The sequence below is a fragment of the Ammospiza nelsoni genome, chromosome 5 (assembly GCF_027579445.1).
Source record: "Ammospiza nelsoni isolate bAmmNel1 chromosome 5, bAmmNel1.pri, whole genome shotgun sequence".
Classification (NCBI taxonomy): Eukaryota; Metazoa; Chordata; class Aves; order Passeriformes; family Passerellidae; genus Ammospiza; species Ammospiza nelsoni.
In genome coordinates, this window is record NC_080637.1 from 22,863,439 (window position 1) to 23,107,231 (window position 243,793).

The following is a 243,793-nucleotide window of genomic DNA, read 5'->3' on the forward strand; positions in this document are numbered from 1 at the left end:
CAGCTCAACAAGAGTAACTCTGAGTATTCCCTGGGGAGAAGGGGCCTTGTGTCCCCCTTGCAGTGTGTCGGTGTGAAAGGCAGGAGAGGGGAATTCCTGCCCCAGGCTTGTGGGATCTGGTGCTGCATGGGCACCCTGCATGGGTGATGTGGGTAACACTGGGCAGAATCAGCTCTGAGGGCAACTCAATGTGAGCAGAACAACCAGGACTTCAGGTGCAGGTGGGGGATACACGTGAGAGGCCATAACTAACCATTCTACCAAGGTAAGAGGATGAATGAGCCCTGAATAGATGAGGATTACAGAAGGATGGAGACACCTGAAGATAATGAAACTACTAAAGATACCTGTGCCAGCTTGTAGGGGTTAGTAGGAGGACAGTAAGGAAACCAGTACATAGGAGAGAGGAGACCCTAGGAGGAAAGCTTTGACTTCCTTTGTTTTATGAGTACCACCAGGAAATAATGTAATATTCCCTTCTTTTCTCTGTGGTCATGAATGGAAGAGAAAATGAGAAGTTTTTTGTAATCATCTAGCCAATTCTTATTTAAAAAATAATATATGCAAGTGTATTAATGCAATGTAATAATAAACCTGCCTGTAGTAACTGCATACCATGCTGGAAAGTACTAGACCAAAATCTCACTCTGAATTCTTTATCTAACTCAACTCTCTTATGATGTGGCTCAAAAGGGAATTAGGTTTAGCCTGCTCAGCAACAAAATGAGAAATAAAGAAAGCAACTCTAGTTTTGTTCTTTATAATTTCTGGGGGGTGAAGGGAGCTAGTGAGGAAGCAGAGCAGATTTGATTTGCATATCTGCTGAAAGAGTGGTGGGCAGAGTGGGAGGACAGTGAAACCTTTTGTATCTTCCTGAGATGAAGAGAGCTGTGAAAACTTGAGACCTAGTTTCAGGTCATTTGGTCATTATTGTGTGGGGAACAGAATAAATCGAAAATGTTCTATTTTATTGGACAATGGACTTGAAGAGACCAATGCAGTACTTAATTAATGCTGTTATGTTCTTGTGTTTATTTGCAATTGCTGTTTTTTGTCTTAGTATTCAATATGAGTGTATTGCACAACTTGCATTGTGGTTAATGCTTAAAAAAATCTAAGGAAAGGACCATAAGTGGGATATTTTTATGAGAGGAGCATGAAATTAGTGACAGAAAATTCCTCTCTAATTCCTTTTTCTTTGTCCATTTCTTTTTACTTTTTTTTTTTTTTTAAGGGGTTTGAAGACATTAAAGCAGTGGCTTTTGCATGTGTTTTCTGTGACAAGTTTCTCCTTATGCCTCATTTAGCCCAGCCCATTTAGACTGGGAGTAATAATATATGAAACATTCCACTTCAGGCTCAGTGAGACAAACCATCAGTGTCCATACTGTCTCTTACAGTGGCTGTAGAAAATGCCAATGGGAGAAAGCAGAAGAGGCCAGTTCCCTACTGTCCACAAGACTTGGTTAAAAGATGTCAGAAGGTAACATACATCACTGCCTGTTCCTTTTAAGCATTTTATCTTCTCCTTTTTAAGGCTGTGGTAGTACCTCCCTTTTGCCTATTTTAAATTAGTTCTACTAAATGCTCTCTAGTCCTAGCATTGCAAGATGTAGTAAATTTGCATTGAATTTCCACTACCCTCATAATTTTGTAAATTTTAGTCCTTTTTCCTTTCAGACTTCTCATTTCCCTTTTAAATATCTTAAATATTTTGAATCTTTCCTTATAAGACTGCTATGACATCCCCTCAATCATTTAAATTACCTTGTCTAGCTCCACTACATTTTTCTTGAGGACCCAGAAATTTTAATTTCACAAGATGAGGTGTTTACATAATGGTGGAATTATGCTCCTTGTGTTATTTTCAGCACTTTTCTTGTAAGTTATCTGCATTTTGCTGGCTTCATTATGGGGGTTTATATTGAACACTATGACAATGATTTTTGTAAACTGACTGCAATGTTTCCAAGAATATGTTCCTGAGCTGGAATCCTGAGAATCCGGAATACTGTAGGTGCACTTTAAATTCTTTTTCTCTAGATGAACTGCTTTTCTTTTAATGAATTAGATATCTTTCTTTTCCATTCAGTTTTGTGAACTTCTTCTGGAGTTCGTCACTGCCTTTTGTAAGAGCTTGGCATCATTTTCATATGTGAGGAGTTTTTCCCTTACCAGATCACTGGTGAAGAACGGTCCTCATACTAGTCCCTGCTGAAATCCACTGCCAATATTTTTCCACTCTGTAGAGGGCTAGCCTTTATTTTCCAGCCTTTATCCTTCCAGTAGATAAAAGGTCATTTTCTGTAATCCTATGACTATGCAAGGTTGGGGTTTTTCCATACCTTTGGCATGTAATCTAGTCAAAGACCTTTTGGAAATTCAAGTGTGCTATTCCCTTTGCCCATGTTATAATTCCAGCAGGCCAGGGATGATAAGACACCCTTTCACTCCATTGATAAAGCGCCATTCTGACACTTTATCAATGTATTCAGCAATCCCTTTCTTTTCTACAGACCTGTCCGACCATTTTCTCATGAGTCAGACCACTGCTAAGCAGCTCCCAGGTTCCCCCTCCAGCACATGCTGTACTTCAGTTACTACTGCAGAACCACAGCCAACAGTTCTGCAGGATTATGTCTCATTTCCTCCTGAATGTCATCTGGTCCTGGTGACTTATTAACATTTAATTCTTCTGATTAGTGTAAATACTTTGGGTATGCCTGCTCCAAATCAAACTATCTCACCTGAGCTCTCTGTTATAAAAGTTATAGATTTTGGGAACCTTACCAAGACTGAAGTGAAGAATCTACTGAGTTTCTTTGCTGTGGCTCTTTTGCTCCCAGTTGCTCCTTATTCCCAGTCCTCAGACAGTCCCACCATTTTCCACCCAGGCTTCCTGCTTGTCTGATAGGGATGTTTGACATCCAGCACCTTCTGGGATAATCTCTTCTCCCCTGTAAATGTTTGGGTTTTTGAAAACATTGGCTTTATCACCTTGGCTGGGGTCCAAGATAATATTGATTTAATCCTCTACTTATGTTCCCTGTGGCGCTCATGATTTTATTGGCGCCTCTCATATTGTATCTCAGGGGAACTCCTGGCTCAATAGCCTTGCCTAGAAAGCAAATAATTCCCTTTCATAAACTTGAGCACTCTTATTTTTCTCTGGGCCTTCAATTGGACATCTTGTTCTCCTTACTTATTCTCCTTTGCCTCATTTGAATTCTTTTGTGCAGTTTGGGATAATTTTTGTCTGGAATGTAATGTGCAAAGCTGAACATCCTGCAACCTTGTTTGTTTTCCTGCAAATAAATGCTGAAAACTTGTTTCTTTCCCAGAGCTCTAAGTTTGTTACAGTCTCTGGCATGGGCATTTGAAACTCTTTTAAATCTTATATAGTTGTCCTCACTGCACATTCAAAAAGCATCCCATATTTTCATTTGGGTTTTCTGGCAATAAAAACATGCGTGCACACAAGGAACAGTGCCCATCATGGTTATTCATACACAGTTAAACTTACAGCTGAACTAGATGTTCACTATCTGTCAGGAGACAAACTTGTCAGAAAGCTAACTCTGCAAATGAAAAGGGTGCAATTTTTCACTGGATTAAGAAATTTAATCATAATCCAAGCCCATCGTGCTGTGAGGCATGCTAGAGCAAGAGAGTCATGCAGCTGCAAGCCTGGGAAGCAAGGGCATGAGCAGCTCTGGGAGGCAATGAGCCGTGGCCAGACCACACCTGGCCTGCACCCTGACTCACCAAAGGTGGTTCACAGGCAGTCACAGACGGATTGCAGGCTTGAGCTGGATGAATGCTGCAGCCTGGTGCATTTTGGACAAGCTGGGTTTACTGCACACTTGCACAACAGCTGTATTGAGTTTTTGTGCCCTGGTGCTGGCCCTGGGGGCTGTAAGGGTGGCCTTTATGAGAAGAAACAGGACCTGTCCCTGCATTGGGCAGAGACGGTTCCAAATTTCTCCAAAACTGAGGCACCACATGACAGACAGCTGAGCCTGTTCACCATGCTGGTGGCACACCTACGAAAACATATTTAAAAGGGAGTTAGAAACCTGCAGAGCAGCAGAAAGAGAGAGGATTGAGAAAATGTGATTGAAACAGCCCTGGAGACACCTGGCTCAGAAAAGGAGAGGAAGGAGGTGCAGAGACTCCCCTTCAGCCCATAGCACACAGTGGAACAGATATTCACTGTGCAGCCTATGGAGTTCCCTGTGCCACCGCTCGTGGATGCACCCTTGGAGAAACCTGCAGCTCTTGGAGAGCCCACATGGGAGCAGATTTCCAGGAAGGAGCTGCAGCACCCACGATGGAGCAGTCTGTTTGTGAAGGCCTATACCCTAGTGGAAGGACTCTTGCTGGAGCAGCAGGAAAGTGTGAGCAGGAAGCAACAGAGAGAGAAGCAGTCCTGCACAGACTGCAAACCCCCTGTTCTCCATCTTCTTCATCCACCTGTCTCACTTGGGTAGGAGGAAGCAGAAGAGTTAGAAGATTGGGAAAAAAGGATTGAAGTTGAAGCTGGGAAGAAGGTCTGGAGTGGAGGGGAAGGTGCTTTGGTTTTGTCTTTCTTTCTCATTACTTTACTTTTCTTTTTTTTAATAGGCAATATATGAAATCAATCATCTCTAAATCAAGACTGTTTTGCCTGTGACAGTAACTGCAAAGGATCTCCCTGTCTTTATCCATGAGCTTTCTTACATTTTCTCCTTCTGTCGTGTTGAGAAGAGAAAGAGAGCACCTGGGCAGGTGTCTGGCAGCCAGCCGAGGTAAATTATTCAGTTGCAGTTATGATATTCCATTAATTTAGTCGATAAAAAGTTCACAATGAGCTGGCAGTGCATGCTTGCAGCCCAGAAGGGCTCTGGTACTCTGGGGTGCATCAAAGGAAGTGTGGCCAGCAGGTCAGGAAAGGTGATTCTCCCACTCCAGCAACCTGGTCTAGGAGAAGGTGGGCCTTCTTAATGCAGAGAGGTTGAAACTAGATCTTTAATGATCACTTCCAACCCAAACCATTCTATGATTCTGTGACTTCTCACTGCTTCCCAGTGTCTGGGAAACAAGCAGGGCAGTAGGATTGAGTCACATTTTTAGAAATCTGACAATCATCAAAAATATGGTGTAAAAAGCACAGAAAAATGCAGCAAGAAATTATAAGAAATGTAGAGTTGGTCAGTCTGTACCAGATAATAAACAAGACACAAGATTTCATTTAGGAAAGAAGGTAATGTAAAGTATCATGGACATGGGAACTGCCAGCAGCAGCACTGTGCACTGCCTCTCTTCCACTCCTAACATTCACAGCAGCAGTCAGAGTCATCTGCTGGGGCACCCACCCTGCAGCAGGGATGGACAGGTTCCCCTGGGGAGAACCAGGAATGGGCTGGAGAGTTCCTAGGGGTCTGCATCTAGGGATGGGAGCGCTGGGATGCAGTATATCCTTGTTCCTGCACATTGATTGAACACCTCTGCGGGTGTTCAGAGCAGAGTGTATCACAAAGAGTCCACAGGACCCTGATAACACGGAGTAGGAATGTTTGAGAAAGAGGTGGGTGTTTCTTGACCTTACAGAGTTCTTTATACAAGCAATAACTTTATTATTGCATAGCTTGCAGAAACTTTGGGCTCAGTCCAAGCATTTGGCATTTTTCCAGCAGGAGGGTTTGTTGTAGTTGCACTTTCCTTGCAACTGAGGGTATGGTAGGGGCGTGTTAGTTATAAGTCTGTGCTGTTTCCCTCTCTTTCTAATTTTCTGTGTGCAGCTGTAGTAAGAACAATAACAAGCTCCTTGAAAAGTTGCAGTTAGGTAGGGACATTCTTTTCACATTTCTGCAGAGCCTGTTCTTTGGTTCAGCAACTACAGGACATAGGCTTAAAAAAGCATGACAATGCAACAACTGCAAAGCATCACTTCAAACAAACAAATGAAAGAATTATTTAGCTCTGTGAAACTACTGTGTTTAGGACAAAAGAGCTAACAACAATAATATGAAACTGCAGGTGCTGAATCTGTATTGTTCAGGTGAAATGCCAAAAAACCTTACAGCCATCTAGAGATACTGTTGCACTCACTGAAGTTGGTAAAAAATTTCCATGCAGTTCAGTATGAAGAAGGTTAGACTTGGCCATGTCAAATATGACAGGTAATTATCAGAACATGTGAAAAAATGAATTTGCAGCCTACTATCCTGTAGCATTAAAAAGATGCACTGTGCTTTGAAAATTTTAATTACTTCTTTCCTTTTTACTCATTTGAACAGCTGAGTATGCAGCAGTTACTGCAAGATTATTTTAATTGATAATTCCTTTTATATTAACACTGAAGATCAGTGCAACTCCAGTATTCTGCTGAACATGGTCTCTCTGGAAACCTGTTTCAAATTAGCTTCCTTCTCTCTTACACAACCATTAAAAAAAATGAGATAGTAAATCCCAGCATTCATATGCCTGTAATATGTCCCAGTGAGGGCTCCCCATTCAATCTCAGATTGTTCTTCCTTGTGTGTGTTATGATATCATGTTTCATTTTAAGTAAATGGCAAAATATTCCAGATTCACAAAGGGAATGGATGATACTCTGGGAAAAATCTGGAGCCCCTAAGAGTAGAGACTATAGTCTGCTTCCTTCAGACATGGATAGACATGCATTGGGTAAGCCAGGGAAAAGCAGGATGGCAAGTGATGGCCTTAAGACTGTATGGTTGGGTGCTTTTCTGGGGAACTGAACCTTCCTCAGCTGCAGACTGCTTTTATGAGTCTAGACTTTTTTACATTTAGCCTGCTGTCTTGGCCAATAAGTGATCTTCATGCTTTGAAAATTTAGGGCCCTGATGTAATTATTTTGAATAGAAATTGGAATATATTGTGTGTTGATAATTTTTGGTTTTCATTTCTCTGCCTCTGCTTATAGAATGAGAATAATGATACCACATAATGAAATAGTCAGAGTAATTAATGGAGGTAACTATGATAATGCTTTTGAATTACTTAGCTCCTTCTGTTAAGAGCAATCATGAAAACTCTGTAAAGAAAATGCAATTTCTTTTTAATCCAAACCATGGTCTGAGGTGGGGAAACACCAAAAAATGTAGGTAGAGTTTCATATTATTAAAGGCAATCACAATGTCTGTACATTGAAAGAGCAAATTAAAATTGCACAGAGATCCTCAATTCTATCATCCTATAGGTTCCAAATGTGAATTTTTTTTTTCTTTTTTTAAATTCTCCTATTCTAGACCTGATATTTAACTTTCATTCCTAGTGCTCATTCAATCATGTGAATGTCTGGAAAAGCAGATGGTAATAATAAGAGGCTATGCTAGAAAGAAACACAAATTTGGAAGTTTTTTTCTGATACCAAGATATGTATGTTAGTTATTACAGTGTTTTTCCTTCTAATTTTTTCCATCCTCCCAATGCTTTTCTGCCTTTCAGATTACTAATCTGCTACTTCCTAATTCCTTTCTAGCTTCCAAAGACTCTCAATGAATTTACACAGCAGTATTTTGCTTTGCTGCACTGCAGAAAATAGGGTGCTTTGCTTGCAGAGCTAAGAACATTCTTCTCTTAAAGAGACTTAAAATGCAGTCAATCTTTGTCAAGCATAGCAAATGGTGCTTTCCCAACTCTAATTGACTTCTGTATCAGATTCTTCCCTCATCTAGCCATGTTTCTCAACAAATTCAACCATTATAGGCCCTGAGCATATAAAATTTAAGAAATAAAATACTGAAAAAACCAGTAAAAACTCTGTATAATCTACCTAGATAATACTAGCAGCCATGCCTGAGGTCATGTGGGATGGCACAAACTGCAGAGGATGCAGCGTCCTGCCAAGTTTCTGTCCCCACCACAGAAGGGAGGATCCCTCCCTGCACCTGCACAATCCCTGATCTGCTGATGTGCCTGCACCTTTGTTCACCCTGTCACGCTGCACTAAAGGCACCTGAAAGGTTTCGGTCTGAAAGAGGCAAGTAGTGAAATTTTACATGAAAAACCTTTGCTTTGGACTTCCTTTGGGAGTGGTAACTCATGAAACCATAATGTTATTCTAGATAATCAGGCTCAAAATATTCTTGAAGAAGTAGCATTTTTATGTAATACTGCTAATCCACTCATCCTGAGCAGCTAGCCAAAATTGGTGGAGTTACAAGTTACTCTTTGTAGAAGCAAAAGTGGTTGGCAATGGGTTTCTTTTTTATTGTTCTCATTATTTCCAAACAGGCATCAAGCCCATATCTTTGCATTGAGGAAAAGGAAAGAAATAAAAATGGGTTATTCATTAATTTTGAGTTTTCTTTTGGTCTATACATCCCCCTAAACCCCATTCATTTACTGCTAGCTGAAGTCATGCCCTAGAGCTGAAATCAACCTTTGGCCTCTGTCAACTTCACTGTTCCAGTATGTTCCTCCTCCTTTTGAAAACTCACAGCTCTACCAATGGCAGCACTCACATGAAGTCCTTCTGCTTTCTGCAGTCAGATTTTTGCATTCCAATAAATAAAAGTGATGCCAGAAAACCTGGTTTTGACTGAGAGTTGACAGAGATAAATCCCCACATCACATAAATTAGCATAAGCTATCTAAAAAGTTTCAAAATATGATATGACAAGCTTGCATTTATCTTACAGTACATGTAGAAATCATAGCACCAAGAATAAACTTCACCAGCATGGAGGTTTCACTTTTATCATAGTCATTAGATCATAAAGACACCTCAGTTCCCAAATAACATTACTTTTAAGTTGCAGTATCACAGAAGTAACCATTTTTTAAAAGACAGTCAAGTAAAAAAAAAAAAAAAAAAAAAAGTTCAGAGTAATTAGCCAAGTAGCTGTGTCTGAGCTGAGAGATTCAATTAGAAATTTAATTATGCAGAGCTTGTTTATACTGATATGAAAAAATTCAGTCCAACCTTAGAAGCCTGTGGCTTTTGTTAACATTCCTATCAAGACAACTTCGAGAATAAAGGCTTTCTCTCAGCAGACAAAATCTTTTTCTGAGTAATTATTATCACACTTCACTTGTAAGCCATGATTCTGCACACCAAGTGACTGATAGAGATATAGAAGTAGCCTTCAGAAATGCTCTGCTGGGAGTGCTGCTTGATTTTGAAATCAATTAAGGAGCAGTAATTAAGAGCAAGATCAGGAATCTTTTTTAGCTATCTGAGGAGGTGAAATGGTATCAGAAGACATCCCTTTTTAATCTGCCTGTGAAATGATTACAGTCCCAATATTTGTTATCTCTTGAGAAAGTGATCAGGTCTGTTCCAGCAAGGCAGAACTGGGCACCCCTGCTAGTACACTTTCTGCAGCCACAGAAGGATACAGAACAAAAAGAATAAAATGCCCTTTTCAAGTGTAACAGTGCAAATATTTTCATGGATGTTACAAAATTTGGAAGGCCACTTGCACATTTCATCTCAGCCATTTTAGTCTCCTCACTGAAGTGCCTGTTTCTTAGGGTCTTATTTTACAGCAAGATGGAGAAATGTGTTTAAAGAGTGATTCAGGCAAACCAACAGCAAGCCCATATCTATTTATTGATTCGAGAATGTTTGTTGGACAATTCATTTAAGGGTCCAAAGCTTTTTTTGAACACATTTATTATTTCCAGAACTGTCACAGGGCTGATGGAACTTCATCAGCCATATGGAACTTCTTCATTCATATTATTCACACAGATAGAGGAGTGCTTTGTAAGTACATTGAGCCCTCAAATAATCAGTTCACACCTCTTCTTGTTATTTTGCATAGTAGCACTTTTCCAGGGATATAGGACAGTCAATTCTCGGTCCTGAAGCAATATTACAAACAAAAAATTTTACATTATATTATGTTAATATTATGTAAGACAGATTGACTGTAGATTTGCTATTCTATGCTGTTTCATCCAGTCCCATAATATTAAGCATTACTCTTTAGATGATGCAAGTCTGTGTTAGCCATTTTGCCTAGCAAGTCATATACCCAGAAATTTCAGATGCATGTAAATACTGACATTTTACTTTAAACTAAAGACAGAAACTGCTGTGTAAGTTTAGTTATCTAAAATTTACTCCAGTGTCATGCACTGTACTGAACATTTAGAAAGTGGCTTGATATTTTCTGGCCATCTGTACAGGACTAAATGCACCACTGGTACAGAAGGTCCAGCTCTGATTGTTTCATAAGCATTCCATTCATTTGGTTGAAGAATCATAAATGTAGTCAAGGAATTTCAAAGGGCTAAGAGACCATCAGCAAAGTGGGACATGAACACATATTTTCTCATAACTCTATTATGTATGAAAAATTGACTGTTTTCCATAATATAGTTATGACACTATAGTGTGCCATAGTATGTTTATAACTGTCATAGTATGTTTATAACTTCCTGTGCATAAAAATTGCCACTAAAAAGTCTTTCTTCATTTGTAGTTGCTGTTCAATATAATCTCAGATACCATAATATCTCCCTCTATTTCAAGGGACAAATTCAATGCAGAGGTACTTACTGTGGAAATGAGGTCTTTATTCTGAACATTTTGCCAATTTCCTCCTATGGACTGTGCAGCACAGAAACATTTTGCACACCTGGAGATTTGCTTGTTGCTCACCACGGCTCTCTTGGCAGGCTAACAGCCTTAACCACTCTAGCTACTAAGATAATAAGATGAATTAGGAGACAACACTGTAATTACAGTAAATAAGTGCATCAACACAGAAGTTCACATCAACTTTGGTGCGAAACAAGAAGGGCAGACCACAAGTTAAACTTTCTGTGGTGTCTGTATATGGAGGAACACAAAGAGAACACACTCACCCAAAATCAATCCAAACTCATCCAAAGAGCAATGGAGAGATGGGCAAATTAACTATTGACTCACACAGGCTGCTTTGTGACTGTGGCCATTATCAGTGACATGCTGGACAGTCAAGGGCAAGGCAGAATTGATTGCTTGGTCCTTCCCAGTACATTGATAGACATGGGTCTAATAAAAATGTCTGATAAAAGCATCTCGGACACCATCAAATTTTGGGTCTCGGGGAATTAAATTAGGCAGCTAGCTGTTAAAAATCTCTATGGCTCAGAAACAGTGCTAACAAAGTACAGAAATATACCCATAGAAATAGGAATAGATATGGCAATGCAACTTCAGGAGTGCAGATAATCCCTCTTTGTTATCTGAATCTCTTTGCTCATCTGAGTCAAGTAAGGCTCACAGTGACTGAAACAGGTTGTAATACAGTCTGCTGAAATTATTTCTGCAAAATAAGTTACATGGATTTCATCCAGCTTCCAAGAGACACATGTCTTCATCCCAAAATAAATCATCACTGCTTCTGCCACTAACAGGCATCTGTGCTGGTATTTTCAACAGAAGAGCTGAAGGCACTGCCAGCAGATAGGGAATGGAATCTTCACTGCTCCTTAGGGCTGTCATTTGGGACAGGCACAAGACATGTGCAGTGGTAGGGAGCAAAGAGTGCCTGCATGTACTGCCTGAGAGCCTCAGCTCCCACTGACTCTGCCTCATGGCCATCATCTGTCCTTCCACAGCTTTCATCTCTCACGTGCTTTGAGCAGTGTGTGTGTGTGCTTGCCTCACAATTTTTAAAGTACCAAAGCATTCCTTCCCTTTTTCTTTCAAATGGATTAAAAAATGAGGTGAACCTGCTAAATGATTTACCAGCACAATATATAAAAGCTATTCTTGCTTCCACTACTGTCACTGGACACAAAGGCAGGATCCTGAGCCTTGTTTCAGGAATGGTTGACTTCCATCTGGGGTGAACTGTGTTTCTCTAATTACTGATCTGTTGGTGTGATATGTTTTATAGATTTGATATTCTGTATGTATTAATTTTGAAGAAAGAATTAGGGTATAAAATGCTTACTATATTCTAGGTATGTATGCAGGAACCTTATTCTACTCTTTAAATACAACAATACCAAGTATGTTGTATTACTGTCATTATTTGTGATCAGTATATTGTTCATTCACTTTTTGTGCCTTTGAGATTTCATTCAAGATTACTACAGTCCTTTTAATCAGCTTTTAAATTGGTATTTATGCCACCCTTACTAGGAAAATTCACATGATCTTTAATTCAAGGGATTGAATATACTGAACAGAAAATAATTAACTGCTGTCCTCAGAAACAGCTAGAGATAGACTTGTGTTAAAGCCTTCTCTGAGAAGCAGTCCCTGCCAAGGTTCCTCTTCAGCAGCTTAGAGCATTCCAATCCCAAAACCTAGGTGTTTTGGGATAGGCCTTGCTACAATAAAAATTTAAATGCTACCATATACTGCAGTAAAATATGGTTAAACAAGTGCAGTGTATAGTAAACACATAATAAAGAAGAGCTGAAGATTCTTAGGTAAATTACTTATTTTATCATAAAATTATTATTGTTATTACTATTATTATTATTATTACTATTATTATTATTATTAAAAATAGCTCTTTATTACAAGAACCAGAGGAATAATTCTTAATTTACCAAGTTTCATCTGGTTGTCAGGGAAAAATCTCTACAGAGGCTTTGATCAGCACCAGCTTTTAACTCTCAAATGCAAAATAACTGAGATGTTTCTTAGTGTTATAGTATCACTGCAAAAAAAATATACTGAGGTCGTGTATGAAGGACAAAAGTTTTGGTATCTTTGTGAGGTTCTCCATCTTTTCACCCGTTGGCCATTTTTAGACCACCATCTTTCAAAAGTAGTCTCTTTTACCAACACAAGGAGTGTTTTACATACCATCTGAAAAAGAGACCCAAACCAAACCAGTCTGTGAATTAAATGCACTTGTTTTAGTGAGTCTACAAACTTTTGGCCCCACAGGAAAAATATGCATCCAAATAAATACCAAAAAAATAAAAATATTTTCTCAGAGATAAAAAATTGACAACTTTATAATATTTATTTTATCCATATCCTCATCCTTATTTTTACAGTACCAACCTTGTGTTCTCAAAACCAGGTTTCATTTTCACAGATGCTTCTCAAGTATACCATTTCGAGCAGTTAAATATTTAATAAGAAATGTCAAGGTTACTGCTGTAACCTGCTACCACCATATTAATATTCCTTTCATCAAGCAACAGTTGCAAAAACATAATTAGATTTTTTTTCCACGGTCTTAGATTGAAGATCTAAAAGGCATAGTACAATTAGAACTAATTTATTTTTAATCTTCAGTTTAAGTGAAAACTGAGACAGTTATCTCTCACAGGCCTAGGTTTATATCACAATAATCATCAGGGCTGACAGTTTCAGTTTTGCTGTGCTGGGGATCAGACCAGCTTACAAGCTCTTCATCCTGACTGGAGCACTTTTGCCAACCAAAGTGGAAAAGCCTGTCTCTGCACAGACTTTCATACCTCAAGCCACTGCAGTTCAGGCTGAACTGATATTGCTTCACAGTTCCCTTTATCAGTCTAGGGGGGAAAATCATATGGTAGTTCCTGGTGTTGCAACAGCTATGTATTGCAACAAAAGTTATCTCCAACTACCAGTGTGCGTCAGCAAAAAGGAAGAAGTAAGAAGCAATAGTTATATACGTTTCTCAAAAGACTCTCTGATGGACTTTTTACAAGGACAAGTAGGGATAGGACTAGAGAGAGTGGCTTTACACTGATAGAGAGTAGGTTTAGATTAAATATTAAGAAGAATTCCTTTACTCCGAGAGTGGTGAGATGCTGGAACAGGTTGTCCAGAGAAGTCTTGGTTGCCCAATCACTGCAAGTGGTCAAGGCCAGGTTGAACAGGACTTTGAGCCTGTTCTAGTGGAGGATGTCCTTGCCAGTGGAAGGGGGCTTAGAACTGGATGAATTTCAAAGGCCCCTTTCAATCCAAACCATTCCATGATTCTACTATTGCTCAGCTTACTCTAAACTAGCCCTTCCACACAATGTAATGATTACAGTAGAAATATACTGTACCATGCCTATATGTGTGCAGCCTGCTCACATTCAGGAAGCTCTGTGGGCAGGTTTGGTGGTTTGCTTGCATATGAAGAAAACAAAATTAGTTTTTAGCAGCTACTGCATCACCAGCTGTTTCTTCATTTCTTTCAGTATTGAAGCCTAATTGTTTGGTTTTGTCTGATATACATGTTTACATTTTGTTCCTTGCTTTGTGTTGTGGGAGAGAGCTCTCAAAGCATTGGGACAAAATGACAGCATTGTGTCCTTATAGGAGGTTGGGAAAGTTTCCAACACACTGGTTATCAAGCATGTAAGGCAGATAGCTACAGTGATGTCTCTTCATATGACACATTTTCTACTCTGATCATGTGGGAAATGCCCATCTTGGTCACAGGGGTTTGAGGGGGAGGTCATGCTGTTCTACCTCAGGTCTTAAAGAAGTAACAATTTATGGATAGCCATTTATTCTGAATGTTGATTGTGAAGTTTTATATAGGTTTTACCAGGGTATGAGACTAAGATGAGAATACTTGTTTTCCTCCTTAGTGTTGAGTACCCTGACCCTCTGATTTCAAACTATCTTGCAGCCTTTGGGAAAGGATCTACATTGCCAGAAACCAGTGATATTGCAGGCATGTGTTGAGCAGCATGTCATTCTGCTGGTGAACTCAATGGAGTCAGAGGAAGGCTGTCATCTGTTCAACCCTGCCTATCACCCCTGCAATCTTCCATCAGACTGACATGGATCATCTGTGTTTGCATATGTATGGAGCCTGATGGACCCCAGACACAACAGAGCTCGTGCAGACTGAGCTTCAATGCATGTGCTGCAAAACCAGTGTTCAAAATGAGTCTTCCAGTGCATGTACAAATCAGTTGCACAGTGGATCCCACATGCTATAAACCTCTCAGGCTGTGCCTGCACATATAGCACAAGTAAGCACTAGAGAGGTGGCTGTATGTCCTGGAATTGTGGACATGCTGACACTGAGATACTTAGAAATCCTTGACAAAGGGCAAAACCCCAGTGGTTCTGAAAGTGATTCCTGAAAGCAGTAACCAGCTGCTGAACTTGGTAAAGCAGGAGTGTGCAATGCCTGGCAGAGCTGTGCTGCTGACTAGGTTTTTTTATAGTCCCAATACAAGCTCAGGTGTAATGCCAGACTGCAATGTAATTGAGGAAGGATGACCTCTTACATTTCAACTAAACCAATTTAGATTCTTAGATATTTTCAAAAAGCTTGGAAACTGCTTAAACATTATATACACTAGACTGAGACTAGGAAGTCTGAGGGGATGTATTGGACTGGAAAGAAATGATGTAAGAATGTAAGAAATGATGAGGATAGGTGTAACTAAACTTCCACTGATATCTCTGACTCATCTGGGTGGAGTTCTTCACTCTATGCCAAACTGACCTGAACTTAACTATACCTATTAAATGCCTTTTCAGCTGCGTTTTTCTGACTGACCAGGTAGTCACCTGATTGAAACAGTTGACTCAGGAAAAATAACTCCCTGTCTTGCTCTTGAACCCAATATTTCCTTTTTCTATCCTGGAGAAGTTTTAAATTCTAAGACTGAAAAATCCTATCCAAGAGCAAGAAATGTCACCAGTGGAATTCCCAAGCACTGCAACATACAGAGAAATGAGACCTATCAAAACAAGCCAAGAAAAATACTAGCAGGAGCCTAGAGATACATAGATTCCAGATTAAGTCAAAACCAACACAGAGGTATTGCTTAACAAAAAACCCTGGTGTTTTATTTAAAAACAGATCATTAAACACAAATGTTGCAACAGAGTACATGAAAATGTATCCACAGAGGGACTAATTCAGCTTAGCTTGAAGTCAAAGAGAGGAAAATTGGAGACTGGGTATTTTGGAAAGAAAATCAAGAAATAAGATCACACTTGAGGCAAGAAATTTGAGTGTAGGTTAGCCTAGGAATGCTGTTACAGGGAGAAAAGCCTCAGTTTTGAGGCAGGGTCAGATACCAGCCTTTGATCTGCCTCCCAGTCACTCTGTATTTTTCATCTATGGCACAGCAGTTATTATCCCATAACACGACTGGATGTTTGCTTAAGCAAGAAATAAAGTTTAATCACCACATAACAGATAGCTTGATACTAGATACAATTCTGCCAGCTGCTCTTGCTCACATTTGTTAAATTTTTGCCTCATGGGGTTCATAGAGTCATGTTCATACAAGGTGTTGGCCAATAAAGGTGACAGGAAGTTTTCCATGATTTCAAAGGAGGCAGGATCTCCATGATACTGCTCACATGGCAGTGCATTCAGCATGACAGTGAAAGTGAGGATACTTTAAAACTCATTTAATATGTGCAAGGAGTATTAAGTAACTAGTCAATAGTGAATGCACTCAATGCCTTGTCTTTGCCAAAACACATCTATCCTTCAAAAGGCACACTCTTTTGCATAGTTTGGTCCCTAAAATGCTCATATTCTCTATTTTTGTCATGTGACTGGTAAATTAGCACTGTTTTACAATCTCTTAAATGGGCAAAACCATATACTTGAATGCTGTTCCACTGAAATTGATATGAAAACTTTCCTGGATGTCGCATAATACTGCGATTTCATTCTGCCTCAGAGGCAGTATCTGAACATACTGTGTCTATCAGTTGTGACCGTTGACTGGAAGACAGTCAGACTTTTATTACCTTCAGCAAATATTTATATTCTACAAATGCATAAGAGCCATTGTTATTTCCATTAGGAATCTAGAACCAATATTTTCCTTAATAGATGAGTCAATGATCCCTTAGCTCTGTATTTGACAATGGCTAATATTATATATTTGCAGAAAAAAGGTCAGGAAAAACCATTAACAGAACATATTTTTTCATGGTGTAGCCTACCATAATAACCTGTTTATTTGCAATAAAGGAACTTCCAGGGTCTTGGTTTCAGTTAGACAATTGTTGAATGTTAATCAAATAAAATTTTAGAAAATACAGTTTAATTGAATCAGAAATGTGTAGGTTGACTGGTCCATTCTAAGTCAAAGGAGGACTATATCTTGTCTTACCCTCCCTCATTATACAGGTTAAAACAGCAATTCTATTATTCTCTCAGCTTTTTCTTCAGGCTGGACAAACTCCCTGACATGCTCCTACCCCATCACCATGTTAGTGGCTCATACTCAACTTCACATTCACTGTGACCACCACGAGCCCTTCTCATCAGTGCTGCTACTCAGCCAGTTAATTCTCAGTGTGCAGGGTAATCCTGCTCCAGGTGCAGAGCTCTGCACCTCTACTCTTACAACTGTATGAAGTTTCTGTTGGCCCTATCATCAAGTTTCCAAAAGTCATCCTGGACTGAATCTCTACTCTGGCAGGCCACTCATTACCCTGATTTAGTGGATTGCTAGTAATTTTCATCACATTTAGTAATTATAATTGTATGTTGAAATTCTGCATCACGAAAGGGATATTAGAGCTTTTCCCAAAACACTTCAGGTGAAAATACCTAACAACTGCAAAATATATAAAGAGGAAGTAGCCTTTAAAAAAAAAAAAAATCTGTTGTGGCTTTGAAGTCACTACCGTCTCCATAACTGTTTTCTACTCTTCTGTTTGTGTAGATCACCAAGTCAAAGAAGCATCAGTACACAGGTCGTGTTGCCTTGTTAGGCTAAGTTTGAGACAGGAGCAACTGCATCCCATAGGATTGGAGAAGAAACAGACACATAGTCACTCTGTAAGCTGAGCTGTAAGGGCTGTACGTCCCTTGACTGCAAGACTAGCATGTGGGAAGTGAAAAGTATAAAGAACAGCCAATGAAGTTATTTTCTTTGGCTGAAGACGGAACTGGATGATCATCTAAGGCACAGAAGAAGGCATTTAATTTTAACTAAGACTATTAATAGAAAATGCTGGACTTTGAAATAGTAAATGAGATTTTAATAATATTTTTGCTGTTCTAAAAAACCAGTAACATTTCCATATCATCTTTTTTGCTTCTAAAAGGGAATATCCTATATTATTACTTCAAAGACATATTGAAAGAAATAGTCAGTTATTAAGTACTGTGAAGAAAGGGTTAGCAATAGCAGGGCTATGTGCCCACATCAACATGGGAACTACTGCCTTGTCTTATGTTAAGGTATGGCCTTTGTCATTTGCATATCTGTGTATAGTCAACCTGTCAGAACTCCATTAATAACTGTCTAATTTTATAGAGCAGCTTGTGATAGATATGCACATGCTTACAGGATTAGGCTCTGATCAGGAATAAAGACTCATTAGACCAGCTGGAAGGAATGCAATTTTTTTTCTATACAATAGAGGATTTTAATATTTCAAAATTTGGCATGAAACCAAGAAGTGTTAAGTCTTTTCATGGCAGGATGCCTCAGTTCTGGGGAAGCCTGTTAGCCTCACCCCCACATGTCTGGGGAACTGGGATTGCCAAGAAGCCACAAAGTGGAGGGTCCTGACTTCCCAGCTCTCAGCACTCTGTCAAACCCAAGGCAAAGCAGCCTGGAAGCTCAAGATCTCCTAGAACCAGCCAAACTGCTGTTAAGAGAACTGGCAGGCTCATTTGTCTTGGAAACCCGCCTAGATTCCATTGCAAATTGGTCCAGAATGGAAATTCTTTTGTGGAACATTTTGATTTCAATGAATGGCATACCCTGATGAAAAAATGTTTCATCAGAAATTTTCTAGCCAGATTAGCTTCATCTACTTCCAATGGAGAACATTTTTATGGTGTTGCTTTTCTGGTTTTTTTATTTGTAGGGTCTTTTTCCACTCCCACATGGCTTGGTAGGATCAGGTTAATGGACAAAGCACTCTGAACATTCCATTGCATTTGATTCAGAGGTTTTGCCCCAGGAACTCCTCCCTCAAGCTGAAATCTAAGAGCCAGGTCCCTCATTCAGGCTTCAGCTACTGTAATTGTTATCAAGTGAAGATATTACCAGAAGATAATTAATTGACCTCTACTTCCACATTTTTTAAATGTCCATAAATGCTCTCAAGTTGAGAACAATTAATTGAACTAGAAGCCTGCATCTGATTAAAGACAGGCACTAATACCAGATTAGTCCTAAACACAGGAAAAGGATATTTCCCATGGAAATCCTGGTATATGTTTCTGTAAGCAGTTTTTATTCACTTAGCTTCTAATAGTGCTACAAGAAATAAAATCTTGTAGTCCCAAAAGCAGATTTAGAAGTGTAGGATTTTCTGGTTATTTCAATTCTAAAATGGTAGTAAGTATAAAACCATGCCATGACAGTAAATATATTTTATCAGTAGGTGGGCAAATGTCAGACTAATGTCATTTGTTACTGTGAAATCAATGAGAATTATGTTAATGAAGAATAAATATTTCTTCAAACACTACAAAGACTAAATATCTTTCCTCAGTTAATCATCAGAGGCCTCATTATGCTAAAGAAAAAATAAAATTATTTAGGTGAGTGATCTAACCAAGTCAACAGGCCATGCAGATAGGAGAAATGTGGTGGCTGTAATATGGTAGGAGGGTTGTGGACTCTGTCCTTTTTGAGATTTTCAGGTGCAATCTTGGCAGATAAGACCTGGATAAAACTTCCACGACACAGGTGCAATATTGCTGGAAGAAAAAGGCACTCAGCTGTGTAATGCCAAAATTCCTTTGCTGCTCCTAGCAATCTATCCTGTCCTGGTTCTACTAAGGAACACTGCTCCCACTGGCATTCCTGACGATGGAGTATTGCATGGCTAAATAAGGAGCTACAACCAACCTGTAAGAGCCTGTGAGTGTTCTAGAGAACAGGAATGTATTCAAAAAGACCTTGACAGAGAGCAGAAATTATATTAAGAAATCTACAGCTTAAAGTTCAGAAAAATCAGCTGCATAAATATAGGACTGGAAACTCTCAGCAGGGTGGCAAATCCAGAGATGAGGATGTAGGGGTCATATACAGCCACAGACAAGAATCAATAAATGAATTTGCTGTGGCAAAAATGGAAGAAAACATCATGTAAGGGTACTCTGTGCCATAGATAATTTTATGTCAGTGATGCCTAAATAGGAAAGGGGTATTGAGGTCTGGCTACCATGTTTCAAAGAAATTGTAATCCAGAGAAGGAGACTGATAGTCTGTAAAACATTTTCTGTGAGTAAGGATTAGAAGGAGTGTGACAGTTTTGTTTAGGGAACACAGAGAAAACAGAAGAAAAAAAAATCTTCAAAGAAGAGTAGCACAAACAAGAATAGCACAGGCAAAGCAAACACACAGTTCTCTGTGTGTGATCACTGTAGATGAGAGGAAGAAATGAACATGCTCTACAACCAGGAAGGTTTAGGTTAAACATTAGGATAATAAACTAAGCTAGGTAATGGCATGAATGATCCAGAGAGACTAGACTCTCCCTCAGCAGATGGAGTGTGAAGGAAACCTTCATGATTCTGATGGGAAGTAGAATAGTGAATTAGGAGACCCCTTTCATCTTCTTCCTGGACTCTATGAAAACTATATGCATCTTTATCTGATCAACTAATCAGTTCTAGCAAATTCTTAAAGGAACAGATTTAGGGATAATTTAAACCATTTTACTCAGAGAAATATCTTCAGTGAATTGTAACAGAAAAACAGCACTTGGAGCAGGAACATACAAAAAAAGAACACTGTTGTAATCATATTTCTAGAGTCTCATAACTTCTGGGTGGTTTTCTCACAGCAGCTCTTCACAGCAGTGTTATTGTTGCTTCTCAGTCAGGGCTCCTCTCTAAGGCTCTTCCTGACCACCCCACCCCCTTTTATCCCAGCTACCTCTACAGGTTACAGCTGCTGCCCAATCAAGGACATCACAGCTGCAGCCCATTTACAATAACTAGAACCAGGGCAGGGTCACTTATACAATACAGAGATCTTTTACTGCAATACATATATTTACTCAGGCCCCTATATTTCCCCCTTTTCTTTTAACACATTTTTCAATTACGCAGTTACAATACACATATCCGTCCCAGCTCTCAGCTGTCTTGAATACATTGAATACATACATATCCCTAGATCTTCTCAGGCTCCTTTCCTCAAAGGCCATGCTTCTCACAGCTCTCTGCTGTCACAGCTCCTTGATTCAAAGCTCCTGCTTCTTTCTTCTATATATCTGTCCCAGCTCTCAGCTGTCCTACCTTCTATCACCTCTTGTTATATTTCTAGAGTCCCAGCTCTCAGGCTGCCACAGCTCTCGGCTGTCCTATCTTCTATCACATCGGGGTCACCACTGGTTGTATCCATATTGTTGTATATCACATTTCTAGAGTGTCAGAGTCACCAATTGTTGTTATTCATATTGTTATTATCATATTTCCAGAGTCTCATACCTTCTGGGCAGTTTTCTCACAGTAGTGTTGTTGTTGCTTCTCAATCAGGGCTCCTCTCCAGCTCTCCCTGACTGCCCCACCACCCTTTTATCCCAGCTATCTCCACAGCTGCTGCCCAATCAAGGACATCACAGCTGCAGCCCATTTACAATAACTAGAACCAGGGCAGGGTCACTTATACAATACAGAGATCTTTTACTGCAATACATATATTTACTCAGGCCCCTATAGAATACTTTGTAATGCAAATCTGTTACAGTAACAATTCTGTCTAGTCTAAGCTGAGTGACTTTTATTTCAGTGTGTCTTGCTTAGAAACTAACTGTGCAACAGCAGAACAGACTTTCACTCCTCCAGTGTTTTCTTTTTTTCTCCCTTTACGCTGTTTGCAAGATAGAAGACTGATTGCAAGAAATAAAATTTAGAATTCAAGTAATGCCTAGATTATTTTAAGTAGTTAATAGTTTTTCTTTCAACAAGACTTATTGCTGAAAATTAAAACAAAATAAGAAAAAAACCCCAGAACACCCCTCCCTCCAAAAAAAACCCCAGCCAACCAAACAAAAAACCCTATCCCACAAACCAATGAACAAACAAAGAAAAAAGAAACAAAGAAGAAAAAGAAAGACTACGTTCCGGCAAATGCAAATGCTGAAACCCAAAATTGCTGTCTGTTTTGTTTTAGGGGTGTTGCTAGAAGGGACTGTTAGCATTTTATTTCAGAATTGCAAGATGTTTTGTGCACATACACTGCAAGACACGTGAAAGTCACATTGTGTAGAGCTAGTGAGGTTTCCTACAGAGACACGGGGTCAAAAGACAGGCCACAGCCTGCTGTGCAGACCTGATGGAAGAAGTTCATGCTTTGGAGAAGTTCTCCTTCCTCTGGATGTTGTGCACCTCTGCATTTTTTGAGAGGGAAGGAGGGGCACAGGGACCCAAGAGATTTTTCTGTCTGGAAAATCTACAAACTAGTATTCAAGTTGAAACTTGAACACAAGTTTAACAAACTGGGTGAATAGACCCAGCAAAAGCAGAGCACAAAACACAACAGCACCAAAGGGTGCCTGCCTTGGAATGACTTACAAGCTGCATCTTCTTGTATCTCACAAAATCTTTCCTTCCTTTGATATATGTACAGCACATTGCTGCAAATCAAAGCAAACATTATTTCAGTGTTATTATTTGAACTAAAATGTAAGTTATCTGTAGTTGTATCACATGTAAATATGGTTTTAAAATTCAATAAAAATCATACTATTATTTTGTCAGAAAATCTATTGTGGTAGGCTTGTACAGTATTGAAGCCAGCAGCATGAGAAACAGCTGAAAGTGGTGATGTATAGGGAGGGGCTGTCCTGCTGCAAAAAGGAGGTGTCAGTTCTGACAGGGTACTCTGCTTATTGATACCATTATCAAAATAGGCAGGTTCTCATACCATACCTCTTTGGCTATTGAGGTAACCCTCCTTCAAAGACATCTGAGTTTAAGTGACCTTATCAACTCTGTAGTAGAAGGAAGTAACCAATGAGAAATATTTTTTCATCCTAAACTGCTGAACTCAGAAAACCACCATGACTGTGGTGAATAGAAAGGCTTCACTGCATTTGTTTTATTGCTCAGAAAGGCTGAACCTGTGATCCAGCCAGAAGAGCTTTTGAGACAGGAGTTGGTTAGCTGCAGGAGAAGCCAGAGTCTGCTTGCATTTCCCTGTGAATGTTATTGTGCCACTTTGAGATGCTCAGCAATGCTCACCATTGCTACATAGATATAGAGGCATGGCCCCAGTGTGAAGATAGCAAGTGAACAGTATCAGAGGGCCTAAGGGTAAAATGAGGAGCCAGCAACTTCCAAATCATCCCAGAAATTCCCATGCTTCTGGTTCTTTTGCCCACAACTGCAAAGCAATGCTTTCTAACCTCAGCATCCAAACTGCCATAGCTGCAGTAATTTAGTCTCAGAGTACTGTGTCTTCTGACCCTTGAAGAGATCACTTTTGCTGGGTGATCTTATGAGCTCTGCTGCATCACTGTGTATCTGACTCAGTGTCAGACACACAGTGATGGAGTTTTTTTTTTATTTCTGCATTTTCCAGGAATTCTTTCATTAGTTTTGAGCTGCCTGTACTAACTTGAGCCTAGTCTGGTTTCTAGATAAACCCCTTTGACCTGAAGCCTTCTGCATTTTTGGTCTGTTGCACCCAAAGCGTGTTTGCTGTTCAAGTTCTCTTTTTCACTTTCAAGGACATTCAGATGCCTCTGGTACCAGTTCTGTAACTCTGTGATTAGAGCTAGAATCCCCTTTTCAGGGCTGTTCCTATCAATCTAGCTAAGGATGCAATTTCTTTTCTGTTGTCTAGCCAAGCATGACGGTAGAAATGGAATGACCACCAGTGCCTCTGCACTTTTTATCTTACTCATCACTTGAAGCTTAGATGGATGGATTCTGGTCATCCATCCTGGTGAAAAATGTATGAACTGGCAGAATCCTTCATTATACAGGCTGCTTTCTATTTCTGGATACACAGGATTCTTTTTTTATTATAGTAGCACCTAAGGGCCTAACTGAGTACATGCAGATATTTGCTGAGCTGCCCTGTCTTTCTGCCCCATCACCCTGAGAGTTTTCTCAGAAGATGAAATTCTTTCCTTCCCACTAGAAAAACACAGATATGGTAACTACTGGCAATGGTTTGTATGTTGGAAGACAGAGGGAGTGGTTATCTTGATTAAGCACTAAGGTGTGGGTGGATGTGGAGAGACTGTCCGTCAATTCCTCTCTCATCATTTGTGATATGTTGCAAAAACAGAGCACATTCCTCACACATTCACACAGGTGGGGGGAAAGAAGGCTGGAATCTCGTGGGTTCTGGCAACAAGAGGAAGGCTCCCACTCCTCTCTGCAGATCTGCACCTACAAAATACTGTGTGCCTTGGCAGCAGGCTCCAGGAGCTTGGTTCAGGAAACCAGTTGCACCAGCTAAGCCTGAACCTGCAGCAACACTGGGTGGAATCTGCAAGTGAGAGCAGGGGCAGGGCATTTCTCCCTGCTATGGGCGAGAAGGTGCCCATGGGCTGACCTCACCTGCTGGCAAAAGGCATTTTCTTCTTCCTAGGGCATTTTCTTCTTCATTCTTTCTTCTCAGATACTGAAGATAGACTTGTGGAGCCTTAGACTATTATCCTGTGCTACTCTTCCACATGGGCAACAATAATATTGGCCATGGGAAGCTGTGAACATATTAGGCATAGCTCTACGGCTCTGGTAGCAAGGGTCAAGGACATGGTGGGCCAGGTGCTTTTCTGGTTGATCCTGCCAGAGAAAGGAAGAACAGGTCTTGAGGAGGAGTGGACAGACACTGCAGATCATCAACTGGAATCATACAGCTGGCATCGATAACAGGGATCTGGTTTTCATGGTTATAAGGTCAGCAACAGCCAGGAACAAACTGGGTGTTTCTGACAGAGGGGAGCTAAAGCAGCTCTGCCATGTGACTGACAAGAGTGGTAAGGAGAGCTGTAAATTAGGAATGACAAAACAACAGGGAGAGAGATGGCGGCCTACAGTCAAGTAGGGAAGTGGGTGTGGGATGTGGTGTAATAAACAGAACAGAGTGAAAGAGGTCAGCTCAAGCAAAGAATACACAGCAACAAGAGAGTGCCAGTGGTATGGCATTATGGAAAAAGCTCTCATATATTTTCCTGGGACATCAGCTCAACCTGGTGCCTTATCTGACGTGCTTGTACATAAATGCATACAGCATAGAGATTCCTCAAGGGGGGTTAGAAATCTGCATGCAGTTTCAGAACTACATCTCATTGGGATCACTGTGATGTCGTGGCAGAGTTCACACATGAGGGTGGTGCAGCTGATGGAGACAGGATACAGGCAGTTTAGTGAGGGCTGAGAGGGAGGGGAGGAACTGACTTTTTTTGAGAGAGCAGCAGTGATGCATGGAGCTCTGCCATGGGAGATATAGGATCTGGTTGAGGGCCTGTGGATCATGAAAAATATCTTGCTGAAATGAAACAATAATAAACTTGGAAGAAAACTCCATATGTTTTCTATGACAAAGAGTTACATTTGGAGGAGGGTTATTATGTCGAAGAATTCTCATGCTGTCACAAGATGTTCAGAGTGGTGCTCATGACCTTTTACAATGCAGCTCATGAACAATAAAATCTGTAGTCTGTCTTTCTCAGGACAGCTACAATTTCCAGCTGGTGATGCTTGTTCCTGATCTCCCTGAGTACAATCTCAGTTGGAAGTGTTCCTCAGATGCTTCTCTACTAAAAGTGGAGCACGGATTTAAGTTCCATACTCACTGTTACCCAGACATCTCATATCAGACCTGCTATTTTGGCTGCTTGAAAATTAACTTTTGATAACAACAGGGTGGAGTCACAAAAAATATATGCTGAATGTATATATTTTAAATTCTACCACATCACTGAACAAACACTAAAGAATACATTCTCTTTCAGACACACACCCATACTGTTTATACAAAACTAGATAACACCAGTCAGAAAGCCAACAGAATGTCATGTTAAGGAAGATCTTTTCATACATGTTCTCACCTGTTTGGAAGTGGTAGGAGAGAAGAAAGGAGTGAGCTTCATGTTGTACTTATACATTTTAGTTTCTAATTATGTAAACGACTCACAACTAGGTGAAAATCATACCTTCCAATTTCTTCAAGGCAAATTGCCTGTAGCATTCTCTAAGGAACTGCTCTTTTTTTTTTCTTTCTTTCTTTCCTCTCTGTAATATTTAAAAGAGGGCTTAGAGTTGCATCTTACTTATTACAGCACTGTAATACTGGTGCTATCAAATGCAAAGTGTTTCCTTTGACTGTGCTACTGTGCTGAGAAAAGTAACTTTTATGCCACAGATATTCTAAATTTTGGAGAGCTGGGTATCTGCCTATAATCTGAGTCTGGCTCATTCAAAGTGCCATGGAAAGATTTGCTAGGGCAGAAGTGTTAGTTTATAGCATATGAACATGAAGTTTAGTCTTACAAGGAAACAGTACTTTTAAAAGTCACCAGAAATTCTGATACCAGAACTGAGAATCAAGACTGATGACTAATTAGAAGAACATCTCTTGCCAGAGGCAATAATTAACAGAACAAAGGTAAAGCACCTGAAAGGATTTGCTTCTGTATTTTACTTTATTTTAATTTATCTCAGTTATCCCTAAGATGCTAAAGGAGACTTGCAGTACATCTAGTTTTCCTGTAACTACATAAAGGAAATGTTTTCATTTTCAATAAAGCCTAATATCATAGTACAATGCCATGATTTCACTTAGTAAAAAGATGTAGTTATGAGAGAGACAGGAAAGTTCAGGTCGTATGCTAGAGACACTAGCAAAGAAATTTGTCACATATGTAAATAAGGTCAACAAGATCATCTCTGTTCAGGCCCAATGCACCCAAATTCTTAAGGTACTTTGGTTTCTGATGTTTGCAAAATAAATAGGTACAGTATATGTTTTTCCTAGACAGTGTAATTATGAAACCAAGTTATTTCGCTGATTTATCTTTAAATAAATATAAACGTTTTTGAATTAAAAATTGTAAATTTAGAACATATTAGGTCATGGTGAAACATTTAGAATATGTGTGGCTATGAAACACATTCTGTTTCATGACAAACAATCTACAGAAGGAAAAATGGTCCGTTCATCACAGACAATAGTAAAAAGCGAACTCCTGTAAGTATAGATATTTATACTTCTTATGGAAGACCTCTACTTAATGGGAATAGCGATTTTAATGTATGAAAAAAGGGGCAATCAGAAGACAAATTAGAAATAAAGAAGGAAAAGAGGAACTGTGTGCCTTCTTGAGACACTGGGAGGGCTAGCATGCCCCTTCTTCTTCAGTTCTGCCAGCTGCCATGTTTCCAGGGAAGTGTGAGTCCACACCTTCTGTGTGTTGTGGCACCTTTTCAGCCAAGTAAATAATCAATGTGATTCAACTGCAGCCATTCTCAAGTCTTAAACTTCTCAATCTTCTCAAATAAGTTCTCAAATGTATTTCTTTGACTTTGATAGAGATATATTCTGAGGTATTGGTTATTATGCAGATAATATTATTTCGTCTTTAAATAATTTGATATTGCTACTTATATAATCTTTTTAATATGTTTGTTTCAATTGCAAACATTTGCTTATCAAAGGAGTTAACCTCTGTTAGCACACTGACTTTACTAATCTGCTAATGTAGACAGTGCCACCTAATTATTCATCAGGGGAACATGGTTAAATATAATACATTAAGCACTAACTGCCAAAGTATTATATATCTATATAATCTTTTAGAACTAAAAGCTATAAATATCTTTTTTGTTGTGTAATGTTCCCACTGGGTACTCCTTTGCTTAGAGATTACAGTATGCCTGAAACTTCATTGTGTTGTGAAAATTTACTAAAGAAATTACTTGACTGATGTTCAAATAACCATTTCATACCAATGACCAGTCTCAAAGCATGCTATTTTAAAACCAAAAAAAGAAATATCTATTGTCCAGAAGTCGTTAAAATAAGTCATTCCTTTTGTCTACCTGACACTGATGTGCAATATGCCCTACATTTTGGCTGTGGCTTTGTTCTCTGCTAAGAGAAGTGCCATGCTGATTTTGTAAGAATGCTCTCTTGCTGGTTTGACAATAGTGGAATTTACAGGGGCTGGAGCTCTGCTTCCCCAGCACTTTCCATACCATCCCAGCAATAGTCCAGCTGAGTTAGACCAGCGGAAATCTTCCACAAAATAAAATGCTGTTCTTCCTGATAGCATCCCTACCCACCCCAACTACCCCTAACTCCCTACCTACCCCAGCTCATGGCGGGGTTAGACGAAAATCAGTGTCAAAAAAAAAAAAAAGGTTAAAAAAAGGATAAAGAAGAGACAGGGATTATCTTTTCTTCTTCTGCAATAACGCGGATTGCCTCAGTCCTGCTGAGCACAGTGTTTTTGAAAGAAAATGTTGGACTTTATTTTAAAACAGAAAATGCCATTTCTGTTCGGTAGCAGAAAAGAAGTTCTGGTGTGTTTGGGTAAAAAAAAAAAAAAAAAAAAAAAAAAAAAGAAAAGGTGTGTAAAATATTAAAGAAAACAAGCAGAAACATCTCGCTGTCCTTGTCGCTCCCAGGCTGGCTGTGGGGCCCGCCAGGCGCGCTGTGTGCGGGGGGCCGTGTGCGGGGGGCTGTGTGCGGAGCGCGGGGCGCTGTGCACGGGGCGCTGTGTGCGGAGCTCGGGGCGCGGTGTGCGGGGCGCGGTGTGCGGCGGGCTGTGTGCGGAGCGCGGGGCGCTGTCTCCGCGGCGCTGTGTGCGGGGCGCTCCCGGGCTCCCCGCGCAGCTCCCGCGGCCCGGGGCGGGCGGGGTGCGGGGCGGGGCGGAGCGGGCCCGGTCCGCCACCGGCAGGGGGCGGGTGCGCCCTCCGCGCCTTCCTCCGGCTGCGCAGCGGCGGCGGCGCCTCCGCTCGGTTCCTGCTCGGGCCGGGGCAGCCTGCGCGGCGCGGCCGCCGAGGGGACGCTGCGCGACCCGTCCGCGCCCCACAGCCCCGGTAGGTGCTCGCGTTCTCCGCGGGGCTGCGCGGGGGCGGCCCCTGCCCGTGTCCCGCCGCCTGGGCGCGCATCGTTCTCCTCTGCGCGGGGCGGCTGCCGGCTGCCCGCCCCTGCCTCCGCTGCTGGCTTTCCCCGAGGAGCCCCTTCCCCGGGCCGCCCGGCCCTTCCCCCATCCCCTCCCGCCCCGGCAGGGTGAGGTGGGCCGGGGCCGCGGGTCAGAGCCGGGCGAGGCGCAGGCCGGGGGCTCCGTCCCGTCCTCCGCCGTCCCAGCCCGGCGAGGGGGTCAGGGCCGGGCGGGGGGCGGCCGTGGGGCGGGAGGAGAGCGCTGCCGGCGGGGGCCGTGAAGGGAGGAGGAGGCGGCGGCGGTCGGGTCGGCAGGACGGCCCGGTCCAGGGAAATGAGGGAAACGCTGGCAGCGTGGCAGCCCCTTCCTGCCGGCACAAAGTGAGCTCGGTGGAAACGCGGTGGTGCTGCTGCTCGGTGCTGGTGGTGGTCCCTTGGCTCCCTCTGTGGAGTACGGGGCCGCGGACGCTGCTGGTCCATGAGTTGTAGGGCTCAGCTCTTGCTTAGTTAAAATGCATCGTTACAGAGAGCAGCTCTGAATTCCTAAGGAAGTTCGATGTGGTGTTTGCAGAGGGATACTTGTCGAAGCAGCCTGTGTGCCTTTGGTTACTGGCCTCTGAGTTGCTGATGTAGGATAACATATAGAAATTATATTTTTTTTCCTCTTAGATAAATACTACCATATGTTAAGTCACGTGTTTGGCTGAACCACTGAGGGGCTACGTAACTCACCTGATTAGTTTATTTTCTCATTTTCTCACATTTAAAGAGGTTAAATCACAACTTAATAACTCCAGACTTGGGTGAAATCTTTTGCATATACCAGGTATTTTAATATTCCACGTGGCCTGTTATGCCGCACATACTTGGAGCCCGTGGTAGCTCTTTGCTGATGAACGCCGCTGACTGCTCCTCTCTTTTACAAAATATTTATTTAATACTAATTGGAGAGTTATTTAGAAAAAGTATCAAACCACAGACCCGCACCAGAAATAGCTGCCTAATGACTGTCAATTGTTTTCTCTTCTTAAAATCTTTCGAAACTTCTCGAGGTATGAATATCTTCATTAGCACATATTTTCCCTTAGGGTTTCTTTTAAGTATGAAGAAATCTTTTTGAACCGTTGATTTACATAGTTGTTTGTGAGGCAGAACGAGTTTTGTGACTCGCTTTAAGCCTGCAGGTAGGCTCTTCGCAAGCTAATGGTTTGCTATTGTCATGTAATAGCATCTAATCCCTGCAGCACGGAGGAAGCACCTGTTGGTTTCAGGCCGGCGCTTCCATCGCTCTGCAAAAGCCCTGACCACTTCACCCAGTGAGAGTGCGGAGTAAATAGATAATAATCGGAGTAAATAGATAATGATCGTTGTTTCATGGAACCACGAGGTCCTGCCCAGCCTCTCTAAGCGCAGTCCGAGTGCTTCAGGATATGTATGTTCTACCTAACATGGTTTGGGTTAGAAGGCGCCTTAAAGACAAAATATTTCCAGCCCCCTGCCGTGGGCAGGGCACCTTCCCCTAGACCAGGTTGCTTAAAGCCCCATCCAGACCTGGCCTTGAGCGTTTCCAAGGATGGATTACCTGCCAGCTCTCTGACAAACCTGTGTCAGTGTCCAATCACCATCCCAATACCAACCTCAGAGGCACACTGCTCTAGTCCCTTGGACACTGGGCCACTGACTACAACTGAGAACTATTAGTGCTTATAGAAGGGAGGGATGATGTACACAGCCTAAAATTTTAGTGGAGCTTTGGAAAATTAATATTTAAAAAGTGAATTCCTGAATGTTTGTCTTTCAGGGTTTGGGAGGAAATACTAACATGCAGGAAACAGATTTTTAATTTTTTCAATAAAATCATAAGATTTATTGATGCTGTGCCAAAATAACTGTCTGCTTGCGAATTATATTGCAGCCTGAAGATTAGGTGTCCATAAAATGATTCCACAGCAGACACAGACAACTTGCTCTTAAATATTTAAATTGATCAAAGAGTATTTGTTATTCAAATAGAACTTAGGTTCTGGTTTTTAAACTTGTTGTTCCAGTGAAGTCAGAGAATTGACATTTGAGTGTAATGGCTGCAGGTCTTTCGAGTTATATTGCTAATCAGTATGTCCATGAGTCATTACATAAATCATATGTGTGTTTGGTTCTGGGTTTTCACTAAAATTTGCTGAGTCTGTGTAGGACTTGAGACATAATTAGTGTAAACCTCCATGTTTGACCTGCCAGTGGCCAGCTGTATTAGGCCTGTGACAATTGTTTTGCTGTCAACATTATTGGAATTATTGTAATTGTTTTGCAGTTTAGGAGGATCTATCTTAAAAGCCTCATGTTGTTCTAAAACCAAGATTGTACATAAATTCTCAGAAAAAATGTAATTTGCATGAGTGTCAGAAATCTGATAGTCTTGCAGTGAGATCATGGCATGGGTGAACAAAACTAGCAGCCCAATGCTGCTGCACTTTGCCTCTAAACAGTCTTGAAAGTTGTCCTCTAATCTATTATTAAAGTTATATTCTCTTTTACTACATTTAGTTTCCTTAGTGAGCAAAATCATGTGAGCTGGAGCAGCTTGGCAGGTGAGTTCACCTGTCTTATCAATTTTCATGCTTCCTAATACTATATATGCCTGAGGTCTTGTGGCATGAGTATACAGTAGAGAGGGGTAATGAGGAAGTAACTTTGAACTGGTATTGCAGCTTGAAATCTCATTTCCTAGTATTTCTTAGATTAAGCATCTGTAACCTATAAATAGGTGCCCCTGCCGCACAGCCTCCACATACTTTAGTTAAGTGTATATGCATCCTGAGAGGGCCTTAGGAATTTTTTTGTTAAATAACTGAATTTTTTTCTGGGTAATTTGTAACTCTGATCCCACCCTGTAATTTGTTTCCATCTGCTTGTGTCTCAGTGTTATCCACAAATTTAAAAATTTTATCCTTCTTCAGTAGTTCATTGATGTTTATAATAAGTGGTGGATAACTATTATTAAACGGTATTTCACCCAAGGTTCCTGAAATTCAATCACACTGAAGTTGTCACGTGAACAATAGTTACTCTTTTGGAATTGTTCAGCTATTTTTGCTCTTCATATACATGTATTTTTATAATACAAAAATAGTTTGTATCCTAATCTGCAGACTGAGCTGCACCATAGCATTTTCCAGCCTTAGCCTCTCATATCCTCAGTGCCAAGAGAATGTGGAATTGAGGAGAACCTCTGCAAGACTATCAGGACAGAGGGAGCTGCTGGAGTAAACTTTGCCCTGCATTTGATGTTGCTGTTGAGTCAGTATTAGTGGCAGAAAGTTGCACAATATGTTTACCTGTGCAAATACATGCTAGTTCTTATGACCGTCCAGTTAAAGTTTTAACATTGAAATTCATTACAGTCTCCCCTCTATTCATAAGAGTTACTGGCTTGTTTCCTTCCCTTGTCCCACCCAGTCCTCAGCTGTCTTTTGTCTGAGGAGAAGGTAACCATCTCCTCGTAGCGAAGGTTTTTATTTTATTTTTTTTTTTGATCTGTTTTGGTATCATCAGTTAGGTGAGTCATCATTTCACAAATGTTTAAGCTGGTGTTTGCTAGTTTTGCTGCTGCTAGAAAGCTGCTGACCCTGGCACTTAATTCTGCTTTGGATCAGCCTTCGCTTTCTGGGAGAGGTGGTTGATGGAACTGCCACGCCTGCTTGTGTGCTGCTGGTCAGCTGAGTATTGGTAACATGTGAATGGTTCTGGAACTGCATTTGGGTTGATTCAGGCAGAGGTTTATTAAAGGAGTTCCTGTAACAGATAATTTCTCAAAAGAGCATGATCCAGAGGGGATTCCATCAGGAGTTGTTAGAGTGTGCAGTGGTTTCATATCAGCATCTTTGTGTCAGCTGTGCATAATCTCAGTGGTAAGGTCACTGTAATAAGCACCTTTCTGTCACTGAGGGATGCCATTCCTCAAAGGAGTTTATATGTGCCTAATGTGGTAAATTTCTGCATAGATAATGACATACAGTGAATTGCTATGCAGCATAATTTTAGATTTCCCCACTCATGATGATGCTTAGATTATAGCATCTCAAGGGATAGAAAATGTCTGTGTTGGATTTTAGTTAGCAGATAAATGCCAGTTGTTAAGTAAATGTTAAGTGTACAAATTATGCAAATATATAATACATAAAAAGAACACATTGTCCCTGGGTTTTTTTTTTTTTTCCTTGAAATTATTCCTCACAGATATAGCTTATGGTTTTGATAGTGGCTGCTGTAAGATTGTACCTAGCCAGAATGTCGGTTGTGTATCTTAGTTTCTCAGAAACCTAGAAACTACAGGTTTTGGGGCTGTTTTGTGTGTCTTCAGTAGGAAGAGGTGAGTCACTCTAGAGCTGTTAAGAATCATGTCACTGACTGAGTTCCTCTCCATTTTCAAGTATGTTTCACCCCATCACTCACAAATGACGGCCTGTCAGTGCTGTTATGGACCAGGAGCAGTGACCTGCCTGCACCACAGGAGCACTTTGGTTCTGGGTGCCTCATGCACATGGAGCTTCTCAGGCACCAGCAGCAGTCTCATGGCATTTCATGCAGTGTGATCCCATAGCAGTGTCCTGTAGGCATAGCATGGTGTGTGGAGCCTGCTGCTGCCCTTCTTCCCAGAGCTGGTATGCAGGGCTTTCTCCACTGAGTGCTCTGCTTAGCCACTGACATGCTCTTTTAATCCTGCAAAGGCCAGAACCTACCCAAATACTACCTCACATGGGAGGTGAGTCAATGAGAAGGGGCTCCACAATGGAGCATGCATTCCAGTGTCCCTTAGAACAAGAGGAACTAGAGACACCAACAATGCTGTGGACAGTGGCTGTCACTGTCACCTTCCCCCAGTTTCCTCGTGAGATCAGCATGTACTTTGCTGGGATGAAGTGGAGAAGTAAGTTGGTGAATGAAGTTCAGCAGTCTGTCCTTGATGACTTTATCTATCTGAACTTCCATATGTGATATTATCCAACCCCATGAAACACAGAGCTAAGATTCTCTTCAATAGATATGTCAGCAGCAATGGTATTTACTTCATCACATATAAATAGTATGGGTTTTAGGGACTGTAAATCACATTCTTAACTATATGGATCAGTAAATTTTTGTAATAATTGAAAGAGTCTTCAAAGTATGGATTGAGTGCTTAAAAGGCTCAAATTTTTTTGTTGTTCATTGATTATGTTGCCTTTTTTTTTCTTGGATTGGTTTGGGTTTGTTGTTTTAAGTGCAGAAGGAATGTGGGTTAAGTTTCATTCTCTGTGGGAAGAATGAATGCCTTAGTACTTTTATCTCAGCTTCTCGGGATTCAGAAGAATTTTTCAGTGTTTGAGACTGTCTAGTTTCTGTGTTGCCTAAGGTGAAAGTACTAGCTTGATGCCACTAGCAAAAAGCTTGTAGGGACAGTGATTTGACATGTCTTTTGGGAAAGATTTTTTTGCATGTTAAGTTTCAAAACACTCCAGCACAATGCTGCTTCTCATGTGTATTTCCTTTGCTAAAAGTGAAACCACAAAGTGGTAGTCGCGACACAGGACATGCAACAGTAGCTGGAGTATCTATTTATAATTTTGGCATAAGCTTGGGTTTAATTTCCTACATGTATCTACATTCATTTGTTGTAGATTTATTTTGATAGAAGTAAAATAAAATCTTGTATTTACAAGCAAACACTTTGGGTGTGATTCCGTTGCCTAGATTACCAAGATAAATCTTGATATGTATATGGAAGAACATGATTCTTATAAGAAGTCTAATTTTTATAAGAGATTGATAATTTTACTTCATGGTACCATTTGTTACAAAGGAAAAATAAAATACGTATTCCTGAGTCTCTAAATTTTTCTGTGTGGACAAGCCCTTTCCCTGTGTGGAGTTCTGCCAGAACCTCAGAGAATTTGTATGGATGTAGGAGTGCTGCCTGTAGGGAGCAGCCACTGGGGTCATAGCCTGTATTTCCAGAAAACACAAATGGTGCATGACTTTACAATAAAATTGAGTTATACTATTTACTTTTTAAAATATGTAATTATTTTCTATGTGTGTCCTTCACTAATCTCAAATTAAATTAATTTTGTAAACATATTGGAAAAACTATTCCTAGCCTAGCAGAAAAGTAAGCAATTGTCTGGGTAAGAAAATGCATCCTGCATTTAAATAAAATAGTCTTAAATGATTTTGAGTGTCTCAGCTCTTTTTTCCATGGCATATAATCCAGGTTGGCAGAACCACTGGTTTAAAACCAGAAGTCACATAAGAATAGCTAATGCTGTCCTTGACATATCTAATTCACTGTGTAATATTGAGTTAAACAAACCACTGCTCTGAACTGCTTGAACATAACACACTGAAATATCTTATCAACAGAGGCTGGATTAAACACACTGTTGTTTCATTGATTATATTTTACCAGTTATGAAAAGCTTATTTTTTTTGTTTGTTTGTTTGTTTGTTTGAAGGATTTTTTGCTGTTCTCTGTCAGGAATAAAATGTACGTGCTAATCATTGAGGAATGCAGTTTGTGCTAAAAAAAAGCCAAAACCACCAACAAAAGACAATGTCCTAATCTGCTGAAGTTTCTTGGAAATAAAATAAAAGCTCAAGTGATTTTTTTTTGTTGTTGCTTTTTTTTGGGAAGGGGATTTTTTTTGAGTTTTGGTTTCTTTGGTTTTTTTTTTGGTGCTAAGTAATTTTGAATACTTGTTTAACTGCAGTACAGTGTATGCTACTCATATTAACAAATAGCAGATACGTACAAAACCAGGTATACCATTATTTGACCTAGCTAGAAAGTGTACAAACACTTAAGTCCTGATCTGAGAGAACAATTTCACCCTGAACTGAAGGCAAAGCATTTCAGGCTGCCACACATTTAATATTATATAACCTGAGTACAGATTTGCATGTAATAGTATAGAAATGCTGGCTTAATATTGAAGGAGATATTAGCTCACAGCTTGTAGACTTGTATCTGTGTTAAGAAAAATTGTCTCTGTTTCTAGACTTTTTATGATGATTTACAGCCTCCTTTTAAATTTTGTATTTATCCTTGTAACTGTGAGGTTGTTTTTTCTTTATATTACAACTACAAATAGGTAAGCAGCAGCCAGGGAGTACTGAGAACAGTTATTCTTAGCTTTTTTTTTTTAATTATAAAAATAAATATTTAAAGTAATAATGTCTTTAATATTAATTTTAGATTTGCTATAAATATAAGTGTTTTAAAAATATATACATTTATTTCTGTAAAAATTTAGAATTACAACTTGAAGATAAGAGATAAAGATGTCAGATCCTGACTTCTCTTTTTTACAGTTCCTTGCAGAGCAGATTTGATTCTTTTATCCCTTAGTTGGTTTATTTAGGTCATGTAATTCTTATCTAGATTCTTCCATTTGGGAATTATACATTGAGATAGACTTAGAAAAAAACTGCACATGGGTCCCAGTTAAAAGTCAAGATAGCACATAGAGCAGGGTATTTTTTGTTTATTTAGGCAGAGCAGAGTAATTGCTTTTTGTTCCATACACAGCAGTGCTATCAGTGCAGTTCACAATGAACAGTTACACTTTTGTGGCAGTACGACATTGTTGACCCCAATATTAGAGAGCTGCTATAATCTCTTTCTCCATTGCTGCTGCTTATTTTGCTGCACTTGATGTCAATTTTGGAGTATTTTACTTTCTGCTTTATTAAATATCATTGTTGATTTTGAGACCTCTTCCTAATCAGCTACAGTCAGAATTCAAAGTTATCTTGACCTTCTAAATTCTTGCCTCTCATCTTTGTTTGTTTTTGTGTGCTCATTTTGTAAGCATAATCCACTCATTTTACCAGGTTGCTAATGGAAATACTATTATCCTGGGAATTAAATAGACTGATCTACATGTTTCATTATCATCCTTCAAAACATTAATTACAATTGTAATTGAAACCCCCTTTACACCAAAGTTTGTGGCAAGTGGCCACAGCTTTCTGCACGGTAAGTAGGGCAGAGGCTGTTCTCCTGCCCCACTGAAGTGTGTCCCATGGCACCATCTCTGGACAAGAGTTGAGAAAAGCCTGACAAAGAATAAACCAAATTGAATTGCATTCAGTTGGGACTGAAATCTGCATTTCATTCAGTGTTGTGTCAATGAGGCAGGATTAATAGGAACTGTTAATTTGTCCATTATCTCAATGCCGTTTCCTCTTGCACAGTGAATCTAGGAGAGAAACTTGGATGATGACCACTCTGTCTGACACATGAATGCATAAAGGACTCAGTCTTGGTGCATTAGAAACTTTATAACATCTAACAAAATTTGATGATAATTTGCTTGGAAGGATTGTAGGCTTGTAATTTTCCTAAACAAAGTGGTTATAAGTTTCCTTCAGGAAGGACTTAGCAGGATTCCCTCAAGAGACACAGGTTACTTTTAAAAGCAAGCATCTGCTGGTCTACTTACTGAAACTAGTTTTGGTATGAACAAAAACACATGCAGTAGCTCTGTGGAGTTATCTATAATTTTTTTTTTTGTGTTTTTGTTGAGTATGTCATAGCACACAAGTGGAGCAGAGTGAGGGAAAGCCCTTTCTTTTTCTCTTCCTTTTTTTTTTAATTGTAAGCTACTGTTTTCTATGCCCTATGGAGAGCATTTTAGACTGTCTTGGGGGTTATGATACACAGGGATGCAGAAAAAAAGCAACCAGTAACCTCAGCTCAGAGCTGTCTTTCCATATATCCTCTCCTGAGTAGTTTGTATCCAGAATAAATAATTTTTTTCTGCATGGATGGATGTGCAACTTCATGCAGGGAACTGGACAATGGCATGGCCAGCACTCAAGAAGGATTTATAACCTCTAATTTCTTGTCTTCTCCTGTTCAGGTTCTTTTGTGGATAACTTTTCATTTTGAGGCATTGCTGCACAAGAGAATTTTTGTTTTCTTTCTGCTATCCAAGCCGTAGACCTTGATTGAAAAACTGCCTTAGTTCTGTGCTAAGAAAAGTCTGAAGGAAAAGAAAATCCATATTTAAATCACATAATGCTTCCCAAACCCAGCCATTGTACATTGCAACTTGAAGATGTCGATGTTGTCTGTTGCCTGTTTTGTGGTGTTTTCCTTGGCCCTTGCATCTCTGTGAGGACTCTGCCTGTCAGCCCTGCTGTGGGCTGCACATCCTGCCTCAGGCTCTAATCAGTGGTACAGGGGAGCCTTTTGGTACTGCCTGACAGAGAGTGGTGTAGGAATAAATGATTATCTGTATTACTTGGCACTCATAAGTCAGGAAGATACTTAGGTTCTAATTCTCCTGCCTCTACTTGATGGAATGTTACATCAAAGAAGAGAAAAATAGTGTTTGGGTTATTTTGGCCCATTTCTAAAGCAATCAAAGGAATGTTGTTGGTACTGCTTTTGTGCATCTGAGCTTGCTCAAGCTCAGTTGTGATCCTGTGTTCTTTGTTTTTAAATGATCCTAAAATTTGCACTATTAAAAGTTCCAGACAAATTTTCTAATCAGTTCTCCAGTTTGTTGTAATGTCTGATACTGAACATGTGGAGTAATGGTCCCTAAGCATTTATAAGGGTTCACAGCTTATGTTTTATTCCTATTCTGTCTTGAAATACTTCAAAAAAGCAATCAAGATAATAAGTGTAGGAAAGGACTTGATGTCCATAAATTATTTTCCTGCTGTTGGAAGGTGCTGTGCAACTCTTGTCTGTACTGTAGCACTATATTATTTGGTAAATCAAACCTCATGATTTTTCAGTATGCTGTAATTTAGGAAAAGAATCCCTACGTTTTTGAAATTCCTTTCAGGTCGAGGCATAGCATACTCATTTTTCCTTTTTCTAAATCAAAACGCATTCCACACTTAAATAATGCATGTTCTTATTTGTTGATTGCAACAAATAATGATCCCTGAGCAGGTCAAAGGGGATATTGGGATAAAAGCAGTCAGTGTGAGCATGTGATTGTTTCACTTAGACTCTTCTTTCTGGTTTTGTTCATATTCTTGTTTTCATGCTTTGAATTCATGATGTGTTTTTGTTCAGAGTAAAACAAAGAAAGAAACTTCTTTTTTTCAGTGCAGACTTAAAACAAGCTTGTAGCTGTTCAAAGTACAGGCAGTGTTTATTGTAACATTGATATATTTCTGGGTGTCTGGAAGAAGAAGCCTAAAATAATTCTGTTCACAGACTTTGAAATGAAATGAGTTTTTCTGCCCCGACAGATTCTTTTTTCCCTTTTTACAAGACAGATAAATACTAGCTTTCACTGAAGGAAGATATTATATGAGGATATATGTGTGGCTACAGCTAAATGGATATATTATGGTCTATAATATGCTGTGAGATTTCCTTTACAGTACCACGTTAGCACTCAAAAACATGTGTCTGCTTTTAAATTTAGGTGATAAGTATTTTGAAATTCTAATAGAACGGAAATAAATATTTCTGTATTTGCATGGATTTTTCCTGCTTATTTCTCTCCTGACCATTTTATTGTAAACTTTAAGGGATAGAGCAAAATGACTGAGTCTTTGGCAAAGACACAAATCACTGAAGATACTGAAATAAGAGAAGGCAAAAGGTTTTCTGCAGAATACCAATTTTTTCTCCCTAGTGTAGACCACAAGAACTATGTGGGTGTTTTGGTGCTTGTCATCAAATAATTTGTATTTCTAATAACAGCAATTTTTTCTTATAATTTCTAAGAGAATGTTTTTGATGTTTTTCAAAGTCATGGCATAGGACTGCAGAGGGTTAGGGATGCTACAGCTTTTGTGATGGGAGTCTGGGACAGCTGCTTGGATTAGAGTGAGAGCTGATTGCATGTTTGCACACGTGGCCTTAGTGTAGCTGGTTCCCCGATTCAGGGATCTTGTTGGCAGTCGAGCTGGATGTCCAGGCTCAGTGCAGCATGGGCCCACCAGGGCTGAGCCTGAGCCTGCAGCAGGGCCAGGGGCAGCTCTGGCTCTGCGGGTAGAGGGCAGATTTGGTACGGCCTCCGGACCCTGCAGTGCAGGATGAGGAGGTGGGAGCTTTTGTTCAGAGCCTCTGGAGTTTGTGGCCCACTTTGACTCTGTGTGGTGACATGCTCTTCTCAAGAAGCTTGTGGATGCTTAGGCACTGTTTGCTTAGAGTGGTTTTCAGTTTGTTCTGAAATAATTGGAGTACTAGGGTTGGTGCTTCTGTCATCGTTGACCATAATGTTATTCCTCTGGCTGTACCTATGAGTGACAAATGTGTTGTTACATTTCTGTAATGCAGAGATTAAAGTGTTGACCTTCTTTCAATTCCATTGAATGCAGTTTTTGTAGTATCCTAGAGACCAAAATGCTTAAATCTTTTCTCTTCAAAGCACAGTTTGCTATGCTGTTTGCCAAATAGACACTTGCACCCAGAAGCAGGTAGGGTTTTGAAGGAGTGCAGGTGGAGTTGTTGACTTTTACCACATAGCTTTAAGAAACTGAAGACTGCTTAGATAAAGCTCTGATAAGTACTTAGGTCACAAATTGAAGGACTGAAAGTTAAACTGAATTTATAGGGGATTAAATGAAATTAGTGTTTTTTCAGAACACTTGTTTTGTGGAGAGACAAATGAAATCAAGACATCAGAAATCTATCTTAAATCTTCCCCTAACTATGAGTGTTAAGAAATAAGTATTCAGAACAATCGTCATTAATTATATTGTCTAGAAAATCTATGGGGTTTTGTGCTCATCACAAAAGTGCTTTTTTGCTGTAATTACAATGAAGTGGTTTTTAGTTTTTATTTTTTGTTTCCCATAGGTGGCTGCTGCTTTAATGCAATAGTGTCATTAGCTTGCTGAACACTAAACATGAGAATAGCAGGTAAGTATGCTCTGTAAAATCAGACTTTGGTCATTTATGAAACAACTGCTGTGGACAACATTAACATGTTGTGACAGTAAGGTTTTAGAGTCATAGAATACCAGGTTAAAAGGGATCTCAAGAAACGTCTGGTCTGACATTTCTTGTCAGAAGCAGGATCTAGACAAGACAGCTGTCATGTGAAAAGTGGCAATTTCCTCAAACCTTTAGTGTTTGATTAGTCTGTCAGCACACCAGGAAAGCTGAGACCCTTGTGCCTGACTAATCTGCGTCCTGTTGTGGGGACCCTTCAATGGACTTCCTTTTCATTTGGGTGGATCTTGAGTGACTCTGGTAATGCATACTTTTGTTACTTATTGGTGTAAAATTCTCTTGCTTCCCTGTTAGAGATATAATCAATGAAGATACAGAGCTCATGGTCAATGAGGGGTGGTCATACATTGAAGGCAGGTAACTTTGGGATGATGTTGGGAGTTAATACTACAATTAAGTTACAAAGAACCTCAGAGTGATTTCACCACAGTTGCTGGTTTAGCAGAAAGATACTTCTCCTATCTCCCTTGGCTGACAGGTGCTGTGCAGGTTTATCAGCTACCAAGTACCATCTGATTTCAACAGGGGCTGACAAGGTGTTTCTACTCTGCTTCACCTGTTAGCACGTGCTTGAGGTTGCAGGTTGTGTATGTATGGAATTGGTGTGGGATAGGTTTTGAGCATACTCACAGCATTCCATCCAGGAAGTAGCGGCTGCATTTTACCCTATAATTTTCATACCGCTATAACTTCCTCTAATTTGAGCCCTAGCCCAGCACTGTACAGCCAGATTTTAAAATGGCCAGTGTTGGAGAGTCCACCTGTTCCTGGGGAGATTATTCCAATGGCTGATTGTTCACATTGTGACAAATTTTCTGTGTCTAACTGGAATCTTCCCCACAATAACTTGTACCCACTATCCCTCTTGTTTTCCATGCAACTCCTTGCAAAAAGGGAGTCTCCCTCCATCTTCTTTGTAGCTGCCTTTGAGATACTGGAACATGGTACTAAGTTCTCCTGTAAGTCTTTTCTCAAGGCTGAACATACCCAGCAGTCTCAGCCTTTTTTCATCTAGCAGGCTTCCCAGTCCTTTGATTATTTTTGTGTTGGACTGTCTCTAGATTGTCCATGTCTTTGTCTTTTTTCTTTTTTTTAATAGCAGGGTCCAACACTGAAGGGAATGTAACAAGTGTGGCCTGACAAGTGCTGTGCAGAGAGGAATAATTACTTTATTTCTGTCTGCTGGTGATGCACTCGTTGATGCAGCCCAGCATCCTGTTTGCTTCTTTGCCAGCACCCTCCATTTGTATTGAGTTGGTTGTCCACCAGAATCCCCTAGTCCTTTTCCACAGATCTGCTCCCCAGCTGGGTAGATTCCAGTCTGTTCTTTTCTCCTGGATTATGATTTCTGTGGTAGAAGACTTTACACTTGTCCTTGCCTTTACTTCTCTGGTAGTGTTAGCCCATTCTTCCAGCTTACCCAGGTGCTCCTGCAGGTTGGCTCTCCACTTGGACATGCCTCCTTCCACTCAGTTTGGTATCCTCATCAAACTTTGTCAGGGGACACTTCACTTGGCTGGCATAACAGGCATTGCTATTCTACTTTATTGGTGTCTCACTTTGGCACTGGGATGGTGGGAGAGCAATCACTTTGTTAAAATGCTGTAGCTGATCTGCAGTGACTGCTTAAGCTGCCGTCATTTGACATATTTTGGCTGCTGTTTCTGTGAGATGATGAAGAAATAAGGAAATGGCAAATGGTTGTCTTAAGCCACTTCCCCACCTCCCTAAAATTGTTATGTGCTGTTTTTAAGTGTCTGAAACTTTCTGAAAGGTTGCTGGGAGTTTGAAAACTCTTAAGAGCCTTTTCATAGAGTTAAGTTACTGTAGTACAGGCTTTAAGAAACTCATTCTACTTGACAGAAGGGATAGTGGTTGTAAAAATAAGACATTTGCTAATATAAAATTAAAACAAAACATTTATTGACATTTTGTCACAGTAGAATAGCCTGTGTAGCAGTGGAATAAATCTGAGTTTCTGGTGCATTGCACTTTTATCAGTAGTTAGTGTTATTTTGCAGAAGGAGAAACCGTTGCCTCTACTGGAAGAAAATGGCACCTTTTCCATGATCTTGTTAATGCATACAATTCTTTTCACTACTCTTAATTTTGCTTTATTAACCACAATATGTATAACTGGAAGCAGTCTGCTAAAGTGAATCTGATAAAGAACTGAAAAATGCTCCAATTTTTGGGTACCTCATTCATCTGGAAAATTACTTTCCACACAAGTTTAAGGCTTTTTTTTTTTTTTCCCTTCCATTCAGCTATTTTTTTTTGCTGAAACTGCAAAGTAGATATGGCAGTTCCAACAGGATGTTTCACCTGTATCAAACATGCCAATTTTGGTTCAAATGCTTAAGGAACCTTCTATGAGATTTCTTACTGTTCCTTTGAAGGGAGCACTTGCTGTTCAGTTGAAAAACTCAGAATATAGGGTAGGGGGGATGGTTGGTCCTCAGACTGAGTTCTTCTTCATCTCACATGATATATACTAAACATGCTCTCCAAATGCCACTTGCTAGATCACACATTCCAAAATCTGGTACCATCTTGTGACTTTCAGCAGTGTTGCTTGGAAAACCTTTACCCCATTTCTTAACAAATGATCAGCTCATATGTTTCTCCTGTACTTGCACAGGGTTTCCTTCCTTTCAAGTGCAGTGATCTTTGGAGTTCCAGCATAATATTTTTAAGCTAGGTTTGCACCTGTGTTTTCTTACATCATAATGTGTATGCACATGATAATGTGCATGCTCGCACACAAAAAGACCAAACTACAAGCAAAAAACCCTTGTATGTTTCTTCATCTTGCTTTTCTTTTTCTATCCACTTATCTTTTTTCAGCCTTTTGGGAGGATTGATTAGCATCTCTCATCCTTCTCAAGGCTGAGTAATCTGTCTATTTTAAGATTTTCTGAGCGGCCTGTCACAGCAGCAGTCTGAGATCTGCAGGAGTATATAAGTTTGTTTTTTTCTAGAGGATTTGGCTGGCAATCTGAGAAAAAGAAGCATGCTTTAAAGTTGATTCTTCCAACCAGTTTGATATACTGTGGTGGATAGGAAGGCAGGATGTTGGTCAGATGCCTCCTCACCTGCCTGGTACTCTCAGTCAGTGTTTTTAGTCAGTATTTTACAGTCAGTTAAGAGTGGAGTATTCTGTAAAAATGTACTGCAAATTATGCTAAAAATGGTGAGGTTTGTGGCTGTATCACATTTCCATTTCAGATGTAAGCTGCTGTGGTTGTGTGCTTACAGCTCTCCTCCCAGGAAGTAGTTTGGCCAATCAGCACTGCAAGAACTTAGCCCTGTAAAACCTAGAACTGCCTATTTCAGTATCTTAAAAGGGAGACAGGAGAGGTACTGCTTTTTCTTACTTATTTTAAAATAGGCTTTGAGTCATCAGACTTGCTTTCTGAAGGTCATTAATGTACATTTCTTGAAAAGTAAATGAGAATATTTGTGTCTGGTTGGCTGGTGGTTTGGGGGGTTTTTGTTGTTTCTTGTTTTGGTTTTTTGTTTTTTTTTTTTTTTTTTTTGGTTGGTTGGGTTTTTTTAATGTCACACTCAGAGCTGACTGACCATAGTAGCCCAGCTGCAGTACATAAACAGATCCCTAATCACTCAGTCCAGACCATTTATTAAAACAGAGGTAGCTCCATTTGAGAGCAGGGGGAAACACAGTATTTGTGAACAGTGAAGAACAGGCACTATGGCTAAGAACATGCAAGTGGAATGGGGAAGGTGGGAATTTGGCCTTCAGACAACAGCCAGGTAGATCATCTTAGTTCATTTGGTGAAGCTGGATTTTCATGGAAGTCTGGTTTCTCCTGGCTGCTGAGCTGAGTTGGTGTACTAAAGTGTCAGAGAAAGCGTGAAGGTAGAGAAAGTTCAAACCAGAGTGCATTGCATAACCTGATGGATTGGTGCAGTTACATCCTACATTCCTACATTATAATATCCCTCCATAATAGCCATCCTGTTTAGTAGGTCCACAAATGATCATCCTGTTTCCGAGTTCCCCAGAGTGGAATCTGATACACATTCCTCATGTTGCTAATTTTGGTAAACTAGTGTTACCACTTGCAGGTAATTTTTTGAAACATTTTCTGTTTCTTAACAGGTGCTGCAAAGTTGGTAGTAGTCATAGCAATATTTTTATTGACGTTTTATGTCATATCTCAAGTGTTTGAAATAAAAATGGATGCAAACTTAGGACACATGTTTGGTAAGTGATGACTTGGTTTTCTCTGGACATTTATTAATATTTACTTGAGCCTTTATCAAGAATATCATGTTAGTTTTGCCTGGGCTCTTCAATTTAATAATTGAGTTTATCTTTAGTATGTGTGCTTATTTTTTTACATATAACATGTGTATTGAATTATTTTCTGTATGAAATAATAATTTTGATTCTTTTGACTGCCAAGGATACAGAATTTTACCTGCTTTTTGTTTTGTTTACTGGAAATGCATTCTTTGTCAAGAGTAATAAATTAGGTGGCTTGAATCATGTTTCTGGAAATCGGTGCTCTGCCTTACTACTGCTGAAGAGATTTAGAATTTGTTTGGTTTTTTTTTTCTCTTGTGTAGGTATGCTGCTGTGTTAAGTTGAATGTGCTGTAATCAAAACATTTCAGATGTGCTATGCAGATAAAGATTAGCAGTTGAGATGTCTCAAATTTCAGGGTCTATTTTGAACCAGAATTTTCTTTCAAGGTGTTTTTTATTACCAAAAAAAACCCTAAACAATGTTTGATACATGGGTGGAGTTTGTGTTCTTTAACTCTGCATTACTGCAGCATGAGCTGCCATCTGAAGCAGTCAGCAGAGACATCTCTAGTAATCATTGTTGAGACAGAGGTGTCATTCAGATGTGTGTGTGGTGGGGGCACTCGTGTCTCTTCATATCTCAGGAAAGGGAGTCCTGAATGTCTGGGAATATACCTGAAATACACCTGAACTGCAGGCTTCCAGTTAAGTGAAAGCAGCCCCATCCCAGTGAAGTTGTAAGGAAGGAATTGATTTCACTTCAGCCCCTGAGCTCCATGAATTCTCAGAGGTTTTGGATCTCTGGGTTTTTGACTCCACAACCTTCTAAGAGCCATAAATGAAAGTGGTGCTTCTGAATGAAATTCCTAATCACTTTCATTCTGCTAATGCATAAAAGTTGTTTCTTATTGCAGCATAATATTCAGGTGGATTTGATAATTCATTTCAACCAGCCTGTTTTTATAGAGGCACAGAAATACATTACATATATAGGATATGATATAGCAGATGACACTTTAATAGTAACATCTTGTGAAACTTCCTTTTCTCATTTTAGCTAGATCAGCGTTGGATGCAGCTGCACGCTGTGAGTATTCATAGGCATGTATTACTGCTGTGCCTTGCTTTTGCTAATAACAGAAAGACTGATGAATTTTCATAGCTCAGAAAGTCTAAATTACTCTTCAAATGCAATCAGAAACTAATTTTCCTCTTCTCCTGATTTTCCTAAAATTCTTGTAAAGTCTGTTTTGTAGTTTTGGCTTGTGGCTTTTGATGATGGTGCCAGAGCAAGCGGCAGGGTGACAACAAGAAGTTGGAATAATTAGGTGCTTCAGGAACTTAGATTATTTTAAACTGCTCTGTAACTACAGATGTGATAGTGTTTGTGTTTGCTCTCTTCCTTGAGTTCCTTCAGAATGTATTTGTCTGTTGGCCTTCCTGTGGTGTTCTCTAAAATCTTGGTTTATTTCCTTTTGAAAGCTACAAAACCTCCAAGATACAAGTGTGGGATCTCCAAAGCTTGTCCTGAAAAGCATTTTGCATTCAAAATGTCAAGTGGAGCAGCAAATGTAGTTGGACCTAAAATTTGTGTAGAGGATAATGTGTAAGTATTTTTCCCTGTTGTTTCTGAGTGTCTCTTTCAAATACTTAGATCACTTGCACACAAATCAGCAGTTTAAATTAGGGTTTTTTTGCAAACAGTATGCAAACCAACACATGTCAAAGTTTGTGACATGAAAAGGTCACATTGCATTATAACCTTATCTCTGATGAAGCACACTTAATGCTCTGCAGTAAATGCAGAAGTGTATGTTGTTTTAAAACATGCAAGGTAGCTTGCACTTTGTTTCAGGTTTATAGACTTAAGGGTTAGACTTTGTCAAGTCAGATGCACACTTGTCTCTAAGGAACTTGTCCTGGTGCTTCTGATAGCAATTCAGTGAATAATTGTATTGTCTTTTGCAAGTAATCTTTTAAACTATATTTCCTCAGTACCAACGTCAGAACATATTTTCTACTTTTCTTCTAAGGTTGTCTTCAAAAATGAAAAATAGTATTTTAACGATTGATAGTTATTTAACTGTGCTGATGGTAGCTAAAGTTAATAAACTTCATCCATTTGTGAAATGAGAATAACAACTGCTTGAGACAAAGTTTGGTTTTAAGTCCTCTTTTTAATAATGTTTTTGACACAGTATTATCAGTAATACTGTGCATAAAGTATTTAACTGAGTACTTTTCAGTAAACCCCCGTAATGGGAATATTAATATTTATTTTTAGACTGTGTTTTTCCTCTTTGGGTGATAATGATCAGGAACAACCCAAGTGTGCAGCTTCCTATAACATAATCTAATCCACTTGATTTTGCAGGTGGCATGTCAGAAGAGACATAATGTTAGTGGTGTTGGAAGGAGATTTTTGTAAATATCAGTCACACTTAACACTTTTGCTTTCCATTTGCTACTCCAGTTTAGCTGTTTCTCAGCTAACACTATATTAGTACAGATAGCACATACAGCAGCTGGTGCTAATGAATTCTAGAGCCAATGGCAGCTTCTGTGAACAGCAGAACCCCACATAATAGAGTAACTAGGATAATACATGTATTAAAAAAAAATCACTTTACTCCCCAAAGTAACTGTAAGGCTAGTCTCTAGTGATCTTAAGAGAAGACTGTTTTAGCATGAACTAGCATTCCTGTGTAAGGCTGGCTTAGCTGCAGCTTGCTGGCTGGTGTGAGTCGGTTTGCAGCAGAGCATCCAGGGTAGCTGGGGAGCTGCAGGGGCTCACCTGGGCACCCACGGGCTACAGGCTGCTCCTTCCCGTTCCACTCTCCCAGGCTGCTCCTTCCCTTTCCACTCTTACTGGTGACTTGCTGGGTGACCTTGGGCAGGCTGATCTAATCTCAGCCTGGTATTTCTGCTGGTGTTACAAAACATCCTACTGTCTCATTCTGGTTGCTTAATATAGGGAGCTTAATATCTGTGAACACTTAAGCTGATTCAATGATTAAAAGATGTGGGAAAGCAAGTAATATTTTAATTTCAGGATTGTAGGGTTGTTTTGTTTGGGATTTTGACTCTTTGTTTTTTGTTTTAATGTCTTGCTGACTGTTTAAACAAGAAGAGGTTTTTCTATTTCTGTCCAAAAAAAGAAAAATCCTCTGCTAGATCTTTTTCTGAAGAAAGTGATGAAAAAAAAGTAGTTGCTGGAAAAAGTCCTCTAAGTGGGCACTTCAATACACAGCCATTGGATTCTAAAGTCCAGCTTTCCTTGGCAAACATCTTTCTGAATTCCTTCAGAGGCCAACTGGTCATGTCTGTCTAAGTGTCTGCAGGAAATTTGATTGATTTTAGATGATCTCCTGCATTGCTCATAAGAGGTTTTATTTCTCTTTCAAAAGCTCTCAATTTGCAGACTAAATTCATGGAAGAATTCTAAAACTAATGAAGGGCTGCCCTCCTGTGAGAAGCTGTTGCATTGCAGCCTCTTGTGTTTGTGATGATGCACAAGCTGTCTCAAGGGTATACAGTAATATATCAGAGCTCTGAAAAAAACTCATTTCCTCTTGAGTAGCTTTTTTTTTAGGGATATTCTGTGAACTCACAGTTGCAAAAAGGCTTTTCTTTTTCTGATTACTTTGTGTTCTTCATACTTCCCAGACAGGACAGCAGGAATGAGTTTTCATTATTTGTTAGCTTTTAAACTCATTAACTCATTTTTGTTCATTGTGTGCTTGCAAAAAAAAAAACCAAACTTAAAATGTTGGTTATGTGCCTGTGATGAGCTCCACAAATTAATATTTGGTTATTTTTTAAAACATTAATAATACAACTACAGAAACATCACTATTTTTGTGGCACTTTTAATATACAGATGTACTTTGAAACCATGATTAAGCAATCAAATAAAATCAATACAGCTGGGGGTATTTGATGTATTATTCTTAATTCAGTGGTGCTTTAAGAACACAGATTAGTTCAAGGAGATTTTGCTTCATTTAAGTACTCATGAACACGTGGTCTTTAAACTATGTCTCTCTTAGAATTTGATCCTGTTTAAAAAACGGAAATATTTCACATCAGAAGATTGCTCGATTAAAAGTATTTATTTTGTTGCAGTTTAATGAGTGGAGTAAAAAATAATGTTGGCAGAGGAATAAATATGGCCTTGGTCAATGGTAAGTGACATTTTAAGTGGGCAGATTGTCTTCATTTTCAAATTGTTTCTGAAATTTAAGGTGAAATACTATGGCATGGTGAAAGGCAAGCACCAAGGAGAAAAGGAAGTACTCAGCTTATTTGTACAGAGATAATGTCAGATATTGGCACTGACACCTTGTTGTTACAAAGCTGAAAAACTCTGTGCATTTTTGTTTCTAAAAATGGATTGTAAAAATAGTAATGTGGAGTGTTGTGGTGACTGTCTTTTTGATACATCATGTAAATTCCTAATGAAAACATAGAAAAAGACATGAGATGCATGCTACTTCTTTTGACCTTGTGTATTGCCACCACTAATTATACTGTAGAATGCATTCTTCTGTTGCTCTGTTTCCAGTGAAACTTCTTTAGCATCTTTATCAGTTTTGTTACTACACACAAAGACCAGTTCATTATTTCCTCACTTGAATCAGTATATTTGGTCTATGGACTTTGTCCATAAATGCATCCTGTTAAGTAATTGTGTTTTGGGTTTGTAATTTTCATTAAAACCAAACAAGTTTAACTCTGTTACCTTGAAAGCTGGACTGAATGTCAGCACTGGTACATCTGTCTTTAATGTGTAGGAAACGATTCCTTGTAGCACTGAGATAGCACTTTGTCATTTCACTGCAATATAAATTCCTTTTATTTGCACATTGCACTCAGATTTACACCATCTAAAGCATAACTTGAACAATACTTCCTAATCCTATGTTGCTTTCCTGAATTGTCTCAATCTATTCAAAACCAAAATACCTGTGTTTGTATTTTATAGCTCCAGTCTTTCTCTCTGTCTTCTAAACTTTAAATGAATGTATATATTAAAAAAAACTCCACCTTCCATCAAATACTCCTTTGTAGACAGCATAATAAGAAAAGGTAATGAGATATACTATATTGTCTGCTTTTTTCTATTTATTCTGGATGTTTAAATCTACTTACAGTAGTACGTCTATAGCAAAACATGGAGTCTAATTTTAATCCTTGTAACTTTCCATATGGTACAAAAGGCAGCCTATAGCTATACTGTCTATTTTTGTAAAACCAGCTTTAAAAAAAGGCAGATATATTAACTGAATATTCTCTGATGGTTTTAGAGCCTGTGGGTATTTCAATTTATTTTAGATTCCACTTGAAGCAAAACCAGAATTTTGCCAGAATCATAGAATGGTGTGTGCTTGAAGGGACCTTTAAGATCACCCAGTTCTAACCCCCTGCCATGGGCAGGGACACCTTGCACTAGACCAGGTTGCTTAAAGCTCTAACCAGCCTGGTATCCATCACTTCCATGGATCATCTCACTTTTTTCCTTTTATCTTTCCCTGCACTTTTTCACAAACCGCTGCACTGTTTCCATAAAAGAGATGCTACCATAATTCATTTATCCAGTGTCTTTTGCAGCACTTTATCTGAAAGAGCATAAGAGGAGTCGGGCATGTTATCTGAAAAATAATTTTGGCTATATTTGATGGCATCAAATGTTTCTTTTTCTCTTTTCCTTCAGGTAAAACAGGAGAGTTATTAGATACTAAGTTCTTTGACATGTGGGGAGGAGGTAGGTGCAATTACACTGGTCAGAGAGAAACAACAAATGTGCTTTTTTTCTTCCTTCTTGTCCAGACTCCATTTGCAGTGTGATATAAGGTGATAGTTAAGGGAGTGCTTCACCTCTACCTTTGTAGTTGTGAGGAGAGTGCAACTTTAAAGAAACATAAGTAGTTGAGGTGGGAGGGAAGGGTGTGGTTAATCAAACGGACTTGTTCCCCAAGGTAGTTCTCATTAGTGGTTATGTCTTTACACAATAAGGATTAAACTCTTTCTATAAAATAAGAGTTCTCGGATGCATTTTAGCTTTCTCTCAGTCTGCATCTTTTTATAAGGATATATTTACAAATTTTATATATATTCTATATATAGATATTATATATATTATTTTTACAAATATTCTTAAAAGTAATGTCTTTGCAGAAAGACATTGCAGATGTTTAAATTTGTAATTGTTGATTATTATTAAACAGTTTTATGTTCTCTCTTCAGATGTGACACCACTTATTGAATTTCTGAAGACCATCCAGGATGGAACAATTGTGTTAATGGCAACATATGATGATGGTGCAACCAAGTATGTAATTGATTTTAAACAGCAAATGTTGCTTAAACTTTTATATGCTGTTTTATACTGAAAAAATGTATTATCACACAACCACTTTTAATAAGATTTTGTCCTTCCAAGATGACAGATTTGAAACTGTTTATTAGTTATATAATGCAGATGTGGTTTGGGCACAACAGAAATCAAACTCAAACTAAGCAGATATAGGTGTGCTGATTTTTCTATTGCTGATGGCTCATTCTGTCTTAGGCTAGCAAATTCAGATAGGTCCAGGCATAGGAACATCATTATGAGAACATACTTTGGTTGAAAGCACTTTCTTCAGATCAACTCCAAGGCAGAGTTTGGTGGTTACAGGATGGCAGAGACCTTTCCCAACAAGCCTTGCCTGTATCCTTACATTTAAAGTCACAGAAGTTACTAATGTGAGCCTTGTATTTTTTTGCCCTGACTGTTTTACTGTTTCACCCTAAAGCTATTCAATTTATTAATATAGGTGTAGCCTAAGAGGATTTAGGTCTCCTGAAACATTGTCTTCCAACTTTCACAACTTGGGTCAGTTTCAATAGATACTAAAATTTACTGTTGAATATGTACTATAATCTACTCCTCACTTAAGTCATCCTATCCAAAGGATTGCTTTTCACAGTGAAAATGGAAACTTCTTTCCCTTTTCTCTGTTGTTTTACTAATAATTAACTTTTTTGTTAATGTAGTCTGTACATTTTTTGTCCTTGTTTGGTTCAATTTGTTGTCTACAACTTGTCTGTATTTTTGATATAGAAGCAGCTTCCCTAAGTTCTGACTTTGCAGTGTGCAATCTTTACAGTAAATGGTCCAGTGTGTTTACATTCACTGCTTTTAGGAAAGGAGAAAGTCATTTACTGGGGTATTAGCCAAGGTTGGACCTTCTCTCTGTTGTTCTGTTCATTTGTTTTGTTACTTTACATTTTGCCTTCTTCCCTTTCTTCTTTGATATTTTAGATAATAAGAAGGGTTAGTTTTGCTTCAGTAAGCATTTACAGCTGATGATTTTGAAAGTTTGTTGGCAGATAGAATACAGCTAAACAAGAAGTTGTGTTTGGCCTTGTCTTGCTGACAGACAGGATCTACTGCTTTCTGACAATACTACAACTACCAGCTGGCAGTTGATAGTAAATATTAATGCCAGTTCTTGGAAACAAAATTGTGAAGAATCAAGCTGCCCTAATGCTTGAGAAAGTTGGCGTGTAGGTTGGGCAAATAACCTGCACAGTATTTAATAATTTTCATAATTTTGACTAAAGTGAGTCATACAGCCATATCTCAATAGGTAGAAGTAATCAGAAGTTTTGTGTCTTGTTTAGTAATCAGGCACATTTAGTAAGTTAAAGGAAGAAATCGAGAGGTGCTATTTAGAGAGTTTGGAATGATATCCTATCCTACAGAACTGTTTTCCTTTAGATACTAAAATTATCCTACTTGGGTTTACAGGCACTGAGCCATGCTGGAGGCAGCATTCTGAATTTTGAATTAACTGCCCCAAGCAGATGAGAACTTATTTCAGATACTCATTTCATTTTTGTAATCTAAAATAGCTTTTACTTCATCTAGACTTCAGCTTGAGCCTGCAAACAATGTTTACTTTAAGGGCTGACTTTTTTAGTTGCTTGGAGAACTGCTAACAGAACTTGAGATGTACAAATTCTCACAGGAGAGAGCTCTTGGCTTTTGTTGGTGTAGTGCTAGGTTTACATCCTGGTTCCTTGAGATTATAGTATGGAAGAGCAGCGCTCTTTGCATCAGGTGATTCCAGAACCAGCCTTACCTGATTCTGAGATAGATCTTGCCCAATATTGACTGACTTAAAGTATATTAAATAGGATCAAAGCAGACTGGTGCGCTGAACAATGAAAGCTCTAAGGGCATGTATTTTATTCACATACTCTGGTTCACAAACTTCTCTGGTTTGTTCAAGGCTTAACGAGGAAGCACGGAGACTGATCGCTGAATTAGGAAGCACATCCATCACTAACCTTGGCTTCAGGGACAACTGGGTCTTCTGTGGTGGGAAAGGAATTAAGACTAAAAGTCCATTTGAACAGGTATGTGATTGTTTAACATTCTGGAATTTAACAGCTGGCATTAATAGAGGCATAGCATGTTTTATAAGTGCCATGCATTTGTTCAAGGTGGATATCTATTGCAGTACTTGCACATAGTCTTATTTTCAGGTATTTTCCTTTTCCTCCTTTTAAACATACAAAAAAAAGATTCTTTGGTGACTCATAAATAAGAAAAAAAATATATGATGTAGATCTTACTATTCCAGTAACTAGATAATTCATCTTTTTAGTGAATCAAATTAACCTGAAGAATTCAAAGCTTGCTGCCCAAGTTTTATTCTATTTTAGATGCACTAAGAATGGTGAACTTCCAAGAGATAAGTGGGTAGTTAAGGTGTTGGTGTTCCCAGCTGTTCTTTGCTCTTCTCTCAAATTGCTGCCATCACAAAATTTGTGAAATAGAATATATTCCCATACTTTAGCTGTTACAATTCAGCATGTGTCAGTGTTGCCTTTAATCACTGGTAGAAGTAGCTTTGTACTAGCAGAGTAAGGATGTGTTTTCTTCTGCCAACTTTGTAAGGAAGGGGAAACTAAGTGCAGAAACAGTGGCAGACTCTTGGAGGCAATAATGTCTTACCTGACTGTAGATGGTTTTTTGGTGGACAAATAAAATGTTCTTTGAAATCTCACTATTTGTTTTCATTGCCTTGTAAATTTAGTATTCTTGTTTATTTTTACCTAGTGGTTCATGCTTTAATTCAGTTGGTCATTTCCTTCCTTCTCTCTTCCTAAGCAAACATCTATAATAAAATTTAAAAATGTTTTCCCTGTGTGGCTTAACTTTTTACCATACACTTGTCTGGGCAAGTTACTTTAAATGGTGAATACTTCAAAGCATGGAAGTTAATAATGTTTTTTCTTTGTCCATGGCCTGAAAATGAGTATATGTCTTAAAGGTATGAGTTAAAGCAAAAGGATAAATGACTTCACATTAACAGCAGATTGATATTTTCCATTTATAGCATATAAAGAATAACAAGGACACAAACAAGTATGAAGGCTGGCCAGAAGTTGTTGAGATGGAAGGCTGTATCCCTCAGAAGCAAGACTAAATGAAAACAGAAGAAAAGGAAAAAGAATATGGAAGACAATGCACTTTCTGCTACTATTAGAGAGAGGGCTATGAAGGAGACTGTACTGTAAAAATTATTTTTAAAGCATGCAGCCATCTTGTCAGTGTGTGCATGAGCACTGACATTTTGAATATTGGGATTATTTATTGCTGACACACATAGAAATTCTTTTTGTAAATATGTCCAAAATAAAAGAAACATCCAATCATTTCTATGCAGGTTTCTTGAAAGCACAGTATTTAGTTTGCCTGTGGTAAATAATACTTGTAGATAACTGGCTAATAAATAATGTATGTGGACAATAAACAGATTGTGACAAATGTACTGTCCTCTTAACAGTGCAATGTTGCTGTGACTATGTAAACTTGGTGGAATATTGCAGATTTTAGTAATACATTAATAAGGAGCTTTAATTTTTTTTATCTTCTGCCTTTTTAATGGCATCATCAATTTTTATTAAAACTATTTGGTTATTCTAATAACAAGTGCTCCAAAAGTTTATTTTGTAGTCCCGTATCAAAATTGAGTAATTAGCAAAGGAAAACTACATGATAGTGTAACACAGATATGCCGTGAAAAGCACAAGAGAATTTTATTTTCTACCTTTAGGGGATGAACTAAGGTAAATATGTAAATAGTATGTGTGATATTTAAAAGCAGCTTGGAAGAATTTGTACTTAACTTGAAAGTGTTTGCTTTATAGAAGGGACTGGCATATTAAACAGCAGTACTGTGGCTAAATTTTTCATTTTTTATTGCAGCTTTTGTACTGCTGCTTAACCATTGCTTCTCCCTATGGCAGTTCAGCTGCAGTGGATGTGTGTAATGGAGGAGGTTCCTCTTTTGGTTCTAACAACAGGAATAAATTTCCCATCACAAAGAGAAAGCAGTCTGCCTTCTAGTGAGAGCTGTTTTGGGGTACACAGCTGTGCACCCTCACCACCTACAGTACTTCTCATGAGCTGAGGCAATCTCTTCTTCTGGAATGTCAGAGAGAGCAGTGTGTCTTGGGTTATGCAATGTGTGACTTGTAAACTTAACTGAAAAGTGATGTTTCCTTCATCCTTTTTTTAATGGAAAAAAAGGACCAAGTTTAAGTGGCCTTAATCTTTAGCTTATATCAGAGCTGTGTGAAGACCTTGCTTTCTTTCTAAACGTGTATTTCTTTTAAGTGGGGCCAGCTTGAACTTTTCCTGAAACTAAATTATACCATACTAACTGATTGTATCCATATTCACAAAATTAGGGCTGAGACAGAACTGGCTGTAATCTCCTGCAGCTTTGTGTTATGAATTCTGGTATATTCCTCAAAAACTTCAAGCTAGTACTATGGGGCAAAAGCCACAAGGTATTTTTCAGGAGCCCACAGTGAGTTTGACAGAGGCTTTGAAAATAGTATGATTGTTGATGTTTTCTGAGTCAAATTCTGTACGCTAAAAATTTCAAGCAATATTGAGAATGACCTTGTAAGAAAAATAAATAATCTCTGATACCAGGGTAAGACTGGATTCTGAGTTGTTCTCTATGTTTAACTAGCTTTTTAGATAATGTGGATTTCCCTTAATATTAATGTGAAATATCTATAAATGCACCTGACACAGTGCAACTGCTTTTGTTAAATCTTCCAGATTTTCCGGTAGAAGGATGTGTTAAAATCATATGTATTGTTTCATTGAAGTAAAATCCCCTTTTCTAATCAGCTTGAAATTCTATTTCATTACTTAAGGCTGTAGTGAAAAAGTAATTGTGTAATTCCTGGAATTTTCACAAAAATTCAGTTCTGCTGGTGTGTATGCCAGTATTGCTATGATGCTATCCAGAATAATACCAAAATAATTTTGAAGTTACTCAGCAAGGTTTTAAGAGGAAGAAACCCTATTTGGCTGCATTAGTAGTTTCCCTGGACTACATTTGTCTTCATTATTATGGCTTTGAACGCCAGTGAATATTTCATCTTTCTTCAAATTAAAAAGTTAAAATTTCCTCTGCAAAATTAAATGGAGAATGTGTGCCTTTATTAGCAGTCTAAGTTGAGTAAAAGTAAAGATACCATGATTCTCTTAACCCCTTAAAGTTGTACCTGCAACAAAGTTTTTAAACAATGTGTTTTAAAACAACGAAATGGTAGAATTGTTTTTGTTGCATTTTAAATAATTTGAGTCTTAACATTTTGATGGAAATCTTCCTTTTACTCTCTAAGCCATGTCCTCAAAGCTGTATGGTATTGTATTTAATGAGACTCTTGCCTGATATTTAGAAGCTGTGCTGGAGTGGCCACACAAATGGTATGTCCTGGCTTTTCTCCATCATCATGCTCCAGTGACTTGCTGCAAGATCTGGTCCTGCCTTCTCTGCCTTGAGTGAGCAAGTTACAGTATCCTGCTGCTGAGATGAACTCTCTGAAATCAGTAGGACTTTCTGGTAATCCATCTGCATTTCATTTGAGTTGCCAAGCACAAGATGACTATTCTGGCCTCTCTCCAGCTGGGGATAGGAAATCAGTTGCAAAGATGAAGGTACAGGTGCATGAATACCTGTGTGTGACAAAGCTCTAGGAGCTATATTTTCCTATATGGAAACACAGGTGATGGTAACATTTCTAGCATCTTGCAGGCTTGTTGAGAACAGAGCAGTAAGGGAAGGGAAGAGAAAGGTTGTGAGATATGTCTGCCATGAAAAGTAGAACTGTGAGAAGAGAAGAGGAAGGACACCAGAAGGTTTCAACTTAATCTTCAGCAAGGAATACCCCGCTGGGATTCAAGGCACCTGAAAATGACTTCAATGTAAATCACAGCTCTCAACTGCTTTACTAGTGGTGTTTCATATGGATTAATAGGAGTCCTAAAAAAGAAACTGAAGGAGGTCTCTGCCTTGATGTACCCTCTGGACCTTCCCCAGTGTCTTTCATGATCCAGGTTTTTTTTTTCCTCTGGGAAAAGCAGACCTTTTTACAGCCTTAGTTTCCTGATTGCCACTTTGGAAAAAGCTTTATTTTGCTCAGCATGTTTTGCTTTCTAGATGTCTTACTGTGGCACTTAGTTTCCTCAAACATTGAATTAACTGCTAAATGCTTCATGTGTATGTAACGTCTCCTGAACTGTTTGGGTTTTCTGCAGTCTGAGTGTTTTTCAAGAATAAGTGTATTAATAAGAGGCCAGGTGGGTTATTTCAAAAGGGGAAAGAATTAATACTGCCACTGTAAGTGCTGACTGCTCTGTAAGGATGGGAAGGGCTGCAGTGCCTCCCTAACTGACTTGGATCATGGCTAAGGTGGATGCTAAGCAAAGGACTTTTTATTGATGAAATCCTCTTCAGTTTTAATGCTGTAAAGCTGTAGCCTAGCCTGAATGCAAGGCGCCTGTTTAAGAAACTTGAAGGAACCTGTAAGGCTGGATGGGAACTTTGAGGCTGAAGCAGGAACGGGTGAGAACAGCTCTTGATGTGTTCAGTGGTATCATGAGGTGTCAGTGGCTCCTGATGCTGTACAAGGGATGCAAGGGACCTTGCCTCTCAGCCTCTGAGCACCAGGCCAGCAGGGCACAAAATCCTGAGCTTCAGCCACACCCTGCTCCTGCTTCCCTGGGGGCTGAGAAAGTGAATGATGGCAAGAGAGAACATGCTCTACTTGAGATGCTTCTTTGCATTTCAGATAGCATTAAAGCCACTTTTAGTTCCTCCTTGCTGCCTCTGTTGTTATCCCTTTCAAGGTTACAAAGATCTGAGGCATCCTTCATAGACTCAGGTTGAAACAGATTCCTCAGACATCATTTCCTGTGCTTAACTGTCCATCTAGGTGGGTTGGCTCATGTGCTGTCCCCATTTTCTTAGCTGAAAATAATTACTTTTTAGCAAGTTAAAAATGGATGACTGTCCACTTCGGTAACTTTACGTTCTTCCTTGCCCTATGTTCTCCTCTCCAGAACACTCAAACCAGTTCCTTTAATCTTGTATTTCATTTGCTGTAATCTCTAAATCTGTAATCGCCTGATGCCTCAGAAAGGTCTGCTCCTTTCTGAGGGTGTTGTCTATAGCATGCTATAGCTACAGGCTCATGCAAAGACATGAAGAAAGGCAGTCCAAACTGAGGGGGAATCATGACTCCTCTTTGTGCTTGAGGGATGGCAGTGGAAGAGAGTGCTACCTTCTGTGGAACATAGCTTGCAGATGTTTTTGCCTACAAAATACTACATCAATCTTCTCTAATTATCCTTTTCAGCATTGAATGTTTAGCATTTTTTTATCAGTACAGTCTCAAGTTTCCAGGTCTTTGTACCCCATTGAAAAACTTGGTGTCTTAGTTCTCATAGATGCCTCAAAAGGACCTAACCCACCACATATATAACTACACCCTGTGTTTGAAGTTTTTTAGTATTTTAGTTAATAAAATGAACATCATCTGTTTATTGTCATTTGAAGTATGCAGATATAAAAACTCTGTTTCAGGGAATTAGAATATATAGGGAGAGAGGTAGGGGTCAGCAGAGAGCACTGTAATGGTCCAACTACATTGTCTGCTATGTAAAATGCATGGAAATCACTCCAACCTCTGGGAAGTTTCTGATCCCTGGAGGCAGCCAAAGCAGCTGCTTAATTCTCTTTCTCCTGCTGATCTTGCAATCAATGAACAGGAAAATAAATAAAAGAAAACAAAACAAAAACCAAAACAACAAACTACTGAGTTTAAATAATATTTTAAGGTTATTTTAGGTGTCAAAAATTGTATTATCCCAAGTATGGTCTCAGCAGAGAGTATGGTTTGTTCTGTCAGGACTTAGTGCTGTTTAGTCATCTCCCATCCATGCTGCCAATCAGTCCTGTGGCACAGCCTGAGGAGCCTGTGGGTTTATTTTCACTGCTGGGCTCACAACTCTCTCTTCAGGGTCTTCCAGTGTGATATGCCCTCCCTATCCAAGGTGTTGAAACCTCTTGTGGCAGTGCCTTACTGGCATGCTGAGCACCCTTCCCCACAGACAGCAGATTTTTCTGTGGTCCCAAGATAATAATTTGGTCGGGCCAATGGAGATGGACTGGCCAAATGTGGAGTGAAGGTCCAAATAGCAGATAATGGACTTCATTGTTCCTGAACTGATGTTCCTAAAATAACCCACATAAGGCTGTGCAATACCACAACACAGAAGATTTTGTTTCCTTCTTCCTGACTTACACATCCAATAAAGAGTGGCAGTTCAGAATCTGGTCATCATCTTTCCTGGGAAAATGACTGATGACTAGGAAATGAATTCTTCAAAGTAACTTTGAAAGCCTCAGCCAAACTGTCCCAAGCTTCTAAAAGTTGGCTGTTAGTATGGAAGAAGTTAAGGGATTGCAAACCCTTCCCTGGATTACAATTTCTCTGGATTTCAGTGGGAGTACTTACTCTGAAGCTGGGATTTCAGTGTTTGTAAAATGCATTTAAGAGAATAATAAAAAAGAACGTATGCAGAGTACTAATTAACTGACCTTTTAGAAAATCGTAGTGTTTCTCATCAGTGTGTATGAACTGCAATAGTTATAACCACCCTGATGATAAAAACCCTAACATTTATGCAGTTCTCTGACTAATTTCCCCCAGCACATGCAAAAAAAATTCAGTTGAAGGTTACTACAATATTAACAAATATCTAACCAACAAATCTCAAGAGCTATAGTCTTATCACAATAGTTGTGGAAACCTTTTACATAACTTGCATAATTTAAATATTTACAAAATATAAGCTTTCTTGTCTTATCAAAAATAGTTCTTTGCACAATTAAACAACATTAATCCTTTCACATGATGCTTTTTAAGCCAGGAATTAAATCACTGCATAAAAATAAACAACCTTTCACAGATGTATAATGAAATTAAGCCAACATATGGAGAAAGAGAAAGTGTTATCATTAACAGTTTAAATATTTTAGTGGTGTGAGCCAATCCATAAATTATATTGTGCATTGAACTTACTGAGGATGCAACCTAATGAAAAATTCTAGCTGCTGATTCTATAAAGAAAATCTATTTTAAAAAATCCTTTGCTTTATGGCAGATTCCTTTGGGCTAAATCTCATGTGGTTAATTTCTATAAAGATGGTGAACCACCAGTGAGATGGTTGAATGTGGCAGATTATTGCATAGAATTCAAGAGTGGGGTGACAACCAGCTGATTTGCAAAATGTGTGCTCAGATACTCAGGAAATGCCTGCAGAGGGCTTTATTTCCTTCAAATATCAAACTATTTCTGTCCCCTCTCAGGCCTGTCCCTTGTGTGTTTGAAGGACAACCTGTTAAAAATCCTGAGGTTGCTGTTTGGTACCCCATTCACATTCACCAATCTGTGCTCCTGCCTCTCTCCTCTGGGCACAGCTTGACCCTCCTTTTCCAGGCAGACACTGCTGAGCTCCCTGCAGTCACACACTGCACATTTTGCAGGAGGCAGTTTTGTGAACGGCTGCAAAGCAAATGCTTCATGCTCAACAGCTGAACTCTTTCCCTATCTTTGTGGGTCTTTCTGAACTCTGCAGAAATGAACTGTCTAGTCCCAGTTTTAAAAGCACAGACATAAGGACTATGTCTAATGTGTTTTACAAACTCTCTTGACTCTTCAGTCTCTGGCTAATGAGATCTTGAGATTTCTCCACTGCGCCCACCCACCACACACGGATCTTCAGGACATTGTGTCTATTAAATACTTGAAAACTTTAGCATCTGTCTCTGCTCATGGAGCAACACGTTCAAATGTGTCATCAGGAGTCCTTTTTGGTGTTTAAGCTGTCCCTGCATGCAGCCTGATGTTTACTCAGCTTTCCTTTCAGTCGAGGCTCGCTTGGACTGCCCATGGTGTGGCAGTAGCTGTTCCCCTGAGGCCGATCCCTCTGAAATCCCGCATGGTGACAGTGGCTGCTGCCCCCGTGGCAGGGGCTGTGTGCAGCACTCAGGCTGGCTGCTCTGGCCGTGTTTCCTGCACTTCAGCTCACTTGCAGGTGTGCACGTCGGTCATGGTCTCGCACCTCCTGCAGCGCACGTAGCAGCACCAGACGAACTTGCACTCGCAGCGCTCCACGTGCCGCACGACGTGCGTGTTGTACCCGCGCCCGCAGCACAGCAGGTTGCAGCCCTCGGGGCCCTGCGACGTGCGGTTGCACTCCCTGCCCTGAGTGCCAGGGATCCCCAGTTTTTGGTCTTCCACGCAGTAATTGGGCGATTTGTTCACATACAGCAGGTCCTCCTTCCCAATTGGTATTTTTCTCTGGCTTTTCTCTTTCCTGCTTAGCTTTTTTTTCAGTCTGTCTGATATTTGTATGCTGTTTTCATACTTCTCCTTTAAAAACCGGCCAATCTTTTCAAAGGATGACATGGTTTTCCAACAAGTTTTCACAGCACAGGACCCAGAAACACCATGACAACGGCAATCCACAGACATCAGCTTTGCTACAGCCTGAAAGCAAAGGGAGAACAACATTTGGATGTGCTCTTTCATTCATCAGGAATGCGGCCTGACAAAGGTCTCAAAGTATTTAATATTACAGCTGCCACTGCCATTTCCACAACAGGAAAGTCAGAGCACGTGTTAGGAACCAGGTTTCCAGCCCTGGACCCCCACTATGAGAGGCACAATCTTCAGACTTGCTTTTCATTTGCAGTTTGCAATGGCCATAATGTAGCAATATTGATCACAACAGTGAAAGCTGTGATTTCTGGATGGCTTTTCATTCTGGAGGATCCTAAATACCTGAATGACATGTCCTGTGTTGCTCCTCCCACTGCTGGAATGCAAAAGGCTCTCATGGGCAGAAGGGTCTAGTGGGGAAAGCAAGGATAGGGCAGGTCATGGCACCCTTCCTATTTTGGAAGACACTGACTGGGCAAGTAAGTGTCCTGTTATGTTGCCTTCTAAGGGTACTTTACAGCTACCATGAAGACCACTGAACACTGATAACCCTGTGTGTACCTAAGGCCACAGGAATGGCTGGAGTCACACAGCAGAGCCAGTGTGGCTCAGCACCCAAGCAGCACGGGAGAAGGCACCTCTGGGAAAACTGCTGGAAGAGCAGGAGGATGCCCACAGCTCCAGGCTTCACAGAAAGTCTGTCAAAAGACCCACCATGGCTTAGCAGAGGTGTCTTTGGCTCAGGTAATCTGTAGCAAATCTCAGGTGCTTCTCACTTATAGTCTTAAGGCCTGTTCTTTTAATTTAGACATAACTAGTTCTATTATGAATTCCTAGTGTTTCCATTTTCATAATGGCTCCACTTAACACAACTATGTAGTTGCCTTCATATTACTTTTATAACTGTCAATGTTTAAGCAAGGTTTCACAGTTATTGCCAACAGTTAAATTCTTGCCAACAATAAATACTTAAATACTTAGATGAGTTACTTTTCCATGCCTGTGCAGAAGCAAGGGCTGGGCTGAACAGTAACTGTCTGACCAACAATGGGAATCTGAAGCCTGTGTTAAGCTTTTTGTAACACAGAACAATTTTGGCTCAGTTTGTAGGATATCAAGCCTCAAATAACTGGAATCTGTTAACAAGTAGTAACTTCCTTTATCTTGAGACTGACTCAAACACTCAGGAGACAATCAATACAATACTTTCTTCTCTAACATCTAATAGTCATCATACGAAATCATACAATTAGTCTTGTGACAACACTCTAATGTGTTGTCAATGTCTAATGTGTTTCAAACATTAGTTTGAAAAAGGCACTGAAAAATCACACATGTACAGATGTAGTACCAGATATCATAATTTTTGGTTTGTTTTACATTTGCATTAACATCTTCTGAAGCCATCCTGTAGACTCATAAGAGCCATTGGTTAGTAGTGTGGAAAGCCCATGTTGCCATCTTCCATTTTACTAACCTTTCCCCCCATATTTAATTTACACAATCAAAGCAATTGGGAAATTTACCAGTAAGTGTGGCTTTTAAATTAACTCACAGTAAGTTTGTTTTGAAACTCCTCATGCATCAAGGCCAATGCATATTGAAATTAATCCTCTTTGAAGGAACCAGTTTTACCAAAACATGGGGGGGAAAAAAAAGAAATCAACATCCCAACTACATGATGTTTATTACATTTCATCCTGAGCCTTTGCTTATCCCTCAGCCTCCACATATACTATAGACTAGCTGCTGTCAGTCTATGTCTTTCTGAAACTGAATTTAAAAAAACCAGAAGAAAAATCTAACATCCTCCCCTGGTTGCCCCTGAAAAAGTAGTTTCCTTTGTGCCAGTTCCTAAGCCTTGATTCTGCAGTGAGATGTGACACCTGAAATCCTACCAAGCCCCACTGGCCCCCTGCAGGACCAGAAAAACCTCGAGCCCCAGACTCCATATTGGTAGCTCAGGCAGCACAAATGCCATCTTCAAAGTTCCAAAATTCCAAGGCATACAGCAAATTAAATGAGCTATTTCTATTCTATGTGCTAAACTGGGACTTTTCATCATGGCCTGTGGTCACTGAAGTTTGGGATGAGTCCAGCGTGGTTACTCTACCGGTTTCACTGGGCATTGAGGCCCCCTGGCACATTCTGCCCCAAAGGTAGAACTTGACTCAGTCTTGAGCTGGCATTTGCATAAAACTACAAACATTTAAAAAGAACCACATGACCAAAGTGTTTGCTTGGAGTCACATCTTTGGTGAATAAACAGGAACGATTTGTAGGTGGAGGTTACTATGGAAGCCAAATATGCAAGACATTCACAAAAAACATTAGCAAGGAAGAGCAGGTGTGTGCCCTTGACCTAGAACAGCCTTTACAAACTAAACCTGGCAAAGAGGCAATTCTGTACAGGAAATACTTCCACATGCTGTGGGCTGCTTTTGCAATGGGAGATTTTTCTCCACTACTAGAAAAAATAACAATATTGCAACAAGCAAACTCTCACCCATGAGCACACATAGACTCTTTTAGTGGCAAATCAATTGCTAGATGGTACATACTTACCATCTCTTCTACACAAACTAGTTTCTCTTTAATAGACACACTTGACCTTGCTCATATCTCAAGAATCTGTCAACAATGAAATCACTGGGTAGTCAGAATATGATTCATTAAGATGTAAGAGTGATTGGGGCAGATGAGAATTTAAAATACAAGGACAAAAAGTCTGTCAGAAGACAGATGACCTAATAAAATATGAATATCAAAAACAATATCAAAAGATAAATTTTACATGCTACTTAAAAATAGAAAGGATTTAATAGCATTTTTCCAATTTTGAATGATAAGTTATTTTTGTCAAGTAACTAGAATTTCAAAGTAGTTTTAAATCATATTGTGCTAGTAGATTTGAAATGTTACAGATGTAATCCTGATTTTCACTGCAGTACAATAAGGTACTCACTATGGTCAGAAGGACTCAGAAATTGTCAGAGGAAGCTCTGGACATGCCTGCTAGATTCTAAGGGCCATGTAGGCAAATAGCCCAGCAGATGACACTCAGAGTCTTTCTCTGAGGATGAATGAAACAAAAGTAGAAGGAGACAGAGTTTCGAAACAGGAGCAGAAACTGATGTTTAACTCTTAGACTGATATCAGAATATAAAATTGTGGCATACATTAGCAGTGTATGAATGAACAGATGAATGAAAGAAACACAAATGTGATTCAGTGTCTTGCTTACCAGCTGCTAGGATGGGCAAATTTTAAGCCTGGACTCCAATATACTTTAAGTTGCCAGCACAGAGAGGTGACATTTTGCTTTGCCTGATCACAGAACATGCTACTGCATCTCAGTCTGTCATTTGAACTTCAATGAAAAATCTCGCATAATTGAACATATGGCAAAATTTAGGCATTAGGCATCTCCTGACGGTGCAAGCAAACCTAAGATTGTACCTATGGAGCCAACATGGCCTTGAGGTGGGACACAGCTGCAGCACACACCTGTGTCTCAGCAGTGCACAGTGACTGCAGAGTTACTGGGACCATGACCTCCAGACTGACTACACAACCAGTGTTCTGTTCCACATTTAAGGTTCATATCATGAATCTGTTCAGCTATTCATGAAATAGTGAGAGGATTCTCCATATGAAACAAAACTCCATGGAGAGCTTCAGAGGAGCACTGTCACAGAAACCTGGTGGATGGATGTGTCATTCTGAGCAAGCTGGGACAGGCTTTCTTTGCTGGGTTATGGAACTGACTGATAGCTCGTGAGAAATGAGCAGGGTGGTGACTGAGCTGGGCCCACCAGCATTGTGGTGAGCCACAGACCCATCTGAGCAGCTCCTCCTGCCCCGATTGCTGTACCTTGGTGGTACAGCACGCACAACAAGAGTGGAGGGCTACGTGATGAACAGGGATGAACACTGCTGTTTTTTTAAATGAAACCTGAGAGAAAGATCATTTTTTATCTGCCTTCCTTTCACTGATCCAGTGCAATTAACAGCACGGGGTGGGAATCTGTGGCTAGAACAGACAGATGGGGCAGAAAGCAGAGACCGATTTGCAGCAAAGTGTGTCAATGGAATCACAGTTTGCATACCCTCTAATGCCAGTTAATGCTTAACACATCCAAGCTGAGCTTTCTGTTTGCAGGCACTACTGTCAGCTGTGAGACAAGGACTGCCAGTCCTTTTTTTTTGTCACAGGAACCAATGCCTGTAATCAAATGTCCCAGGTTCAGACACTGGTAGAACTAATATGATTATTCATGAAGACGAGCACATGTCCTACCAGAGGTGCATCACTTAAGAACAGTTCCAAACTTGGTGGGTCTCTTACCAATCCACAAGCATCAGTAAAAACAAACTCTCCAAACAAGTCCCACATCAAATAAATTTCCACAAGTGGAAAGGTGAGCAGAACTTTTCCAGCAGTGAAATAATACTAATGCAATGATAGTGGACCCATAGTGCCTGACTCCCCACATCCTTTTGTTCAAGGAGCAGAAGAGCCCAGCCCACATGTGCAAACCTAAGCACACCGAAAATTGCCATGCTAAAGGATGATGAATGTTTATCTTGTAGCAGAATAAGGATGCAATCTGAACCTTCTGAGAGTTGGATTAGTGGACAACTCAAAAGACAAACAGTTTTAAAATTTTATATGTTGATATGACAACTATGAGATGTGGAAGTATAAAATAACATTCTGTACTGAAATAAGAGAGAAATAAGAGAATTCTGCACATAGCAGTTCTCTTACTGACTCCAAACAAACACAGAAGTACTGTCCCTGGAATACTGCTCTTGCAAGACACCAAACTAGGAACATGATAGTATTTATTACAAAAGGTCATAAGATATCAAAACATCCTTCTTGTAAGCCCCAAAACATGAAGGCCAACATTTTCCAGCAACTCCTAGTTAAGATTTGAAAATACAAAAATGAAGAGTTATGCTAAACTTCAGATAATATTGCTGCTAGAAATCCCAAGTACCAACAACAAACATTCTTTTTATTCTGGACAGTGACCAAAATATTTGCTTTATCCTACATTTTGCCATTAAATTACAAAATATTTATGCATGGAAGCTGACTATATATATTTCTTCCTTAACTATCTCACTCCACAAATATGATAAACAACTCCTTACTCTTTCCTTAAAGAAATAATAATTTTATGTTCTGTTCCTCTTATTAATATCCCCTCCTACAAGATACCAATCACCTTTCCTTGGAGGTGATTTAGCTGACTGACATCTAATTAAACTCATAGCTTTTAGATCTCATCTTTTACTTAGGTTTGAAGTTTGCTTCAACTACTTCAGTTACAAAAAAAGGGTCTCTGTCACCTGGAATGGTTTTGGTTGGAAGGAACCTGAAAGATTTTCTGCTTTTCCAACAACATATTTAATTAAATGAAATAACACATATTACCTGTAAAAATTACTTCAAATAAAGTAATTTTCAATTATACCACCATGGCCTTATGATGGCTTACTATGGCTATTCCCTGTCTATGGCAGATGGGAAAGTTGATTACAGTAATACACTGTAATACAACAATTACAGTTGATACATTGATGCTGCTTCCAGCTACAGGAAATTTAAGAGTCACAATGGGGTCCATCAATATGTGTAGTCAAAACCAGAGGTTTTCCTTTTCTTTTTTTCCTTTAGTTAAAGCTGTGTCACTGAGCAGGAGAGATTTAAAGTATTATGGGCCCAGAGAGAGCTGTTAAAGATGAAATCTCCAAGGTAAAGAAGATAAAGTAATTTTAAAGTAAAACTAATACAAATCTCTGTTATTCCAGATGAAAGCACTAGATTACAGGCTCACATTCCCCTGCATAGGCTATTGCTGCCCCCATTTTACATCCTCTGCTGGACAGGAAGGAAAATCCAACGTCACACACCCAAACACACCATTTTCCTCTCCAAGCCTGGGTAGGAAGTTCTTTGGACTGAAAAAAGCCATCCAAAATCAGTCTCCTTTCACTTCTTTGATGCATGTCCTAACCAATGAGCTACTTTGAAGGTGTCATTTCTATTCCATGTTCTTAAAGAAAATATTAACTCTTGATTTCTCCTCTGAACAATGTTAAGCTTGCACTCTCAGGTGTGGACTGCAGACTGCAAGATGAGTAATGAGGCCCTGTGTCCAGCTGGCCTTCTCATTCAGTATTAGAGACAATTATAAATGCAGGTCATGATAATAACAGAATAATCAGTGACAACAATCATATCATATTATGATGATAACAGCACTACTTCAAGTTTGTAACTGAATATCAAATATCTAATTAAGAGAAATTTACTATTTAAGTACTACAGATCTATTACTTATTTTGTGGATTTTATTTTAACATACAGATATTAGTTGGTTAAGACCATCTCTGATTCTGAGTTTCTAGGTGTTTCTTTGGTGATGTTACTGCTGTTCTTGCCACTGCCCCACGAGCACCTGCAGCCAAGGCCCCACCTCCCCTGGCTGGTGTCACTTTGCCAATGAGGTGATGGAGCGGCTGCTGCCACGCCTGGGTGTCACCCACCTGCCTGCCGGCCTCGTTGTTGTGCAGGTCCATGGCCACCAGCCCGCTCCTGCCCGTGGCGTTCCTCAGAGGCGCGTCCAGGAACGTCCTGCTGAAGGACATTCCGTAGTGGATGTCGTCCGAGCAGCCGCCCCAGTGCCACCCCTCGCTGGCGGAGCCGCCGTGCCGCAGGGTGACATCGCAGGAGCACTCGGTCACGTTCCCCGCGCTGCAGGAGCGTGTCACCGAGTGCACCAGCCCCGCTGCTGTCACCGCCGACACGAACGCCGTCTCCTTCGTGCCTGCACAGCGAGGCAGGGACACGTTACCCCAGAACCGCCTCTGGCCACCCTCCTGGCACCCACACCCCAAAACAGAGATCCACAAACCCCAAACTGACCCCTCACCCCATAATGGGATCACCAAACCCCAAACTGCCACCAAACCCCAAACTGACCCCTCACCCCATAATGGGATCACCAAACCCCAAACTGCCACCAAACCCCACACCAGGACCCCAAACTGACCCCTCACCCCATAATGGGATCACCAAACCCCAAACTGCCACCAAACCCCACCCCCCACATGGGCTGCAGAAAGGGACTTTACAAGCCAGATGATTATTAAAAGTTAGGAACAGTCACAAGTTTGAAGTCATCACAGCTTGGTCTGTAGTGTGGACTTGCTCAAAGTGGATGTTCATACCCCAAAATGACTTCAGGACCTCTTCATATGGCCATGCTGTCAATAATGCTGTTTCTCAGTACTGGTACTGTCACAGATATCTTTTATGAAAAATCCTTTCCTTGGGATTTTTCCTCCTGAGAAGCTGAGAGGGCTCAGGAACAAAATGTAAACATTGATTATCTGCTGCTGTGGAATGCAACAGGTGGATTTTTGATTGGCCCATATTGGTTGTTTCTAATTAATGGCCAATCACAGTCAGCTGGCTCGGATAGAGAGTCCGAGCCACAAGCCTTTGTCATCATTCTTTCTTTTCTATTCTTAGCTAGCCTTCTGATGAAATCCTTTCTTCTATTCTTTCAGTATAGTTTTAATATAATATAAATAATAAAATAATAAATCAAGCCTTCTGAAACATGGAGTCAGATCCTCATCTCTTCCCTCATCCTAAGACCCCAGTGAACATGGCCACATGGTACCATGCAATTTTTGGTACCTTCTTTCTAAATCTGATTAGGAATTTTATTTGCCACAGAATTTTTCAAGCCAAGTAATAAATGAAGAATCAAACTCCAAACGAACCACATTCCAAACCCCTTACTTTTCACTCTGCTTTTCACTATTTATATTGATTTGAAGAAGAAAAGGTCAGTCTAAATCTCAGAGAAGCTGTCATGATCCCAGGTTACTTTGGTACAGGGCCAAAACTTACCTCATGCTAAATTTAGCAAACATTGATGTTCTTCTAATTCACAAAGGTTGCAAAGAGTCCCAAAAGTCTTAAACGAGGCAGAAATCAGCACAAAGATATTTAGGCCATGTGCTTTTCCTAGAAAAAGCTGGCCATGGGAAAGACAGAAGCATGAAAGGCCTTTACTTGTTAGACTGGCTCCTTAGGCCTGCCCCATTCTCTGAAACTTCTGGCATAATGGGGCACCCAGCCACATTTAACACGTTACTGTGTAAGGCACACTCTAAGCAAATTGAATATCATAGAGTGGTCAATAAATGTAGTTGAAATTTTACTGACATGGGCCAATTTTTACTGTTGTGAAAATTATTTATTTCCAGTCTCCAATGTTTCTGCTCATGAGCAAGGAAATCCCTGTTTGTTTCTCCTATTAGTATTAGTCTGTGCTGCCGGTACCATCATAAAGGCTTCCACAGTGCGCACTAGTGAAGCTGTGTGGGTGAGCAGTGGCACTCATTTATAGGTCCTCAGGAACAGTCCTTCATGCTGAACAGAAGGACTAACACACATATGGCTCCATACAGTGGGGAAAACTCCCATTTTCTTTTTTTCCCCTTTCCTTTTTGGAATATGCATCACTTTTTATTCCTCACTTTATGTTTTCATGGTTAAAACTTGGGGGTTTTGCACTGCTTCAGTACAAAGATTGCATGAACACAAAGTGAAATACTACAAAACTTAAAATCGCATCCATCACACAATCAGTGACCAGGGAGCTAAAAAAAAAAAAAAAAAAAAAAATTGTAGGATCCTTGCAACTTGCAGGAAAATTTTGGTGCAACATTTGATACAAAAATCCTCATCCTTGTTTAAGTGGAAATTTGGAAATTCCAGCATAAAATTCCAGCAAAATAAGGACCTTTGGTTTCACTGTGCTGATCAATATCACATAACTGAGCACATATTATATATTTTAAAGCATTTCGCATTGTATTTAGTGTCCTGAGCAGACATTTTTACCTGCAAGTGATCTTTCTTAAATGATATGTCATAAGCCCGCTTATTTAGTAACTATGACACAAGGGGATAAACCCAACATAAGTCTGAGAAAAACACTATTTCAATACAGTTAAGTGGATCTACCCACGGGCAGTGCCATCCACGAACGTGCTACGCTAAAACTACAAGCAGCAACAGCAGCGTTGCGATGACAAGCGCAGGTTTGGTCTGCTCGCTGCATTTCGTGTGTCCGCGGTACCTCCGGGAGGGCAGCGGGCACCTCCCTGCCCGACTGTGCCCGTTTGTGCCCGGCTGTGCCCGTTTGTGCCCGGCTGTGCCCATCTGTGCCCATCTGTGCCCGGCTGTGCCCGTTTGTGCCCGGCTGTGCCCGTTTGTGCCCATTTGTGCCGTCTGTGCCCGTCTGTGCCCGTTTGTGCCCGGCTGTGCCCGTTTGTGCCCCGCTGTGCCCGGCTGTGCCCGGCTGTGCCCATCTGTGCCCGTTTGTGCCCGGCTGTGCCCGTTTGTGCCCATTTGTGCCGTCTGTGCCCGTCTGTGCCCGTTTGTGCCCGGCTGTGCCCGTTTGTGCCCATCTGTGCCTGGCTGGGCCCGTCTGTGCCCGGCTGTGCCCGGCTGTGCCCGTTTGTGCCCGGCTGTGCCCGGCTGTGCCCATTGGTGCCGTCTGTGCCCGTCTGTGCCCGTCTGTGCCCGTTTGTGCCCGGCTGTGCCCGTTTGTGCCCATCTGTGCCCGGCTGTGCCCGTTTGTGCCCGGCTGTGCCCGTCTGTGCCCGGCTGTGCCCGTTTGTGCCCGGCTGTGCCGACGGACGCACGGACGGTCCCCGCGTCCCATTGCCGGGGGCAGCCCGGTCCCGGTCCCGGCCCCGCCGAGCGGCAGCGATCCCGTGGCGGTCCCCGGGGCGGTGGTCGGTCCCCTCGGTCGCCCACTCACCGCTGCTGAGCTGCTGCCCGGTGCCGGCGGGGCCGCGTTGGGCGGCGGGCGGCGAGCGGCAGTCCCAGCGCTCGTGTCGGAACTGGCTGCGGCACTCCTGCAGCCCCAGGCGCGCTCCCTCCCGGACCGCGGGCATCAGCTCCGGCTTCTGCTCGCACAGCTCCTGCTGCCGGCGGCTCAGCGGAGGGCTGGCGCAGCCCGGCCTCTCGGGCCCGCCGGCGGCCGCGATGCCCAGCCACCTGCGGAGGCAGCGGCCCGTCAGCGCCGGCCCCGACGGACACGGGGGGACGGGCTCGGCGCAGCCTCCCACCCGGACCCCGGCTACTCACATCCAGGTGCTGCCGGCGGCGGGGCACAGGGCGAGCAGCAGCGCCGCCCGCAGCAGGCTCGGTGCGAGCGGAGCCCCGCGCCCCATGGCAGCCGCATCCAGCCCCGCCGCGCCGCCGCCCCTGCCCGCGGCCAGCACGGACCCAGGGGGACCGTACCCAGGGGCACCCCTACTCGGGCTCGGCCCCCTCCAGGGACAGGGGACAGCTGGCGCGGCGAGCGCGGCCCGTCGGACGGCGCTGCTGGGGAGGCTGGGCTGGCACGGAGGGCGGCGGGAGGGGACACATCGGGAGCGCTCGGTTCCCGTCAAGGTGAGAAAGTTGGGATGGATGTTTTCCCGGCTCCTTCCCCGGCTGTGCCTCCCCGCCCGTGCATTGGCCGCCCGCGGGCCGGGGCGGGCCGGGGCGGGCCGGGCGGGGGCGCGGCGGGGGCTCCGCTGCACAAAGCGCGGATCCGCACGGATCCGCACGGATCCGCACCGCTGCACAAAGCACGGCTCTGCACGGCCCCGCTCAGATCCGCGCCGCTGCACAAAGCGCGATCCCGCACGGCTCCGCACGGTCCCGCACGGCCGCGCCTCCACGGTGCCGCCTGTTGAGCCGTGAGGGCCCAGAGCGGCTGCGAGGGCGCAGCGGGGTCCGGGCACAGCAGAGCGGAGCTGAGGCAAAGGAACCCCCGTAGGTCTGCAGCGATTTTATCCACAGAAATGAGAGTGATGCTAAGCCATCATAACATTCCCTACACTTTTTATTCCAATCTTCCTGTGCTTTAGCAGTGTTAACTGAGTCAGTATTCATTAGGACAGCATTTGTTCACTCCTGTTAACTCCAGTGAGACAGTCTTATCAACTTCTACCTCGATTGCTAGTTCTCAGTTACACATTAAAAGCCAATGAGTCAGCTAGCACCTGATGGAGAGCTGCTCTTGGCACTCTGGACCTTTCGAGTCCTCTTTGATCACAATATATTGCTGCTTCCTTCTGTGTAAGCAAAACACCTGCACTAAAAATAATCTGGATAAAATGACAGATCTGTAAAACTTTGATTTGACACAGTTGTAAATTAGTGAAATAGCTCTTGTGGACTGACAATAGCTCCAAGTGAAGAACACAATAAATCATCTCAATGACAAATGAACTTTTTTATGAGTACAACATCTTGGGAAATAATCACGTAGATGTGCTGTTTTCCCTTGCCTTTTTCCCCCATGAACGTGCAGAGATGTTTTAAGAGCACAGTCTGTGGTCTATAGATCTAGAAAATGATGCCTCCTTCCCACTTCATGCTTATGTATCTGCTCTCAAAGTGTCTCCAAAGCATCATCAACTCTGGGCAGATTGCTCATGACCCCACTAGTTATTTAAACCCTTCAATATAACTTATTTTCTCTGTTCTGAATTTCACTCTAGAGAACATCTGCTTGTGGTTGCAGAGGAACTTAGACCAGAGTGAGGGACACTGGAAAACAGGGAACCAGCCATGAAACAGGCCTGAACCAGCCAAAATGCGTGGGCTGTGTCAGAGAATTATCTAAATATTCCAGGACACATGGTTCATTTTATCCTCTCTGCTGCTTCCTGGCTCCATCTTCTAAAGTTAATTCAGAGCCTTGGTCTAGCAGACGTAGGATTCCTTATGTGCTGCTTTATCTCCTCTATGAATTTGTCACCCACTCTGAAATTATTTTTTCCTCCAGGTTCTTTAAACAAATTTCTTCTCTGTGGTTGTTTGTTTTTATTTTGTTGTTGCTGGGGTTTTTTTAAAATTTATTAAAATTATCATAGATCTTTTGGTTCTAAATTCTTGTATGTGAATTTTTATATAGTAGCTACAGAACTTTATATACAAATAGCAATGTAAGATTTAAATTTTAAAACTATTGATTTCAAAAAGTCCAATCCTATTTGCAGCATTTCATATATGGCCCTTAAATAAATTAATTACCTTTCTGTCGGGTTCTCATGGGGATCTGATTTTATGTACATTTTTGCCACAATCGTCTTTGCCTAGTTAGGGAAACCCTTTGATTGCATACACCGTACAGTGACATACTTGCAATTTGGAGGGCTGATGCTAAAGAAAAAGTAATATTTATTGTAAGGGAGTTTTGAGATCATCCAGTTCAATCTCTAGGAGTGACTGGAAACAAACTACATTTTCCCATGACCATCTGATTTTAAAAAGTTTGTGTTACAATGTGTCTGAATCCTAATCTCCCATCTGCCTTCCTTCCCATCTGTTTCCCTCGCAGCCACTCCCCACAGCCGGGCTCCCAGCAGATCCCCATCCTCTGCCCTGCTGAGCTTTAGCCTCCTGCCTGCTCTTTGCACCGTCTCTGCTGTATTCCCTCAGCAGCCCCCTCTTCCCCAGGCAAGGGCAGCAGGTACAGCAGTGTTCCTGCAGTCTGGAGCCCTGTGTCTGCATGCAGGTCAGCTGGCTACCAGGAGCAGAAGGGCAAACACTTTACCTTGCACGGTGTGTGCTTTGCAAATTGGCAAAGGGAAACAATTTAGAAATGCCTCGCTGATCTACCAAAATTTATTGTAATTTGTCAAATGTTTCTGAAGACTGTATTTCTAATTAGCTGATGCTTCAGAGGCCTCTCTGCTGGAGGACCATTCACTCCATCACAGACAGCAACATGAGTGGGATGCAGAGACAGTGAAGCAGAATCCAAGCCAAGGTCAAGTGCCAAAAGTCAGTGAGAAAACCTTACTATAAATCAGGAAAGATAAATTTTACTTTCTGCTTATCTTGCTTTCTCTGGCCATGGTGGGGCTTTCTGTGGCCATTCATACTAAAATGCCCACATTTTTTATTTTAAAAAAGAAAATCAAATGTCAATAAAAGAAAAAAAAGCTTTGAAAAGCTTTGTTCAAATTATTTTTCTTCTCCTGGAGCTTCTGGTGCCCATCAGAGACATGAATAGAACAGAACAAACTGCATTATCCTACCTGTGCATACAATGGGGTCATTACCCCCTTATCTTATAAAAATGAACAGAGGAAAACTTATATCAGGTTATACCTTCAGCTATGACTTTTATCACGTGTGGTGGCCAAGTTCAAAATCTGTACCTCTAACACAGAAAGCACACTCTGAACACCCCTCAGAGCTTGGCTGCACGATGTGCCACCACTCTGGGAATGGCAGATGTGCCAGGTCTTTGCACTGAAGGAACCTTGTTGGCAAGATAGTGCTACCCAAGCAGAGCCATTGCAGCACAGGGGCCGTGAGAGCGCTGCTCCTCAGTGAGAAGGGGCATGAGGAGAGATGTGCAGTGTCCCTGGACTCCAGGGCAGGAGTCCTTGTGCTCTTAGTGCAGTGCTCCCTCCCAGTGCAGCATCTCTCTGCCAGGGGATTGTCTGTAGAAAGCTCTCAGGACTTCAATAAGGTCAGGCTGGCAGCAGAAGTGAAGTTAGGAGAGGAAAACAGAGATGCTCTTTCTGCCCTACATGGCCTTCCAAGGTCCCTCTGCCCCTTGTCCAGAGGTTTAACATTATTGCTGCTATTCATTTTAATATTTACACCTAAAAGCACACACTGTTGCTGATTCAGATGTAGTATGCTGAGTTCACAAATTACTGGGACAGCAATTACAATCAGTGACAGCATTTACTGGGACAGCATCCATCAGTGGCACGTTGTCAGATGGAGACTTCACAAACAGACCTCACAAACATGCAATGGTTCCAAAGCTACCCCTGAATATTATGTTTATAGTAGGTGCACAAAACACTACAGAGAACCAGATTTTCTATGTGCATAGATAATATAATATATAGAATATATAGTAAAAAAGAGAGAATTAGTACCTGAAAGGTGAGGAAAGGACATGCATGCTTCTCACAATCCCTTCTGTTATTGCCAAAGGATCCAGAAGAAAACTAAGCTTTCTGGAGCCCATAACTCAGATAGTTGCTGAACCAATTGCTGAGCAGGTCTTTGGGCAGTCTGCATCTGCTGGTGATGTGCTGCCAGAAAGCTGGGGCTTAGGAAGAGAGGACTCAGCTTGACTTTACAGTCTGATGTTTCAGACTCTAAATCTGGAGGCAGTGTCCTGGGCTTACCAATAATTACATGAGTGCTTGAGAATTGCTCATTTTTGGGGCAATTCTGGAACTAGGTATGGGTTTCTTCTGAAGTGCTGTTAGCAAATTCTGTTCTCGACATGGACCATCTAAATGTCTGTATTTTCTAGAGTTACCCCAGGGAGATATTTTCAGCCTACTCTTATTAAGCAAAATTCATCAAGGGAATGCTGCAAAGGCTCCAAAGTTTAATGTGAAAGATGTGGGAATAAAATCCACTTATTAATTTAGATTTCACCCAGACTTCGCTTAAAGCTAAAATTAGTAGTAAAATTGTATTTGATAACAGTGCCTCTGTATGGCATCAATGAATTTCCCTGGTTGTTTTGACTATGATGAGAAATGCTCTTGGACACAGAACACAATGAAAAAAGGAATTTTTCACTGACTTAATGTTCTCTTTGCACTTAAAGCAAAATAATTTAAAAATTTTAGTTTTTCTTCTTTAGATCAAGTGCACAAGATTAGAATCGGTGCTGCTGGCTGGTGTTGCAGAACTTCTAGAAGGTAAATGTGTTGTTTGGTGAAAAGAGTAGCTCAAGTGCATGGAAGAATCCAAGTTACTTCAGTGCACAGGGGACATCTGGAGGTATTCCTTATTTAGTTTTAAACCAGACTCTCCTGAGGGTGTAATACCACTGCTTTGTTGATGTACGTGTAAGCTTCATACAGAATTTCCTGAGATAAGCAGGATCAGGTACTGTGTGTGTGTGCTTATGCATGGTGTGCACAGAGGCAGCATGCTTGCTCCCAAAGAGGTCACTGAATTTTAGGTATAATACAGATAGAGGAAGGAGGAAGAACTGCTCCCCTAGGAGCAGTGCTGCCTACAACACAGTTTATATTCCCACTGGAATTGGTAATTTGTGGTAACACTTTCCACAGGACCCTTTCATAGATGAGTTTGTTACATCTTAATAGAGACATAATTCACACACACAGAACTGTTGCTATCCTGTGAGGAGAGAAGTGACAATCAGGGAGATATTTAATTTTCTGGTGTCAGGGGGTGCATCATCATCAAATCCATTATCAGCTCCTTGGTTTCTCACTGCTAATTCAATTTCTAATGATCTGCTTATTGTTTAAGTGAGGATAATGATAGAAACAAGAATCTACTCTGTAACTCTGTCGTAATACAAAGGTCTGTTTTTTATCTTCTCATTCATCAAGGTATGAACATGTGCTTAATTTGCAAAGCATTTGGTCCAGTGGTCAGACTGCTTGCACCATACATGTGAATTTACCTACCAGGCCAGTTTAAACAGAGGAAGCTTAGGAAGAAATGTGAAAGAATGATATTCTGCCAACAAACATGGAAGTAGTTGCTTTCTACCCATAGTGTAGTGGCAATGGGAAGAAATGAATGGCCTACTTTTTGAAGTTAAGAGCCATTCACGTTATAGGACAGCATTTAAAACATTCCAGATTCAAATAATTAATTACACATTTCCCCCGCCCCCAATTTCAATGATCTTTCCCATTTCAGTGCATGAATTTCATCTTTTGTGTCTCAGCGTTTTTCTTTTATGTCCCCAATAATCCTTACTGCACTTCTTGCCCCATTCCCACTTAGCACTTTTTGATTGATAAAATTGAAAAATATTAAAAAGGTAAAACCTTATGCAGTTACATTGTGAATAATCCAAGGTCCATATAAAATGATATCTTTTCACTGGTAATGAGCACTGAAGATCTTAAAAATCAAGGTGCAAGAAACTCCCTAATAAGAAAGCAATCTGTCCCTTCATAAATGTTCACTTGAATGTCAAATGGCTACAGGATGCCTTGCGCTTGCAGGTTTTATAAGACTGTCAAAATTTTTTGATTTTGCTGGATGACAAACATAAAATCCTTCTTTGAATCTGACTGAATCTTGCTAAGTCAGTGTTAGATGTTACCTGTTTCCTGAGCCACTTCCTTATTTCCTCTCCTCAGAGATTGCCTTCTTCTCTTTTTCTAACAATTTTTTCTTTGACTGTGCCTGGCACTGGACTATGTGAACCCACTTAAACCTTTTAACACTGTTGTCAAAGAAAGTCTTTCAGCTTTGGAAACCTTACCCTTCTTATATTCCTGCAGCTGGGATATTTCCCCACTGTTGCATAAGACAGGGTAGTTGTGGTTGAAAACATGTGCAGCCGTGGGCAGGATGCCAAAGTCTACAGGGTTTAGGCTGCCCCCAACTAATTGAACTTTTCTAAACTGCCAAGTTATCAGAATAGCTGGGGTTTAACATCTCAGCAACCTTGTAATAGCATTGATCTAAATCATGCAAAAGTTAAGGCCATGGGGATAAAAGGAAATAGTTTAAATTGGTTTAAGATTTTTTTGTAATTTTTTTGTGCCTTTCCCACTGGTAGTTTCCTATTGTGCTTATAATTCTTTATTTGAAAACTTCCTTTTACCCCTGTGTTCTGAGTTGTTTGAGCAGCTCAACAACTGCAAAAGCCTCCAGTGACCACCAGTGAAAATGGGGTCAGTGTGGAGCTTGAGAATGTGCAATTTCCTCTACTCCTGAGGAGCAGGGGAAGGAGTGAGGGGACATCAGTATTCCTTAGCAGCAGCAGTCGTGCCAAGGGATTCATCCTGGAGAGCAGGGCAGGCACCCTCCAACCCAGCACCTTCCAGGAGGTGATGCAGCCCGGTAGTCTTTGCTGGAAGGGACAAGCAGGAGGTCCATGGCCCAGTATTGCCCTGGAGCATCCAGGTGGTGCCAGGACTCCATAAATCCCTCTGATGGAATTGTCTGAGTGCTTCAAAGGTGCAGTGGTTAATCCTGACTCCCAGAGTGGAGCTGGGCAATTTGTCACTCCCTCTGCCACTCCTTACCCTCCTGCAGGGACAGGGCTGCTGCCCAGATGCCTGGAGTCTCCGGCTTGTTGTAGTTCCTAGGGCATGTGAAAGATCCCCAGACAAAGTGTAAAGGGGCTCACAAACACTGGTGTAAAATTAAGTGCCCCGGTGCCATAAATATCTGTTCTTAATAGTGCACACAGTATTAAGTTTCTCTCCTGAATGAACAAATTATTTACAGCCTCAAAACCAAGTTAATGATATCTTCTGTCTAGAAATACGCATTTCTGTAGTCTCAATACACTCACAGCAAATGCTTGCAACCTCTGTTATTGCTCAGAAAATTCAGCTATGTTGTGATTCAAAATTTTCCTGCCTTTTAGGTAGTGAAGGACAACTGGCAGGACCATCAAGTCCTTTAATTTTTCATTTCTGTAAATATAATCCATTTTATTTTCTAATTATCCTCAGCAATTGCATGAGAATTTGCTTGGGCTCACTACTGCCCCAGGTGTGCTTGGCACTTTTTGCATGTGAGAGTCTGACAGGTGCTTTATTACTGTCCCTGAGTTTTTTCTTTTTGTATCTACAACTATTTCAGCAGAAGTGATTAGTAAATATTTTTGGATAATGAACTGGGAACATAAGCTTTGCGTAAGCTTTGCGTTATTCCTCAGAATTATTTTCCAGTGCCAGACATGCCATTATCTGTGTTTTGATGCAACATACATCCTCTTCAGCTGCACTCTGGGAGGTGTTATCTGCAAGGATCCATGAGAGTCCATTTGGTCATGGACAAACATCATGATGATATACAACAGGCCTGGTCCACACCAAAAATAGGGATAATGAGCCTGTTTTCCAGAAATGACTATCTTTAGATCTTTACTTCATCTTGTGTTTTCCAAGGCTTGTTACACATCCATATCTGTTGGAACAAAGGGGAAGAAAGCCCTAAGGGTTTTCTATTTTTATTATCACACAGCTGACTTGGTTAGCATGCAAATCTGGTATCTCTGTGCACTTCCTGCTTATCTCATCCTCAGGCTATAGAGGATATCACAGCATGCTGGCCAATATTATAGGACATTTAACTGGAAAGATTTTGAGACTGACTTGGTGATACTTGACTTGTGCTTTGAAGTACAACTTAATGGCCACATGTGATTAAAATCTTTCATGACTGTAGAGGGAGCTTGACAGTGTGATTCAGGTGCAAAAATACATGAAAGGGAAGTCAATATATTTTGTTTCATTGCAGCTGTCACAAACTTTATATTATCACAGTTATGAAGAAATGAAGTACTATTTTTATTTTTACATTTGAGATTGAAGATGATATTGTTATCAATGTCAACACTAATATCTCCTTATGGTAAATGTAGATATTGAGAGTTAAGAATATACTGACAAAGACAAAACAAAAATATAAGCTGAATTGAAGGACAGAGAGTAAATACTGATCACATATCTTTACCAATAAAAATTACTTGTACTCTTATAGAAACTGCTGAAGGAAAAAAACTAATGCAACATAGCTCAAAGGGAATCCTAAATACAAAATGTATAGTGAATTGTATGTATTCAAAATGGAAAGAAACATATTCTCAAATCTGATGATAAAATCTTCAGAGCTTGCAAATATTCCATATGGTTTCTATTTTATATCTGTTGCTACTTTAAAGGAATAAGTGGCACTGTCTGTGCAGTATAAATAAAGCAGAAAAATAAATGTCTGGTGAATTAAGCTGCATCAGACTATATTTACATCATATGAACTTAACAGTAAGTGTCTACTGGATAGGATCCCTGCTGCAATACTGGAGAACAAAGATTCATTGTATTATTTGTGGCTATAGAAGGGCTGTATATTAACTTTAAATTTACCTGCCATACAAAAATAAGCAAATGGACTTAAAAAAAATATAATCAGCTGTTAAACTACTCCCTAGCTGCAGAATCTGTCACTTTCAGAAAGTGGCCAGGAACTACGGAAACAACTGTTTTATGGAAGCTTTAAGACCCTTAGAGGTGTATGCTGAGGTGGTGTGTTACAAGGGGAGCTGCTTTACAGTGCGACTCCTGAGACCACTTGTGCATGTGTGAGTGTGAGAGTTGGTGCAATCTACGCTCCAAATCCCAAACCTGCCGTGTTACGGGAATACAGCTCCACCCATTTAAATCAGGGGTCTCCACCTCAACAAAATCAAACTTTCCTTCCTTTAGTGCACGGTCTCTGTATTAGAATAAGCTAAAAAGGAGGCCATGGCTGCGTAAACTTAATTTTGCCTATACAGGCACAGGGGATGGAAGATAAATGGACAGGTAGGACACATTTCTATGAAAACAGGAATTTGATGAAATTAATTTGCTGGAGAATAAAATGAGGGAGATGGAGGAAGAGATGGATCTTGTAAGAGAAAATGAAAAACTGAAATGCATTCCCACCTTATTTTAATTTTTGACCTCTTACAACTTTTGCTTCTAACAAGTTTTAGCTATGCAGTGGGCCTGTGTAAACACAGGCACCTTGTCTTGCTCACAAGGCCTTCGTAGAAAATAAAGCTGACAGAGACCTCAGCTCCACAGCTGAGAAGTGGGCACTAGTCAGCAGGCTAAGGTGATGTGTGGGGATTGGAAAATGAGGCTTGTCACTTGTTCAGAGACAGGGCAGGTGGAAGGGGAGATGAAGAAGTAAGGAAAATAATGGGAGTGGAAAAGAAGGGCCGAAGGATTTTAATGAGGAATATTCAAAGAAAGGCAGGAAAAGGAAAAGTCTGGGAATGCTTTTGTTAGAGGATAACAATTACTTGTTCGCAGGATCCATCAAGATGTGCCAGGAGAATCCATGAATTCCTTGCATGCAGTCATGTTCATAAAGTATGCACCTAAGTAAAGCATGAGCAAATCTGAAGAACTTTGGGCTTCAGAGGCATGTCCATTTTCTGACCATCTGCAGCATCTTGTTGGGGATATTTTTAAACAAAAATGTAACCAGTTGGAAAAAGGAGTCTAGACATGAACAGATCCACACATTGTACCTATGTGCAAGACACAGCATTATCTGGATTCTTGGCTAGATGACCATACAATATTTATGGATCCAGCAAGCAGATGCATTGATTACAGTTCAATATGTGACCATAATAGGGAATTCTCTTAGGTGCTTTCATAACAGTTGTTAAATCTGTCACAAATAACCTGGAAAGATTTGGAGAATTTCTGCCAGATCTCTCTAGTTTCTCCAAAAGTAACAAGTTGTCATCAATGATCAAGCCAGGATTGGACCTCAGATTCTTATTTCAATTTGCACTGCCGTCAATAGTGTCATGTGATGAGAAAAAATCCCACAAATATTCCATCTGAAACAAAAAAAATAAGTCTAGATCCTTCAATATAACTTGGTGAAAGATTTGAAGACTCAAATCCCTATTTAAAACCTACCATGTTGTGTCATAGCATTTTTACCAGAGCCCTCGTAAATCAAGCCTTGATTTTTCTTTCATTTTATATTGCAGTGCGCTGCCACTTGGACATTAGCCATACTTTTCACTTCAGCAACTTGTCTGTGGCTGAATTACTGTCAAACCATTAAATGTTCTGTAGGACTTTTCTCCTCAGATCCTCTATGCTCTGCCTAGAAAGCCTTTGCTCAGCAGAGGTAACAACAACCTGGAACCAGGTAACAAACAGTCAGCGTGGTGTTTTCACTTACAAACATCCCAGAAAATGTGTGGTCAGGATGATGGAAAGAGACAGGACCATCTCATCTTTCTCAAGCCCCAAAAGGAGGTGGAGACCTCATTACGATTGAGACAGCAAGGCTAGATCTTAAATTCCCAAGTGGAATAAACTGAAGCAAGTCCATCCCAGGTAGCATTTCCTCTGAACATGAGAAGTCTTGCTAGATGCACAAGTGCTGCCCTTGTCTGCCACATGGCAGCCACTTTGTTTGCCAAAGATTGGGCTGTGCTACTGCACTGACTCTTTCCCAGTAGCTGCAGGGCCAAATTCTGTAGTGTTGAAATGGTGGCACTGTTATTTGGGGGTTGAGAGCTTATAGTCAGCTCTGCATCTGTATTGACATCCCCACTATCAAAAGAGATTGTCTGGAGTTTGTCTAGTCAAAACTGGAAATGACTGTGAACTTGAGGGCTGATATTCTGTCCTTCAGGCCTTAGGAAATAACCCCAGTGCCCAGGCTGCAGGAGCATGGAAGATGGCACAGCAGATACCAAATGTGGTGATTGCCTAGACAGGTTGTCTAGACAGACAGATAGACAGACAGACAGACCACTCCAGACTGGCTCCTGTGGAGTGACAGATCACTCATTTCAATGACTTGCATCTCTACTGAATTTTAATTAACAGAAGTGTGAGGAGCAGGTGTTAACTTGTTTTATAGATTCATTGTAGTCCCTCGGGCTCTCTAGACAGTTAGATATAGTTACCAAACAGTTAAAAGTTCCTGCTTCTGACCCTTTTAATCTCATTTACACAGTTGTATTTGCAGCAGGTATTTATTCACATTAAGAATATTACTTTGAAGCAAGGCATTTAAACTCCAAGAGGTGCAGACCAGTCCACCAACAGCACTTCAGTGGTGCTGGATGAGCTTTTTCTGCATCTAACATGTGGAGAGATTATCAGCTCCCTCCTGGCTCCAGCTCTCCATTTGCCATTCCCCCCTATGTCTTCAGGGACATAGAAGTTGTGACAGGATGAATGGCAGCTTTATAAATCTATCTCACAGCCCCACTCAAACCATCTGAAATTGCACATGTCAGCTTGCACACTACAATTAAAGGAGGTCTCTTTTATATTGTATTGTTTTGAGCCAAGTGAGGTAGAGAGCAGTTACATGAAAAGCTGCAAGCCCCACGCAGAGCAGTAATGTTGAGGGTGTATTTGTGTGTGTGCTGTGCAGAGATGCTAAGGGCACTAAATTCTTCATAGAGCCAAAATGGAGAATGTGGCCAAGGTTAGGCTCATTGTTTAATGCCTATTAGACATTTTCCTTTATAGTGGTCAGCAGTCCCTAAGTTGCTTGGGCTGACAGCGCACTTCTGGTACAGAAGTGCTAGAAGCTGGGGCCCTCATATACCAACCAATATCTCTGATATTACCTCTAAACTTGGAAAAGAATCTCTATGGTTTCCTGGAGTTAGGTGCCTGTCAGTTTGGCTTTTCTCACAGAAACAGACACTCACCTAGCCCTCTTGTGAGGCAGTAGGTGGAGGTTTGTTCTTCATTTACCCAAATGAAGAGTCTTAAACCTGTATATCCCATACTACCACAAAATGTTCTGCTCGCCAGCAGGACTGGTGTCCCTCTGAACAGTGCACTGTTAAATATACAAGCAGCTCCAGGAGCAGAGGTTGAGAATGTTCCACATTATCCATACTGAAAACATCTCCTGGTGATGGTGATGGTGGTGGTGGCCTTGTGTTCAAGTTCCTGCAGTAAAGGAGCAGAAGGGAATGTAAAAGCATCTCTTACCTACATAATAAATCCCACAGACACATCTCTGTTGAACTGACATTCTTCTCTCAAAACTTTAGGCATCAATCAAAAAATCTGAGTTTCTTTAGGTTGCCTTTACAGTAAGCAATATTGTAGAAATAAAAGACACCTCTAGAGAGTAATTCAGATTTTGGTCTTTCTGTGATGATTACAAAAAAGCTAAGTGCGACCACAATCATAATTACAATGCCTCTGTTAAATATGTAGGAAAGCAGGTTTTGGTGCCTGAGACCAGTCTCTAGAAGCTGTTGTCCTTGACTTCCAGGCTGGCCTTGATCCAACAGGCAAGTTTTGAGTATGCCTGCAGGCTCTGCTGTATGCATTTCACAGCTGAAGGTGTGTTATTTTGATAACTCCATCAGGGCTACAGTGCTGAACTGTTCTAGAGACTGAGGAGCCCTGCATTAAGAGATTACTAGACCCTGAGTCCTTGTTATTGCACAGAAATGATGCAATGTAGAATTTAAGGACCTGTAATGGGTGGAGCAGTAAGACCTGTTACGATTTAACCTTTTACCATCAGCAGTAAATCCTGTTGTATGTATGTGTTTTATAAGAACTGGGCAGGACACAGTGTGAAAGGATGTTGAAATAGGATTTTACAGTAGCTAATAGATACCATTTGCTGCAAACAGAGCTCAACAAAGGCCCTGAGCTAAAAAAAACCCCACATCAGTCCACAAAAATCATCTTTAAATTGTAATCACCCCAGTGAAAACTTTAGTAGAACACAACTGTGATTCTCTGTTTCAAAGGAAGCCATTTGTGGGCTAGACCATGCTGGGTGCTCTAATGGCTTGCAAGGCCAGGTTTTCAAGGCTTAAAGTGTTTTCTGTCCTGTTAGGATCAATAGGGATTGGCAGATTTCTTTGAATACACTGAAGGCATTAGAGCTATCATAACTAAAGCTTTCTGTAAATATTTGGAGCTGGCTTATGAAGTAAAGGAAAAATGCCATTCAGAAGTAATAAAACTTCTCTCATCTGTTGGATAATTTGACTACCATCTGGGGAGGCTGCACAATCATTATCAGGCAGAGTAGAAATATTACTTCAAACTTCTCAGTCCCACAGAATCATAAAAGAAATATGGAAGTTGATAATGACAAGAACAGAAGAAAATATAAAAGATGTTTTTGGAACACGTCAAGTGAGAAACTGCCAAACACAGATCTGGTCTTCCAACCCTCACAATAATCCATATAATTTACTAACTTTAAAGGGCTCCTGAAAACATTAATTTCATGCACTTGATCTGCAGTAAGCTCTTCTTGACTGCCTTGACTTCGTCAAGAGGTGTCTGTGTTGTCATTGTATTGCAAAGCTCCCACAACTTCTCAGTGATTTCTCATGGTCAACTCCTCACAGCACTTACTCCATCTCTCTTCACAGCACAAAAAACAAACTCCAACTCTCTCCTCACCCAGCTAACCCACTCTTTTGTAGCACTCATCTTCTTATTGGACACAGCTCTATTAAGAGCAGGCCTGTTCCTAAAAGATTAGGAATATGGCGATAAGTACAGCTGCAACCCCTCAGATGTGAGACTACCTTCTGCACTATCTTTATTTTCTTACATTCTATCCCTCCACATGTCTGAGTAATTTTTATTCCTTAGTCAAGGATTTTAGTTCTGCATTCTTGTCTTCACCCAGAGTCTACTCAGCACCCTTAGAGCAGCACAGGGGAAGGTGGTGCAGGCAGACACTGAGCTGTCTGTTTTAACCATATAGACTGTCACTGCTCAAAACAGATTAAAAAATCACAATATTGAAAACACCATCTGCAGTGGGGATGCAGTCTCCACAATGAGGTATGGGAGGGAAATGCCCACTGCAGTGACTGTGTGAACACACCTCACTGTTAGGCAGGAGCATGCAGAGCAGTTCACTCCCTTCGTTTCAGGCAAGCAAGCAGTGGGGAAAAAAGTTTGCAAAAGCTGGGAAAACACCTTGGTATTTGAGTTTCAGCTGAATGGGAGTGAATTCTGCTCCTCATTAGGCAAGTTCAGTACTAGAGGAAACCATAACAGATGCTGTGTTTCATAAAGACCTCAGATTTTATTTAAACATGTGCTTGATCTTCAGTTCAGGGCTGCTTACTGTGGTGTCCCTTGCCAAGGCTGTTGAACATGCTTGAGGGCTTGCAGGAAGAGCTGCCCACAGGTGCTGAGAGCTGGCCCAACAGCCAGATGAAAAAAAATAAAAATGGGACAAGTCCATCACAATAGAAACTTGTGCTGCAGAAGACGCTGTTGTGACCCCACAGGCTCATCTTGACCATTGCAGTTAATGACTTGAGTGGTTTTCTAGAACACTCAGCTCCAGGGGCTGGCCTAGGCTGACATGCAGCACTATTTTTAGTACAATCTAATCACAGGTGAGTAAAGCGTAAGCCTAAAATACACAGTGTCTTTTTACTCTGTAGTCAGAGCTTTTCTGTTCAATGGATATTGTGAAGGTACCAGCAAATACTTCAGGATATGTACCAGCACCAATAAATATCTATGCCTGCATTTTACACAGACTGCTCTATTGTTTGGAAGATTTACACAGGTAAAGATGGCAGTGGAGTTTGAAAGATTGATTTTTGCTTGGTAAAGGCAAGCTCCATGAAGAGCTAAGTGCTAATGAAAACTACTTAATACAACACAGCTGTTTTAAATTCATCAAAGAAAATCACTGCCCTAGATAAGAGGCTTGCTCTACCCCTGCTCTATTCTAGTGCTTTTGGGCTTGACAAAAATGTATTTTGAAGATTCAGACTGAATTTGCAACAATTATATCTCAGATTTCCAGAAGCTGCTAGTCTGACAAAACACAAACTTCTAAGGTCATCTGAAAGAAAGGCTGATGTGGAGTAGAGCAGGTGCAGATAGTCTGTGAGGTAAGACAAGCCAGATGCAAAGCTAGGAGGCAAACAAGAAGGTAAGACCATATTTTTCATGTGACCCTACAGAGACTTGTTTAGCAGTTTGGGTCTATGCCAAATAGTTCACTGCTCCTTTAAAAATTGCTTTACTCTAAAAGAGTAATCTGAAGATCCCTGGACTGCAGTCAACTTAATATCACACATATCTGCATCTTCAAAGCATTCTCTTTGGCTCAACATAGCAACAGAATCATACCTATTAGTGGTTATTTCAACCTTGAGGTAATTTGATGCCTCGCTACCCCACCCACTAAGCAAATAAACTTACTTTGATGTCCCTTTAATGTGTCACAGAAGAGAAAAATAAAGGCCTTGTATTTAACAGTGTGAAAGAGATTATTCTGAAGATTATAATTTTCAAATGAATACCATGACTAATGTTAAATGTTGTATTTGCAGTCCGTTCTTTCAGCTCCTTGAAATCTGGCAACTCTGACGACAGAGAGGACTTGTCACGGCATTTCCCTACAAAAAAGGAAAAAAAAATTTATTCCAAAGTCAGTCAGTTATTCTGAAGATATTTATTAAGATGGACTTGATCATGGTAGCCAGGTACCCTGCTCTAACCCAATTCACTGTTCAACAGCTGTTCAACATCTATGGAGTTATATGAGAAGTGAGGAGTTGTAACTCACTGGACACTGGTAAACTGTGCTTCAGCTGAAGGCATGCAATAATTACTGAGACTACTCCTCTGTATATCTGTGGAGAGTTTATTTCAAGGATGGCTTAAAGAAAAAGGCCATGAAGGCATACAGTGGAGAGAACAGTAAAAGGTAGTTGCAAAGCAGTTCCAAAAGCAGTTCCCAGGCTGATTTCCATAAACAATTAGGCTCTCTCATGTATCACTTTATAAACAATAAGGTTCTCAGGCAGTCTTCCCATAACAGGCAAAACACCCTCTCTGGGAAAAGATGACACCCTGAGAACAGATGTGGAAATTTTGGGAACCTTTCATATCACAGTGGGAACACTGGTTTTGTTTTGTGTAACCAATTATCGGTATTGTAAAACAAAAGGAGTGGTTAGAGTTTTCTCTGTTAGCCTATCATAAACCTGGATTTTGGAATATGCATGAAGTTAATTAACACTGTTATTTAAAGTGACTGATCGATCAATAAATCGGAGTTTGATATATTAAAGGATGGTCGTTTCCCCTTCACTTCAACATATATCAGAGTGTTTATTTTGCAGCACAGTTACATTATTACTCTGCCTGTAGCTTTATGTTTGCCCTAGTTCTGTTCTAAGCTCTGCCTACTGCCGGGCAGACATTGAGCAGGAAACCCCATTTCTCAGAGTTCTTGTTCCCCAGCCTAAATATTCCAATCCTACCACTAATTCCAGGGCCATTCATGCCTGCATTAGGAGGTGGAACTCAATCTGACAACTAGGTCCTTTGCTATTTTAATGGCAAGTAATGGGACTAAGGTAGATGTATGGACTATAGGAACACTTTCATGTTTATTCAGGCAAAATGTCACAGCAGATACAATAATTGTATAGTAAACTGCAGATAGCAACATGTGCTCTCACTGGAATTCAAACACAGTAATCCTTTTATTGTCTTAATCCATAAATTTTAATGCATATGAGCTAGTAATCCTTGCATGTGAATCTTAACTCCCATCTTTCACATAGATAGAGATACTAGATATATTTTAAAGTTAAATAACAAAAATGTAGCTTACTATCCTTTGTTTATTCCTAAGACTATGTGGATCATACATAGTGTTGGAAACAGCTTATTCAAAGAACTCATTTAAATAAAAGCAATTTGCAAATTGTACCAATGACTTTGTACAGACATATTAATGTACATAGACATGTAAAAAATACAAAACACACAGGTAAATATACACTTAATACATTTGAAAAATATCAAGATTTGGAAAACATTAAGACATCTGGGTGTACAGCACATGTAAACCATTTTGTGGTGAAACCAGAACTGATGAATTGCACATTCACTGATATCCACTAGAGTATAACAAAGTCAGCTCTTTTCTTTTCATCACTAAGCTGATACTTCAGCAATAGATTTTAGCTAAAAAAAAAAAACATAAAAGCCCAGTTAATGGCTTAAAAACATTTGTGTACAGAACAATAACAGTAACAGCATGTGGATTTAAATGAGCTACAAAAAAAATCTTATCAGAAGCAGAACTGTAATATACCTATCATCGATCATCTTAATACCAAAGACATCTGGCTGCATTTTGCATCTACTAATATTAATGATGATATTCTATCCTTCAGCTTTTAGGTTGTGCAGCTCTCGATTTCCACACCCAAGAGAATATATTACATCTTTTGCATACAATTATTTTCTTTAGATAATCATATTGCTCAAAACCAAATGTTGATATTTTCAGTATTTATGCACAGCTCCTGACCCATCTTTCATGTAGATCTCCATGTCAGGGAAAACCTTGCATTGAAATTTGGGGCTTTTTTCTATAAGCAATCAGCAGCATAATATACAGAAACAGATATAATCACACCATTTCTCTAATTTTGTCATTATCTAAGTTAGGAGCTTTTTCAATATAGTGAAAGGTATCTTAAATTAGGTATGCCAGATCCCATTTTGGAGGATATTCTCTATCACCTAGGATGCCAAACTCCATATTGGATGACAATTTCTTATTATAACTTTACATATCTTACCTGAAGAAGCACAAATTCACAAAACTACAGCTGAGCACACAAACTGTGGATAGATACAGGATCTTGGCCAAATACTAAATGTTGTGTCATTAATTTCTAGCCCTAATTCTACACAGAGCAGCCCTGTCCTTTGTTTATTCCCTGACATTGTGGCTTGTTTTCCCAAAGAAGATGCTAGGGGAGGATTATATGTAAAATTGTGGCTGGGAAGCATGACACAGAACTCAGCAGATCCTTTGTTAGACTTGAACCTACCTGGTTAAAACACCATAGTGGCAGAGTGGTGCCTTGATTGCCTGCTGTGTGACTGGATGAATAAAAATCCATAAGTGGATAATTTTTAGGGACAGCAGTCCTGTGGGTTGCCACTAACCTGTCACCCAGCTGCTAATCCTGGGCTGTGCAGGGTTTCCCATTGGGTACCACAGCTGTGAATGAGAGGGCTGCCAGCACTGTGGAGGGGACCAACACACAGCTTCTCCCCAGGGTGTCACCCATAGAAGGTCTGCAAACACTGGGGATGTAGCTGGGCTACAGCATGAAGCTGCAGTTCTGAAAAGGACTGAACTGAAACTGGCTGTCCGTGCCAAGCAAGTGATGCTGGCAGTATATTCTGCTGCCATCACATCACACACTTCCTGTGATTGATAAATCACCAGATCCTGAAAATCTTATGTGTGCTTGAAAGGGGGATTTTTGTTATGTTTGTGGTACTGGCTTTGCACATTGGCAAGCATTTTATTAAAAAATCATTAAAGAAATGGCACTTCTCTGCAGGAAGAATACTTGATTGGCTTTCAGGACAAGGTAGACACTGAAGCACTTATCTAAGCATTCTTCCTGCATATGGACACTCTCCTAAACTGGGACCATAAATAAATTAATGTTAACAAATTCACTATATTTACATGTTACATTGAGACAGTTTCAATCAGTCTCAAGTATAGCTAATCTATCTCCCTATTAGCTTCAGAACATGCAAAAAAATAAAGTAGATATCTGTTCCATCTAAAATACAAAGAGATGTGTTTTTACTAAAACCACTAGAGTTCAAAACTCAGCATCGCCAGTAAAATGCTAATAGACATTTTCAGATTGTATAAACCAAGTTTCTAAACAGAAAATGTATAACATGGAAGTGAAAACTCTCCACATAAAATAAAACTCTTTCAAACGGAATGTAGTCAGTTTCTAAATACATTCAAATATTACAGTGTTTCTATAAATAGAAAAGTAGATAGTGCTGAAGACCTAAAGCAGCCCTTTCCAAATGTTCAAGTGAATATATAGGTCTCTTTTTGCTATCAATAATACACACTTGCTTGAAGTACAGCTGTTCTAGTCTTTGGCAACAGTTCAAGTAACTTCCCCTCTTCTCTCCTTTGCAACCCTCCATCTTCCACTTTCACACAAAAGAGTCACCAGGGCATATCTTAATTTCACAAGGTTTTTGGGAAAATACCACATGTCCCAAATTCTCTTTGTGTGTATGCAGTCAGTTGAGGAAGCATATCTTAATCCACCATGCTCCTTCAATTGTCCCTCAGGCAGTGGCACTTCTCTAGTCTCGGTGCTACATCCAAGAGAGGCTATGTGCTGACAAACTCCCTCTTATGTGCACAGAGCCTGCTGAGAAGGATTTCAGAATAAACTTGATTTATTGGACCTCGGACATGATAGGGGGACTGAGAATTTGTTGCATAGTCCTGCAGTTGTGATGCTGTGCTTTGACTGCCGAAATATTTCCCCAGCGTATAGTGCCCTGATAACGTCATTGTTATGTGTGGCCTTTCTTCAGAGGGATTGGATTTCACCACCTGCAAAAGAAATGACATATGTGAATGCTTTCTGCCTGCACCTAGAAAGACAGACACACAGCTGTGTGCAGAAATGCTGAGGCAGTTGTCCATGAAGCAGGTCTTGATACTCTTACTTTGAGTAAATATTATTTTAATAGCAAATTTGTTATGTTGTAAACTAACTAAAGAGCAAGATCTTAATTTTTTAAATCTACATTCATAGGCCATTATACTCAGTCATTTGACTTTGTAATGCCTTTGTTCATTAGACTCTGTTGCCTTTGTCAGAGACAATTTACCCAAAACAAAACTCATGACTGCTCCAAGTTGTAGAAAGGTTTAAATCTTGGTCTGATACCAAGCACTTGAGGCACATATAATGTGTCTTAGCTATGAGTCCTGTGAGAATGCCTCATTCTGACATCCTGATGCAAGCCTGGCCCAGCCTCACATTGAGAGGAAAACCCTCGTGTGTCATTTCTACAAGAAGGGAGTTATGGAGCAATTCACATCCCTCTCCCCAGGACTCCACAGGGACAGAACCACAACGCGATTCAGTAACTGAGTGTTGAAGAATACTTCACCTTGGCCCCTGAAATATGTATAAAGCTCTGGGATTATTGTGTTTAGCTTGTATGGAATAAAACTGTGTTCGTGGGACTAACAAGAGAGAAAGTGAAAGGTATGGCTGTCAGGAGTTTAACGACTGGGGTGATCTCCAGTGAAATGCTGAAGGTCTTGTCTCAGTGAATACTCAGTCACTGAATAATGAAGCAGCTTTGAGAGAGACAGAACCTTGCACATATGTAGGACAGAGAACCTCAGCCCAGGCAGTGGAAAACCCAGAGAATGCATAAAAGGTGGTCAACTTGTTTTTAAAATAGTACATGTATGCTGATTTAATAGCTCTGATGCCTATCAGTTTTCCTGCTGTGTCAATCACAGCAGACACTTGAAAATGCAGAATTCATTTATTAATGCACATATTTATGCTGAAGCATGTTAGCTTTTAAAAATATAATGTATATTTATATACAATATAAAAATTTAAATATAATATATATTTACTGTCACTGAACAATCAGAATCAACACTCATATGCAGTGAAATAAATCATACAAAATTAGGTGTGAGTGAAGAAATAACAAGTGCAAAGGCTTGAAAGACTGAGCAGAGAAATTTTGAGGGAGCTGGCAGAAAACAGACCAGGAATTATTCATGTAGAAAATTAATATATCCTCTGATCAATTTCATACAGCTAAGCCAAGGGCTACTATTTATTTTCATGCGATTACTGTAGGTTCATTTTTCTAAATTAGTGCCTTAGATCTTGCAATTATTTCAAAATGATGCCACCTTGAACCAATCACCCAAACTGCATTCCTGTTAGGCATAATCTCCCAGGAATGCAATCTAATGTTCACCCAGCCACCAGCAGCCAGCCACCTATTAAGACACAAAAATCCCAGGGTTGCTAATTTCTGTGTAGTGATTATTATTTCACTGCCATTAAAATAGGAAATCAATCTGAAATCCAAAATAGCTTCTGTAATATTTGTATAGTGCTGACCAATGTCTGTAAGCATTTTCAAAGAATGAGGTAGATAAAAATCAAGTTCTCATGTGTGCATAGAACTAGAATTATGTTGGGCAGTAAGTGCCAGGGTTATGCAAGATATTTTGTCCCAGCTCAGTATAATCCCTTTGAAAATCCAGATCCCTTAGAAACCTGAGCAAGTCTACAGAGATGGAGATTTCTGTCTATCAGGGTCACCTGAGACCCTCTGAAATGGGTTGGTGGGAACTCAAATCTTCAGGCCATTCCAAGGAAACAGCTTTCTCTTAGCCAGTTAGTGGGAGCTAAATGAGAACTGCTGAAAGCATTTCAGTTCTTGTTTTCTGACTGTACAAAATGGACAGTCCTCCATTCCTGCACAGCCATGTTTAGCTCAGATGTCATTTACACAGGGGTGTCATCTTCTGATACTTTAGGAATGTCAGTTTTTAAGAGAAAGAAAGTGAAAGTACAAAACACGAGATTTAATCTATCTCATCTGGTCTCAGAAAACATGGAAAGTGCTGAGGTTTCACACAGTGTTCTTGGCTCTGTTCTTGGGGGCAAAATGTCATTTTCCTGGTGCAAACTGCTTCAGCACCTAATGAAACTCCACTTGCCAGGATGCAGAAATAAGCTGATGACAAAACTATTAAAACTAATGAAGTATAAAAAGAACTCAAGGACTTTATTTTTGCTTTCCTCAAAGATCAAGTCTGGTTTTTGGTGCATGATGGATTCTATTGGGCATATCTATGGCTCTTTCAGGCACAATCACTTCTCAAGCCTCGTTAATAACAGCACTGTGAGCCAGATTCTCTCCTGATCCTCCCCAGAAACACATACTCCATTGAGATTCCTTCAGCAGAGAAGCAAGACCAAATCTGCACATGAGCTCATACAAAATGATGGAGCAGTTCATGAGAAATGCTGATGACTGATCACACCCTGCTGTTTTCTCCACAGAGTTCCATGCAAAGCATTTGAAATATTTAATTTTGAAGCTCTCTGTTTCGCTCACAAGACCTGTGGAAATGGCAAACATCAGCAGTGACCCACAAAAACAACAGCATCTGGGCTCTTGATAAAAAAGGGTCAATACAACTGTCTGGGTAAAAAGGAGGGAAAGAAGCATTTGCTCCACGGGACTATTTATCAATCACATAAATATCTACTCTGGGACTTACTCCCTCTTTTCCAGGTTCATTTGGACTGAGCTATGTTTGTGCCCCTCAAGTGTGGATTAGAGGAATGGTTAACTACCACACCTGCTGATGCTGGCCCCAGAGCAGGATAGAAGCCATGGCACTGACCTGAAAACATGTGAGCTGCTGTGGAGCCTGAGGTGGAAACCAGCTGTGTGGTTGATGTGTGGCACATGAGCTTACGTGGGTCTGATAACACTCCCAAAAAATTCTATAGATTTCAGTCAAGAAAGCAGGACTACCGGTGTGAGGGAGAACAATCAGTCTACACTTCTGTTGGTACAGTGGATCACTGTAACTATTGCAGATTATTTTTTCTCAGACATAGCAAAAGAGATATATAGCAGTAAGATTGGTTCTTCAATTTTAAGCTCCCTTTTAATTGTACTTATGGTTTGAAGTGAGTGTGCTGAGTTGTTCAGTTAGGAATGCATCAGTCAAAAGCCCATGAGACTGAGTAAAAAGAGAAACTGAGTCCATGCAGAAGCAGCAGAGATATATAACAGGTAACAAATAATACAAGAACCAGGAAACTGTACAACATCCTTTTATATGAGTTACCTTTGCAGAAGGGTATGTTTGTTCATTTTTATTTCACCATTCCAGCAGTTCAGCATGTCCTTGGGTGGCCTTGCACCCCACCCCTCACCCAAGGTGAGCAATGGTGGACAAGCGCCACCATGCAAACTGCTTTCCCCACAATTTGTATTCAGGCCTAACTTTGAGTGACAGACGCTGACCTCACCATGTATCTTCTTGTTTCTAAGATCTAACAGTTAAAATATCTTAAATACCTGGGAATGATACAAGTGTAAACTATTACCTCATGGAAATGGCAGCCACACTTCCCTTGCAGGAATTCTTTGTAGCGTCCCATGGTGATGACAAAGGTGTCAACCACTTCATAGCCCAAATTTTTTGCTGTATCCAGAATAATCAAGTTTTCATTCCACAAGTTTTGCACTTCTGCCTGCATTCCAGATAAAATGTTGCAATGTCTTGTCAGAAGGACTGTTTAAAGGTTATTGCATCATGGAAAAAATAGCAAAACTGCATTTTGAATGAGCAATGACATTATACTACAGACATGAATTACTATAGCTTCACTCTCAAAAAAAGCTACAACTCCAAGACTGATGTAGGGTTTTTTCAGAAACTATAATTACTTTTCAGTAGATGTGCAGCTTCCTTTATAGGAAGATTTCATGATTATTTAAAATATAATTCTTGGGTAATGGTTTTTAACATGTACTTCGCTAATATGAGGTATAATTCAGAAAAAAATTCCATTTGTAAAGTTTGTCTGTAACAAATGGTGAAAATGCTCCTTTAAAGAAAAATTCAGCTTCAAATCAAATTCATTGAGGCAGTTGCTTAAAAGGGACTATAGGGGTCCCTTTTGGGGTAATCCTGAAGCCTGGAGCATAAAAACCACATGGGTAATTTGGCATATGATTCCAATGTTGAAAGGGAAAAGAATGTTGGTTATACACTGTAGCTGATTTCTGGAGTTTTGTAAATTTAATGAAGAAGAAAAAGAAAAATCCTTAGGAAGCCTTTAATACTCTATCCTTGCCTCACATACCCTGGATTGAAGCTCTTCATCCTAGGACTGAACTTTGCTGGAAACTCTGATGGGAGCTATGAAAATGTTTCTTCATGTTGATGACAATAATTTCCTTACTTTATTCTATTTAGGTCCTCCAGATAAGTTAGGAAAATTGTTTGAATCAATAAGACCTTCAGTAGAGACAAGGCAGATAGGCAGTACTAACAGGGCAGGCTCTGTAGCAAAGAGAAGGGTGAGAGTAGCAGGAAGTGACACGCTGAATACAGCAATGTGTTATGGTTGCAAGGAGATGTGGGCACTAGTCCCCAGTGCTCAAGGAGTGCTGTATGGAATCTGTGAAAGGCAGTAATTTTCTCTTTTCAACACCTGGGAATAGCTGGAGCATGACACACAGCACTGGGAGGCATCATTTACTCTGTTCTGCCTTCCAGTGCTTCTCATCCATGCATTTTGTGTGTGTTCAATAGAGAATCATTGTCCAAGTGGTAAATAAAAATAGTGAATTGAGTGAGTGGCACAGTGCATTGAAATGAGCACATTTGTTACTCTGAGAGTCTTGGGTGTGATTTAAACTGACTGTAACATCTCATTAACATGCAAATAACAGGCTGGATTCACTGGTACATTCCAGCTGCTCTGTAATGTTCTGGCTTCACAGGTGGGTTAAGATAGATTTATTGAGCTGTGCAAGCCAGACAAGTGAATTGGATCCAGCAGAAATCATGGAGGAAGCCGGGGGAGGGCCTGTGTGCAATGTAGTATGAGGAGCAATCTGCTTATCCCCAGAATGATCTCTCAATTTTGGCAGCAGGACTCATATTGGAGCTTCTTCTGGTTCTTGGGACAGCTGACCAAGCATGGGTTCTCAAATGGCTCTCTGATTGCAGCAGAATCCATGAAATAAGGAAATTGGTTTGAATCCCTATCAAGCAGTATGAGCAAATACAAACATTAATCTTCCTTTGATCCACTTAGAATGTGCTCAGCAGACATAGCATATTTTGACCAGAAGAGCAAAATTAACAATGAAATGATGAGTCTTCCATGAAACTGCACTCAAAATGTACTGCAGCTTACCTGTGACAGAGAATGGATTCCATCCACTGGAAGGTGAAAGCCCATCCCTATGGATTTGACAATTACCAGGATATTTGATAGATTTTCCCTGTTTTGCAAATTAAAAAAAAACAAAAAAACAACAAGGACACACTTTTTACTTAAGACACACATCAAAAAACAATGCATGTTTAATTTTTTTCAAAGTCACTAAAATACATGCCTATCAAAAAAAAACAAATTAAAAGTTTGTATTTAAATTTTTTTGTTGTTTCTCATAATTTACAATATCAAAAATTGGAATAACACCAAGTACATAGCATTACCTGCTCAACACCTTTTGGATAATTTGCAGGTGATTGGAATTAAGCCACTGAACACCACCTACAATTAATACAGTCTGGTCTGTGTTCTCCAGAGGACGTGATCTGAAACCCAGAAAAGAAAAACATCACATGTTGCTTTAAACAGATGGCAAACATTTTAACTACATTGCTTTGCATTTCACTGAACTGTATCTGGCACCCTGATCAGAGGCCTGATGTAATTTTCAGCTATTTTTTAACCACACAATATGATCTGTGCACCTTATGTTTTATTGTTTACTGACTTTAATTGTAAAATGTGTTAAACACATTTGTGAATAGAACAATAATGCAAACAAGGGAGATACAGAGTTTGTGCAGTACCTCTGCAGCAGCTGTTCCAGTGCTTTTTCAAAAGTCGGTCTCTGGTTTGCATTCATCCAGAACTGGGGGTAGTAGGAGTAACTGATAAATGTTTTCCCCTCATTGATATTGTGATAACATTTAACATCATGGGTCTTCTGCCATTCCTGAAGAGTCTTATTCACTCTTTCAATCAGATAATACATCATCCCTCTGTTAGTTGAGTCACCTATAAAAAGAATCTTCAGATGGAAAAGGTATGACTTAGAAGCTGTACAATACACAAACCAAAAGCAAGGAAAAGAATACAGCTTGTTGGGAGGTTTTTAAATGCTTCTTATAATGTTCCAGAAATATCTTTGTGAACAGCCAGTACCCTGGCATCTTAATTAAATTTGTCCTTTAGCAAAATCTGTGTGATTTGATTAATAAAAAGCCAAATTATGTATATTAAATACAAAAAGTACAGGTTATAGATGGCTATAGCTGCAAAATTAGCCCTGCATCTTTCTTCCTTGGTGATAATTTCTTTTGCTTAAGTTTATATTTGCTTCTAATTCCTAGTACACAATTGCTCTCATGATTGCTTGCAGCTTCCTGATTTTATTTCCTACAGTTGTTCATGTGGTTTGCTCCTGCACAGTGAGTATTGGTCTTCTATAAATGGGATTAATTAGAATTTGCACCAAACTAGCACACACACACCCCCACACCCACACACCCCATCAAGGATGCAGCTGCTGCCTTATTTCTAGAGAGATGGTCTTTCTGCAGGTTCAAAGGGGAAAGAAAAGGATGTTATTTGGGTGGAGGATAATCTGAATGGAGTCCTGTCATGTGTGATGTGACCATCAGAAAGCTTCATGGCCTGAAGGGAGTTAGAAATCCTGAGAAATGTATGTTAAGTATAGCAGTCTCTGCTCAGCTACCCTGAACTTGCAAATGAATAAAATCAAATTTGGGTTTCCTCCTACTCATTCTGTAGATTCTCTGAAAAAACAAACATCTCTGTATCGGGAGACCAAAGAACCTAAAGTGTTGTGGGAATTTTTTTTAATGCTATTGCCCCATTTTGAGTGGATAGGACCAGCATTTCCTTCTGATGAAGTAGGTAATAGAAGACAAGTCCAAAGAGTAGGAGAATCCAGGTTCACTGTGGTTTGCCAATGAAACTGTGTGCAGAATCAATTACCCCAGTCAGCTCAGCCAGAAATCCACAATGAGGAGTAGATATGTAAAACTGGGATTAAGAAACACCACAGAGCCATGACACAGTAACAGCCCTATTCTCTGCACAGAAATACTCAGCTTCTCCTACCTCCTCTGGCACTCAGATAGTTGGCATCCTGCAAGTTGGCATTTTGTTGTTTCATTTCTTAATTTGGAGTTTGATGTTTTACCATTTCCACCTTGAATATTTGATTATGCAAATAAAATTGAGACTGCACAAGATGATACATTTAAGGATATATTTCTAAAGGTTTTTTTAGAGATTTTATGTGGTACAGACATTTGAGACTACATGCATCTAACACATCTATCTATTTATTTCCTTCAGGAATGTCACAGTTTTGCAAACTGATTCCATTTCTCTATTAACTATTAACCTATTGTGATTAAAAATAAGAAACAGAGTACCAGTGATACTTCCCACATAAGAGAAGGAATTTCAGATGAGCCTACCCTCATCAGATGTTAGGGCCAAGAACGGGCAGGACAATGCCTACAACTTCCCATGCCGTGCCCCTTGTGGGCTGCAGAGAAGCTCTTGATAGATTATGTGCGGTAGCAAACAAATTAAAACTAGCACTGAGCTCACAGAGGCTCTTCTAACTCCTGTCCTGGATCTCTCAAAGCCTCTTCATAGAGGAAATTCTTAAACAGCTGCTGTTCATGTTTGTATTGCACAAGCATTGCTCTCACACGCAAGGGGATTTACAGCTTTTCACATCGTGTCAGAAGAAACCTCTTTAAATCAAGCATAACATGACTCACAGAAGTCAAGGATCCTTGGATCCATGGAAGGACTGGTTGGATATCCTCTTTCCCTCTCTGACAGACACATACATGCATAAAATTATTTACAATTAGAAAGACAGTCTTAAAATATGTCCTAATTCTAAAGTATGTAAACTTGAGGTTTTAAGCAACAATTCTTTTAGGTTGCAAAATCTCTTGATTCTCCAGCCTGTCTATATCCATGACAATTTAATCTCCATTTCATACACCCATCACTGGAGTATCTTGATGCATATCTATTTAAACAGCAGTTCTCAGATACTTGCAGGCAAGGACATCATGAGCTTGTAATGTGGGTGAGAACATTTCTGTAAAAACCCAACACATCATTAGCAGAATAACAAACAGGCCCTACCAAGTTACACACATACAGCAGTTGGTAAAACATACAAGACTGTTTCTCTTCTACTTCTAATACCATATGACACCATTTTGTTATCACAGCACATGGGAATTGCAAAGAAGCATATTCAGCTATTAATTATACAAAATTGGTAGACAGGACATTTTTATCTCATTCTAGTGTGACTAGAATTCTCATCATTGTTTTCTCCTAACTATATTTGACCTAATCTCACCTACTACTGATTTAAAATAGCAGGACAACTTTCATGGGAAAAAAAAAGAAGAAAAGAACCATGGCCAGTGTCAATGAACAGGATGCACAGGTGTCTTTTTTGCCAACATTGTGCATTCACTAGCAGGTGATGTGTGAAGGGTTGTGCCAAACATTTCCTAAGTCTCAAACACTGCAGGGCATCAAAGATTAAGATCTCTTTCCCATTTTCTTTTTGTTATGTCAAAATTAGAGCAAAACACATACACACATCCCAATCCACACAATTACATGATATAGCATTTTAGGGCTTCGCAATTTTCCTATACCTACATAGGTACAAACAATGGACCCATGAATGAATTTTCAAGTTTGCCCTGGGTACCTTTCTGGCCAGGTCTGGAGATGGAAGAGCACTATATGCAGTCATTTAGTAAACCTCTACCGGAAGAAACTTAAGATCATGTCTTGAAGGGGCAACTCTAGTCTGGAAATGCCATGATGCTGGGCACCATATGAAAATATCAGGTTGGCCATAGCATATTACTGTTGTTGTTGTCCTGATGTTCTGCGAATGTGAAATAGGTGACAGAAGTCAGAGCAGATTCCTTTGGAACTAGATGAAACAGACCGCTGTTAAGGCCCTGACATACTTCTTCAAATACCATCACAAGACTGATGAGACTGCACTCAGCCTATTTCCAAATCAGGAATGAGAACTACAGCAATACCACACTAGGTAAAATACCGGTTGTACCACTAGGGAAATTAACCTAGACTTTTAGACACAGGTCTGCTAAGAGAATAGTCAAGGCTTGCTGCAAGTGGGAAGGAAGGAAGGAAGTGGCGGAAGGAAGGAAGTGGCGGAAAGAAGGAAGTGGTGGAAGGAAGTGGTGGAAGTGGCAGAGGTGGCGGAAGTGGCGGAAGTGGCGGAAGGAAGTGGCAGAAGGAAGGAAGTGGCGGAAGGAAGGAAGGAAGTGGCGGAAGGAAGGAAGGAAGTGGCGGAAGGAAGGAAGTGGCGGAAGTGGCGGAAGGAAGTGGCGGAAGGAAGTGGTGGAAGGAAGTGGCGGAAGGAAGGAAGTGGCGGAAGGAAGGAAGTGGCGGAAGGAAGTGGCAGAAGGAAGGAAGGAAGTGGCGGAAGGAAGGAAGTGGCGGAAGGAAGTGGCGGAAGGAAGGAAGGAAGTGGCAGAAGGAAGGAAGGAAGTGGCGGAAGGAAGGAAGTGGCGGAAGGAAGTGGCGGAAGGAAGGAAGGAAGTGGCGGAAGGAAGTGGCAGAAGGAAGTGGCGGAAGGAAGTGGCGGCAGGAAGGAAGTGGCGGAAGTGGCGGAAGTGGCGGAAGTGGCGGAAGTGGCGGAAGGAAGTGGCGGAAGGAAGTGGCGGAAGGAAGGAAGAAAAGAAGAAAGAAAAGAAAGAAAGAAAGAAAAGAAAGAAAGAAAGAAAGAAAGAAAGAAAGAAAGAAAGAAAGAAAGAAAGAAAGAAAGAAAGAAAGAAAGAAAGAAAGAAAGAAAGAAAGAAAGAAAGAAAGAAAGAAAGAAAGAAAGAAAGAAAGAAAGAAAGAAAGAAAGAAAGAAAGAAAGAAAGAAAGAAAGAAAGAAAGAAAGAAAGAAAGAAAGAAAGAAAGAAAGAAAGAAAGAAAGAAAGGAAGGAAGGAAGGAAGGAAGGAAGGAAGGAAGGAAGTGGCGGAAGGAAGGAAGTGGCGGAAGGAAGGAAGTGGCGGAAGGAAGGAAGTGGCGGAAGGAAGGAAGTGGCGGAAGGAAGGAAGGAAGGAAGGAAGGAAGGAAGGAAGGAAGGAAGGAAGGAAGGAAGGAAGGAAGGAAGTGGCGGAAGGAAGGAAGTGGCGGAAGGAAGTGGCGGAAGGAAGTGGCGGAAGGAAGTGGCGGAAGGAAGTGGCGGAAGGAAGTGGCGGAAGGAAGTGGCGGAAGGAAGTGGCGGAAGGAAGGAAGGAAGGAAGGAAGGAAGGAAGGAAGGAAGGAAGGAAGGAAGGAAGGAAGGAAGGAAGGAAGGAAGGAAGGAAGGAAGGAAGGAAGGAAGTGGCGGAAGGAAGAAAGAAAGAAAGAAAGAAAGAAAGAAAGAAAGAAAGAAAGAAAGAAAGAAAGAAAGAAAGAAAGAAAGAAAGAAAGAAAGAAAGAAAGAAAGAAAGAAAGAAAGAAAGAAAGAAAGAAAGAAAGAAAGAAAGAAAGAAAGAAAGAAAGAAAGAAAGAAAGAAAGAAAGAAAGAAAGAAAGAAAGAAAGAAAGAAAGAAAGAAAGAAAGAAAGAAAGAAAGAAAGAAAGAAAGAAAGAAAGAAAGAAAGAAAGAAAGGTGAGCCAAAGTGGACTTGTAGGTGTACAGAAAAACAGACTAAAAGGGGAGGTCATCCTTAAAGATGTCAGTCAATTAGAGTAACCAGATTAACTTACAGTCATGAAATCTTTGATTGTTCAAGTAGGTATGAGCCATATCAGGACTGTATCACTGGCATCAGAAAAATTTATTTAACTCTGTCTTCCATGGTGAAATCACAGTTTTTTGGAAAGGTATGAAAACTAGGACTGCAGTATGTGAAACCTGTGGTTCTTGCCCTCTAGCTCTGAGATAGAGCTCTAAAGTCTGTAGTCATCCTCTGGAGACTGCGTGCTGGGATTTTGAAGGGAATGCTCTCTCATAAGTCTAAAGAAGATCTCAGATAGAAAGATAGGTGTGGTTTTCTTGTAATTTGATGCACCCCAGGCTGGTGGATGCTTAGCACATCATCAGCACATCTGCATTCACACTGCATCCATTCATTAAGATTTGGTCTGTATCCAACCATCTGCTTCTAACCATTGGTTCAACCATGATGTGAGATGTGAAAATCCTGGAAAAAACCCCAAATTCTTCTTTTTCTTCTCAAAAGAAAAAAAAATTGAAGTGAACAAAGAGGAAATCTGTAGGTAATCCTACCCTCTTTTCAAACTGCCCTTGGGCAGAGCTGGCCAAATACATTTTGTTATGGTATATGCAGGCCATCAGAAAGCATCTTTCAAAGTCACCTTTTGCAAGTCAGCTTCATTTTTAGCAAATGCTTGGAAGACTCAAAGGCTAAAATAAGTGGTGTTTAGCCTGAGGAAGAAAACCTATGTCCTTCAACTAACCCAAGAGTTCTGATGAATTAAAATAATCTCTCAATGTAATTGAATGTATGGTAACTAAAACCAGATTTATTTCTATACCTTTAGATGAACTCATTGTAGTTACATGTCCCATGTAGTATTCAATATGTTTTGAACAAAAGGCTCCAGGGACGGTTCTGTATTTATCTCTATGATAATAATGAGGAATGTGATAGCTGAGATTTGTAGAGTGAGCTATCTCTCTCTCTTTTTACAAGTCTGGCACAAGTCATGAACTGTTCAAGTTGATGGGGCAGTTGTCTGCAGGATGACTAAATGATCAAACATAAGGTTATAATTTTACCATACAAAGAACAACACTTCCACACAGACAGATGTTTTCACTGTCTTGTTGCAAATATTTCGTGTGAAAAATTCCATTATAGCTTAAAGGCTTTGAAAGATTGTGTAAGCATAGTGGAATTCACTTCTTAACCAGACCTATCATTAAAAATTAACCACACTTGGGAAATTTAAACACCTGTAAGTTCAAAACACTACTTAACTCTAAAATATTATTAAGAAATCATAAGTTAAAATTCCTGTTTTAACAGCTGAATTTTATGTACTTCAGCAAATATTGCCTTTTCATATTTCCTGTTCTTAATTACACATGACTCAATGGTATTTTATTATAAGACTAAACTCTGGTTAGTTTTTCTCAAAGATAAGCAAAATATATATCCCTTCAGCAATCAAGACCAGTTTTCTATATACTGCTAATTGGATAAGTAATAACCTGTTAGAACCCATTTTTAAAAGTACAAAATCAATCTTGTACAAAAATCAAAGCATTATCTTTATAGATTTGTATATGTCTTACAGTAAAAAGTCATTAATCACATCTGCAGAGAATTTTGTTGAGCCAACATAATACAGATATAATATTTTATTGTGATGCTTAATATTTTATTATGAAGAACAATTTATTTTATTCAATTAGGACACGTATATGGAGTTCCCTGAGAATGAGACAGTCAGCATCTCATTACCTTTAAAGTGGAAGAGAAAAAAGACCGCTGATATTAAAAGTGGACTGAAAGAAAATCTACTCAGCCAGAACAACCTTAACCTCAGCACTTCAACATTTTCCTGTTTACTATGTATGAAATACAAACATATGACTGACTATTCTTGCTAACACATCATAAAGCAAAAAAAGGCCTCATTAAACTGTTTCTGTGCATGTACATATTTTCTCATGTCTCCATCAGCTTGACTGTTATTGTTTCACTACAGGTGGTCTTATGTTTTTATGAAACCAAATGTCCTGGGTTTGGGTGGGATAGAATTAATTTTCTTCCTGGTAGCTGGTACAGTGCCGTGGTTTGGATTCAGGATAAGAATAAAGTTGGTAACACACTGAGGGTTTCATTGTTGCTGAGCAGCACTCACACTGAGTCAAGGACTTTTCAGCTTCTCATTCTTCCCTGCCAGAGAGGAGAATGGCACGGGAAGCTTGGAGTGGACACAGCCAGGACAGCTGACCCCAACTGGCCAAAGGGATCTTTCAAACCACATGGCATCATGCTAAACATTAAAACTGGGGGGAATTGGTTGGGGAGCAGCAGCTGTGCTCTGGGATGAGATGGGCATCAGTTAGTGGGTGCTGAGAAATTGCACTGTGCATTACTTTGGGTTATTATTATTATTATTATTACTGCTACTACTATTTTCACTTCCTCTTCCATTCTACTAAAACTATCCCTTTCTGAACCCACAAGTTTTATCTGTTTTCTGATTGTTTCTCTTATCCCTGTGGGCAAGTGAGTGAATGGCTGTGTGGTCTTCAGCTGCCTGCCAGGTTAAACCAAAACACACAGAAACAACTTAGTTCAAACAGTTTTATATGCACACAATCTAAAATAGCAGTTAATGATGATGTGAAATCAATTGGAACTCATAGCCAGGGAAACGGATTTCAGTTACAGAGAAAGATTATAAAGCTCAGATGAGCTTTGGAAAAGAAATAAATTTTAATATAATAAATAAAAGTGGCCTGGAGTTAGAAATTAAATTAGAAAGCATTTTTGAAGGCTTAATTATGATGCAGGTAGGAAAGAAATGGTCTGTTTGGGTGACCACAGATATATTTCAGAAATATTGACAAATTAATACAAGAAATTAGTGATCAAGAGATATCTGCTGCTTTTTACCATTGTTCTATGAAACACAAGAAAAATAGAAAGGTTGCACTCAAAGACACACTTGATCTTCCATATTCTGCATTCAGTCAAAAAGAGCATCCACTTTACATCTTAATTCATCACTTGCTGAAGTGAACACAAGTCAGGAACACAGCATAACACTGGTTAATTGTTGCATGTTTCCCTTCACATTCATTATAAGTAGAAATATAAGTAGGCATTTTTTCATCTTTTTTTTCTCCCTTCTAAAACTAATAGAGAAGCATGGAAACAGCCTCCAGATAACAAAGTTGAAATCTGACAATGGCATAGAGATTAACACCTCCAATTTAAATTAAAAGATGTAATCACAGACTTACGCTGTTTGTGTCCTAGCATGATCATAGAATCATGGAATGGTTTGGGTTGGAAGGGACCTTAAAGATCATCTAGTTCCAATCCCCTGATATGTGCAGGGAACCTTCCAGTAGTCCAGGTTGCTCGGAACCCCATCCAGCCTGGATCTGAGGATGGCAAGTTCACAGCTTCTCTGGGCAACATCTGCCAGAGCCTCCCAATCCTTAGAGTAAAGGATTTCTTCCTGATATCTAAACCTACCCTCTTTCAGCTCAAGGCCATTCCCCCTTGCCCTATCACTACTAGCCCTGGTAAAAAGGTCCCTCTCTGTCTCTCTACTAGATTCCTTTCAGATACTGGAAGGCTGCACTAAAGTCTCTCCAGAGCCTTCCCTACTCCAGACTAAACAGCTCCAACTCTCAGAGTCTGTCTTCATAGGAGAGGTGCCCCAGCCCAGGGGGGCCTCATGGGCCCTCCTCTGCACTCATTCCAGCAGTCAGCATTTTCCTTTTGCTGAGGACCCCAAAGCTGGGCACAGGACTCCAGGCAGGGTCTCAGCAGAGCAGAGGGTGAAAATCACTTCAGCCTGCTGCCCACACTGCTTCTGATGCAGCCCAGGGCACAGCTGGCTTTCTGGGCTGTGAGTGCACACTACTGTGTTGCGCTTTTTGTCCACAAACACCCCTAAGTCTTCTCACCAGGGCTGCTTTCAGTCCATTCTCTGCCCAGCCTGTATTTGTGATTGGATTGCCCCGACACAGGTGCAGGACCTTGCACTTGGCCTTGTTGAACTTCATGAGGTTCACAGAGGCCCCCTCTCAAGCCTGTCAAGGTCCCTCTGGATGGCATCCCTTCTCTTCAGCAAGTCAACTGTACCACACAGCTTGGTGCTGTCAGCAAACTTGCTGAGGGTGCACTCAATTCCTCTGTCTATGCAAAAGGCAAAGACGTCCTGTGTAAGGGATTTCTAACTCCAGAGACCAAAGCAATACAAGCTGAATATTCAAAATTCCTGAATAAAGAGGCACATGGGTTAGTTGAGCCCATTTTGAGTGGACACATGAATGAGTTCCGTTGTTCTTAGCTAATTTCAACAAACAATGTAAATCAAACATCATTCCAGATCACCCCAATGTCCTCACTTAGGTTAATGATTTTTGCCCTTTCATTTGGCACTCATGCTTTTTTTTAACATCTGCTTTTGTTTCCAGCATTGAAACCTTTTGCTTATTTTATTGTGGAAACTATGATATCTTCAGTTTGAGACATCAGTGATCTCAGTAGTACTTCGAGACAAGGTATATAATAAATCAAAACTAAAATCACAATTGAGAATATATAAATATTTATAGATGGTTATGAAAATTTCTTTTAAAATTAACATGTATTTGTTCACAAGAATTCTATCTTCCTACTGCTCAATAGCTCCTTTATAAAAGGTCCAGGTTGCTTAAACTTATATAACGCAGTCTTTTTCAGTGAGCAAATGAAAAAAAATCTTTTTCTACTACATCGCTTGGGCAGTGTAAAGTAATTCCAAAGTCTGACTTATCAAAGGCAGAATCAGGAAGATTCTGCCCAGAAGGGAACCATTTTTATTTCATCTGACTTAGGTAGGAAGAAAGCCTCTCTTAGTTTTTGAGTTATATTGACACAAAGGAGTTGATCTAGGCTCTACATCTATTCATTTGGCAAAAGAAGAAAAAATGCTATTGCAATATTTCAGACAAAACTAAAATCACTACAAAGTTATGACAAAAATAACATCTGAGAGAAAGAGATAGGAGAAATATATCAAAAGGGGAACATGCTTTAGAGTGATGACTTTAAAAGAATAAACCAATTCAATATACATCTGTGCAAAGGTAACAGAGGTAATTCAGCAGATTTCTGCAGAGCAGCAAAGGTTATCAGACAGTGTCAGGAGACTTCTATAAAAGATGCAGAATGGGAAACAAGTGCTATTAGTTACAGAGATTTTTCTCAAGGTGTTAATGTAGCTCACTTAGGATCTGGCTGTCATCTGACACTAGAATAGATCAGTGACCTTAGAGAGTTAGAACATAATTAAATTTGAATTAAGAAATTAAGCTTCACAGACACTCATTTCATTGACTTGATTTTAATAAACCCTTTACCAATGCTGTCCTGCTTTTGACACTCATGAATATGAGTGGTCAGATTTGGGATCGGAAATGTCAGCAAATCCTCTCAGCAATACCCTGACAATCCACTTCCACAGTGGCACATTGTTCCTCTGCTGTCATTCCATTGCCTGACCAAAGGGTGGTTGCTTGTCAAAGCAGCCTGATGTCCATGGAAATTAAGGACCAAAGCAAAGCAATTAAATTCTTGAGCATTTTTTTTCTGTGGTTAATCCAGAAAAGCTTGTTTTGTACATGAGGTGCAGATTGAGCTTTTCCTCTGTCATAAAAAGCAATATTTTTTTAGAAAAATATTCTAGGAGTAACTTGCAGCTCTACAGTAACAGAGAAAACCACAGGCAGAAATAAAGCAAAATGACAATAAAGTACCTTGTGCAGGGCAAGAAATTTATCAGAAATTAAGGAGAAAATGTTAATTGAACGACTACTGGTTTGTATTTGTCTATATGGAAATGCTCTTGGATTTTATCAAAATGCCACTTTTAGTAACTATTTTCTTACCGAGGCAATACACTTTAAAGAGCTTTATAACAATTAATTACTTACTTTCTGGATACTTCTATCCTCAGTAAGGTACCTGAGCCTCAGATCAGAGCTCTCTCTCAACAGTATAACAGTCATAGCATGCTTATTAAGGAGACCTTGTATTTCCAAGCAATCACTTTAGAAGCTTCACTAAAAGAAAAGAATGTGCAAGAAGACTTGGTAAGATTAGTGTGCACAAGCAATGCCATGCATTAGGTATGCAGCAGAAGAAAACCAACTTGCATGTGAGACAAAACTGTGACAACAATGCAAATATATCCTCCATTTTCTGTCCTTGTGTACTCACTCCAGGTCTGACTGGTAATCACACACACCATAGGTCTTGGAACTCCAGTGGTGTGACCTAAGATCCTCTGTGAAACAGCAGCAAACTGTCTGCATATGAGGCTAAATTATGGACTAAGGTTGGTTTTCCCCCCTGTGAACTTTTCACACCCAAATATCTCTCTAGCTAAAAAGGGATTTTTGTCACATATCAATCCTGAAATCTTCAGGACACCAAATACCCAGGCAAATAAGAATGAATGAGAATGCAAAGGCTGGTACCTACCCTTCTGCCCTCCACGCAGCGCTGGAGCTCAGGCTTGGCCAGCACAGAGTGTCGGCAGCCGTGGGGCTGCCACGTTATTGCTCTCCAGTCACAGGTCCTGTTGTCAGAGCAGCTCAGGCAGGGGACAATCCACTGCCCTGGAAAACAGCAATGAATGTCAGCACCTCCTCTGTATTCTTCTGAGTGGTTTTATTACACAGGAAGCAAGATATTTTTGGATATTTTACTCACGTATGAGTAAAAAAACCCTCATAAGGGAGTTTCCCCTAAATTAAATGCCCTCCAATCCTTTGAAGAGATTATTTCCTGTCACTGTGTTATGCCCTTTTCATTTAGTTAGGGTGGGAGTCTTTTCCTTTCCCTGAAAGAGCTGCAAATGCTCAAATTTGACAGGCATTTGTGTGTTCATTTCTCACTCCATGTTGCCTTTCTTGTAGCAACTTGTCCTTTCTCAACAGAAGGGATATGAGAAAGAGAAAATGGGTGAGGAGGTTGAATGCAAACAGAAAATATTCATATTCAGACATGTCTGAAGATTAATGCTCATCTACAAAGAAACACCTAAAGGTTGGATGTATGGTTGAGAGCAACTGATATCAAAATGAAGCAAGATTAAGACTTTCCTTCCAAAATACTTTTTTTTTTAAATTTGTGAGAATTCAGAGGACTGTCCCAGACTACATAAATACATTTCAGAAGATGAGAGTAAAGTGGAATTAATAACATGTGATTTATTAGAGCCTGATCTTATTTACAAAAATGATTTTGAAGATTAGGAGCACAAAGTGATCAGTGGGTTTTAGTAATCCCTTATCTAAAGTTAAATGGTTTTGTTATTTTGATTTTCTAAAACTATTCCTTTGCAAAATCCTACTAGAAGCTTGCAGGATTTAATTTCTGAAGGAAGACAGAAAATTTTTGAGTTGCCTTTGTATTCAAATGAACAAAAGAAACTATTTTTCTAAATCTTATAAGTACACAGTGCTGACAGATCACCCAGTGCCTACGAAACTACCAGCAAAACCGTCTTTTGTTCAGATCAGACCTGGCCTTAGAGTCTGTCCCCACCACCACTATCAGGCAGCTGTGTCTGATGGGTTGCTGCTGCACATGAAACCACAGCAAAAAAACCCAAGGCAGCCTTTTGGCATTTCACCTGGCCAGGGACTGAGGAGAAGGCTCGGCAAAGAAACCCTGGAGGAGCCTCATGGCCTTGGGAGAGTCAGCTGCTACCTCGGGAGCAAGAGAATTTCCAGGAGGCAGCCTGTGTTTCCACTTAGGCAGAAGTCCAAGTGACTATGTTTTGGAAAGTAGCAGGGTGAGTAATCTCACCAGATAAAGAAATCCTTCTAAATAAAATTGAGATTTTTTTTTTGTATGGGAGCCCCCATGGGTACATCTAAGGGACAAATACATCCCACAGTGCCACAACCACACAATACCAATTTCTGTGTATCCTGCACAGCTGCCCCTATTCTGCCCTGTGCAGAACATACACCACCCTCAGATGCACTTGTTGATTTGGACAAAACCATAGCAGACGGAACCCAACCAAAGCCCCGGACACTGGCTTGGAGCACGCTGTGGTTCAGTGAGAACAACCCAGCTTCCCCTGCTCGCATGGGCACGGGTGCCTTGTGGAGGCTGTGCTGGGCAAGCAGCCCAGTTCACAGCATGGACAGAGGCAGGAGGGACACTTGGGACCATGGTGGGAGGGTGCAAACAGGAAGATTGAGATATCCCATGCTTCTTGCTCAGAGGAGTTTAAAAGTTGCATTTTCTGCATCCTAATCATGCAGTTGTTAGAGGAAACATTCCCCACTAAATTAAGGACCACTTTAAAGTTCAAAATTTATTAGGACAGGAAAATAGCATGCTTGTAACCTGGTAATTTTTGTATTACAAGAGAGATCTGAACTTTGGTCCCTAAGAGAGATTCTATGTAGAATTTTTATCAAAGGGTTAAATTGAATCTTTATCTGAAGTTGCAAAGTGGATAATCAGGTTCTGAAGTAGGGAGTTCTCTTCCAAATGAATACCCTCCTCTGCTGGGACACCAGAGGCTGTTTCTTTCTAGGCAATTTCTCTTGCTGTAGCCTCCCAGTGCTGGCTGTTGTGAGTCCCTTACTCATGCTGACCCTCCCTTGGCTTTGAGGTCCCTTGCTGCAGGCTGTGGTCTCCTGGCCACCACTGGGGCCAGGAATACTTTGACCCTCCAAGATTTCTATTGCCACTTGTGGATCTTGCTGTTGGCTCCCACTTTGCAATCCCTGACTGAATGGTCATTCCCAGCTTCACAACACTCTCATGAGGAAATGAGAGTACCAGGTCTCCAATAACCCAGCAATAGGTGCCATGCCAACACTTTTTACTGCTTGGTATCTTTTGACTAACAGAGCAGGGACAGAATGGTTGGTTGGTTGGTTTGAAGTCTGGACTCAGACCCTGCCACTGCTGCAGAGGTCTTAATAAATAATCTGAGCGATGTTTCAGGTAGTGACCTATATTTTAAAATTATATGAACACTCAGTATTTTTTTCCTGATGTTGTAATTTTTCTTTCAACCCAAATATATAAAAGTTCTGGCAATGTCTAAAACATATGAGACTCTTCATCTTATGGAATTTTCTTTTAAACATCCCATACTTTTATGAACTGATTTGGTTTAAGGTAATAAACTAGAAATGTAGAACTATATAAAATTAATATTGAGGAGCCAAAATATCTGAACAATAAAAGTTTAAACCTTGGCAACTGAAGGTGATAAGTAACTTTTGAAAAGCTTCTTTTAAATAGTTTGGTTTATGTTCAATAGCTCCCTAGGTATATTAATGAAAAACATAGATCAGTTTTTGGCATAGGCTAAAGGTTAGTGGCAAATTTAAAAAGATTTGAGAACATGGATATATGGAGATAAATTAGTATTTTTAGGAAGCACTAGCATTTAATGTTAACAGAATAATTCCTGGTTTTGTATTTACATAGGTGTTTTAATGATGCATGAAAATTTATGCATTTTAAATCCAACTATTATGAACTTTTCCTGTTGCAATTTCCCAACAGTTGGTCAATGCATTGTTAACCTTCAAAAATAGGACTGTGTTAAAAGATAAAATGAATCGCATAAAAAAGAAGACAACATTAAAAAATTGCAAACAATGTTAGTTTGGAAATTAGGCTTATTTTCTATAGCAGTTTTAAGTTGCCCTTACCCACTTCTCTAAGTCAGCAGCACATAATGCAGCTTTCAGCACCATTTTAATCAGGCAGCATTTTGTGGTGCTTCAGGCAAGAGCATTAACACTGGCTCTATCAGGCAAGGGCAGGTTTACCAACAATTAAGTGAATGAGAGCAAGAGAGACATACTGTTAGTTTCTTCACAAATTAAAAACCGGCATAATCAAACTTTTATGAAAAACTGTAGGTAGGAGGTTTCCACAGGAAGGCTGAAAGCTGGATTTTTGGCTCATTAGAGTAGTTATCAGTTGCAAACATAAATCTTCTGCTTAAGACATGAGATTAAACATTGCCAGTACTCCCTAAATCTGTTCTCATAAAATGGCATGAAATGAAATATACTTTCAAAATAATTAGTTAGGATTGCTTACTTTCTATTTTAAAAATACTAGCCCAAAATCAGAAGTTTTAACCAATAACAGCTGTATACTTAATTTGATAGTTTTGCTTCTCCTTTCAGCCTCTTTCATTTTTATCTTTCCTTTTACATTGTCATAGCCATAATTAAACATATTTTGCTTTCAAATTTAAAATCAAGGTTTTTCTATATTGCCAAAAAATTATCACTGCAAAGAGAAAATACTATTCCAGCTTGGTAATTCAAAATCTAAATAAAATCTAAATATTTAACCTATGCTGATGCTAATTTTTTGATTTATGACAGCTTTACTTTTGTATTTGGTGTTTATTTGGTACCCTAAGATCTTCAAAGAGCTTTTTCTCTGAGAATAGGCTATGGAAGTATTTTTCTTTTTGTTATAGCTGTATTTTTCAAAAAGACAAAAGTAAAAACTATGTTTTAAAAGACATGACTTTCTACAGAATAAATAGCTTTAGGCCTATGGACTTACATCCAAACTGAGATTTACTCCTTGCAACCAAGGGACTCATTCATTTATTTGGACATCAATTTATGTCTCTGCTGGATCCAAATCCAGACAGCTGTTGAATGCAGAGAAAGATCACACAGAATTTTTTTTAAACTAGATACAGTTGTAGGAAGAATGGAAAGTGGGATATAATTATAACATAGGTGTCACAGAAACAGAAAATTAGAAGTGAATCTGTGATATCTTATACACCAGATTTTGTTATTGCTACAAACCACATTTCTACAGACTGCAGTAACCTGATTCACCTGCAGGAATTTAGCACAAGTTGGGTTCTCATGCTCTCTTTTAGTTCTCTTCCTCTCTTTCCCTCTGAGAAGTCAAACACAGTTAATGTCTCCTGACTTCTGTATTATTGGTAATGCAACCATATTGAACAAAGAGCTAATTTTGATATGATAGCCTGGTTCAAACCAGATGTGAATCAAAGAAGAACTTCTGAAAGAAAGAAGATTTTTTGGTAGATAAATCGTAATTTCATTCCGTGATGTAAAATGAAGGAAAGACATTTCCTCTGTTGTATATTCCAATTTGCATTTATTGAGTATAAGAGGGACAGAGAGAGAGAGAGACAGAGAGAGACAGAGAGAGAGAAATTGTATAAATTAAGTGTATATTTGGTAAGGTGCTGTGCTTCCTTTAAAGAGCAGTGCCATGGTGACTAAGAGAGGAGGAAGTCACTTCTTGTTTGGCTGGACCCTAAATTACTGTCTCTCCTCTACATCAAAGGATTAGAAATGAGTCATGAAACCCTCGCTGTACTGAACTATAAAGCAGCCTTCTAAATTTTAGCATTAATGTCAGAAGAAGCAAGGTTATATCTTTATCTCTGCTGCTCCACCTCAGCCCCTGTACATAGCTCGAGGACAGTGTATGACACTAACTTCTGTAGAATTTTTGAGTCATCTTCTGAGGGGAAATGACATGGCTTGGCTTCTCTGAAAATTTAACTTATTTAAGAAATATTACTGCTTTAGCAGGGAATTTGCCATTTGCCATTCTTCACTGCCAGGACTGGTACCTCATTTGGCTGCTACGAATTTGGAATTATTAGTTCAATTTATTGTGCATAGGTTAGTGCATGTCCATAGCAAAGAGTTAATATTGTTTCTAGTTTTTCTTTGATGAGGTGTATGAGTTAATTTTCAGAAAAAAAGGGGGATAAAGTACAAACCTTTTGTGTCTCCAGCTTCACAGGTCTTAAACACTGTCTGTGAAATGGCTGAGAGGTATTCATGAGAGAGAGGCTGCAAGCCACAGGACTCCTCTGGGCGAATTTTGGAACCACAGTCCTGAAATAAATAGAATCTGTGAAAATGACAGCACTGTGCCCATCCACATCACCTTGAAATCCTATTCATGAGTAAAAAAGTTATTTGGGATACTTGCACAATTAGTTCATCTTTAGCTCTTCAATGTATAGTTTAATATGAAATTTAGAATCCTTTATCCATTCAGACAAAGGTTTTGCAATAAATTATCCAAATCCACAGTAAACATACAAGATACTACATTTGCTGAAGACATAAGAAAATTTATTAAGGCAAACAGATACCTTTCATATAACATCACATTGTCTCTACATATTATATAATCTCTACCTATTTGCCCTTAGGAATTTTGTACGCCTATTTGTAGTCATATGGGATTCATTTCTGTGATGAAATAACCCAAAATAGCTTCAGGAGATACAGGTGCTTAAAGGAAAAAAAATCTATTTTCTGAAATGGTACTAAGATTAATTTCACAACTGTTACATATTCACTGTTGCCATGAAATTATGCTATATCTAAGATGCTGTGGCTAAATTGCACCAATGAATAAAAGATAATTGAGTCCTAATAGAGTCAAGGTACTGCCAGTTAGGAGAATATGTGCCACTGCACACAGTAATATGAACACATAGCAATATGAACACATCTTGGAATTTTGTAAATACTGGTGGTTCTTGATTATCCAATCAAAAGACAAGATGAAATAGTTGTCTCACAATTATTCTGATCTCATCGAAGTCCATGGTGGTGAAAAAATATTAAAAGAAAAAAAATCTTCCCAGTGACTTCAGAGGTATATGGTAGTATTTGTGCATAAATAAGCCATAAAACAGTGGTTACTTGTGGGTTGTCCTGTTCTCTGCTTGATCACTAACTAGGGAAAACTGTAATGACAAAATGAATGGCACAGTATCTTCTAGTATTAAACTGTGTTTTGGAGTCTCTGGGTCTGGACATGCTGTAAACCTATTTAACAGTGTAACTCAACTAACATTAACATCAAAAAGTTCCTACCTTACAGTAAAACAATTTGCACAGGACTTCACAAGAGAGACTCAAATTCCTGAATGTGCTGTCATTCCCCTCAACATAGTGCCATAAAATAACAAGGATTTAATTTCTTGTTCCTTCTGCCCAGAGTATGTGTTTAAGCAAACAAAATTTTATATTAATTGCATTTATTGGGCAATACCATTAACAACAATTTTATGTGGCTTGGTTTTTGCTAATTACAACCAACATGCAGGGAGCTGATGTAACTGATTTCCTTTGACTTTGTTGTGTTTTCAAAGTAAAGAACACTTCTTGCATTTAATTTGTAATTCACATCTAAACTGTCATGTCATGAGAGATTGTGAATCCCTGAACAAGATTTATTTGTTTCATTTTTGCCTTTGTAGGAGACCATCATTGACATATTTAATATAATATGCAAAATGAATCTATGGCAGCCAGAGATTTACTGCAGCTCCCTAAATATATGGCACACTGATGGTTTTTCTAAATGCAAGTAGATTTTTTATTGTTTTCTTCAGGTGCAGCAATGACAGGACATCCTTCTTTCCTTGCCCAAAGATGAAACATCTTGTGATCTTAGTATGTTTACAAAAGATACTCATGGCAAAGATGAGAGCCAGAAATGTAAACTTAAATAATAGTTATGGCTCTGTGTCTGCTCTTCCTGCAAACCTTCATTCTTAGAAGGGAGACATTAAAACACCCTTGTAATTTCTGGATTAGAATCAAAAGAAAAGTTCCCTTGCATTATGTACTTTAGTGCACATTTAGGATTGACTATAAGATCTGTGTAGCTTTTTGCTAGTAAACTTTCTTTTATCTTTATGGAAGATTTTCTGGACACTAGCAAATAAAAGAGGAATAAAGCTTTCTTCTGTACATCTACATAGCTTTTAAACAACATCAGTTGATACTTAGAGAATGAACATTTCTGGAGTCCATCTACTATGTGAAATGACAATTTCCTTGTCTCTTTCAGATCACACTATAGTGAACTGATTCTTCATAATGTTTTAGTGTTTAAGAGATGAAACAGATTTACAATGCTGTTACACTACTGAGTTTTCTCAGTTATTACCTTCAAATTATTTGGGGCTATTAGTTCATGGTATTTAATTTATTTATAGTCTGGGTGCCTAATTTAATAAGAATTTTGTTTGTTTAGTTCACCTTTGAATAACCAATAACTATATTTCCTCTAAATTATGTACTTATGCATATACATATACATACATAGCTTTACTCAGACATATAAAAATAGTAAAAAAAATCATAACTGTACGCTTTCAAAATTACACAGGTAAAGACAAAGATGAACAAAGCATTATAAAGCTGACCCACACTCATGTAGCTGATGTCATGGGATGAATGTTGTACAGTGAAGACCATTGTAGATGCAGTAATGGTTCAGATTCAGAAATCTAATTTAACCATTAATGGATTTTTAATTGCTGAGTTACCTTTTTCACCACCTCCACCTTAATGAAAAATGATTATTCTGAAACTGCAGTAAAAGAAAAGAAGGCAAGAAGGCCTTGACTTTCCTGGGAGAAGTCACACCATCAGGGAAAAAATGTCCATCTGTGTTCATTTTAACAGTTGGTGCTCCAGCAGTGACGAAGCACCATAACTAAAATAAAGCTACTTTTAACATCTACACCTGCGGCTACCTATCAGCTCAAGAAGGCATTTTTAAATACAAAGGAAGGCTTTTCAGTATTTTTATGGAATAATCCAACTCTGCTCATTCATAGCTGTGGCTAAAACCATAATTTTTGGTGGAAGTAGACCTTTGTTAATGAATTGAGTGCTTTGGAAACTCCCACTCAGAATGCCTGTATACAGGCTCTACAGTCAGCTACTCAGTAAAAATCCTTCTTGCATTTATATGAAAACCCCTAACAATCAACGGGAGTGGTGGGGTCAATGCTGAAAACCAGGCAATTTCTGCTTCAGTACTCATTTCTGAAATTCTACCCATCCCAAACCACTGAAGACTGCCCCTACCAGTCTAATAAGGGATCAATACATCAGAATGTTTTAAACTAAATAACAAGAGAAATATAACTAAGATCACAGCAATTCATTTTAGTGTTGCACACAACCAAAATGTAGCCAAAATCTTGCATATTTTTAACATCCAGAACCCATGCAAGGGTGAGAACTGGTGGATGAGCTAAACCCCACTGAGTGTTCTTGGTAAAGAAGGCGTGAGACCCCTCCAGCCGTCAGCTCTGACCCTGCAGTCTCAGCCAGCCTTGCCCATCACCCTGGCAGGTCACCCAGGCACCTCCTGCAGGCACTGCAGCCCTGCCTCCTCTCAGGGCGTGCCAGGGCTGTCTCACTCCTTCTGACTGCACTTAGACATGGCAGAATAAACCTTCATGTGAAAGACCTAATTTAGAGAGCTTTTCTGGTCTTTGTAGGCTCACTGACTGAACTTTATTGGATCTGCTTCTATTTAAGCTGACCTGAGTTTCTCATGAAATCCTTTCATGTTTCTTTAGTCCATCTTTTTTTACTATTTTACACATAACAAAAAAGTGATTAAAATGATGCTATGGAAGAACTTCTAATAAAATTTGTCAAAGAGTGAGCTCATGAAATAGGGAAACTATATCATATTGCTAGGGAATAAATTGTGGGCAGATGGATTAGCTCCATTCTATCAACTTCCTTAATATAGCAGGAATAAATGAAGGAACAGTTGGCATATTGTCCTCTATTCAACTGTCTCCCTCTGTCCAGCTGGATTATTCAGTGATAGATGAATCTCTTAAGGTCCAGAGGTTCAGGCCAGTTCAGTTCAACACCCAAATTGACTAGATAGAACTGAAACTTGTGCGTGTACAAAATAAGTCTAGAGACCTGTCATAAGGAGAGGCATTCTACCGAAAAATTTCAGTTCTTTACTGCTGTTGGATGGGAAACAATGACTATAATTAGCAAACAAGCACTGTCTAGGACATACATAAAGACACTGTCTAATCAAAAGACAAACAAAGCCATTAAACAGAGAATATAGGATTAATGGGATGAACTCGTGGAATAACATGTCCTTGTGATGCAGCTAATTTTTAAAGCAAAGAAACTGTATTTCATATCACCACAGTAATTTTTTAAGGAAGCTAATAAGTTTTTTCTGCAAATATAGGATAATAGTTCCCCAATGATCCCAAGGACTGTCACAAATAACACATTAAAAGACTATGAGATGTTCATTTACACACAGATCTGGAAGGGTCCATAAAAAAACTATAGGAAAAGGAGTCTGGACACTCCTGAGTGGAAAAATGCAGTGCACAGACATCTGTAGATCAGGAATGATACAAAAATCTGAAATACTAGTCATGTTGTCAGGGCATCAGAGAACAGTTTGATATATGGATAAAGTACAGCTATCAGTCTGAATTGCTTTTAAGTTCTTAATTCTGCTATTCATGCTGTTACTATAATTAATATTATATTTTCTTTAGATTAAAAGTATACGCTAAATTGCATGGTTTTTCTCATTCCCAAATTTCTGCATATAAAATTTCTTTGAGAATAATGTCACATGCTTTAACCAGTGACTGAAGATTGTCATAACTACAGAGTACCTTTACTAACTGCTAAAGAAATTTTGAAAATCCCAGTAGATGCCTTTCCACAAAGACTTAAAGCACTTGCTATTTATATGGACATTTCATCCTGACAATACAGCAGATGCAGTATCTTCCTCTGCACTCAGAATGCTAACCTCAGAGAAAGCTATGAAACTGTTCCAAGAAAATATTACAAGTTGCATAACACTAGTTTAGTATCTTTTGTGTGCATGGGGAATAGAAAAGAATCCTTTTAATCTATGAAGGATTTTGATTCAATTCCATTTTATATGCACAATATCAGTTAGACCCTATCTGCCTTCCTGCTCCCACAGTTAAAGTGCTGCATTTGTGAGCCATAGAACAAAATTATTCACATGAGACCTAAAAAGCATGACTCTTAATTTAACAAAGTCTTGTGAATTATCATTCTGAACAGCTCAGAGATCCAGCAGAATCAGTTGAACCAAGACAACTGAATGTGAAATCCAACTCCAACTCCATTAAGAACAGAATACCAGAAACTAAAATTTTGGAAAATGTTTCAAAATGTACCTAATTATAATTACAGAGGGGTTGTTTGGGATTTTTTCAGTATTTGTAGTTAACATCTGTATGGATTTTTCAAGTGCTTTCTTAGTGAACATATTTTCCTCATGAAGCTAATTTTTTCCCAAGCAAGAACAGTGATGATTTCCAGCTTGTATGCTTTATAAACAAAGTACACAAAGCAAGAAAGAAGAGGAATTAAAAGAATTTAGTATTTACTCCTCCCTAAAAAGAAGATAAAACAGGAACAAGGAATAGTAGATAAAAGAGGCATTTTGCTGTTTACGTTTTGGTGTTTTTTAGTTTAAAAAGTGATACAATAATGTTGACCTGGAGACTTTAAGAGCTGCATCAGTTTTCGATTCCTGTTTTGTCCTCTTCTCTGCATCTATCTTTTTAAGTGCAAGCTCTGAATGTGAACTAACTTGAATTTTGCCAAGCCCACTATCTGAAAATGGGGAATAGCTAGAGAAAACCATGTGCTTTGAAAGTGCAAAAAAGTAAATGTTTTAAGTGATAACAAACGGAATTATTACATATTTATGGTTCTCTCAATAAAGTGCTGAGGTGACCCTGAATTTTTTCCCTGGTAATTAGGTAAAAAATGTTCAATATTAGCTGGTAAATCCTACAGCCTTGTGGCTGTTTATAAGCAGCATTCATGTCTACCCTCCCATGCTCAGGGTATATGGCATTCACAGAACACACTGCAGAAAGATCTGTACTCTAAGCCTCCTAACTGCAAGAAGCACTTGAGCTCTAGCCTTGTCCCTTTGATTTAGGCTATGACCTTTATATCACAGCCATGACAAACACAGCAGAACTTCTCAGACTGAAAAATTATCACTACAATCAGGAAGTATGAAAAGGGATGAGAGAAAGAATGAACGAAAAGCATTACTGCTCCTTCATGATTTCTTAAGTTGAAATACTCTGACAATGAATGCATTGCATTGAAAAAGCATGTTAGCCTAGGACTTGGTACAGTGAGCTATACATCTGCCAACACTATTGTTGAAGCTGCTTTTCACAGTAAGCAAGGCTTTCAGATATGAACTCAGTGCTTCAGGGTATACTGTAACAAAGGTACTTCTCATTTCTAGCACCAAATCCTTTAGATGGTGAAGTACATTTATTAACTTTTTTTTTTTATTTATTTAAGGCCGGGGGCACACTAAAGTCAGGATTCGAAGGAGAGATTTAGGATGTTTGAGTCGAATTCACAACTCTGCCTCTTATTTTCTCTATCTTGGAGCCCCATCCAACAGTATTCACCCTTGTAATGCATCATCTCAAACCACTATCCTCCTAAGTGCCAAATTGTCTTGTCTTGAGCATAGGCAAAGCCACCCACAGCTCACAGAGATATTTAAGTTTGCCTCTTTGACACTAACTGAATTTAAAAATTCCTTTGCCAACAATGCTTGATAATAGGTGTTCTCAGGACATGTTAGTGGGAGTGTGCAGTGCATAAAGCATTAATTGGTATTTCCCTTGTAGAACATTTCCCTGTGATGTAGAAAACACAGTTCAAAGTTTCCCTTTGAACTGACTGGCAGCAGAGATTTCAGTTCAAGCTCCCAATGTTTTCCCTCCAGCCAGGGGGCTGCAGGGTATTCTGGTCAGTTCTGTCTCAGGCTCTCACAAGGAAGCTGGTTGCATTTGCTTTGAGCACACAATTAAATGCTGACTTGTAAAGAGCCTTGGACCCACTGTGTCCATAGACTAGGTGTGTATAAGGAACACAGGCTGAAACTGGATGGAGGGAGCACCATTAGGGGCCTGTTAACTGCTGTGTGAGAAAGGACAGACTGAAGTTGGTATTTAGATCCCTGAGACATCATGTGGCAATTCAAAGTGGAGGAGAGGTTCTCCTGTATAACCTAAGACTGGATGCATAACTCCCATAGAAAGGTAAATCTAAGATGCTTTCATTTCCATATCATTATCTCTGGGGGAATATATCTGACTCCCTAATCACTTTGTTGGCACGTAGAAAATCTTCTCAAGATTTACAAATGGAATACTTCTATTTCAGGTTTAACAAAGGGCTGCACCCAAATATTTTTTTCTTCCTCTGTGTGTGTGTGTGTGTGCTTTCTTCCCCTCAGTTATATATGATGTTCTACTAGAAAAAACATTAAACCTTTCTCTGCAAGCTTTACCTCACCAACACTCCCTCCACAGTACATAATGAGCCTAGTTACACTGCTTGGACATGTTCTGTTCCCTAGACCTCAGGATCCCTAAATCTGTCTCCAACTGATTGCCCTGGACTCTCCTCAACATTACCTGAACATCAGAAAAGGAATGTAACACTGATTTCTTTTTTTAGCAAAATATTAATCATTAATAGCAAACCTGGTGACTGCCAAACAGGATGCAAAAGAATGGAATTCTGCAAGATCAGTTCAACAGGACCACTGGTTCTGTTTCTTTTGCTTCCTTTATGTGACCAAAAAAGAAAGGAACATCAGTATTTCCTCTCTTACTCTAATTTTTCTAAACTGAGCTTAAAGGGGCCCAAAGGGCTGAAAAGGTATTAGTGAGCTATGGATAGACTGAAAACAAGATTTTAAAGTGTAATGTAATGTATGTAATGTTGGATATGGGGCAAATTAAAATGTTTTTTTGTTTAAGTAATTGCTTCACACACTGTTTTATAAAGAAATTCACTTCTCCATGGTATGGTATGTATTGGAATACACATCACAGCCACACATGGTCTGGGGAATATTGAGAAAGCCATTTACAAAGGCTCAGAAACACCAGTTAGAAGACTTCTGAAACTGTTTTCCCAGACAATGCCAAAAAAACTTGCAAGTTCCTGCCTTCAGGGTAAAGACAGAGTCTACATAACCATAGAAGCTTCACTCTAAAGGAAGCTACACTTGTGCGGCTAACAGGAGGAATTTCCCTTTACACATCCACAGTGTGCACTGACTGCAGAGAAGCCATGGGCTCTCTTGCTGCCTGTCTCTAATGATGGCCCAGGGAACACACAGGGTTGGATCCTCAGAGCAGTCCTGATTCATTTCAGTCAATTCCCAAGAGCCAAACACCCTCCACTTTAGACAACAATATCACTGGTGAAAAGACCTACTCTTGCTCACTGGTGAGTGTTCCAAATGGTTTGTCTGCTCAAGCATGAACCGAAAAATATCACCCAGCTACATATAGACAGTCAGGGGGACACGAAGCCCCCACTGGGTCACACTTGAGCCTGGGGACACATTTTCTATGGAAGGCCATCTCATCCACTACTGCTTCTCATCTGAAAGGTGTCAAGAAGAAAAGAGGCACCTGAAATAGGCATGTGCTTGTTGCAATGACCCCACTCTGGGCAGGTTGATCCCTACATCTTGAGCTTCCCAGCAGCTCAGTGAGAGGCAGGTCATAGTGCCTGGCAATCTTGCAAGCAGCTGCCTTACTCTTCTTTATTTGGCTCTGTTTTTAAAGTGACCTTCAATAAAGAAGCCATGTCTGATAAAGAATCAATCTCTGAGGCTTTTCTGGCCAAAGATCAGACCCTTCTCTTATTAAGACATTAGGCTGTTTGCTTAAGTCAGTCAAGAGACCTTGAGAAAGTATATTTTTAGATAGAGGACATTTACACAAATCTTCCTAACTTTAACCAGCAAATACATAATGAAAAATCCATTACTGATGTACAGTTTAGGGAATGTTGCCTATACAACAAATGTGAGGGCTAAAACTAAGAATATGTAAATGACACTAGAGAAAGTACCTGTGCAAATGTCTGGGACACATGGGCAATGCATAGACAGGTCCCCATCCAACACTGTCCATAACTCCAGCTGCAGCTACTTATATTCAGAATGTTCTGTATAAGCCCATGATAGTGCAGAAAGTATGACTATGACTTTATGTATGAAAGAGAGTCAGATGATGAGAAGATTAAAGAAGTGATGGAGTTTTTTTCTCCTTTCTTCCTCTTCGGTTAAAAGCTTTGGTAAAAATAAAATTACCTGAAAGGAATTAAGTCAACATCATTTGAGACTAAAGTTTCTTGGAAAACACTCATAACAGTGACTATCAAAACAGAAAAAAATACATTTACAGACAGAATCTGGTTATCATTTATGCTTCCCTTATACCACACTGTGGCTTACCATAAAAAAATAATGAAGGACTGATTTGACTTTGAAAATCATTATGTATTTCATTCAAAAGAGCCTTTGAGTTAGAATATTTTCATTGATGTCTAATAGCCGTGACCAGCACTAAATTTCACATATTCCCAGATACTCATTTAATATACACAGCTGGGACACAGAAGTAAGATGGGTACGTTTGTTTTCCTAGAACACCTAAAAATCTAGCCATGTAGTGATTTATTTTCTACACTATAATGGGTTTGAAAATTACTCTAATGAATTTGCAACATACTGGCTGCTATAATCACAGAAGTGAATATAATGGATTTTTACTAACCATGATCTCTTTTAAAAGATACTGATTAAAGGTTTGCCTTCTGGTGGACAGCAGACTGAAAATGCAGGCTTACAGCTTGATGGCTTGCTGAACAACAGACTGCATGCAGGTAGCTCTCACACATGGACAGAAACAGATTGCAAGCAGTTAGTGCCAAATAAGCAAGCTGGAGTTAGAATTTGTCATGCTTTCTCCAACAGCCTCCTTGCAGTAATTTACTACAAGTACTTTTCACTCAGCTAAAGTAATCCAGCAGTCAGTAGTTGAACAAGACCTCCCTCAAAAAAACCAACTACTTCTGAAAATCAAATTATGTACTTAATGACTATATTTATTCTATTGCACAAGGCATGGTAAGTGATGCTGAGTTGAAGTCTTGCTTTGATAAATATTGAGATCACATTAGCACAGAGATGGGACATAGTGGAAATAGAAATTAAAAAAAAAAAAGAATAAAAATTTAGGCTCTGTCAACAAGGTATTAAGGCAGTTAATTACATCTTATTGGACACAGAATTTTCCCTGACCTATACAAATACTTTCATACAGAAATTCACTCTCCCTTATAGGGAGACATCTGGAAGATTTCTGTGATTTACTTCAGGTCTGGGGAGCAAAGAGGGCGCTAAAAGTGCAGCCAGCTTGGCACAACAAAGATAATTGAATCAAAGTGACTCAGATTGTTTCCACTGAGATGTTAGAAACATGTTAACTACTGTTTTTCTCATAAGGCTGGAGGTTACACTTGGATCTGGGCAATGTTCCCAGCCCAGGTGAAACTCACTCACCAAGATTCATCACTTCAAAGAAATAACTCTCCATAGAGCTGTGGACTCCTCCACCTTTTGTAAGTATTTTGAGTCAGCCTGTGAGGTGTTTAGTGTTTAACTTCCTTGTGTCTACTAATAAAATTATTTACTGTAAATTCAGCTTTCTGGAGACGTGGAACAAGTTTTTCCTTCAGCAGAGTTAGCATGGATACATTCACATCCTGTAGCAAAACCTTACACATTATGACTCACATTGTTTTTATAATTGAAAGGATTATTTAATGACAAGAAATGTTACCTGAGCAGGTCTAAACTAATGGATTGAATATCAGAGTTTCAATATTTTTGCCTTAGACTAACAGTCTAGCTGATGCATTGCCCGCAACCTGCCTATACTCTTAGTTTTCAACCATCTATTTTTCAAGTTCCTACTTTTCCTCAGTGAGATAATGACTATCTTGAACAAGAATATTATGCAGTGTCTTCCCAGTAGTAAAGAGGCTCTACAAAAGATCCTAAAACTTTTGAATCAATCACACAGGCCAAATGCTCTCCAGTGCCAGCTCTCTTCAATGTGGCAAGGAGCCACAAGAATTTACTGTGGACATTGAGACACTGGCCTGAAGCAGACTAGACTGTTGCAGAAAACTAAAACATTTCCAGTTTAAATCAGACTTAGAGGATTTACTACCTACAAAAGGACTGAGATAATGGAAAGGATCTATTTCAACAAATATCAGATTACAGTGTATAAAGTGTACATAGCATATATTAGGTTCCATTATATACTGTAAACTGTAATCTATATTAGATACATTATATTAATTTAAGAAAAGTTAAATTAAGTATTAGTGCAAGGATGTTGTCATCTTGCTTTTACTTCATTTTAATTCCTTCCTTCCACATCCTTTTTACAGCCTTTCTATCATCTGACAACAGTACATATTGTATAAACTTTACAGTCTTTTTTTATAGGATTACACAGATGTGGAGCAATTTTGCTCTGCTGATCCTCCCACTAATCTGTTAATAACCCTTTCTCTCATAAAAATGGCATTTCTGCATGACTGAATCAGAGGAGGATACTTATAGAAAAAGTACTGATGTTCGATAACTTCTTGCCTTTCTACAATTATTTTTTGTACTACCAGCATTAGAAAGACAGTAAGAAATCTTGAGGGAAGGTCAGAAAAGGGAAAGGTGAAAGGTGAAAGAGAAGGATATGGGTTTTATACAAACAATACACTGTTTTCTTAGGACAAACAACTGTCTGTGATGTGCCGTGTTATGGTAGCTGAATAGAATTACTTAAATAATTGTTTTCAACTGCTAAAAAATATTTGGAAATATTTTGAAATTCCTCTATTTTGCAATAATAAGCCTATAGTATTGAAAGAATAACATAGGAGTAACCAGCTCAAGATTGGCTGCTAGCCTGAAAGCACTGCATTACTATTTTCATACTAAAGAGTGAACTTCAAAGAAAACATGTAGTAGATAAAATCTAGCTTACCATTTTGCACTACAAAATGCCCATACAAAGACTGATTTAAATGGAACACCACATAGTGATTGTGGGGATTAAATAAACTCCTTCTGGGCTGAGGAACTTCATAATCTAGCATAGTGTGGAATGGAAAGGTCCAACACAGGTCCAACAAATGACCTCGAGGCAGCTATGAAATCCCAGATGTGCAGAGATTCCAAGTGGCCTTCTTGCCAATGGCTTAGGGTTGATCACACTGCCTATGGCTTAGGGATGATCCTACTTCCTCCTGGTAAACAGAATAAACGTCTCCACTCTATCAGAATGCAAAAGTGAAGGTTCATGTAAATGAATGTTGGATTTGATGATCTTTGAGATCTTTCCCTACCTTAATTGTTCTATGATTAAATGAGACTTGAATGTGTTGTAAGGCATTTAATTTAAAGCAATAAAAGTTCTCTCAGTCCTATTCTGCCTTTCTCACCCTCCAGTAATTGACTGAAGCAGTAAAGTTAGCTCTGAGTTAAAGCCAAAGAAAAGCTGTGCTATAATTATTTATGAGTGCTGGTGGTCCACTGGCAGTGTGCTGCTCATAACCAGTTTTCAAAAGAAGTTGGATATTTTCCAAGATATTTTTCCCTGTCTTCTGATTGACTTCAGTGTCAGCTGTTGAATACAATTATTTCTAAGGTCCACAAGACTAATAAGTACCACTCCATAGCAAATACAGCAAGTTACAAAAGCAATATCTATTGTTTCACCATGCATTATATTGAATGTCACAAATGCCAGAAGCTAAAGCGAAGTGTAAGTTCCCTGAATACTCATGTTTGCACCCTAATAGATACATCTCGTATATATGGGGTTTTTTCCAACACAGCAGCTCTTCAGGTCTGTTTGTCCTTCTTTTCTGAAATACAAGGTCCTTAATCTGAAGCTTTCCTCATACAGATATAATGGTATATATATTAAAAAAAAAAAAAAAAGTGAAATCATGATACACTGTCAGAAGAATGACAAAGTAGAAGCAAGCTGGTCATAGTTTATCGTGATTTTACCTGGAATAACTTGCTGCCTGCAAAATCCACCTGTGCAATGTTTAAGGGCTTGTCCAACCACATATTTTTGCTCCACATCTGTCAACTAACAGTAAAGATCTGTTTGCACAGTGTAGCACTCTGGAATACTATAATATTTTCACAGGTACTTCTGGCTTATAAATCAAGAAATGAGTTACCTTGAGGCTGTGGTGTAGGCACACAGTTTGTGGTAATTGGGAGTGGGGCTGCTGCCCAGCCTCATCCCCAATGGGCACAGCTGTGAAAAGCAGGTGAGCAGCACTGACAGCCATGAGCCATGGAGTGCCCAGGGGCACTGACCAACCACCAAAGGGAGCAGAGGGCACACAGGGCCATTGCATGAACATGAGGGGTATAAAAGGTTGGGCTAAAGAACAAGGAGGGCAAATGCTTGCAGCTTTCTGAAGTGATAGGGTGTTTCTCTGTATGGGCAGACACCTGAAGCCTTCTGATGTGGTTTGGGGTTACTCTGTATGGTTGGATGCTTAAAGCCTTCTCAAATTGTATGGTGATACTTTGGCTCTCTTGACTGCATCGTATGCTGTGATACTGTGGTATATGTTCATCTGTATTTTATATGTTATAGTGGTAACACTTCATATTTTATGAACTATATAATGCACTTCAAATGTCAAATCACAGAATTTCAAAACAAAAAGGTACTTCTAATCATTAATATAAGCAAACACATATAGTTTTGAATCTTTCATATCATAACAATTTGCGACAGTCAAAGAGCACATTGGATTTGTTTTACACTCCTCAAAAGTGTGCATCTTCTTCCATACAGTTCACAGAATCACTGAGTCACAAAGTCATTCCACTTGGAAAGGAACTCAGGAGGTCTCTTATCTAACTTCCCGCTCATGCAGACTCAGCTATTAAATCAGACCAGATTGCTTTGCTATTCTGCTCTTGAAGACCTTCAGGAAGCGAGCCTGCCCAACCCCACTGTGCAGCCTGAATCACAAATAAAGAAATGTTCCCTTACATACTCCCAGCCAGAAACTACATATTTGAATTAATTACCATCAACTTTTATTCTGCTGTGAACCTCCTCCATAGAGAGCCTGGCTGCCTCTTGTCGGCCTCCTCTTGCACAGGAAAGCTGCTACAAACTCTCATGGAAACTTTATGCATTCTGGGTTAAAATAGACCATCTCCCTCAGCCATCCCTGCTGCAGGCCAAAAGTGCCCTGAAGGCTTCCAATGGTGCAGCTTTTCATTCACACACTCACAGGAAACCTGATGGTGCTGATTTTCAAGTTAGGAGTGGGAATCAGGGAAGGCTGATTAGTAAATATCCTGGGAACTGATATGCCAGACTAAGTCCAGTAGAAAACACAACTGGAACATCTCTGTAATGTCTAAGAGCCTAATGTAAATGGCCTCAATTTGCACTAGGAGAGGTTTAAATCAGGCAATAGGAAAAATTTCTTCACAGAAGAAATTGTCAAACATTGGAGCAGGCTGCCCAGGAAAGTCACCATCCCTGGTAGTGTTCAAAGAAATGTGTGCATATGGCCCTGGAGGGCATGGTTTATTAGTGAACAGTGGTGATGCTAGGTTGATGGCTGAATGTGACAATCTTAGAGGTCTCTTCCAAATTTTACAATCTGATGATTCTGTAATCTCAGGAGAAATGCTGAGTTGTAGGAGATGTAAATTCAAATCATTTATGTCCTCTTGATGTGAGTTCAGTTAGTGCTTTAAGTAAAAAAATCTCCAATGGGACAAGAAACGACAAACTCTAAAGTAGGAGTTCATCTGGCCCACTTTAGGTTAAATATATTTAAAAACACCCAAATACAAAACAAGAAAAATCTTTTTTCTATGAAGTTCTATGAAAAATAGAACTCCTAATTTTATCAGCTGCACTGTATTTGTTGCAGTGAAGTCAATCATTATTTGAATGATTGAAAGATTGTCAAGTCCTCTATTTGTTGTTACTACTATTTTAGAACCTACTCAGATATTGTGCAGCTTCAACTGAAAAAGGAGCTGTAATTCAGCACTTGGAGTTCACAATTAACTGGTTATCAGTTCTGGTTTATAAAGAAAAGATACTTTTAGCAGTACAAAGCTCAAAATATGTTTTCCTTTATATCAGCTTCTGCTTCCATCATTAGGGAAAAGGACATGGTTTTCCATTTTCCTGCTTTAGGATCACGTTAGTAAGACTGAGCACTCATACTAGTAGTTTGCTGGATTGAGAACAAAATAGTCAGCACTTCCTAGGAAGAACTGTTTCAGTTCCTGGTTACAGGAACTGGTGTTATAGGCACAGAGCCTTCTTTCTATAGTACCTTTATTTTAAGAGTTCCTTTTCATAGACAGTATGCAGGAACCTTCAGAAAAAACCTCACAGGTCTTTTCTGAAGTTGCAAGACAGTTTGCAGAAATTATGGAAAGGCAGAGTACAAGGTCAGTGAATTATTTTTTAGCATTTTCACCTAAACTATAATTCTGGTTTAAAAAGTGATGCTTATCTCTGATCTTTGAGAAGGAGAAGGATAGGGTTGCTATTGACTTAAAGAGCTGTTTTCTGTAATGTTGTGATGGCATCTGTTAGGTTCCCTCTGAAAAAAAGTAATCCTCCCTGAAGGATTACTTTTCTCCATTCACTTTACTGAGTGGCCTGAGAGGACTCTGAAGGACTAATGCTCCAGCTTAGACACAAGAGAGATGCTCAGATTTAAACAGGGATAAATACCTCCATTTTGTTCAGGGGGTCTTCAAACACACTAGAGACATACAGAATCAAAGCAAATCTGGACTTATATAGGATGACTATGAAATCCCAAGTTGTCTTAATTTTTTCACTATAGCATTTTATGACAGAGATAAACTATTGACCCAAGAGCATTGTGTCATTCATATTTTGGGATGTGAGTTGATTCTTTGATTCCAGCTTAATGAGGTTCTGTAAGTCATGTCACAACAGCTGAAGCTATTCGGAGTCAAAGAATGGACAGTAGTAGCTTCAGAGGTTGATTTGGACCAGGATAATGCCCATCTGCCACAGAGGGAACTTACTGTAAGTATCCCCCTAACAGAATGCTCCCATGAAGAGCTGATGCAAAGAGAATGCTCCTGTCAAGAGGAATGAACTTCATCCAGTCCTTAATTAAGTTTCCAAGCTTCTTAAAGTCCAGCATTTGCTTAGCAAGTGAGAGGGTCAAACCCATATCCAAAATAGAGCGTATGATGTGCTCTTTCCATCTTGACAGAAATCTATACCAAGACTTAGACACCATAAATGTCTTTCTTCTTCCCACGAATAAGACTTTTCCAGATGGCCCTTACTTCCTTTCTATGTTGTTATTTAGGATTAATAGACACTTTTGAAGGAACCTTTTTGGCAGGCAGGAACTTAAAAACTCTAAAGAATAAAACCTGCATTTTTAAACTTCTATACTGTATGTTAATTTGCTTCACTGTTCATATTATTCTATTGCAAAATAATAAGAGTGAATAATATCTACAAGTCAGCTTTTTTCATCAGCTTTTTTAAACAGCTTTTGACAAGTAATGATGACTTTCACACCTAAAGAACAATCACAAAAGTATGTGACTCGAGCAAAGCTTCATAACTTTATAAGGTGAGAAGTGAACACTTTGAATTTTTATTTCACAGAAGCAGAGCCTTCATTCTTATCACTAGTGGGTTTATTTTTCTATAATTTATTTAAATTATACATTAAATTCCTAACAGATTATAAAACCCTGGATGAAGGCTAAAACCTCAAGCCATATAAAGAACAAATTAAAAAAGGTTATGAAATTATACTTTCAAATAAAATGATTACTGGAAAAGTGGTTTGCTTAATTTCCTTCATCGCCAGTCTTCTTTCCCACCCCCTGCCCTCTTTTCTCTTCTTTCACTTCCTTTTCCAAAGCAAACCTTTATGCAAAAATCTTGTTACCTCTATAATGACTTTGCCTTTATAAGAGTTTTTGGAATTTTCATTGGGTGAAGAGCCAGATCCAAGACGGGTAAAAACCCTTAGGACCAAATGCTTTCACTGTGCTCAGGTACATGTATACAGGCTATTCAGCACTCTGCAAGTCCTCAGGCCTGAATATCCATCATCATATACTCAGTAGTCACAAAGTGGTACCAAGAGTTACAACACCAGCTTTGAACTACATGAATTTCATGTGCTAAGGAATGCCACCAAAGTCCTGCTAAAGGAGTCTCTATCACATTCTCTGCCTCCTCTGCATGAGACTCATGTAACTTTGCTTGCATAACTTGTTTTAGTCAAACATATTTTATCCAGATTGCTCAGGATATAAATTACAGAAGATAGGTTTCATCTGATCTAATATTAGGAGCTGAAACACAGACACTACAACTTAACAGCTAAGCCACTCAGACATAGATAAAATAGATATTCAGAACAGATCAACCAAACTGTGCCTTAAATAGGTAATTCACCCCATTACATAGGCATCCTAAGGAACTAGGTCACACTGTTGAAAACAGAAGTCAGGTAAGATGAATCCCATGCAGAGTGTACAGACCAATAAAATACCTGGGTCATACAAGACTCTCCCTTCCATCCCACTGCCATATTTTCAATTTTGCAGAGAGCAGGAACCAAACAAAACATTTGGTACAGAAGGTCAATGTAAACTGTTAGCTACAGGAGCAGCTTGATGAAAGTGAAGGGAGACTTGCACATCCTAGTGATGATCATCGATCTCCGATTTATTGATGCAGCTTACACACTTTTATAGTAGTGTTAATTAAGCTCATACATATTGCAAAACCCAAGCTCATCATTGGTTACAGATTACATGCCAACCCCTCCTTTGTTGTTAATACCTGTGGTTTCTTGTTGAGGCTAATACTTGTTTTTCTCATCCTGCTGTTGACTTGTTATTGAGCACCCTTCAAGGACTCCATGTTTTCCACCATGTTTTTCTCATCATTTAGCCAAGGACACGGTGTTTATTGTTTTTAAGGAAAAAGCCTGAGAACTTGCTGCTTACAGCTGCCTTTTACTTCTTAACCAGCTATTTATGATCATGGCCTTTTTCTATAAGCCATGTCTGAACAAAACTCTCCAACAGCAGCTGCCAGAAATGCACATGGCAGCTCTTCAGGTACCATGTCAATTCTCTGGCAACTTAACAAACAAATGTCTTTTAAAGCACAGAGGTAGCCCATACGTATGGCTCCATCTTTCCTACTGTAAGAATAGTAGGCAGCAGAAGATACTGTTAACATTTTTTCCTATAGCAAACCAAATATAAAACTTAACAGTCCGTAATAAGCAGCAATTTCTTTCACAATTTCTTTCACAGTCTGTAGGAGAAGCAGTCAAAGAACACAAGAGCTTTAAATGGACTTTGGAAGCAGCTAATTGTGGGCAATAAGCCACAATAATGAAAAACAGGGCTTTGAAGCTAAGCTATTTTCAATATCTTGCTTTCAGAGGGAACAATAAAATTCATTTTGAGGAGACAGAACACTTTCACATTTCTTTTTGGTGGATTTACACAATTTTTTCTGCTTCTGTCTGAAACTTATGATTATTAGTTTAATTTCGTGTTAAACAGAAAAATTAAATTCCTATAGAGTGTGGTGTACCTTTGATCCATGACTCAGTTTTCCATCTTCTCTTTGGTGAAAACAGCCATGAAACACAAAATTATTGAAATCGAACAGAGCAATTACAATACTCCATTTTCTTTTTCTGAAACAGCATTTTTTCTACCAGAGGCCTCTGTTTTTATTGATTAACCTTTCTGACAGAGCCTGGTCTACAATGCCTCATCTTAATTTGGCCAGTCAGGCATTCAAACTGTCAAACAACAGGGAATACAGAGTTTGTTTCCTAGCATAATCTCCGGTGGAAAGAATTAATAAAGAAGGTGTGGATTGATGTATTGACTCTGCTTTTCTGGGTTTGTGCCTAGAAGAGATCACGGAAAGTGTCCCTTGGCTAAGGACAGCACGATTTCACCTACCTGGACCAAACACCAAAATTGCACAATAAAACCTGCACCTATTTTTGCCTTCCATAGCATTATCCAGGAGAATGTTCCCACACAGAGAGACAAAGCTGACATTTTTAGATTCCTATGGCTATTTTTGAAATCCTATCTAGGTTTAAAATATGGTACATGTTAATATTTTGTAATTAAAGTTAGCATTTTTGCTGGATAGACTAAGCATAATCTCAGTAATTGAGACTGTTTGTTCTTTTACTTATTGAAAATATGTGAGCCTTGAGCCTTCCTTCACTGGATTAAAGCATCAATAGAGTGCAGTGTGTTTAGGTGAAATCTTTAACACAGTGTTGAAGAGGAAAAAAGGCAGCCTAGCATACTCCTGCTTAATGATGTGTATGCAATCACAGTTCAGATTTTATCAGCAACCAGATAGACCCTGAAGCTAATAAATCATTATACTTTTTGACAAGATATGTTCAGCTCTTCTGGTATCTGTGTGTAGCAATATTGAGATTTTTAAAAGGCATTATTCCAGTATTTTGTGTGATCACAGGTCTTCTTTTTGCTTTTTTTTTTTTTTAACTGTTTCATTTTTGTCCTATTTCTGTTCTGCTCTTTCAAAAGAACACAGTTTTATATACTCTGGCTTTGTTCAGAACACTAGAATTTAGTATAAGTTTAACAAATGTAACACAGCTGATGCTAATAGATACAAATGTCTCCTAAAGTAGTTTCCCATATTTATGTTGGAACAGATGTTTTATGTCTTTATGTGTCCTTGGACAGTGGCCATTGCACAGGACTCCAACAGGAGATACAACAGGAACTGTGTGGCTAAAACACATTTAGCCACGTTTGTTTAGCAAATGCATCTTCCTTTCAGCTGGAATTACCACCAATATCAGCAGAAAGAACAGGAAAATTTGTAATAATTTTTCTTCATGGTGCACAGTTGATCAGAAATGCAGATAAAATGTTACAATTTCCCTATGAATATGCTGCAAACATGAAATATTAGAACTTTACCTCTTGTGACCATACATCACTTCTCATAACTGTGCAGAGCACTTTCTTCAGATTAAAAAGTCATTTAAAAAAAGTAGTCTACATTTTTAATTTTGTTTTATGAAGCCAATATTTAGAAAAAGTTTCCTGGCAAATTGAATTTTTAGTGATTAGGCTGAATTTCTGGAAAAGCATTAGAGCAGCAATACATAGCTTGAGATTACTTTGCTAGCAAGTAAAATATGTCTGAAAATGTCTTTGTTTTCTACTACATCAGAGTTTATTAATTTAAACTAGACAGACATAATAGCTTGCTTAGAACAATGAGTTAATTGCTTTCTTCTTATACTTTTATGCAAATCATAACACCACAGTTCTATTGACCTCCAACAACCTCATAAGCCTTCAGCAACCATAAATGAAGTCTTTATTCTCAATCCTAGCTTCAACTTGAGTTGAAATCTGTATCATGAGTTCACCTTCAATTCAGAGATTTCCTTTCTCAAACTCTTCCTTCATTTCCCTAATGTCCATATGTATGGTTACATAGCTTCCTATGTAAACAGAATGTTTACTGGGTCAAAAACAAGGGAAAAGTCTCATTGTTCTAATGATGGCATCTGTCCCAAACCACATTAGCTACAAATAATTGCTTCCTAAATTGCAATTCTTGGCAAGGAACATCCTGGTTTAAAACCCTCTTGACCTTTAATTTACAGAGAAAAGCATTTGTGAGCAAGATTTCTGCCAATAAAATGTCTCTAAATTATACTTCTCTCTTGTTTCACTTCTTTAAAACTGAAGGGAAAGAGAAGTTCTCAAGCTTAGATAGGAGAAAAATAAATGGATAAAATCATTAGCAGTTCTACTTTATTTCCAGTTTAGACTAACTAAATGTAGTAGCATAGCACAGCCTTTTACAAAAAAAAATCTGAGTTGTGAGAATCCTGGACACACAAAGCAGGATAAAAGCCCATCAGTAAAGAAATCCACAGGATCATTAGGTCATCTTCCCATACCAAGGCAAGACCAAGTGTACCAGCAGTTTTACTAATCTCTCTTAAAGTCTTCCAGTAAAGGGCATTCCACAACATAGCTAAAAAGTCTGTGAGAAGCCACATAATCTATCACTCATGAAATGCTAGGAAAAACCAATTGGCAAAAGGAATGAGCACTAATGTTCTTTGCCAAATATCTGTTTCACATTTATTATTTCTTTACAGGACCTTCCCTTGTTTCATAGATGAATTAACTAACCATTAGTAGAAAGGAATTAATTCACAGAGCAAATAGCAGTTTTCTAGAGACTTGCAACTATAAAGTTAATTTAAAACAGTGCAATACAGAATAGACTCTGACATGTGTTGGAACCATGGCTGCTGAGATTTTTAGACCTTCTGTGCTAACAGGCACTGACTCCCAAGAAAACACTACATTTGACCTGAGGCCATAGAGAAAGCTTCCAAAATTGAATGACAGAACTGAAATTTTAAGTGTATAGTTTAAATAAAAGTGTAATATCACACAGTAGAAAACTTAAAGTTTTAGAATATAGTAATATGTATAAAACAAGATTGAAGTTTTAATACAGAGGCTAATCCCTCTTCTTCTCCTTCTTCTTCATGAGTTTAAGTAATATTGTATAATTAGATTAAAAAATCCACATTGCGAACCACGAGTAGTTAGTTATTAAGTTAAAAGCAAAAATAATTTGTCATTTCTTAATTAGACAGCTTACCCATAAAAAGCCTTGTAGAGAGAGAGATACAACTCCATTTTTAGTTTCTTAGCATAAAATAATGTAGAACTCACATTTTGTGAGAATCTAATATAGATAAAAACTAATAAACATCTGAGTCCAAACAAGAAATACTGTCTCATGCATTTAACCCTGACTCTTACAAAAAAGAAGATAAGACTCAACAGGCATGAACCAGTCTTCCTTCAAGCACAAGAAGGATTCAGAAAAAAGTGAATCCAGAATTCTAAACCAAAAGACCTGCTAACAGAAAACTCCAGGTGATTTATGCTCGTTTCAATTAAAACTATTAAAGGTATGAATTCATCTAAGATACTGATTCCTAACCCCAGTTACTTTTATATGAATATGATTAAGAGAAAAATTCTTTGGAGTGGAATGGTTGATTAAATATGATATGAAGGAGTACATTGTATCCTTTGAACCTTAGTCAACTCTATCCTTCAAACTGTCAAAAACAACAAAAACAAGATTAGAAATTTTTTATTTGAATGTGATGCAAATAAAAAGTTGTTTGCAAAACTGTAAATACAACTGTGTAGAAAGACAATATTAGTGAATGTGTTCCCCTTTCTCAGGTGGACTAACTTGTATGAGAGTAGTAGGACATAACTTGTATCATACTTAGCTTCACAGCAAGGCACTTTTGGCACAGCTTCAAACTTGCTGAGTGGGGAGTTGCATTCTGACTTGGCAGACAATGCTCCTGCCTTACGTTGCCAAAGGTCCAGAGGTTGGAATCTAGCTGCAGCTATGTGTGGGATATGTACACAGCAAGTCCAATCTCCAAATACACCCAGTCCCTGCTAATGAGTTCTGTTCACTTGCATGTCTGATTGCCAGCTGGCAGGCACACAGTCTTATTTGTGGGATTTAGCAAATTGGAAGAGCTACAGTCAACCCAGACCTTCAAAGATAGGTGAAATTTTGCTAGATGCAGTGGAAATATTCCCTGTTTTTATTCTTGGGACACATATACAAAGGAGATGAGAAAACTCACCTGGGATACCTGGGTACAGGAATTACAGAAAAGACATACTATGGGATGGAGTAAAGTAATCCATGGAGCTGAGGCACTCTCAACAGTCTTGACACTCAACTAATTTTCATGTACTCCACACATTCAGACTCAGAATAATTTTGGTTGAAACAGACTTCAGGAGGCTCAAAGCAGGCAGAAATGTGATAACTCATTTATTGAGGGCTCCAAAGTATCTCAACTTTCACATACTGCAGTCTAGTGAACCTGGTTAATTTTATTTTGAAACAGTGTAGGAGAATTTCTGCAAGAAGTGACTTCATGTTTGCTGAGGAAGCAGTACCAAACAGCTGACAAGCATTAACTGAAAGCAATACAGCAGAGACCTGGTGCACCCCACCAGTTTGTTAGCATACCTCTAGCCAAAGATGTCCCAGTCAGAAGTTTTAACCTATTCAGGAATTAACTCTCTCAATCCAGTTTTGTCTGATGTTCCTCCTTGGAGTCTCAATTTGAATTGCCATAAAACCATAAAAACACAGAATACCAGGTTGGAAGGGACCTCAAGAATCACCTGGTCCAACTTCTTTGTCAAAAGGCTACACAAAATGACCCAGCACCCTGTAAACTGAATCTTTGATGTCCAGTGTTGGGTAATCCACCACTTTTCTTTGCACTTTGTTTCAATAGCGAACCTCATTGAGAACAATATTCCTTCTGTGTCCAAATGGAATCTCTCACAGAGTAATCAATATCATTACCCCTCATCTTTTCTATGTAACTCCTTGTAAAAAGGGAGTCTCTGTCTTCTTTGTAGCCACCATTTAAATACTGGAACATGGTGCTAAAGTCTTCCTTAAGTCTTCTCTTCTCGAGACTGAACAAAGCCAGCAGCCTTTCCTCATCTGGCAGGATTCCCAGTGCTTTCATCATCTTTGTGCTGGACCCTCTCCAGCCTGTCCTTGTCCTTTTGTGTAGTGGGGACCAAAACACAACCTTCCAGATGCAAAGATTTTGTCTTGGATAAAATCCCAAATGAGTGGATTTTTTTCTTTACTGGAAAATTAGGTTTGCACGGTATTTAAGGTGACAGAGAACCATCTTTTTGTACATCAATCCATCATCAAAATATATAAGAGATCAAATTGCAGACACAGTTGCCTTAGGACAACTACACTGATTTGGAACTGTGGAGAATTCCCTAAGTCAGTAATGGAAAGCTGCTCTGAAAACTGACTAGTCAAATATTTTGATCCAGGATGATCACTGGAATATGATTCAGAGGGAACTATTAAGACCATCGGCAGGACAATTATTTAAGGTGCTGTCACACTTCTTATGAAGGACAAAGCCAGTCAGAAGGAGGGCATAGAAGTACTCATCTTGGATCCATCTGAATCTCTCCTCCCTAATGACATACCAACAATGAAACTATTGGCTAGGACGGAAATTATTCTCTCCCATCAGAGAAGAGCTTTCTGAGGAATAATCTACTTATTTTGTTACATAGACAGAAGAACCTGGAGCAGATTGGGATCAGGAGGAGGTCACTAAGAACAAGGAAGATAGGACACAACTGAGTTGGGGGCAGAAGAAAAAGAAACTAGGAGCTACATTCCTTTTATTTTTTGGGGTAAGACTGGAGGAAGCAGAAGGAAGGACACCCTTGGTTGAAAGTTCATTTTAGGAAAAAACTCACCTAATTGCTTCAATTCCAGTATGCTGAACCAGCCTTCAAAAGAAGCCTCTTTGGACATCTGATAATCAAAGTAGGAGTAGAAAAACTGAAAGCCTGAACAGACAATGAATCAGTATTCCTGAACCTAATTAAAACAAGCATCAACTTACTTCTAAAGGAATTATTCACATTTTATTGTAAAACTTGCCAAGATGATAACAAAAGTATTTCATGCCTTCTATTGAACAACTATTTATGCCCATTCTTTAAAATAGAATGTTTAGTTATATGCAATAATTCAAATGTGAAATTTGGTGATTTCTGAAACCCTAAGTACAAAAATGCACCTCTCAAATGAAAATAAATGATCCTGTCTCAGACTTAGGGTTAACACTGCAAACATTCAAAGCAGCACATACCTGTTAAGTTTCTTTATGCTCCTAAAGACAGTCAGAGGTACAAAAAACGTAATTCAACTTGTTTCATTCCATATTCTGATGTGCTTATTTCAAATGGGAACTCTGATGTTCTCAGGAAAATGATATTATTCAGGAAACTATATCAGTCTGAACAGTGAATGAATGGTTTAGTCCTTCATGTTATTTTTCCGATTTAAGATCAGATGCATTATGATGCCCTCAGTCCTGTCTTGGAAGCTGGCTCAGATGCCTAAACAGTTCAGGTAATGTGCTAAAAGTTTGTCATAATCAAGCACTAGATTAAAACAAATACATCTTACTCGCTCTCCAATAAAACACCCTGACCCAAGCTAGCAATGAACAAAGGTTAGGGACAGAAATGTATCAGTTCCCAGACATTTGCATTTAAAAGAGTGCTGTTAAGAAAGTGGAATATTATATGTCATAAAATCATCACATAATGAAAGCAATAACAATGAGTTATGGGTTTGGCACTGATCCACCAAAGTTTCCAGATGCTTTGCAAAATGTACAAACCTCCAGTCTGTACTCAATTACAAAGCTTCAGTTACTTTGGTGGGGTTACGCCAAGCTGAAACAGCAACAGCTGAATGCAGGCTCAGTCCTCATTTGCAACAACAAAATGCAAAAAGTATAAAACAGCTTAAGAAAAAAAAAAAAATCTATGTTTCTTATGGATTACAGTAAACTGCTGCATAATTTCAACATAAACTGTGCAATATATCTGAAAAGAAATGCATGAATTTAAGTAAAATAAAGAGAATAATCTTTCCCTTCTTTTACACAGAAGAATTGAACGCAGTTAATGTTGAATTCTCTGCTGGACATTTCAAGACCCTGTATCTCACAGTCTGAATTTGCTTTCAGGTAGTTTTGAATATGTGTTAGTCATCACACATCTTTTAAAAGACTTCTGAATATTTATTATTAGTTTTGAAAATACATCCTAGTCATGTGAACAAATCTCGAAATGTGTGGCCAAAGCTGCGTGCACAACTGAAATCAGTATGTGCAAAAGTGCGTTTTTCAAAGCAGAACTAAAAATGGTTGGGATTCTGTGAGCCAGGCACCTTCTCATTCCTCAGCAAAAAATCCTTGGAAAAAACAAAAGTGCCAATTTATCCTTACTACTGCAAGTTAAGAACTGCTAATAGTGAGACATTAAAGACTGGATGTGGCACTTGTTGAACAGTTAGAACATCGACTTGACTTGATGATCTTATAGGTCTCTTCCAGTCTTGAACTTCTGTGATTCTGTGATTATGCAAGCTTCTCCCACTGTGATCTACAATGCTGGTTTTGCTGTTTATATTATGCCTTTAATAGGGATGTCTTTTCTTCTGGAAGGTTTTGTGCCAGGTAGCATTGCTTATCGTACTAGGTGCTCTCTATCTGTATCAAAGTGCTAGTAATACTGGGAATTGCTGATGTATAAAAGCTTATAGTGCACTTTATCAGGAGATAGAGGGCCTGAGTCTTAGCCCCCTACCAAACAAACTCTGGAGAAGCCTTCCATGGGCTCAGGTAAAAGGATATAGCGTGGCTCCCTCTAAGTATTTTCTACACCATCAAGAAAACTGGACAGTTAATGTATCTGCTTAGCCAGGAATTCACAGGCCATGTCCTTACATCCTGGATCTCAAAGTCCTGTTCACCAACAGCCTCTAAGGTGCTCAGTGATTTGGTGCAATATTTAAGAGGGCTTAACCCTGTTTGCAACATGGGGAAAAGGTCACCATTGCAGGGGGTCACTGTATTCTGGGTTTCACCACCTGCCCTAGGTGACCTTACAGTCTTTTGTACTCATCTTCCACTTCTTGGACTGCAATCCAATCTGCTTGGATTATTGCAAACAAATATCCAATCTATTTTCAAGCTTAAAAATTTTCCTGATATATACTTTCCTCTTGCAGCTGGGGAACTGGAAGGTTTGTTGAGAGTGGAACCTGTGTGTGAACATTCACAGTGACTGAGCTGACAAATGTTGTACCTCATCCCTAAGGGAAGGTGGGTGACTGGGAGCATCGGCTCATGCAAAGCAAATTTTTACCTCCTTCTCCTCAATCTATATACATGCTTAGAGAATTCTCAAAGGAAACAAGAAAAGTGAGAAAGTTGAAAGAAAAAGAAGAGGGAGAAAGACCTATAACATTTCATACAGGAGGAACAAAGTACCATAACCTTGTACTGGTATTAATTCTATTTTGCTACTCTTGCTCTTAACACTAGCCTTAGTTTCTCCAACCCTCTGTATCAGTCAAAATATTACAGTGGAAGACCGAACACACAACTGAATAGGGAGCAGCTGTGGCAGAGGTTATCAGACAAGAAACCTCGAGTACCAGAAATTAAATACCAGTGCAACTGTGCATGTCAGGGACTGAGAGCTGCTGCTATAGATGCTGTTCTTACATGGCAGTTCTGCTCAGTGGATTTACTGCTTGAAGAGATAACTGGAGTACCTTCCTTTGGTCACTGTAACCCATCCATATTATTTTGATCTCAGGGTTAGTAAAACACAAATAAATTCCTTAGTTGTGTGTTCCTGCCATTTGTTTAGGGGTATACAGTATGCATACTGCAGAGCCTTGTCTTGTACAGCCACAGGAAGGGACTCTGCTCCTGACTATAACTTTCATTTAGGTTTCAAGTTTCCAGCCACAATTTGAATTTTACCTTAAAAAAACTCCAACAAATCAAAACAACTCCTCTGAATTGTTCCACGCTGTTTTAAGAATGGAAAAGTCATATCCTAAGATTTTAATGTGAAGAGTAACACACAGTCCTGCATGATGCATCTACACATTTTTGATGTTTTCCTACAATCAAGTTCAAATACAGAATTCTTGTTGCATTTTTTTTTCTCATACTCTATTGTGGGATGTCCAGATCTTCATGAAGACCTCAGCTTAGCCTCTACTCCCATTGCACAATCAGCTAGAAGATTCCAAGTGTTCTGTTTACTCCTAAATTAGACTTGTCAACTTACTCAGTGAAAAGAGTACAAAGATTTGGCAAAGGGAAAACTTTTAAGTATTTAACTGCAAGCATAAAGAAACAGAGGAGTGGTTGATTTGACAGTAATCATTAGTATCTTGCAGATTTCTGACAAATGAAAGCTCTGTGTTTAACAGTGAATTTAGGAAAGGAAGAACATAAAGTCAAATTTGGCAAAACACATAATGTGTACTGTGTAGTATTTCAGTGCATTTTATGATTAAAACCAAAAAATGCTTCAATTATCTCTTGATCAGGTAAAGCATTCTTTGTATATATATTTTTTTGTCTTGAGCAAACCAGCTACACAAGACTTGAAAGCATTTGATTTAATACTGATAAAATGTTACTATGGAGAAATTTTAAAGGTACATTCAAGGTAATATAAAGGAACAAGTAATATTACAAGGTAATATTACAAGGTAATATAAAGGAACTTATAGTCAGTTGAGTACTTTGTTGCTCTGTTCATAAATTAATTGAAAATATGACAACTTGAGGTCTGAAAAGTTACCCAAATATGATGCTCACAAGATAAAAGATCAGTCACTCCAACACAAAATATACAATTAAATTTTCTCCCTCTCCTTTGACGACTTCCCCTACTTGCCAAGGCTCTGGCCCAATGGAATGCTAAAGCCACTTGAGGATTTCCAAAATTGCATGTCTTTGACCTGTTTTCCCCCAAAATTTGATCAAACTCCATTACATTACCAGATGAGGAAGACTAACATTTTTAATTTCATAGTTTTTCATGTTGAAAGGGACATTGATGGTGGACCTAACAGATATTTTTTCACAAACACGTCCAAACAAAACAAGTGAATGTTACTGATGGACACATAAACAGGAAGAAAGTCAGAAAGAAAACATAAGGAATAGGAGGCTATATTCTTTCTTTGTTTGTTCTGATTATTCTAGAAGATTATGTTCCACCAATTTGTAAAGACTTCAGGAAATGCCACTGCAAAACTAGTTCAGAAGAGAGTATCCTGGTCCCATATGTAAAAAAAAATCCTTGATACTTATCAACTCTGTGCAATCAATGAATATGCTTCTCTGAATTAATAATGTGATAATTCACATAAAAAATTAAACATTTTTTTATATCTAACAAACGGTCATTTTTCATAGATATCAAAGCATGTCATCGTGCAAAAGAGCAAAAAGACTTAGAAGACAAAAGTCAGGAGCATTGATAGATGCTACAAAAGTGTTTCTGTTTTAGGAATAAATAAATAATGACTGTCCTGAACAAATGTGAACATGGATACAACTATACTCATCCCAGACCTAATAAATATAGCTTAATACTTTGGGCCTGAAAAGATGGAGACATATGGTATTATTCAGAACAAGTTATCCCACTGATTTCAGTGGAAATGTCCAGTGTGGGAAGTTAAGCATGCACACCACTCTGCAGAAAAATGCACTAGATTGTTTTCCCACTGAAATCTCATCAAACCATGGGGATTACAGGTCCCTGAAGTATTTTCTGTCTTTTTGCTGTTACTGTATTGTTGTTTAGTTCCTGCATTCTATTAGTGTTCCCTTTTGTCTAGAATTTACTTGGCGACTCTTAGAGATTTTTGTTACTATCATAACCAATTTCCAGTACATCCAAACTCTCTCACAATAAAATTCTGAAGTGTTAAACATCTGCTTTAAAAAAGCCCCCCAAAAGTATCACTAAATTAAAATTGTGCAACTTTTCTGTCAAGTAGTGAATCTCTTGAAAGAGATACCATGGCATATTGCACAAGAAGTTTGGTTAGGAATATTTTAGTTTTGATTAAAAGAAGAAAATCCCTCAAGAAGTTTTTTTGCCAATATTTTTTTAAATTTATATGTGTAGCTCAATAGTATGAAAAACACTAGGCTGTTAGATCAGGAAAGGTATAGCACAACGGGGACAGTTATCAGGAGTATCAGTGAGGTTTTTGAGTTGTTACCATATACTTCATAGAAAAAAAATTTATATAGCAACAAGAGGTCATGAAAATTACCTTACCCTATCAGATGAACAGCCAGCAACATTCGGGGTATTCAGGGTTTGTTACAGGTACCAAAACACAGGTATCTAGGGCCACTTGGATTAGGGTAGAAAAATGATTTTGAACATACTGAGCACTTACACAAAACTGGCAGGTATGCACAGTCCTAGTCTCTTTGGGATCAGCAGCTTGAAGGAAGATGTGATACCAAGCTTCTGATGAGGTAAGAAGTGAATATTGAGGCAATTGATACCTGCTCCCTTTCTCTTTGTATCTTTTTCATGTGGCATCTCCTAGTAGGTTCCTGGATCCTTTTCTGAAGTCATTTCTAAAGTGACAAAGGAACTCAAACTAAGATATCAGAGCGACTGGAAACACTCAGTCCTTCTCCCAGCACAGCCTGGTATGGCCAGGAAAAGGCCTTTAAAGAGAAAGGCCAATAAAGAGAAAGCTGACTAAGGGGTGGGGACGACCTTGAGATATCAGGATAGTAATTTATTTAAATTTTTAAGCCTTTTTGGGTTCTTCTAAGATTTTGGTTTTTTGGGGTTTTTTTCTGCTTTGGTCGCCATCCATGAAGAAAACATAGTCACATAGGGAATGTATGAAGGAAGAAGAAAATAATGGGAAGTCCCTAAAACACAGGAGCAATGATTCCATAGGAAAGCACAGGCACTATTTTTATTACAATCTATTAGTGGTATGAACTGAAGATGTTGCAGCTGTCCCAAGGTATTTTATAAATCAAGGCACCCTACAGGACTGCAGTGGGTTTGCATGGCAAACCTTTAGTACAGGGGGGAGCTATAGGGGTGATTTCTGTGAGAAGCTGCCAGAAGGTTCCTCCATGTCCAACAGAGCGAGTGCCAGCCAGATCCAAGATGGACCAGCCGTAAAATATTTCTGGTGCAGAAGTAATTGTGACCAGAGAAGAGAGGACTGAGAATATGTGAGAGGAACTATGCAGACACCAAAGTCAGTGGAGAAGAAGGGAGAGGAGCTGCACCAGGTGCTAGAGCAGAGATTCCCATGCAAAACCTGGTGCAGACCATGGTGTGACAGGCTGTGCCCCTGCACACTGTGGAGGTCCACAGTGAAGCAGAGATCCACCCACAGCCCATGGAAGGACTTATCCTGCGTAAAGAGACACATGCCAGGGCAGCCCATGACAAACTGCAGTCTGGGGAAGGACTCACACTGCAGAAGTTAGAGGAGGACTGTCTCCTGTGGGAGAGATGCTGGAGCAGCAGTAAGGACTCCTCTCTCTGAAGAGGAAGCAGCAGCAGAAACAACATGTGGTGAACTGGCCATAACCCCCATTCCCCATCTCCCTGCACCACTGGTGGGGAAAAGGTAGAGAATCAAGAACAATGTTAAGCTCAGGAAAGGAGGGAAGGGTGGGAAGAAATGTATTTTTAAGGTTTGTTTTACTTTTCATTATCCTACTCTGATTTTGATTGGCAATAAATTCAACTAAATTCCCTAAGTCAAGTCTGTTTTGCCAATGACAGTTATCACTGAGTGACCTCTCCCTGACCTTATCTCGACCTACAATCTTTTCATCATATTTTTTCTCCCCTGCCAAATTTAGGAGGAGAATGATAGAGTGGCCTTGGTGGGCCTTGGACAAGCCTGGGTCAACCCATTACAAAGACATATGAGGAGTAAACATAAATAAAATGAACAATTCTAATGGAAAAATAGACAGTTTCTCACACCTAAAACAGAGATACAAGCCTCATTCAGAAACTCTCCAATCATAGAATCATAGAGTGTCCTGAGCTGGAAGAGACACATAAGGATCATTGAGTTCAGCTACTGGCCCTGCCCAGGGCAGCCCTTGTGTCATACCCTGTGTCTGAGAGCATTGTTTGCACTTACCGAATTCTGCCAGGCTGGTGCTGTGACCACTTCCTTGGAGAGCCTGTTTCAGTGCCCAAACATCCTCTGGATGGGAAACTTTTCCCAATATCTATCCCAAATCTTGTCTGACACAGCTTCATGCACACAAAGTAAAAATGCTGGCCAGAACACTGGACACACGTTAAGTGAATTACACAAAATCACAGACCTTTAAACGAATTAAATGCCCTAGAGAAGACAGCATCTCTTTTGCAGGGATAACACTGCTTAAGCGAAGGTGGCTTTATTCTGCAATGACTTTCAGGAAAAAATTTTTAATGGGGTTAAACAGAGGAGGCAATGCCTTCCTTAGAGACAAAGGCATAAAAGAATGACAGGCTGAGACAACAGTCCACCTGTACCACATATTACTCAAATTCTTTTACTGAAGTCCAGAGGACTTCTGCATATGGCTGTTTCATTTTTCATGCCACACTCAGACATTAAGCCTCTCACAACTGCTCCTTCTTAAATAAACTCCAGAAGCCTTTGATCTGTTTTCTACAAGGCTTCCCAGCAGATATTGGCATCTACTTTATTTTTCAGACAACACCAATGGAATGAGACTTATGAATAACTTCTGTCCTCTGAAGCAGTCTGGTTGCAAACAGCTGAGTACATGCCACTCAATGGAAGATTTATGATCAGCAACAGAAGTTTGTTTCCCTCCTAAAACCTTAATATTTTTCAAGATGAGAACGACTGCCACTGTGGCAAACACATAAAGACTAACAGTTTTACACTGAAGATCTAACTGTGGTTGACACTAATTTGGAAATCTTGTAACCAGATTAATGTACAAGGCATCTTCAGGTGATGCTTAAAGTAGAATTTTAAAATTTATGCATTTTACTCTGAAGTCCAGGCATTAGCTTCAGGGCATCAGGTATTTGAGTTTGCATTATCAGTCACAAAAATACTAAAAACACTGGGGGAAAAGTCTCAGGTTCTAAAATTAATTGCTACTCAGGTTCTAAAATTAATTGCTACGGCACTGAATACTGCTAGTAGCATATTGCTGTGTTTCAAACAGAGCTGTACATGTAAATTAACAGTCTGAGACAACTGGAAAATATGCTTGATTCAATACAATTAAATGAGAAACAGAACTATGTTTAATCATAACGATATGAAAAAAAATCTAAATAAATAAATATACCAAAATATTGCAAAATAGACCACAATAATTCTTTGTGAAGAGGTCTAATACTGCAAAACCTAGAGATCCAAACATAGCATGAGAGGAATGGTTTTTTCTTCTTTGAAATACAGCAAAATATGCCCCCAACCAATGTTTCTCAGCAAATAGCCTGTCTTTAGCAAAAGGGCAAAGGACTAATTTCAAGAGTGGCAGTATATGTAAAAGTAGGTAAATGACCTTCAAGACTCCATTTAAACCTCAAGCTCATTTTCTTCCATTAACTAGTCAGACCCTAGGTCACCCTTACAGAGGTACTCATGTATTCCACTCTGTTTTCTGCAAGGCATCTCATCTTTTCCCTATGAATTTAGTTTTAACTGGTCACCAATTTCATTGCAACATTCTGCAAATAATTTTGGGAGATAATTATAAATTTTTATATTTATTCCAATTTGACCAAATAAAAAATAGACCACTGGTTATGATTTTTATTCATAATCCTTAAGTTAACAAGCACCTGTAGTGGCTGGAGCTTCTTATCCTAAAGGAAACAAGACTGGACTTGATGCTGACCTGACTGCAGCTACTCTGATGTGATTGATTTAAATTTTTCCATTGTTTATATCTACACACTCTAGCCCTGAACAAAATCAGAAACTCTTACTGTCCACGAGGATTCCACGCTCTATTATCTTGTATTATGTTTAGTAAACACCTAATGTGACAACATTCATCACACAGGTAGTTCATTTTATTTGTAGAGCTAAACAAAATAGACTGAAAGCACACACACAAAGGATTAAATGGCCTGAATTCCAGATGGCTTGCTTGCTCCATAAAGTAACAGTATCTGCTGAGATGATCATGGTACTGTAGTTCTTTCTCCTTACCAAATACATGCAGTAGGAAGTTTTTCTCTGCTCTTTTGTCATCTTCTTTGCTGCTCTCTTATTTCATGACCTCTGAGTTAATCCTTCTATTCTTCCTATTAGCGAGTTTAAGCAGGCAAACTTCAAACAGACTAGTGATGGGTCACAAGGTTTAATGGGCATGTAGATAATCATCTAAATTACATTTCTGCAGCTGATGGGCCAGACAGGCTTAGAGAGTAACTTTACCAGCTTTCACTGTTAATCAGCAAGGATTGTGTGTCTCAGTATGTATCTGCCTTTGCCTGCCTCCCCCAGGGCCTAGGTCATACTGACTGATTAACAAAGGCAGCTGCATTAGCTTTCTTCTCCTGAAAAGTGTGGCATGGAGGCCCAAACGACTTGAAAGGCAAATGTGACCACAGCTCAAACACCAAGCACTCTTCTCATCACTGTGGAATTGCTGGCCCTCCTCTCACAGGTTATGATACTCGGCACAACAGTTGTTGCCAATTTTCATGATCTGTTAACACTTAGGAAGCCTTATGTTGAAGGCTCTTCTTTCACATCTATTGTGGTATCATCAAGGGGAAAATTCAACAGGCTATTTCACATTTTCAGATGAATTTGAGAGCAGTGTATGAGGTGAACCGAAAAGAATACACCAATTGAACTGTCAATAATGAATGCCCTCGATTTCAGCTTTGAAACACAGACTGCAGAGGGCCAGGTAAGGAGAATAAAAGTTCTCTGTAGGATACAGAGATTTTACAGCTACAGAAATAGCAATAGATCTATACTGTGAAACTGATTTTCTCAGCAAAGAAAAATGTATCAAATCTGAGTCTCTTCTTTGTTATATATGGGTGATTGTGTTTTATATAAGTGATTGTGTTTTCTACCTACCCTGATTCCAAAAGGAACAAGAGCAGTGGTGGACTGGCTTCCTGACTTTGGCAGAAGTTTGTCCTTCAGGTGTTGTACTCATCTTGCATAGTAAATGCTTTTCAATGACGCGTTTTACTGCTCTTTATCAAGTTGTTAAACAAACACAAAATCAGACCAATTAAACCATGATTATCCTTGCAAGAAGCTTTTACCATCTTGCTCAGGAGCACCATAGGCAGAAACCAGCAGTCCTTAGAACAGTAAAGCCTTTTTCATACATTTATAGCTCTGTACAGAAAAGAATATGACAAGCCAGCTAGGATTCCATTTTGGACCTCAATTAAGAAGATTCTACAAGAAGAAGCTACTGAGGAACAAAGAAAAATAATCTAGAACACCGACTTCCTTATTTGTCTCTTGAACTTCAAGAAAAGAAGTTGGATTCTGAGTTTCCTAAGTTTTTCTAGATGAAACTACAAAACATCTAGGTTTCTGTGACCTAGGTACAACTACTTCTGACTGATTTTAGAGACATACATGAATTAAGCTAAATAATTCTACAATTCTCCAGTCCATGAAGTATGCAATTTCTCAAGCTTTTTAACAACGGTGACCTAATTTCCCACTTTTATCACGGACAAGCCCAGAACTCAAGAACTGAGCCATTTTGTAATAAAATCTTCAGGTGCGTTTGAGGTATTCACTGAGATATGGAATTATCCCATTTCCCATTTTTTGTGCAGTGGCCTGAGTAAGTTACTGATGCCTGGAGCCACAGCATTCACAGCCCTTTCAAGGAGAAAAAAAAATGATCAAACCTCCAAATGATATCATTAGACCCACAGCAAGATTTTGGTCATGTTCCACCCATCCTCTTTATTAAAATGGCACACAGGGAAAACAATCTGCATTTCAAATATACATTGTGATGGTATAGCTGGAAGAGGTGACAGCCTTTATGCAAATGCAGCAATAAACCACTTCACTCTTCATTGTCCTATTGTGCCATTCGGCTGAATTTCAGAATTTTAATTTTTGCTTTTATTTTACCAAATCAGAATTTTATGACTGTCAGTAAAAGTCTAGACAAATTGATATTAAGACTTATGATGAAATTACTATTACTCATTAGACTTCCCTTTATATCTTCATAACAACCTATACCTCCACTTCACAGCTTTTCAATGCAATAATGCCACCAATAATTTGCACTAGCATCAAAAGCCAATGTGATCAAAGATGAGCAATTATTTCTGGAGATGCAGTAGAAGGCATATTCTTTTCTACAGCCTCATTTTTTGATCCTACACGTTAAGAAATAAGTCTAGTTAGGTTAGATAAAAATTACATGGAAGACAAAGGGAACCTTTTCCCTATTCAAAGGGCTTGAACTAAGGATCGGTATTTTTCTCTTCTTTACTGTTATACACATCATAAAATTAGGCACAGGAGCTGTTAGTAAACCCAAATGACAGTCTACTTGGAGAGTCCCAGAACTGGAAGAGCTGAGGTGTAAAACTGTATAACTGAGGAACATGCAACTTCTGTGTACCTCAAAAGTGGCTCCAGACAGTTTTACCATACATCCCTCATGGATATGTCTGGGAGCAAGGCAGAAAATCTTGCAGAGTAACAAGCTCATGTACCAGAAATTGTGATATTGCATTACCATGCAGCTGGAATGGCCTGAGTGCCATGTAGCACAGGCACTTTGTTTGTTCCTTGTACTTAGACTTGCTCAGTCAGCACAAAAAGCCCCTAACTCCACTGCCACATCAGTCTTAGCGAGTGCCACCATTCCCCAAAAAATGTAACCAAGGCACCAGAGAGCCCTGGTGTATCACACAAAGCTATTGAAGTTTAACCTTAACTACAACTTTTGCTTCAGTAAAAAACTGAAATGACCATTTATAAAAATCCCACAGATTTATGCTAAACATATACTTTGCAAATACTTCACCCATATGTCTGTACTGATTTGTCTGTGATTTATAAAGTGGCAGTCTGATCATGCCTGTAACACTTTGTGTGCTGTCATACAGTGCAAGTTATTTCTAATTAATGAACTTTCTCTTCATGAATCAGACAGAATTCAATACATTGACAGACTGCAAACACTAACACAACTATTTACCCAAAACATAAGCTAAATATTTCAGTTCAGAAACTTTGGATGACCCCTTTTTCTTCCCTACCCCCTTCAACTATTATACTTTTAAATGTCATTGGAATTTCTAGAACTTGTAAAGGAGAACTGCTGAACTCAAACTTTCAAGTTTTCATACTTATGTGGTTCATTCAAAGATCTGTAAGGCTTTATGCTTTACTGAGCCATTAATTTTTAAGTCCTGATATTGTATAGTTGGAAATTGAAGTATCGAAAGATTACAGGCTTCACTCTACCTTCCTAATTTAGCCTAGTTAATGTAGGCAATGCAAATCCTCACCCAGCACAGTGATTGAGACAGCTAAGCTAGGTTCCCTGTGGAATCATGGAACAGCAGCTGGTAGAGGGAGACAGAGTCCTCAAGCACATCTGCTCCTCTCCAGACATGTCAGGTGCCTTCACAAGGTAATATCATCAGTACAACACAGGGCATGACTCAAGAACCTGCCTCTGCCTGTCCAGTGTCTGGCTCCAGCAGTGCCTTTCTGTAGGCAGAAACAGCCAGAAGGAGGCAACCAAACTAGTCAGGCTGGGCCAGGACCCCCACAAACACTCTTTCTCTTGGCCTCAGGTTGAGGTGATTTGATCATGTGGCTCCCTCTTCTCCCTGAAGGGCCATCAGACCACCAAGCTATAGGTCTCTGCCTGAACTGCACCACAATGCAGCAATGCATGGAGAAATTACTGTGTAGGGCAGAGGGAGGAAGCAAGAGTAAGCACAAAAAAAGTCTGTGGTATGAGGAATCTTTTGCAAAAGTTAGTGCTACCAGTTCTCTAGCAAAATGTAATTGATTCCAGTAGTGTTACCGGACCTGTATTATATTAAAAACATCAAAAATAAGAGCAAAGAAGAACCATAACTGAAAATCTAGATATGTGGGATGATTGTCTGATAACAGCACAAACAAAAAACCACATAGCTGACAAAAATTATATAAAAATTGGTTTTCTGATAAACTCTTCCAGAGAACAGTGTTCTCCCAGGAGCAAAATTGCCTACCCAGCATTTACTGTCATCTGTCTCCTTTCACAGCCACCCACAATGATTTGCTGCTATTATTTAAAAAGACATTTTAATCCTTAGGTTAAAGGCAAGGAATCAGAAAAACCTGGATCTCTTCCAGTCTGTATTAGCAGACTGTCATGGGCTCAGAGATAGCAGTGTATCTACGAAATCTGCACCCACAGCACTGTATCTGCCCAGCATCTCCCCATCCTGCAGCACCATAGAGAGCAGCTCTTGTAAGGCTGAAATGTCCAACCAAACACCCCACTAACGCCAGTGGGATTTTGTTCACCAGTTGCAATCAAACAGGTCACAATTTAACTCCCTGTTACTTTTTGTTAAGCCATTATGAGTTTCTCCTTGGCTAGTTTATAGGCAGATCTTCATCTTCTCTATCTTCAATGTGTCATGCACACTCATGGGATTACATCAGTAATTGTATGAAAGGGGAGAATGGCCTGAGCACACAAAAGAATGGAATTGTCAGGTTGTTGAGGTTTATCTTTTATCATATAATTTTCTACTAATGACATTTTTCTGTGGCAGCATAACTGCAAAATAACAATTCAAGTCAAGAGTCACCTTACTGAGTATCTAGGAGGGTGGGATGTTCCTAGTAACACTGTGCTAAATTACAAACACATAAAAGAAGAAAAGAATGATAGGAGATACTAAATTTTCCACTGCTGAGGTAGGAGGTGCTACAAACAACTCTAGTAGTGTCAATAAACTCAGTGGTGCTGAAGAGTGATATCACTCCTGATTTAAGAAGTTCTTATCCACAAGAGTGCCAACCAAGGAAAAGGAACATTGGAAAAACTAAGGCTGAAAGCTGCCTATAAAATTCTCAGTCTTTAAGGCCTAATTATTATAGCAACTTAAAACTTCTGGATAATTATTATAAACCAAATTAGTTCTTTGGTGTCATCCCAGTCACTATTGGCTTATAACTGTTGAATCATTGAATCACTATTCATATAGATTGTCTCAAAGCAATTTATCCATCAGCAATCTCTGTAACACACCACTTCCCACGTACAGTGCACTGCAATAATGACAAATGTAGCTGCTGCTACATGGAAACATCCACTCTCTTTGGTCGCTGCCTGAAACTTCTGGCAACATTTCCTGGAGGGTATCTGGTATTAATCTCGAATCACACGGTTAACAGGAAACGTAGCTACATAGAGAAGATTAGGCACAACAAGTATAAAATCAGGATTGTAAGGAAAATACTGTGAACTGGAAGACTGTAAACTTTTCTCCAGGCAGCTGGTGTCAACATGAACTTGACCCTTAAAGTTTGGGCTCTGTAATGTGGCGTCCCCAAAGTATTGGAGAGGAAGATGATGATCCTAGTCAGGCGCAGTCTACTGGAAATACAGAATAAAACTATAAATTTTTATTCCATGCTCAGAGCAAGAGATGCCTAAATAGAAGCACATACAGACTAATTCTTTTGCTATTATTTTCCATTTTATTCCCAAGTTGTGCCCATTGCTCTGTGTGGCCTCCTCAGAGTGCAACAGATGTCCCACAGAGAGCACTGATTATGTGGACTTGTGACTACCAGATGACAGTGCAGACTGTCTATGAAGTTAACTTTGTAGGTGAAAGATGAGCTTGACTCCTAGAACATTATATTAATTCCTTCTGATGATGGATCTGTGCTCTGCTGTGGTTTTGGGACATTTCCTTAAAGCAGCAGATGCTGGCTGCTGATTAAGATGTCAGCCTAACAGCAACATCCTAGTTCTGAGATCCAGAAGGAGTTTAGCACAGAACTGCATAAATGTAAAGAATATCCATCACAATTGTTAATTGTTCCTCTGACTCATCTACAGAGCAATGCTTTAAATCATCACAAAAGTCTTTGGTATAATTAAGAAAATGTGGTAAGCCTTCCCTCCCCAGTGGTATAGATGTTGACAAAGACAGAACATGCTGACTCCACAAAATTTGCTCTGAGATACATACACAAATTAACCCTCTACATGAAAATTACCTAGGTGTATTTATTATTTACATCCCTCCCTTCTGCATCATCTTAAATATACTTTTTAAAAGCACTCAGTTGTTAAATTTAGGTCTTTGTTCAGTTTATACTTACAGCAAATGGTGATTAAACAACCCTTGATCTTTAAATACTTAAAAACACCTTCAAGTAGTTTTCTAGATTATTCTAAGATGTTGTTTGACCTAGATATTTAGCAAAATCACTAAAAAATTCAGTTGTTCTATGCAAGAGAATTCACTCATAAGTATTGCCAGGCATATATAATGGAAAAGAATTCAGCTGTATATTTGTCAGGACAGGTATTCAATCAGTATAACTTGGAATTGCTCCCCTGAAATTAATTGAACCATGTTGACACACAGCAGTTGAAGATGTAAGACCTCAGCCTTCTTTTTATGGCAGTCCCTCTCTATTGGCTCTCTGTTTTGTGCCTTTCACCTGAACTGCTGACAATTTGACACATGTTCAGTTTGCTACATATTTGCTCCTCAAGGCTGTGTGAACCTCACTTTGTTTTCCCTGGGAAGTGGGTTGCAGTCATACAGAAACAAAATAATTTATAGCTTAATAGCAATGCAAAAGTACTTCTAGTGTTTTGTGTGTTTTCACCCATAAATCACTTCTACAATTTTTGAGCATGAAGCTCCTGCTCATTTAAAACCAGCAAGAGCTTTAAACCCAATCTCAACGTGAATTTCCTTCATGAAGACAAAAAAAGCTGTCTTAACAGCACCCACTAACCTTCCTTCTGTGCTCAGCAGCTCATTTCTGCCCCCTCCCTTGTGTTCACGTAGAGAGAATGACAACTTTATCCTAGAAACTAGTTCATCTTAAAAAAAGTTTTCCCATCTGGTTCATGAGTAGCTGCAGGCAGGGAAAGGGATGCTTAAGTTGGCATTACTCCTGGAAAACATGACTATCATACTGTACTCTCACCAGTGTTTCTGAGGAAAATTTAGACTTGGCTATTTCAGACCTAATGAGTGAGCTTTTTTGCTGTCCCAGCCACTCCCTCCTTCAAAAGAATTAGCATTCTGGGCTACACAATGGATAAAATATCTAACAGTTACACCAATACAAATTCTAAATGTTAAAAATTTTAAGTCAAATAGTCCTCACTGAATCAAAACATCCTCTTTTGAATAACACCACCACCAACAAAAACCCACTAAAACTAGTTTTTTGATATCTGGGGCATTTTTATGCTGTTTTCTGAAAAATTCAAAACCACTAAAAAAAAAATTTTCACCAGCTCTATACCTGAGAAGGCAGACAGATGCAACGCATGATTGCTCCTATAATGGATATTCTTTTTTACCTCTAAAAGGGAAGTAAGCTAAATTTGCAAATAACATACAGTCTGGTTGCTGATATAATTAGCCTGTAGTTCCAGAGATGCACTTTCCATGCCTTTTCAAGCAAAACACTCAAATTCAGAACTGCTAAGAGGCTCAGCTGCTGCTACAAAACCCCAGCAAAGCCCAAGAGTCTGTTCAGGGCATTTTCAATGTCCTTAGGACAGAAGAGATGGGTTGTTTGTAAGGGTGGTCACACTGAATCTAATTAAACTAATGGGAAATTCAGAAGGGACTAGTGTGCATCCAGCCTGTCCTGCTACAGGAGAAGCTCTTTGTTTCTCTCCTAAGCTGTTTGGTTGTTTTTGTGTTGGGGTTTGTTTTGTTTTGTTTTTTGGGGGTTTTTTTTTGACATTATTTAATAATTGCAAGGTTTTTGAAATCTCTGCATGAAGTACTAGGCAAAGAGTTAATATGTGTTTCTGTAATTGACAGTTTTTACTTCTACTGTCTGGTATGAAAAGCATTGCAATGGCAACAGCATACAGTTTAAAACAAAGTAAAACCATTCTCTTTTCCTTTGGAAATGTATAAATTGAGCTGAAAAAAAAATAGGTATTCTCATTTAGGTATTCTCTCTCCTGAACACAAAAATGAAATTATTTCCTTTTTTTTTTTTTTTAAGGTTTCTTTCTTTCTAAAGATTTTTTTTCATCTCTACTCCAAAAAGTTTATACAAAAGTTAAATATAGTTAATATGCTAGTCTTAGGTCTTAATTGCTTTTTGATCAATGGAAGTTTAGTAGACAGACAGAGATATAAATATGTTGTTGCTAGCATCTTGTTTCCAGCTGCATTGCAGCTGTTTAGTGTTATATGTCAGCAATGCTATGCCAGTATCTCATCATAAGCTCTGTTGGGCTTCTTAAGCTATCAGGAAAAGAATATGATAAAAGGATTTACAAAAATACAAGAGATAATGATACATAAGCATTAGATGTTCTATAAAAATCAGGAAAGTTTTTGAAGCTGTTCTGTAAGTTCGTTCTGTCAGATCTGCAAAAGCTGTGGGACAGCCAGAACATCAGGCCGCTGCACTGCACTGATTTTGGAATCAAATGTAAAAATGCACAAAAGAAAATATAAGAGAATGAAACGCACTGTGCTATAAAATATAGCATTAGCTATCCATTGCTTTCAATATAAATGCAAACCCAAATAAATATCCGTATTATTAAAATACAACAAAAACCAAGAAGCCAAACTCACCCACAACCAACCAACTGTCCAAACAAAGAAACAAAACAAGGTATGTGGCAACAGGACACTGTAGGTACAAATAGATACAGAAGTTCACAGGGTCAAAAAAGGTTCCCTAAGCACATCAGTAGTTAATCCCCAGGATTGCAGCTAGGCAAATATTAACAATCAGAGGCAGCGTCCACACATTTCAAGTGAGGCATAGATAGATCTGTTTGCATTTTAAAGATAATGGGCAGTGCAAGAATGAATAAAATATTTTGTCCTTTATGACAGTATGTACATAGTCTGGGATCTTTCACTTGAGAGTGATGCTGATAACTCTGTCTTAAGAGCTCACTGTTTTTTCTGCTGACTGCCCTGGATTTTGACTATCTTCCATATCACAGTTTCAGAGGTGATAATGAAATGGCACCACTTCTTTCAAGGAGATTTAATTTGAATATTGTCAACAAATGCAAAAAACTAAGTTCAAGAAAAAATCAATAACCTCTCAATTTACAGTCAAAATAATATTGTCAAAATGCAGAACACAGAATGGAAGGCAACCAAATCTGCTGAAGGTGCTACTGTGAGATGACAGTTCATCCTCCACTAATTTGGTTTTAATGGGGATATTACAGCTGCTATCAAGAAGTACAGGAGACAATGGTTTTTTTCCCTTTTTAGGGGTTGCAAGGCTTGGAACCACACACTTCTCAACTCGATACCTTGAAATTAATCCAGGATTATTCAACTGCATGAGAATTTCTAGACTGTTGGAAACCACATCCCACACTCTGTCTTTTTATTGTATGCTTCTTTATAGTATCATCTTGCAATGAAACCTGAATATCCTAAAGAGATTAAACATAAAAGAACGCGAGGAAAAAAAGCTGATGGATTAGAATTTTAACTGAAGCCTTCTATGAGAAAGACCACACCACTATCAGTAGCCTTTCCCTCCTCATGTGTGATCCCACTTGTGCCTAGTCAAGTGTCCAAGTGTCCAAAGACTCCATCAGCTCATGTTGTATTTATCTTTTTTCTCCTAAAACAGGGTTTCATTACTAAGAGAACAAGTACTCATTACACTGATGGGGGTGTATCAACTGGCTCTGCAAGGCTGCATAATTTTCTCTGGTATGAAGAGCAAAATGTAATGATGCTGTTTAAGACCTGAGTTTTGTGTTGATTAAAAAAAATCATTCTAAGCAATTGACAATACATTCTGTTCTAGCAAATAGGAAAAAAAGCCTTTTAAATGTTTTAGAATGCCATTTCTATCTCCAGCTCCAGCCTTTGTTTGTTTTTTAAAGGCACTCTCTGATAAGTTTGCCTCTAACATATCTGAAAGTTGTTTTAGAATCTCATACTGTATCTTCACAGTGCTTATTAGATACCACAAGAATGCTTTTCATCTCATTTTTACTCTAAACTCCTGAAGTCATCCCTAGCTCTGAACAACTGTATTAGTTAGAGAGTAGTTATTCACAGAGGAGCAGAAAACCAACCTCAATCAAAAGAAATTTCTAAAACATTTTTCATTTTTATCAGTCTAGATCTCTTTGCCTTCACAGTGCTTCAAAGATTCACACTCAGCCTCATAAATGGTATCATAAAACATTAACAGCATGTAAACTCTGGTGTCGGGAGATATTTTTGAGGTTGAATTCCTGTTCCTACACTCAGATACTTGTCCCAAATAAAGACACAAAAAGAGCTTTCTTCACATCTTTCCAGACAGTGTGTTCTCCTAGTAATATAACTATAGTTCAGCTTACTGCTGTTTTCCATTTCATATTGTCACACTTAAGATGTCAAGCAGGTTTCTGTACAACTGAACTGAAATCTCAGCTATTATATGTGTTCATTCTTATTTTACTGTAGCAACTACTAGATGTAGTGTTCAGTCAGTGCAAATATAAGAAGATGGTCCTTGACCTTTTGAGCTTCTAAGAGAAGTCTGACAGAAGAGACAAAGAATAGGTGGAGGGCCAGACAACATCATAATCAGGTATTCAGGTCACCACTCAGTACACTATGACTACTACCTACATTTTCTCTGGCAGTCCTGATTTGCAGATTGAGATAATTATTGTCAACATAGAATTTGCTATCAACATTTATAATCTCTTTGACTCCTGTTTTAAGCCCTTGAGCTTATTTCTCCACAAGAAAAACAACATCCCCACCATATAAATGCTCTGCCTTCTACCACCCTGGTCTCCCACCTTCTTCTGCAGTAAATGGAAGGAAACCAGGGAAGGGAAACAAGTTTTGCTAAAGAATATACTAAGATCTTCATAGAGAAAATAAATAAAGATAGGACACGAACAAGCATGATAGTTTCAACACAATAGCTTTGAAAATTCTGCTTCCTGGTTGCAGAATTAATTGTGACAAAACATTTTACTCCTGGATGATCTGGAACGAACCCATCAATCCTTTTAATCTGCCTAAAACTCCAAAGAAAAATACACTTCCAGTGATTATCATTTATAATGCCACTTCCTGCTTTCAACTGCCTGGTTTATCTTTGCCCATCATATCAATTAGCAGCCAACATTTAGTCCTCAAACTCTGGAATACAAACAGCTCTGATCCAGCATGTGTTCCAGGTTTTCTCTCTCATCCATAATATTTTTATCACTATAGTTTCATCAACTGATATCTTCACTGTTACTTTCACTAGCTTTCTTCCATTTTGGAGTCTAATTTAGCTTGAACTCTCCTTTCCCAGCCTTTATTAAGCCATATTGGATAGTCTGCTCCTTTTTTCATTCAACAGACCCACTCCTTCCTAAGGACTGCTATTTATTGGCAGTAAATTATGTGCATTCCCAAATTTTTATTTGGATAAATGTGATGTAAGCAACAGTCATCCCTTCCTTTGGAATTATGAGTGAGGCTTTTTTTATTGTGTTTTTTGATCTAGAATAAACAGTGTTAATTCATAAATTATGCAGCAGCATTTATCTTGAACACTGATAAATACACTGTCATAAATATCTTTCCTAGTAAAAGGATTTCCATGGCTCCAATGTCAGAGAAAGACAGTTATGATAAGTTATAAGAAAGTTTTGGCTGACCAAGGTAAGGATTACTTAACCTGGAGTTCTCAAATACATGGTAACAGGTACTTACACTGAGTTTACCTTTTACATCCAAAATGTTGCATAAATGCTGAATTTCAGACAATTCAACAAAACCTAATTTATACCATGGGATGAACAGAAACCAGCTATTCCCATTAATGTGTATAGCAAAAGAATGCAGAGACAATACCTGCACAAAGCCACACATCATGTAGTCATCAAACAAAGGGAGGCTGGGGCGGTCCTCGCGATAAATTGTGATTCTGTAGCTGCTCACAATCTCAGGGCTGGGCTGCGAATCATCCGTTAAGAGAATGATGACTTTGTTCAAGCCAAGGCCAAGGGGGTAGTTAGCAATGCTGTATGACAAAACAGGAAAGAAGAGCAATAAACACTAAAAAAACAAAGACTTACACTCTTTTATCTATGGCTGCTAAACTTTTCTTGCTTCTAGAGTCTGCTACTTCTAACATTTTCTTTTTCTTACAAAATACATGAGCTTAAATAAAAACAGTGCAAAATAGGATTTGTAACTCTCTGAAGATCTTTCAAGAAGAAAAAATATTGAGAGTGAAATTTAGTGAAAACGGTGGCAGTGGTAAATATTCTGACATGAAATCTGTGAATGAAATCATTAGGGACAATAATTCCTGGCAGGCCCAAATTTGTGATGACATCAGCAGGGAGACAAATGCAATCAGAAGTGTAGCTAGCTGCTGAAATTTTCCACTAGCCAAACATGATGGACTCCCAGACAAGCTGCTCAGAGAGACAGACCAGAGCAAAGCTGAGCTGTGCTCTTCTTCCTTTAACAGGGAAATAAATGCTGAAAGGCACAGAAGTGCACATGCAGGGCTTTTACTTTTCAGTGTAAAGAACATCTTGCTATTCTTATTCATTCTACAAGGAAGAAATCTTTGAGCTTTTCACATACATTCATGTTGACTTCATGTTAACTTCAGTTAACATCAAAACAGGAAAATATTGGGAGGAAGAATTTAATGACATTTAAATAATTTCATGATTTGATTTAAATTATTTAATTTCTCTGCCTTAGAAAAAAAATTTTGGAACATTATAACGTATTTCCAAAATTAAGTTTTTGCACTCATATTTTGTTGCTCATACCTTGGCCCCTTCTTGTTGTCGAGGTGTACATGGCATTGACAGTTAGAGGGTTCTGCTCCTATCTTCACTGTCACCATGTCAAATGGCACTTCTGCATAGTATTCTCTGATCTTTGGGTTAAACTGAGGATTCAGGTCCAGCTGTGGACTGGTGAAGATCTGTCTGATATGAGATAGGGTATCTTTATCTGTTCGAAGAAGATATCAAAGAAGAAAAAAGTGAACTGTATGAACATTTTGGAACAACATGCAACTTCTGGCAGACTGATACCATGTACAGTGGCAAGATATTTAATGCCTAATGATTTGAGACTCATAATCCTCCTGAAAAGTTTTGATGGAGTTTGTAATGGCACTTGAGAGAAATCTGTAGGTCTTGGAAGGATTTTAAACATTCAGTGTTCAATCACAAAAGTCCTAGTCACAAAATTCAAAGCCTGGGTAATCCTTTGAAAATGGAAGGATTAAGTCTGGGAGATCTGTCTCTAGTTAGTTAACTGAAACTTAAAGAAGAGGTAGGCCAAAATTCAGAACCTGCTTTGGTACCAGGCTGTGTACAGGCTTTATGTACAAGTGTAATTTTCAAAAATCAAAATAAATTAGACATACTCTTACTGCTCATAAGAACAAGTCACATGGAGATATCAAGACCCATGGGGTCATTTGCAGTACAGCTGGAAGAATGTTTTATGAAAATTCCTATATCTACAAATTCCAGCTCCTTTCCTGTGTATGAAATCTCCACAATCAAATCCTATTTGCTCGAATGTGTCTTTTATTTCATAGTGTTTGCCAAATTACTCATGAGAATATTTGCTGGCAAGCTACTTATGACAAATATTTTAATCCAGCCTATTGGATTCAGATTTACAGTATAACACATTCAAAACTGCTTTACACATATATTCATTAGTACATATTTTAAACTGGGTACTTCAGAAAATATTACAGATAGGAATCTCCTTTACTATAATAGCTGAAAAATCTTGTGGCTTAAAAGACTAAAAAATGATGCAAATATTTTTATTTCTACTTTGAAATATCTGCCCCAAGAAACAAAACAGGGCAATTTGAGAACTCTCTTTCGTGGATTAAAATTTAAGGGAAGATATTCCAACGAAAGAACAGAATTTGGGCTAGCTTTGTAGGGGAATAGAGACTTACACATTGACACAGAAAAGGTATTTAAAAACCCCCCCTACAAATGAGAAAAAAACATTTCTCTATATTCAGTGTATGCCTTACTTAATAATGTTGTCTCACTGCTAGCTTAAAAATGAAGAGGAATTTCAAAGTAAAATTAATTGAGGTATTTTTAAAATAAAAGGTTCATGCAGTTAGAATGGTGATGCCACTCAGCCAGCCCAGGAGCACTTCTGGACTCTATCTGGCACAACAATGGTTCCTGGAGGCAGCATGAGATCAGCAACTGAGGGGACGAGGCTCAATGGGTAGCAAAACCTTTCCACCATTTACAAATGCGCCCCTCAGATAATTTGAGAATGAGGAAGGCAGCAGAAAGCATTGCTACCACCAAAAAAGAAATAAATTACATCTTTACAGATCTTTAAAAATACTTTAAATATTCTGACAAGCAGATATTTTATAAAAACTCCTCATCTCTTAAGCAGCTCCTTAATACTCCATTATTGAGCTGAAGACAAAGCTTTAAACAAAGCTGATTAAACTCCAGAAAAGTTTAAAGGTTTTCCCACATGAACAAATGTATGATGAGTTTACTGGAAAGAGGGGGGGCAAAAGTCTATTGAAGTGTCACAAGTGATCAATGAGTTCTGGAATACTCACATTAATATGCACATACAGCAAAGTTTACTTTTAGTTTTGAGGCTTATTTAAAATAACAGCCCATTTATTGAGTTTGTATAAACATTCTTGGTACTTAAAAATCCTTTTATTCTCAGTAAAAGCCTACAAATACTCTATTCACTTAGAGATAATGTAGAGAAACCCAAGAAAATTTTTCAAGAATTTTTTCCCCTCTGTGCTCTAGAAAGACATTTACTTACCATAACTGCATTGTCTTTCTCCAGTCTTACTGGAATAATGCAATGCTGAAAGATAAATAGAAACAGCTAATAATTTTCGGTTCTTACTCAGATTACAGTCCTATTGGAGAAGTAACCATCTTTTACTTTTAAGAGATATGTATTTTGATTCTTTACAGTGTGAGATCTTCACTTTAAGCTTGCAAATGCTGCTCATGGGCCCCACTTAGAAACTTACATAAGATAAGGAAGAAATTGGTCTTTTATATGTAGTAAGCAAAGACTTTCCAGCTGGAATGCAAGGCAATGTGATCTAAATCCACATTTAAATAATAGGAAATAATATAGATAGGAAAAACATACTATATAAATGATCTCACTCTGAACCCTTACCTTCATGATTCTTCTTGAAGTCAGAAGGAACATTCTGCTTAGGACTCATATTTTCTTGAGAAAGTTGCCTGTCAATTCAATAGCAGACATATTTCTACATTAATGGAAGGAACAGAAACAATGAAATATTTTGCAAAAAACGTAGTTATGGTATCCCAGGGCACACAGTATTTTATTATTCTCCAGAGAAATATGAACATTCTGGATTCATATTCTCAGCATTAGAGATACTACCTGAGTGAACGTAACAGAAAACACACATTTCATAATGCATGGCAGCACATCACATCAATAGAAAAAAAAAGAAATATAGATGCATTGCTGGGAAAAGGAACAGTGGATGTAGCCAAGGAGAAAATAAACCATATCTCTTAACTGCTTCTGTAATAGAGGTTTTTTGCATATACTTGAGATTAAATTTAGACTTTCTTCAAAAAGGATTAAATAAAAATGAAGGCATGTCTCCAGGCAATTATCTGTGCTGACATTAGGATGAATCCCTAAAATGAAACCTCTATGTGTTTTGCTTTGTTTGGAAATTCAAAACAAATCCTGTGTGTGTGTGTGTGTGTATGTGTGTGTGTGTGTGTGTGTAAAATCTCTGGGAAAAAAAGGCAGAGTAATTTGCAACAAATAATCAACACGTCAGTGGTGCCCATACTGTGAACTCTGGAGATTTTTTCTTTCAAGTAGATTTTTGGTAGCATGGCAGAAAAAAAGGGAGTAGTCTTCTCTTCAACCCTCTAGCTGATAAGATCTTTTTGGAGGTCCATTAGCATTTCTTGAAGCTTCCACTGGTTTTCCTCTGAGTGTTTCCTTTAGAAGTTCTCACAATGCAGCTTGTTCCTGGATACTGCAGCTCAGATTTTGGGGGACACAAAGCCACTGTCTGTGCCAAGGAAGGGAGGTCACAATACTGTTCTGTGCAATCATCCATCACTGATGTTTCAACAGGAGCTTCTGAAAGCAGTATTGAGGTCCATCATGGAAAGGTAAACTGTCCAGTGATAAAAAAAATGCCCAGTGATAAAACAGATTTCTGCATTAACTCAAGGAGATAAGGAAAGAAGCAGCTGGCAGATCTGTGTGTGCAGGAAAATGTAGATCTGAGCTTGCAGTGTCTGGACAACCACCCTAAATCCATGCAAACTCATTACCTACTGCAAACGAGACACCTAAACTCTTGGAGGGCTTGCTTTCCAAGTAGTAAGTAATTTTGCACCCCTCTTTCTGCTTGTCAAGGAAGTAAAAGCTAACATCTGTCAAATACTGTTACATATAGGTAAAGCCTTATAAAATAAGGACCTTGTTACCTTTGTAAATTCATGGCTCAGGCCTGCTACTTCAGCTAAGTAGAAGAGGACTGTCCCAAAGTGACTCAGCGAAATTAGAAGTAGAAAAACAAGTTATATAACCATTGCATGTTTACATCTTAGTGTTTGGTGGTTGGTTGGATTATGTTTGTTATGATTTAAAACTATGTAACTGATAAAGGCCTGGCTGCTTAAAAAAGCCTGGCTTTTGCAATAAACCAGCACTCCTTTGCACCTGCCTGGGGACTCTGCGTTGCTTTGCTTTGTACATCTGGCACCTGAACAAAATAAATTTTTTCTCTCTGCTGTTCTTTTTTTGCTTGCCTGGTCCCAAAGTCTGTTTTACAATGAAAGCAACATGTCTTAACTCTATAAAATGACAGACTTTGATTTAGTCAGAGAACACCTCGGGAGTGAAGCAGGAGAGCCATCACAACTGCACGGCCCCTGCTCACAAAGGAACAGCATGACCTGTATGAATCTCAAATCTGTAGAGACTGCAATTAACTTCAGACAGCATTAAGAGACATATAATAACTATATCTGATTACAGCAGGGTAGCAAAATGTAATATTTGGAAATCATATTAGAGAAAGATACTCAGATTGCAACATGGCCAGCAGGTCTGGGGCAGTGATTGTCCCCCTGCACTCAGCACTGGTGAGGTCACACCTTGAATCTTACGTTCAGTTTTGGCTTCTCACTACATGAAAGACATTGAAATGCTGGAGCAGGTCCAGATAAGGGTAATGAAGCTGGGGAAGGGGCTGCAGCACAAGCCTTATGAGGAGCAGCTCGGTGAGGTGAGGGTGCTCAGTCAGGACAACAAGAGGCTCAGGGGAGACCTTATGGCTCTCTACAACTCCCTGAAACAAGGCTGTACCAGGTGGAGTCATTCTCTCACGTCATAAGTGGTAGGATGAGAGGAACCTTTCCAATATTAATGACTCTGTGGTTCAATGATTTGCCTCTGCTGCAGCCTGAGCTTTTTAATCATTAGCACCATGAAGCTGTCCTTTGTCCAAGCTCCTTGCAATCAGCAGAATGAGATATGATGCAGTTATGAAGCTCCTCCTAACACAGAGGGCTTTGCAGACTCCTTTCCTTCACATGCTGTTAGTCAAGAAAGGACCTTGATCTGTTTGAGAGGCCCCATATTTACCCACTTAGGTATCTTGGAGGTGTCAAGTACAGAGGTGCTCTTTCTTTGCCTACACACTTTGCAGTTAGCTCCAATGAAACTAATGTCTGTATGTCAGTACCCTTGGTGAGTGCATGCTCGTCAAATGTACCTTGCAGAAGATTCCCAGTGTGTACATCCCAAACTATTTACTGTGAGCCTGCTCTTTAGGAATCTCTCTGATTCAGCAAACAAGAAAGGCAAAGGATTGACAGTAGCAAGAGTAATATAGCTCTGATTGTCTATGCAATCAGACATAAGCAATGAAGGACATGTATAAAAAGAATATTTCACAAAATTTAAATATAAAAAAAGAAAAACTAGTCACTTTAGGTGTCTCTGATGGATATGTTACTTGTGAATGGTGCGACTTTTAACGGGTCATAAACTCAAGATTGTGACCATATTTCAATATTCTGTAGAGTTATGAATTTTCTTTCTTTAGATGATGTTATGTAGTTCTCTCTTCAAAATAAGTTCTCTATTTTGTAGAGTGTTTGTTTGGCTTCAGTCACAGTTTCCATGAGGACACTTGGGTCCTTAAATGAAATTCCTTGTGCTGATCTTCAGAAGTGAAATAAAAAAATTCAGATGCAAGAGTGGGATTAATTTTCTGGCACTTAATCCAACTGTCTCTCTCGATTCCTCCTTCCTTCTGCCTCGCACTCCTCCCATTCTAGGTCAGTGATCTTAGACTTGCCTTCCTTTGTCATTGCCTTTTTTGTCCCATAGTACAAAACATGTTAATTTCTCAGACTTCCCAGGTAATTGACATGACCCAGTTAAATTCCAAAAAAGTATTTTCAGCCCAAATTCAGTCTGAGGCCTGATGCTTCCAGTTTGAACTAAAAAAGGGCTTGCATATGACAAGCTAGAACTACTTCTCCAAATACATCAGCTGATTTCAAAAAACCATTTGCAGCTTTTTGACCTGCTTAGTCTTTTGTCTGTTTCAGATGCAGAAGGGTTAGCTTTACTCACTAATCTGATTCTTCCATGCTATCTGACATAGCCAAATATACTTTCCATGACACCTCATTGCCCCTATTCCAAAAGGCAGCAGTTATGTATGTCCTAGTCATATCAGAAGTATAAACTGCAAAGAGTTGAAAAAAGTCAATACAAAAATGCAAAAGTTTTTTTCAGAGTACATGGTTAGATGTAATATCTTTTACTAATACATCTGAGGTGGTCATTTTCAGCCAGACTGTAATTATTTCATTATTGAGATAAGTTTCTAGAGTTGTTCTTACTTCTCCTGTGGAAGGAATTCAGAGGGTTCACTAATACCATATAAGGTTTCAACACTAGTCATATAGATGAAATGAATTAAAGTATGTGGACTAGGAAACATCTTTATATCCTGCCTTCATTCTATAGAGTCATGATCAGTGAATGAAGTAATTTTACAAGACCTCAGTCAGAAGTCACTACTTTTCCCATATATTTCTTGTCTGGACAGTCAGTTATGCAATCACTAGATTTGATATACAGAAATACCAGTTTTCCACAGTCAGAGAAATAAGAACTGTTAAATAAATTGACCGAACAGCCTGGCCTTAACTGAAGAAATTTAGGGAAAGTGTTCTGATATACAAACTCATCAAAGCTGGGGGAAAAAAGTTTAATCAAGGGTCAAAGAGAATGAATACCTGAGTTATTTGGGGAGTAAGTACAACTAAGCTCTTTCTTCCTTGCAATTAAGTATAATCACATGTATATCTGACACATGCATCACCCTCATATGCATGTAGCTAAGGGAGTGGAAGATTCTGATTTAGCAATGTCAAAGGACATGTTTTTTTATACAGTGAATAAAGAGAAAGGTGTTATTAGCTTAGCCACTGAAGAAAAATAAAGAGCAAAGAAGCAGATTGGCCTATGCCCTAGAGAAAGGTCATGGTACTTCTACATATTTATACACATACAATAATGTTGAGCTTGAAGGAGAAAAAAGAGGCCAAGAGGCTTGCTCAAAGTGAGTGAGTGGCACAGCTTAGATTAGAACAGAAAGCTGCTAAAGGCTGGTATGCTTTGATATGCAAACCTAAATATTTCTGCAAAAGGGCAAAGGCTTATATATGAATGCAAGCAGCTGCATCTTTGAGTTACTTCTCACGGGGAGAGATCAGAGTGGTTGGCAGTAATAACAATAATTTAGCACTTACATGGAACTGTGTATATTTAAAACTCTAATAAACAGATACCTAGTACAGTGATAAAGTATAAGCTCCCCTTTACAGTAAAGCAAGCAAACATACAGATAATTATTGATTTGCTGAAATTTGCCCAATTCAGTGAGGAACAAAATTAAAACTTAAATCTTACAGATGCCTTATATACTCACTACAGCATTCTCCCAGCAAAATGCATGTACTAGTATCATTCACACATTCATCTTGAGACTCAGTGGAATGGAACACACACATTGTCTAATGTGCCTCTGTTGCCAAGCCCTTGTTTGTATGTCATAAATGTCAGTAGTCAGTATGGCATATATGTATATGAAACACCATTAGCTAAGAGATAATGAAAACAGAAAACACATTTTGAAAAATTTTATACTAAACATACAGTATACTATGCTTACTCCTTCCTTCCTTCCTTCCTTCCTTCCTTCCTTCCTTCCTTCCTTCCTTCCTTCCTTCCTTCCTTCCTTCCGCCACTTCCTTCCGCCACTTCCTTCCGCCACTTCCTTCCGCCACTTCCTTCCGCCACTTCCTTCCGCCACTTCCTTCCGCCACTTCCTTCCTTCCTTCCTTCCTTCCTTCCTTCCTTCCTTCCTTCCTTCCTTCCTTCCTTCCTTCCTTCCTTCCTTCCGCCACTTCCTTCCGCCACTTCCTTCCGCCACTTCCTTCCTTCCGCCACTTCCTTCCGCCACTTCCTTCCGCCACTTCCTTCCGCCACTTCCTTCCGCCACTTCCTTCCTTCCTTCCTTCCTTCCTTCCTTCCTTCCTTCCTTCCTTCCTTCCTTCCTTCCTTCCTTCCTTCCTTCCTTCCTTCCTTCCTTCCGCCACTTCCTTCCGCCACTTCCTTCCTTCCGCCACTTCCTTCCTTCCGCCACTTCCTTCCTTCCGCCACTTCCTTCCTTCCGCCACTTCCTTCCTTCCTTCCTTCCTTCCTTCCTTCCTTCCTTCCTTCCTTCCTTCCTTCCTTCCTTCCTTCCTTCCTTCCTTCCGCCACTTCCTTCCTTCCTTCCTTCCGCCACTTCCTTCCGCCACTTCCTTCCGCCACTTCCTTCCGCCACTTCCTTCCGCCACTTCCTTCCTTCCGCCACTTCCTTCCTTCCGCCACTTCCTTCCGCCACTTCCTTCCGCCACTTCCTTCCTTCCTTCCGCCACTTCCTTCCTTCCTTCCTTCCTTCCTTCCTTCCTTCCTTCCTTCCTTCCTTCCTTCCTTCCTTCCTTCCTTCCTTCCTTCCTTCCTTCCTTCCTTCCGCCACTTCCTTCCGCCACTTCCTTCCGCCACTTCCTTCCGCCACTTCCTTCCGCCACTTCCTTCCTTCCGCCACTTCCTTCCTTCCGCCACTTCCTTCCGCCACTTCCTTCCGCCACTTCCTTCCGCCACTTCCTTCCTTCCTTCCGCCACTTCCTTCCTTCCTTCCTTCCTTCCTTCCTTCCTTCCTTCCTTCCTTCCTTCCTTCCTTCCTTCCTTCCTTCCTTCCTTCCTTCCTTCCTTCCTTCCTTCCTTCCTTCCTTCCTTCCTTCCTTCCTTCCTTCCTTCCTTCCTTCCGCCACTTCCTTCCGCCACTTCCTTCCGCCACTTCCTTCCGCCACTTCCTTCCGCCACTTCCTTCCGCCACTTCCTTCCGCCACTTCCTTCCGCCACTTCCGCCACTTCCTTCCGCCACTTCCTTCCGCCACTTCCTTCCGCCACTTCCTTCCTTCCTTCCTTCCTTCCTTCCTTCCTTCCTTCCTTCCTTCCTTCCTTCCGCCACTTCCTTCCGCCACTTCCTTCCGCCACTTCCTTCCGCCACTTCCTTCCGCCACTTCCTTCCGCCACTTCCTTCCGCCACTTCCTTCCTTCCTTCCTTCCGCCACTTCCTTCCGCCACTTCCTTCCGCCACTTCCTTCCGCCACTTCCTTCCTTCCGCCACTTCCTTCCTTCCGCCACTTCCTTCCTTCCGCCACTTCCTTCCGCCACTTCCTTCCTTCCGCCACTTCCTTCCTTCCTTCCTTCCTTCCTTCCTTCCTTCCTTCCTTCCTTCCTTCCTTCCTTCCTTCCTTCCTTCCTTCCTTCCTTCCTTCCTTCCTTCCTTCCGCCACTTCCTTCCGCCACTTCCTTCCGCCACTTCCTTCCGCCACTTCCTTCCGCCACTTCCTTCCGCCACTTCCTTCCGCCACTTCCTTCCGCCACTTCCTTCCGCCACTTCCTTCCTTCCGCCACTTCCTTCCGCCACTTCCTTCCGCCGCTTCCTTCCTTCCGCCACTTCCTTCCTTCCTTCTGCCACTTCCTTTCGCCACTTCCTTCCTTCCGCCACTTCCGCCACTTCCCTCCCCCTCTCTCCCTCCCTCTCTTCTTTCCTTGTTCTGTCTTTCATTTCCTCTTTCCCTCCTCAGGAAAGTTAAAATTTCTTTGCAAAAGTTAAGTGGATCTAACCTTCTCATTACAGCATTTTTCTATCTTTTCACAAGGAGTTAAAATCATGTTCTCGGAGTATTATGCTTTCTGACCTTTCTATTGGACAGAAAAGTTGGAGCCAATCAAAATTATTAATTATTTTGGAAAAATATTCACCTGAAATTTTATATTTTCTGTACAGTTTTGCTGCTAATTGGTGCATAAATTAAGACAGTCTTAACCCTGGGAAATGCTCCTGATTTAGAGTTTACAGTTGTTTAGGAAAAGAAAATGTACCTAATTAATCTTTCTTTTTAAAATTTACTATAGTTTTAATTAATTTTCAATCCAGAGTCCTTCATATTAGATAGAGAAGCAAAACTTGTTCCACTTAGGAACCTAGCTACAGATCTGACAGCAGAATGGCTGTCAGGGCTCTAAGTGGGATGATCAAACTTCATCTCAAGGGTTGCAAGTGCACTTACAGCTACTGAAGGATTAAGCTTTATGATGCTCACTGGAGATATTCCAATTATATAACTTAAGAAAATACCTTCAACATTATAATAGTTAACTTACCACTCTGAAAGATTTGTTTGTGCCTCTTTATTCATGAACTGGAACTGTTGAAGGACACTGGACAGCAACCAGTGGACAGTCAGGACTGAACTAAGCCGCCTCATTGGGTCTAGCATTCGATAGAGGTCGCGCAGCAGCATTTGGATCTTGGGTGCAGAAGAAGGGAAAAGCTGAGAAGAGAGACACTGATTTGAGACAACACAGTATGATTTTTGTAGAATGCAAAGATATGAAAAATGATCAGAAGACAGTATATACAGCTTACAGCTGGTTATATATTAATGCTCTTTCCCACATACTTAGAAAAGGACTGTCATGCCCAGCCTTGCAAATCAGGATTAGCAGTATTGACATGGAAGCTGATCTCCTCTGCCTCTGAACTGGCCCTGAGGCTAGCTCAGTTGGTCAGAGAATGAAGCTAGGGTTACAGGTTCAATCCCTGTATTGGCCATTCACTTAAGAGTTGGACTTGGTGATCCTTCTGGGCCCCTTCCAACACAGGTCATTCTATGAAAGTGCTTCTTCAGAAAGTGTCATCAGTCTCCATCCCTAATACTCATCCAGAAAGTCTCACAGAAATCCTGATGTCATACACACTTTCTGAACAACAGACTCAGTTGAAAATCCTTTATTTTCCGAATACTCAACATTTCCCTCATTACCTGTACCTACTCACTGACACTGATTATTTTTCCTCCATCTGTGTTCTTCTCCAAAAATGAACTCAAAGCATGAAGAGGAGGACATATTCCACCTGCTTTTTTTTGCCACTTTTTCATCTATATCTACTCTTTGATAATGATCTCAGTATTGTACTTTCTCTAGTCCATCCACTCACTCCTGCTTTTGCTTCACTGTCATTCTATTTTCTTACCACCTCATTAGTCATTTACATGATTCACCTTCTTTTCCTTTCCTTCTATTTCCTGGTCTCCATTTCTGCTTTAGCTGTCCTTTTCAGTGGAAGCTCAGCTCAAATATTCTGTTCTATTTCTTTATTTTAAATTAAATTCAAATGATCCACCAAAGTAAAATCCGTGTTACCTCTATCTTCTTGCTTCCCTGCCCATCCATCCTAATTACATATGCCAGAGACAGCAGAGAATGGTAATGAAGGAGGAATGTTAAGAGATTTACATAAAATATATATCCAATGAAACAAAACCCTGTTTATTTTACCAGCTCAAATTGTCCAAGACTCTTCAGCTCCTTTATGAAAGTAGTCATTGAATTTATCTCTTCCAAAGAGAAACATTGCTCAGCTTCTCTGCTGTCTGTTCCATCCTGGGAAGAAAAGGGCAGCATGTTCTGGTGAAATCACATGGAAAGCAATGTGCTTTCATTAGACCCCAATCCCTTCACTGATCATAAGAACAAGTCACAGCAGCTCTCCACAAGCCCTAACCTCAGCCAGCCAGCTCCTAGATAGCTCATCCCATTATTAAGTCTAGAATAAAGCAAATTGTGCCCTGGCATTGTCTAGAAACATTGTCTAGAAACAAACCCACAGAAACTCCTGGTCTCTGGAGCACGGGCTGTGTAATCATATCACTGCATGTCTGGATATCTGCACCTTTCTACTTTATCCTGACATCAATTTAGAACCCATGACCCTGTTTTAGCCACATCTGTCCAAGAGGTGGAAGTTGCCTGGATAATTTAGTCCCTGTAAGTCTTTCAAGCAACAGACTCCTCAGAAAGGCATCCTTAAAAGTTCCTAGACTGAGAGAAATACTGTTGAAAGAGATGTCTGCTTGTCAGAAATGGTTTTCACTAGTGAAGTAAAATTTGTGCAGATTCTATAAATGCAAAAAAAAAAAAAAATTCTGGAACTGGATCTTGCATTGAAAGTAAGACACAAAGTTGTAAGAAAAAAAAATTTAATTCTGATGCTCATGGATTTCCATGCATGAGTTAACCAATTCTGGATGAAATTGTGAAAACACACAAATCTTTATATTAAAAAAAAAAAAAAAACATTTTTAAAAAGAGTGGGAAAATTGATTTTTAAAGCTTTAAATATATCTTTCAATCACAGTATTTTTGAAAATGACATAATTTGAGAGAGGAAGTTTTACAAAAAAAATTAAATTGTTCAATATAGTAACAGTTTTACTCCACAGCATACCATAAAAGATGGTCCTGATTAAATAAAACCATTCTATAAGCTGGCAGCAACAATTTTAGAAATACACAATTTAAAATTAAATATTTTCAAATAATAATACAAAAAAGTTGGAATGTACTACCTTGCTCACAGATGATTCATATATTTTTTGCAAAGCTTCTATGAAACTGGATGTTGAGGATTCATTAGATAAGAGAAATTTAAATGTATCTTCAAAAAGAAGTTCTTTGGAAATTTGGTCCTGAGTAGTCGATTCATTGTCAACTTGGAAGTCAAAGTTTTCATGCACCTGTTGGAAAAAAAATTATAAAAATGTACAACTTAAATAAAAGGTCCGATCTTCTCATAGCAATAAATACTAAACTGGAACTTTAAAAAAGACATAATAACACAAACTGACAGGATTATAAAACAAGTGCTGTGCCACATCGTCTGTCCCAACCCCACACCGCAATGTTTGCTGCTCTCCAGTGGGCAGAGTGCAGTATTGCGGACACGTGTGAACAGATTTCTTACCTATTTGATTGGAAATTTGATTAAAAATATAAAATATCAGATTATATGCTAATATAACTCATTAAAAACTCATGTACTAAGGATTACTACAGAACATCTGTTAGTACAGAAGAAAGTATAAGTTTTGCAATATATAAGCACAACTAAAAATTTTTTTTTATGAAATATGACTAAAACATTAATAAACACAAATATAGAACCAATATGAATAGGTTGTGTGCATAATATAAATTACAAGATATAATATTCAAAGTCAATGTTGCATTAATTATCAACAGCTATTTTCCAGAGACATTTGTTTTTTCAGAAAAAAACACTAAATCCTACTGATTTCCTATAAACTTATGGGTAACGGATAATAGTTGAAACTTCTATGCAGGAGGGCAAACGCTATGTTTTATTTTTTAAGCTCTTCTGGGATAAATTTTTACAGCCTGGTGTACAATTATCAAGTTGTTATGACATACCACATTTGTCATACTAACTAAATAAGTCTTCTTAGACTAATTAAAAATGTTGTCTTCATTGACTTTTTAAATTCTGCAAACTTCCTTCCTTTCATATATGCATTTTTCCTATGTGTTTAAAGATTTTTTTTTCCTGAAGAATGCAGAGATTGACTGCATTGTTATTACTAGACACTTGAACAGATTTTAAGTGGGGATATATTAATTATTTTTTGTTAATATTTGTATATCATAAATATAAAGAAAATGTTACATACCTAGGCACATGCATATTCATGTGTATACATGAGGTAACGAGAACAGCTGGAAATCAGTACAATAATTGCTTCAGGACAGGTTGTTCTGAGGCAGGAGTGGTACAAAACCTGGCACAGTCTCATTTCCCTGGTTTTAAGGGCCTTGTGGATCATCCAGGAAGAAGGCAGCACAGTGGAGGTCAAAGCAGATAATGAAATGAAGAAGTACAATCCAATTTATGGAGAACTTTTAATTCATATTAAAAGCCAGTTGTGGTTTTTTAATTTCCTCTATTCATCTTTGGTCTGTCACATTTAAAACCTAACTCCACTCTTATGCAGTGCTTCTTATGGATTTTGTTTCACTGATATTCATTTGGGGTAATAGCTAATCTTTTAATGTAAACTGAGAAGTTTGCACATTTTGATGGTCTGGGGAATTTAATCATAGGAACTCTGACTCTTAAAAACTGGTTTCTTCTACAGAAACTCTTCACAATCAGCCAAAATAATATTAAAGTGTTGGTACATTTCTTAGACATTTGAGGGTACCTATCAAAGAGGTTTTTCTGCTGTGTTTTTGGTGCAATTTTGTTGAGTGAAGCAATAATTTGTGCAATTTTCTCACCTTTAGAACTACTGGGTGTATGGACATGCCAAATCCAAGGTCAAAGGTAAGCATCTGAAAACATTGGCTGCATCTGAAATACAACATAAAAGGAGCCTGTTTCAGTGAGGGTAGGTACTGTTGGGAAATACAGAATCATAGAATAATTTAGGCTGGAAAAGACCTTTAAGATCATTGTTTCCAATCACAAACCTAGCACTGCCAAGCCCATAATTCAACCATGTCCCTATACACAGTAAAATTCAATACATACACAGGTCCAGAGAACACATGCAGGAAAACATACACACATAAGTCAAGAAACAACATGTGACACAGACTAAATAAATTTCTAAGAAGAGTCAGCAGCATTAAATACAGAAGGAATCAGATTATGAGGTGATGAAAATAGTGCTGTATAAAAGTGGTTTTAATGTTTGACATAGAGGGAGGTGAATGATGTTGAAGGAAAAAATGCCTTTTGAAGAGAGTGAATGAGGTCCTGCAAAAGCTTTGAAGATATTTGGAGGGGAAGAGATGGTGAAACACTCCAGGCTCAGTTGAGCAAAGAGCTCTGCTGCAGCTATGGGGATGTTTGGAGGCATGGACCAGGAGCTATAAGCAAGTCTTGTGTTCATAAACAAGAGAGTCCATTTCATTGGTAAAAAAGGGATTTTGGACCACTGTCAAAATAGCTTCATCCCCATTACACTCCTCCCCTCTTTGCTACCCTCTCCACTCACAATGTAAGCTTTATTCCCAACTTGTGTAAGTCAAATAATGAGCTTTACATTACTGCTACTAAAACACCTGGTTCTCAAAATAGGCTTAAACACATAAACTTAATAAATAGCAACTTATTTAGTACTTATCATAAAAATGTCAGAGATGGGACATAACGTACATAAAACAAATAATAATTTTATTTAGTAAAAATATTACATAATTGAGGTTGATTTATGTGTAAGAATTATAACACTAATAGTGATTACACACAGAAATGTGACTGTGGGTGCCTATATTTCATAGCATACACTTTATAAAGCGTTTTACAGTGTCTCTTGTTAAGATTGCTTGCTAGAGCCAGCTCTGAACAATCTGGGCTACTCTAGCATTAAATACTTGACATATGACAGAATGCTCACTGAAAGGAAATACAGCTTCATGTATGTTAGGACTAGCCCAATTGCAAGTGATTTCTGTTCATTTGTGCTGCCCAAAACACTTCATTAGGACAGCATCTGGTCCTAAGTATTTATCAGAACCTTTTCACAAACTAGAAACATTGGGGATATTGAAGAGTTGTACTCCTTAAACACAGCATGTCCTTACTTTATAAAGAAGTATGAAATAGATGGGAAATTTTTATTTTAAGATATTTGTATCTTCTGCAATTTTTATTCTGTTCTAAGGAGCTATCTTGACACTAGCATTACAATGACTACTGCAATTCACTTACTGATTGAAAGAATTTGGTCCTGAGGCAGATGATTTGCTGAAGACCTCAGTTATAAGTAGAAGTTTGTTTATAGCCTCCTTCATGTTGTTGAAGGCTTGTTGGGGAGAACTGTTTCTGAAGAATATCTCAAAAAACCTTTGCAGCTGTGAAAGAGAATACATATATTTTTGAGCAGTTACAGTGCTTAAAACCATAAATTAAAAGACTGCTAGAAATAAAAATTGCCTTGTAATATCATCTTCAATTCTTATTCATTTGCACAATGAAGTGGAATGAAAAGCTCCAACACACCACACTAATAGAGAATGACATTTTCTTTACAAATAAGTATATCAGAAACAAAATCTGTACAAATGGTTTTAAAAATATTGCTCAGAATCTATGCTTACTTTGATAAAACCTTTTGCTGACACTGGTTATAGGCAAAAAACCTCAAAACACCACTTGAATCTTCACCAGTGGGTAATAGCAAACTCAAAGTAAAAGCCTTCTCTTTTCCTAACATACTGTGCCAAGGGCTGTCCCACTGGACCTTGACTACACATCCTTACCCCCAGTCAAGAAGCTTTAAACAGAGTATAGAAGAAAGATGCTGGGAAAATGATCAGCCACTGCAGCCCGTATTTGGACCAAACTCTGCATATTCTGTGGTTTTCAGACTCATGAATCCTCCCTATGGCATATTTACTGACCTGCTGTCAGTAAATGTAATATTTACGGACAGTCCTGTCCTCAGGTGCTTTCATCACTCATGCAAATTCACCCTGATCATCACTTCAGATAGAGATTCCAGGAAACAACTGGAGCAGCACAGAGACCCAGTGAAGAGTGGGACATAGGCAGGTTTTGTAGTGTCAGAGTGCTTGGTGCTAAGAAAGGGGCTGACTTTGAACCATATTTCCATTAGAGTTATCATTGGGCTGAGTGTAGCCTCTGCCCTATCATCCAGGCATTTAACAAAGATGCTGAACAGGAACAGACCCAGTAAGGATCTCTGCATACAACGCTAGTTCCTGGTGATGTGCTATGACGTGCTGACACGAGAACTTAGAGCATTCTTCTCTATACCCTAGTCCACAGTATTTTCTAGAAAGTTTTGGAATCTTCCCTTCTGAGTATAAATACTTTCAAGCACACTGGTCTGCACTGGCACAGATTAATGGCTTTTGGTTTCTTCAGGTAGCATATTGTAGTTAAATGTAATAGGCACTTTTCAATTTCCTTTTTAAAAATACTGTAACATTGCTTACAGCCAGCCATGGGAGATTGATGCAGCTAACATTGATCCTCCTTTGCTTTTGCTCTCTTCGGTTTCACTAACTCCATCCAGTTGTGCTGGTAAATAATTGAAGAGTAGGAATTTGGTCTGTTTGCCTTCCTGTTCTTATCACCTCTGTTTTTATTTCAACAAGTGATTGCCTTGCCAAGTTTTATTGACTAAAAGAATGGTGACCCATGCACAGATCTGTGCTGAAGGTATATAGTGCCTGTGACTTTATTTTGTCTTTTCAGTAAAGCTATTTGAAATGCCAGTAGGGAAAAAATGACAACAACATACATGCCTGAAGTTATAAAATTAAACTTGTGACTGCAGGAAGTGGTGCAGCAAAGGTTGCATGCATAGCCTCAACTCTCTTTTTTTTATATTTGCTTGATGCTGATATCTTGAATTAAATCACACTGTATTTCTACACTGTAGAATGTTTTTCATGTCTACTGCAGTTCCATGAGCCTATGGAGCAAAGGAGCCTCAGATGCATTATTTAGAGATTATACAGCTCCTCACATCACAGTCTATTTCATCTCCAAAACAGGCTGAGAAGGAGTCCTTTTTCCCCAAAGCCTAAGACCACCAAAGCTGTGTTTCTCCCACAGAGTGGTACAAAGATTAAGAACAAGAAGCTCCACATTTTTCAGATCAGTTCTGATTCAGATGCATCTCCAAGGGAAATTGTTCCACTTTAGTTCCTTGTTCAGGACAAAACTAGTTAATTAAACTGTTCATGTGAATAAAGAAAAAATGAAGGCTCATCTCACCAAGGTGGTTAGTTCTTTGATCAGGACAAACACAGTTAATTAAACTGTTCATGTTAAAAAAGTTTAAAAATTAAAATGAAGGCCCATCTCATCAAGGTGGCTCTTCAGCTGAATTTTGTAATTATTTCCAGCACCTCTGCCACATTCTGCACACAACTTACGTTCCCACTACTGTGGCTTGCACAGAGTAACTAACTTACTAAATTCACAGTGGGTATTGAAGGACTAAGTAAGATGTGCTATTGTGCTGCACAGGGAGCATAAGGAGTTGAAGAGTTTAATAAAGAGAGATGGGGATTAGTGGAAGGAAGAGCAAGAGTGCCATTAGCTCATCTGCTCTCTCACCATCAATCAGTTTCCAAGTACGTAAACACAAAGGATATGTAATGCATACATTTCTAGTAACAATTGATGAAGACAGGCTGGCTTGCCCTACTGGTACTCAGAGCATGCTGATGGCTATTATTAGTCAACTGTTGCCATCAAAACAGGCATTAAAATAAAACTGGCATCTCCAAGAAACGGCATTATAGTTGCAGCTCTCCTTAGCCAGCCTAGAAAAGAAACATTGCTCAACAGGTTCTCATTAGAGGATATCAGGTTTTAAACCAATGTTTATTCTATGCCAATGGCTGAAAATAAATATTTAGGCAGCCTGGTTCAGGACCAATAGAGATGAGATGAATACTTCAGGTTAAATTCCAATTCATTAAAAAATCCTATTTAAAGAAGTTCAGATTAGATTTGACTTCAACAGATTCCACATGATTTACAGCAATAGATAGGAAAAATTTAAAGTGTATGGGTTAAGGCTGATAATGTGTGAAAATCTGCAGCAACCTCAGGTTCTTCTGAGTGAATAAAAGTATATCAATATCTGTGTTCAACTGCAAAATACTAAAGAGCTGAAGGTTTCTTCAAGTGACCACCACTGATGCTGATCCTCTGCCTTTCAGAGGAAACAGACTGCCTGTCCAGCAAAATGCACCCTCACCATTGACAGAGTGAGATTAACAGAAGCCTCGAACAATTTAAAGAGGACAGAGTAGGAAATACTGCTGGCAATTACAGGAACCTATTCTGGGAGAAAGCTGACCTCTGGCTGGCCAATTTTTAAGCAGAGGAACAGGGTTTAAATTTTAGTAGGCTGCAAGACTAAATGCAGACATGCATATTTATTTTATACCATGACACCATTATATACAGAACTGCAAGATTTCTCAGAAGCTGAAGGTCTTCACCCAAATGCTGGACTCCTACAGGTGGAGGTATGTTCCAAATATTTATGTAATGCCTTACAGAAGTGTGCAAATGCAGTCAAGTTACCTGGATCAAGTACACATTTTCTGTAAAGGCAGAATGAATTAGAAATAATCTTCAAATTAATTTAAACTCATTGACCTTTCACTGCCCAATAAATTCTTGCTTTAGGAAAAGCCACTGGGGGAAAAAAAAAGGCCAACTCAATATTAATTTTATGATGCTTTTTCTTTTACCCATTTTGACATCTAGTTTTTAAAATCTGCAGTCATTAAAAGTAGCCTTATAATCTCAATGACAGAGATCCCTCTGGCTCCTCAAAAATACACTGAATCATCAGGTAAAGGTCGGACACATTGAAAAAAGGCAATTTAATTGACAAAGGAATTCTGATTTGCAGACTTCATGCATAGAGCCATGGGGCCTGAAGAGTGGAAGAGTGTGGCACTCACTGGATGAAAGTTATGATGACTGTAGTAATTCCCTCAAGAAGATTTTCCTCTGGCAATTTTTCTGCAAATTAATTTCTCAGGAGAGCTGCTGGGGCAGCCTGGGGCAGTTACCTGAATGGTCATCTGAGGATTGCCTTGAGAAAGAGTATAAAACCAAACTGTAGTGATCTTTCTGAGATTGCCTTCTAGCTCAATCCTAAACAATCTTACCTCCTGATGAAACAAACAAGAAAGATTTTCCTTAACTAATATTGGGAATGGCCATAAAATCAAACTTAGAATACCTTCCTTTACTGACTGCACTACTTAGCTCTCTGCTGATTGTGACAGGTGCTCAGAGACACAGCTCACATGAAGAAAATTCTCTCAGGTGCCAATATTGCAGAGGAATCCCACACTACAAGACTGCACAGATTATGTCTATGTACAAGCTACATGTCTAAGTTCCCTTTACACCTCACTGCAGCACACAGATGCTTGAAGAGCATAATTTACGGCATCCTAAAGCAGATGTCTCAAAACAGTGACATTAATTGCAATCTGAAACTGCTTGGTTCCCCTGGAGAATGTAAGTGAGACACTGAAGACAGACACAAGATCTATCACTGGAGTGCTCACACAGCCTTCCCATGGACACCACCACCTGTGTACCTGGAGTATGCAGAACTGTCTGGGATGATGTTTGACCAAATTTAACCATGATACAGAGGAATGTGACCATCAGCAAGGTTAAACAGTAACCAGGAAATTACAAAGTGACTTTTGGAACAAAGTAGTCAGCTTGGAAAATAACAGAAAAGGAGCAGGAAAATTTGCAGCAGCAGAAAGTGGAAGAGTGGAGAAAGCAGTGGTGGAGAAAGCAGCAGCCAAAACCTGGTCAGGCACTGCCACAAATCAGCCTGCTAGCACCACAGCTTCTGCCTAGACTTCAGGGAATACTGGGATGTAAGGATGGGCACAGGTCCTGCATGGGTACATGTGAAATGGGCACCCACAGAGCAGGGCCCCCACTTCTACAAGCAGAGGTGCAGAAAGAAGGGAGAGCAGCACTGTGTCTAACCTGTGTTGCCTGTGAGATAGAGGCTGGATAAACATGGGTGAATGAGCAGATGCCACCAGAGCATCAGAGAGCATTTACAGAAGGATGTTTAGAAATGTGCAATGTTCAATGAAGTGTTTTAAGTGCCTGGTATAATGATTTATCTCTTCTGTTACTGAAACTGATAGAAGGTATATTATAATTAGTGGCTGCCAGTTGATTGTATATCATCAGTTAGAAACTTCTGGGTTTGGTTAGACAATGTGAACTCCTACATTCTTTCCTGCAACAGTAACTCCCATTTGGGGGCATGGATGAGCTCTGAACCTACCTCAGAGGCAAAGAGGTAGAAGAAAAGAGACCACTACTGAGTAATTCAATGCAATTTTGAGGTTTACATTTTAGCATTTAGAACATCCTACTTTACAGTATTCATGTGAATCGATTTTGAAAACGATTACTGGTTCCTAGTAGTAGCCTTCAAAATGATATGGCAGACAAAGTTATCAGGGTAAGAGCTGAAAGTAAGGTTTATGTCTGAGGAGTGAAATTTCTGGTTTCCAATTTACTCTTTTTGAAGTAGCAAAGGGCATACTCTCTAGATTGTTCTGCTGTGCACTGGAGCTGTTGCACTCCCTCTGATCAGCTGGATCTTCAGGCTCTCAATGTCTTACAGTAATTGCCTCTTCTTGAAAATAGCTTGAATAAATTCAATAAATCTCTAAAACTTTCAACTTAGGCTCTATTCTATCAGTTCACTTTTGAACATTCACTCTTTTTACTGAGTCTATCTTTGGTGAAATTTCTTCACCAGGTCCAAATAGTTTTGGGCGTAGGTAGTTGTTCATAGGTATAAAAATACTGGTTTACACAAAAACAAGAATCTCCTTGATTATATGTACGGAAGCATGTAGATATCTGAGATGTCTGCAAGAATAAAAACTAATTCCACACAGAAGGCCAAGAAGAAGCATACTTAGTAATGAAGCAATTTCATATATTGTCTGCTACCACAGGTGGACCTTTCTGCTGACCAGAGCATATAAAAATAATCAAAGGCCATGTAATGGGAGAAAAATGTACCCATGAATCAGGTACCAATGCTTCCAGAATAAAACACAGAGAAAACAGTTCAGTAATTTATCATAAGTTTATTGCATTAGCTTCAGGTAGATCTGTTTATTCCACTCCTGATTTATGTTAGAATGTACCCTTTCTCTGCAGCTTTAACAGGGCACTTGATGCAAGGGAAAATCACATTAGTGTCCAACTATTTTTTACAGTAGATTTCCCAGTTCTGTATATATTTTTCATTATGTATGATTTTTAGAAAGATGATATTAAATTGTCCAGAAAAAAAAATATTCAGAAAAAGCCCCAACATCTTGCCCCTTAACACTTTCATAACTTAATTACGTGGAGAAGAAAAGGCCATCTGAGAAAGGTTCCTTTTCTCTAGAACTCGTTGCTCCTAAGACTAAGTCCAAAAGCAAAAAGCCAGTCACCAGCTTCAGCAACCATGAAATTAGGCTTTTTGACTGAGTCTGAACTAAGAATGGTTTCCCAATTCAGCTCTGACTTATTAGTGGGAATGTAAAGGTGATTTACTAACAGTGTTTCCAGGTTGCTGTGAGGACCAAAAGTGTATCATCCTGACTGAGGGAAGCTGGAACTCAGAAAAAGGAAGAATGAGAAGAGTCAGGGTAGTAGGAGGCAAGTCTAGGAAAGCTGGAAGCCAGAGAAGGGTATGCTTACAGAGCTGACTGGAATGAACAGCCAAGGCAAGAGGATATGTGAACTAGAAAAACACCAGACAGCTAAGGGCCAGGATAATAGTGGAAAAACTTATGACATATCCACATGTTGTAAAGGACATTTAGTCTCAAGCTCTTACTTAGCTACATAGGGATGTTCAGAATGAGAATAGCAGAAAAAAACTCCAGAAAGAATTTTGTTTGTGCACTGCATGACAGGTTGACATAGATGAAGAAGACAAAGAAGGATTTCTTATTCTTTCTTTTAAGATGATAATTAAGGATATGAAATCAAGTCATATTTGACTTTGCTTAAATTTTAAAGCAAACAAATACTCCTTCTCAAGTGACACGTAAATAATCTGTACAGTATCACTGCTTGAAGACATTGCTAAGACCAAAAGCATTCATGAATTTAAAAATCTAGTAGAAAATTGCATGCATAACAGCCCACTGGAGCTTATTAAGCATCAAGACATACATTCTACTTCCAGTTTTGTGTTCCTAACCCCACAGGTTACCAGAAATAAATATAGTCTGCCTAGGGAGCACTACCACTTTATGTTTGTCCTGCTACAGAGATTCATGATGCTCTCTTGACTGCCACAAATGGAGTGTCATACTAAGCATGTCTTTGATCTCCCCAGTCCAGACTGACTTCCATTCTTACATGAGTGAAAAGAGAAATTATAGATACCATGAGGAAAGAAAACAGAGATGGCATTATATTATGTCCAGTCTCCCAGGAAGAAGAGCACCACAGCATTCTACAGAGCATAATAAGTGAATTTAATTTTAGTCCCAAGTAAACATGCAATCTAATTGATTAAGAATTAATGGTAATTTTTCTTTTGTGTTTGCTCCTGTAAGTGACAAGGAAGTGATATTAAATTAAAAAAAAAAAAAAATTAAAAAAAAAAAAACCACAAAAAAAAAAAAAAAAAACCACAAAAAAGTAAAATAAAGGAAAAAAAAATACCAAGCCTTTCTGCTGTTTTCAAGCATCTTGCTCTTTACCTGTATATATGTTTGCATTCTATCTCACGTTAAAAATGTGTGGGTGCTACTTCAAGTAGTACCAAAGTTGGGCACTTGAGGGCAATACTGTAACTTAATTTCCACCATGCTCGGCTCTAAGCCAGACTGCCACGTCATATTAAGAGATGGATTTCCTGTAAAGATGAGGGTCCAGTTTTATTTGCATGTATGCTAAGTAGAAAAAAATATTTCCTTACTCAAGTTTCCAAATGCTTAATACACAAAGAGAGTTTCAGTTGCAGTAATTCACACCACAGCAGACTAAACAGCAAACTGCTTTAATAAATTATACTTACTGCACTTCACAACTAGAAAATTACTTAAGAACAGAGTTTCATCTGAGCACATCAAGGGTTATGCAAGAACACCAGTCAAGGAACTCAAGTCCAGGAGGCACCTGTCTATTTTGGATGAGCAAAAGGATGATGAGCCATAGCAGGGGCCACGGGAAGTTGCTGACAGCACAGAAGAGCCTCCCCTGATGATGCAGGATGTGGTACCTCTGTCTAAAAAAGTGCATCCCTTCATAAAGCACTGGATCAGGTGAGGAAAGGTTAATGGCAGGGCAAAGGAAGAAGTTCTCACTGTGTTAAGCCTTGAAATAATTGATCATAAATTATGGATTTGCACACTGGCTTCTACAAAAGAAATAATTATTAGGGGTCAGCATTCTTCTTAATGAACATACATAAGGTCAATTAATACAAAAGCAATTATTGAATACATTGACAGAGACTCTTCCTTTAATTGGTACAATATGCGAAATACAAAGCTTCTATTTTATTAATAATTTTTCAACAAAGAGATAGTCTAAATAAGCAGTTTCCAGTCCTCCTCAAAGAAATTGGGCTATTACACAAGCCTCATATCTAAACATCAGTGTGACAGAAAGCCATTCTCTCCCCTGCATCTCTTGCATCTTCCCATGCTGGGCCCAAATTTGGAATTGCACTTTTGTTACCCTTTGACTGCACACAAAATCCTTATGCCAGCTCAGGATTTACCTTCTTTTGCTTTCTGAAATGAAATACTAAAATATGTATAATCCAGAGAAAATCTGGCAGCTGGTGAGCAAAACACACTTGAACTCTTCCTGAACTGCCATTTGACCAATGCTTATTCAAGAAATCATTCTGAAGTCATGCCACTATGACTATAAAAAGCAAATATGCATTGCAAAAAATAATTTACCATAGTTTACTAACAAAAAGGCAGTGGAGAATGCAGTATTCTTTTATGAAACTCCTGTTTTTTCTTTACACAGTTTCTCTCAATTATTGATATTATATACCTACCCCATCTCCAGGGTTTTTTTAAATCTCTTTCATATATCCCACATTCTAGTAACTCCTAGCAACCATAAGGCATTGTTGTACATGGGAGATCAAATTTTAACATACTGAATTTGTGACAGCATAACTAAGTTAACCACAAATGTGGATGAATTTCTCATTAAAACTGTTGTAATTATACTGGCATGAGAAAATATTTCCTGACCAGAGGTCTATAGACACTGAGGAGATCTCTAAATTATGGTACAACATTACTGAATGCAGATAATCAAAATGATTCTCATCTCTGCATTAAAAAAAATACAAAATTAAACAAAACAAAATGAAATTAAACAAAACAAAACAAAACAAACTCAGTCTGTTGTGGAAAAACACTGGCAAATTTTTCCAGACCAGTCTCCCCTCTAGGCGTGTTGAGTACCCAGTGAGTATTCTGTCAAGCAGTGGAAAAACAAGTCTTGGAGATTCTGTCTTTGTAGACTATTGACAGGTTGAAGCTTCAAAACGTGGCAATTTCCATCCTATACAATAGAGCTGGCAGAAACTTGAAGCTTAGGAGCTTTCAGCACCAGGCTCCTTGGCTGGTACAAGCATGCATCGCTCCACTGGCTACTTTGGGAGAGATGACTCTGCTGACATTGTATGTCACACTGGAAGGTGATGAAGGGCTCAATGAAGTTTTTGAGAAACTTGACAAAATCTCTTAACAAAGTATATCAATGGCTGAATTTGCCTTTTCCCAAGTATTTTCTGGTGGGTGACCTGCCTGTTCACTCTGCATCAAGCACAGACTCTCTACATGATTTTTCCAGCAGTGTTTCCTAGCCACTCTATGAAATCCCAGTGTCTCTCTTCTGGAAGCTCCCCACGTTCTTTACAGGGCACACTGTGCTGAGAGGCAGCCTTACACACCCCATTTTCCATTATTTTGTTAATTTGCATTTCAATGTCCACATCATTACAAATGCGCTTTCTTTCACAAGTGCCTATCTTTTGTGTATTTTTCACAATTTTGATGAGTTTGTCTGAAGCTATGGGAAGGCATAATGCCACAACAGCAGTAAACAGATTGGAACAACTGTAGATGCACTGCTACTTCCATCTATCATCTTTATTGCTTCTTCAGCTGCCAAAGTGCTCTGCAAATGGTGGCTGGAACTCTGTTCAGCAGACTTCCCTCAGTGGGAATTGTTTTCCAGAGCCATATAACAATTACTAATGACTACTAGCCTTTAAAGTAGTCCCTTCTTCAGCTGCAACAGTGGTGCTGCTGTATATTGTGCTATTTTAATAAAAATAAACCAAAACTGAATACCAGGGTTTGAAAGCAAGTGACCATTACTCTTCATAAATGTAAATGGAGGAAAATACATGCCAAAGTAATATATCTCCATGGGCTTCCATAGCTTAAGTGGGGGGAAGAGAGAAGTTGATTCAACTCACCTAGTTTTGGCAATCCAGAATTTGGCATGTTCTCTAAGAATGTCATAGCCCATAGAAGGAAGCAAACACTTTCACAAGGAAACTCATTCCAAAACTGGTGTCTAAATTAAGTGGGATGATTTGTCCTCTAGAGGTGTCTGTTTCTCCAATGACTAGAATTAGATAATGAGCTTTAAACTAGTCACTCCACTTGGCAAGAGCTAAAATTGTAGAACCAAATGGCTGATACCATCAGCAGTCCTGACAGTGATACCACAGTGATATCAGAGTGATCCAAAACCATGACCTGCTCCTACCCCAAGAAGGCTACATGGCCAAAGCACACCCATCCTTTAAGAGCTGCTGCAGGAGTTCATGTGTGCAACCTCAAGAAATCACTGCCACATTTGGACCTTAATTCTTCAAAAGGGAAGAAGCAGCAGCACAACTGTAGCTTCTTCATAAAGAGCTTATGTGTTACAAGCACAGTCCCTGCTAGAAGAAGAAAGGAATGCGAAGGCATATTTGCTGAGCAAGCAAGATGTGGAGTGAGAGGGGTATCTCCATGCACTTGCAGAATTAATCTAAGTTGCATATGCAATATCCTTCTTCATAAAATTGAGACCATGGGGGAACCACACTATCCATGGTATACTTGTATACTTCCTTCCCCTTATTTAGAAGTACCCCGACCCTCCCCTAGTCTGTTTTACTGCACCTAAAAATGAAATCTAAACAAACTCTTTTAAATATTACACTTCCCTTTTCACAACACTGTCAATATCCCAGCAAAAGTTGCTACTGCGTGGCAGCACCCACACTGCTGTGCTTTAGAGAAAACTCTGACCTTGCAACTGCTGTCAAATGTGACCAATAAAAATGGGCTTGGACACCTGCAAATCCCAGGGCCCCTGTGCATGGGGCAATGCTTTTCTGCTTCATGAAGCAAACCCCTCTTGTTCTGAGAAATGAAAACTGCACATTAGAAGAATATTCACTGTAGGCTGTGGGCTGCTAATAAAGAAGGAATAAAAGAGAAGAAAAGTATTCTCTAGTTTTCTGTCTATGTACTTTGCTTGAAAGATGGAAAACTGAGGAAATTAAATGTTTTACCTTTATGGTAAAATGCTTCTTCTTGGGTGGATGCCAGACAGTGGTGGTTGAATGAATGAATGCCCGCAGAGGTGTTAAGGATGTCACAAGCACATATGCTTTGATGATTACAGAAAAGTCCTGAGCTTTAAGGACATCCTTGTGGTCTGATGTTGATACTTGATTCCTGGGAAGTAATAAAAAATATGTATCATTAATACAGTTCTTCTGTAAATGAGCTATAAGAAAATAATGAAATAGTGAAATTAGTGGAAATAGGAAATTAGTCCTTTTTCCCCCAAGTTATGCAATACAGTAGGTTAAATCAAGTAGGCTAGAACAAAGCTTTACAACAAGTAGTTTTACTGATTTCAGCATTTTCAACTCTTAGTTTCCAAACATGGGAAGCAACTATATTTGGAGGGAGTGATGTTTGAGAATACATATGGGTAACTGCACTGTGGGAATAATTAAGCATTACAAATCCAGGCTATTCAGAGTGAATTATTAAATCAAGATTAAATTAAACACTAAAGAAATCCAATCATGTTAAATAACAGAAATGCATAGTGAAGGTACTCTATTTAATGCTGATTTGTAGTGAATTCAGAAGAACATCCCCACCAAACCCTATGGTAAAGACTGCACTATTGTCAGCCCTTTCTTCTGTAATAAAGGAACAGAAACATGTGGTGCTGCATACTTCCCCTAATGAAAGCCATATACAATCATTCCAAATATTATGAAAGACTAGGATACCTAGAAATAACCTATAACAAATCATTTAAACCTAAGAATTCTGCAAGCAACTTTGTTTAAAAAGTGATGCAGCTCTCTAAAAACTGGCCTACAGCTTCCTTAGTGCACACAGTCAGCCATAGAAAAAGAATAGAAAAAAAGCAAACCCAAGAAAAAAACCCTGTCATTTAAAAGCTCATTACTTGGGGAAATCTGAGCTACACTTGTGCATATTCACAATGTGCATATTCACATTATTAATCTGTCTGTTAAAATCTCTGAGCATCAATTTACCTCATAGAAAATTCAATGGGAAGATGACTATAGAAATTATGGGTCTCCATGACTGATTACTGGTAAAAGACAAGGGGCTCTTCTTCCATTTCTGTGTAATTTTTGGCAATATGTGGCCTTTCCAGACGTCAACTTTGTTATCTGTTAAGTAAGTCTAATAACATCTATCTTAAAGAGAAATTTTTCTCCCCTCTGCAGAATAGCAGATCCTCAGAACATAAAATTTGTGAAATAGTGTGATGTAGGAAACAGCACTTGATAACAGACAAATTATCAAATACTTCTTGGTTCTTCACCTTAAGGGGGATCTCTGTGCAAAGGACTGTGTCTGTGGTAGGGGCAAAGCAGGGATTGGAGCAGGAAAAAGCTCAGCCACCATGAGACCTAAAGGTTCAGGGGTGTCTCTGGGTCTGTATTTATTTGTCGAGGTGTTTCAATGCCTCAAGACTCAGATGTTTATACCCAAAACATGTGCAAACTTGGCTAATACAGAAAGAAATATTCTGCAAGTATGAGATGCAATACATCCAAGTGCAGAACACAGAAAGAAACATTCTGCAAGTATGAGATGCAATACATCCAAGTGCTCCATCTGCTGTGGTCTCCTCTTTTGCTGCATTCTGTGTCCTTGACTCCCAAATAACTTCATGCTGAAGCACTGGCAGTTTCTGAGGGTGGGTCATCATTAACTTACAGCTTTGTGCTCATGCTCTGCTTCCACCAGTGCTGCAGATGGGAGGCACGTGCCTGCTCAGTGACTGTGCCGCCCTGGGACACATTTCGTGTGGTGCTGGCCCTTGACAGTCCAGGCTGGCCAGAACAGTCTGGGGTCACAAGTGGGAGCTGCAGGTCTGAAAAAGTACCAGAGGGATGAGAAGGAAGTCAGCAGAGCATTGAAATCAGGGGTGGTCTCCTGCTGCTAAGGATTAAACTATAAAACACAACAGAGAAAAGCTACCAACATCAGATGAAAATGTACAATAACAAATGCTGAGACAATAAATATTTTTGGATCTGCTTCACCCCAACCAAGCACCCCCTTCCAGCTGCAAGCTGCAGCATGAAAGGCTTAGCTGCCACTCCCACTTCAGAGGCAAGTGCAGCAATACTGCATACAAAAAGCACCCCCTTTTTCCTTCTTACAAAAACCTGAAACACTTGATTTCCAAATATAGAATAGCAAAAGTTGCTTCCTCATGGAGCACTAATTACAATTAATGGGGATAAGAAATCTCTTTGAATAAGGACCAAGGGACTTGGCTACTGTAATAACATAGATCAGTAAATAAGCTCACATCCTTGTTTCTGTGTTCACCACTAAGGCTACAATTTGCAGGTACTGAAACCTATGGGAGTCTTAGTTCTGCCACCAAACACAGTGGGAGCAGGACTGATGTACCACAGTTCTCAGGCTTATTGAGGCATGTGACTATTAATAGTAATCAAAATATTGTGATGTGAGATCAGTCAAGGGGTGGCATGTATTTTCTGCTTTTATTGTGCTTGATAAAAAGGCACAAAACCCTTCTGTTGTGCCATTATTTCATGTAGGGTAGTATTTATTAATTCTAACACACCTCACATTTCAAGTTCTTAAGTAATGGTCAGGAAAAATCAAGCTGTTCAAATTATTCCCAAACCTTATTGCTTTTCTTTTTATTGACATACTGCATTGTGCTATGGTATGAATGTATTTGTAGAGCTTCTTTTCTAAAGCATGCACTCTCAACCTTGGTACATGAAATGAAAAATAAACCTGAAGCTGCGTTCCTGGTGATGAGCTGTAAATAGACATTTAAAGAAAAAAACTATTCATCTACTCATTTTCCTATTAAAATGTGATTGTCTGTATTTATTGGCTGTTCATCAGATCAGCTCAGCTCAACCTTCCAGTCTCAACTGAGATCTAGAATTAATCTGGTCCTCTGCCTTACATGCACCATTCAGCAGGATTAAAAAATAATCAAAACCAGGCAGTTATTTAATAAAGCACATCATGCTCAAATGATATCCACACTGACATCTTTCTGTTGTGTTATGCATTACAACTGATTGGAACTTTGCAAGTGACTACCTGGTTTTTGATGCACAGTGACAAAAGCAGACTGCTCTGCCTACTTGACTGTGTAGGGACTACAGGAGGAAGACAGTAAACTCTCATTAAGTAATTTATTTAGCAGACTTATTTCTGAATATGTATAGGAACCAGAACTGCAAAATCAAGTTGTATTTTTTTCCATATCTGACTTGATGTAAAGACAAAAGGGCATTTTAGTATGGCAATTTCTACCCTGTAGATAGACGCATTTCACCATGGTAATTAGCAATGGTTCCACGTAACTATTCCTAAGCATCACTTCAGCCATTTAAAAGAAAGTAAACATTTTACTGAAAATAACAACATGGCAGAGAAGGGCTGTACAGGTCATAACTCAATGACAAGTGTTTTTTCCTTTTAAAAACATGTTTCTAATTGTGTTGCTAAAACAACAAGTAACAACTTACAAGACAGAGATTGTAAATAATGAGATGAGGTTTCTGTACCTGTATTCATCCCTCTTAAATTAGAGTTTTAGCTGTTTCAGGGAAAGAAAAAAGATTAGTTTGACATTAATTCATTTGTTACAATGCAGCGGACCATTTCCTGGAGCTGGATATACCAAATTAAAACAAGTGTGTAGGGAGAGATGAAAAACAAAACTTTTCTCAAAGTCTCAAGCTACAGGGTAGAAGATCCTTAGCATTGCCCTAAGGCATTGCAAAATGCCTCAACTTAAGAAAAATAAAAAACCAAATAAACCCCAACCAGACTCCCCCCCAAAAAAACCCCAAACAAACAAAACCAACAACAACAAAAAACCAAAACAATAAAAAACCCACAAACAAACAAAAAAAATCAGCTGCCATGTCTTAAGAAAGAGAAGGTTAAACAAACTTCAGAGTGCTGATGATTAGCATTGAAAACTAAAAAAGGGCAATGCTCATAAATGATGCCTCTTTTACAGAGCATGTTTGTATGGTGCCTTACATCCCTTTATTGGTTTTGTGTTGGCATTCCCCTGGGAGACAGCCCATCACACGGGGGCTCTAAGAGGTGAGACTGTCACCAGGTGCTCACTCCTTTGAGATGCCTCAGAGCACTTCCACCATCAGGCAGAGTCAAGAGGGAGTGACAGTCCCTCACTTTGGTAAATCTACTCCTCGTGATCAATGAACACAATTACCATAATAATAGAGACATCAGTAGTGCTGAACTGAGCACACTCAGCTGCATCAGTTCTCATGGCAACTCTTCACCTGCTCCTGCACTCAAAAGCAGTAACAGTGTTTATTAGAGCTGTGTATTTGTTAATCAACTTTATCATCAATGAAAATTAGCCTGCAGTGCCTTTACTGTTTGCAGTAATTGCCATGTTTTTCCATCTTGAAATCACTCTACAAGCTGTTGTTAATTAAGCAGTCCTCTTGAAGTCAGTAAACAACATCAACATTTTATAATGAAACAGGTGAAGCAGGCTCAGTGGTTGAGGTGTCAGGCACCTTGGAAAATCAAGTTAGAAAGAGTCCCAGCATCCTAATACCATGTCCAGACTACATCCCCTATTTCAAAAATCCAAATCTCATTATTTGTAATTTGTAAACAATAATTTTTGTAGTGGAGTCTAAAGAGCAAAGAAAAAAAAACAAAAGAAGATAATTTTTCTTTTTACAGTGGCTATGCAGGAATGGAAATGCTACACAAAGTGCTGTTTTCCTGAGGGCAACTACAGGCTTTGCCACAAGTACTTTTTGCTGCTGACATTTTTGATGCTCCAGTGTAAAGTAAGGACCTATGGCTGGATCTATGACCTGCTTTCACTTTGAAAAAAAACAGACCTTAATTTCCTTGAAATTCTGGCTTGAAGAAGGTTTCTGATGCTGACATCTCTGGAATGGTACCACTGAAAATACCAACAACACCACTTTACCTCTTCCTAGGGTGTTCAACATGAGGCCATGCTGATGAGTAAGGAGGCCACTTCATGTTCTCACCTGAATTCACACAATAACCACAGCAGCAGGTAAAACACAGACCTGAGGTATAAGAACAGCTGCATGGTACATGCAAAGAGGAGGCATAAAATCCACCAAAGCAAGTCAACACCTCTAGATCAAAAAAATGGAGCGGCTCTTTGTCACACACACTGGTGGCAGACACTATTCTGTCAACTGCAGTCTCTCAAGGTACAACAGTCAAACAGATCAGCTGACAGTGACAACTGACACCTAAAGCAGCAGCCTCACTGACATCTAATGAGGCCTTTCAAGTTTTTTACACAGCCATGACTTCTTGCTCCTTCTCCCCCACCTCTGGCTCACAAGTTATTTACTTGTCTTTGGCTCAGAGTTCTGAAGTGTAACAAGAGATTCAACACATACACAATAAAGAATAGCTGATTTAAGAATTACAACGTGTGGCTGAGCAAAACGTTTACCAATAGCTAGAAGTACATTTGGACAAATTAAGAATTCCTGGAGCAAAGCCAGGCTGCAGCCACCTGGACTGGTTGCAAATGTAAAATGTAAACCTGAAACACTTAGGTTAACACAAACATCTGGTGATCTGCAAAGGCAAGGAATTCAGCAGGAGAATACTCTACTGGTTGAACTAAGTAATGATTGATTGAAAGAAAAGGAAACAGAAGATGAATGAGAGCATATCTTCTTCTTTATCTTTCCTTCTATAGTATCCTTTGATGTTACAAGGAAGGTTATGATGTGGATTTAAAAATTAATTTCTTACTTTGTACAAGATCAAATAGACTATTTTTATGCACTTCAAACATGGAGCAAGGAATAATTAAGACTATTGTCTGTGAGAAAAAGGTCATTTTGTTTCTCAAGTGCCCATCAACTGTCAGATCTGTTACAAACATTGCAGGAACAATTAAGTCACCCTGGGAGCTTCTGGTTGTTTAATGAACCACAAAGCTAGAGATGGAATGAAATGCAACTGAAGTGCTGTGCTTTTTTCTGAGCCCAGCACATTGTTGATATCTTCCATAAAATGAAATTATAAACTCAGCACCTTTGTACTTGCAAGTACAAATTGCTTTTCTTTTTATCAGGAAAAGCATTGCTGTAGAATCTTAGAGTACATTGATGCCTGAAACTGTACAGCAGCCTTTCCATCTGCCTTATGGATGTCATCCTAGATTTTCATAGTGGTAGTCTCTTTCTAGCAGGAGCCTCAATTCTCTGACATGAAAAAAAAAAAGGCACCTCATGACATTTGCCAGCAGTTTCTACAGTATAATATTCAGGAACTACTGATAACAGGTCCTCTCTGTCAGCCTTGCAGGTTTGCATTCCAACAGGGCACCTCAGTGAGCCAGGAGAACTCCACATTGCATTCTGTTCTAGGATCATCCAATTTCCTTATTAGTATGGGCTGCTGGAGCACAAACAGCTTATCTGTGATACAGACCAGGCAACTTGTATTGCTACAACTGGTCCTCTTCTAGAATTTACAGCTGGGCAATTTTCCAGCCTCTGTAGGTAGAAAAGGTGTGTTTAACAGCTGAAAAGATTGCTCCATGTCAGGAGATGCCTAAAAAGCTTTCACAGATTTTTAGGCAGACTTCTGAGTTCTCCAGGACAAGGAATTTTGATCAAAATAAAGCCTAGTAACCTTTGGCTCAAGCAGGTACAGCAACCCACTCTAAGCTGCATAACTGTGAAAGCAATGAGCATTGAAAATGAATTTTTTTTCAATTTTTCAGTGTTCATTTTGGAGTATAGATGATTTCACTTGAACTACTGCCACTACATGCCTTGAGACTTGTCACAGAAAGCAGATTATTCCATTCAATTGCCTCCTGCTACCCATTTGATTTTTGGATTAAAAGATTGAAACAAAGGCTAGTAATTTACTATGGCTTACACATTATGCCCCGAGGTTTCTAAAGAAAGAAAGAGAACCTTTAGCACTCAGTTTTATGACCTATGCATTTAGAAAAGTGTGGCTGGGAAACTCAAAGTAGATGATGAATATTTGAAGGAAACTAGAAACACTAGGGGCAATCCTGGTCCCCAGTAAAGTCCTGGAAAAATCCGAATTGAGTTCACTGGAATTTGGTTTCTTGCTTGAAACTTAATATGTGATAGTCTTGATATGCATTTTGAGCTTTATTTGTGATGTCAACATTGATGCAAGTCCAATATCCTGCCTACTGCTGACTACTGATTCAGCTGCCCTTAAGAGCTTTTCACATTAAAAAATGCAGTGATCCCATCCCCTGTAATATACTTGATCTCAAAGCAACACACTCTGTATATTAAAGATGGAGAAATGTCAAACTATTTGTCATTTCTGGAAGTTTAAACTATCCTAAATAGGTTTAGTATTAAAAACAAAACAATTTTGTAGTAAAACAGATCTAGAGGTAAATTAATTTAAGCTGTGGGTTGAAATGCACTGAAATTCATTGTGAAGTTTCAAAATTAAAAAAGATAAAATTATAACAGTGCTACATTTGTACAATGCTGTCATGGTTTGACCCGGAAACAGGATTTCTGGGATGCTGTGGATGGGGCCAATGAGTGCTCAGATTTGAATATTGCCATCTGGCCCAACCACTGGGCATTGGATCCAGCTCTGAGAACACAGGGTAAAAGCAGGGCTCTCCCCCTGGCAGTTGCTCTTTGGGTTTCTGGCGGGAAGGAGTTGGGTCTCTCCCCCGGCCCAGTTGCTGCCTGGGCGGGGGCAGGGGAAAAGCCATGCGGCCCAGCCCGGGAGAGGTAGGCCTGCCCCCACAAGGGTGGAAGGAAGAAGTACAGAAATGCCGGGAAGCAATGGGCAGCCTGTTCCCCCCCTTGGAGACAGACAGACAGAGAGAGAGTGCAGCCTGGGTTTGTGGCCGTTACCTTGAAATTTGGTAAACATGTGCTGGCAGCAGGCAGCCCGGCTGAGGAGATGGGGCAGGGGTGGGTGCAGCCAGGAGTTCAGCCGCTTGGAGGAGTTTTTAACCCTTCTTGGACAATGAAAACCTTACAGAACATTAACCCTTCCTAGACGAGTGATGAAGGTCTGGACCAGAGAGAGAGAGAGTGAGAGATGTTGAAAGAATGGAGAAGATGGAGTGGCATTTTATGCTGGACTCTTTTGTGTAGCCATGGACGGAGCCATGTTTCCGTGTGATACAGAGACTGAGTCCAGGGGGAGAAATGTCCCAGTGCCAAAGAAGATTCAGTGTGGGTACCCCTTGGCCCCAGGGGGTATATAAAATATGGGGGGGACAGATGTCCCAAAGGTGAGATACTGTGCTTTTCTGGAACTGGACAAAGCATCCTTAAAAAGACAACCCTGGAAGCAGCCCTGATCCCTGTTGGGTGGTGAGAGCACCGGAACAAGGACGGAAAAGGCCACCACGACACACGGAAGGACTCCCTCTCCTCTTGAGGAACTGAAAGTTGAGCATTCTAAAGGGTGGTGCTGGACCCAGAACTGGTGATTTTGGAAGATGTATTGGGAATTTAGGGGGGAGGAGGAGGAGAGTGTTTTTGTGAGGTTTTCATCTTCCTTGTCTTTTTTTTTTCTTTTTCTTTTGTGCGTAGTTTAGTAATTGTTTTTGTAGTTTAGTTAATAAACTTTTCTTTTTTTCAAGTGAGAGCCTGCTTTGTTTGTTCCTGGTCAAAATCTCACAGCAGACACCAGAGAAAGTGTATTTTCATGGGGGCATTTGGCCTTGTGCCAGTGTCAAACTTTGACAAATGCTGTTTGTTTTTTCCTTTTAGAAACATCAGCAAATACTTCAGCTTCAGTTTAGATTAATCACTTATCATGTTTTTGGCCTCTCTGTTTTGGCAGGTGCATGAAAAACAGTATTTACAGTATTAAGTATAGTGTTTGTGTCTTCATTCCTAAAGCATCCTAAGAGTTAAAGTTAGAGGCGGGGGGCTTTTTTCCAGTATTTTTCAGAAGGGCTGCTTCTTCTGTGTGCACCCTTCATACTAGAACTTAATTACACAGATAAGCTATAAAACTTTGGAAAAAGCAACTCAGTGAAAATGGTGGCTGAGTGTTGCATGATTAGAGTCACAATTCTGTACTGGTGACAGGATAGATTATAGAAGAATATAGGCCAAGTAATTAACTTAACTTAGCTGCTTTACTTCTTTTCAAACTACTAATATTTGCTGTTATGTTCCTGTTCTTATGTAGCTGAGATTTGACACTGCTGTAAAACCAATGAAATTCCTGCCCCACATAGTTTATAATCTAATTAACTGGAAAAAATCAGGTGCTGGTTTTATTGGCCACTCTTGAGGCTCTTATTAACTTCAGTAGCAGAAAGGTAATAGGCACAAACCTGATCAAAACTGGTGTGCAAGTATTTGTAAGGGCCAAAAGAAATGCATCCCCCTATAAAAAAGTCAAGTTCCTGTCTCAGAGATGTTGTATTGTTACAACAGAAAATAAATTTGATCTATAACTTCTCTCTTCCACAGGTGCCTTCACTGAGTTTGCTTCCTACCCCTGGATCATAACCTTTCATGTGGACTCCAGAGTAACCCAAGGGCACTGGGGATAGGCAGCTGGAGAAGAAAGCACAGGGTTAGCACCAGACCATAAACACATCACAGAGTGGGATGTGTCACACAGCTGGACTATCTTGGCTCTCCCTCCCATACAATTTCATTAGGCTCATGCCTATCCCAAGAGCTTCTGTGTGGTTAATGCTGGTGGCCAGCCCAGAAAGAAAACATGGGAGCACACAAGGCTGGCAGACACTCATAAAGTCTCTGCACTAGGGACACTAATAAACAGAAACACAGAAGGAAGGCATATGACAGAAGTATTACTTTAAAAAAGGATCAGTGATTTGCACAGGTAGAGAAGCTATGCATGGCACGGGCTGGGCACTGGAAGTGATGAAATGAGAGAAACGCTTACATGGAAAGACAGACTAGTGTGGATTCCTTAGGGAATGGGGAAATTAGGGAGGCAACGCTATAAGTAGTTCCACTACTTTCCAAGGCAAAACCTGTCAAATATAGTATTTGTTGTGCATGCATCAGGATGCCTTCCCTGTGTTCTATACTGAATCTGGGCAATTCTGCTCACATTGTGGACTTTAGTCCTCTCCATCTGTTGGCTGGGAGTAGTTCCAGGAGGCAGCCAAGCCCAGTTCTAAAGCCACATACATTGGATTACCAGGTATGAATACCTGAAATCTGTTTGACAGTCATTCTCCAACCTCAGAGAGCTTCCAGGTCTGGGTCATTTGCACTAAGATTTAATTCCAGATCCCTACAGCTACTTCAACTTTTGCTGACCTGAGCAGTAAATGCCAGGAGCCTTCCTTGGTTCTGCATTAGTTATACCAGAACCTTCTCAAGGCCTAAGTCCCATATAGTGAGCAGACATCAGGCACTTGAGTAAAAACTGGGCCAATTGCCCTGCAAAAGCAGAAGTTCAAACAATCCTCTCAGACAGCAGCAAGGACTCTTCCATGTTGAATTCTAAGATTTGTTACTCTTCTAATGTCTCATCACAAATCCGCTGCCACAAATCCACATGCCCATCTTCCAGCAACCCTGTCTTCAATGGTAATCCAATTTATCCACACACACCATGTATTTTTTAACCTTTTTTCTCTTCTACTTTTTTTCCAGACTGATTTTCGTAACTTTTCTCTCTTCCCAGCTTCTTTCCCAAAAAAGCAGTCATCATTGGTATATGCATTATTTCCCCCCACCCCACAGAGATAGTAGAAGCAAAATGAAATGTCAGACTGACAAGAACACTTTCCATTAAAGAGAAAGAGCAAAGAAACAAGCACTGGCCTGGTATTTTGTATAAATCATTTTCTTTCCTATACAACAGGGGTATGAGAATGGGCATGCTGTCTTAAATACAAAGCCTAGAAGTTTAAGAGTTGCACAACAACAAATAAAATAACATCAAAAAAACCCAAACCACTTTACCACTGCTTATCAACATAAACACTGTCATAGCCACAGTAAATCCAGTATACCATTTTCTCAGCCTTGCTGCCTGATGTTTCTTTTTACAGCTTACTATGTCTTTAATTAGAGAACATAATTCTTTGTGTTTTAACTTTTACAGGAAATTGTTTGGCTCCTCAAAGACTGACTAAATGACAGTAATAACAAACCAACCGATCCTCTGTAACAGGAATTGCAGAGAAACGCTGTTGACTCAAACACACAGGAGTGAAAGTATATAACTGATTTGAAAGGAACAAACTCTTCTGTGGAGGAAATACTGATGAGAATTGTTCGTTCTGTGAATAATTTTTAAATTGAGGATCAAAAAAATCCTGCTAATTTGCAACTCCGCTGTTGTTGGAAAGAGAGATCTGTTGGAGAATGCAAGCAAAAGAAAGTGGAAAGAGCTGGCCTTATCAGATGAATGGAAGGGGGAGTCTCTGAAGTCTCACCTCTGGACTTGTTTGCTCTAACTTATGCTTTTTTGTCCACTGAACCTGAAATCAAATTCTTTACCCTTCTGATTATAATTTCACCTTTTCTGGATGAGTTCCACTCATTCTAAATTACAGGTTACATCCAGTGATACTGAATGGGACTAATTCATGGTTTGAAACCAAGGTGTGGTCTATAGAGAGAGTGTGTACCACAGTTTAAATTCACATTCCTGCCAGGAGCTGTTGTACAATTGTTTTATTTCCCTTCTTAAATATGTTATCCCAGAGGTGCTACCACCATTGTTAATGGGCTTGGCCTTGGCCAGCACCAAATCCATCTTGAAGCTGACTGGCATTGGCTCTGCTGGACTTCAGGGAAGCTTCTGGCAGCTTCTCACAAAAGCCACTCCTGTGTACCCCCCGCTACCAAAAGCTTGCCACGTAAACTCCAGTACAGGAGAAAACACTGAATGGCTTAATAAAAGGGTCACATACAAAGTGGCTTGTACCATGTGTATGGGCAGCAGTGAAAATGCACATATTTTAAAGAGAAAGCTCTGTGTGTAGTAAGTACCTCTTTTGTTTGTGGTTTTGTGGTAGTAAAATCATAAAAACACTGCAATTGGCCTTTCCTCAAGCAGCAGGGTGAACCAATGTTTTTGAAGGCAATCTGTTACAACATGAGCAGGGCCTACCAATTTCTCTAGGCAGTGGTGAGACATAATTGGGGAGGAAATATCTACAAAGACTAATTTAACACTCCTATTTTAAATACATAATTTAAGATAAAACGAAGTAGCATTTGTAGGTATCTCTCTCTCCACTGACTTAAATGCAAGACTAGAATACTGCTTTCAGAAGATACATACTTCTAAATGGCTAAATGAGATGCAATGAATCCTTTCCTTCTGTGTTAAATTTAGCATATATATAAAAAAGGGGAAAAGATAAGGAAGTTTAAGTAGACCTAATACAGTACACAACAGGTTTGGGTTTTTTTTTCCAGTTTCTATTCAAACATAGATTTTACCCATGGTAAATTAGAATTCTTTGGAAATTTGCCCATAACCTTTAAACATTTCTGGTTGATGATCTTAATACACAATAAAGGCTTTTTATCAGTAAATTATGTCTGGAGAGGAACCAAGCTCTGACTCCTTCTCCTTCTCCATGCCACAATATTTTTGTAAAGCTGAACAAACATATTACACCAAACCCAGGGCACAGAAGTGTAAATACCAGTATGCTATATTAACACAAACCAGTCCAAAAATAAGACACTTATAGCCAAATTATTTCTGCAATATGCAACAGCTGAAAAATGCAATGTCTTTACCTGGAAAGATACTGTATAATTGTAATCTATATTTTAGTGTGTTTAAAATGGATTATCAGTCTTTTATTTTTTCCCTCTATGTATTCATGACTAAAAGTAAAATAGAATTGTAAGTTGACAGTCTCATTTCAAAAACTTCCTATGACAACTATTAAAAGATCATCATCACATAAACATATTTGAAGAAATAAGATTACCTGAAAAGGCTTCTGCTATCTGGCATAATCCCTCTTTTCTGCAAAGAAAATGCTGGATTTCTGGAAGTAGGTTTACCTGTATATAAGAAGAGAAGCTTTAATGATTTAATTCAAAAAGTGTTCTTTTTTCTTCAATGGAAAATGCCTTCAATGGGTTTGTGTTTAATTTATCAGAGACACCTCATGTGCAAAACTCCCATCAGTGTCAAGAGGAACTGATGACTTTGCCCTCCCTGCAATGTCAGAATAATGAAGTTAAGGTGTGGACTCTTCCTCCGTGTTGATAGCAATGCAAAATTTTAGGCCTATCTCTCTGCCTCTGGCTGCTGAGTGTTGACCCTTCCCTGTCCCCTTTTCAGTCTCTGCAGCTTCTCTGTTCTGTGCAGTTACCAACCACAGTCTCTCCCTGCCTGGAAACACCCTGTGCCTCTGGAATTGCTGTGCTTGGGATCAGTAGTGAGCTAATGTAGCTCCATCACAGGCAGGCTCTGCAGCAAAACACAGTGCTGCACTTTGGCACGGACATGCCAGCAGCAAGCAATCTTAGTTCAATATTTAAAGTTTTCCAGAGGAATGGGCCATCTGGTTTAAGTCCCTGCTCTGCTGCAGACTTCCTGAGAGAACTTGGACAATTCCTTTGATCACCTTGTGTCTCAGTTATTCATATGTGACACATGTGGACATTGCAGCATGCTGTCAGGATTATTATATTGCACAGCATTCGAGGCTCAGATATGGTAATATAGGCAGAATGAGAAAAAAGCAGTTTGCAGAAGCCTGGGGTGCTTTATTATCTGAGTATATTCAAAGCGTGTATATTTCTAGCAAACTATAACTGCCATAAAAAATTCACTTTGCAGACACTTTGATATGTATCCTGTCCCAGGGAACCCCAGTGTACACGCTCAAATCTCTGACTTTGTGGACATCAGAGGATTTTTTTATCATCAGAGGCACCTTTTAAAAGCAGCTCCATTTCTCTCAGACCCTCAAGCTGGAGTCAATAATTTAGAGTCTTGCCATTATTATTATTTTAAGTATTTTTTACTTAAAATATGAGTCAAACTGGATCTGTAGCTTGGTTACATTTTATCAAAGAATTCAGTTTACATCACTCATATATTTTTATCAACAGGTCAGGTATTTACTAGAAATTACATATCTAAGTAACCTAAACTGTGCCGACAACATGCACAAGTGAGAAAAAACCAAAAAGCAATCCTGAAAATACCACTATAATTGGTTCTACTGTTGCTTTGGACCATGAGGAAGAAGGTTGCAATGCCAGAGCAAAGAACTCCCTTGAAGGCCTTGGTCCAGATTACACATTATCAATTGTAGGAGCACTGTCACTCTTTGGAGAAGTGCCTAAATTATGTTTACAAAGGAGGAATTACATTAGGTGAAACTCAGTGGTGATATAAGATATGAAGCCTAAATTAATCCATCTCTATCTTCTGTCTATACTCTCATCCTGAAATATTGCATGCATTTTCTAATTGTTTCTCACCATTTCTAAATTCTCTTTTCCAATAGGGAAAATTGCTTAAATAATTTCCCTTGTGGATACTTTTGCAGCCAGACATGCAGGTTGAGGGTGGCCAAGAATGCAAAAGTTCAAGCTAAAGAAGAGAAAAGGAAAACTTGACACTGAGTTGTAACAATTTTCAGTATTTATACTGAAATACTTACAACAAACTACCATACTATGTTCAAATGAGAAATTGCTTTTGATAACTGGGTATGGTATAAAGAATGCAATGTTGGTACCTGACAAGTATTTCTCAGTAAATAGAAAACATGAAAAAACTTCATTTTTGCTAAAACATGTTGCTGCAGTATAAAATAAACATTTGATACTTTTCTTTTTATGAGTGAGGGCTGAAAATCTGGGCTATCCTGTCCTTACATTCCCACAAAGGATAACATAATAATCTCATACCTTCTGGAAAAGCTCTAGATTATGCAAATCTTCTGTTTGAAAGCAGCCAGTGCCACCATTTTTTCTGGAAGATAAGCAGATGAAAAGATCCCAAGGGTTCATACCACCTATCCAGAAAGAAAATAAGCACTTTGAGAAAGAAGATATCATGCAATTCTTATTTGCATAAAAAATACTTAGAGTGATATTCTGAAGAACAGCAAACTATTGGAGAGCTAATTACATGAGCAGCTACAGGTGGCAGAAGGATAAAAGACATATCTGCTACCACAGTTCAAGATTTGGAATTATATTTAGATATTTCACAGTGGGCATTCCCTGATATATCTGCCTACTGATGTCCAAATCCTGCTGCTTGACCTGTTTAACATTCAGAAATTAAAAAGTTTGGTAACATGATGCTGCTTTTAGTTGTTCTTTTTTTTTTTTTCTGAACTCCTCAACACGCATGCTTATAACATGTATCCAGTACATGCAATGCGAGCTTCTGAGGGGTTTCTTTAATGGCAAGTAAATTTCACAGGAAGTATTACTCTTCATGCCATTGCAAGCAGCAGGAATTTTGGTGCAGTGGATTCCTAGATATTAAACACCAGGCTGCCAGAGCTAGAACTGGTGTACAAGTGGGAATTAGACTGCAAGCTTCCGAGCTAATGTGATGCTTCCTTCCTGGGGCAAAGCTGACCCGAAGATACAAACAGGCCTTGAACTTGCTCATATCTCAGCATGTGATATGGTGTGGAAATGCCACTGTTGCTTCAAATAACCTTGGTCACATGGTCATTTGTTTTCTTCTGTATACAGCCTTTGTTATCTGGACCAGTTAGAGGTGGCGGCAGCTCACAAACGAATTATTACATCTGTTGAGGACACCATGAATATGTTCAGTAAAGGGTAAATTACTTCATTGACAGGAGGATAATCAGTAATAACGAACTTACAAACAGAAAGGGCAGTCAGAAAAGCAGTACAGCATCCAAGGGTACAGAATCAGGTCACAAAGCTCTCTGGAAAATAGCTATTTCAGGGACTGGTTGGCTCTTTTCCCCAGAGTTGGGAAGATTACATGTATTTTATTCCATTTTGTGCTATCCATCTGTGACACCTTCTTAATTTTATTAGATTACCCCCTTAATTTTGTCCCACAGATGGCCCGCAGAGGTATTTATTTTATTTATTTCCTTTGTTTCTTTCTCCAGAATGTATTTTTTTCCTATCCCAATCATGATTACAAATGTCAAGCAAGGTAAAAATTCCACTTAAGGAGATTTAACACTCAATTTATGTTAAGTACAGTAATGAACTGATTGTGTAGAATGGATCCAGGACTATGAAAGTAACTATCACTTTTTTATGTTTATAAGCAGTGTGACAAAGCTGAAGAGATCAATTTTCAGTTACACTGCATTTATTACTGTAACAAGTCCTTCAATTTCACATTATGAGAACCAATATTATGGCATAAAAGTAATTAGGGTATATGAAATTTAGGCAAGACAGATTCACTACATGCTTCTTTGGGAAAGAAACAACAAAAAAACCCTGCAGGTAGATAAAAATGTCACAGATAGCAAACAAACAAAACATTAAAGAAATGTACAAGCAAATACCTCACTTTAGTGCAAAAGTTTGGCAGCACTAACAATCTACTCAATGACCTCACCAGCTATGTAATTATCAGATAAGCAAGATGTTATGCCTCTGACTAGTAAACACCTTTGAATAAATCATTATAATTACACATAAATCACAATGCCTAGTTTGTGCAAATTGGAAGAGAGCTGGAGGGAACTCCATTTCTCAGAAGCAGTTCATTTCCTTCCCTTGTTTATTATGACACATCCTGCCCTGGGAAGAACTTGATCCCTGACTCCAGAGGATATGCAAAACTGTGTATTTGCCTTTAGGATACATCAGAGTGATCAATATGAAGGCACCTAAGAGAAGAAAAGGAAAATGTACCCTCAGATCTGGTGTGCTTCTGAGCCAGTGCCCAGGAAGTAAAATAGTTCAGGAGAGCTTGAATGCCTGCCATTACTTGTGCTTTCTATTCAGAGTCATTAAAACTCGAGCCAGTTATTTCAGTACAGAACAATCAGAACTGAAACATGTCTATTTATAGAAGTCAGGAGACTTCCTATTAGAAAAACAGTGTACACCTAGTGCTGTCTCTCAGATTCAGAGTGACAGAGCAGTGTGACTCCTACTTAAATGTATTGGTATATTCCTCATAATCTATACCTGAAAAAAACATTATTGGAAAACAAGAACAAGAGTCATTGGTTACAACAGCTATTTAGTTCTCGAACAGGCTCCTCTAGGAATCCATCTTGCCTCAAATTTGCCCATGTCACTCCTTACAGAGCTTAACCTTTTGTGGAAAATGAACATCTATGATCAGGAAACCAACAGTCTGTCTTCTTCTCCACATTTAATAATAGAAGAACCATATCTCAGGAAAAAAAAATGCTACTATGATTCGTATTCCAACAACATCACATGGGCCATGCAAAGGAGCAAAGATCCCTTTCACAGAATTTACTGTTAAATAAATTAAAGCTAGATACATGTGAGCTAAAACATTCTACAATAAAGGACAAAGAACAAAAGCGGCATTAATAAAAAACTCCATCTGCATGGAAGGACTCGTGTTTCAAAATGTTTCTAGAGATTTTATTAAGAAGCTTTAGTAAAGTCAATAATATTCCATTTTCAATGTACACAGTTTTGCTGCTTTCCTTCAGACTTCAGACCAGAAGCAGGCTTTTACAGGACATTTGAGGGGGAAGGTTAAAAACAATGCTTCATATCTGAAAAATTTAATTACTAGCAATTTGCATGAAGCTTTTCCCACAGAATGAACTTTGTCTCTAGTTATGGAAATCCTGTTTGCTTTATCCAGAAAACCGGAGCTCAGCACACAGGAGCTGTAGATCAGTTAGATAACATGAAATCACACCTCATGGAGATACTCTCTACTCCTTGCATTATTTTGCACTTGGACAAGTAAAAGAGCGGTAACGATGAGAATATGCAATTGCATGTTCATCTGCTCTTTGAATATCTTTTCAAATCAAGATAGTTTAGTTCAGCCTGTTAATTAAGGCCGTGCATACACAAGGAATGCTCATCTGCAGAATTATATCTAACTATGCAGGCAAAGTGAGCTTTAGATGGACACATCTTGGCAGCATGAAGCTTTTATTCACCTTTCTTTTGCCAGCTCTTAGCCTCTCCTCTCCTGCAGTCTTTGTAGCCCTCATCCGGTCCCATCTCAAAAAGTTTTGTACCTGCAATGTGTATCTCATGTTTACTTAAGAATATCAACCCAAGTTTCTACTTCTATTAGTAGAAGTGCAGCATAATTTGATTGAAATCTGATGTGATCACCTTTTATTCTGAATGAGTCAAAGAACATGCTATTCAATTCAGAGAGCAATAACTTCCAACTGAATTGTGATGCTAAATACAAATTCAAATTTTCAATGAGATAGCACTGTTTTCATTGGCTTTGACACTGATTTGTCATTTGAAATAATTGAAACAGCTAATGTGGAAAAATAATTTAAAAGATAATAGTCTAGGGAGAAAAGCAAACATGCTTTTTAGCAGCAGAGGAAATAGCAATGCAGACACCAATAAAAACATTTAGCTTTTTTTGTATAATATTCTGCAGAGAGTTTTTGTATTCTGATATATTAGACCAAAGTTAACAGAAACCAAATGAGAACTGTAGGGGTTTCAGATAAATTTCAAGAATTTCTGAAGGTGATTTCTCAAGTAAAGTGATTTTATTCCAGGTTTTGAAATGATCACATTCCCCCATGAGCTATAGCATTGGAGCCTAAATTTTGCAGGAAAACTGTTGGATGCATAGAACTCTGTAATTTTAATCTCTCAGGTGTATATTATTTAATTTAATCAAATTAATAACTTAATATTATTACTATAGGCTGAAATTTAATTTTGCAGTATTAAGGCTTCCATCCTGAGATTTGAAATGAAAAAACTTGGAAAATCAAATAAAATTTTCATCTTTCATGTTTATCTTGCTGTATTTCATATATTCTGGGAAATAAAAAAGAAAAAAAAGCCACTTGTATTTGTTTTTATTTTAATCTCAAGTGAATTTGCAATTTTGCATTTGCTCACACCACTACCTTGAAATTAATCAGTTTATGAGCACTAGAAGAAAAGACAACAAGAAACAGCCAGCATTTGTCAAGAGCATATTACATAAAAGTAGTCTCCTTTCTTCTGACAGAGAAGTATCAGAAATCAGAGTAACCGATTTAGTGAACAAAGCAAATATTAGCAATGAAACAATTTGACTTTACTAAGTCTTTAGCCATTGCTTCCACATAACATACCTCTGAGGTGATTGCACAGCTATTTGAAAAAATGAAGTCTAACCCTCTATCAAAGTGGATCCTTCTTGAAGCAGAACCTCAAAAGGTACTCCACTGTACATTCAGTTATGATCAAAATTTTCAGTAACAAATTGCATAATGGAATAATAAGTGCATTTATAAATAGCAAGTGATACCAAGATGGAAAGAAGCATAAGGACTTTGTAAAGCACAGTCAGAATTCAAAATAATTCTGATAATTGGTCCAAATTCAACCCAAGCAAATTCAAAACAAGTTAAAAGTGCCATAGTTCATAAGATGAAATCAAATCAAGAGGTACAATTTGCCATAGAGCACTACTGCAGAGAGAAGGACCAAATTTATAAACTGCATATGAACTAACAATACAATATTGTTGCCAAAGGAAAAAACCAAAACAACCAACAAAGCAAATATAAATAACTTTTCAGCTGTTGGCAAGTATTTATTGATGCTGATTGAGTTGAATCCACTCCCTTAAAATTTCAGTTTTAATTTATTCCATGCCAATTCCCCACAGAATAAATAATAGCCCTGCAGATATCAACAATTGTAACCAATCCTGTTTATGAGGATTACAGTGATAATGATCAGGGGTTAATCCTTCTGCTTCATTTTGTGTCAGTCATATCTTTCCAGTAACACTGTTCCTCGGTTTCAGTAGAGGGTTAGAAAAAGAAGATAGATTGTGGAAGACCTCCTACAGGGGCTGACTTGGCTGGAGTCAGTCCTTTGTCTAGCAACTCATACAGTGATCATTTTTTGATTTGTAAACCAGTTTACAACACACCACTGTTTGAACTGAGTGTCAGTGCCTTCTTGGTGCCTCACGCTGACCTGCGGCAGGGAGGCTGGAAGAGGCAACAGCCAGGTCAGCCGACCCCAACTGGCCAAAAGGATCCTCCATTCCATATGACGCTGTGCTCAACAACAAAAGCTGGGAGAAGAAGGAAGAAGGGAGCAGGGAGTGGGGGAAGACACATCCATTCAGAGTGGTGGCATTTGTCTGCCCAACTGACCCGCTTGGTTCCATCCATTACAAAGCTCCTGTCCTGGTACAGCTGAACACCTGTCTGCTCACAGGAACTGGTGAATTAATTCCTTGCTTTGCTTTGCTTGCAGACACAGCTTCTGCATTCCCTATTAAACTGTCTATCTCAATTCATGAGTTTTCTCACTTTTACCCTTCTGATTCTCTCCCTCATCCCTCCAGAGGGAGATGAGCAAGGAGCTGGGTGGTGCTTTGCTGATGGCTGGGGTTAAACCACACCACCACTGAGCAAATTTTTACCCATCCAAAGTCAGTTTTCTCTTTAATCAGTGGACACAGGATACAAAGTAAGAATTTTAATTTTCAGGAAAGGGTACATAAAGAACAGTTTCTAAACACATGTATCAAGTACTGGAATACCTTACTCTAGGGAGGCTATAGAACCTCTGCTAAGGAAGATCCTGAGATTCCTACAGGATCCATTTTTAAGAGAAATTCGTGTCAGCTCTAGTTGAAATATATTTTCAGACACCTCTGAGCTGCATGGATGTAAAGAGAAGATTTTCAGGAAAGGTTATTGTTTACATATTGATGAATTCAACTGTATTCAGTTCTACTTAAAGCATGTGGTAATCCTGATCTGTAAAAAAAAAATAAATATGTTTTAGATTAATGCAAGTTTTAGCTTCATGAGTCATGAGTCCTCATAGTATACATGGGAAAATAAAAGTCAACCTCCTCTGCTCCTGAATGGTAATGGAGGGAGCACAGATTGTACCAAGTGGGGTGAGGAAGCACGTTTTTATGGAAGTAGTGTTTGTCCACGAATCCTACTTCAAACTGGACAGAGGAATGTGTTGGACTTCAACCCTGCTATGTAGTCAATTTATGAGAGCCAATAGTTTGCTAGCCAGGAGTTTGAAGTGGAAGCACAAACAGATGTCTCAAAGATAGAACTTCTGCCTCACTGACTGCCTCTGGACTCTAGGCTGAATTTTATGCTCTTCAGCCTCTCAGCAAGCAGCAGCATCAGGCAGGCTGTGTGACAGGGTATGGGGATGTGGGAATTCTACACCTCTGATGATCTGAGCTTCACAGATAGCACTCCAGGGGCAAATATCCTTTGAAGCCTATTTCTGGTTACAGCAGATTGGCTGTCTTGTTGTGCAAATATCAAAATGCCACTTGTTTGACTGAATAGTTTTTCTTTCTTAATGACATGTCCTATTGCAAGTTTTTGATATCTCTACTTCATTTGTAACACTTTCCCTACAGGAATGTCTCACACCTAGGTGTTTGGGAATTTTCTCCTAAAAGCAGTAGTTATTGGAAGCATTTTAATTTCTCTTTTGGTGTGGCCCTCGAGGGTCATGAGCTATTACCAATATGGAATCACTATGACAACAATGAAGAAACAATCACTCCACATGAGTGATAGCACAGGACAAGATAGTGATGTTTCTCATATTATTCTGAACTGTTCTGGAAAGCAGCTATTCACCTGCCCATATGCAAATCTTTCACTGTTTCAGAGTGTGTTCAGACTGACTTTACTGTGCCATAACACACAGCCCCATAACTTAGCTGGACAAATTAGGCTAAAATCTATTGTCACATTAATTGCAGTCGAGTACTTTAAATGTAAAAAAATACTCTACACTTTGATTGATGCTGAGATGGTTGGACACAGTCAATTCATTCACATAATAGTTTGTGCAGTTGCTGTGTGGCTGCCAGGGAAAAGGCTGAAGGAATCCTGAGGACAGTCACTACTCACTCCCCTTGAGGATGATCAGGATTTTTTTTTTGGCTCAACCACTCCCTAACTAAGAGGGTTTGAAGTGTCAAGGGAAGCATTTTTTGTAGAGGAGAGGCTGGTGTGAACCAAATGGAATCAGTTTAATTTCAAGGACAGCTCATCTATCCCTGAACAGCTTAGCACAAAACATTGCCCTGTGCTCAAGAATTAATGCACAGTCACATCTGAGTTCAGAATTCGGGCAGAGAAATAGGCATTTGAAGTTGTTTGCAGTGCCTCTCATAAAAACAGAGTAATGCTTGACTATCCTGTATCTATTCTGCAAGTGCTGTGGAGGGATATTGGGTCTAACTGCAAATGGAGAGGCATAATGCTTCCACTCTTGCCTGAAATAATTATTTTATTACTGTTTATTTATATCAGAGACTAGTTTCAAGCCTGCTTTCCTTGTCAATTAAAGGCAAATTTCAAAAGTAAAAAAATTAGCCTTACAAGCCAAGAGCTACCTGTTTCTATCAAAAATACTCTCGAACATGTAAAGATATTTTAGTTTCTCCACCTGGTCTCAAACTCTAAAACTGCCTTAGAGCTAGCTACCAAGTTAAAGAGTTACCATCTTCCTTACTGGAACAATTGATCATACAAGGTAGATGACTTTCTCTAAAAGAAGCAGAAGAAATCTATTGCAGGCATAAGTAAAAGAATGGAGAACAGACAGGACAATCCTTTCTCCATTAACATCAAAATCTATGCAATAGATTAACAATCCTTTCTTCAATCAGTAAATTACCATACTATAGCAGACAACAAAAAAAGAAATTTCAGACCTGCAGCAAAGGTTTTAAAGTTGGGTTTTCAATTTGCAGATAACTGTCAGTAAGACAACCAAAGGTAGCAAAAAAAAAATTAAATTGCAGTACTATTAAACTATATCCATATACTTTTCTGTGCAACCACAGAATAGGCAGAATACTGGAAATAAAAGTGCATTCAAAAATTACATTAGTCTGACATAGGGAGAAGAATACTGCAGTATTGCAAGGCAGGTGCATTAGATGGTTCTCAGTCTATCTAGAAAAGACTGTCAGGCTAAGCATAATTCTCCTCTGAGTTGTATTACAGACTGCAACTCTAACAACCTATAGGTTTTATCACGGCATAACCTGTCAAGGTACGAAAATATGCTGTCAAAATACTTTCTGAGCTCTAGTAGAGTTCAACAGCAAATAAAAGGAAAATATGCACTTCTGACCCAATGACAAACACATTGGGGCAATTCAAACACTCAAGCCTGTTATTCCACTTCTGTGCTTACACACTATGATTTGGATTAATATTCAGATTACTTTGGTATGTTCTACACACATGGGTTTTTTGTGCACAGCAAGCCTCAGTGAAACTAAAAGATCCTAATAATCTAATAGTATGTTCCTAATAATCCAATATTGTATGCTCTTCTTGTATGCAAGCAAAAATAACTTACAACCCCAACTGCTCCCAAATGCTGGAATTCTCACTTTATATGTATTTAATACACAACATAAGCCACGACAGTCCAAGCTGCCATATATGTTTCTCACCCACACACTGTGGGACTTAGACCTAACCTTCATTAGGATGGAAGTACTTGGTACCTAATTAAAGCACAGATGTCACAGATCCACCAAAGCTCAGCTAAATCCATCTGTGTAGGTGTTTTCTTACCTTCTGTGAAGGTACAGAAGGAAACTGCCTGGCAAAAAAGACAGATGACAGATTGAGAAATATTAGAAAGAGGCTACTGAGAGTAGATTGGCATGAAGAACCAGGTGAAATCTGGAAGGAGAGAATGTGCATGTGGGAAGAAGGGTCATGCAGCTGAAACATGCAGGGACCAGGCTGCACAATGGAGCCCAGAGGAACTGCAGCAGGTGGGAGAATTCAAATAGCACCCTGCTCCAGCTGCTCCCAGGGACATTGCAGGAAGGGGATCTGCCCACAAAATACTCTTCTCTCTCATGCACAGGCACATACACACAAAGGAGCACAGAGGCACAATGCTGGGTGCGGTAACCCAGTAACCCTGTCAGAGAGACACAAGCCCCTGCCCTGGCACTCCCAAGATGTCCCTGGGGAGACTCCACCACAGTGCAGGACATGATGAGTGAACAGGAGCCCCAAAGCACCTTGGGGACCTTGTGGAAGCACATTCTAACTTGGATGAGTGTGTACATAGAACTTAACAAGAACAAGTGGTACTGAGGCGCCTTCCCCACTAGACTATTGCAAAACCTGCAGATCCTACATTTATAAGGAAAAGTCTGGGCTTTTAGAAAGGAACATGCAACAAACAGAAAGAGCTGGTGGCTGGAAAGAAGATTCAATCTGAAAGTAGTTCCTAGGGAGGAGGAGCTCTTCCCAAGGAACCAAATTGCCAGCTTGTGATTACTTTCCATCCTGCATTTCACCCCAACATTTCTACCACTCCCACTCTTTGCAACAGAACATTAGGTACCTGAGCTGAGAAGCCCTCTGAATGATGGCACTAATGAGAATTCATCATTGACCTTAAAAGGTAGAAATACAGCTAGAGCTGAGAAAACAGCCTCTTCCCTTCTGTGGATATACAGCAGCCTCAGGATTAGCAGCTAAGGAGTAAATGGGTTTATTTGTCTTAATGTCCGGTCTCATTCTAATTACAATGAATGAGAATGCCAATTACAATGTTAAAATAATGATGTTTGATCATATATGCAAGAAACAAAACCCCATATTTTAAGATCCAAATCACAGACCTTGATCACTACAGTTAGAGCACTCAGGCACCTATACTTATCTTTGTTAATGTGTCAGGTTCTGTAATATCCAGAAGACACAAAACAATACTGAAAAAAAGAAGCTTGGGAATAAGGGCAATGGCTAAAATAAACAGTGTCAGGACACAGGATCAACTACTGCCCTGCAATCATCTACTGTGTTTGTTTTCCTCTCCCTGGGTGGCCATGCAATGTCCCAGGAGACAGCCTAAGCCAGTGACAGTTCCTAAAACTCAGCGAGAAGCAGGCCACCCTCAGTCAGGGAAAACAGTTTAGATACATGGACATGAGCCATACTGTGTCACTTGTCCTTAGAACCAGGGAATTGACCCATTTGATTTATGAGTTAGACAAAACTGCAGAAGACAGTGATGCAATAATTAAATCATGCCTAATCTAAGGGTTTCCAGCTGCACTTCACAGATACGGTTTTCAATGTATCACACCATTCTGCCTTTCACTTCTACTCACCAGGTACGCCATGGGGTGGTGGAAGTCCATGACAGATATATGGACTGCCATGTAGAGCATCCATAAAACAGGGACTCTAAAGGAGACCTTAAAATTATCTCTGCAAACATTTTAAAGAAAAGTAGGGTAGTAGGGTCAGACCTCACTTTTGGAGATCAACAGATATCCTCATATTGTTAGATTTGCAAAAAAAAAAAAAATATTGTAAATCGTATGTGCCATGGAGTTGGGTAAAGGAAGAAGAAAACCTGATGCTTTCTCCTACTTCACATATCTTCACTTCTACCCTTAGAGCTTTTTTTAAAGCCCTAACACTACATTCCAAGGGAAAATAGGGCTAACATGTCAAGCTCTACTTATTTAAAGTCCATGACTTCAGTCTCATCTTTATAGAAAATTACCTCCATTATTTTTTGTTGAAGAATGACTTCTAGACAGGCTCCACTAATACTTGGCCTCACTGTGGCTGTGAAACCTGAGGTGAGAAACGTTTTTTATACACTTCTAGACAGGCTCCACTAATACTTGGCCTCATTGTGGCTGTGAAACCTGAGGTGAGAAAGGTTTTTTATACCCTTGCTAAAGCCAAATGGGAAAAAAATATTTAAATGCCTAATTCCCCTTTAGACAGAAAAATTATTCTTGATTTGCTCCAAAATAGCTATATCTTGTTCTTATTTTGCCTATCAGCCTGTTGAACAGTATTTTGGTATGCTGATATGTTTTCTATTTTGCCTATTGCAGAAAAAAAATGTTGTGAACTGGTTTTCTTCCAAATAAACAAAAATGATCTTGTCTTATTTCTCCATTTTACACCAAAAATCCTTCTTCAATAAACAGATCAACTGAGCTGTATTCTCTCAGACCTAAAATAACTGTGGTTCTGCCAGATTCATCTTGCATTTACAAAACACAGAACACTCTGTAAGCTCTTTCTATATATACACTTTTAGTAGTTGCTATAAATTAAAACTGAAAATCCTTTTTATAGCTAAATATTTATTTTTGAAAGCATTACCACGAATGTCAGAAACAAAGTCATTACAACAATAATCTTGTTATAGAAACACTTTATGACTTGACCAATTTGCTTCAAACTTTCTAAAATGCATGGCACTCAGCTCCTCTGTGCTTCTCTCTATCAGCAGAGGACTGTATTTTATTTATGTGAGGCACCATTGAGGAAATATGTTAAGACTATATTTTTTTAATCCTGCTACCAGCTAAAGTTGCTCAAATCCTAATCCACTGTTACTTTTTAATCCAAATTCCTTCAATATTTTGCCTTTTTGTTTTGAAGAATTGGCATTGTTTTGTAAGGAAACATGCCTGCCAAAAATGATAGAAAGTCATGATATGAGGGTTTTTTCCTTTTTAATCAAAGGTAGTGTGTCACTTTAAGTAATAATTTTCTGTATGAAATATTTTTTTCCAGAAATCCAAAGGATCTCATAATTAACTTGAAACTGAGAAATGGTTTCAATTTCTGAGAAAGTCAGAGGAGCCTCTATTCTCTTTGACATCTGTGCAAACTAGGATTGCCTCTAAATGGACAACCTCAGGGGCTGTGTAATAAAATATTCAATATTACATTGAAAAATCAACTCTGAGGGACTACAATGAACATCAGAAGGGTAGAATAATCATGAAGGAAAGGTTCCCTTTTGATGCAAGATAAGCCAGCGTAACAACAATACATTGTGTGAAATTTTCAGAAACATGTTCTAAACCGTGGGTGGCTACTGCACTTTTGATGTCCGGAGTGGCTTTGGGATGCAGCATTCAAAAGAGCTGTCAGCTGAAAGTAGATGCAGCTGGAGAGAGTTGGAATCTGAACCTAGGAATGGCGTGGGCTGGCTGCAAATTACAATGAAGGCCTACACAGCTTTTTGCTGCCTGAACCAATAACAGTCATGGTAGCCAAAGTTAAAAAAAAAGAAAATAGTGTTTTTGTTTCAGTGGTATATAATGCCTCTACCTAAAATGGGAGCACAGTGATGAAAGGCAGCAGCACACTTCTCACAGCTGACCAGGGCTCAGAGCCAGTAACTGCATCAAAAAGGGTCCACAGCTTCCAGCAGCCAAATCACTGAGCAGTCCTGACCAACAATCCCTTCCAGAGAGTGCTCTGGCAGGACGGTGACAGGCTTCTGGCCAGACTGACTAACATTCTCCCAGCACCTATATTAGCAGACAATTATCTGACATTTAGGAACAGACATATATATTTATAAACCAGAGTTGCTGCTTGAACCCTATCAGAGCCAGAGTTCATTTCTTGAAGGGAAGCATTTTAAAAATACTTTAAAAAGCAATTGTATGCTGTTACCTTCTTATCTGACACACTACAGTTATAAAAAAATTACCTCAAAGCTTTTTACAGGATTTGCATGTTGCTAGCATATTACAAAGCAGCTACACTGATGCTTAAATCCCTTGTATTTATTTAATTTCAGTAGCTGCGCACATTGCTGCTTTCCTTTGGCAAACGTGTGGATCTTCCTGGACACTGGTGTTTTTCAGATTCTGTTAACATGACATAATTTATTCCAGTAAAGTTTTAATTTTAGCTCACTGTGTAATCAGCATGTATCATTTTAATTATTGTAATCTCTAAGTCAGCCCCTTAAATACCACTCTCCACTGGACTGTATGTTCTGTTTAAAAAGTAAATAGAACACTCAGAGAAGGATATATTTGGTACATTTAGGACTAAATGCTATATTTTGGTTTTACCTGGCAGAGCTCAATGTCCTTATACTTTTGTTATAGACAAATAAAGAATTTCACTTTCTAAATAAAAAGAGTGCATTTGAAACAGAGGATTCAGTACAATCTTACAGAGGGTTTATTTTAGTAATACAAAGAAATCGTTTGTGTGCTCTTCTACAAAGCATGAACATGTTCTGCTAGTAATTAGGAAGAAGAATACATATTGTTTAGAAAAATTTATGATGCATTTAGATTTTCTAACACGAAACCACAGCATTGCATTAGAGAGCAGAATTCATTTGTGTGTGTCAGAATCTTATGTCTTGTACTGAAACCAATGATGTGTGTGGCATGAGATTAATTGCTAGAAGCAAAACTAAAAAGTGATCAAGATAATGTATGTTTCTGGAATGCATTTCCTCCCCAAAACGAAATGAACTTCCATGTTATGGAAGCCGATTAAATCTGTTACATACTTGTAACTCAGTATGCTCTGAGGATCACATTTCTACTGATTTAGCTTGTTTAGGAAGCTCCTTGTTTAACAACATGCAAAGAAGTGTTTCTACAATGTGTGCTTTATTTGTCAAAACTTAGCTCAGGACTCACATGACATCTATTTTGCATTAGGAAACCAACCAGTTTTGTATACTGTTGGTTATATATTTGAACCAACAGTTAACCAAAAGGATTTTGGAAAGTTACATCCGCTAGATTTGAATGTACACATGTATTTGTATGGTAACCCACAAAATATTTCTGTGGCTAGCTTCACCATTATTATTTTGCACACTATTTTAAATTACTTACTTATGACAGAATGATCTTGTGCTTTTGCTGGCATGCTAGGATCTCCAGTCCTGCTTATTTAACCTTACCTCCACAGGGTTGTTTACACTTTCAGAACCTGATTCCAATTTACTTTAATTTTCTCAGAGACTTTTGTATTTATAAAAGCTGAGCATCTAGTGACCTCTCTATTTCTGACATTTCCTTTACTCTCCACTATGAAAAAGAACAAAAACCCCAGTGTCCCATTTCTGTTCCAAAAAAACTAAACTGCTTCCTTCAGTGGGTTGGTCCTTGTAATTGAAAATGGCAACCAGATGTTTACAGAACACACAAGAAATTTTGCTTGGGGCCTTTAGTCTTTATAATTGTTTGCTGAAGTTAGTTGGATTTCATGGAAATTTGTCTGAGGCTGAAATAAACAGCAAGTAGGGGCTCCTCCTAACTGTATTCTGAAAAATTTAAAAAAAGGAAAAAAGAAAAAAGTTAAAATTAATGTTTCCTACTCTTGTTGATGTATTTCTAACTCAACGGAAAACTATTCGCTAAGGGAGAAAATTTGGTTCTCTTAGTACTTATTTTACATGCCATCCCATGAAAAACATCTGTGTTTCACAATACACTATTTGCTTTCTACTTTATCAAAGTTCAGCTGGCTATTATCTAAGCACGACTGATTTTTGCTCCCTTCCCTTTTCCCCACTCCCATCAGGAATATATTCTCATAAATTCTGGGGGGTTTGAGACTATTTTGCATTTTAAGAAGATGCTCTAAACTACATATTGTTTGTTCCTCCAAGCTCTGAGTCACCACAGCTGATTCACACCTGAAATCTGTCCATCTTCTTTAGAAATCATCATTTTCCCTCTTCAGTTTTCTGTCTGCCTGATTTTCTCAAGGCTAGTCATATATTCCAAGAAGTCTGTGAGACCATCTTGTTACCCCACCAGGGGACTCACTGCACCCAACAAAATCTCTTCACCTAATATTTCAAGATATCTAAGATTGAGTGCTCCACAGCTCCAGGGAATCCATTCGATTACTTCACTAGCTTTACTCCCAAAACAGATTTCCTAATAACAACTTTGTTGTAGTACATCATGCCCTGATTACTACAGGCATGATGAACAGATTGTTCTTTTTTCCTTGGCAGCAGAATTCGTTAACACTTTGTGTTAACAAGCACCTCTGTTCACCCAAACATTCCAGCCTTCACACTCACTGAAGAGAGAGCACCACTGTGTCCTCCTGTCTCTAGCACCTTCTCTCATTTTCACTAATTTTGCTGATATGGTATGTCTTGGAAAATGAAAACCTGATGTCTGACAGTCACCAGCCATGGCCCTGGGGGCCTCTGAAACCCATGGCTGCAGTTTATTCTCTAGACTAATTAGCAGCTCTGAGGAAACTGTTACTGGCTGCACTTACGAAGGAGCACTGCGGCAAGTGCTTGCTGCTGGCCAGATGTCAGCAATTAAGCTGATACTTTTCCTACTCAGCCTCTGGTCAAAAGTATGAACAGTGAGGAAAACAGTGAGAGGTGATCCAATATGCTAAAGGAATAACATGAAGACATACAGAAAGAGCATGGATTTCATCCTAGTTCTGACAGTGACTCATAGGGTTTCTAGCCTAGTTTTCTCCATCTCTAACTGATGTGGCAGCATTTTCTGGCCTTGTAACTTGAAGTGCAAAGCAAAGTGAACTGAGTAATTTTCTTCCATGAAAAATCTAAATTTTCTTTAAAAATTATTTTTTCCAAAGGATGCCTAGCAAATCAAAATGAAAAACTGACAAAGACTGATTCAAAAATTGCTTTTGGGGAAAATCAAATAAGAATTTTCTTTAATCTGTACCCCCCAGCCATTTTTTCAGTCATGCAGTATATAGAGAGACAAAAAACTTTGCATCACTCCACATCAACACCTGTGCTTGCTCCTGCAGCCTCATGTTCCCTGACATTCCCCAACACCAGCTTTTACCACAGGGAATGACCACCACTGTGTACAAAGAAGCAAATAAACTGTCTACAGAGAGCTAAGAGGGGGGCAGCAGATGCCTTATACTCCATAATAATACAATTCCCAAACCACCATTTTACAGAAAAATGAGTTATACCTGGATATATTCACATGGCTCTATCAGTGAGGGGGAATTTACTCCTTGCTGTAATACCTAGTAGTGCCACTTTAAATACCAGACAGATCTCTTGACCCAAGCACATAAAAGAAAGGCCAAGATTTGCTCAGATTTGCTCCCATGGGTCTGTTGTCTCAATCATCCCTTCCTGTTGCTGGTGCAGCTCCACCCAAGCACCACTCCCACATCTGCAAAAAGCTAGATCATCCTCATAGCTAGTTGCTGGAACTAGGGCTTAGTTTACACAGCCAAGTATTTAAACATAGCATGCTCTTAAAATGGCAGAAAAAAGGACATAATCCAGTGTATACTGGCAATGTCAGAAAATAAGAAATAACTATGGATCTAATATTCTTAGCAATATATGTAAATTTAAGTGTCTATGTAGTATATGATCCCTACTTAACAATGTCAGGAAAATGAGTAGGACATGAAAATGGTGTTGATTTCCATGGAAATTGACAGAAAAGCTAAATATTGAACAAAGTTAAGACGGTTTCAATACTTATCTTATGGAACAGCAAATCATACAAAAAAATCCCAACCCACATCAATATTTGTACAGTAGCAATCTTTTTAATGGCATGGCTAAAATTTAATCTTCAATGGATGTCATTCCAACTGCAAAAAGAGGCAATTGTAAATTTTAAATACTTAACTGCAGTATTTTAAAAATAGGAAATGATCATGTAAAAGCAATACTATGAAAATGGTTTATGATTCTTTTTTAAAGTCACTCATTGCAATTGCAAGAGCTTCCACCAAATTACTAACATTCTAAAGCAGCAGGGAGCATGTAATGTTATGCTGCACTCAGTTTGTCAGCAGCCTGAATACCTGTGCTTTTTTCCATGGCCAAACTGGTGGGCTACCACTGAGCTTATGCACAATCTTTTCCACTCCAAGAGCTAGTGGTAATGACAGAATTCTGCATGTTATTGCTGAATGAATTAAAATTGGCCAGTCAGATTTGTAACATACAACTGCACACATTTCTTGGAGCCTGAAGTTTGCTGAGATTTGCATAGCTATTAGTAAAGGCGAAGAATTGAGAAATTAAGGAAATGCCTATTAAGGGAGGGTCACCAAAGAGTAATGAGGCAGGCACATCCAGCAAAGGACAGAAAAACTGATGGCTCTGTAAGGAAAGATAAAAGTAGGCTATTTATCTTTGAAGATGTCATCTAGGCAAAGTATGGAATTCAGGAAAGATTCAGGCAGCAGGCAGTAACTAGAAAATATTATTTTTGGAGGGCAGAAATGCCTACTAGAGAAACAAATTTCTGAGATAAAACCTTCCTTTTGAAGTATGTTGTGAAAATGTTGGCAGGGTAGCACAGAGTCATAGGGACACACACATCCTGTTAATCTTTACTGTGGTAACAGAGATGAGAGCTTCTCAGACTGGAAGAACAGGGAAGAAGGCAGAAGACACTGGAAAATATTTGGCAAGTTCTTCTCTGGTGTTTGCCACTCTGGGAGGATCTAAGGGGGCTCTGAAGCCAGGTGACTCATCCCACTCATCTCTGATAGAGCAACACAGCTCTGTCCTGGGCTGAGGCAAGGAAGTCCAGAGGCTTGTACATCTCATTATGGCAAATCTCCCCTGAGAAAGCCTGGAAGTGTAGGGCTTTCTCACTCCTCCTTCTGCTCCTTTTATTATTTTCCTTGAGATTGTGACACCAATTTCAATCCCCTCCAAGGTGTGGCAAAGGCTTATCTTGTTCCAGAGGAGAGGAAGGAAGACCAACCACACTACCTGGCAGACCAAACAAATGTGCCATTTGTAGATGTGCTGGCCAATACAACTTGGTACCTTTCTTATCAGCTGTTATGATGAGCTGTTTGCCCATCAGCAATTTCTTCTGAACTGCTTACTTCAAAACAGATTTACCACAGATATTTAATGGAGACACTGACCATGTCAAAACAGATTTCCCAAGGTAGTAATTCCAGCTCTCTGCAAAATCTGACTATTTCATCACCTGCTACTAACACAGTTCTAACGCAGTTCCACCTCTCTATCTCCATCCCAGCAGCAAACAAAAAGATATGTTAAATTTACAGCAAACTGGCTCATTTAGGGCTGCTGCAAAAGGAAGTCTCAAAGAGCTCAGAACTGGCACAGGTATCACCAGTCCATGGAATTTTCCCTCCATGTGGGTTTAATCGCTAAGAAATGGTGCAAGCACAACTACTTTTTGTTCAAGCAAAGCTGCTTGAGAATTCACTGACAAAGCTATTTTTTCAGTGAAAAATTAGTGGTTTGATTTATGTTTTACTGCAGAACACATCTGTATGGATTTTTGATAGCAAACCCATAAACCACAGTCTCTTTGCCATGATTTAAAAAAAAAAAGTATTTTTTCTTTTTAGCTAACTGCTTTCCAGTTACCAAAACACAAAATGGTTTTGGTTGGTTTGTTAGAAGTGAAAAATTTCCACTGAAGAAAACTATTCCCCTGATGTTTCTCTTTGACTGCAATGAACAGTGCTGCAGTCCAGGTGTTGAGGATCTTTCTGGAAGATCAGTGAGTAGAGCTGTCACATTTGGGTTTCAAACAGCAGCAGAACTGGTCCAAAAATTCTTAGCAGGCCAGCACAAAAAAAAAGTTAGGAATGTTTTGTGGTGAATTTTTTTCCATATATGACTTAGCTAGAGTCTTGGCTCTCAGCCATTCAAAACAAAAAAATCCTTTCAAATTTAGAGTGAGCTTTGAAAGATACACGAGTAAGAAAGACTGCACACAAATAAAAGCACCCGATAGAGCTGCTAAGAAATACCAAGTAATAAGAAATTACTATTTTTTTAGATTTTTCACAGCACTCATACTCTGTGTTTCTCAGTTCGTTATCTATATATTTTTAATTGAGGCCTAAAGGAACATATTTTTAATAACACTTCAGAAAAATATTATACCAAAGCATAGCTCAAAATACCCTTCTCCAAAATAAGGAGTTCTATCCCATCCAGAAGAGTAAACCCCACCATCTACTAGGGAAGAAAATTAACTTTGAATGTAATTTGCTTAGCTGAAAAAAAAGATCATTGGTTTGGTATGTAGACATGCTCTATTACTTATTTCTTGTTTTTAAAACATAACCTTAAAGCTAGACACTTGCTTAACAGAGAATAGTTAAAGGCAGATTTATGCTGCCATGAAACAGCAGTAGAGTCTTACTCTTTGCCTTAAGTTGGCAAGCATTAGAATTTTTTACATAATCCAACATCTGCTGGAAGCTGTGGGATGTTTCTGGAAAATACCTGACCTTTTTATTATTTTTTTATTATTATTACTGGAAAAACACTACAGGAAGTACTGATTCTAGCCTGTAAAGTATAAATATCCACAGTTAAGCTCATTTCTGCAGAAGCAATATTTGAAGTGTAAAAACTGTACAGGAGAACTTCAATCTGAATTCAGCACTGTAGAAAATCTAGTACAGTTTTTTTTTCCTTTTTCTTTTTTTTTTTTTTTTAATAAGTTGAAACTGAAGTTGGCGTGCCCACTTCCTTGGCCATTTGGAACAAAAGTATTTCACAGACATGGTGCACATGGTCCCCAGAGATACCAAGTTTTCTCTGCAGCCCATCTGCCATTAGCAAAGCCTGTAAGACATGAGTCTTGTCACTCTGAGATGGAAAGGCAAGGGGTGGCCAAAAGGTGACTACAAATCTAGACTGAAGAGTGAGATAAGACAATTTATTACTTCTTGGTACAGCCTGCCAAAGAAAACCACATGTACCTCATTTTCAAGAAAGTTTCTTGAGAAAGTTAAAATTAGCGATGGAATTTTGAGCAATCTCAAGCATGCTAAGTAACTGTAGTTTATTATCTATGGAATTATCTGGTTTGGTTAAAACTCAAAGCAAACCTGAGCTCTCTGGTAGCTCCAGAAGTATACTGCAAGCCTGAATAATGAAAAGTGTACACCCTTTAGCACAAGAAATATCCAACTACACCATTTTTCTTCTGGTAGAACAGTAGCCTGTGTACTTTTTTCAGAGCCTTCCATTCCTGAATTGACTTCCAAGACCAGATTGGCATCACAGTTTCAGTTCATACCTCTGAAGTGTGCAAGAATACTCAAACATGGTCATCACATCTAACTGGTGCCCAAGCTTCTCTATCAAGCACAGCGTAACTCTACACAATAAAGCTACAGTCCTTTGTGCAAGAGATCAGGATTCTTCAGTAGACTGCTTGTAGTGTGGATCAAATTTCAAGAGGAACTAAGAACCAACAGTATCTATTCCAGATTCAGCATCAAGTACAAAATGTACTTGTTCTATATTGTGTTCTTTAACAAATTTACAGAACAATCAAAACATTAATAGAGGAAAAAACCTTCATACAAACAAGTTTTCTTTAGGAGAGAAAAGGATAAGGTAGAAAATGTAGTAGGTACATGTTTTGTTATGAAACATTCTATTGAAAATCTCTCAGTTACATTGATGAAGTAGGTTTGAGAAGTCATCAGGAACCAAACTGATCTGCTTTAGTTGTCAAGACTATGATGAACTACTCTGCTGCATTTTTTTACAGAAGGATATAGCTAATGAAAGAATCACCTGACTGTGGAGAAATATCCACACATCTGAGAAGGGCTAGAATTTGGCTTCTATCATTACTTTTATCAGAGTTTTTATGCTTTCCGTTTGTTGATGAACACTGGATCAATTCTACATTTAGTGATCACATTATTAATTAACATATTAACTAAGTCCAATTATTCTTACTGTGATAAGGGCCCTCATGCCTCAGCTCCTCCACAAGTCCCCTGTTTCCAAGGACTGTGACGGTATATCCATGTTTTGCCAGGATGCGCTGACAGAGCTGACGGTCAGTTTCATGGTGAGCAGGAGGCGCATACAGAACTGCTCTTCTCGTCTGGCTTCCAAAGTACTGGAGAATGGAGGCATCGATCTACAGAAACACAGTGCAAAGACAATGATGGTGAGATAGGACATTCCTCAGCAGTACAAAGTACAGTTGCTGCTTTTCACAAAACGCAGCTAGTAACTTACAGTGAAAATAGTTCTAGTATAATTAAGAATTCACTTTATATCAGGGACTTCGGACCACAAATTCCATTTTGTCTGGAGATTTTTTCTATCTTCATTTTGAACTGATACTATAAAGGTTTGAAACTTCTGGTTAGGACTCAAGGATTTTTAAAAAATGTTCTTCCCTTTGTGGAAACAACTTTCCTGAAATCTGAGCTGCTCTGGTGAGCTGGTAACAGCAACTGCTATCTGTCTTTGACTTTGGCTGTGGTCACCTGAACAGAGAGGCCTTGGGAGGTCTCATGTGAATTGTTCCAAGGAATGTGGGTCCTATGCAGATGTAAGTGCAGACATCTGAGTTTTGCTATGCAGCATTATTAAGAAAAATAAGAAGAGTACTGGGGTAAAATCAGACACAGGAATCCTAAACAGAACTGGAGATTAGTGCTCTAGAAAGTTAAATGTAACCTTGTCAGTCCTTTATTGACTTATTAGCCCAACACAATCTAGCCCATAGGAGGACTGGCAGAGAGACTTGTATATAAGAACAAGGGGAAAGGTATCTGATGTCCCCAATGAATCTCAAGGAACACTTGGATTGTCTACCACTTACTGTCTTCCCATATACTGCCTAGGGACAATGGCATCTAGAGAAAACCCTTCCTCTGTATCTACCTGGGTATGAGCTTCTTGAAAGAAAGAAACGGAGAAGAGACACCCCAAACACACAGTCATAGTGAAAACACAACATTAATTTCTGAAAAGGGCAAATCACTGGGCTGTTGCCATCAGATCTTTGGGCAAGGGGGATATTTTATGTCTTAAATAAATGTGGTGGGCTAACACTGTCTGGAAGCCATGTGCCCACCAAAGCCACCCTACCACTCCCCTTTCCAACTGGACAGAGGGAAAAATACACTGAAAGTCTTGTGGGTAGAGATCAAAATAGGGAGAGATCATTCATTGATTACTGTCACAGGAAAAACAGATGCAGTTTGGGGAACCTGTTTTGTTTGATAATAAATGACATTAGAGTGAGATAATCAGAAATAGAACCAATCACCTTTCCCCCACCCCTCCCTTCTTCCCAGGTTCAACTTCTCTCCCAAATTCTCTACCTCTCCCTCAGTGGAGAAGGGGAGCTGGGACTGGGGGATTGGTCAGTTCATCACACTTGTCTTTGCTGCTCCTTCCTCCTCAGTGGGAGAACTCCTCACACTCCTCCCCTGCTTCAGTGTGGGGTGCCTCCCATTGGAGATAGTCGTTCCAACTTCTCCAATATGAGTTCTTCCTACAGGCTGCAATTCTTCAAACTGTTCCAGCGTGGACCTCTTCAACTGGACCCAGTCCTTCAGGAACAGACTGCTCCAGCATGGGTTCTCCATGGCCTGCTGGTGGATCTCTACTCCACTGCAGACCTCTGTGGACTGCAGGGGACAGCCTGCCCCACCACAGTCTTCATCACACTCTGCAGGTAACTCTCTGCTCTGATGCCTGAAGCACTTCCTCCCCCAGACCTGGTGTCTGCAGAGTTACACCACTCATACATCCTCACTCTTCTCTCTGGGTTGCACAATCGCTTTTTTCCCCTTTTTAAATTTGTTATTCTAGAGTTGCTACCACCATCACTGATGGGCTCAGCCTTGGCCAGTGGCAGGTTTGTCTTGGAACTGGCTGGCAAGGACTGTGTGGGACATGGGGGATGGGGAAGCTCCTGGCAGCTTCTCACAGAAGCCACCCTAGCAGCCCCCCCCAAAAACCTTGCTGTTCAAACCCCAATAAAATAAAGCATAAAAATAGGTTGCTCAGTGTGGGAATAAAAACACCATTACAAACCCAAGACTTCATTTTGGTGAAATATATTTGTCTTTAGCATTGAAACATACGAGCAGGGATTAAATTCAGGTCATTAAATTACTTCTGTGCAAGTTTGTGAATTTCAACCTGACAACTGTCAGCAGTTTAAAAGTTATTTCATAACTCCTAATTTTAGTAAGCTTATCGCTGGAGATAGGAAGCACTACACAAACATGCCACCACATTTTTTGGACAGTAGACTAGACTGAAAAGAGACAGATGCTTTTATACAAATAAATTTCATTCAAGATGTGTCCAGTTGTTTATAGGCCTGGGATCCAGTGCTAAAGTTACTTTGCTCAGCAGTGTATCCCCTGAGTGTGAGATGCAGTTTTACATTGTGTTTGGCAGAAGTGTAAGCTATTCTGCAGCAGTACAGAGCACAAACGATTTCAAGAGCCCTTTGCTTCTAACACCAAATGTTCTTTTGCTTCAGAGCAGTCATTGCCCATGGAAAGCGTCACAATTATTGATGAAGGGACCCTGAAAAAATCTCAGTACTACACTGTCAGAGTCTTCCACATATGCTTGCTAAAGGTGCAACCCAAAACTAGTTTAGAATCTGAGATATTCAAATAAAGGTTGATCACTTGCTGGCCAGTGTAAGCACACATAGCACAGGGTGAAGTCATCGGAACTGCGTTAGGTCACCTGTTTGACAGCGTTCCTGACATCCCAGAATTTTTAAAATAGTGTTCTCAGATGGCCCTTGCCCACCGCAGCAACGTCACTCTTATCCCCTTCTCCCTTTGCCCCTCCTTCCTCTCCTCTTATCTTCTCTATTTCCTGTTCTCTCGCAGCGCCAGCAGCTGCTGGCAGCCCTTCCTCTCCATTTCCCTCCCTCCCTGTTCCTGAATCCAGCCCTCGTCCCAGCCCCCCTCTTGTGCTCTCTCTCACTTCTCTTCCAGGCATTCCAGCCAAACACTTCCTACTTTCCATTTCACTTGCATCGTGGAAGAAACCCAGAAGAGAGACTCCTCCTGCTTTATTTTGCAAGAAAATTCCATTTTCCATCCCAAGTGTGCTGCAGGGGTGAACTGAGGACATGTGGGGAGTACAGAAGGGCTGCAGACCGGACAATCTCGCTCCAGTTCCATTTTTGCTGGCGATTATGGCTTCTCCCGCCCCCGTCCCTCCCCGCGCCGCCTGGGCTGAGGGTCCTGCCTTGAATGTGGCATCACTTTGTGTGCCCGCTCCTCGCTAACAATTACTACACTTCTATTATGCCAGGAAAACACACCTTTCTGCATGGAAGCAAAGCCTCCCGCAGTGTCACCTCAAGTAGTTTGTTTCAAATATTAAGAGGTCCTGCCTCAAGCACCCAGCAACGGCTCCATTCCCCTGAGGCCAGTACTCCAGGGCCAGCATCCCAGGGCTCTCCCGCTGGCACATATGCTGAAACAGGCCTGGCTTGGCCCCGGTGCCCTCCGGGCCCGAGGGACGAGGCACAGGGACGAACCAGCCCCGAGGCGTCCCCAGGGGCTCAGCCCGCCCGCCTGCAGCGGGACGTGTCAGACAAGATCCCGCCTCAGCCGTGATGCGGGAGGCATCTTCCTCAGGTCTCTGGGGAAGGGCTGCAGTGTTTACAACGCTCTGGTTTGGCAGTGACGAATATTCAACAGAACACTGACAGCAGTATAGCAGAGGAAGAAAAAAAGAAAAAAAAAAAGAAAGAAAAAGAAAAAGAGGAAGTTCAGGCAGTGGCAGTGACCTGGGTCATTTCCACAAAACACAAAGGAAATGGCCCGGAGCGCCTCCACGAGGCCCACGCAGCCTCCGGCTCCCACCGGGCGCCGTCTCCGGGCTGGGGGATCAGAGGGCTCCGACAGCCCTCACAGACAGAGCACAGCACCGGCTTCCCGGGCGCTTTTCTTGGGACACTCCGAGACACGCAAATGCCGCTGGGGCAGCTGCAGTCCAGAGCCTGCTGCCGCAGTGCTGGCAGGGACCGAGCAGGGACACACACCCACCTGGGCTCCAGCCCCCTGCCCACCACCCGGGCGCTGGGTACCGGCGCTGTGTACCGGCGCTTTTATCCACTTTTATGTGGTTCTAATGCCACCGAAGAGCCACAATGGCGTCTCTGTGACACAGAAGCAATTCAGCAGCCTAAATTTAACAGCTTGACCTGATGTCTAATCTGGTACTATTTAATAATATGAAGTATCTCCACACCTTTTAGGGCACTTGCTTGAGATCCATGCTTAGCGTTGCCAAATTTATTTTCTCTGCCCTGTCCTTTCATAGCTATTTGCAGTCCAGGTTACACATGCAACGTGTCCTCTGTTTGTTTGCCAAGCCAGTGCAGTGTAGGGTGGGTTGTCAGCTACACAGAATTTTTTTTTAAATCCGGACAATTTCATGCTTGTAGCAAGTGATTCCATACTTTTTTCCAAAGCTTTATACAAGATGCCTTGCATCACTGGACATGCTGATCTAGTTACTACTAGATGTTTTTCAGAATTTCCAATATTATACCAATAACAGTCATGTTTATATATTTAAAGAGTCTGCTGGTTTTCATAAAATGTTTCTCAATCATAAAAATGAGGTCTGGGCAAGGAGTTAGTACAAGAGAAGCAGCGCACAATAGATGAAAATAAGCTGTTCACATATTTCCACGTTTTATGGTTCTGATTTTTTTGGCATTCCTATGATTTTAATGTACAACAGACTCAGACACACAAAAAAAATTGGATCCATAACATTTTAAAAATTTGAGAATAATTGTAGATGGTCAAATGTTCCCATGTCCCAACAATTTTTTTAGCTCTTTCTCAGTTTGAAGACTCAGACTATTTGTTAGGAGGTCAGTTTATTACAGATTCAATGTATCCTACATGAAAGGGATTGCTAAGAACATCTGCAGCCCATGTCATACGTAGAAAATGGTGTGTTTGTCTCCACAGAAATTAATGAGGCTTTACAGCAAGGCTGAGATTTCCCATGTGATTTTGGATGAGACCTATGTCAGCTTTGACATGATATATGTGCTCTTACAGCTTACAAAATATTGCACTTAGCTGAGTCACTGACCTCATTTTAAGGCAATTGGCTGTTACACAGATGATCCACAGCCTTTTAACAACTGGTCCAAACAAACCAGAATGGGCTGTAAAGTAAATAAAATGCATTAAAATGAATTTTGTAATTTTGTTTTCACTTTACAGAATAACATGAAAAACACAAAAGAAAACAAATTGAGCTCCATTAAAATTTATTAAAGATTTTTTAAAATTGTATCAAATGTATACTCCTTTGATGTCTTAACAAACAAGATAAAAGGCCCAGTTTATATAATATAAAAGCTGAAGAATTATGTAACCATGCTTTTGAAACTGAAAATAGACATCCATTTTCAGAGTTGCAATTCTTAGTTCAGTCTGTCTGCAACTTCCAGTGAGCTGTGAAGTTCTCTATTAAAAAGAAAATGTTTTGACATTTCCCCTGAAACCAGTATATCCAATTCTAGGTTATGAATGTATAAGGATATAATTGATTCTACTAGTCTCTGAAGCTTTCCTCTATTGTATAGAATTTCTGGGTTGTTCCAAAAATCTAGAATTTGGTCAGTAACTGAATCTTATGATGTATAATTACTGTTTTTGTTTTGGCCAAGAAGAAAAGAGTGAAGATATTTCAAGTTGAGGAGAGCAAAACAGTTCCTTGGCAGCTCTTTCAAATTCCAAGAATATTACATAATTCCATAAATATTGATGCATTGTCTATGCCTGGAAAAGAAGCAAATACACAGTTTGAACTGTTGCCATAGAATTTCACTGACCATCACTTCAACTGCAGAAACAAAATTCTCCATCCTAACATAATGGCTCTACTCATGTCAGCCTAAGCTTCTCTCAGGAAAGAACACAAAAATTCTGAATCATTTTTTCAGCTACCCTGTTCTGGTGTCATTAGTCCCACATTAGCTTGTGTGGATTACAGGCAGCCACTTTTCACACTGAGCTAGCCAAGGCTATCAGAGACTTGGTCCAGTAGGTTCAAATAACTTGACTGCAGCTTACTTTAACCCCACTTTTTCCTGCAGGTACTGAGCAGCTGCAAAAGAGGTATATGAGCCACTGCACAAACCAAGAGGCCTTTGCATGAAAGCAGAGTGCAACAAAAATACCACAAAGGAAAACCGGCCTTATAAAAACAAGGACAGCACCATTAGCAATATTCACAGGCAGTGAACAGCCTAAATTCCCATTTAGCTAGCAAAGGAAGTCAGCATCTACTTTTGCTACTAAGTACCACCTAGCAGAACAACATTACAAAAAATACATGAATGGGACTCCAGAAAATACTGCACTATTGTTGAACAGCATCAATAAGAAGAATGATAATAAAAACTTAGCATGTGGTTCTAGTGCCCCAAGCCACTCATTTATGGGGCTATGCAGATGTTTATTAGCTCCAAATGTGACTTCTAAATTCCTTTTTGTGTTTGCATAAGAGCTCACAGAAATAGTCAGTTTTTCATACTACCATTATATTTAAAAGTGTGCATAGCTGCTGTATCAAGAAGGAAGAGAGAAGTTCATTTCCTGTTTTACTTTCTGGAGGATATTTAAATGTGTTTGCATTAGGTTCTGTTGAATTTCCTAATCAGAAAGGACTGGGTTGTAGAATGAAATGGCTGGAATGTAATTCTGCTTTGAATTGTTTGTTGGATAAATACAGAACAAGCAATTAGATTATTGGCATTACTTTGATGGCTGTCTTCTGATGATATTATAAATCCAAGAGCAACACTGGAGTTATTTGCACAGTCATCACTGTCACTGACTGGGCTGTTAAGTGCAGAGCTATTTTATCAAAATGCTTTTTGCTTTATGCCTGCATGTAGTACGTGGTACCAACAGCCCTGTCTTGAGAACAGACAATGAGCCAATCCTACCACTTACCAAAACACCTCGTTTTGGAGGAAGCTGCAGTGAAGTATAGGAGTGAGATTCTGCCTCCATTTGCTCCTCATGTGTCCTTCTCAAAGCTCCCTTCCTGCAAAGCCTCCACCCTGCCCCGTTTTTCCTGACTGCTACCACAATAGCCTTGCCCTTTATCACCAGAACATCTCTAGCTATCTGCTCAGTAAAAATAGTTGTTTCCTTAGTGCCGTTTCATTTTACATTACAAAAGGGGAAAACAAATGTCCTGTTTTCATAGGGGCAATGTGAATGTGGTACCATTACAAGGAAATCAGTCATATCATACCCTCCTATGTTGATTGCTTGCTAGTTGCAACAGGTTTCATACTAGCAAAGTTCTTTGTTCTTTTGTGAAAAGTTCTCATTTCCCTACTTATTCTATAAAATAGCTTTTAAGTTAAATTAATTTTAAAATGTATCAAACTTTAAAAATGGATCAAACCTTATTATGCATAATGCAATCTTTTCTATCCAGAGCTCTCACCACACTCCATTCTGCATAATAGCAAAAATCATCTTTTCTCATTCTATCATCTAGCTTCAATTCTCCTTTTTCAGATATTTACATTTCAAAAGTTCTCATTAGCTTTGTCTTCTTTTCTTTCTACTTCCATTCTTATCTCCCTTTCTCTTCCCTTACACAAATTCAACCATCTCTATACACAATCTGTTCTGTACTTTCTGAGGTTACTGTTATTCTGCAGCTGCAGTTCCCTACTCTCCTTCATCTGCTTCCTTTCCCTTCTTCCATAATAGACTCGGCTCCTATCTCCTTTGTTGCCTGCTTATTCTGTCCAAAGCAGGCATATTCCATAAAAAAATACCAATAGAAAAGGAGATGTGTCTTTAGAGGATGAAATTCACTAGAATTGTTTTTAATGTCTGCATTACTTAATGATGAATTCTGCATTAGACACAGTCTGATTTCCATTGACTGCGAAGTCCAGCTTTCTGCCTCTGACAGAGTGGAGCACTCAAGTAAAGAGAGGATAATTCCACTCTGGATGTCCAATGTTCTAATGTTCCAGTAACATTTTCTCAGCTTTTCAGTAATTCCACTGTCAGTTTTCAAACATAGATGCCTGGCCCAGTAACCTATGCAAGATGTTCAACTGGATCTTCCTCTAGACATTGGTTAAGACTAAACCATGATGTTTCCCTTTTTTCCCCTTCTTTTTCTACACAGTATCTTTCAGATATGGCCACATCAGGCTATCATTATCTCGAATCTTTCATACTGTCCACTCCTAGGAAATTATATCCTATCCTGTTTGTTCTAAATGAAGCCATAAAAAGCCTTTTCTTATCCTTGCTGTTTCCTCACTTCAGTATAGCTCCTCTTTGAGATACGTCTTTTACACAAAACATAAGTGGCAGGTTCAGGGCCTTGAAAGGAAGACAGCTTTTTTTGACACACCTGTGGTATTTAATTTATTTGGATGCCAGCCTAACTCACTCATCAAGTTCTCACATAATCAGCTATGTATCTTCTCTGTTTTCTTGTTCTCAGCTGGCCTAAATAGCCAGGGGATATGAAGCAAAAGTCTGGTGAGTATCCATAAATAATCTCCTTAAGAACCCAATTTAAAATGGGAAGTTTTTTGTTTAAATACATTCACAATGGCTGGAAAGCTAGTATGCCCAAAAAAGTGCCTATCACAGGAATAATAACTATAAAAGGTGATTAATAATTTCCTCCTCCTTTTTCTCCATCTGTGGAAGAAATAAGGAAAAGAAAGAATCTTGCTTTCCAGGACCAAGCAGAAATTCCCATTATGGTGAACCATATACCAGTATGGTGAACCAGGCTCACAATTTGAGCCTGGATGTAAAGCCTAATGGCTTGGGAATTGGACCTTTTAAGAAAAAAAGGAAAAGTGGTTTTGGGTCTTCCTTGACTGGGAAGGCAACTCAACACCAGGTATCTGCCCTCCTAGAAGCAGTACAGTCTAAATGCCTTCTACCCAGCACAGGTACACCATCTACCTGGGCAAAATTACTTGTGTGCAGAGACATCTAAATTGCCTCTGGCTGAATTAATTCTGTGAGTGGAAGCACAGCTTAACAAGATAATTAGCTCTTCTCAAAACTGGCCAAGAAGCAGAGTTTAATTACTTAAGATAAGTGTAACAGTATTAGAGCTGGCTGGCACCAAAAGTATTTCTGGCACAATACAGTGCCAGGAACACCACACAGAGAGCTTGTATGAGGTTTTTTGTTGTTGTTGATACCTATTCCCATTTTGATGCTACAGCACCAGCTCTTCTCCCTACTATATATATTCACAAATATTTCATCATTCCTGCCCTGCTAAACCTGCAGACAGCTTTCTGCTGGATGTGATATCACTCTCTACTGCCTTTACTGCTGGAGAATCAGAAATAGGCCTTCTATTTTTCATGCTTCAGATATTAACATTTAATTTTGTACTAGAAAATGTTGACCTCTGTTTCTGTGAATTTAAAGCTTCAGGACAAGATCTCGGTCAGCTTTTTAAACTGTGTGATACCAGAGAGAGGAGTACTATGAGCTCTGCCTGGTTTTCCAGGCTATGAATGGAATCTGCATTTTTGCAATTTTAAAAGCTTGCACTATGTGCCCAACAGGAAGGGCTCCATCTCAGAGCATCCCGGATGACACATTTACAGATGTAATTGACAATGTCCATCCCCATGCTTCTTCCATACTTGTCTGTAACTCTCCAAAATGAGGTGAAAGTTGATATCAGAAATCATCAGATATCAGAAACTGGCAAAGCTGGACTTTTGCTAAGATCTTTCTTTGCTTCCAGCATATGGACCATAAAAGATGCCAGGGTTTTTTTGTTTGGTTTGGTTTTGTGGGGCTTTCTTGAGGCACTTAGTTCTATGCATACTCTTAATGAAGAAATTATTAGATTTTGGAAGGCCATTTTTCCCTGTAATAACAATCAGAACCAACTTCTCACAACAGGCTCACAATACTGGATGTTTTTCTGAAGGAAGCAAGAACAGCACCTGCCCCTACACAGAAGAGAATCAGTGTGACATGCTATCACTCAAAACCCCTAAACACTATGTGCTACCTAAAAAATACTATCTCCAGCAGGGTCTTATTTTCCTTAAAATTTATTCATGAACTTTGATTTCATAAGACATGCTGCAGTGTTTGCCTTACGTCACTGTTTAACTGTATAATAGATTCTTTTTAATGCATTTAAATTTTCTTGCTGGACTATTTATTGAATAAGAATACATGTATGAATAGTTAATTACAGATGGGAATAACCATATTTTAAAGTATTTTTCCAGATTCATACATGGAGATTTTAACTAGAGCTTTAATCAAAAGTTGTTTCCAAACTAGCTCCAGTCAGTGGGCACGTGACTGTAAAATAAAACAGTGTAAAGTTTCAACAGTGACATCTGTCTTAGATGTTACTGAGTGCCCAATAAAATCAAGCCAGATAACAGTTCACCTATTTGAATAAGCAGTGGATGAAAACACACAGTTCAAGAAAACACTTTCAAAGCAAAGTGGTAGAGATTTTTGGGGAGGTTTGTCTTTTCTGTTCTCTGAGATTATTATTCAGCCCACACAACCAGCAGAGAAAGTTGGGAAACAGAGAGCAACTTAGAGTGACATCCCAACATGTGCAAGACATTTTGTTCATCATGCTCTAGAGGAAAAATTCAAGACAAACAGGGAGCCAGCTATGGATGGTCTCAAGAACTTGAAAAGGAATGTGTTAAAGGTAGCACAGCCCTGGAAAACACATCTGTAAGGGTTAATATACACACATCTGTACTACAGGTCCAGCATGTGCACATCATAGTCACATTCAACCACTTATGCTGGAGAGGAGTAAGTACAGCATGTTGTGAAAACAAAAGCTTTCTTCTCATTTCAATTGGCCAGCACACCAAGTTGGATGTCAATCTGTATTTTTTTCTCAGGCAATTTGCAGGAGAGGACACTACAGAGATTTGCAGCCAAGCAGCACACTAACAAATACTTTGCCATTATTTCACCAGTTCTTGCAGACATTGAGTACCCCAAGGTATGAAATGTTCTTTGCCATTACAACAGCAATGAGTAAAAAGGAATGGACTGTTTCTATAGATGTAACACAATGTAGCCCACATGTCAGCTGTGCTTATTTCCATTTAAATTCTAATTATTTAAGTCATATTGCAGATCAGATGTGAATCTGAGTACCTAGTGTACTAAAAGGTTATTAAAATATAAAATTGTGACAAATGCAGCATGTGCTGTAAGAAAAACACCCAGTATTTTAAGAGTTAAGGTTAAAGAGCTCATGCCACAGTTATTCCCCATATCTGTTTTTGATTGTTGCAAAAGATGCACTTTACAGCCGCTCTCCTAAAATCGATATTGCTGACCTTTTAGACTATGAACTCTGACTAATCAAAGAAGCAGCCTGGTACTTTAATTTTTTTTTTTATATTTGAACTGCTTTATGTGGTTGCTGTCCATAATTTGTGAAGTCACAAATCTTCTACAATTCTGCTAAAGTTCTATAGAAAATGTTAGCATAATTATAATTTCAACGTGTGCTATCTGCTGCACTGTTAGCAGCTTCTCTATAGGACTGAAGGAAACTTGAAACATTTGTGCTAGTACTGATCACAGATTCCAGAGTAAAAATAACTACCTCAGTCTGGAGACCATTTAACAAACTACATTTTCCAACAAAAATAACAGCGTCTCCATTTGTTAGGTTTTAACACCCATCCTAGGAATCCTATACAAAATAAACATGAAGTCAGGTGACCTATGAACAAAGTAAAATTTGTGGGACAGAGATTCCAAAGTATACAGTGTGACTTGAAAATATTCTTTTATTTCTCAAATGCAGTTTTGCATTTGAGATGCTAAATTTAACTTTTATTTCTCAAATGCAGTTAAATTCAGCTTCTCAGCAGAATCCCAGTAAAGTTCAGAGCTGACAAGCAGCTAACTTTAATACAGGGCAGCTGCAGTCCCTGTGCCAATTAACAGCCTCAGTCACTTCCATGAAACCCCACTGGCTCCTGATTTATGTGCCTGTACTGTAAAGCCTCTAAACCAATTCCCAAAGCCAAAATAAAGCAAGGTCTGTGCAGCAAACTGAAATCTTCCTGGAGTCACAGAGCAATGCCATATTTCAGTTGAAGATTTCAGGATACCTATGTTAATAACAGCACACTGAGGAGCTGGTAATGGGAATGTGCTTGTGCATATGCTGCTGTCATTAGATCACCCATTTGTTTGTATACAGATCCCAGACTTCCAAGCTTAGGCTAATTTTAGCTGGACTCAGATGATCCTGCCAGACTTGCTATCCCTCGCTTTGCTAATTATTGCTCAGCACTCTGCTCCAGCTGACTTACCTTTTTCACTGTCTCTGAATTGCTGCCAGGGAGGAAGCAGTGAACGGTGCTTGGGGAGACCTCCTTGTATCTTCCTTGCTGTGTTTTAGCCAGTTTGTTGGGTGCAATCCCATTAACAACTGCCGAAAGGATGCTGCTGGTCATGAGAGGAGTCAGGGTCTGGCAGAACAGACAGAGGGCCACCACTAAGGCCAGCAGGAAGGGACGAGGGCGACAAAGCCTGCGGCATCTGGGGACTTGCCCACACACCATGGCCTCTTCGCCCACCTCACTCTGCCCTTTGCCACATTGCAGTTGCAGTCCAAGCAGCCACGTCTTGCCAGGGTAAAAAACGTCAGAGACACACTTTACCCAAAACTAGCATGAATTTTCCCATTTCTGCTGCTGAGTGTTTTCCTGATGCCAGGCAAGAAGTCACAAGTTCCAGAGGAGCAGAAGTTTGGGGAACACCTTCCCATGGAGTTACTGGAACAACCTGTGGAAAAACAGCAAGTGAGCAGCAGCAAACAGCAGCACACCATGGGGCATCCTGCAGGGAGCCATGGAGAGCTCTTGCACTCCATGCTCTCAGGAAAACATACCTGCCAGCAGACAGGTGAGGAGCAGAAATCTTCACCCCCTTTGCAAAAGGAACTACTTACTCAGCCAGACAATAGTATTCAAGAAAGCAAGAGGTTAAAGCTTAACATGTCCTGTCCACAGCTGAAAAAAGTAAGAGAGTGTACCAACTTTGTGAACAATCGTTTGCTGTTTTTTCTCTCTTGCATTCTCAATTCCCACTTTGTTTTTACAGTTTCCTTCATTCCAGTCCTTTTAAATTTCCTTCTTCCTGTTAGAAGGCACAGCTTTCTCTCTAAAAGTGATAATTTATCTGAAAACTGACAGACTATGAAGATTTTAATGTGCATTTGTTTTGTCCAGACTGCAAGTTCAAAGTTAGGTTTACTTACTCGGTTCTTACCCTGTTTGAAGTTTTCCGTTCTCCTCTAATGGGCTGCTGATTAAAACCACTTGGAACAACCCTGGCTCATGATCCCAGCTCGTCTCACACACTCAGGAGGCAGGCACACGCACATAACACACACCATCTGAAGCCAGTTGGACCACAGACTTCATATAAATAAGGGCTGGACTGTTTAGAGGGTGGAGCTAAACTGGCTCAGCTCGGAGCAGGCTCAGGATTTGGAGGCACAGCCTGAAGTCTGGATGGGGAACGGGAGGTGTCCTTGCTCACGCTGCATGCCTCGAAGCCACCATCACTGCAATTTTTAGAAAACTGCTGTTACAGTGATTAGCCTAATTGAAACACTATTAAACACATTAATACCTTTCAGGGAGAAGCACCTGCAGTATTTTAATCCAGATTAACAAAAAATGTTGTAAACTAAGAAGATTTACTTGGACATAAGCATTGCTGACAAAACAGTTGTCAGTAATTTTCCATAATAGATATAATATCTCATAGCAGAATATAAATAAAACTTCTTGCTGATGTAAAAGAGGGAGAGAAAGGAGGGTAGACAAAAATACTCTGATGAAAGCACTTAGTATCTAAGCCAGAGAAGGTCTTAGTTACTACTTCCCCCTACTGACACAGGACAGGGACGAGACAGATGGGAACAGTTCACAAACTGTTGTATTTATAGACCAGAACTTCTAATATAATCAAGTTCTTTTAGGTAAAAATATCTGTTTATAAGTAATCTATTTTATCTTCCCATACTTCATTAATGATTTTTGAAAAGACAGTTCTTCCTACGCTGCCTCACATATAAGAGGTGAATGTTGTTACAATAACTCTGAGCCAATCTACACAGTTTGGCAGCTGCAGCAGCACTACCACATTACAGGCCTATAAACAGCAAGGAAGGGTAGACTACATATTTTTTTAAGCACTGATTTTTATTCAGCTTTAAAATTCCTTCCCCCCCTCCCCCCAAACAAAACCTATCAGTTTGCAGACAAAGAAAAATGCCATCAAAGTGATCTGCCATCATGCAGGACCTCAGTGGTCACACACACTGCATTTTAGTTTTATGTCTGGGATTGTAGTTGCCCAAATTAGACTCCTGGGTTATCCTGAGCAAGAAGAGACTACTCCAGTTGCCTGTACCCTGCTGTGATAGATGCTTATAAGCCACAGAAGAGCTCCCATCCTTGCTCTCTGGAGACATGCTCTTGTGCTCCCTCCTTCCCAGCATACCAGTTCACATCCTCAGCTGCTCCACTCAGCCTGTGCTGCACGACCTCTAGCAAGCCAACGAATCTAGCTAGAGGACATCAGAAAACCATGGTATTCCCTGCAGCTGTCTGTGGGGCAGGTCTCTTCCATCCAGTGGAGAGGGATACTCAGGGAGCTGGTACACTCAAAAGAGGATTGCAGAGACACCACTGCCAGCCTACCTGGGAGCCACAGTGACACCATCAACAAAGAGCAGACTTGCTTTATTGTTGTAAGGTATTGTCCTGCAGATTTTGGCATGCCCTGATTTCTGGGCCCACAACCACCAGCTGCGTGGGTGGCATTTGCATGGTTGTCAACTTCTCTCAGATTCCATGTTAGTCATAGCTTTATGGGCCATTCCTAGAAGACTTGATTTAGATCATTTTATAGAGATTTGGCTTAATGATTGCTTCCTAATGTGGAGCTCATACCTGTTTGGAGAATCCCACACTAGAATAAAGTAATCTCTGTCCCCACCCCCTGCTCCCTCAGTTACCTGCAGCACAGCAAGTGACTCTGCTCTCCCTTCAGCCCAACACCCTGTTCCTCTTTCAGGCATTTAAGTGGAGTCTTTATCCTTGCATTTTGCCCAATGTCTCCGAGTCAATTTTTCATCCTTCCTGCAACCCCAAAATCATTCATGGGTCCCAAGACTTCAGGACAAGCAGCAAACAGATGAAGGAGTTATCAGCAGAGAGCAGGTGGATCACTCTGCCTCCTGTATATTTCTGGGAATCAGCCTTTTATCCATTTGCTTTCCCTAGGTGTTCTGAGGAGTGAGCTGGATTTTTCTTTATAATTTGTGCTTTCTTTTCATGACAATAGCATGTAATGCTCATTTTTTAGGATGTAAATCCTTTTCTCAGTCACAGTTTGAGTACAATGAACACCATTCCTGTTATCTTTTGAATCAGGATCCCATTACATTTCTGGGCTTCCATGTCTGCTGACTTACCTGGCCCCATTCTGACACTTCAGAAATTAAGTCAGGAGTATTGCATAAGGGGACTAATTCCCCTGGCATTAACTAGTCATTTAAGAAAAGGATATAAGTGGATAAAGCGTCAGGCCTCCTGGGTCTCAAATTCACAAGAAAGATTCTTCAGTATATAATATTCAAATAACTGTTGGTAAGATCAGAACTATCCAGCTAAGTATTTATATTCATAAGTATATGTGTGTATATGTGTGTATTTCAGGATTTCTAGAAGAAAAGCATAATCTCTTTCTGAAATACAAAACAATGTTAGTATTGACTTCCTGTTTGAGATCCCTGACCTGTTCCTTCCAGTGGCTGCTCCCATTGCATGGATTAAGGGCTCTCTAGTCTGTTTACCTTTTCCTATTTCTGCCTCTCACTCAGGACTTCTTGCCTGGCTGCTCCCTACAGCAGACAACTACTGTCCTGCTCAGCACGAGGCAAGGTTGTGCCAAAAGCAGCAAGCCATGACTGTCAAAAGTGATCTCCAGTGCTTGCAGACAGAATCCCAGTTCCATCTGCATCATCTGGAACAGTTTCAAGCTACCCTGACACAGAAAAGGTGAGAGGAAAGTTGCAAGACTTGCTAAAAATTCCCAGGGACTGGGATTTGAGAGGACTTAGCCAAGGTGCCATGCAGGCATGTAATGTTCACTATTCATCATCTCACTGGGGTTTTAAGCAACTCGGCTCATACGCACACAGCTTCCATTTTACGTGAGTCTCCACGTTTGTTCAGTGGTGAAAGCTACTGACCACTGAAAAATTATTTCCATGATCCAAACAGTAACCTGGAAACATAATTGCCAGGAGCAAGGAGAAAATATGAGGCACAGGAAGTTAACAGGAGTTTAAGGTCAGCTGAATACATATGTCCTATGCATGCTTAACTTCACTCAGAGATCTAAGTCTAGGTGTAAGTGCTTGTAAAATGAAGTCTTGATATAAGAAAACCATTTGGCATCAATAATTTCACCATAGAGAGGCTGCAAAGAGAAAATACATTTTAAAAAAGCCTTTTCACAACTGCTCTTTTTCTGGAGAAAGTTTCAAATTTCAAAGCATAACATCCTAGCAACCATTTCTGTGATAAATGAGATCACATGAAAAATAAGTGCAAACTGATAATTTCTAAATTAACTGATACTCAAGAGCTTGTAATCTGTCATCTTCACAGAGCAAAACTACATGCAATTTTCATTGTTTATGCTCAACTCTTTAATTTCTTTTTTACTCTCTAGTATGCTAAAAATTGTGCCAAGGGCCATAAATTCTCACTAACTTCAAAAATTAGTTAAAAGCTTCAGGAAGAATTGGCCTCTATGGCACTGTAAGTATTCAAGCAAAGCATCTTGTGAAACTGTGTTAGAGAAAACCATCTTAGCTCCACCCTCCCCAATTTTTTACATCTCCTTAAATTCATTCCAGACTGCAATTAGATTTGTAGTGTCTTTAATCCTGTGTGTGGTCCCATTATAAGCAGTGAACGGGGAAGAACAGAACAAAATGAAGAAACTGGAAAAATACATTACTGTTCTGCAGATTTGAAGACTTGATCCCACTGAAGTTAAAATCAATCCCAGCTTAGTAAAGGCCCAGATTCTCCCTCCTAGTCCCATTCAGCCCTGTAAATGTTAGTGATAGGGTGATTTTACTCTGCTCCAGAGAACAAAGATTCATGTCTTAAGCGTACTTAAGCTCAGCTCTCTAATTTTGGTTCACAGTGAAAGGAGGCAAGCAGAGAATCACAGAATATGCTGTGTTGGAAGGGACCTATAAGAATCATGGAATCCAACTCCTGGCCCTGCACAGAACCATCCCCAAAAGTCACACCATGTGCCCAAGAGCATTGTCCAAGTGCTTCTCAAATTCTGTCAGGCTGGTGCTGTGACCACTGCCCTGGGGAGCCTGTTCCAGAGCCCAAATACCCCCTGGGTGAAGAAGCTTTATTTAATATCCAACCTAAACCTCCCTGACACAACTTGAGGCCACTACCTCAAGTCCTCTCACTGATCACCACAGAGAAGAGATCAGTGTCTGCCCTTCCTCTTCCCTCACGAGGAAGTTGTAGACTGTGATGAGATCTCATCTCCATCTCCTCCAGCCTGAACAGACCAAATTCCCTCAGCTGCTCCTCATATGGCTTTCCCTCAAGGCCTTCACCTTCCTTGTGCTCCTCCTTTGGGCACTCTCCCATAGCTTTGTATCTTTCTTATATTTTGGTACACAAAACTGCCCCCAGCACTGGAGGTGAGGCTGTCCCAGCTCAGTGCAGAGCAGGACAATCCCCTCCCTTGCCCAGTTGGTGATGCTGATGCACCCCAAGACAGGGTCGGCCCTCCTGGCTGCCAGGACACTGCTGACTAAAATTCAACTTGTCAGCAACTAGAACCCCCAGATCCCTTTCTGTGGTGCTGCTTTCCAGTATCTCATTCCCCAGTCTGTCCGTACATCTAGGGGTGCCCCATCCCAAGTGCAGAACATGTCACTTTTCCTTACCTCTGCTCCTGCTCTTTCTCTTCCTCTCTCCCTACCTGGTGGTGCTGCTCATTAGATCTTTCAGGAGAAAGTGCACAGCTGGGCTGTTTTCTGCCCTGTGAGGGAATTGAATTGACAGCTGGGGAGTTCCAGTGGGCCTTCATGGTGGTACAGGTTAAGCAGCAGGCGAACGTTATTGAAAGACGATGAAAAAAGAGGAAAGGAACAGGATCTTTTAGGCAGTGGCAAAGCTCAATACTCAGCTTATCAAACCTACCAGCTTCCCTAAAGTTTAGGTAGAACGATTGGAGTTATTTGTTCAGAGGCACCTCTGTGTCTCAGGCATAGTCTTCCCTACGTGTTTTGGCAGAAGGTTTACAGTGAAACAGAGATATCTTTATTTATAAATGTTAATTATACAGCAAGTTGCTTGACAAGAGGATACAGGAAAGCATTTGAAGACCAAAGCCTTATTAATATACTGGTTCCTGCTTAAACAGCAAATTTGAATGCCATGAGGAAGAAATCAATCAGCAAATTCTCTGCTTCTCCCTGTCTACAGTTATTTGCTGACAATCTCCTTGAAGCAGTTATTCAGAGATAAGAGATTTATGGATTTTGTAGCCAGTTTGATTGCTCAGACTCACTGGTTACTGCTGAGAAATGGATAAAAATCAGTGGTAATCAAAAAGTGCCCAGATTGGCTGCAAGAACCCAGAACAAAGTGAAATGCCTTATGACCTCTGGCAGCATCTGTGTTCCTTTTCACTTTAATTATTTTATTTTGTGATGCGCCACATAATTTCTCTGGCATCTTGTTGGTCCCCCTCTTCTTCACACTTCAGGTTAAAAAATTTGAACTTGCATTCTCGGGTCTTCCTACTAACCTTTTCTAATCTCTGTATCTCTGTTGTCTCTCAAGACCATTCTCTTATTTTAACACAGTGAATAATCTCTTTGCATAGGTGATCTCGATTCTTCTTATTGTCTTTTGGTAACATTTTCTGAGTTTATCATATGATGAAGGCATTTGCTCAAATAATCTTCTACTTTCTCATGCACTTCTGTTGCAAGCAGAGCTCTTCACTGCTTTGCACCTGCAGAAGAGCACTGTAGTGCAAAGTAGAGCTTTAAGTGCACAATAGTATTTTTCTTGCAGTCTTTTCTAGCTGCATATATTCAGATGATGATGTTATCAAAACGACCAGTGGGAGTGGAAAGAATGAGAATACCAGTGTCATTGACTCTGTCCTAGCCACTCCCTGCTGGCTCAAATGACATCTGCAATGAGGGTGTCCCAATTCCTCACCAACTGTTGCATGTACGGGAACACCTGCCCCACACCAGGCCTGGGCCCTCCTCCCTTGGCACCAGCTCAGAAGAGCTCCCATAAGAAGGAGGTGGGGAGAGGGAGATCAAGAGGTAAGGGTACCAGTTTGGGGGCTACTGCCAAGGGGAAAGATCAATCCCTCAGCCAGAGCTCCAGAGTAAGAGCAGGATGTATCCTAAATAGTGGCCTTGCAGTGGGAATGTATGATGCTTGCAAGCCAGCCATGGAGTTGTTTGAACAAGAGCAACAAATATGAAGGAAAGAATCATTTGGTAAGGGCATTTTGCATGGGGAAGAGAAGCATTTACAAGTGTTTTTAATTGTGATATTTAACATTCTGCATTTTGTTTGTTTTTGAAGTTAATTGTTC

The 243,793-nt window shown here is 39.4% G+C and overlaps 3 protein-coding genes across 4 annotated transcripts; 1 reads left to right on the forward strand and 2 right to left on the reverse strand.

Moving 5' to 3' along the window:
* Positions 1 to 28,713: 28,713 nt before the first annotated feature.
* Positions 28,714 to 54,996, forward strand: FAM3C (FAM3 metabolism regulating signaling molecule C). The gene is made up of 10 exons (XM_059471560.1): positions 28,714 to 28,856; positions 40,730 to 40,792; positions 45,009 to 45,113; positions 46,215 to 46,244; positions 46,640 to 46,763; positions 49,283 to 49,341; positions 50,871 to 50,921; positions 51,404 to 51,488; positions 53,437 to 53,563; positions 54,550 to 54,996. The coding sequence occupies exons 2-10, from the start codon at positions 40,780 to 40,782 to the stop codon at positions 54,637 to 54,639; spliced, it is 684 nt and encodes a 227-aa protein (XP_059327543.1). The 5' UTR covers positions 28,714 to 28,856; positions 40,730 to 40,779; the 3' UTR covers positions 54,640 to 54,996.
* Positions 54,997 to 56,855: 1,859 nt separating this feature from the next.
* On the reverse strand, positions 56,856 to 72,302 carry WNT16 (Wnt family member 16). Its single transcript, XM_059472555.1, has 4 exons — positions 72,217 to 72,302; positions 71,888 to 72,126; positions 68,589 to 68,869; positions 56,856 to 62,075 (listed from the first exon to the last, which is right to left on the reverse strand). The coding sequence occupies exons 1-4, from the start codon at positions 72,300 to 72,302 to the stop codon at positions 61,611 to 61,613; spliced, it is 1,071 nt and encodes a 356-aa protein (XP_059328538.1). The 3' UTR covers positions 56,856 to 61,610.
* A 17,388-nt stretch (positions 72,303 to 89,690) lies between these two features.
* Positions 89,691 to 242,196, reverse strand: CPED1 (cadherin like and PC-esterase domain containing 1). 2 transcript variants are annotated; one of them, XM_059471505.1, is made up of 24 exons: positions 242,115 to 242,196; positions 237,363 to 237,671; positions 236,413 to 236,887; positions 223,986 to 224,172; positions 203,199 to 203,305; positions 201,257 to 201,332; positions 189,988 to 190,144; positions 188,283 to 188,448; positions 176,876 to 177,018; positions 175,438 to 175,510; positions 173,712 to 173,879; positions 172,642 to 172,746; positions 171,463 to 171,632; positions 163,831 to 163,898; positions 163,459 to 163,503; positions 161,433 to 161,619; positions 160,495 to 160,663; positions 114,827 to 114,944; positions 109,525 to 109,661; positions 98,098 to 98,318; positions 97,735 to 97,836; positions 97,430 to 97,517; positions 95,606 to 95,752; positions 89,691 to 92,040 (listed from the first exon to the last, which is right to left on the reverse strand). In XM_059471505.1, the coding sequence occupies exons 3-24, from the start codon at positions 236,662 to 236,664 to the stop codon at positions 91,813 to 91,815; spliced, it is 3,114 nt and encodes a 1,037-aa protein (XP_059327488.1). In that variant the 5' UTR covers positions 236,665 to 236,887; positions 237,363 to 237,671; positions 242,115 to 242,196; the 3' UTR covers positions 89,691 to 91,812. The 2 variants fall into 2 exon arrangements, with proteins under 2 accessions (XP_059327488.1, XP_059327489.1); XM_059471506.1 differs by lacking the exons at positions 203,199 to 203,305; positions 223,986 to 224,172; positions 236,413 to 236,887; positions 237,363 to 237,671; positions 242,115 to 242,196 and adding an exon at positions 191,838 to 191,869 and having other exon boundaries at positions 201,257 to 201,326.
* Positions 242,197 to 243,793: the final 1,597 nt, after the last annotated feature.

What these genes read in the sequence shown, in the direction of transcription:
- FAM3C (XM_059471560.1), top strand. An exon ending in GTTGGATGCAGCTGCACGCT is followed by an intron (nt 46,245 to 46,639) that starts GTGAGTATTCAT and finishes TCCTTTTGAAAG; the next exon opens with CTACAAAACCTCCAAGATAC. An exon ending in CTAAAAGTCCATTTGAACAG is followed by an intron (nt 53,564 to 54,549) that starts GTATGTGATTGT and finishes TTCCATTTATAG; the next exon opens with CATATAAAGAATAACAAGGA.
- CPED1 (XM_059471505.1), bottom strand. Translation starts at nt 236,664, where the DNA reads ATGGTGTGTGGGCAAGTCCCCAGATGCCGCAGGCTTTGTCGCCCTCGT. An exon ending in CAAACAAATCTTTCAGAGTG is followed by an intron (nt 163,899 to 171,462) that starts GTAAGTTAACTA and finishes TTGAATTGACAG; the next exon opens with GCAACTTTCTCAAGAAAATA. An exon ending in AGAAAGACAATGCAGTTATG is followed by an intron (nt 161,620 to 163,458) that starts GTAAGTAAATGT and finishes TTCTTCGAACAG; the next exon opens with ATAAAGATACCCTATCTCAT.
- WNT16 (XM_059472555.1), bottom strand. Translation starts at nt 72,302, where the DNA reads ATGGGGCGCGGGGCTCCGCTCGCACCGAGCCTGCTGCGGGCGGCGCTG. An exon ending in GCCGCCGGCAGCACCTGGAT is followed by an intron (nt 72,127 to 72,216) that starts GTGAGTAGCCGG and finishes CTGCCTCCGCAG; the next exon opens with GTGGCTGGGCATCGCGGCCG. An exon ending in CGGGCAGCAGCTCAGCAGCG is followed by an intron (nt 68,870 to 71,887) that starts GTGAGTGGGCGA and finishes CTCGCTGTGCAG; the next exon opens with GCACGAAGGAGACGGCGTTC.